This window comes from Lissotriton helveticus, assembly GCF_964261635.1.
Source record: "Lissotriton helveticus chromosome 1_1 unlocalized genomic scaffold, aLisHel1.1 SUPER_1_unloc_11, whole genome shotgun sequence".
Classification (NCBI taxonomy): domain Eukaryota; kingdom Metazoa; phylum Chordata; class Amphibia; order Caudata; family Salamandridae; genus Lissotriton; species Lissotriton helveticus.
This window is the reverse complement of record NW_027611650.1, coordinates 4,385,989-4,674,346: the sequence shown is the minus strand read 5'-3', so window position 1 is coordinate 4,674,346 and position 288,358 is coordinate 4,385,989. Positions and strand designations below refer to the sequence as shown.

Genomic DNA, 288,358 nt, shown 5'->3' with positions numbered 1-288,358 from the left:
TTAGGTGCTGCACAGATGATGAGAAGAGCTCCCAGTGGGTCAGTTCCGTGGCTCAGGAGAGTATAGATAGAGGTATCCAACTGAGTTCAAAGGGGCATAGAACTGATGAGTGCCTCTGAAGTAGAGGGCCACTGTCCACGTTCTATCACCTAAGCAGGAAAGTCTATCAAGGTATTGATTAAACTCCCCTGTCGTTAGGCTGGAGGGGGTAGTGTTAGAACTGCCCTTTTTGCAGGTTCATCCCCACACTTTATACCTTCCTCCTACTACTTTTTGATAAATTTGTTTTGTTGGCCTTGGGACTCTGTGCACTTTACCAGTGCTAATCCGTGCTAAAGTGCGTGTGTTCTCTTCTTAAAACATGGCCACATATACTTCTGCCCATGTAGCATATTTAATCTACTTGTTAGGTCCTAGTTAGGTAGCCCTACATGTGCCCATGGCCTGTAAAATAAATGCCACTAGTGGGCTGCAGCACTGCTTGTGCCACCCACTTAAGGAGCCCTTCGAACGTGTCTCAAGCCTGCCACTGCACGAGACATCACTGGCAGGATACGAGGGAGGGCCTGAATAGGCTCTGTAGTGTCTCAACACAAAGAACGTAACAACCGCTGATATGGATGATATCAGTCCCAGGATGCATCACGACTTGTAGGATAATAACCAATTGCCTTTAATACAGCGTTACTTCACACTTTTGGAGGGAAAGAGTTGTTTATGGGACAATTTACATGGCTGACATATAAGGTGTTTAATGTTGCTCGTGTTAATGAGTTTATAGCATTCTAATGGCAATTCTTTCGATTAACATTTTTTAGAACAGAACCCCTGACGAAGGACCGGTACGGCCCGAAATGCATTGGTCAAGCTTTTCATCATTGTTAAAGGAACTGGGAATTTCGACATGCTGTATTAAAGGCAATTGGGCATTATGCTCGCATTTCAAAATTGGAATAACCTCGTTCTACAACCTCATTTTTCAAACAATAAAATTATGGGACATTCATTAAATTTGGTTTACGATGATTTTTTCATCCTACAACACGTGATGCATCCTGGGACTGATATCATCCATATCAGCGGTTGTTACATTGTTTACTTGGTGCCGCAGGACGCAGCGCAAGCCAGGATTGCTCCCCTTAAGACTACCATTGGATTAAAGAGAATAGAAACAAGGAGTGCAGGCCACAGACTCTTCCATACAATCAACACAAAGAACTACACACCCCCTGTAGTTAGTCTGGAACATGGGCAGGGAATGGAGGGCATCTGTACACTTCAAAGGTATGCCTCTAGACGTTTCTGCCCACTTCAAAGGCACCACTGTGTATGAAAGAAGGACATTGGACACCACCACTTTGACTTGGGGACACTGCCAGGAAGAAGGACTACTGTGCCGCTACAAGGAGTGCCACTTTGCTGGACTGCTGCTCTATAAGGAACTGCGCCCTGCTTTATTGGCCTGCTGAACTCTTGTCTGGGGAAGAATATCTAGGCCTGCAACTCTGTCTTGAACCCGAGATCCCCGAGTGACTCAGAGGGTTTGTCTGTTGGCTCCCTGATCTTACTGACTGACTGACTGATGGTATTTCTAAAGCGCACTAATGCCGAGGCGTCTTGGCGCTCAGTAAAGTAATCAACCAGGTACTGACCGATGCATCATTGAGTGAAAAGCCATGCCTTAATTTCCTTCCAGAACAGTCTACGGTTAGTGATCTGTCTGAGCCTCTGGCACAAAACAAGCTCCCAAGCAGCTCCTGGTCCAGTCTTCAGTGCGTTCCTTGCTCCCAAATGGTGCTTCTCAGGCCCTAGACTCTTGCTGTGGTTCAGTGGGCTCCTAAATCAAGCTTTTGAACTCTTCATGAGTGCAAATGAGCCCGTTCGCACCGGAATCCCACTGCTCGCACAGAACTTCAGCACGAGCCCCTGCCGCCTATCTCCTTGAACAGCAAGGATCAATCGATGTGGAAGACCATCAACGCGAAGCTCCAGCCCGACCGTAAGCGATACCCGGCCTGCTCTTCGTGCCATGTCCACCACCGCCATCGACACTCTCCTTACTCCCTGCGACCCTGTCCAATGCGAACGGGGCTCTTGGCTTAAAACTTGAGAGGGTAAAACCTTCAGCTGAACTAATCTGGGGCTCTATCTAATTTGTGCTCCATCGTGATCAGCTTGAACTTTTGACTTTGACCTGGTTCAGCATGACCAGATTGCCTAGGTTGGTGCTTTATGTTTTTAGGTGCTGTATAGAAGTGTATTCTTTAAATATTCATATCTCTGGTTCTACTCATTGGATTGTTGTCGTTTGGGTTTCGATTTGTTGATTAAACTGAGCTCTATTTTTCTAACCTGGTGTTGATTTTGTGTGCTGTTTACGCTGTTTTACTGTTTGAAGTGTTGCACAAATATTTACACATTTCCTGTAAATTAAGCCTGACTGCTCTGTGCCAAGCTACCACGGGGGTTGACCACAGTTCAATTTGGGGTTTGCTTGTGCCTTATCCTGACTAGGATTGTCAAATTCTGAAAAGGAGCATACAGTTATAACTAGATTCTTTCATCAATTATACTCAAGCATGTAATTAAACCTCATTTCATTTGCAAACTATACAAAATATTGCTCCCGGTTTTCCGTTTAAATGGATTTTTACATATAAATACAGACGGAATACTTTTATTCCTTTGTCACTATTTATAAATAGAAACGGAAAAATACTTACTAACCGGCTTTATGGTGTCTATTGTCTCCTCTGAAAAATCAGTGTCTGGGGCGCACAGGGGCCAAGGAAAGAAATCTGAAGCTGCTACTGCGATGTCCTGTAGATTATTCTCCCCTCTAAATCACCCCGCCCTCCAGAGTCTGAACTAAGCACTCTGCTGCCAAGGGAGACTGATCTGTGAATGACCGAGCCTCTCTACCTCCGAGGCAGCAGCAGGCCGAGAGCGCTTATCGGCCTTTATCAATGCATCATTCACACACTATTGACAATGCCACGGGGTTAATTGCCCCCCTAGACATCCTGTCAGAAACTGCCTGTCCAGAGGCATAGTTTAAAGCGCAAAGAAATGGGCAAGCAGCAGGACAGTGATGTTCTCTTCGAATTAGTGGTGTGGAAGAGTCGGTGTAGCTTAATTTCTTTGTTGATCAACAAGAAAAATGAAAGGTCCATCAAGAGAACTCGTTTAAGGAGGGCCTGGCACCACAGCGAGGTTATGGCTTCATTTACCCCCACAAAGTCTGGGGAGCAAAATCTTTGAATATTTTCACTGGCAGGGTCCTAGCTGTCAATGGCAGCAGAGGCAGTGGGCATCCTAAAATGAGTTCGAAACCAGCGTATTGGGGGTCGGTGTGAGGAGGGGGGTTTGTTTTCTTTAGTGTTCGTGGCACCTTTGCTAAGCCATTCTTCACCGTAAAGCAGTTTTAAAAAAGACAGATATATCGGGCGGTGTTTGCCACTTGACCTTGGAGCACTGTAGATTTGAAGCCCGAGGAAGGCAGCCATGCATCTGAAAGTGCACGTGAACATCTGCACGTCTAAGGTGCTGCAGCGCCTGGTTCTCAGCTACAGCCCAGAGCCAAGCACAGCACCAAGGTTAGTTACAGGGTGGCAAAGGCAAGCATGCAGTTCAGGTTCATTGGCACACCGGTGGATCGAGGTGCAGGACACCGGAATGCAGCCTCTCCCTGGAGAGCAATGCTCGCTCCCAGGCAAGCACAGAGCCGTCAAATGGAAATTTAGGCATGCAAATGAGTGAGTAGATATCGCCACATCTGAAACCTAACCCTAGCGACTGTCACCAAGTGCCGTCTCGAGCAATGCTTGAATGCTAGCCCTCGTGATTATTCGTCGATGCCCTGAACGTAGTTCTTTCTATTCAAATTAATGGACAATCTTAAGTCACTGTACTTTACAGACCGTGCAGGTAGTCTGACTTGCTGCTAACTGTAGCATTTTTAGTACACAGGTATAACCACGCGAATACTGTAGGGGTGAGGAGGACACAAGGGTGACTTGTTGAGTAGCTCTCAGCATGTAAAAGCTATATAGATGTCTAATCGTTGACGTTCCACATTTCTGTAGCCCAATCTCTAATTGTATTGAGAAAGCCCATTACAAGTGCATTAATCTTGGTGGCCTAAAGTGTCAACCTGTGGGCTCTGTCTTTACATTTATTCTATTAATTATATGGCAATGGGTGTATACATCAACCAAAAAGGTGGTGGGTGGAGGAAATGGGAGTAGTAGATTTGGAGGGACTTGAACGCTGTGGTAAGTTAGCGTTATTGAGGAGTACAGATAGTGAACCACCCGACTTGCCTGGTCATCACGGCTGTGGGAAAAACAGGAAGAAATCAGGAATCTAATAGCCCTGATTACGTTCCTTGATTTTCACTCAGCTTTATTTTCTTAGCCGCACAGCAGGAATTAAGTGACTTCTGTGGGGCTAAGAGTGGATGTAACCCTGCAATGGCAAAGGGATTGTGATGTCACCTTCACTACCCATAGCACTGGGGTGAATTAACTACCATGGATGTGAACATATAGGCTCAAGTCTCGGTTTGCCTCACCATCCCATGATTCTGACCAAGTCCCTTAATTTCCCAGTGTCTGTAAAAATGAAAAGGACCTTGTGTAATCAAACTGTTGCTCATGTTAAGCACTTCAGTACCTCTGGGGCAAAGTCACACTATACAAAAACGGCAAAAAGTGTGCATTGTCTATTTAAATAAATGTGAAAAAATACTAGCTGCATCGTCTTCTTTTGCTTGCCACAGAAATGAAAGCGGATAAATACAGATAAAATGATAAAAAAAAGAAATATGGATAAATACAGACGGAAATGTGTAAAAAATAAATACCATAAAACCGGGAGCACTATTTATAATATAAGGTAGCAGGGCTCTATATTGTTTACAAATGTGTACGTATGTTGTTATCAGTCGCATCCATGTTCAATTCCCAACCATCTAACATGGCACAAGATGGGCAATATTGTCAGCAATCCAGACGAGAAGGGTGTAACTTTGGACACAAGGGTGGAGGGAGGGAGTCAGGACCGCCTTTTAGAAGGTTCACACTTACTGTGCTCATGTTGTAAGTATTCCCGCGTGGAGGCAGCATCATCACTACCTGCTGTGAGCAGCAATCACCCTGCACAAAGTCCTGGTTTGTGCTGCAGAAGAAAATGGATGATGAAATGAAACCAGGGAAACTGGTAAACCCAGACAGGGAATAAGCATTCAGGGTCTGAAAATACCACAGAAAAGTGGGTCACAAACATATGGGCTTTGTTGTAACTCAAGTTGCTTTACTGCCCGACACGAAGAGCCGCTGTTTCAAGATAAGTATCACTGATAGTGAATCCCCCGTAGGCGAGGGCACATTGCCTGGTTTCTGCAAGTCTTCCGGGATGACACTATTGCCCCGGGCAGTGGCCCTGTGAGCTGCCTGTCCGATGAGAGGGAAGAGGAGAGAGCCTTGTCTGGCAGAAGTCTGCCTGCCCTTTGAGGAGGACCAGCAGCAGAGCCCGTTGTGAGGAACGGCCCAGAAGGAACAGAGGAAATGTGGCAGAGTGCCGAGAAGCCCTGTGAAGAGCCCAGGGTCCCCCAGTCTCCCTGACTGAGCAAGTCTGTATAGAGTTCTTCCAAGCACTCAAAAGTTTATAATAGTAATAAGTTCTCCAAACGTTATTTATCAGTTGAGTTGTCCAATTTTATTCCTCCAAAGAAACAGTGATCAAGCTCAGTTCAATAAACAAGCATTGCCAAGCACAGCCAACACGTGTTTCGTCTAGCCAATATACAGCACTTGACTTCTTCAGGGCTGCAACCCAAATAACAGGTATGAGACAAATAAAAATATAACAATATAATAATACATAGTGTAGAGTACCATTGTACCTCTAAGTTATTCTAAAGTCTATAGGGGATAAACCCTCAAACCACACCATGTATCGGTGCAATAGTATGGAAAGAAGAATAGAGCCACACAAATTTCCAAAAACGGGTACACCAACATATGTGCAAAACAATAGTAACTGCTAGAAGGAAGACATCGACAGGTTCAAGAGAAGAAGTATAGTATAAGTAAATAATTAGATAAAGTACGATACATGCTAAGAGACAACTAACAACTACCAACCTTAATAAACTACAGTTGAAGTCAAAGTAGATATCATGTTCAAGTAGACTGATCCTTCATCGTCAAATCTATAAAATATATGCACAAAACCTAAGTTATAAGCACCACTCTAAACAGCAGTAACAATTACTCCATTCAATACATCTAAACACATTCTCTATGGCCTGTAACCCTTCCATAATTTCCATAACCCTCGTTATAGCGATTACGAGTGAGCCCAGTAAGCCAGCGTGCCATGTCAAGTTACACCAGTAAGTCAGCGGAATTCCCAATTAGGTTGCAGCCCTGAAGAAGTCAATTGCCGTATATTGGCTAGGCGAAACACGTGTTGGCTGTGCTTGGCAATGCTTGTTTATTGAACTGAGCTGGATCACTGTTTCTTTGGAGGAATAAACTTGGACAACTCAACTGATAAATAACGTTTGGAGGACTTATTACTATTATAAACGTTTGAGTGCTTGGAAGAACTCTTTATATTGGTTAACTCACCTCTGTGGGTTAAGTTAGGGGTTGTGGTAACCGATCCCTACCTTCTTGGAGCACCTCTTTTTACTTTCGCAAAATTGACTACCTTGATTTGCTGTGCGCTCTTTGTTTATCAACTGTTACCATTTTGTTAAAGTCTGTGTAGAGGTTGTGTCTCACTGGCCAGTGTCAACTGCTAAATAAAAAAAGCTGATTCGGAGACCGCAGAGGGGAAGATGCAGACAACCACTGCTGACTCTACTGTTGTTGCACTTCTGCGATAACACCAGCACCTCAGACCCAAGAAGGTGATCCTTCCACCGCGACTACTCAACCTTCCACCATGACTTCTGGGGCAGACATCTCAACGTGTCTTCATGGAGACACTGTCACACCAGCGAGCTGCCCATGGAGAGGAAATCAAAGGGACAGCGATGGTCTGTCCCTTTGCCCTAGAGCTGGCCGTTTTATTCATGGCCAAGTTTTAAGAGAAATTTTCCTATGAAAGCAATCCATTTGTGCATCATATTCACAAATGGTTTCGGTTTATTGATGACATTTTTTGCATTTGGGATGGACAAGATGATATCTTAAATGTGTTTATTGAATGGTTGAATGCCAGATCAGTAGATATACAATTCTGTCTGTCCAGTAGCCAGTCATCTATCACATTTTTGGATGTAGCAGTCTTTGGCCACAATGGCAGATTATGAACTACCATCAACGAGCCTTCTCTGGCGCTGCACCAGATATTTGGAACTCTCTTCCACAGGAAATTCATATAATCTCCTCCAAGGATGCTTTCAAATTGGAAGCAAAAAGATTCCTCATGAATAATTCTTACCTTAACACGACGGACCCTAATCGCTCTGTAAATACTACAGCATTGGTTAATAATTCTGTTTGTTATAATTGTATTCGCCCCGCTTACATCATTATGTATCATCACTTCCAACGATGTCATTTTATCATTGACTAGCCCACTCTACGTTAACCCTGAATTAGATAGGATCTGTTATGTTTGCACTATATGATTTTATGCATATTAGTTTCACCATTTTAGTCTTGTTGTGATCTTTTCCTTCCTCTCCCTCTAACTGTAAAGCGCTCTGATATCCTTCGGGATCAAGTTCGCACTATATAAAACTTTATGAATAAATACATTGTTTACCAAATCAAGGGTTAGGAACAATGCCCTGCATTATACAAGTCATCATCCACACAGTTTACATGACAATTTGCCTTCAGGCCAATTTCTCCGAATAAGACGGAATTGCTCAGGTAAAAGTGATTATTTCATGAATGCAGAAATTCTTCTGCACAAATTAAAGGAACGCGGATACCCAAACAAGTTGCTGAAAATACGATGAAACGTGCTTGGTGGACTCCAAGAGAGACCCTTCTGGAAAATAGACCAGCAAATGACAAGTTAGAACGCATGGTATGCATCTTCACATTTTGTTCAAAGACTACCTGTAGGAAAGTGGGTTTCTGTTATAGCAACCCCCCCACTTTTTGCCAGACCACTGATGCAATTTGACTTGATGTGCCCTGGTACCCTGCCAATCAGGTTCCCAGGGCCTGTGTTCTTTCCCCAAAACTAAATTAATTTGCCTATTTATTTATTTATTTATTCAAGAGTTTTATATAGCGCTGGCTAGACCCGGAGGTATCAGAGCGCTTTACATGAGGTACCACAAAAATTACATTACAAGATTACGTCAGTTCAATTTACATCAGTTGCTAGACAAATAAATGCAAGAGCATAGAAGACGGGATGATTGAAGTGTAGAGGGGAAGGGGGTAAGGGTAAAGGGATAGTAGGGAGATAACGGCAGAGAGACGAAAGGAAAGTCTGTCTAAAGTCCAGCTGGGTAGGTGACGGTCGAGGGGAAGTCCCAAAACCCATCTCCTCTATAGCTATCAGGTGGCTCCACCAGGCGTTGTCAAATAGCTTGGTCTCGATTTGAGAAAAAAAAACCAAAAAAAAAAGCATGGATGGCAAGATAAATGGAGCGTAGCGGGTAGGGGGCATGGAAGGAGAAAAAGGGGGGGATAGGGGAGGAGACAACAGGGATAGACGAAATGAAGTCTGTCTAACGGCCGACTGGGTAGGTGACGACCAAGGAGAGAGTCTACGGCCCATCTCCCCTATAGCTAAACCTGGTAGCTTCTTCGGGCATTCAACAAAATAGTTCAGTCTCAATACATTGAGAGAGTAGAGAGGGAGAGACAAAGATAGAGGGAACACGCGGGAAGAGACGACAGGAGAGACGAAAGTAAGTCTGGCTGACGACCGACTGGGTAGGTGACGTCCAAGGAGGGAATCACTGACCTGTCTCCCCTATAGCTAAACCAGGTAGCTCCATCGGGCATCAGACAAAATAGCTAGATCTCACATGACCACAGGTCAGCCCCTGGTAAATGGTACCACAGGTACCCAGGGCACAGTGACCAGAGAAGGCCTCTAAGGGCTGCAGCACTTATTGTGCCACCCTTAGAGGCCCGGTACCTCTACACACACATACTGCCTTTGCAGGCTGCGTGTTTTGATGCAGAACAAAGTGAAGAGTCAACATGGCACACATCCTTGTGAGCCATGCCTACAACCCACTGCCCTGGCCTAGATCAGCCACCCCTCCAGCTAGGTGTACTATACCAGTGGTGAGGGTACAGGTGAATGAGCCCTGTACCCATACAGTGCCCAAGTCCATTCTTGGGCATTGTAAGTACAGTCCTGCCATTAAGAGTATATGGTGCTGGGAGTTTGTCATTACGAACTCCACAACACCATAATGGCTACACTGAAACCTGGGAAGTTTGGTATCAAACTTCTCAGCACATTAAACCCACACTGATGCGCCAGTGCCTCATGTATTTTTATCTGAAGTGTTTTAGTGCGCCAAATTATATTTTGTACCTGGGGATTAAAATTAGAACTGTTTATAGGGAGTCACATACATAATCTCCTTTTTACGTACAAAGGAAATAACATGAGTTGTATTTTTCTATATTAAAGCTACTATGTGGAATTTCTTTCTTGGTGGTATATATGTATAATTAACAGATCTTGTGTAGATGTGATTGAGTAGAGTGGATTGAATGGTGGCTATAACTACTTGGTGATACTTTTGATTCCAAGAGGATATTTTAATTTCTACTCTTCAATAAAGACCAGATCTCCAGAGGACAGCGGACCTGTCCAGAAAACCTCTAACTTCAAGGATTTCGAACAATTGAACTCTGAAGTTCTGTCGTCTGCCCTTCTCAACTCTCAACGCACCTCCAGGCCTGGCCACTGTGACTATAAACCTGTCAATTTACAAAGATGTGTTTTCTTCTTGGTTTCAGTGTCTAAAAGGTGTCAGCCAAGTATGGTTATGGTATGCCACTCCTGGAGTTCACAGACCTAAGGGTTCGTTCCTGGTATATAGAATGGATGACAGAGGGCGTCCCTGCCCAGTTCCCCAGGTGATATGAATGGCGTTTGAGTTGAGCCCATTTACGTAAACTCAGGCCATAGGCTGTGTGTCCAGCAGCTTCCTACGTGATCTCAAATTCCCTGACATACCAAGGCGCCTAAACGTCTCGATCATAAAAGACTGTTCCAGGGAGTCAAACGCCTTATCGGCATTATCAGCCTTCATGTGTGTGCTTTCCCGATGCAGCACTGCGAATACAGTGCGTAGATGAACCGCTGTGGGTTTATGTGGGACAAATCCCAACTGTAACGGGGAGACAATTCTCTTTCGTAGGAGGGATAGCCGAGTCGCATCGCCTCAGGCAGGAATTTATTTCTAAGCTTTGTAAAACTCTACACCTGACTTTCAGATCCCGGAGCCTTTCCTCCTCCTAGGGCGTGTTGGACTTGGCCTTTCTGGCAGGTTCATCCCTAAACTTTTTGCTTTTACTTGTGACATGGTGTTAGTGATTTTTGGCTTCTGCGCACTTTACCACGGTGCCCCAGGGTAAAGTGCGTGCGTGTAGTAAGGTTGGCCTGCCCTCCCATAGGAATGCATGGGGAATGTTGTGTCCCTGGTAGTTCCTGATGCGTGGGGAGTGCAGGTGCGAATTTGGTATGTGTGGACTCGATGGATTAAATGCTGCGCAATTATGTGTGCGGCGTTATTGTGTCTAGTGTGGAAGTGCCACTTCTATAAGTTGGCCTGTCTGTGTAATTTATGTGAATTGGCTGTCTGGCTTGTGATTGGCTGGAGCTGGCTGGTGAGCCTGGCTCCATGAGTCATGATGGGTCTGCCCCGGTGGTGAGTGGAGAGATCTGCATGAGTGATGTGAGGGAGGAGTGCGCCTGGGACCTGAATAGGGCTGGGCTTTCCCCACACAATGCTGGCTCCGCCCCCTGTGGTGCGTCTAATTTCCCTAGCCTGGCCAGTGAATGAGAAGAGGGGGTGAGCACATCAGAGTGCTCCAAAACCAGCTGCGACTGGTTTTTCCCCCACCCTGCAGCCTAGACAAAGGATTTCTGGGTATAAGAAGGGCTGTGACCCCATACCAATGTTCTCTGTTCCTGATCCTAATCTGAGGGGGGCCTGCTGCTGCTGGGCGCCAGGAGGACCGCCACTGGGACTGCCTTCCTGCCTGGAGGGCCCTGTGAGCTGGCCTCTGAACCCAGCCTTTGCCCCCCCCTACCTTTCTCTTCTTCCTCGGAACTTTGCTGGACTTTGGCTAGGACTCTGCCTCTGGAGGCGCCAGGGGAGCGCTGTTTCCTGAGTGCTGGGAGCACTCCTACTTTTGTCTGCAGTCCAGAGCTGCTTTCACCTCTAAAGAGGGATTCCCCAGCGTGGGGATCCCCCTGCCTTTGTTTGTTGGCACAGGTGCCCACCCTGCATTTCGCCTGCATTTTGCCCTAATCTGCGGCGCGGGTGCCTACCCCGCTCATTGCCGTATTTCTGCCGATTTTCGGGAGCCCGTTGTTGCCGCGGCCCGCGAAGAATTACCTCCGGGCCGCTGCCTAGTGCGACCCGGAAGTACTGTTCCGACACCGGAAGCCACCGGGAGCCCACCCCGCGCTCCGGCATCCTAGGGCGAGGTGTGCAGTTCGGGACACCAGCAGAGTGTGCCGGTGTCCCGGGAAGTGTAGCCCTAAGCGATCCCAGGCGGGAGCCTACCCCGCGCTGGGAGTGAGCAAGACCCGGGGTGCGGGTCGAGGAGCAGCCGGAAGACAACGGAGACTCCGCTCCGGGGATTAGAGGAGCATCGGCCGCCGTAAAGAAGCCCCGCGGAGACGCCTCCTCCAAGCAGCTGGTGAGTGCGGGCGTCTCGGTGGGAGTTCCCAATTTAATGAGGAGCGGTCCCAGTTGGCAGCGGGTCGCTCCCCTGCTAAAGTACTGCATTTTTCAGGTGTTTCCCGAGTCCCCAGAAGGGGGACTCCAACGAAGGGGCCATAATTGTTCGAGGGGGCGTCGGGGCACATTGCCGGTGCCCGCCCCACTACTGCTAAAGTGCTTGCTTCATTTTATTTTAGAGCCTGCGAGGCTCCACGGACTTCACGGGCCATTATTTCCAGAGTCCCTAGAGGAGGGACTCCAACGAAGGGGCCATCGTTGTTTAGAGCCCGAGAGGATCCCACACCCGCATTGTTAGGGGCATTTTGGAGGGTAGAGCGGCCCCGGTTGGCAACGAACCGCTCACCCCGTGAGGTGGCATTTGTTTCTTGAGCCCACGAGGCTCCCATGTGTCCTTGGGCCCCATTGTTGTTCAGAGCCCCACGGGAGAGCCAGGAGGCACGCTGGTGCCAGGCTCCCTGCTATAGCTGAGAGAAAGAAGAACAGGACAACCTGACCAAGGTTAAGCACAACCAAAACAATAGTAAAAAAGTGGATGTTGGTGCTGCACACTTCAAGTGCCTGTTGTCCTAGGGCACAGGTCCCAAATGGGTGAAGTTATAAACGAAAGTAGGAGGCGCACTCAAATAGATTAAGGAGACGCTGTTAATGCTCCAAATAACTCTTCTTTATTTCGGTCAATTAAACCAGGTAAAAACAGCCAACGCGTTTCGTTACAATATGTAACTTCGTCAGGGCAAATGTTTAGGCGCGACATATAGTAAGCCAATGTGTGGATTTCAATATGCAGTTGGGCGTGTGATATGACGATGGGTCAAGAACAAAGTACTTATCTCTTCAAATTCAAAATTCAGGAGGCATCAATTTCACAGAATATCTCTGAGGTAATTGGCACAGCGAGAGCAGCCTTAAGAAGAACAGAGATCCGATGAAAGCTAGAGTGTACTCATGAAAATATATATCAAATCCAGAGTGGGGCGCGTATTTCAAGACGCTCTTTTCTATAAACTATTATGAGCCTGGTGCCCCAAAGTATTATAGAGCACCTCCTAGGTGTGACTGGTAGCGAAATCGGTCGAGGGCATCTGCGTCCCAGCCTGATAACCGGGATGAACCTGCTACAGCTGCCCAGCACTTAGTGGGCAGCGGCTACGTTTAGGCCCTGGTGCATCTCCTTTGGCTGCCCACGCAGCTTGCCCTGACATTTTGGACACAGGGCGTTTCAGCCCCTGAGAGGCCAGTTGGCCTGGGGACAGTTCATGTGTTGTGCCCTTGCGTGGGGTACATGTTTTTGGCCCTATGTGATCTTTGCGCAATGTGTAATGACCTGCCTAGTGTGATTTCTGCATCATGTATAATGTCTTTGTGCCTATTCCTCTGAATGTGTTTTATCATACTTAGGTGGTTGTTTTTCCTAGTATTGTTATACTAGTGAGTTCATGATTCCCTGCGTGATACATGCCTAAGGTGGTTAGGGTTGCGTAGGTGGTACTTACCTGTTACTAGTGGCTACTGGTTGTGTGCTACATTTGCTATTTGGTGCTACAGTTATTATCAGGCACATGCATCAAGCGATTTTGGAATCGCAAACGGTGCGATTCACAAAAATCGGCCGTTTGCGATTCCAAAATCACTTATTGGGATGCATCATTTATTTTTCATGTATTGCAATTTAAGAATTCACAATTTTTTTGCGATTTCTTAAATGCTATGCAAGATTAATTTTATTTTGCGAATTCGCAATTTTGTAGGGAAAAATTACCATGAAGTACACCTTCATGGTAATTTTGCGAAAAGTGTAAAAAATTCAAATAAATGCATATTTGACACTTACATGTTACACACACACATGCCCTTGGGACATGTGTGTGAGTAAAATGTACTTATGTGACATTCCAGGGGTGCAGGGGGGGGTCCTTTGGACCCCCCCCCTGCACCAGTGAAATTGCAATCTCATTTTGCAATTCCTTAATTGCGAATTCGCAAAATGAAAATGCCTTCCGATTGATTCCTATGGGCCACTAGGCCCATAGGAATCAATGTTAAGCGATTCCTTATTTGCGATTCGCAATTAAGGAATCGCAAATAAGGAATATTAAGAAATCGCTAAAACCTTTGCGATTTCTTGATGCATTGCCGTTTGCGATTCCTTAATTGCGATTCCTTAATTTTCGCAATTAAGGAATCGCAAACGGCACCAATGATGCATCTACCTGTATATGTGCTAAGTGCTATTCCTAAAAGTATTCTATGTTCTACAAAGTGCTAATTCTACCAAGTGCTAGTTGTAAAAGTGCTCATTCCTGACAGTGGCCCACGTAGCCCTGTCCCATGTACATAATCCCCTGTAAATTCTGCCCGTGCCTATGGCACATTGTAAAGTGTGTGTTTATCATCTAATGTGTTTGGTATAATACAAAGGCTATTTTTATATATAACCTTGTGTGGTGTTTCCTTTGTGGTGGGCTTTGGGTGTTGTTGCTGGGTGCGTGCGCAAATACTTAACCTACATTGCCTCCGGGATAAGCCTTACTGCATGCGTCACGTTACCTAGAGGGTGAGCAGGGGTTATCTTTGGCGTGTAGCTCCCTTGCCCTGACTAGAGTGGTGGTTTCTGCCTGACTTTGGCGCAAGCCTTAGCCAACCGGAAATCCCATTTCTAACAGGCGTCTATAGCTGCAACGATCTGTTGCCCAGAGATCGTTGGCTTATGACTGGATGTGAAAGCAAATTAATATAGCACCGAATAACTAGTTCGGGAAAGAAGTGTCCTGGCGCTAGTATAAGCACATACGTATCAAAATCCCACAGCCGCTGAACATGAACAGAAAGGTTTTGATTTGTTTCCTGAAAGAACTCATGTTTTCTTGGGCGCACAGGGCAGGTGGGAGGGCATTCCATTCCAGGTACCTGCAGTCACCGCAGGCAGAGAGAAGCCATCTATTCTGATTTTTATAAACTTAGAGACTTTACGCCGCAAAGCATGATGGGTTCTTCTTACCACTTGGCCAGCTGATACCAGGCAAAAGGCGAGGACATATAAGAATGAACCCCCTGATTGTAGAGCATTTATGACATGAAGTGCTTTATATTGACATCTTTTCAGGACAGGAAGCGGTTGCAATTTGACCAGTTTGTTGGAGATCGACCTTGATTTTATTAACCTCAGAACAAGCCCAACTGCTGTCTTTGTAGCAGCAACAATCTATGTAGGCGATATTCAATTATGCCTATGTATAGTGATGTAGGAATTCATTCTCGATAGAATCAGAACCTGTACCAGATCCCTCCTAGATAAAGCAGGGATTAATGGAAGTATTTTTCTGATAACTTTCAGCAGTCAGAAGCCTATAGAGCAGGTGATTTTAATGTATCCTTTTAGGAACAGATGCAAGTCCACCCAAACTTCCAGTTTGCTGACCTGAGGGAATGAGGTGAGCAGAGCTCCCAAAGACACCGGCCGCCACCCTTGTGCCATGAGGCTCCGGTCCCGAATACCACTATTTCCGTTTTTCCACTGTTTAGCGCCAGGGAGTTTGAGCTCATCCAATCAGCTACTTCCTGGCAGCAGCTCCTGAAATTAGTGAGCATTTTATCTGTATTTGATTCTAAACCAATGATTTGTGTATATTAGAGTAGAGGTGATATTGAATGGCTCCATCAGGCGTATTTTCTTCTAATCTAATGATTTGTGTATCATCGAGTAGATGTGATATCGATTATCAAATGACTCGATCAGGTGTATTTTCTTCTATCTAATGATCTGTGTATCATCGAGTAGAGGTGATATCGAATGACTCGATCAGGCTGGCCAAATGGGCCATGTAAATATTGAAAAGATTGTGGCTCAAAATCAGCCGTGTAAAATATGAAAAATTAGTTGGCCCTTTGTTGAATGAATACATTAAAGTGAACCGTAGTTTATATTAATTTCTGTCTTTCACCTGCTTACAAATAATATGAGCTCACTAATCATAATGAAAGGTTGCTCCATGGTGCACAGCTGGTGCACAGAGGGTTAAACTGAATTGTCTGAAATTCAGTTAAAACCAAATGGATTGCAAACAAACGAGTACGTGTCCCTTCTGATGCAACTCAAACATGTGTAACAGTTCTCTGGCCTTCACCTGTTTACAGAAGCCGGTTCAGAGAGTTAATTCCTAGAATTGGCTCTCTGAACTGGGACGTGTCAATCTGCTCGGCCTCTGCTTGGGTAAAAGTGTTTGCTTAGGACAAATATCGTGTGTGGAAATTGTGCATCTGCTGACCACCTCAAACAGTGCATGTTTGACAAAAACAAGATAACAGACTCAGGCTCTAGGTCAGAAGGCAGTAGCGTAAGAGATTGGCTAAATATTAACATGGTCATGTGCGTCATGTATAAGGTAAATGTACACGTGGACTATTTCTGAAATGATCACCCCATGATGTCATTGTTAATAATTAATGTGTCCATGTACACGTGGACTATTTGTGAAGTGCTCACACCATGATGTTGATGTTAATGATTAATGTATCCAGGTTCTGAAAAATGTATATAAGGACTGATTTCCTTTCTGTAAAACCAGATCACTTTGCAGTCCTGCAAATTGTCTCAGCTGCAGCTTATTGGCAATAAAGCCATTTTCTTTGAAACCTTGTATGTGCCCTTCTTGTCCCTATTCACAAATTTTGTGCTTTTACAGATGGTGCCCGTGACTCGCTAGGGACTGCTGGTTCCTGCAGGGGTTGATGAACTGCGGTCTCAGGACTCTACGGGGGCCTTCAACATCTCGGTGTTTGCTGCGCAGCTCCAGAGAGGACTTGTTTCCTGACACGCCCAGAAAACAAGGCTCCCATTGATAAGCCTTTGACACAAGACACCTGCAGCTCCCTTCGAGCCATCAGGAGGTTTTCTGCCACAAAAAGAAGGACGCATACAAAGGCATTACTGATCAGATGATCAGGTAGGCAGTGCATAATGCACTGAACTGACTTTTATAAATAGAATGTTGTTCTACTGACACCTCAAAGGGTAGACACTGGAATTCATTAGGAATTCCTAGGGGAGGTCTGAGGGCACCTTTAACATAAGTGCCTGAGGAGGACTGTCCAATCTGTGAAAGATCATAAGGATCACAAGGACAGAGGAGGGACCGTTGGAGGTTGCCTCAGAGGGACCGTGGGTGGTTGACTCAAGACAGAGCATGCTTCTGAAAGACGTCTAAAAAATATGCATATTGTTGAAATAGGGTGTACAACAGTGTATTTCTAGAAAAGAAATAAAAAGTGATAAAGGAAGAAAAATAATTAAATTAGTAACTAAATAAAATTAAAAATGCTTAGCAAATTATTTCTGAGCACAGCTTAAGGCCGCAGGGCAGCGTTAGATGTCACTCAACCTACAGCCCCTCGCGGTACCCCAGCGTGGTACGTATCAAAGAAAAAGGGATACTCTGCAATTCTCCATCTAGATCAATGGACTCATTACACCAGGAAAAATAATGAATTGCAATGGCCAGAATATGGCACATTTGATAAAGCTAAAATGCTTTATTTAGAAGATTGTTTAAGGAAACGTGAAAAGAAAGGGAAGAAGGTACGTTTGTTGCAGTGGGATGCTTTTCATGCGTGGCGATCATATGTAGCTTCAAGGTTCTCAAGTAAACCTAAAACTATGAGAGGAAAAGCTATGGTCCATGATAGGGAGAAAGGAGAAGAAAGACATGTAAGTCATTGTAGGGAAAAGGAAATGGAAGTAGACAAATGCTTCACAGTTCACAAGCCAATACCAGATATTTACCCAACTCTACCTAATGCTCCCTTAGAACAGGAAGATTCCGAAGACCCTGTAATAGAAGGTTTATTGACAACTCCACCACCATACAGCCCGCAAACAATGCAAGCTTCATCAGCACCACACACATCCACACCACAAGTTACATCACAAATTAGTAAGACAATACCTATACAACTTCAAGATACGCCTCTTTCTGGCTCAGGTAGACAAGGGTTACGGACAAAAATATCAGACAAAGAACAGAAAGTGGTACACGAGTGGGTAATAGAGTTTATGAAAAGTGGTACTTCTACATGGCGTAATGCAAAAAGCCGCTTCCCAACTGATTTCACGCCTGCACTTCAACGCAGCGCTTTGGAAAAGTTGGACAAAAAAAGTTACAGCTGGTTTAAAGACTGGGACAAATATTGGCCTGAGGAAGACGGCTACCCCCAACCTGACAGGTTGTCCCGTGTTCATAACGGCACAATATCAGCAGTAATGGACGATGTAGGGGCAACAAGCACAGAAATATTAGATGCTGTCCAGATATTAGCTGAATGGATAGATACACTACTGATACTAGAACAAAAATGTACAAAACTTTAAAAAAGTAAAGAGGAGGAAGCTAGTACTCTTTCCCCTACTCACACCATGCCATTAAGAGAAGTACCAGGAAGTCAGGAAGGGCAGACCACTATTAAAGTTCACACACCATGGTCAAATGTTGAATTACATAGATTTGCACTTCAGTTTCCAGACATTAGACAAGAAAGAGAGGAATGGTATAGACAGACGGAAATAATATAAAGAGTGGGCACTCTAACACTAGATGACATAGAACAGATGTTTTCCATAATATTGCCACCAGACCTTTGGGGAAAGATAAGAAGAGAAGATGATGAATGCTTAAAAATAAAATGGGAAAAAATAACTACAGAAAAGAGGGAACAAGGAGAAGATATTTCAGAGGAAATTAAAAATTTGCCGGCTAAAATAATGGGCAAAATAAATATACTAGTGCCAAGAAAACAAATTGACTGGTCAAAATTAAATGCATGCATTCAAGATACTGAAGAAACAGTATCCGGGTTTTTCTCTAGAATACAGAAGGTCTTCACAGCTTCAAGTGGTTTAGATACTGAAAAAGAAGCAACACAAAGCGCACTTGTCTCCTGTTTTGTAAATTGAATTTAAAACCTGCAATTAAAAGAGGGATTCTAGAGTACAACCCTACTTGGTCATGCAAACCTCTAACAGAGGTTTTACAATTATCACAGTATTACGAAATGCTAGGGAAAAAGGATTTGGAAAATTAAAATAACAAAATAAAAGAATTAAAAACGTCTTGATTCAGCAGGCTCACCAGTATAGCAGCCGTGTTCCAAGAAGCAGGGGGAGAGGAAGAGGCCGTGGGGGCCCACAAAGGTCATTCTCTGCACCCCCAACACAGCATACAACCACAAATGAACTAACACGCACACAGGGATGCTTTAATTGTGGGGACCATGATCATTGGAGAGCGCAATGCCCACACCCCGTAAAGCAGTCACAGAGAGGTGGTGGGATAGGGAGATCAAGAGGCCGGGGAAGGAGCATGGGAAAAGCTGGATATCAACAGCAAGGACGTGACTCACAACCTGGCCCAACAGGGTATCCCCCCAACACAAATTTGATAATGAAGAAATACCAAAAATGCAGGTGCATCACCCTTATGATCAGGATCCATCAGGAAGGGCCCCAAGGGGAATGGGTTTACTATGCTCGTTAGGGAGGCCCGAGAGAGTTAATACAGAGGATGGTAATCCCTGTAGATCCCACTGAACCATATGTGAGGGGTAAGATTGAAGGTACACCTGTGGAATTACTAATAGATACAGGGGCCACCAATTCCTCCTTAACAAAGAAAAAGTTTCCAGATGTTCCTCTCTCGTGAAAAATAAATAAGTCAGTGGGATTCACCAACATACTTGTAACAAGCCCAATTTCAGCACCCTTGAAATACAGTATAGGCCCAATTCAGGACACGCATTCATTCCTTATATCAGACAAATGTGCATTTAATTTGTTGGGATTGGACTTGCTAAAAAAGATGAATGCCACAATTAAGTGCACTGCAGACGGAGTTTTCTTGGAAGTAGATGGACCAATGACAGAGGAAATGGGCAACTGTTTCCTATCAATAGGAATACAAAATATTACAGCACAAATAATGGATCAGATAGATTCAAGGATATGGGCAAAACACAAAAATGACACTGGGAAAATCAACATCACACCTGTAACAATTACAGTCAAACAGAATGTGAAATTACCAAGAATACCACAGTACAAAATAGCTCCAGAGATTCTAAAGGGATTGCAGGTTATAGTAGCTGACTTACTAAAAGAAGGGATTGTTAAAGAAATATCAGGCAGTCCTTGTGACAGCCCTATTCTTCCGGTCTTAAAGAAAGGCGATGGAAATACTGATGAAAAAAGTTACAGATTCATAGTTGATCTCAGAGAAATTAATAAAATGTTGGTGCCACAGTTCCCGGTTGTCCCAAATGTAGTATCAATATTGTCAACATTGTCACCAGAAATGACATATTTTTCAGTAGTGGATTTAAAAAATGCCTTCTTCTCAATTCCAGTAGATGAGGGTAGCATGTACCTCTTTTCATTCTCTGTAAGCGGGAGAACCTTCTGTTTCTGTCGTATCCCTCAAGGGTTCACAGAGAGCCCGAGCATTTACAACCAGTCCTTGAAAAGAGAACTAGACACATTCAATTTATCACCTAATTCTGTGCTAATACAATATATTGATGACCTGCTGCTTGGTAGCATCTCTGAGACAAAATGTACAACTGACACCATTAATTTGTTAAATTTCTTAGCTGAACGTGGTCACAAAGTTTCACCAGAGAAAATACAATTTGTTCAACAGGAAGTATCCTACCTAGGACACATCCTGTCGAAAGGGCAGAGAAGATTGGATGATAAGCGCATGAAATTGATTCTACAGACACCAGTGCCACGCACCCAAAAACAGGTGCGAGCCTTTTTAGGTATGGCCAGTTATTGTCGACATTAGATTGCTAACTTCTCCTTGATTTCAAAACCCTTATTGGCCCTGACCCACAAGGACACGCCCGAACCCCTTCAGTGGTTGCCAGAACATGTTGTTGGAGCCGCCTCCCTGCATCTCTTCGTGGGGGCACTTCCGGTCGCCCTGCTGGAAGAGCGGTTAGCGCTCTAGTGCTCTACTTCCTGCAGGCTACTTAGGCAGAGCAGGGGCTGCAGCGCGCTGCGGGAAGGAGACAGTGGCAGTGTCTCCAACCCGTTTAGCGTTTGGACTTTGGCAGTAAGATTGAGACAGCGCTCGTCTGTTTTAAAACTCTGTGCTTAAAATAAATTGTAAATTGTAAATAGTGTATTTGGATTAGCGCCTTGCAAATTGCTGTGCTTTTTTGTAAAATTCACCTTCCCCTGCACCACACGCCTTACTGATTATTGTTGGAGCCGCCTCCCTGCATCTCTTCGTGGGGGCACTTCCGGTCGCCCTGCTGGAAGAGCGGTTAGCGCTCTAGTGCTCTACTTCCTGCAGGCTACTTAGGCAGAGCAGGGGCTGCAGCGCGCTGCGGGAAGGAGACAGTGGCAGTGTCTCCAACCCGTTTAGCGTTTGGACTTTGGCAGTAAGATTGAGACAGCGCTCGTCTGTTTTAAAACTCTGTGCTTAAAATAAATTGTAAATTGTAAATAGTGTATTTGGATTAGCGCCTTGCAAATTGCTGTGCTTTTTTGTAAAATTCACCTTCCCCTGCACCACACGCCTTACTGATTATTGTTGGAGCCGCCTCCCTGCATCTCTTCGTGGGGGCACTTCCGGTCGCCCTGCTGGAAGAGCGGTTAGCGCTCTAGTGCTCTACTTCCTGCAGGCTACTTAGCCCTCGCAGACACACGGGCGCGTAGCGTTCGCGCGCAGCCCCGCCGAAGACCCGCCAAAGAGCTGCCCGTCTGCGCCCGTCCGCGCTAAGGCAGCGCCAGGCGCCAGTCCCCCTGGTTTTTACATTCTAGCGTTCTATCGTTACCCGGTAAGATGTGTTACTCTAAAGCGGAACTGCTTGATCTTCAGCACTCCACCTGTACCTGTGCGAGACGCAACCCAGCCCACATACGACATCCTTTACTACATCCCTCTCAACTTTGCTCTACTATAAAAACCACACCCAAACCCCCCAAGACCCACACTCTCAGGATAGGTCATCTTAATGTGAGATCTGTGCATAAACACCACTCTGAAATTTCTGACCTCCTAACTGACCACTCTCTCGATGCCCTGTTCATGACTGAGACGTGGCTTCTCGATGAAATGGACTCGGTCTGCAACTTGGCGACTCCCACAGGTTATACCATTCACACTGTGAATAGGAGCACGAGAGGGGGGGGCTTGGCCCTAATAATCAAATCCCACCTTGACTGTCAATTCAGCAAAATAGATATTAAGGGCTGTGAAAGCGCGCGTTTCTCGATCAAAGCTAACCCTCAGTTCTGCGCGACGGGGCTCTTAATCTACAGACCCCCTGGTGCAGATACCCCTTTCATTAGCTCACTCTTACAATTTTTAGACACCAACATCCTTAAATCTGCTAACTTTACAATCATGGGTGACCTTAATCTTCATCTTGATAAGGACTCCGAACCCAAAGTGGCCACCTTTCTTGCTGATCTTGCGGCTTTCCAACTTACTCAATTTGTGAGGAGCTCCACTCACAGAGCGGGTCACCTTCTTGACCCCATTTTCTCCAATATTACTAGCTGTTCCGCAGGCACGCCAATCCCTATGACCTGGACCGATCATCATTTAGTAACTCTGTCTATCCCGTGCATCTTGAGATCTGTAGCGGTACCTACTCCTTCAGTCCAGAAACGGCCATGGAGAAAGCTTCATCTTGAAGACCTACACAATCTTCTGGTATTAAATCCTCCACCCCCTACCGAAGATTTAGACGTAAGCTATGACCAGTTCTGCCTTTGGATCACTCAGGCACTTGATACCTTGATCCCGGCCAGATGCACCAAGGTTCGCACCCACACAGCTAGCCCTTGGTATAACTCCGAATTAGCAAGCCTGAAAAAGGAATGCAAAAAGGCAGAGAGGGGTTGGAGGAAAAACTACGATGCCAATCTAAAACTAGAATATGTCATGCTTCAAAAAACCTACCATCGTAAGATCTGCAAAATAAGGGCGGCATATTATGCCAATGAAATCAATAACAGCTCTAACACCTCGAAAGCTGTATTTAAAATTTTGAAAGATCTTACCGCAAAGAAAACTGTCAACACCACTATCACTTCCCCTGACCTCTGTAATAATATGGCCAACTTCTTCACCAACAAGATCATGAAAATCTACGACACCTTTCCTAAAGGCCCGCAGCCATTGGCCATCTTTGATCCCATTAGGCCCTCTCTCTCCTCTTTACCCACGCTTGAGCGAGAGAGTTTCCAAAAAATCTGCAAAAAGATTAAATCAGGCTCTCCGGCAGATCCCCTTAAACCGGATACCTTCTGTGAAGCCCATGAATCTATCACTGAGCACATCCGAGAAATCATTAACCGGTCCCTTCTGACCGCTAAAGTTCCCTCCAAGTGGAAGCAGGCCTGGGTTTCTCCCATTCTAAAAAAACCCACTCTAGACCCCTCGCTTCCTGAGAACTTTAGACCTATCTCTCTGCTTCCCTGGCCTGCCAAAATTATCGAGGCACATGTCAACAACATTCTGACAGATTTCCTCCTCACCAATAACATCTTGGATGACTCTCAACACGGGTTTAGAGCTGGTCATAGCACCGAGACCGCCTTGCTCAGTGTCTCAGAGGACCTCCGTACCATCCTTGACACTGGAGGCACGGCAGCACTGGTCCTGTTGGACCTTAGTGCTGCCTTCGACACGGTGTCACACGAGGTCCTCTTGTCGAGATTGGAGGAAATTGGAATCACAGGGTCAGCTCTGGGTTGGTTTAGAGACTTCCTTTTCAACAGGTCTTTTAGAGTCTCTACCCCTCCTTACATCTCTGAGGAACATAACATTGGACAGGGAGTGCCGCAAGGCTCTTCCCTGAGCCCTACCCTGTTCAATGTATATGTCCGCCCCCTGGCAGAGGTAGCTAGAAGAAATGGACTTGCCCTGGTATCTTATGCAGACGATACCCAGTTGGTGGTGGCACTTAATGACAACAGTGGTCTGGAGGCACAACACTTTAAACAGACACTCACTGACATCACCAACTGGATGACGGCGAATTTTCTTCAATTAAACGCCGGGAAAACGGAGATTCTCCTCCTGGGCAAAAACACTTCGTCCTGGGGTGACAGCTGGTGGCCGGATGCGCTAGGCCCACCCCCTACGCCTAAGGAATGTGTCAAAAACCTGGGAGTTTGGGTGGATTCTGCTCTAAAGTTCACGCACCACACAAAAAAAGTTGCCGCCACATGTTTTGGCGTCCTGCGTAACATCAGGCCCATTCTGAAGTTCTTTGACTGCCGCACTCGCCAACTAATCGTCCAGGCGACCATCCTTTCCAGACTGGACTATGCCAGCTCCCTTTTATTGGGGCTAATCTAGCTGAAATTACTAGATTGCAAAGAGTTCAGAATGCGGCTGCCAGGGCTCTGGTTGGTCTCCCGCGCCATTCCTCGGTATCTGGAACCTTGAAGAAATTGTACTGGCTCCCGGTGGGCAAAAGGGTCCAGTTCAAAGCATTGTGCCTCGCTTTCAAAATTCTTAAAACCTCCTCCCCCCCAATGCTTCGCCCACTTCTGTCAGAGTACATCCCCAGGAGATCGCTCCGGTCAGAGGGGCAGCATCTTGCGATCATCCCCCGCATCAGACTGGCCAGAATGGGCGGCCGCTCTTTCAGCTTCCTAGCGGCCAAGTTATGGAATAGTCTTCCTGAAGCTATCCGTGGGATACAAGATCTCCTAGCCTTCAGAAAGGCTGTCAAAACACACCTCTTTCAACAATAGCTTCATCCTTAGCGTCTCCACCTCACTGTAATCTGTCCTTCTGCAGCGCCGGGACGCCCCTTCGCTGGGGCAGCCGTGCGCTATACAAGTCACCATAGCATAGCATAGCATGAACAAAGCTTCCTTGCCATTCGGCAAGCTCTCTGCTCTGCTCCTGCTTTAGGCCTACCAGACTATTCTAAGTCTTTCCAACTCTATGTTCATGAGTCTGACGGGAGTGCTCTTGAGGTTCTATGCCAGCAGTTCAGTGACCACAAAAGACCATGCGCATATTTCTCTGCCACCTTGGATACTGTAGCCAAGGCTTTACCTTCCTGTATACGTTCTGTTGCAGCAACTGCCTTATCACTACAACGTGCAGAATGCATAATAATGGGACATGAAGTTGATGTCTATGTGCCACATGCAGTGGAGCTGATATTAAATAAGACACGTACTCAACACCTCACAAATGTCAGACTTACGCAATATGAGATCTGTTTATTTGCAGCACATGTAACACTTCACAAGTGTAATGTTCTTAACCCTGCCACTCTGTTACCTGTTCCCACTGATGATCTAGTGGACTCAGACCATGATTGTATTTTGTTAACTGAGGAGCAAACAAACGGTAGAATAGATATGACTGATACACCCTATGCAGATGCTGAAGGAGAATTGTGGGTGGATGGTTCCTGCCTTAGAACAGAGGATGGAAATACATCAGCAGCTTATGCAGCTGTGACAAATAAAACTGTAGTTGAGTCCTGTAAGATACCTGAGTTGTCTGCACAAGCAGCCGAACTTGTGGCACTCACACAAGCTTGTGAGTTATCTGAAGGGAGGTGTGTTAACATATACACAGACAGCCAATATGCTTTTAATGTGGCACATTCCTTTGGAAGACTCTGGAAAGAAAGAGGTTTTATTACCTCACAAGGCACAAAGATACAGCACGGAGTGCTGATCACTAAATTACTTAACTCCTTGGCACTTCCAAAGAAATTGGCCATAATTAAATGCAGTGCTCACAAGAAAGTTACTGACAAGGTAGGCCAGGGAAATGCATTTGCTGACATAACAGCAAAACAGACAGTAAGAAATAATTCAGCACTAGTACTAACGGCCCAAGAATTACCTGATGAAGTGAAGTCACTAGATCTAACAACTGAAGGTATAAGACTAATGCAACAAGGAGCAACAGCAGAAGAACAGATGGGTTGGTCAAAGGACGGGTCATTTGTTCAAGGATGTTGGATGAATGACACCAAGGAGAAATATATGTTACCAGACAGGATGGTCTACTCCATGTGTTTGGCCATGCATGGCCCGGCACACATATGCAGGGATGCCATAGTAAACTGTATGGACAAGTTCTGGGTGAACAAGAATATAAGGAAAACAGCACAGGAAATATGTCAAAGATGTATGGTATGTGCACAGTACAATGTGGGTAAGACTGCTCCAGTACCCAAAGGCCACTTTCAAAAACCAACAATGCCATTTGAAGCCCTGCAAATAGACTATGTAGAGATGCCACCTACAAATAAGTATAGGTATATCCTGGTGGTGGTGTACATGTATTCAAAATGGATAGAGGCATACCCGGTAAAACACAATGATGTCATCTCAACAGCCAAGTGCTTGATAAAGGAATTGATCCCACGTTTTGGGGTCCCAAAAACCATATTTTCAGACAATGGCAGCCACTTCTGTAATGAAATAATAAAATTGACATGCAAAGCCTTGGGAATACAACAGAAGCTACCCTGCGCCTATCATACAGAGGCAGCTGGTGCAGTAGAAAGAAAAAATGGCGTGCTCAAGAGCAAAATAGCAAAAATATGTGCCGACACAAAATTGACCTGGATGGATGCCTTGCCTATTGCCCTAATGAGCATGAGGAGCACACCAGATGCCAAGACCAAACTCAGTGCACACGAAATAGTCACTGGGTTGCCAATGGTAGCTTGGGGAGTTCCAGACAAAAATGCTCTGCCTATGATGACGAATGAATTGTTGAATGATTACTGCATGTCACTTACACGCACTCTTGCTTCTATCAACCAGCATGTGAAGGGGGCCCTTCCAGAGCCACTGCAAGTTGAAGGACACAAGTTTAAACCTGGGGACTGGGTGCTCATCAAGGCATTCCAGAGGTCCAACTGTCTCCAAGCTCGCTGGAAGGGTCCACAGCAAGTCCTGCTCGCCACGAAGACTGAGGTAAAGTGCACCAACAACAAATCCTGGATCCACGCCAGCAACATCAAGAGGGCACCTCCTGACACCACATCCAGCCAAGATCCAGGTCAGCAGCACATGCCAACACCGGAATTGATCAAAGAGGAGAAGAGGTACAATTTACGGTCAACAAAGAAGACAGAGATGAAATGTCAATAATACCTATAATTGATCCTCTTCAGGAAATAGATGAAGTATTACTGCTAGATATCATCCTAACAGATATTTTAACAAATATCTTTGACTTTGGGAATAACGGTGAAGAAAACAACGAAAGCGCACTACTGTACATCCAGGAATCATTTGATCAGCTAGAATATGAGCTAATGCAAGACTTAAACAGTATAGCATTACGAGAAGCTTTAGATAGAGTACTTTCTGACTAAGAAAATTCAACTAGGGTATATTGCACGCTACCACCAGGAGTAATAGCTCAGTTGCAGAACAAGAAAAGTTTAGCAAACTTCATCAGGGAGTTCTTAGTAAAAAGTGGGCCAGTACAACATTGAGTAGATGAACTGATCCAGGAGGTATTTGCGAGTCCTCCTGTAACTGCAAAGTGCCCGTGCCACTGCAGCAATTAGTAGATGAACTGATCCGGGAGGTATTTGCGAGTCCTCCTGTCACTGCGAGCACCCGTGCTGCTGCAGCAACCAGCAAATAACTTTTCATAGGTTGGCAAGACAGCCTGCTTTAAAAAGCTACCTTTAGGGTGAGGTACAGTGGACAATATTGTAAAAATGAAGTAAGGCTGCACTAAAGGTTGATATACGTGACCTTGCATTACAAGAATTACATGCATATCTTTGGGAGGCGAGAAGTACCAAGAAATTCTCAGAGACCATCTGAAATATTAACGAATAGCTGTTCGCAATATATTCTATACTACAGCCTCACCTTATATGTGTTCATGCTTTTTGTGTGTTTAGCTTATATTATAGTAAAGATTCACAGTGATAATTCACAACATAGTGTCATCAATAGCACTACATCCAATTAAAGAAAGTATAAGAATAGATAGGTATGAATAGAAAATATACAGCTCAAACAATGAAGAAAAAATGGTACAAGTCTAAAATGTGCATACCTGGGGTGATATTCTGTCTTTTATTGCTAGCATTAATTACTGTATACTTATTGGACGTGTTCTATCCCATGGAACAATTGATACCAACACCAACACCCCCTGTTATCATACCTGCATACACTTTGTCACCTGAAGAAATAGCCCACAGAGAAGATATGCGCCACAAATCCTTTGTGACTTTGTTGCATCATACCAATAAGATATTAACAAGGGGAGATTGCTGGATATGTTTGCAATTCCTAGCTTCGGTGGACCAAAGTTTGCCCCTGGTTCAAGTCCCACTGCCTTTTGAAGCATCCTGTTATGCCATTTACATAACAATAGTAAAAATAGAGCTAATAGCTGTTTTGCAGAATTTAACCCCTTCCATGCTCATGACGAGCTGAGCTCGTCATGATGCACGGGTGAGCTGTGCTGATGACGAGCTGAGCTCGTCATGAAACAATGGGAATAAAGCAAAGCCAGCACAGGACGGGAAAACACCTAGCAGCCAAGGTGTTAAAGAAAAGTACTGCTGGTGCAGGGACAACAATGGCTCCACCTGCAGGAACATTATATAACAAATATATGGCAGATATTCTGACTCTGGGGAACTGCACGGAAGTAATAGAACAGAATGCAACATTCCCCCTGTCTGACATCTTTACTCCGCTCTTTCAAACTAAAAATACAAGCACTGGGATAGCAGGCCCATCAAAAGAGGCAAATAAGAATATACCATTTTTGAAGTTAAAATTAAAAAAACACAACGCAATAGGGAGTATTTGTATTAAGAGTAATGGGACCTATCAGGTGGGCAATAGTACAAATTGTAACATGACATTTGAAATGACGGCCGGAAATATTAGCATTCCACTTTATGTAGGTGACTCAATTTATTTCATTTGTGGAGAAAGGGCTTATACATGGCTTCCAACAAGTTGGAGTGGTTGGTGTCACCTAGGTTTTGTATTACCTGCTATAGCAATAAAAGACACAAAGGAAGTACGAAGGGACATGCAAAGACATGCACCACGGCGAGGCAGGAGAAGTGTGGATCAAAGAGATACAGCATCACAGATAGCGGGTGATATATTTAAAGGGGTGATACCATGGATTGGTCCATCTATCAACTCAGGGGATATACGTAGATTGTCCAGACTACTAGAAGCAACAATAAATGAAACGACAAGTATACTTGAAAATATTACAGTAGAGCTTCAAGCTGTGAGATTAGTTTCGTTACAAAATAGAATGATTCTTGACATGATGCTAGCAGAAAGGGGTGGAGTCTGTGCAATTATAGGGGCGTCCTGTTGCACCTATGTCCCTGACTCCTCTGTTACTGTCAGGGAGGCAATAAAAAGATTGCATCATATAGGTGTAGAAGCACATCAGGATTCTGGTACATGGGATATAGAAGGTTCACTTTGGAGTTGGTTGAGCACATGGGGTTGGAAGATAGGAATGGTGTTCATAACAATTTTCCTACTAATAGTAGGCTGTTGTCTATTAATAAATTGCCTGCCAATGTGCTGGCAACTATTGGGACAGCTGACAAAATGCCAAGGGAGGAGATTAGAGGAAAAAGAAAGAATGCTGATGCAAACAGTCACTACTGAGTTGATGAACATAGACATTTCTGACAATGATAAGAATGGACAATATAATTATTAAATTATGACATGCTTCGTGATGAAATTATTTTAAACTAAGGTTCAAAGGGTCGTTTTGTAAAAGATGAAAAATTAGTTGGCCCTTTGTTGAATGAATACATTAAAGTGAACCGTAGTTTATATTAATTTCTGTCTTTCACCTGCTTACAAATAATATGAGCCCACTAATCATAATGAAAGGTTGCTCCATGGTGCACAGCTGGTGCACAGAGGGTTAAACTGAATTGTCTGAAATTCAGTTAAAACCAAATGGATTGCAAACGAACGAGTACGTGTCCCTTCTGATGCAACTCAAACATGTGTAACAGTTCTCTGGCCTTCACCTGTTTACAGAAGCCGGTTCAGAGAGTTAATTCCTAGAATTGGCTCTCTGAACTGGGACGTGTCAATCTGCTCTGCCTCTGCTTGGGTAAAAGTGTTTGCTTAGGACAAATATTGTGTGTGGAAATTGTGCATCTGCTGACCACCTCAAACAGTGCATGTTTGACAAAAACAAGATAACAGACTCAGGCTCTAGGTCAGAAGGCAGTAGCGTAAGAGATTGGCTAAATATTAACATGGTCATGTGCGTCATGTATAAGGTAAATGTACACGTGGACTATTTCTGAAATGATCACCCCATGATGTCATTGTTAATAATTAATGTGTCCATGTACACGTGGACTATTTGTGAAGTGCTCTCACCATGATGTTGATGTTAATGATTAATGTATCCAGGCTCTGAAAAATGTATATAAAGACTGATTTCCTTTCTGTAAAACCAGATCAATTTGCAGTCCTGAAATTGTCTCAGCTGCAGCTTATTGGCAATAAAGCCATTTTCTTTGAAACCTTGTATGTGCCCTTCTTATCCCTATTCACAAATGTTGTGCTTTTACAGCCGGGTGAGGGAGAATTGTCTTAGGGGTTGATCTGAAGTTAGCTGAGGCCACCGCTTGGGTCGGATCTTTCAAAAAGGATAAAAACCAAGCAGGCACTTTCCCCAAAGACCCACCATCTGCAATCTCTGTAGTAATGTCGAGTGGGAGATGGTGTCAAAGGCTCCAGATAGATCTAATCAGATCAGAGCCCCACCTCCCCACCCCCATACATAATTTCTCTAATATCCCACGTGGCTTTAGCTCTTTTGGAGCCCTGGATGGACTTTGTGCAGAAGTTGGTAGGACTCAAGGTATTTGGTGAGCTGCGTGTTCACCGTGGCCTCAGTTAGTTTGATAAACATCAGGAACAGAGAGACAGGCCGATCCTTAGAGTTAGAACTGCTGTGACTACTGGAGCAGACCTCTGGAAGTAATGTTGTCTAAAACTCTCTGATTGGCTGCAGGCTGGGGTGCAACGGAGGGCGAGAACAAGAAGGTTGGGCTTGGATGTGTCCCAGAGTAATTACCAGAGCCTGGGATGAACTCAACCATCCCACCCATCATTTTACTTATTCATAAATACGCCAGGTGTGCCCAGATGTGGGACCCGTGCTCGCTGCACCACTGGAATCAAGTCGCACCCTAGAGTCAGAGCCCAGATGTGGGTTCCGTGCTCGCTGCACCACTGGAATGAAGCCGCACCCTACAGTCAAGGCCCAGATAGGCTGAAACCGGTCTTGGGCTGATTGTGTTCTGGTTCAGAAAGGATCTGCATTGGCTCTTCAGGCTGGACTGGCCTATTGGAAGAAGTCTAAAGCTGATTTGCCTATGTCTGCTTCCTGTTTGAGGTGGCATTGCGGGCCAACAACCAATTGATCTCCCTCTCCGGCTTGGCCCGGTGAGGACCTGGACGTGAGCCGGAGTCTAGTGAGGAATAGGATGTGATCAGGGCCTGTTGAGGACCAGGACGTGAGCCAAGGCCTTGTGAGGACCAGGACATGTGTCGGAGCCTGGTATGGACCAGGACGTGAGCCGGAGCCTGGAGAGGACCAGAACATGAGCCGGAGCCTGGTGAGGACCAGGACGTGAGCCCGAGCCTGGTAGGGACCTGGATGTGAGCCAGAGTCTAGTGAGTACAAGGATGTGAGCCAGAGTCTAGTGAGGACCAGGATGTGATCAGGGCCTGGTGAGGCCTGAGATGTGAGCCTGGGCCTTGTGAGGAACAGGACGTGAGCCAGGGCCTTGTGAGGACCAGGGCATGAGCTGGGGCCTTGTGAGGATGAGGACATGAGCCAGGGCCTTGTGAGGACCAGGACGTGAGCCATGGCCTTGTCAGGACCAGGATGTGAGCCATTGCCTTGTGAAGACCAGGACTTGAGAGCCAGGGCCTTGTGATGACCAGGATGTGTGCCGAGGCCTGGCAGACCAGGATGTGAGCCAGCACCTTGTGAAGATCAGGACGTGAGCTGGGGCCTTGTGAGGATCTAGGACATGAGCTGGGGCCTTGTGAGGACCAGGAAGTGAGCTGGGGCCTTGTGAGGACTAGGATGCGAGCTGGGACCTTGTGAGGACCAGGACGTGAGCTGGTGCATTGTGAGGATCAGGACATGAGCCAGGGCCTTGTGAGGACCAGGACGTGAGCCATGGCCTTGTGAGGACCAGGATGTGAGCCATTGCCTTGTGAAGACCAGGACTAGAGCCAGGGCCTTGTGAGGACCAGGATGTGACCCGGGGCCTGAAGGACCAGGATGTGAGCCAGCACCTTGTGAAGACCAGGACGTGAGCTGGGCCCTTGTGAGGATCTAGGACATGAGCTGGGGCCTTGTGAGGACCAGGAAGTGAGCTGGGGCCTTGTGAGGACCAGGATGCGAGCAGGGACCTTGTGAGGACCAGGACGTGAGCTGGTGCGTTATGAGGACCAGGACGTGAGCCAGTGCCTTGTGAGGACCAGGATGTGAGACAGGGCCTTGTGAGGACCAGGTCATGAGCCAGGGCCTTGTGTGGACCAGGACATGGGCCGGGCCTGTTGGAACAGGATGTAAGCTGGAGCCTGGTGGACCAGGACGCGAGCCGGGCCTTGTGAGGACCAGGACGTAAGCATGGGCCTGGTAGACCGGGATGTGAGCCAGGGTCTGGTGGACCACGACATGACCCAGGGCCTTGTGGGGACCAGGGCGCGAGCCAGGGCCTTGTGATAACCAGGACGTGAGCTGGAGATTGGTAAACCCCGACGTGAGCTGGGGCCTGTTGGACCGGGATGTGAGCCAGGGCCTTGTGAGGACCAGGATGTGAGCCAAGGCCTGGTGGACCAGGACATGAGCCGGGGCCTTGTGAGGACCAGGACGTGAGCGTGGGCCTTGTGGACCTTGTGAGGACCAGGACGTGAGCATGGGCCTGGTAGACCATGAACTGAGCTTGGGTCTGGTGGACCAGGACGTGACCCAGGACCTTGTGAGGACCAGGACATGAGCCAGGGCCTTGTGAGGACCAGGACATGAGCTGGGGCCTTGTGAGGACCAGGACGTGAGCCGGGGCCTTGTGAGGACCAGGACGTGAGCCGGGGCCTTATGAGGATCAGGACATGAGCCAGGGCCTTGTGAGGACCAGGATGTGAGCCATGGCCTTGTGAGGACCAGGACGTGAGCCAGGGCCTTGTGAGGATTAGGACGTGAGCTGGGGCCTTGTTAGGACCAGGATGGGAGACGGGACCTGGTGGACCAGGATCCTGAGCCAGCTCTCACTCCCTTGAAGAGGCCAGACTAAACACATGGTTTGTCCTCTCTTGCAGGACCAGGGAAGGGTCAGTCCAGAGATCCAAGGATACCAGAGACTGGGGCGCCCCCTGTTTTTCCTTGTATTTCTCCCTGAAATAGATAAAACTGTGTGAAATCTCCTTGAGAGAGATTCATATTATCACAGATCTCACTGGACTCACAATCAGCAGAAAGAGGCTGAGAATGAACGTCCTTGCACATGAACTGTTCTACTCTTATCTGCCCCGATGCCCTGGGAAGTACCAAATATTTCCGAAGCGTGATCCCCTGAATATTCATGCCTGTACTTTCATGTAATACGTAAGTGCATTCTGGGGGTTGTAGTCTTGGTTACTTTACTAAAGACAGTGGTTTAAAAAATAAACTCCATGCTTGGAGGAGATGTGTGCCTTTGTCAGGAGCCATCTAAGGCTCTGTGGTAACTCCGGATACTTTTCAAAAACGCGGATTATGAGCTCTTAAAATAAAATGATATGTCTGGAAAGGAGCATCTCTGGGCGGTGAGAGCAGCGGCTGAGGCGGTCCACATTCTTCATACCAAGAGAACAGGACAGGCCTCACCTCCTACCCCTACAGGGCAGGTTTCATCCCAGCAGACGACACGCCTCCACTCCTCTGCATCTCCCTGGACAGGCCTCAACCACTCTGCACCCCTCCCGGATACGCCTCAGCTCCTCTGCACCCCCAGCCCAGGACAGGTACAACCTCCTCTGCACCCCTGGACAGGCATCACCTGCGCTTCACCCCCTGAACAGGACATGCTTCACCTCCCCTGCACCGCGGACAGGCCTCGCCTCCTCTGCTCCCCCTGGACAGGCATCTCCCCTGAACCCCTCAGGACAGGCCTCACCTCCTCTTCACCCCGGAACAGGCCTCACCTCCTCTGCACGCACCGGGACAGGCCTCACCTCCTCTGCACGCTCGGGACAGGCCTCAACTCTTCTGCTCCCCCTGGACAGGCATCTCCTCTGCACCCCAGAGGACAAGCATCACCTCCTCTGCACCCTTGGACAGGCCACACCTCCTCTGCACCCCCATGGAACAGGCCTCAACTCTGCTGCATCAGATTTGCAGGCCTCATCACCTCTGCACCCCTGGACAGGCCTCACCTCCTCTACACCCCTGGACAGGCCACTTCCTCTCCTCCCCTGGGGAGGCTTCACCTCCTCTGCGCCTCTTGGACAGGCGTCACCTTCTTTGCAACCCCCTTAAAAGGACATACCTCCCCTCCTTTGCACCCTTTGGACAAACCTCACCTCCGCTGTACCCCCCAGACAGGCCTCACCTCCTCTGCACCCCGGACAGGTCTCACCTCCTCTTCACCCCTGAACAGGCCTCACATCCTCTGCACCCCTGGACAGGCCTCACCTCCTCTACACCCCCGGACTGGCCTCGCCTCCTCTGCTCCCCCTGGAGAGGCATCTCCCCTGCACCCCTCAGGACAGGCCTCACCTCCTCTTCACGCCGGAACAGGCCTCACCTCCTCTGCACACACCGGGACAGGCCTCACCTCCTCTGCACGCTCGGGACAGGCCTCACCTCTTCTGCTCCTCCTGGACAGGCATCTCCTCTACACCCCAGAGGACAGGCATCACCTCCTCTGCACCCCTGGACAGGCCACACCTCCTCTGCACCCCCGTGGAACAGGCCTCAACTCTTCTTTATCAGCTTCGCAGGCCTCATCACCTCTGCACCCCTGGACAGGCCTCACCTCCTCTACACCCCCTGGACAGGTCACTTCCTCTCCTCCCCTTGGGGAGGCTTCACCTCCTCTGCACCTCTTGGACAGGCGTCACCTTCTTTGCAACCCCCTGAAAAGGACATACCTCACCTCCTTTGCATCCTTTGGACAAGCCTCACCTCCGCTGTACCCCCCAGGACAGGCCTCACCTCCTCTGCACCCCGGACAGGCCTCGCCTCCTCTGCACCCCTGGACGGGCCTCACATCCTCTGCACCCCTGGACAGGCCTCACCTCCTCTACACCCCTGGACTGGCCTCGCCTCCTCTGCACTCCTCTGGACAGGCCTCTCCTCCTCTGCACCCCCTGGACAGGCCTCACCTCTGCTGTACCCCCAGGACAGGCCTCACCTCCTCTGCACCCCTGGACAGGCCTTTCCTCCTCTGCCCCCTGGACAGGCCTCACCTCCTCTGTACCCCTGGACTGGCCTCGGTGCTTCTCCCAGGAGCTCTCGATGAAGGATTCTCATTAAGGACAGAGGAGCCCAGACTTCATTCCACCCCATACAGCACCTCTCAGTCCGCCCTGAGCCTCGCGGCGCTATGCACAGTCCCCCGAAGAGAGACACTGCTCCCCTGGATAGGCCTCACTTCCTTTGCACCACTGGACAGGCCTCACCTCCTCTGCACCCCGAACAGGCATCTCCTCCTCTGCCCCTTGGACAAGCCTTTCCTCCTATGTATCCCTGGACAGGCCTCGCCTCCTCTGCACCCCTGGACAGGTCTCACATCCTCTGCAACCCTGGACAGGCCTCACATCCTCTGCAACCCTGGACAGGCCTCACCTCCTCTGCACTCCTCTGGACAGGCCTCTCCCGCTCTGCACCCCCTGGACAGGCCTCACCTCCTCTGCACCCCTGGACAGGCCTCACTTCCTCTGCACCCCTGGACTGGCATTGCCTCCTCTGCACTCCCCTGGACAGGCCTCTCCTGCTCTGCACCCCCTGGACAGGCCTCACCTCCTCTGCACCCCTGGACAGGCCTCATCGCCTCTGCTCCTCTGGACAGGCCTCTCCTCCTCCGCTCCCCTGGACAGGCCTCACTGCCTCCGCTCTCCTGGACAGGCCTCTCCTCCTCTGCACCCCCTGGACAGGCCTCTCCTCCTCCGCTCCCCTGGACAGGCCTCAACTCCTCTGTACCCCTGGTCAGGCCTCTCCTCCTCTGCACCCCTGAACAGGCCTCACCTCCTCTGCACCCCTGGACAGGCCTCTCCTCCTCTGCACCCCTGGACAGGCCTCTCCTACTCTGCCCCTGGACAGGCATCTCCTCCTCTGCACCCCTGAACAGGCCTCACCTCTTCTATACCTGTGAACAGGCCCCTCCTCCTCCACACTCCTGGACAGGCCTCACATCCTCTGCACCCCTGGACAGGCCTCACCTCTTCTATACCTCTAAACAGGCCTCTCCTCCTCCGCACTCCTGGACAGGCCTCACCTCCTCTGCACCCCTGGACAGGCCTCACCACCTCTGCTCCTCTGGACAGGCCTCACCTCTTCTGTACCCCTGGTCAGGCCTCTCCTCCTCTGCACCCCTGGACAGGCCTCCCCTCCTCTGCACCCCTGGACAGGCCTCACCTCCTCTGCACCCCTGGACAGGCCTCAGCTCCTCTGCACACCTGGACAGGCCTCACCTCCTCTGGACAGGCCTCACCTCCTCCGCTCCCCTGGACAGGTCTCCCCTCCTCTGCACCTTGGACAGGCCTAACCTCCTCTGCACCCCTGGACAGGCCTCACCTCCTCCGCTCCCCTGGACAGGCCTCACCTCCTCTGCGCCTCTGGACAGGTCTCCCCTCCTCTGCACCCCTGGACAGGCCTCTCCTCCTCTGCTCCCCTGGACAGGTCTCACCTCCTCCGCTCTCCTGGACAGGCCTCTCCTCCTCTGCACCCCCTGGACAGGCCTCTCCTCCTCCGCTCCCCTGGACAGGCCTCAACTCCTCTGCACCCCTGGACAGGCCTCGCCTCCTCTGCACCCCTGGAGAGGCCTCAACTCCTCTGCACCCCTGGACAGGCCTCTCCTCCTCTGCTCCCCTGGACAGGCCTCACCTCCTCTGCGCCCCTGGACAGGCATCTCCTCCTCTGCTCCCCTGGACAGGCCTCTCCTCCTCTGTACCCCTGGACAGGCCTTTCCTCCTCTGCACCCCTGGACAGGCCTCTCCTCCTCTGTACCCCTGGATAGGCCTCGCCTTCTCTGCACCCCTGGACAGGCCTCTCCTCCTCTGTACCCCTGGACAGGCCTCCCCTCCTCTGCACCCCTGGACATGCATCTCCTCCTCTGCCCCCCTGGACAGGCCTCACCTCCTCTGCTCCCCACTCAGCATCAGCAGCAGGAATAGCTGAGCTCTCCTGACAACACCATTAATGGGGGGAGGGGAATCTGATCCAGTGATTAATAAATTGCAGCCAAGTGAGTTAGCAGCTGTCCTACCTGAGCAGAAACCTGTCCAGACTCTCTCCTCCTCCTGGGGGCAGATCTGGGGTCTGAGGGGGGATATGTGAGGGTCTGAAGATGGCGGTAACTGCAGTGCAAACACAGACAGACAGGGCTCCTTCCTCCTCTGCAGCAGGCTGGGCACAGAACACAGGGAGGAAGTGATGTCACCACTGCTGCTGGTGCTGTCTCTGCCACCGCTGACCCGGAACAGGAAACCCTTCTCACTTTCACCCAATGTGCAGCTCAGGCAAGGATCGCCCTCTGGTGGCCGCTGATGAAACAGCTGCCTCCAGGCTCCAGCAGTGAATACATTTCACACAAACAAATGCAGGGCCTCACACTTGGTTGCTGCTGTGAGAAAGTATTTATAGCTTCACTTCAGACAAGCATCTTCCAATCACTGATGTAGAGGACTAAAAAGTATTTACAGAAAGGTGACAACTGGAAGTGTCAGTCTGTATTTCAATGAATATATCTGTATTTAAATGAATATATCTGTATTTAAATGAATATATGAGTATTTCGGTGAGTTTTGCAATTAAACTGGACAACTTTTTTTTTTTTTTTAATAATTTATTTGCAGGTTTTTCAAATCCACAGCGTGGTACATAGGAAAGTAAACAAAGGAAAATGCCAGGGAGTTTTAAACACCAGATCAAATAAAATTTGACATAGGTCATGTGTCAAAGCGACAATTAAAGGAACAGTTTATTTCCAATTTTTCGGTGTCTGTCGCTTATTCCTTATATTTGATACAGTTTTATATCCTCGAACAAGACTGAAATGTAGGCCCTAATTAGGTCTTGAGTTTCTTATTTAAGAGCACAACTGTCTCCTAAATTATTAAGATACCGGCCTCTTGCAGACTTTGTTGTTTTCTTTACAGTAACCACCTCCCTCTCTCAACAAAGATTCACTGACAAAAAAAAGCAATTTTTCTTTGAAACAATTCATTCCTAAGATAGAGATATCAAGTATGAACCAGAAATGTCTCACATAGTTTGCAATGTATCATATAAATGAGTGGGTGTTTCTGCTCTGAGGAACAGGGGAGGGGTATTTCACTACTCAAAAATATTGTTCTCCTTCACAGAGGCCCCTATATCACAGTACGCTCGTCATCAATACACCATTGATTAGTGAGTGCGTCAACTCTTTGTAGCATTGTCATGCAAGCAGGCTTGAGTGCCTCGACAGCGACATTATTTCGGACATGCATACATCAGAGCCCTCAAGCGTCACCCATCACGAGTGACACCAACACATTTGGAGGTCGGTCTGAAGTCTCACTCAAACCTGGCTCATTCTTCCAAAATATGGGGATAAACTAGAACTTCACACATGACTATTCGGCACAGAGCAGACCCTCTGTCCCACATTTTGTTGGCAAAACCTCTCTCATATTTCACCATGAGTACTGCACACAGTTCAGTAGAATTTTAAATTGAATATCTATTTTAGTGAGACTTGGTTGTTAATTTTATCACTTTACAGGTGTTCTGATCATGTCTATAAATTCAGTAATGTCTCTTACTTTGGAATTGTCAAAGTCAAATGTTAAGTGACTCCACTCCCTGTCTCTTTTTTTAATACCTCAATTCTCTATTGATTTTTCATATACAATGAGCATATTACAGGGATCGAAGTTTATCGACTCAGCAGAATCCAAGATACTGTGTAAACTAGAACTTGTGAGAATACATTGAAAACAGGAAAAACAATAAGATAACCCGTCCAGATAGAGGTGAGATGTGACCCAGAAGATCCTGCAGATTATCAGGTAAGGATGACGAGGGGAACACAAGGGAAAGGGATGTGGGAACAGGAGAGAATAGTCAGTGTGCCAGGCCCATCGTCACCACCATATGTGCTTTATAGACCCCCTCCGGCATCCAGTGCCAGCGGTGTAGGAACTTGAAATAACTGAATTTCAACCTGACCACCTTGAGGAAACTGCCTTGGTCTTTCCAAAGGTCATGCCAGTGCTGCTCAGAGAGTGAGAGGCCCAGCCTCTGCTCCACAAACAGCGTAAAGTGTGGGCAGTGGTGCTCGAAAAAAGGCTGTTCATAGCTGTAACATACAATCCCACCATAGTGTCCTTGTATCCTTTCCGCATCAGGATATAATGTAACATTGGGTCAGTGTTAGACCTGGCACCTTTGTCGTGAGTCGTCCTTCCATTTTTCTCTTTTGTCTCCTCTGTGTTTGCTGGTGTTAGATGCTCTAGGCGCTGTGCCACTGCCATAAAGTGCCACAGCGCGAATGCTCCCTATTGTAAATTGACTGTATGAATTAGTACAATCCTAATTGACCCAAGGAACATGATAGAAAATTCGAATTTAGTATGCCTGAGCTCCGAATATTAAAGTGCATGTTTTAGTGATGATTATTTTTATATTCTGTCAATCAATCAATCATTTCCATTTATAGAGTGCGCTACTCACCCGTGAGGGTCTCAAGGTCCAGAGGGGGGGGGGGGGGGGTGCTGCTACTGCTCGAAGAGCCAGGTCTTGCTTGAGGTGCTTCCCTTCCTGAAGCTGAGATGGTCCTGAGTCAGTCGTAGGTAAATAGGGAGGGAGTTCCAGGTCTTCGCTGCCAGGTAGGAGAATGATCTTCCCCCGGTGGTGGTTCTGCGAATCCGTGGGACGATGGCGAGGGCGAGGCTGGTGGAGAAAAGCTGGCGGGTGGGGGTGTAGAACGAGAGGCGGCCGTTGAGGTTTTCGGGGCCCATGTTGTGGAGCGCTTTGTGTGCATGGGTGAGCAGTCTGAACGTGAATCTTTTGTTGACGGGCAGCCAGTGGAGGTTCCTCAGGTGGGTGGATATGTGGCTGTGGCAAGGGATGTTGAGGATGAGTCGTGCGGAGGCGTTCTGTATGCGCTGGAGGCGATTCTGAAGTTTGGCGGTGGTTCCTGCGAATAGGGCATTTCCGTAGTCCAGCCGGCTTCTGACGAGGGACTGGGTGACTGCTCTACTGGTTTCTGTGGGGATCCATCGGAAGATCTTTCGAAGCATGCGCAGGGTGTTGAAACATGAGGATGAGACGGCGTTGACTTGTTTGGTCATTGTGAGGGAGGAGTCCAAGATGAATCCCAGGTTGCGTGCGTGGTTCCGTGGGTGTCGGTGCGGTGCCCAGCGCCGAGGGCGACCAGGAGTCATCCCAGGCAGATGGGGATTGTCCAAGGATGAGGACCTCCGTCTTGTCCGAGTTGAGCTTAAGACGACTGAGCTTCATCCATTCTGCTACCTTTTTCATACCTTCCTGAAGCTGGGTGTCGTCGGCGTAGGAAATGATGTTGATGTTGTGTTTTCATGCGATGGTGGCGAGGGGGGTCATGTAGAGGTTGAAGAACGTTGGACTGAGTGAGGATCCTTGAGGCACGCCGCAGATGATCTCGGTGGCCGCGGAACAGAAGGAGGCCTTTGCTTGGATTCCAGTGTCGTCGATTAGGGTGCGGTGGCAGACGGTGTCAAAGGCAGCTGAGAGGTCTAGGAGGATGAGGGCGGCTGTTTCTCCGTTGTCCATCAGGGTTCTGATGTCGTCAGTGGCTGCGATTAGGGCGGTCTCGGTGCTGTGGTTGGGTCGAAATTCAGACTGGGTGGGGTCGAGCGAGTTGTTTGCCTCGAGGAAAGCAGTCAGCTGTTTGTTGACGGTCTTCTCGATGACTTTAGCCAGAAAGGGGAGAAGAGAGAGGGGGCGAAGTTCTTGAGGTTCTTGGGGTCCGCTGTGGGTTTCTTCAGGAGGGCGTTGATCTCTGCGTGTTTCCAGCTCTCAGGTAAGGTTGCTGACTTGAAGGAGCTGTTTATGACGTTCCGCAGGTGGGGTGCGATGGTGGTGTCGGCTTTGTTGAAGATGTGATGGGGGCATGGGTCGGAGGGGAAGCCGGAGTGGATGATATTCATGACGTGGATGGTGTCTTCACTGCTGATCGGGGTCCAAGAGCTGATGGTGGTGGTGGGGGTCGCTGGTTTGGTGTCCGAAGGTGGAGTTTGGGGTCCGAAGCTGTTATATCTGCGATCTTGCAGTGGAAGAACGTGGCGAGGGAGTTGCAGAGGTCTTGCGAAGGGGTGATATTGTTGTAGCTGGCGTTGGGGTTGGAGAGCTCTTTGACGATGCTGAAGAGTTCCTTGCTGTTATGGGTGTTGTTGTCCAGTCGCTCTTTGAACGTTGTCCTCTTGGTGGCCCTGATCTGCTGATGGCATTTGCGGGTGGCGTTTTTGAGGGCTGTCATGTTTTCTGTTGTTCGTTTGTGGCGCCAGGTCTTTACGAGTGTACGGCAGGATCTCTTTGCGGTTTTGAGGGCGTCTGTGATCCATGAGAGTTTTCTGGTGGTGGTATTGCTGTGGGGGTTCTTCAGTGGGGCGAGGTCGTTGGCGCAGCTGGTGATCCACTGTGCGAGGTTGTGGGCAGCGTTGTTTGTGTCGGGTATGTTGGTGTCGGGTGGTGGATTCTGGCTCAGTGAAGTAGTAAGCTGGTCTGTGGTGATTTTGCTCCAGCATCTGCGGGGAATCTGATGCATGAGGTGGTGAGATGTAGTCTTCTTGAATGTGAAGTGTATGCAGCTGTGGTCGGTCCAGTGTAGTCCGGTTGAGTGGCTGAAGGTGACGTGGTTACTGGCGGAGAAGATGGCGTCAAGAGTGTGGCCAGCGAGGTGGGTGGGGGTGTCCACCAGTTGCTTGAGTCCGAGGTTGTCGAGGTTGTCGAGCAGGGTGGTGGTGGTGCTGTTGTTGTTTTTCTTCAGGTGAAAGTTCAGGTCTCCTAGGAGGATGTATTCTGGTGAGGCTAGGGCATGCGGGCTGATGAGGTTGGCGATGGTTTCGCTGAATTGTCTACGCGGGCCGGGGGGGTCTGTAGATGAGCGTTCCTCTGAGGGTGGTCTGGGGGTCGGTGTGGATCTGGAAGTGTAGGTGTTCGTGGTGGAGAGTGTGTCTTCGGTGTTGGTCGTGACGCTGATGGTGTTTCTGTAGATGATGGCGATCCCTCCTCCTGTTTTGTTGACGCAGTCCTTCCGGGTGATTTTGTAGCCGTCCGGGATGGCTATAGCGATGTCGGGGGCTGAGTAGGCATTCATCCAGGTTTCCGCGAGGAAGGCGACGTCAGGTGCTGTTGTGTCGAGGAGGTCCCAGAGTTCGATGGCGTGCTTGTGAACGGAGCGGGTGTTGAGGAGGATGCACTTGAGGTGGTTGTTGTTATGGTTTGGTTTGGCGGGTGGGGTGCGGGGTCGGAGGCAGGTGAATTTGCAGGCTTGACAGGTGAAGGGTCCGTGGGTGCGCCTTGGGGTGGCTTGATAGCAGGCGAGTGGTCGTCCGGTGTTGAGTGCGTTGAGGGCGGCGATGTCGTACTTCAGTCGGATGTCCAGGTTCCTGTGGGGGCCAGGGGTTCTGGCACTGGGCGCAGTCCAGGCATGGACGGGCACAGACGGGCTTGCCTTTGGTGCGCCTTGGCGTGCCAGCGGCGCTTCCGCGTGGTCTCCTCCATAAATGGCGAAGTGGGAGGGAGGAGTAGCTGGGAGGCGGGAGCGGGGTGGCGAATGGGTGTCGGGGAGCGGGTACAGAAGAGAAAAAGGGGCGGGTCTGCCGGGGAGCAGCGGTGGGAGCTGGTGGCACAGAGCAGGAGAAATACAGTCACGGGGAGTGCAGAAAACAGAAAAGAGCTAAACACAGGGCACAAAGCAAATACAATAATGGGCACAGTAAAAACACAAAATACTCAGAGCAGACGGAGCACAGGAGCAGCGGCAAACTCACGGCAGCAGCGGTGAAGGTCCTGGTCACACACGGGGAGCCGTGCGGTGCATGGAGCGACCGGCCCTGCGAGCAGGGTCAAGGATCACAGCTCACCACCATGCGGTCTCCTCCATAAATGGCCAAGTGGGAGGGAGGAGCAGCTGGGAGTGGGAGCGGGGCGGCGAATGTGCATCGGGGAGCGGGTACAGAAGGGGCCGCCGGGGAGCAGTGGCGGGAGCGGGGAGCGGTGGGGCACAGAGCAGTAGAAATACAGTCACGGGGAGTGCAGAAAACAGAAAAGAGCTAAACACAGGGACAGAAAAGAGCTAAGCACAGGGATGTGATTGAAAATATCACTTTTAGGAAGAAGGTAATTTCTTGCCTAAACCTTCCAGTGTGCGCTGCTGTTATGTGTATTGGCTATCTGGTTTTGGAGGGTCAGGGCAGGCTGATCCCGACCAATATTGAATAGAGATATATGCAGTTGGAGTATGGGGAGGGGTGACCCTTTGATCTGAGCAGGGCTGTGCCTGGCAAGGTCAATGATGGCTCCACCTCCCACTGTGTGTCTGATAACAGACCCCCTCTTCCTAAAAGGCAGGATGTTATGTTATTTTATATGTAATAGAAAGCTTGTATCGCGCACTAATACTCTACAGTGTCCTGGCACGGAAGTGAACTGGGGCGGAACAGATGGAAACCAATTAAGTCTTGAGTAAGCTGAAGATTCGCAGGGAGCGAATTCCAAGCCACTGCTGTTTTAACAGAAAGAGACTGGCCTCCCAAGCGAGCTCTGTGGAAACGCGGCATTACCATCCGGCGTAAAGAGGCAGCCCGCAGAGATCGATTGGGTACATACAGGGCAAAGCGCCACCTTAGATACAAAGGACCAAGACCATGAAGGGCCCTGTGCGCAAGAGTGAGAGCTTTGAATTGTACTCGCTGGGCCACAGGCAGGCAGTGCAGATCCCGCAAATGCTGTCGAACACTAGATCTCCTGGAGATGTTAAAAAGGAGTCTAGCTACGGCATTCTGTATGGTTTGCAGTTTTTTCAGCAAATACCCGGGAATGCCAATGAACAAGGCATTGGCATAATCAAGACGGGAAAGAATCAAAGCACGGGCTACTGTCTCTTTGGCCTCTCTAGGGAGCAGGGGAAATAACTTTCTAAGTGCCTGGAGGGTGCCAAAGAAGACAACAGTCAGTTTTTTAGGTCGAGGACCAAAGGCCGCGCTTGCGCAGTCTCCGGGAGGAGATTTAATGATTTTGAGTCATTTTCAGTTTGGGGGCTTGAACCCGCCTCTCTCCTCCAGTGGCTGGCTTCCTAAACGGAGCCCAGCCATTGGAGGAGACAGGCGTCACTCCAATAAAGCCCCGTCTCTTTCGGATTCGGGGGCGTGTTTTTTTGCGTTCTTTCGACTGTGACGTCACCCGTCACTCAGAACGCCAAAACACGCCCCTGAATCCGAAATTTGCAGACGTTTGCGGCCGCCATTTCTATCTGCTCTCTTGCAGCGTGCTCCTTTTTCTGCAGGAATAGCTGGTGGCAAGAGCGCTTTATCAAGCGTGGATCGACCTGCACTGCTTCCCAGAGACACTCTTATCACCCGGGAGAGGATGGGCGACTAAACTGGTCCTTCCTCGGGTCAATCCTGACGTCATTAGGCACTGAGGGTGCGCGTGGAGGCAGCGGAGGTGCCGCTTGCACAAAGCCACTTCAGTGCTGCTCGCCACACCTCAATCCGCTCTCATATTGTGCTCTCTAAGCGTTTTACCCTCGTCTTTCAGCATCTGTGACGTGTGCGCCTGGAGATATCTCACGTCCCTTATCGCTGCCATCTCCAGCCCCGCGCATTTCGCAGGCAGTTTATCAGCCTGGCCAGGGCCCAGGGTGCTGATGTGTCACGCAGATTGCCATTGCGGGCCCTGTGAGAGGCGCACGGATCCACTGTCCGGCAGTATCCCCTCGCAGGACAGCTGGGGGCGATGCTATCGCGGCCTCCATTTGCGGCAGTCGATTTCAGAGTCTGGGATATCCTTTCTGATGACAGGCGCAGGCCTCGCAGGCCTTCGGCTGTGCGCCCGCCCGCAGCCAAAGGCAGCCGCGCAGTGCCCTCTAGGCGCGGATGTGCGCGTGTTCGGACCCCTTGGTGTGTGTTTAAGCCCATAAACTGGGTCCCTAGCATTGGCAGCATGTATGACTAAAGCGCATGAAACAGGGAAGGTCTATGTCGCGATACTCATGCAGGTGGGTGCCCTGTTGTGGCCGCTGTATGATGAATGCATGTCGTGACTTGTCGGGAAGTAATACTTGAGTTCTTTAACCTTTGACTGGAATTCCATTCCCAAGTCTTGGTTGTTGTTCGCCTCTCGGATTGTGGCATCGTCTGTGAACTGGGTGCAACAAGTACCTTACAGTTGAAGTGGGTTCGATGTTCTCTTCGGAACTGTTCTGTGGAGAAGTGTAATTGTGTAATTCTAATAACTGAAATGGCAACGTTCGTATTACCCCGGAGTTAGCATGCCCCTGGTTGTCTGCGTTCGCGTCCCACCTCCCTTCCTATGTCGTCTTGTTGTGTTTTATTTCACACTGTGCTCGGGAGTCTGTCATTGGAGCTATGGGGGGAGACTGAGTCTGGAGAACAAGTAGGCGCCTAGCTGCCATTGGTGCAGCTGGTACAGTAGCACCGGACCTCAAAGGCTCCCCTGAAACGTGATAATATATGTATATTATCATTGAAACAGCAGCCAGGGAGTCCATTTCCCTCCTTGCACCAGGGCCGACACTGGCTACGCCACTGGGCCCGTGTGGGAATTATCTCAAAAGACCCACTTTCAATGCAATTCACTCTCCTGCAACAATCTGGTGAGAAGAGGACTCCTCAGTGGAGGCAGGAAGAGAGCAGCCTTGCTGAGGAGGGTGGACGTTCACTTGTGTTTGCCAATCTCCGTCCTTTCCACGTCCTCACAGCATTTTTCAGGTTTTCACCTCTGTATCTATGATAAATTAAACACGTACTGTGAGTACCGATTGCCACGAGGTTAGCCACCATGCCCTTGCCAATTAGTTCGTATTTACTCTAGTCTGTGTCTATACCGTACGCGATGACGTCATCTAACTCTTTACGGGCAGCGTTCCTGGAGCAGTCCTGTTCCATTGGGTGTACAGCCAGCATCGGCTAGATTTGTTTTCACCTGGATGTAGCTGCCAAACGTGTATCCTTGTGACGGTGCAGTGTTTGTTATAACTCTCCTCATCCTTTTGCCAATCAATGCTGTTGTTTACTCTAATTTCATAGGTATGTTTCAGTTTTGTATCTTAAGTGACATCAAGGCACAGATGCCAGCTCGCAGGTCTTGCATGCAGCAGCCCAACTAGTCCTTCAGCAATCATGATAAATATCCGTGCAGTTCTTTAGTCCCCATAATACTGAGGGGAATCAAGATGCTAGTTAGTTGCTAGCTAGGGATGGGAGAAATTCGCGTTACTTGATTTTGCATACTTGCACGAAATTACACGTAATTACATAAAATGCAAAAGTGGCATTTGGCGATGTATTTTAGTACGAAATGCATTTGGACGTGAGGATACATTTCACTCTACCAAACCGTGCAAAAAACAGAACCCACCACAAACAACAGCAGCTTCTGTTCCGTTGTTCGCGTCGCGTAGTTCCTGTGTGTTGACAGAATACAGAGCATAATTTTGCCGTGTGGCATAATGGTATAATTTCAGGAATTTTGTGAAACAAGAGTGACTCAAAATTATGCTAATGGAGGTTTTGTCTGGCTGATTGGGTCACTGTGCCACAGGTCAGCTGCAACTTGTATCTGAGTGTGGCCTTCCTTAGAAGGAATACTAGTAGATGGCAGGGCATTAGTACAGTGCCCTACAGTAGAAGAGTTATCATAGAAAGCCGGGTCCACCATGGTATCAGAAACAACACTGGTGGTTTAATGCACACAGCATCAAATCAGTAGGAAAACAGCAACACTATGTGCATGGGAAAGTATTCTGACACAAGTGAACTAAGCTGGCACAGCTCTATGCCAGCTCAGATATAAACCATTAGGGCAGTATGCATTAAGGACTTCAATCATGAGCCCCTGCTTCAGAAAAAAGTGCATAAGTAAGTCTCATCTGTGGGTTGGGGAAGACGCCCCGCCTCCAGAAGAGTTTACCCTTCAGTAAACTGAAACTGGAATCAATGTACATGGGGTAGTTTCACACCTCCTTGGAAGAGTCTGCCTTTTGAATGATCTCGGGCGCAATAGTCCGGCTAACCTCAAGCAAGAAAACATAGCACTTAGGATAAGTGTTAGGAGTTTTAGAATCACTTGTTCTATAGTAGAACGGGAGAGAGGGATTTTTCTTGCCTCTGCTCCCCTGATTGTGCCATTTTTCTTGCCTCTGCTCCCCTGATTGTACTCGTTTTTCTTGCCTCTGCCCCCCTGATTGTGCTTGTTTTCTTGCCTTCTGCCCCCTGATTGCACTCGTTTTTCTTGCCTCTGCCCCCCTGATTGTGCTTGTTTTCTTGCCTTCTGCCCCCTGATTGCACTCGTTTTTCTTGCCTCAGCCCCCCTGATTGTGCTTGTTTTCTTGCCTTCTGCCCCCTGATTGCACTCGTTTTTCTGGCCTTCTGCCCCCTGATTGCACTCGTTTTTCTGGCCTTCTGTCCCCTGATTGCACTCGTTTTTCTTGCCTCTGCCCCCCTGATTGTGCTTGTTTTCTTGCCTTCTGCCCCCTGATTGCACTCGTTTTTCTGGCCTTCTGCCCCCTGATTGCACTCGTTTTTCTGGCCTTCTGTCCCCTGATTGCACTCGTTTTTCTTGCCTCTGCCCCCCTGATTGTGCTTGTTTTCTTGCCTTCTGTCCCCTGATTGCACTCGTTTTTCTTGCCTCTGCCCCCTGATTGTGCTTGTTTTCTTGCCTTCTGCCCCCTGATTGCACTCGTTTTTCTGGCCTTCTGTCCCCTGATTGCACTCGTTTTTCTTGCCTCTGCTCCCCTGATTGTGCCATTTTTCTTGCCTCTGCCCCTCTGATTGTGCCATTTTTCTTGCCTCTGCCCCCCTGATCGTGCCATGTTTCTTGCCTCTGCCCCCCGGATCGTGCCATGTTTCTTGCCTCTGCCCCCCGGATTGTGCCATTTTTCTGGCCTCTGCCCCCCGGATTGTGCCACCCCTGCCCCATGACATGCAAGTATTGAATAGTTAAGTGTGTTGGGGCTCTCTTGACATGTCACCCCAATGTTAGTTCAATGCTGATATTATAGTGTGGTGTATGAGGACTGCCCTGGCTGAAGTCCATTACTCTCTAGGGAGGCAAACAACATGAGACTGCCTTCATGGTATAAATCACCTGTGTCATGAATCCCGGGCTCCTTCAAGTGTCTCAGTTCATGGTTCGTGATAGTCGTGGGTCCTCTGGATATACCCAGCAATGGTAGTGCAGGGGCATATGGTTTTGTATCTCATGTAATCCACACGCTTCTGCTATAGCATCTGTATGCTACATTAAGCAGTAATTGCGCTGGAGATCTCTGCCTGGTACATGGGTGGAATAGTGTGAGAAGAGCTTGATGAGATGAAGGTTGCGAGTGTGTTGCCGTGTCCAATAGGTAGCGCTCGGAGAACCACAGAGCCACCCATTGCAGTTGTGCTGTGTGGGTGGCTTTGTGTGTGTGGCTCTGTGTGGGTGTACATGCAATAGGTCATGCATTGTACAATGACAATGCCATTTATTTATAATTAAAAAAAAAAAAATCATGAGCAATGCCAATAGCTCTACCTTTAATAATGCTGAGACCATTGCATTGTAAATGCTTGTTTAACATGTCAGCGAACCGAAGATCCTCACTAAATCATACCCCTAAGTTCTTTGCTGGGGCTCCCACAGAGTTAGGAGACGGGAAATCAGGGGGCCACAGAGATTGTCTAAAGGCCAGAGGGAACTGGCCGTACAAGAGGACCTCAGATTGGTCCTCATTGCACTTCACAGAGACATGGCCAAGCCAGCGAAATACGGACGTTAGGCACGTCTGGGCGATGTTGGTGTCCAGATCCGAGCCCCTCCAGGTAAATAACAATTGGGTGTCGTCTGCAAACACTATGATTTTTGCCCCAACCTCCTCTGCCAGATAAATCAAAGGGGTCCGATAAACATTGAAAAGCAGAGGGCTCAGAGTAGAGCCCTGTGGCACCCCCATAGCGAATTTCCTGACAGAGGATAGACAGGGAACCATGCAGACCTGCTGCTTGCGAGCATCCAAAAAAGATTTAATCCACTCCCAAGCCAGGCCCGTGATGCCAATGGAAGAGAGCCGGGCAAGAAGCATCTGGTGAGGCACCGTATCGAAGGCGGCAGAGATGTCAAGTAAAATCGGGGCCTAGCCAGACATGGATCAGTGGATGAGCCAGACTTCAGAGATCTAAGGATGGCCAAAATGTCAGACTCGGCGGCAGGCAAGAATGATGTGAACCGAGGGTTAGGGAAACAAAGTGCCTCAGGACGACACCAAACTGGTTCTGGCTGGGTTCAGTGATATGTGACTTTTTGAGAACAAAGACTTTTGGGGTATAAAGATCTGTGCAAAAACCCCTATACAGTGTGCTACTTCTGGATGTCAAGACGAACCTGTCCAAGTAACTAGAGGGAATAGGGAAGAGGAGTTGGCCTAACGGCTAGGGCGCTCGACCTCGGACCTCGGACCTGGAGGAACTGGGTTCGAGTATCGGTAACGGCGCCAAACTTCCTGTGATTCTGGGCAAATCACTTAATCTCCCCGTGCCTAACAAAATGAATGTGTGTCCTAAATGTAACATAACTGGTGCTATGTAAAGCGCTCTGATACCCGATTCGGTTTGGGTCTAATTCGCGCTATATAAAACTCTGCCAAAAAAAATTGACTTTGAAACTTTCACTCATCTTGCTGAAGCAACTACCCAAAGGCCTGATCTGAGCTTGCCTCCTGCCGAAGTCTCAAGGACATTAGACTTCACACATCAGCAGTCCGGATTCCTATTTGAGAGGGATTCTACTCGCATGTGAGGCCTCTGTTGGGAATTCCGGAGCCTCTGGTTCTACTGCGGGGAATGCGGGCTGAAAGTCATTGCATCGCTTTTGTGGGCCTCCACAGCTGAGGAGCTGTTGCCGCTGAAAACCCGCATTTGCCTGTGTTACCAAAGTCATTGTGATCGCTATTGTGGGCCGCCGCAGCTGAGGAGCTGTTGCCGCTGAGAGCCCGCATTTGCCTGTGTTACCAAAGTCATTGTGATCGCTATTGTGGGCCGCTGCAGCTGAGGAGCTGTTGCCGCTGAGAGTCCGCATTTGACTGTGTTAACAAAATCATCGCTATCGCTATTGTGCAGCTGAGGAGCTCTGCCGCTAAGTGCCCGCATTTGCCATCCTACAAGAATCATCACTATCGCTATTGAGGGCCGCTGCAGCTGAGGAGCTGTGCCGCTGAGTGCCCGCATTTGCCGACCTAAGAGAATCATCGAAATCGCTAATGCGGCAAGCTGCAACTGAGGAGCTGTGCTGCCGAGTGCCCGCACTAGTCCCCACTTCTTGGGTCTTGTTACCACCTGCGCGTGCCGCTGGGTGCCCGCCTTTAAGCCCCGTCCCGCGGACCGCTACAGCTGGGAGCTGTGGCCGCTGCGAGTCCGCCTGTCATCACCGCAACTTCCTTGTGAGATTGCGTGCTGTGCCCCTTTAAATCTCAGGGACAATGTGCACCACCGGGTCGCGTGGACCCCGGCCTCGCACTAAGTTCGTTCCACATGCTTTTTGAGTGCCTTTATTGCATTTGAATTGAATCTGTAATTATGTGCATTGTGGCTCCTTGAGCTCTTTTACGCCTCGTGTTCAATCTATATAAAGATAACTATTTTTCTATAACTGCTTGTGGTGTCGTTTGTAGTGTCTTCCCTGCGTTATTGTGTATGGTCATCAATGCTTCACACACTGCCTCTGAGATAGGCCTGTCTGCTTGTGCTATGTTACCACAGGGTTGAGCAGGGGTTATCAAAGGGTGTAGCCCCCTTACTCTGGCTTAGGAAGAGGGTCCCGATTTGGACCTCTGCGGCGGCCGCTGCCAACTAGAGATCGCCATTTTTAACCGTCAGTCTCTAGATCGTAAGGAGGAGCACCCAGCATGTGTCGCAGGCTATGCATAGGCTGTCGGAACTGTCAGTGATGCGATTGTGGCATCCCATAATCACGCATGAGAGTAGTAAAGGGGGCCAACGCACCTTCCTCTACTATATCGTCCACAGAGCGTATCCCTCTGGCCCTCCACTGTGTATTCAGAGTTAAGATCATACTTGGCCCCAAGCAGCTCCTTGAGAAGAGCAGGGATCAGCAATGCGTTATACGTCTGAGTCAGATGAGGCGTGAGGTCACTCAACCAACACTGTTATGCCTCACAGCGGCACTTATAGGCAGCCAAATCATTCATCAAATTGCCTCTCAGAGGCAATCCTGCCCTCTCACAGCACCTGTGCAAAGGAGATGGAGCCAATGTTCTCCTCCAAGTACTGGCTCAGATATTGGCACCGTCTGTGCTTGTCTTCAGGGGCTTTATACCCTGCTGTATACATACGCCAACGGACCTGAGGGGTTTGCAACAATCGAACATTATGGTCGGTTTGGCAGGATCAAGGCATAAACGTTTGCAATGGGTGCAGGAGGTGAAAGTATAGTCCACGTCCCTCAGGTGCGTCAACCACTACGGATCCATCAAGGCTTGATCATCAATAATGTCAGAGAGGATGAACCGGTCTCAGGGCTGCCTGGTCGTATGGTTTCTGGACTATCAAGGTGCCATATTCCAGCACCCCCCTCATGAATACCCTGGCTGTCCCAAAGGAGAGCAGGAGTTTGGTCAGCCGCCGGGGCATAGATAGAGCCCACATACAAAGACTCATTGAGTATCTGAACCTTGGCAAAAATATATCTGCCCAGGGGGTCCCGCCATGTCCAATGTGTGCAAACCTCCAGGAAGTTGTAAAATAAGATGTCCAACCCACTCTCCCCATGTTCCAAAGGAGTAGATGGGTGTGTAAGGGTAGTAAGGATCCTGCTGGCATGTAGTACCGTACTCATCCAATCCCTTCTGAGTTTATCATGTTCACTAGGTGACAGGTGTGTGTCCTGGAGCAATGCTACAGCAAGGTGGTGCATCTTCTGAAATGAGAGGATTTTCTGTCTCTTGATAAAATAGGTCAGGCTGTTGACATTAAGGGGCATATTTACAAGGAAGTGGTGGAGCACGGTGTTGGCCTCCTTGGCTTAACGCCACGCTCTCCACTTCTGAAATGCAGGGCTACACCGTATTTACAAGAATACGGTGCAGCCTTACATTTCACCCTATGCTGGTGCTGAATTTAGCTGTCTAGCGTAAATGCAGGCAGCCTTGTACCATAGTGCAAGGTTGCCTGAGTTGATGGGAACAGGCCTGCCAAGTACCACGCAAAACACACAAGATGATGGATGGAATGTTGCACAAAGAGAAGTGTGGCTCACTGGTTAGAGGAGGCAGACCCGGACGCTGAGATCAGACCCGGGACCAGGGTTCAATTTCCGACGTGGCAGGGTCTTGAGCCCAAAATGTCCACGGACTCGGTAATTCTCGCTACGGTGCCTGCTCGAATCACAGGTTCACACTCTGCAACTCTGGGCAATAGCTTGCTTAATCTCCCCTACGGCCCCCGCGGTGGGATGCCTGGCTTTCACCTTGGGGATACCCAGTAGGGGCTATCTCACAGGGAAAAACCAGGACGGGATCCCAATGCAAAGCGCTTTGAGACCTGGCGGTGATATTGCGTTATATAAAAACCTATCCATCCATCCATCCATCCACAATGGCAAAACATTCACCCCCAGTCCCAGATCTGGGTTTAATCCATCGTTATTTTGCTCACCAAGCCACCCCAGTTCAGACATGGCCAATTTTGAGGCATATGTAGTGTCAGGGGAGAGTGCCTTAAGGTGAACGACATGACAGTAGAGTCAGGAGGTGTGAAGAGATACCCGGTTGTAGAGGCTTATCACAGAGAGCGGGGGGTTAAGATAGCTGGTGCCGCTCGTAGGTCTTGGCGCGATAGTCAGATCTTTGAGGTGAGCCGGCCTAGCGTGATTGAGGTGAATCAGGGCGGTTTGTGAGAACTAAGATATGAGTCGAGAGTGTCCCACATGTGTCTGGTAGAAGATTTCCATGGCGAGTTCTGGAGGGATATATTGTCGGCGCTTCTTAGATTGATGACCCAGTTTAACCAGCAATTAAAGGAGTGCTTTGTGTGTGTCTTTCCAATTGTTGAGGATAATCTTAATCGCCGCAGTTAGAAGTAAGTCTAGGAGTGTCCTGTCCATTTCAGTCAGTGCTTTTGCTCTAAGGAAACCAAAAACTAGTGACGAGATATCTCTACTAGGGGAGTAAGAGAAAAGGTTAGATATGAAGTCGAAGATCTTATCCCAGAATGGTGTCACACAAACGCACTGGAGTGTGAGATGATCAAGGTCACCAACTTTGTCCTTGTTTCTCAGCGTTGAGGCCCAAGTTTTGGACCAATCGAGCTCTGAGATCGGGGAGCAGGACTGCGATTCCCAAAAGGTTACCAACTTCTTATTAAGGGAAGTATGTTGAGGGTGAATTAGCTTATACATCCAGGAGACCTGATGACCTAGTCTATTTACTTTCAAGAGATAGTGCGGGAGTGAAGGAGAGAGGAGAGGTAACTTTGCTTTATTTAATGCTGATTTTATTTTTAGGAAGTTATAGAACTCGATTGATTCCGGGTTATAAGTAGCTTGTATTTCTTTGAACGAGAGGGGGTAAGCGCTGTTGAGGAGTTGGTGTGGAAAAAAGATGGCTTCGTTAACCCAGGAGTCATTGTATAGAGGGCTTCCCTTGTAGAGTATTTTATGATTGTTCCAAAGTGATTCAAGGTTGGAGAGCTTAATACTGTAGTCTCGAAATGTATCGATCTTCAGTAGGGCCCATTTTGTGTTCTTAAACAAGGACTTTCAGAATGTAACCGCCTTGAGATTCGTGGTCAGCAGGGACGCAGGGGAGAGATTCATGAGGATTGATTTCTCAATGTCCAGACAAACTGGGGTGTAGTCCTCTGATTTAACGAGCCAATAGGAGCCTTGTTTTGCTAAAAAAGCCGTCTGGAGCGTTTGAAACCTGCAAGATTGATCCCACCCAGTGAATTATCCAATCTAAGTTTCTTCAAGCTAATTCTTGCTTTCTTCCCTTTCCACAGGAATTTGGAGAGCAGGCTGTCTAATTTATGGTGGAAGTCCTCATTTAAAAGGAGGGGGAGCATAGTGATTATATAGTTCTCAAGGGGCGAGATCATCATTTTGATGGTCTCAATCCTATCCCACCATGTTATGAATCTTGGCGACCATGCATCAAGGAGACCTTTAATTTTCTCTAGGGTGTTAGCCTTGTTGCAAAGGAGTGTCTCGAGGATCGTACTGCCAAATTCAATCCCTAAATATTTTATGTAACCAGGTTGCCAAGCAAGCCCAGAGTCCCCTAACATATCTCGGGTACCAAGGATGTTCAAGGGTTTGACTTCGGACTTGTCGCGGTTTCATTTAATCCAGAGTGACTACAGTATCTTTCTATGGTGGACATAAGTGCTTTAATGGAATCACTCGGATTCTCTGTAACCACTAGGATATCATCCGCGTAAGCGGCCAACTTCACTATGGTATCTCCGAATGACACACCCTTTATATCGCTATTACGTTTGATATCCGTGATCAGTGGTTCCAAGGCCAAAAGAAATAATGCAGGAGAGAGGGGACAGCCCAGTCTGGTTCTCTGTTCTAAGCGGAAGGGTTCTGACAAGGTGCCAACAATAGCTATTCGGGCAGTAGGGCAAGAGTACAGGGCGAGGACCATATTGATATATGCCTCACCTAGATTAAAAGATGACATGCATTGTGTCAAAAAAGACCATGATACTCTATCAAATGCTTTTTCTGCATCTAAGGTAATGGCGATGGAAGGGACGGGCGTTATCTTAGCTTTTTCCAGGATGTGGCACAGTGAACTTGTATTATCATTAGACAAGCAATGCTTGAGAAACCCCACCTGCGAATTACTTATCAGCTTTGGCAGAATCGCCTTTAGTCCATTGGCTAGGATTTTTTTAAAGAGCTTGCAATTAAGATTGATAAGCGAGATTGGCCTGTAATTTTTGTTTAAAAGGGAGTCCTTACCGTCTTTGGGAACAACGATGATGTTGGCTTCACCCATTGATTTGGTTACACAGCCATTCTTAGCAATGGAGTGGAACAGTTTTAGTAAGGTGGGTTTTAGTGACTTATCAAATTCTTTGTAAAATGAGGCCGTGATGCCGTCTGGGCCTAGGGCTTTATTGCTTTTAAGGGATTTAATGGATATAGAGAGTTCCTTTTCAGAAATGGTGTTCCCTAGCGCTGAGCTCTCAGTTTCACTTAATTTTGGTAGGCTCAATGTCTCTAGATATTTAGTGCAGCTCTCTAGATCTATTGTTTGATTATTTTTGTAAAGGTCCTCATCGAAGTTTTGGAATGCCTTTAGTATCTCGTTTTGTTTTGTTTGGACAATGTTCTTGGAATCTCTAGTCGATTGGATGGTGAATTGTTTCTGTTTGTGCATGAGATACAAAGCTAACAATTTGCCTGCCTTATTTCCCTCACATAATTTTAGTGCTTTAAATGTATTAATCCACACACCCACACGCTTACTCATTATCTTGTTGTTTTCATATTTCTTCTTGATCAAAAGGTTAAAGATGTCTTTATTATCTATATTCGCAGAGTGTTTTACCTTGAGTGATTTGATTTCTTTCTCTAGCGACTCCAGTTCTTGATTTCGTTTTTTATTAATTTGCGTCTTAATACTGATAATGACACCTCTAATAGTCGCTTTGAGAGCATCCCATAAAGTGGATGAGCTCGTTTCAGGACGGTCATTTAGTTCAATGTATTCTTTAATTGCGGATTGATCTTTGTTTTGTTTGCTGGGTCAGAGAGGATGTCATCGTTGAACCGCCATCTCTTTGGGGGAAGAATGGAGTGTGTACCTGTGAGTTTGGCACTAATGCAAGAGTGATCGGAGACTAGTTTTGGGGCTATATCTGTTTCATCTATGAGGTGTGTGAAAGCACTTGAGAGTAGAATGTAGTCAATCCTAGAGTAGGAGTTATGAGGGGCCGAATAAAATGTATAGTCTCTTACGTCTGGGTGTTGGAGATGCCACAAATCCCTTAGGCTATATTTAGAGCATATTTTTTTGAGGATTTCATGTGAGCGGGAGGTCCGGTATTTGCACTTAGATTCGCGGTCTATGTGTGGGTCTAGCGAGAAATTAAAGACCCCTCTGACTATGATGAGCTCATCCTGCGGAAGGCTCTCAAGATTACTGGAGACCTTCTCCCAGAACTCCGGTAAGTTGGTGTTAGGGCCATATATGTTGACTACAAGGATGGGGTCATCACCTCTCTGGAGGTGTGTGATTAAAAAGTCTACCCGATAGGAGCTCGATACAGTTGTGATGTTGGACTTTTTCGCAATGAGGGTAATCACTCCTTTTTATGTCGAGCCTAGTGCAGCGCATGCGCAGCACTAGAAAAACGACCTCTTGCCATCAGCACAGCTTTCCTAAAAGCTCATGCATGTGGGGCTCACACGCCATTGGCCTCTGCTTCTGGCTTTAGCACACAATTGGCCAAAGGTGTGTGGAAGTCCCAGCTTCTTTTAAAAGGTTTACTCCCAGAGCGATTTGCTCTTGGGAGCCAGCAGAGGCGTGCAGGGCCATCTGGATTTAATTAGCCGTGGCACGCTTGTCAAGTTTGCTAGAGGGTTTTCGAACAGTTTTAGGGGTCTCATCCAAGCGTCCTCGATGCTGTGCACGAGTCTGGAACACTTTGGTACATTTTGCGAACGCTCGTGCTGCTCCCACAAACAGGCTCGCAAACTTTTCCTTCAGTCATGCACTCGTACACTTTAAAGTTAAAGAAAAAAGAGTAGAGAGGCGCACTCAATGAAGTCAGTAACACAAGGAGTCCATTAAATATGTAGATCTTCTGTTGTTTTCTTAGATATATTCTTTATTTTCTTTCACATATAACGGCACAGCCAACGCGTTTCATTCCCATTTGTGCCTAGGGAATTTCATCAGGGCATATACTGAACAGTCAGGTTAATACGGTAGTCCTAGATGAAGTTGCTCTTAGGAAGCTGTTGTGAAGAATAATCGCAGTAGGTCACAGCGTATTCCTGGGAAACGCTTGCCGCTCAGGTCCGAGTGGAAAGGTAGTTCGTGTCCCCCGAGTTGACCGGAAAGTACAGCTTGGGAAGGTCAAGGTGTCAGTTGATCCTAGACCCCTTAGGGGAACTGCAAGGCGAAGGACGTTCTGCGGGCTCCGGGTAATAACCGGCGTGTGTAGTTCCTTGTCTTCGCGTTATAATGGAAGGTACCTCTGATATGGTGCCCGTACTCCGCCGCTCCTCCTCATGGAATAGTGGAAGCCTTTAAAGTTAAACACTGGCATGGGATATTTTTCTATAGCTCAGGGAATTGAATCAATCCGATTTCGCAGGAAGTATTCTCTTCCGTTTGGCCGCTTTTCCTCTACATCGATCCCCTAAGAACTGCAATGGCTGTGTGGATACTCAGTTCTGGGAAAAGATCTGTTTTAACAGTGGTAAGCCAAGGGTAGAAGCTCGTGCCAATCAGAGAACAGGCTTGTGACATTCTAACATTTAGAAAAAAAGTTTTACGCCCCAGAATCTAGATCAAACTAAGAGGCCCCAGACAGACTAAATCCTTCCCTGTAGCTAATGGGACACTGGGAAAATGTAAAATAATGTATTTGGGCTTTATTGTAAATCGTTTTACTCACAATTTGTAGAATGTGAACTATTTATTATTATTTCACTGGGTTTGATTACATGCTTCTTTTGTTTTCTTCCCAAGTTGCAGTAAATTGTTCACACATTTGTTGCTTGACAAGGAGGGTACTATTCGCTTTCTCACATATTTTTGATTTAGCAAGGTCAGAGAAGGAAAGTTGGAAGGCCAAGGAGGCCATGTTGGCATAAGAGTACATGAAACAAGGTTACAGCAGGGCTTAATTTGAGCCGGTGATTTCCGGTGGCGGCCACCTGTACCTATCTATAACGCATCTGATTTTTACCGAGCTGAAGAGAGGAAAACACACAGATCAGAAAGATGAAAGAACCATAACAGAGGGAGAAAGCAGGAAACTTCTAGAGTTAGAGAAAGGGGCGAGTAGGAGGGAGGGGGGTGAGGGTGTCTGGTAGGGTATTTAAGACTACCGGCCTTGGCACTTGGCACCTCCACTTTTTATTAAACCGGACGCTGAGCTTCGGGCACCGGCATACTTTATTTTACAAATTAAGCACTAGCTTTCAAGTTGTTGCGTTTAACCCAGGCAGTAATTTTCTTCCTTGTTTCCTGGTAGATGATCAGTTGCTTTTTGACAAATACTCGCTGAATATCACATGAATTCACTGAAGGCATCTGTGTATGTTTAAAGTGTTACTGTAGCAAGGGACCAGGGTTAAACTGAGACCAAAAGTAGGCCCGGACACCCCAAAAAAGTGTCCCACATTTGTAGATCGCAATTTTTCGCGAACTGTGGCTTTATTAGAGCTGGGGGCTAATTTGTGGCAACATATTTGATAAATGACAAGCGTTCTTCCCTTAGCTCTGCTCGGCCCTACTAATTTCATAACCTACCCTCATGCAACTCAGTTCTTCACCTACCCTCTTGTAACTCTCATTCTTCTACCTTCTGTCCTGCACTCTAGCTCTTCATCCCTCTTTTTGCATCGTCTCACCCCACCAGTATTCTCCATTCAACTTGTGTGTCTTTCCTCCCACGTTGTCTGTTCTCCTTTCCTTTTTTCTACCCCCTTCCTGCCCTGTCATTCCCTTCTTGTATTTGTTCTGAGCGGGAAAAAGCTCGCCCTGTTGCTACCTGGTTTTTCATCGTCCATGTACATGACAGTACCTTTTGCCCACACCAGAGCCCCTGATGCTCTTGCCTCCTGACTTCTAACTATTCTTTGTGGTGGGGAAGCTAATTACACTATTGGTGAAGGCTGAAATATATATTTTCGTTCCACAAACGCCAAAATGAGTGGGATTGCCAATAATCAAAGCATGATGCCAAAGAATGAACTTTATATCATACAAGGGGGTGGTGATATGCACTCCTTCTTTATCCAAAGTTAATCCATTATTTGTCTTTTATCCTCTTTGCGTGCAAACTAGGAAGTGCTATGCCCAAATGCACTACATTTAACGTACAAAGATGGGGAGCACAGATTCCACGCTCCACTCCTAGTTGCACTGCTTTCTTTGAAACTCCATCCAACCAACTCATCAGTACTAAGCATTATTCAAAGTTCATTCCATTCGCTTCAAGAATCATGCCAATCCTTTTATCCACTTCTCCACATTAGTAACGTCTTGTATTTTGGTAGCTTTTCATATTTGCGCGTGCCCATCCGGACTTCATCGAAAATATAATCCAAAAACAACAGGTGGGTCAGAGCAGCATCTCTTTTATTTTAGACCCAATGCATTTCGGGTTTTAAACCCTTTGTCGGGGGTCACTGTGAAGTCAACAGTTTCAAGGAAAAAGCATCAGTATTCATTTTGCATGATTTTCGCTGAGTATACACTTTTTATATACATTATGTAAATCATTTATATGTTTAAACTAACATTCCAAATCCCCGTGTTCACTCCAAATACCATCTTTCACAACCAATTTATTGGTTTGTCAGAGGCTGATGAAAGTTAAGGGAGAAACTACCAGTAAAAAGCTGGCGATGGGAAATTGTGTGAGCCCCACTAAATGTCCTTTTTAGGTCTCGCATACGCAGCACGCATGCGCTACATTGGGAAAAGACCTTTACCCATCAATTCAGTTTGGCTGGCAAAAACGTACATGCATTGCAGCAAAAATATTTTTTAGACTCCCCCCGCCATGGGAGAAGCCTCCCATAGCGAGGGGAGCATTACGTTTTTTTATTTACATAAATAAAATCTAATTTTGGGATTTTCTTTTTGAAAAAAAAAATTAATACTATTTGTTACAGGGCTCCATCGAAACAAACAGTAAAATTCATTGAAAAGAACTGCCTGCTGGGTGGTATTTATAAATTTAGCGGGTATAGTAGTCTTGTCTTGCCTGAAGTAAAGTCCTTTATTATGCCAATGGTGATTGCTCTGTTGGCCAATGATTGAATCGGACCCCTAACTAATCAATCTTTTTACTATAGGCACAGTTTCACCTCTGGAAATCTGATTAAAAGGAGGTACTTTTCTCTCTCTCTGGATTTGCCTTCCCTCAGTACCATGTAAATGAGTAACTGGTTGGGATGATTCTGCCCATTGAATAATTCATAATACACATGACCAAAGATTTGAAGCCCTTTCTGCAATGCAATATTTAAATATGGGCTGTTCCTGCTCATGAATATAATAATTGCAGGTTACTTTAGCTTTAAAAAAAGTTAAAGCTCCAAATTTCTATAAATTTTGCAGCCTATTAGCCTGTAATTTGAACAAGATGAGTCGTCTAAGGGGTTGTATAGAACGTTCAGAGAGGATTCTCCTTCTTGTTAACAGGACAGCATGTGCGCCATACCTCTCATGACTGATAAAGCCTGAGTATGTCTTGCCGATTCAGAAAAGGGGGTGGTGATGAACAGAGTGTCTGAATTAAGCAGACCACTCTTACCCAGTCCAAAGATCAGGGCTTGATCCATCACCGTTATTTAGCTCACTGCCCCATCCTATATGCAAATTAGTCTGTCCCTGGCCCAGTGCATCATGGGAACAGGGCAGACCAAACTACCAAGCCAATTCTTCACCAGAAAGGAGACAAGCTTCCGGGGACCGGTTTCTGGCATTACAGCCGTCGTCGGCCCGGCTTGCTTGAATCCTGATGGAGCAGTGAGCAAGGGACTCATGTCTGAGTATACCCTGCCACACCTATAGTGGCCAAAAACGATTCAGAAAAGGGGTGGTGATGAACAGAGTGTCTGAATTAAGCAGACCACTCTTACCCAGTCCAACGATCAGGGCTTGATCCATCACCGTTATTTAGCTCACTGCCCCATCCCAGCTCAGAACCTGGCTATATGCAAATTAGTCTGTCCCTGGCCCAGTGCATTATGGGAACAGGGCAGACCAAACTACCAAGCCAATTCTTCACCAGAAAGGAGACAAGCTTCCGGGGACCGGTTTCTGGCATTACAGCCGTCGTCGGCCCGGCTTGCTTGAATCCTGATGGAGCAGTGAGCAAGGGACTCATGTCTGAGTATACCCTGCCACACCTATAGTGGCCAAAAACGATTCAGAAAAGGGGGTGGTGATGATGAACAGAGTGTCTGAATTAAGCAGACCACTCTTACCCAGTCCAAAGATCAGGGCTTGATCCATCACCGTTATTTAGCTCACTGCCCCATCCCAGCTCAGAACCTGGCTATATGCAAATTAGTCTGTCCCTGGCCCAGTGCATCATGGGAACAGGGCAGACCAAACTACCAAGCCAATTCTTCACCAGAAAGGAGACAAGCTTCCGGGGACCGGTTTCTGGCATTACAGCCGTCGTCGGCCCGGCTTGCTTGAATCCTGATGGAGCAGTGAGCAAGGGACTCATGTCTGAGTATACCCTGCCACACCTATAGTGGCCAAAAACGATTCAGAAAAGGGGGTGGTGATGAACAGAGTGTCTGAATTAAGCAGACCACTCTTACCCAGTCCAAAGATCAGTGCTTGATCCATCACCGTTATTTAGCTCACTGCCCCATCCCAGCTCAGAACCTGGCTATATGCAAATTAGTCTGTCCCTGGCCCAGTGCATCATGGGAACAGGGCAGACCAAACTACCAAGCCAATTCTTTACCAGAAAGGAGACAAGCTTCCGGGGACCAGTTTCTGGCATTACAGCCGTCGTCGGCCCGGCTTGCTTGAATCCTGATGGAGCAGTGAGCAAGGGACTCATGTCTGAGTATACCCTGCCACACCTATAGTGGCCAAAAACGATTCAGAAAAGGGGGTGGTGATGAACAGAGTGTCTGAATTAAGCAGACCACTCTTACCCAGTCCAAAGATCTGCCTGCTGGTTGGTATTTATAAATTTAGCGGGTATAGTAGTCTTGTCTTGCCTGAAGTAAAGTCCTTTATTATGCCAATGGTGATTGCTCTGTTGGCCAATGATTGAATCGGACCCCTAACTAATCAATCTTTTTACTATAGGCACAGTTTCACCTCTGGAAATCTGGTTAAAAGGAGTTACTTTTCTCTCTCTCTGGATTTGCCTTCCCTCAGTACCATGTAAATGAGTAACTGGTTGGGATGATTCTGCCCATTGAATAATTCATAATACACATGACCAAAGATTTGAAGCCCTTTCTGCAATGCAATATTTAAATATGGGCTGTTCCTGCTCATGAATATAATAATTGCAGGTTACTTTAGCTTTAAAAAAAAGTTAAAGCTCCAAATTTCTATAAATTTTGCAGCCTATTAGCCTGTAATTTGAACAAGATGTGTCGTCTAAGGGGTTGTATAGAACGTTCAGAGAGGATTCTCCTTCTTGTTAACAGGACAGCATGTGCGCCATACCTCTCATGACTGATAAAGCCTGAGAATGTCTTGCCTGCATTATTGATCAATATGTGAATCAACAATAGTCCAGTATATCATGCACCAGCCCCAGACAGGTGACCTGCCTTCCAGCCTCAATTTACTGAAAGCATTGTCATCCATAGCCCTCACAAGAAGCATCAGAGTGTAAGTTGTCTTTTGGTAGGAACCAGAAAATGAGAAAGCACTAACCCCACTCCCCGCACGATCTTATAACATACATTTTAGGCAGTCACCTAGCCTTGTGAAATTGCACACTTACTTTGTCTAGGCTAACTTTACCGTATGACCTGCCTGGGTAGGACCTGGCATCGGTAATGCACATGTTCCTCCTGCAAAAAGCTGCCTCTTGGACCCCAAATCATCAAGCTGATTGCATTCTTTCAAACTCTCACCTTCCCAGTGGCGCTTGCATGCTGTCCTTTGGTAACAGCTTGGCTCCATCCTCAAGTTCTCTGTCCCATGGCACAGCTGTTCAAGTCCCCTCTTGGTCTTGGCCCCAACTATGGTGCCAGCCTTTTTACCATTGTTCCTGTAAAACACCGGAGTTCCTCCCATCCCCAACAAGCATTGGAATAGCCAATAGGTCTCGCCTTTGGGACCTTATAAGTGTTTAGCCATGCAACAGTTGATGTTGTTGCACCAAGGATATTGTGCTGGATAACAAAACACTTATAAGGTCCCGAATGCGAGACCTATTAGCTATGCCAGTGCTTGTTTCTTATGGTCTGCTGGAGAGCATAAGACATGAGAGATCCAGTTATGTTTTATGAAGCCTATGTCTTTTTCTGAGAGTTTGGTTTCTTGTAGGAGGATGATGTCCCCTTTGGTTTTCGCTAGGTATTTCCTGCGCTTCACTGGATGATTGAGGCCCTTAACGTTCAGAGATACAATATTAAGGTTCTCTGCTAAGGCTCTATTCTGTCTCATGTAGGTGTTTGCTGTCGCTAATTACTGGGCGCAAGTATAGGGGCAAGCCTCTCCTGATGGTGACCTAACTCCATTGCCAGCTAAGTCTGTCTGCCTTACAATTCCTATCATTCAGGAGCGACAAAATGTTATAAAGCCTTCACAGGTGGTATACAGTCAGAATCAAGGTTGCAGCTTCCTCTGACCCATTGGCTTGGATGTTAAATTTTCCAATTGGACTTTAACATTATCTGCATTACTGTGCCTGTGCTGACTACTTGTCCCAATTGTTCCTACTGCTGATATCATAGGCACACTCATCATCCTACTCATGATCATGCTTTACTGTATTTCTGCCTTGTGATTTTTGTTATTTGTTTATTTGATTGTTTCAATAAAAATTTTATTAAAAAAAAAAAAGAGAAAAACATGAAGACAAACATTGGAACGTTGGAGCTCCGGACTTATACCAGAAATTAAAAGCCATTTAAGGGCTTTAATACAGTGAACATGTATCTCAATACATAAATGATGGCAAATTGCTGCTTTGGTATCATTTTATCCTCCCCTCCGGAGTCAGCAACTAGGTGTTTCAGAAATGTATGACCTTTTTATTCTGTACACTGCAGTAAAAGCTAGGGACAGCTGTCTTGTTCAGTAACCAAACTACCTTTTAAATTAGTTTGAGCATCCCGAGTGCCCCCGCCTAGCTTGAGAAGTCAGTTCTCAGTGAACACCCACCATGTCATACAGGACAGGTAGCCAAGTCGATAAGGAGTCATCTTTCTTTACATGAATATCATTGGTTCACAAAGCCTTCCATACCAAAAGAGCCATGGTGGACGGAACTCTGGCGCTGTAGATGTGCTATGCTCTTTCTAGCATTTTACGGTAACTAAAGGTTTAATTTTCAAGTTCTGACAGTGACCTTGTCCTAGTCTACCGGACATTGACCTAGTGTGCTAGCCTGTATCTCAAACCAACTTTATAGGTATATCAGCTAGCACCTGTTTTAAAGTGAACCAGGGTCAGAAAAAGGTTTACGCAATCAAAAGAACCAAATACAATAATTTTCATATCACAATTGTGTGAAATTTTTTGGTTCGCTAAAATTTCCAATTGACTCAACCTCACTCTAGTAATTATATTCAATTGAATACATTTTTAGATATTGGTGTCCTGGATTTAGAAGTACTGGAGTGAAAATGTACACAAAATGAGGCCCTTTTAACACATTTCCATACACAGATGTGAGCTGGATCAACTGTGTGATGACAGTGATCCTTGTGCCAATCATCTGCACTCGAGCTCATCAGGCAACAACGACAATCATCAGTACAGACTACTTACTTATCCCTATCTTGGCTCAATCCAGGAGGGCTTTCAGTTCCATTATAGTCAATTATACATTTAAAGTTAAGCTTTCATAAGACTATGGAATGATTGTTCCCCAGAGGAACCCACAGAATTATCTTTTACAAGTTACAGACAACAACAGCTCAAGCAGGTCGTACTCAGTAACACCAGCAGAGGGCTCCATAGATTGCTTTTGCTCAAACTTTAGCACTGTATGTTCTTACAGGGGCTTTAAGGAACAGCCTTCCTTCCATACTAAGAAAAAGCTTAAAACACTCGGTTAGTCCTGGACATAGGAAGACCGACGTTCTGGATATGATTATGGCATAAAGATTTTGACAAAAAGTCAACACTTAAATAAGCTTAGCTTTATAACCGTTCACCCTTCCAAGGTGCTCACAGCTTTCTGAGAAACTCTTTGTACTCAACTCCTTTGTCTACATCCCTCTTGTAGCACAATACATACAAGTACTGAACATTTTATGGCATTTTTATGAATTATTAACAAGGGCAGTGCCAAGCCACAGACATATTTTTAACTTTCCTAAGAAATTATACATTGGTTTGACAAAAATGACTGAATTAAAAGACATGAAGCCCAGGTCTTTGTATCAAAAGTAGCACTTCTCTCTCCATCAACACAAGAGAGCTAGTCCCATCTCAAAGAAACCTTGTCAGTCATGTGAACGCCAAAAGCAGAGCCATTCTGAGAACCGTCACACTGTCGAGACAGGACCCCCTTCTAATGCCACCTCTATCAGACTCCCTGTTGACAGCAGTCACACTGTCGAGACAGGACCCCCTTCTATTGCCACCTCTGCTATACTCCCTGCTGACAGCAAAAATTAAGTTGAGTTTAGGGGCGCAATCTAATTTCTTTACAATCAGCAGTCAAATGCCAAAATCTAAGTAATTTTTAGGTCTTGTCCTATTCTATTCCGCAAAGAATGAATAGGACGAGACTATTGGGGCTAAACTAAGAACTAAACTAAGCTCTGAAAAATGCTGATTTCCAGAAGTGCATGTGGTCTCGTGAACGCACTTCTATCCGCCTGCCTGGATTCACCACATGAAAGCCATTTGTTGCCACACCACCATGAAAGGCTTCTGCTCCCCCTCACTCCCTTTCCTCCCCCCCACTCGCTGGCCATGTCAAACGTGAGAGCTTTAAAGGGGCTTGCTTAAAGCTTGAAGGCAATCTGCTTCCCAGCCACCCTGGTGTTTCTGGCTTTTCTCGCTCGCTAATCAGTTTTTTTCCCCTCCCACCCTTCCTTTGATGTCCACCGCGCGTGGCCTCTGCCTGTCGCCTAACACGGTCATTGGTGCTACCACCTCTCACAAAGCTGCATTTACAATTCTTGTTTTTTGTTGCTTCCAGCCTGAGCCCGTATCCCGCGCATGATTTTGGAAGGTTCCTATTTGTAATTTTATTTTCAGGCTACAGTGGCCCTACATCCCCCAGAAAGGTTTTCCTGTGTTCTCATGTTTGTAATTGATATGCCTATTTTTTCACGCTACCACGGCCGCTCCCCCCTCCCCCACCCCCCCATCCGCAAAGCTTTCCTGTATTCATGTATTTGTACATTTTGTGCTTTAAAGAAGAATTTTTTTTCCCACATAGTGCGAACTTTAACCCAAGGTGTCGGTATCAGTTCCATTACGCATAGGGACACAAGCATGGAGAATTAACAGAGAGATTTACCCAGAAATCGAGGATGTTTAGCCTCCCGCTGATACTCAAACCACTCTAGCCCTCACGCCATATCCTCTTCCCTCTTGATCAGCATTTGAGATGGTTGGCACTACTTTGGACTGCGCGATTATTACGCGATCCAAAGCAGCGCCGCCCATCTTGTCTCCTAATGCTGCAGCCGAGTTTATTTTAATGTCCTGCTTCTTAATGAAATGAATTATTTTGCTCCGTTGCCAATTTACAAAACAAAAGGTAACCCACCGATCCCCATGTGGAGATTCCCGTTCAGTAGTTGTACATATGTTTCTGCTATACCTGGATGTGGTGCCATATTTTTTATTCCGCCTTCCCTATTCCCGGCAGAAAAAAAGAAGGATTTGTACTGGTTAAATACACAGGTCAGCTCACACCAAATCTACACCATGAGATAGAAATGGATGTAACTTGTGCCGACTGAAATGTTGCCTACAACAATGTATTATTGTTGAAAACCCATACTCTTCTAGAAGATTCAGGGGAAACTAGTGCTGACTGGTCAAAAATAATTCATACTAGTGTCGGCAGTGCGTGACGCGTAATTTAAATGTTAATGCTTTTGTCAGCGCGTTTGTGTAATGCGAATTTATCGTGCTACAAGATTTTTACCATTTTAACTGGTTTCACTATTTAATAACCATTTTGCAGCACTCTGTACTACAAATAGAATGCCCTTCCAAAAGGCTTGTTTTTGTTATTGGCATTTTTATATGCGTGTCTGTGGTGTTAAAAATGTCAGCATAGCATCCCCCATAGCTCCCCGTGACCCCCTCCCTCCCTCTTCTCTCCTCGCTCCTTGTGCTCCCTCCTTCCACTCAGCATTGAACATGTGCCCCGGTGCCTTCAGAGGAAACCACGACTCTTCAATCTTTTTAGAACAAAGTCCGCTCATCTCATTCTACCTCCTCTCCCCAAACCCCGTGTTTGTCCGTCACCTCTTGCTTTCAGAGACAGTTATATGGCTGCAGCAATGCACCATTCTCAGCTCTTCGCAGCGCACTCTTTAGCTGTGCTGTGACAAAAGGAGATGGAAGGGCCCTCAGCCCAACCCCAGGGGGCAGCCACTTATCCTGTTAGCGGGGCACTTACTGGGCAATAGTATCTGCGTCCCAAGGGGATTTACAGAAAGGAGGATTTAATGGCAGATAAGCACATGCAGCCTGCCCATATCCGGTCCAATTGGACATCAAGGACCCATATAGGCACAAAGCTTTAGCGCACAAAGCTAGAAACTACTGCACAGGCCAACTAGATATGACAGGGGCCACATTTTTATTCGTTCAACCTTTCCGTTCGCTTCCTGCCCTACCTGTTACGAAAACATAGCCTCCCTGCCCGTGAGAGTGTGTGAACATAATGTGATTCTCTTGTAAAGCGCTCTAATGCCCTTGAAGGAAGTTGGCGCTACATAAAGCAGCAATATATATATATATATAATTGTATTATTAAAAAGCAAAACGACAATAACCAGTTTGTAGCTGGAATGCCAGAATTGGAACACCTCACATCTACAAATGGGACAGTAGCACAATTCCGCTATATGGTTGACTGGTAATGCGTGACAAGGTCAGCCTGGCTTTAAGCCAGCAGCAAGTTGAGGTCTATGACTTGTAGTTTTACTTTTAAAATAAACAGTTTGCTAAAATATTGAAAGGTCTGACTGAAAGTGCCATTTACAGCTTTTCGGCTATCAGCGGGCCAAGCGTGTTCCTGAATTAAAGGGTGTGCTCCTTTAATTCTAGACACATCTTCAGCGCCTGGATACCCTACTGGGTGATTAGCCGCTATGCAAGTCTTGATTCATTGATTGTAAATAGCTTCTCTTTAATCCCTCCTCCTTAAGCTACATGCTTATTACTTGATGGCTAGAGGGAATATTAACTTTTCACTAAGTATAACCTGAAACCGGTCAGCCGGTCCGTCCCAGAGTCTTTCATTTTTTCTTTTTTATTTATATAGAACCTACTACCTCCCTGACGAGGTGATACATTTGGAAACTAAACACTGTATTTTCGTCTCCATATTTCTACAGCATATGGCCCGGGCAGACCAAACCTCGCAACAGGGGAAGCATGCATGGCTTGGAACTGGATTAAAAATGCTAATACTCCCAAATTAGAACGATAGTTCAGTAGGAGAATGTACCAGCAGCAGAGAGCTGCGTGCCATCTTCAGCCACGCACTTTACCGCCCTCACTCTACCACCCTCACTCTACCACTCTACCACCCTCACTCTACCACTCGACCTCCCTCACTCTACCACTCTATCGCCCTCACTCTACCGCCCTCGCTCTACCACCCTACCTCCCTCACTCTACCTCCCTCACTCTACCACTCTACCGCCTTCACTCTACCACTCTACCGCCCTTACTCTACCACTCAACCGCCCTCACTCTACCACTCTACCACCCTCACTCTACCACTCTACCGCCTTCACTCTACCACTCTACCGCCCTCACTCTACCACTCTACCGCCCTCACTCTAAAAGGCTCACTTTGCTGATCTACCGCCCTCACTCTACCGCCCTCACTCTACCGCTCAACCACCTCACTCTACCACTCTACCACCCTCACTCTACCACCCTCGCTCTACCACTCTACCGCCGTCACTCTACCGCCCTCACTCTACCACTCTACCACCCTCACTCTACCACTCTACCGCCCTCACTCTACCACTCTACCGCCCTCGCTCTACCACCCTACCTCCCTCACTCTACCTCCCTCACTCTACCACTCTACCGCCTTCACTCTACCACTCTACCGCCCTCACTCTACCACTCTACCGCCCTCACTCTAAAAGGCTCACTTTGCTGATCTACCGCCCTCACTCTACCGCCCTCACTCTACCGCTCAACCACCTCACTCTACCACTCTACCACCCTCACTCTACCACCCTCGCTCTACCACTCTACCGCCGTCACTCTACCGCCCTCACTCTACCACTCTACCACCCTCACTCTACCACTCTACCGCCCTCACTCTAAAAGGCTCACTTTGCTGATCTACCGCCCTCACTCTACCGCCCTCACTCTACCACTCTACCACCCTCACTCTACCGCCCTCACTCTACCACTCTACCGCCCTCACTCTACCGCCCTCACTCTACCACTCTACTGCCCTCACTCTATCTATCGCCCTGCCCATCTCTAGGCTCATTTAGAAAAGCAGTGAAAACTTGGCTTTTTACTGCGGTCTGTTAGGTGGCCCGTTTCAGAGAGGACTGCTGTCTGTCATAAGCGCCAAGACGCCTTCGGGCATGCGCGCGCTATATAAGTTGACAAATCAAATCAAATCAAATCCTCCCTCTATCTATCTATCGCCCTCCCTCACTCCATCTATCGCCCTCCCTCCCTCTATCTATCGCCCTCCCTCCCTCTATCTATCGCCCTCCCTCTATCTATCGCACTCCCTCTATTGCCCTACCTCTATCTATCTATCGCCCTACCTCTATCTATCGCCCTCCCTCTATCTATCACCCTGCCTCTATCGATCATCCTCCCTCTATCTATCCCCCTCCCTCTATCTATCACCCTCCCTCTATCGATCACCCTCCCTCTATCTATCACCCTCCCTCTATCTATCACCCTCCCTCTATCTATCTATCGCACTCACTCTATCTATCGATCGCCCTCCTTCTATCGCCCACCCTCTATCTATCGCCCTCCCTCTATCTATCTATCGCACTCACTCTATCTATCACATCACCACAGCATCACTCAGGGGCACAACAACATCACTATGTGCTACCACAGCATCACTGAACGCCACAGCATCACTCGTCGCCACCACAACATCACTCATTGCCACCACAGCATCATTCTGTGCAACTATTCAACAACAACTGGTTCAAATATGTTCTCTCAATGTTTCAAGCTTTATTACAAATGTCACAAAAATATGTTAATATTAACTTCTGTTCTTGGATTTTCGTCAGAATAAAATACACTTAACATAATCGTCACAAAAGTTATTTACAAAAGTTTAAGCTATTGCCATTATAAATTACAAGAACTTTTATTTACGTATTAATTATTAAGAAAAATGAAAAGCCATTATTATTTGTAATATCAATACATCTAAGTCACGTAAATACAACACATATTGCATTACAAATGCTATAGGTGTCACATTTGCGAAAGTTAAAACTATTGGAATTTTAAATGACAAAGCTATTAATTTAGCTATTTTCAAAACCAACACATAAATACAAAATTTGTCATTAACAATACCAATAACTCAAACTTTCCTAATGCGAGACCTATTACATTGCAAATGCTTGTTTTATTCTATTACATATCTAAAAACATGCCTTTCTTTTTAATATGTAAAACGTACTCATTATTGTGTACATTTTATAGCATCGTGATTGGTTCTAGCTAGATATTATTTTGGTGCAATCAATCTTTTTTTTCCATTTCTTTTGTGGAACAATCATGTCAAATTTCAGCTCCATTAGCCATCTAGAAATTGTCGTCCAAGAATATATAATGGTGATTTTGCCTATCACACAACATGTGGCTCAGTGACTTTTATAAATGATTCCTCACTCTCTTGTAGAGAAGCGGCGTGCTCACCCTGTTCATCACACAGCATGCAGGTTGGAGACTTTCATTGATAATCCGTATCTGGTGAACAGACACCATGTGCTCGGCCTGGCTATCACACAGCTGCAGCTCTGTGACCTTCATTATTGATCCTGCACGCTTCTGAAGTGAAGCTGCGTGCTCGGCCTGGTTATCACACAGCTGCAGCTCTGTGAACGTCATTATTGAACCTACACTCTTTAGTAGTGATATCTTGTGCTCGGCCTGGCTATCACACTGCTGCAGCCCTGTGACGTTCATTATTGATCCAGCACTCTTCTGAAGTGTGCTCGGCCTGGCTATCACACAGCTGGAGCTCTGCGACCGTCATTATTGATCCAGCATTCTTCTGAAGTGTGCTCGGCCTGGCTATCACACAGCTGCAGCTCTGCGACCTTCATTATTGATACTGCACTCTTCTGAAGTGTAGTACCCGGCCTGGCTATCGCACAGCTGCAGCTCTGTGATCTTCATTATTGATCCTGCACTCTTCTGAAGTAATGCCCTGGGCTCGGCCTGGGTATCACACAGCTGCAGCTCTGCGATCTTCATTATTGATCCAGCACTCTTCTGAAGTGTGCTCGGCCGGGCTATCACACAGCTGCAGCTCGGTACCTTTATTATTGATCCTGCACTCTTCGGGGGTGAAGTACTCAGTATGTCTGTCACACAGCTGCAGCACTGTGACCTTCATTATTGATCCTGCTCTCTTCTGAAGTGTGCTCGGCCTGGCTATCAAACAGCTGCAGCTCTGTGACCTTCATCATTGATCCTGCACTCTTCTGAAGTGTGCTCAGCCTGGCTATCACACAGCTGCAGCTCTGTGACCTTCATTGTTGATCCTGCACTCTTCTGAAGGGATGCCTTGTGCTCGGCCTGACTAACGCACAGCTGCAGCTCTGTGACCTTCATTGTTGATCCTGCACTCTTCTGAAGGGATGCCTTGTGCTCGGCCTGGCTATCACACAGCTGCAGCTCTGTGACCTTCATTACGGATCCTGCACTCTTCTGAAGTGTGCTCGGCCTGGCTATCATACAGCTGCAGCTCTGTGACCTTCATTATTGATCCTGCACTCTTCTGAAGTGTGCTCGGCCTGGCTATCACACAGCTGCAGCTCTGTGACCTTCATTATTGATCCTGCACTCTTCTGAAGTGTGCTCGGCCTGGATATCTCACAGCTGCAGCTCTGCGATCTTCATTATTGATCCAGCACTCTTCTGAAGTGTGCTCGGCCTGGCTATCACACAGCTGCAGCTCGGTACCTTTATTATTGATCCTGCACTCTTCGGGGGTGAAGTACTCAGTATGTCTGTCACACAGCTGCAGCACTGTGACCTTCATTACTGATCCTGCTCTCTTCTGAAGTGTGCTTGGCCTGGCTATCACACAGCTGCAGCTCTGTGACCTTCATTGTTGATCCTGCACTCTCCTGAAGTGTGCTCGGCCTGGCTATCACACAGCTGCAGCTCTGTGACCTTCATTGTTGATCCTGCACTCTTCTGAACTGTGCTCGGCCTGCCTATCACACAGCTGCAGCTCTGTGACATTCATTATTGATCCTGCACTCTCCTGAAGTGTGCTCGGCCTGGCTATCACACAGCTGCAGCTCTGCGACCTTCATTATTGATCCTGCACTCTTCTGAAGTATGCTCGGCCTGGCTATCACACAGCTGCAGCACTGTGACCTTCATTATTGATCCTGCTCTCTTCTGAAGTGTGCTCAGCCTGGCTATCACACAGCTGCAGCTCTGCGACCTTCATTATTGATCCTGCTCTCTTCTGAAGTGTGCTCTGCCTGGCTATCACACAGCTGCAGCTCTGCGACCTTCATTATTGATCCTGCACTCTCCTGAAGTGTGCTCGGCCTGGCTATCACACATCTGCAGCTCTGCGACCTTCATTATTGATCCTGCACTCTTCTGAAGTATGCTCGGCCTGGCTATCACACAGCTGCAGCACTGTGACCTTCATTATTGATCCTGCTATCTTCTGAAGTGTGCTCGGCCTGGCTATCAAACAGCTGCAGCTCTGTGACCTTCATTATTGATCCTGCACTCTTCTGAAGTGTGCTCAGCCCGGCTATCACTTAGCTGCAGCTCTGTGACCTTCATTATTGATCCTGCACTCTTCTGAAGTGTGCTCGGCCTGGCTATCACACAGCTGCAGCTCTGTGACCTTCATTATTGATCCTGCACTCTTCTGAAGTGAAGTACTCGACCTGGCTGTCACACAGCTGCAGCTCTGTGACCTTCATTATTGATCCTGCACTCTTCTGAAGTGTGCTCGGCATGGCTATCACACAGCTGGAGCTCTGCGACCGTCATTATTGATCCTGCACTCTTCTGAAGTGTGCTCGGCCTGGCTATCACACAGCTGCAGCTCTGCGACCTTCATTATTGATCCTGCACTCTTCTGAAGTGAAGTACCCGGCCTGGCTATCGCACAGCTGCAGCTCTGTGATCTTCATTATTGATTCTGCAGTCTTCTGAAGTGATGCCTTGTGCTCGGCCTGGCTATCTCACAACTGCAGCTCTAGCTTTCAGAAACTTGTAATAACCAAGGGCCTGATTTAGATATTAGTCCCATAGGAAATAATGGAATATCTGTCACCATTGTGATGGAGTAACCCGTCCGCCGAGATCTAAATTAGGCCTCAAATGTTTCAACTTCTCTGTCTCCTCGGATTTGATTGATTGATGATGGAAACGATCATCATTTGTTCTACATCAGAGCTTCAGAGGCAAATGTCATGCACTGCAAGGGTTAACCCAGAGAGCTGCAGCTCACATTCTCCTGCTTCTGAGGTAAATGTCAGCACTGTGAGGGTTAACCCAGGAGCTGCAGCTCACATTCTCCTGCTTCAGAGGTAAATGTCATGTACTGCGAGGGTTAACCCAGAGAGCTGCAGCTCACATTCTCCTACTTCAGAGGTAAATGTCAGCACTGAAGGGTTAACCCAGAGAGCTGCAGCTCACATTCTCCTGCTTCAGAGGTAAATGTCAGCACTGCGAGGGTTAACCCAGAGAGCTGCAGCTCACATTCTCCTGCTTCAGAAGTAAATGTCAGCACTGCGAGGGTTAACCCAGAGAGCTGCAGCTCACATTCTCCTGCTTCAGAGGTAAATGTCAGCACTGCGAGGGTTAACCCAGAGAGCTGCAGCTCACATTCTCCTGCTTCAGTGGTAAATGTCAGCACTGCGAGGGTTAACCCAGAGAGCTGCAGCTCACATTCTCCTGCTTCAGAGGTAAATGTCAGCACTGTGAGGGTTAACCCAGAGACCTGCAGCTCACATTCTCCTGCTTCAGAGGTAAATGTCAGCACTGCAAGGGTTAACCGGGAGAGCTGCAGCTCACATTCTCCTGCTTCAGAGGTAAATGTCATGCACTGCGAGGGTTAACCCGGAGAGCTGCAGCTCACATTCTCCTGCTTCAGAGGTAAATGTCATGCACTGCAAGGGTTAACCCAGAGAGCTGCAGCTCACATTCTCCTGCTTCAGAGGTAAATGTCAGCACTGCAATGGTTAACCCAGAGAGCTGCAACACACATTCTCCTGCTTCAGTGGTAAATGTCAGCACTGCGAGGGTTAACCCAGCGAGCTGCAGCTCACATTCTCCTGCTTCAGAGGTAAATGCCAGCACTGCGAGGGTTAACCCAGAGAGCTGCAGCTCACATTCTCCTGCGTCAGAGGTAAATGTCAGCACTGCGAGGGTTAACCCAGAGACCTGCAGCTCACATTCTCCTGCTTCAGAGGTAAATGTCAGCACTGCAAGGGTTAACCGGGAGAGCTGCAGCTCACATTCTCCTGCTTCAGAGGTAAATGCCAGCACTGCGAGGGTTAACCCAGAGAGCTGCAGCTCACATTCTCCTGCTTCAGAGGTAAATGTCAGCACTGCGAGGGTTAACCCAGAGACCTGCAGCTCACATTCTCCTGCTTCAGAGGTAAATGTCAGCACTGCAAGGGTTAACCGGGAGAGCTGCAGCTCACATTCTCCTGCTTCAGAGGTAAATGTCATGCACTGCGAGGGTTAACCCAGAGAGCTGCAGCTCACATTCTCCTGCTTCAGAGGTAAATGTCAGCACTGCAAGGGTTAACCCAGAGAGCTGCAGCTCACATTCTCCTGCTTCAGAGGTAAATGTCAGCACTGCGAGGGTTAACCCAGAGACCTGCAGCTCACATTCTCCTGCTTCAGAGGTAAATGTCAGCACTGCAAGGGTTAACCGGGAGAGCTGCAGCTCACATTCTCCTGCTTCAGAGGTAAATGTCATGCACTGCGAGGGTTAACCCAGAGAGCTGCAGCTCACATTCTCCTGCTTCAGAGGTAAATGTCAGCACTGCAAGGGTTAACCCAGAGAGCTGCAGCTCACATTCTCCTGCTTCAGAGGTAAATGTCATGCACTGCGAGGGTTAACCCAGAGAGCTGCAGCTCACATTCTCCTGCTTCAGAGGTAAATGTCATGCACTGCGAGGGTTAACCCAGAGAGCTGCAGCTCACATTCTCCTGCTTCAGAGGTAAATGTCAGCACTGCGAGGGTTAACCCGGAGAGCTGCAGCTCACATTCTCCTGCTTCAGAGGTAAATGTCAGCACTGCGAGGGTTAACCCAGAGAGCTGCAGCTCACATTCTCCTGCTTTAGAGGTCAATGTCAGCACTGCGAGGGTTAACCCGGAGAGCTGCAGCTCACATTCTCCAGCTTCAGAGGTAAATGTCATGCACTGAAGGGTTAACCCAGAGAGCTGCAGCTCACATTCTCCTGCTTCAGAGGTAAATGTCATGCACTGAAGGGTTAACCCAGAGAGCTGCAGCTCACATTCTCCTGCTTCAGAGGTAAATGTCATGCACTGAAGGGTTAACCCAGAGAGCTGCAGCTCACATTCTCCTGCTTCAGAGGTAAATGTCATGCACTGCAAGGGTTAACCCAGAGAGCTGCAGATCACATTCTCCTGCTTCAGAGGTAAATGTCAGCACTGCGAGGGTTAACCCAGAGAGCTGCAGCTCACATTCTCCTGCTTTAGAGGTCAATGTCATGCACTGCGAGGGTTAACCCGGAGAGCTGCAGCTCACATTCTCCTGGTTCAGAGGTAAATGTCATGCACTGCAAGGGTTAACCCAGAGAGCTGCCGCTCACATTCTCCTGCTTCAGAGGTAAATGTCAGCACTGCAAGGGTTAACCCAGAGAGCTGCCGCTCACATTCTCCTGCTTCAGAGGTAAATGTCATGCACTGCAAGGGTTAACCCAGAGAGCTGCCGCTCACATTCTCCTGCTTCTGAGGTAAATGTCAGCACTGCGAGGGTTAACGCAGTGAGCTGCCGCTCACATTCTCCTGCTTCAGAGGTAAATGTCAGCACTGCGAGGGTTAACCCGGAGAGCTGCCGCTCACATTCTCCTGCTTCAGAGGTAAATGTCACGCACTGCAAGGGTTAACCCAGAGAGCTGCAGCTCACATTCTCCTGCTTCAGAGGTAAATGTCAGAACTGCGAGGGTTAACCCAGAGAGCTGCAGCTCACATTCTCCTGCTTCAGAGGTAAATGTCAGCACTGCGAGGGTTAACCCAGAGAGCTGCAGCTCACATTCTCCTGCTTCAGAGGTAAATGTCAGCACTGCGAGGGTTAACCCAGAGAGCTGCAGCTCACATTCTCCTGCTTCAGAGGTAAATGTCAGCACTGCGAGGGTTAACCCGGAGAGCTGCAGCTCACATTATCCTGCTTCAGAGGTAAATGTCATGCACTGCAAGGGTTAACCCAGAGAGCTGCAGCTCACATTCTCCTGCTTCAGAGGTAAATGTCATGCACTGCGAGGGTTAACCCAGAGAGCTGCAGCTCACATCTCCAGCTTCAGAGGTAAACGTCATGCACTGCGAGGGTTAACCCAGAGAGCTGCAGCTCACATTCTCCTGCTCCAGAGGTAAATGTCAGCACTGCAAGGGTTAACCCAGAGAGCTGCAGCTCACATTCTCCTGCTTCAGAGGTAAATGTCAGCACTGCGAGGGTTAACCCAGAGAGCTGCAGCTCACATTCTCCTGCTTCAGAGGTAAATGTCAGCACTGCAAGGGTTAACCCAGGGAGCTGCAGCTCACATTCTCCTGCTTCAGAGGTAAACGTCATGCACTGCGAGGGTTAACCCGAGAGCTGCAGCTCACATTCTCCTGCTTCAGAGGTAAATGCCATGCACTGCGAGGGTTAACCCAGAGAGCTGCCGCTCACATTCTCCTGCTTCAGAGGTAAATGTCAGCACTGCGAGGGTTAACCCAGAGAGCTGCAGCTCACATTCTCCTGCTTCAGAGGTAAATGTCAGGCACTGCAAGGGTTAACCCAGAGAGCTGCAGCTCACATTCTCCTGCTTCAGAGGTAAATGTCAGCACTGCAAGGGTTAACCCAGAGAGCTGCAGCTCACATTCTCCTGCTACAGAGGTAAATGCCATGCACTGCGAGGGTTAACCCGGAGAGCTGCAGCTCACATTCTCCTGCTTCAGAGGTAAATGTCAGGCACTGCAAGGGTTAACCCAGAGAGCTGCAGCTCACATTCTCCTGCTCCAGAGGTAAATGTCAGCACTGCAAGGGTTAACCCGGAGAGCTGCAGCTCACATTCTCCTGCTTCAGAGGTAAATGTCAGCACTGCAAGGGTTAACCCAGAGAGCTGCAGCTCACATTCTCCTGCTTCAGAGGTAAATGTCAGGCACTGCAAGGGTTAACCCAGAGAGCTGCAGCTCACATTCTCCTGCTTCAGAGGTAAATGTCAGCACTGCAAGGGTTAACCCAGAGAGCTGCAGCTCACATTCTCCTGCTTCAGAGGTAAATGTCAGCACTGCAAGGGTTAACCCAGAGAGCTTCAGCTCACATTCTCCTGCTTCAGAGGTAAATGTCAGCACTGCAAGGGTTAACCCAGAGAGCTGCAGCTCACATTCTCCTGCTTCAGAGGTAAATGTCAGCACTGCAAGGGTTAACCCAGAGAGCTTCAGCTCACATTCTCCTGCTTCAGAGGTAAATGTCAGCACTGCAAGGGTTAACCCAGAGAGCTGCACCTCACATTCTCCTGCTTCAGAGGTAAATGTCAGCACTGCAAGGGTTAACCCAGAGAGCTTCAGCTCACATTCTCCTGCTTCAGAGGTAAATGTCAGCACTGCAAGGGTTAACCCAGAGAGCTGCAGCTCACATTCTCCTGCTTCAGAGGTAAATGTCATGCGCTGCATGGGTTAACCCAGAGAGCTGCAGCTCACGTTCTCCTGCTTCAGATGTAAATGTCAGCACTGCGAGGGTTAACCCAGAGAGCTTCAGCTCACATTCTCCTGCTTCAGAGGTAAATGTCAGCACTGCAAGGGTTAACCCAGAGAGCTGCAGCTCACATTCTCCTGCTCCAGAGGTAAATGTCACGCGCTGCATGGGTTAACCCAGAGAGCTGCAGCTCACATTCTCCTGTTTCAGGGGTAAACGTCATGCACTGCGAGGGTTAACCCAGAGAGCTGCCGCTCACATTCTCCTGCTTCAGAGGTAAATGTCAGCACTGCAATGGTTAACCCGGAGAGCTGCAGCTCACATTCTCCTGCTTCAGAGGTAAATGTCATGCACTGCGAGGGTTAACCCAGAGAGCTGCAGCTCACATTCACCTGCTTTCACTTCTGCTTTTCTACACAGTTCTCTGGCCACTGTCCCAGAACCATTAATGATGCATAAAATGACCAAAACCACAGTCAGCTCTGATGAATCTTCATTTTGTGCTTGTTAAATTGTTTTGAGTGTGATGGGTTTATATGTGTTATCACTAATCTCCATAATTAGCTGAAAATACCCTTTTTAGTCCAAGAATTGTTCATGGTGTTGATTTTACAGGTAGCATGGTCAGGTGTGCTTGCATTTCTTTAGTTAAAACTCTCTCACAGAATAAAAACAAACAATATTTCTTTACTTTTAGTCCACTTTGTGCTGTTGTGGAGCATTTTAGGACCCTAGCGTAATTTTCCCGATTCATGCCCTTATATAGGTGTAAATCACCCTATCCTTATATAGGCATAGAAATACTAACCATATTTAGACATAGCTCATGCAGTCCAAATACGGCAGGGCTACTTCCACTAATTCTGAAAATCCACAACGATTTCCTGGAGAAACCCACCTTCAGCAGTCAGGGACTTCCCCTTGCTTGAATATTAATTTATCCTAGAAATCATGGAGTTTTCAAAGAACCGAGTCTTTGATGACGTTATTATGTCCAACCTTACGGCAAAGCTCAGCACCTTCAAGGTATAAATATGCCCACATTTGCCTTAGCAAACACACGGAGCAGTTCGACTATCTACTTGCCCGACGCAGCTCGCTACAGCAAGTGCCGAAGGAAATCGACCCTCCAGCGGGCGCACTGAGACACTCTGTCTTTTCTCCTGCCGAGAAATCCAGCCCCAGTGTTTCCAGGCTACTCTTGCGGGTTGCTGGTAAATCGAGTCCTGAGAGAGAGAGATACCCTGTCTCCTACATTCTAAACCAAGGTACGGAGCTGATTAGACCCTTAGAGAATTCTTGGATAGATTCTTTCCAGAGAATACTAAAACTTAGGCTACACCTTACTTACTTCTTCCCTTGTACTAGACCTAAGTTAGGTACACAGGGGTAGGCGTATTTTAGAAGCACCAGTTGAGAACATTTAGTCTTTATTTATTAATGTATGTATTTTATGGCTTAGAAACCATACCATGCTTCTACAGTATTATTTCATAATACTCTTCGTACTGTACGCATTGTACTTTGCAACCAGTCTTACGATTGTAGCAGTTCATTTCTTCTGCTTGAGAAAGAAGACTGTTCAATAAATACCTTTTTATTGAAAACGCCCGTCCCTCTATTTCTCTGCACCTCTGGTGAAACGAAGCATGCACGATTGACTGAGTGAAATAACTATCGATTGTTTCCGCAACTCTAGAGATACGTTTCTTATTCTTTGGAAACAAAGTTGTCATGTTTTAAGCGGTTGTCATAAACTAATCCCTTCTTGTTTGTTCGAGAAAGTTTCTAGTGACCTCTGAGCTAGCTGGCACTCACAATTAAGTTTAATATTTAATAGAGACCTAGTCGACCTCAGTCCTACGTCTAACCTATAGGATATATTATCCCAATGCGCAGAGCCTATTGGGAATATAGGAACTACACTACAGTGCTAGGCTCCCAATGGGTTTCCAGATATTTCATGTTTTTCCTAAATGTAGGGAAATAAACGATAGCAGAGAATAGACAATTTGATATTTTTCAAATATGTAGGTTTTTCTTCTTTCATACTAGGTTTGTCTTCTATCAACTGTTTTTTATGAGCTGGTATTTGAATGTCCCGCATTATTGTAATTTTATAATTTTCTGTAATTCCTTCATCTCACAATAACTGCACTTTTTTTCCTTCAGTGTACATCCACAGATGGGTCAGTTTTGTTGTTGATGTACTTAAATTAGTACCAAATTCACTGAAGCTCTATGTTTATTTCTTTGTGTGTTCAGTGATGGTGGAGTACTCGCTGATGTCTTTGTAGGTTTGAAGATTGACTGAAGCTCTTCACACATTCACTGCACTGGAATGGCTTTTCCCTTGTGTGTTCGCTGATGCAGTTTTAGGTGTGATAATTGATTAAACCTCTTCACACATTCACTGCACTGGAATGGTTTTTCCCCAGTGTGTGTTCTCTGATGCTGTTTTAGGTTTGATAATCGATTAAACCTCTTCACACATTCACTGCACTGGAATGGTTTTTCCCCAGTGTGTGTTCGCTGATGCAGTTTAAAGCTTGATAATTGAGTAAACCTCTTCACACATTCACTGCAATTATATATTTTTTCTCCTGTGTGTGTTCTCTGATGGAGTTTTAGGTCGGATAAATACATAAAGCTCTTCCCACATTCATTACACTTGAATGGTTTATCCCCTGTGTGTGTTCTCTGATGCTGTTTTAGGTTTGATAATTGACTAAACCTCTTCACACATTCACTGCAATGATATTGTTTTTCTCCTGTGTGTGTTCTCTGATGGAGTTTTAGGTTCCATAACTTCATAAAGCTCTTCCCACATTCATTGCACTTGAATGGTTTTTCCCCTGTGTGTGTTCTTTGATGCTGTTTTAGGTTTGATAATCGATTAAACCTCTTCACACATTCACTGCACTGGAATGGTTTTTCCCCAGTGTGTGTTCGCTGATGCAGTTTAAGGCTTGATAATTGACTAAACCTCTTCACACATTCACTGCAATGATATGGTTTTTCTCCTGTGTGTGTTCTCTGATGGAGTTTTAGGGCGGATAAATACATAAAGCTCTTCCCACATTCACTGCACTTGAATGGTTTTTCCCCTGTGTGTGTTCGCTGATGCACTTTTAAGCTTGATAAATGACCAAACCTCTTCACACATTCGCTGCAATTATATGGTTTTTCTCCCGTGTTTATTCTCTGATGGTGTTTTAGGGCTGATAAATATATAAAGCTCTTCCCACAATTGCTGCACTTGAACGGTTTTTCCCCTGTGTGTGTTTTCTGATGCTGTTTTAGGTGTGCAGATTGACTAAAGCTCTTCCCACATTCATTGCACTTAAATGGGTTTTCCCCTGTGTGCATTCGTTGATGATACATTAATCCTGAAGAGTAACTAAACCTACTTCCACATTCACTGCACTTGAATGGTTTTTCTCTAGTGTGTGTTCTCTGATGAATCCTCAATCTTGAAAATTCACTAAAACTACTTCCACATTCACTGCAATGGTGTGGTTTTTCCCCAGTGTGTGTTTTCTGATGCTGTTTGAGGTGTGTTAATCGACAAAAGCTCTTCACACATTCACTGCACTTGTATGGTTTTTCCCCTGTGTGATTTCTCTGATGGTATTTTAAGTCTGTTAATCGACTAAAGCTCTTCACACATTCACTGCACTTAAACATTTTTTCCCCTGTGTGTGTTTGCTGATGATACCTTAATGTTGACAAATTCCTAAAACTACTTCCACATTCCCTGCAATGGTATGGTTTTTCCCCTGTGTGTGTTCGCTGATGATTCCTTAATGTTGAGGAATTCCTAAAACGACTTCCACATTCACTGCAGTGATATGGTGTTTCTCCTGTGTGTGTTCTCTGATGCTTTTTTAGGTGTGATGATTGACTAAAGATCTTCAGACATTCACTGCAATGATATGGTTTATCCCCCGTGTGTGTTTGTTGATAATGCTTTAATCCTGAAGAGGAACTCAAACTACTTCCACATTCACTGCCATTATATGCTTTTTCCGCTGTGTGTGTTCTCAGATGCTTTTTAAGTTATGATAATTGACTACAGCTCTTTAGACATTCACTGCCATGATATTGTTTTTCTCCAGTGTGTGTTCGCTGATGCCTTTTTAGACTCTGTAAATATATAAAGCTCTTCCCACATTCACTCCACTTGAATGGCTTTTCCCCTGTGTGTGTTCGCTGATGACTCCTGAGTTTAGATGATTCCGTAAAACTACTTCCACATTCACTGCAAGTGTGTGTTTTTTCTTTCTTGGTTGGTGTCTCTGAGTCAGGTATGTATTTTTCTACATCTCTTGACTGTGCTTTCTGAGCAGCCAACATGACAGATAAAGCACTTGTGTTATTCTCACACTCCATGTATGTGTGTGGTATTTGCACGTTTGCTTTCCTAAAGTGCAAAGATCACAAAATACTTGCCACACTTATAACGTGTGTAAGGCTTCTTTGTGGGCACTTGTGTCTTTAGAATGGATAATGGTTCTGCAAGCTTGTGAGTAAAGATCCATTGTCCTTCCGGTCGGTGCACACTGGGACAGTACTCTGTATTTTATATCGCAGACCCCCATTTCTTTTAACTTTCAGTTAACTCTGATTTTCGCTGGTTGCTTTGGAATCGCTTGAAAGAGTTTACAATACACCTCTAGCACTGAATGGTTGTCTGATATCACGTTACGAAGCAGAGCTCTGCTGTAACCACCTCATGATCAAAGCTGGTACTGGACATGTTTACACAAGAAGTGGTTGATCAGTGTTGTCATAATTTTCTAGAGGTCATTTCTTCATCTTGAGACACGGAGGTGCACAGCTGAGACTCGTAGAATCACTGAATTGCCCTTGACGGTACTTCCAAGATCTGTCAGTTTATGTTCAGGGTCGGCTGCCTCTGTCGGCACTTATGTTTTCCTGAATACTGGAACTCAATGTTTCAGACTTTGCTTTGCAGATTTACAGTATTATCTTCATCATTCTTAAACATTTTGTGCAATCAAGGATTGTTTTCTGTCGGATGTAAAGAGTTTTAAATTACTTAAATGGAAAATAACGGAATGTGCATATACAATTTTTAATTGATTGTAAAAGCATCTCATTTATTACTATTGTTGAAACTTATGAAGACATTTTAAGACATATTTAACCATACAGAGATATTTACATAAAAGTTCCTTTGAACATGCCACAATCTTATTTATGTCAGCAAAGGTGTTCATAGAGTAACTTAGCAAAAAAAAGTGTGCTTGCATAGCAGTCATATACTAGTTAAAGCTTTGGGTAGATGCATATGGTCAAGGTTTTGTTAAAACAAGAACAGCTCTTGGAGTAAGCGATGGATCAGGAAGACGCAAGACAGCACGGTGGGCATCAGGATGTTGTGCCATACAGCAAATCATATTGTTCATGGAGGTGCTAACAAAAGGGGAGGCAACAAGGACAAAGGGCGCTCAGCTATAAGTAAGGCTAAATTGTAATCACAAAGTTATCCAACAGACTGCTACAAGACTGGAAGGAAGGTTACCAAACTTCCTTAAGTAATCTTGGAGACTCCAAGATAGAAACTAAATATAGATTCCTGTCGAGCAATCAAAATTCTATTGCTGTTTATCTCAGCAACAGCAAAACAAATATAAAAATCAGTAGATCAAGAGTATGAAAAATTGTGAACACTTCCTCAACTCGTAAAGTGTTAAAGCACCAGGATCAATGTCTGTACAGGGGCTTTCATGCACCAAATTCAAAGTACATCAATCCAAAGTCAAATAGAAAATGTCAATCCAAAGTTCTGTTCTGTCTCACGAGTTCTTTATTCACTCGAAGAATTCCAAAGTTCCACGTTAATAAATTTCAAAGCAAAATTTCAAGATTTCACAACTTCCAATGTGCATCAGCACCAGCCAACACGTGTTTCGTTGGGCATTTATCAATGCCAACCAACTTCATCAGGGCTGCAAGCCAAAATAATACAGTATGATAATCAAGTATATGCTCAAGATTATAGGTTCAATTTAAGAGAAGTTAATTCAGGTTACAAAAATTCACCACCTAGGTGAGAGCATAAACACAGCACCCTCTTAATAGTGACACATCTGATGTACATTAAGTGGATCCCAGTGAAAAAACATAACACACAGAAAAAACATTCTGTCCTTGTGCCAAATTCATTCCACCTAATTTAATTACCTTATTCCATTAATATTTGTCCTTAAATCTTTAGCAGTTTCGAGCTCTAATCTGGCTCTGCAAGCAACAATTCCTGGAATGACATAGGGAGGCTCTAAACAATGTCACCACAATCAGCAAGAACCATATTACTTAGGTCCATCTACATCTGTTAGGCCATGCACGACCAAGAAATTAAATAGTGAAACTAATCTCAATATCTCGAGTGAATATGTTCACAACTTAAAAAACGATAAATATCAAGGTATACCTCTCTCCGTTCTCACTCGCGTTAATATCTGATGCCACAAGTTATCTCACGTTAGTCAGTCTGTCAGAATAAATCAGAACATGCCTCTGTTATTTATCTTGCTATATATAAGAAACAATAGCGGTAATATTAGTTCGCCATACTCTGTCTTACCTAATCTTGCACCCGTTAAACATCCCGCACTCTCGTTCCGAGATGAGTCCGGTATACAGGGTCTATCAAAGAAGAGCCATTAATTATGAATCTCCTGTCAGTAAATATACTTAGTGTAAATAGCGGTACAGAGGATAACTCTTACCTATATCCCTCTGTCGTGATATATTTAGTAATGACTCCTCATGTATCAACAACCGGCGTGTGTGGTAGCCGCCATCTTTCTAAAGTAGTACCAGTGAGGTACTATCGGGCCAACTTAAATTGTCAAATGGCAGCCGCCATCTTGAAGCATGTTCGTTAAACACGTTAATCTATTTTAATATAATGTATTTGCCCCATTGTATTTAGGCATAAAAACCTATCAATATATCAAGAATAACGACATTATTGCTCCATATGTCGAATATCCCATTTGCTCAATGTCTATTATATTCGATTGCGGTAGCCAGTTTCTTACCGCCATCTTGTGACGGGTAGTATTTGTAAGAGGGAAGTATACGGTCGCTAGGCTACTGTTCTCCATCCACAAAATTCATATCAAACTACTTATTCAAAAGTATTGGTATTTATGTGAATAGACTAAATAGTTATTAAAACCATATGCCGAATTTATCACAACGCTATAATAAGGATCACATAGGTCAGATTTCCGCCGCCATCTTGGAATGGTTGGGATTATCACTAATCTATAGAACGAGATACCTATCACTAACTACTGTAATCCAATTCATAAAAAGGGGGGTCACGATTCCGTATATTTTGGAAGTATCATCAAATTCAGTTAATAGGTCATAAATTCTGCAAAGTGTACAAATAACTTGTTTGGTTATGTGGTGACAGAGTGTTGAGCGTCCCGCGTCACTCCTATGTTAAAACCTGATAGAATTCAAACATTATCAATCTAAAGGGGTCATGGCATAAACATTTGAAGTACCCGGGTTTCATTAGGTAATAAAATTTTCAGTTGTAACACTGTATTAATGCCATACGTAAACAAACAAGAGCCAAATCAAATACTGTTACACAATGAACTTGATTAATCTCCTAAGAAATATTGCAGTTCTGTGTCGATATTAAGTCCTTCTTCTACAGCCCGAAGGACCATAATCCAGCGTGCCTCTCTCCGTCTTAATTTCAGTGTTCTATCTCCTCCACGTTTATCAAGTACCACCTGTTCAATACCATGGAATGAGAATTTATGATTCTCCTTATCATTGCTGTTTTGTATAGAATGTGACGCTATCGGGTATCTCGTATCTCCATTCTTGAGTGCCCGATAGTGCTCCACCATCCTATCTTTAAGCCTCCTTACAGTACTCCCTACGTAAATTTTTCCGCAGGCACAGGCAATGACATAGATAACAAAATTAGAATCACAGTTAATAAAAGTATCAATGTGATGAGTACCTGTATCGTTGTATTCGAATGTCAAAACTTTCCTCCGTGCCCACCAACATGAACTACAGTTGCCACAGTAATGGAAGCCTTTGGGACGGGCACGTAACCATTCACTGTATCCTGGGTGAACACTGGGTTTAGGGTAACTCGGGCTGACAATATTAGCAATCGTCATTCCTTTTCTAAAAGTAATACTTGGGTTATCTTTAAGGTAAGGTTTAAGATCTTTATCAGCATAGAGCATATGCCAGTATTTTTTCATGATACCAAAAATCTTATTACTCCCCACACCAAAATTAGTTATCATCCTGATAGTCTGGTTATCAGTAACCGTATCCCTCTTAATTTTAGGTTTAAGAGTCACCGATCGTTCAAGTTTATGTACCCTATTCACAGCCTGATTAATGACCCTATTCGAGTAACCTCTGTTCTTAAACCTCATCTTCATATCCCTAATATTTTTGTCAAAATCAGTATCACTAGAGCAGTTTCGTCTAGCTCTAATCATTTCCCCATATGGGATTGAATTGATCTGGCTCTTAGGGTGGCAGCTGTCCGCTCGTAAAAGAGAGTTACAACTAGTCTCTTTACGAAACATGCGACTGTTAAGTTTCTTACCCTCCACAAATAATTCAATATCAAGGAAGGTTAGCTTCACTTTATCATACTGTGTGGTAAATGACATATTAAGGTCATTAGTATTTAAAAATTCCAGAAACATCTTCAATTCATCAGTAGTGCCTCTCCAAAATAATAAACAGTCGTCAATGAACCTTCCCCAGTAGTATATATGGTCTATCCATTGACTGCCCCTAGGGCCCCAAATCCACTCCGCCTCCAACCTCCCCATGAAGAGGTTCGCGAAGGACGGAGCAAATTTAGAACCCATCGCAGTCCCAGTCTTTTGCTTGTACCAGGAGGATTCAAAGAGAAAGTAGTTGTTTACTAGAACCATTCTGGTCATCTCTAATAACATAGAGGTGTGATCTAAATATTCGGCTGGTCTTTTATTCAGGAAACTCTCAATTGCTAGGATGCCCTGTTCGTGGTCTATATTTGAATATAAAGATACCACATCCAGAGTTACTAGAATCATATCATCATCCCACACTACATCACTCATAATGTTCAGGACATGTTTTGTGTCTTCAATGTGTGACGGTAAATTATAAACAAAAGGTCTTAAATATGAATCAACAAATTGGGATAATCTCTCCGTGGGCCCCCCAATACCCGAAATTATCGGTCTACCCGGTGGTTTCTGTCTGTCCTTATGTATTTTGGGTAAACAATACATACAAGGGGCCCTAGGGGATTGTATCTTAAGATACTGAAATTCATCGTTATCCAAAAGACCTTTATCATACCACTCTTTCAGTTTTGTATTGATTGTACCTTTAATCCTTTCCAATGGGTTAACAGCTACCTTCTCATAATATTTATCATTTCCAAGTTGGGACAAAACTTCATTGTTGTAGTCAATACGATTCATAACAACAATGTTGCCACCCTTATCAGCACTGCGTATTATTAATTCAGGGTGATCAGTAAGTTGACGTAGTGCCTCCCTTTCATCTGTTTTCAAATTGTCACGTTGAAATTTCTTATTTTGTTGTCCTTCTCTTTTAATTAAATTGTCTATATCCAGAGTAACTGCTTTGTAAAAGGCATCGATAACATTACCGGAAGACAGTTGTGGCGTCCATTTAGATTTATCTTTAAACCCACTAGGAGATGTTAAACCAGGATTAATCTCAAGATCTCTAAAAAGAGAGTTCATAGTTACAGGGTCATCTTCTGATTCAGTCAGGGACAATAATAGTTTCGTGTCACACAGGTCTTGAATAGTAATCTCAGTCAATAATGGTTTATTTGGTGTTTTTGTCCTTACGTTATCTTTCAAAGAAAAGAACTTTTTTAGTTTTAGTAAACGTACAAACTTATACACATCAATTTTAGTTGAATACCAATCAATATTCTTGGTAGGACAATACCCCAAACCTTTCTTTAATACATTACTCATACTGTCAGACAATTCAACAGATGAAAGGTTAATCACTTCAATTTCTTTAGAACTGGTATCTATTTCCTCCATGACCTCAGTCTCTCCCTCATCCCCGGGACCGCTTCTCCTGCGTTTGCCACGGCTCCCTCTCCTTGTCTTCCTGTTTGTGCATTGCCAAATCTCCCTCCTGTATCTCGGATTCCTCTTTTGAACCTCTGAACCTCTACTAAAAAATTGTTAGTATTTGTGGTATCCCCACAAGTTACAAGTTATTTGTACACTTTGCAGAATTTATGACCTATTAACTGAATTTGATGATACTTCCAAAATATACGGAATCGTGACCCCCCTTTTTATGAATTGGATTACAGTAGTTAGTGATAGGTATCTCGTTCTATAGATTAGTGATAATCCCAACCATTCCAAGATGGCGGCGGAAATCTGACCTATGTGATCCTTATTATAGCGTTGTGATAAATTCGGCATATGGTTTTAATAACTATTTAGTCTATTCACATAAATACCAATACTTTTGAATAAGTAGTTTGATATGAATTTTGTGGATGGAGAACAGTAGCCTAGCGACCGTATACTTCCCTCTTACAAATACTACCCGTCACAAGATGGCGGTAAGAAACTGGCTACCGCGATCGAATATAATAGACATTGAGCAAATGGGATATTCGACATATGGAGCAATAATGTCGTTATTCTTGATATATTGATAGGTTTTTATGCCTAAATACAATGGGGCAAATACATTATATTAAAATAGATTAACGTGTTTAACGAACATGCTTCAAGATGGCGGCTGCCATTTGACAATTTAAGTTGGCCCGATAGTACCTCACTGGTACTACTTTAGAAAGATGGCGGCTACCACACACGCCGGTTGTTGATACATGAGGAGTCATTACTAAATATATCACGACAGAGGGATATAGGTAAGAGTTATCCTCTGTACCGCTATTTACACTAAGTATATTTACTGACAGGAGATTCATAATTAATGGCTCTTCTTTGATAGACCCTGTATACCGGACTCATCTCGGAACGAGAGTGCGGGATGTTTAACGGGTGCAAGATTAGGTAAGACAGAGTATGGCGAACTAATATTACCGCTATTGTTTCTTATATATAGCAAGATAAATAACAGAGGCATGTTCTGATTTATTCTGACAGACTGACTAACGTGAGATAACTTGTGGCATCAGATATTAACGCGAGTGAGAACGGAGAGAGGTATACCTTGATATTTATCGTTTTTTAAGTTGTGAACATATTCACTCGAGATATTGAGATTAGTTTCACTATTTAATTTCTTGGTCGTGCATGGCCTAACAGATGTAGATGGACCTAAGTAATATGGTTCTTGCTGATTGTGGTGACATTGTTTAGAGCCTCCCTATGTCATTCCAGGAATTGTTGCTTGCAGAGCCAGATTAGAGCTCGAAACTGCTAAAGATTTAAGGACAAATATTAATGGAATAAGGTAATTAAATTAGGTGGAATGAATTTGGCACAAGGACAGAATGTTTTTTCTGTGTGTTATGTTTTTTCACTGGGATCCACTTAATGTACATCAGATGTGTCACTATTAAGAGGGTGCTGTGTTTATGCTCTCACCTAGGTGGTGAATTTTTGTAACCTGAATTAACTTCTCTTAAATTGAACCTATAATCTTGAGCATATACTTGATTATCATACTGTATTATTTTGGCTTGCAGCCCTGATGAAGTTGGTTGGCATTGATAAATGCCCAACGAAACACGTGTTGGCTGGTGCTGATGCACATTGGAAGTTGTGAAATCTTGAAATTTTGCTTTGAAATTTATTAACGTGGAACTTTGGAATTCTTCGAGTGAATAAAGAACTCGTGAGACAGAACAGAACTTTGGATTGACATTTTCTATTTGACTTTGGATTGATGTACTTTGAATTTGGTGCATGAAAGCCCCTGTACAGACATTGATCCTGGTGCTTTAACACTTTACGAGTTGAGGAAGTGTTCACAATTTTTCATACTCTTGATCTACTGATTTTTATATTTGTTTTGCTGTTGCTGAGATAAACAGCAATAGAATTTTGATTGCTCGACAGGAATCTATATTTTGTTCATGGAGGTGACTGGTTTCATTCACTACTAACTTTTTTTCAGGAGGATTCCCCTCGCTGTTTACTCGAGGCCTGATTAAGGGGGCCTTTTGTGCGCTGATTGTGTTTGGGCCCTTGTGGCGTAAAGGGGCTCTATCTGGCCCTTGTAGGCCCTGCATTTATTTATTTATTTATTTATTTTTAGTATTTATAGAGCGCTGCATTTACCCATGGGCGTCTTGGCGCTGATAAATCATTTGTTAAATGCAAGCTGTGAAGTTAGGGACCGGTTAATTAAACAGAGATAGTTATTGAGTAAACAGCCAAGTTTTCAGGAGTTTACGGAATTGGAGGAGCGTGGCACTTTGTCTGATGTTAGGAGGCAGGGTGTTCCAGAGTCTGGGGGCCGCCACAAGAAAGCGTCGGTCACCCCAGGTGACTGTTTTGGTGCGGGGAACAGTCAGTTGATTGAGAGTGGCTGATCGTAAGGCTCTGGTGGGTTTATAGCGTTGTAGTTGAGTTTTTAAGTAGTGGGGTCCTTGATTGTTCACTGCTTTGAACACAATGCAAAGTGATTTAAAGTGAATTCTTTTTTGTATCGTGAGCCAGTGAAAATCCTTGATATCTTTGGAGATAGATTCAAACTTAGTCTTGCCAGAGAGCAGACGGGCCGCCGCGTTTTGAGCCGATTGGAGTTTTGTGATGACTCTGGTTTGAGCATTTAGGAATAGCCCGTTACAATAGTCCAAAGATGAAAGGACAAGGGCAGTGACAAGAGTCTTAATGGCAGTGTCAGGGAGAAAAGGACGAATTTTCCTGATCATTTTTAGTTTCAGGTGTGCCATAGACACTGTTTTAATGGCGTGGTCCATAAAGATTAGACCATCGTCGAAGGTGACTCCGAGGTTCCTAACCTTCGTGGTGGGAGTGGGAGGGGTATTGAAGGTCTCTGGCCACCAACTAGTTGGCCAGGCTGGTTGGAGTGATCCAAATATGAGTACCTCGGTTTTTTCCGAATTTAACTTAAGGCAGTTGGTGGCCATCCATTCTCCTATAGCTAGGAGCCCTTTCTTAAATTTTTCGGCTACTTGCTCTCCATCCCCTTTAATTGCCAACACTAGTTGGGTGTCGTCGGCGTAGGAGGTTAGGCTCATCCCATGTGCTTTGATGGTCTTAGCAAGGTCCGACACATAAATGTTAAAAAGTGTCGGACTCAGGGATGAGCCTTGAGGAACTCCACAAGGGGCAGAGAGTTGGGCCGATTGAAAGGGTCCTAAAATGACAGCCTGCGTTCTTTTGGCAAGAAAGGACGCAATTAAGTCTTTGGCCGTGTGACAAATGCCAAATCCCTGGACACGATCGACCAAGGTGTTGTGGTCGACCGTGTCGAAGGCCGCCGATAAATCTAGCAGAACCAGGATGGCAGTGCCACCCTGGTCCCTGATTACCCTGATGTCATCGGCGGCTTTGATCAGGGCTGTCTCAGTCCCATGATGTTTTCTGAACCCAAACTGGGTGTTGTCCAGAAGCTGATGTTGTTCTATAAACTCGGATATCTGGGTGTTCATGATTTTTTCAGTCACCTTTGCCATGAAGGGGAGACTAGCGATGGGGCGGTAGTTTTTTAGCTCACTTTTATCCAAGGAGGGTTTTTTTAACAAGGGTTTTAATAAGGTGTTTTTGAGGGGATCCGGGTAATTGCCTGATAGAAGAATTGAGTTACAAACTTGCGTGAGTGCCGGTAGGATAGAATCCATGACCGGTCGGAGTACGGAGAGAGGGCAGGGATCCAGAAGTGATCCTGATTTAATAGTGGATAGTATATTTTTTATTTGGTATGGGGTGACCGGTTGGAAGCTAAGAAACATGTTGGCAGGACAAGAGGTAGTGGGTGTGATAGTATTTCGAGGTGATTTGGTGGAAAAAGCCTGATAGATATCGTCTACTTTAGTGAAAAAAAAGGAGGCGAGGGAGTCACACAAAGATTGCGACGGAGGAGGAGTGAGGTCAGGAGAATGACCTGATAGTGCTTTGGTGATTTGAAATAATTGTCTGCTAGAGTTCTTAGCTTTTTCAATTTGATCACTATAGTATTCGTTTTTTGCTTTCGCTATCATGGCTTTGTAAAGTGTTAGGGCTTCCTTATAAACTACTTTATTGGCTGTGTCATAGTCTTTTCGCCAAATTCTTTCCTTGCTACGATTAGTCTGTTTTTGTGCCCTTAATTTTTCATTGTACCAAGGGGCAGTGGGTTTGGATCTATTTCTGGAATGCTCCTTGGAAGGGGCTGACTGGTTTGTAGCTTGGCCCAGCCAATCGTGGAATTGCTGTACCGCTAAATTGGGATCTGAGGCGAACGTAGGACGAGTTTGTTCCAATATAAGTTGCAGATTCTCATGATTTATATTTTTCCAGTCTTTGAAAGATTGTTTGGGCATGGGACATGGATTGGTGCTGGAATGAATATTGATGACTAAATTTGCAAAAATTGCAAAGTGGTCAGTCCAAGGCATCGGCAGAATGTTGGTAATTTGCAGGCCTTCTAAGTTCGAGAAAATGGGGTCCAGGATGTGGCCTGCTTGATGAGTGGAGGACGTGACGAGTTGTTTTAGCCCTAGGGTTTCTAAATCAGAGATGAGGGCAGCAGTGTCGGTAAGGTGACCTAGGTCTAAATGAAAGTTTAGGTCCCCTAGGACAGTAAAGGTACTTTCCGTGGCTACAGATTCCATCATGGTATTAATGCTTGATAAAAAGGCCGTCTTAGATCCTGGAGGGCGATATATTAATATTCCCTTAAAATTAAACAGGGGAGAAACGTTGATGGCGAATTGCATGGCCTCACAGGAGGTAGATGGAATGGGGTTCGTTCTTACGGGATACGAATCTCTGGCAATTATGGCCAGCCCACCTCCTCTTTGTTTGGGCCTGTCCTGACAGTATGCCTTATATCCCTCTGGAACTGCAATGACTAGGTCTGGCTGTGACGAGTCATCAGTCCAGGTTTCGGTGATAAACAGTACATCTAATTTAAAATCAGTAATTAGATCAAAGATTTCCTGCCTATGCTTACCGAGTGATCGCGCATTTATAAGGGCTATGGAAATGACCGCTCCCAAGTCCTGCATCATGTATCGACCCTCTCCCCATATATCGTTCCTGCCCAATCTAAAATGGCGCTGCCTCTAGAAATCTAGATATTGACATAGGACTTAGCATGTCCTTCTTATGGACATGTAAGAAGGACTATCATGTTCTATAGCTTATAAATATTTCCAAGGTGGCGGCCATTATAGAATGATGTTGTTTACTAATTCTGCTGAGATTTCCAGACTGGCTCGGTCTATCGAATTTCTAGGTTCATCCTAGGCCACTGTTCACCTCATCCCCCCTATCCCGCTAATCAGGATTCTATCTTCCTAATTGCAAAATCTAGTTTGACCTAATATATTTCAACTTCCCTTTTTTATATTCGCATCTGGGCACTCTCTTCAGGATTTGCTGATTTCCACCTAGAAATTGCATGCATATAACGTTGGGAAGCCCAAAACAGAAAGAGTATCTTCTTCAGTCTTGACATCTTCTGTCTGATGCTGCTGTTTAATGGGCTGTCTTTGTAGAACAGTGACATGGAACTCTCCTCCAGCCACCCCATGATTTGCTCCATCCCTTCCTTCCTTCATCTGACCATACCCCCTTCTCCTCAACTCCCCTCGGCTTCCCCCCATGTGAGCATGTAGTACTCCGGTCCCTCCCCTCTTTCCACTCTGGAAATTTGGTGTCCTTAGCCACGGATTCCCTTTCTCGAAGATCACTAGTCTCCAAACTGGTTCCAGACGGCTGTAATTCCTACACTATCATATACCTCCCCTAAACTACCTAAAAGCGTTTTCAAGAACTTCAAACACAGGCTTCTCAAATTTCACCCAGAAACCCTTATTTCAAACCTCTATGTCTGCACGAATAAAGGAGCTACCATAAGTGACCTTATCTTTTACACTAAAAGACCAGCACAATGAAGGAAAGCCCTTTGCTATCTGCTCTGGATCACTGCATCCACTAAAGCCCCCCACGGTCTCAGACTCTCTCTAACTCCCTCTATCGTTTTCCGAACAGAGGCAACCGTCTACATTTATAATAATTGGATTATCCTCATCCAAGCATCTGAATGCAGCCTAGAATTACTTGATGAAATTTTCCTCTCAAACTCTCTGTGATAAAGTAGGTTTCCTCTCTGACCCAAGCTCATCCTATCCCTTTAGTCATCCCATGGGTACCTCATTGTGTATCCTCCCCTCTCCCCACTAATTGTATTGCTTCACCCCTTTCCCCTCCTCCCTATCCACCTTCATCAGATTACCCAACAGCATTCATTTACCATTACCCTTGCAGCTTGTTTCAACCAACATTTTTCGTCATAATAGCCTGAGCCCTCATCACACCCCCAGAGCAGCGACCACTGAAATACACTGACTCGATACTAACACCTTCACCTCATCTCTGCCCCTGACCTCTGAACATGCCCCCGCTGTCAGCACTGATGCATCTGTGATACCCTTTCTGGACCAAACCATGACACCTGCTGTGAGAAGTTGGCCTGGCATATGCTGTCCACTATTCTAGTGGGCACCTTGCACCAGTCCAAATGACCCTTATTGATGGTAGGTTTAAAGACAACCTATATAGAAAGCTATCCTAGTGGTAGCTGTGGCGAGCAGCCTTCAGGCTAAGTCTTGAAGGAATGTAAGGCAGCTTGTTTTACCAGTCTATAATCTCATGAATGGCCAAATGAAAGGAGAACCACACCAGGTATATATATAAAATATATGTATTTATTCTAAACACATCCCTCTAGTCTCTTTATGAGGCTAGAGGCAAAAGTAGATTCAGTAAACTTATTTAGCACACAGTAAATTAGCACAATATTCGTTGAGCCCTAGGGGCGTACCAAACCATATATTAAGAAAGTGGTATAAGAACCACGACTGACATAGATACAAGGCCTAGAGCCTTTAGAATCACTGAGGCCACCAGGAACCACCCAAGGTAGTGACACAGGGGTCCCACGGGGGAAGAGTGCAGTCTCTAAACACAGCCGCGAATCACCATTAGTTTCTATGGGGAAAGTCGCGGTTGGAAATTTAAAGGTTAAGGACACTTAGAAGAGGGCTTGGAGCAAACCCCTTTAGAACTAGGAGGTTCTAGAGTCAACACTCACGGGAGCACCGGAGTACTTGCGTTACCTCACCCAGGGAAGCCGGGTGCATAGGTGTCTTTTTGTGTCGGGTTTCGTTGTTGATTTCAATGGTGAGCTGCTTAAAAATGCTGCAGGCGACCAAGTACGAAGTGTCCGGGTGGATCCAAGGGTGGATCAGAGATGTGTAGAACCTGAAAGCAGAGAGGACAGAGTCTGGGACACTTGCCTATGACCAGGAAGGCGATGAGAAGATGCCAACCGATGTCTGCTGATTTCAGGTAAAGGAAGAGAAGCTTGACTCTTCAGCCATGAGGACCAGGAGGCATCGAGGACAACCAGGAGCTGGATTCGAGCTGTCCCACAAAGGATGTTGAGTACTGTGGTGTCGGTTTCCGAATTGGACCCAACAAGCCTTGGAAACAGAAACCCATGCAGAAAGTAGAGATTGGCTTTGGTGCAGACTTATTCTTTGGAGGGGAATCAGGGCAAGTCTGGAGCAATCAGGGAAGCCCAAGGAAAAGAAGAGTTACCTTCGTGGGGACCCACCAGTCGATGGACCAGGGATCGCTATGGGGCCTCGAGCAGAAATGCTAGCAGCGGGCTCACGGAACACTCGTGGAGTGTAGGCTCACAATCTTCGGTGCAAATGGTTCTCGGGGCTTGGACCACAAGTAGCCCGATGCACAACTTCGGGAAAGCTTGGGAAGTGGATGCACTAGCAAATGTGCACAGTGTCCAGGAGTTCCGGTCCCACGTCACTCGTGAGGGATGCAGGTCTCAGCTTTGCTGGGATCTCGTGTCGGCCTCTGAGAAGTCAGGAAGTCCATGTCCTGAGTTGCAAATACTTCAGGGTCCAGCGGGAGCCTCAGAAATGCAGACCAGCAAGTTGCTTCTTTGGTGCCTTCTTGAGCAGGGGAGTCACTCCTTGACCCCAAGGGAGATTCTTCCGTCTTCTAGTCGTGTAGAATGTCGAAGTCCAGGATATATGTTGCAGAGTTTCGTCCAGGTGTAATCTGTAGTCCTAAGGACTTGGCTCCTATATTTATACTAAGTTAGGGTGTTGGACATACTCTGGGGAACCATCTATGGGAGGATCCAGGGAGGGGGGTGGCTACACCCCTTTCCCTTTGTCCAGTTTCGTGCCACAGCAGGTGCTGAGTGCCCCTGCAACCGGTTTGAACTGGGATATGCACAGGGACACCAAGTGTGCCCCCATCACAGTCCGAAAAGCATTATATTAATGCACCCACCCAGCCCCAATATACTAAAGTCTGTCTGGGAGGTGGTTACACCTCCCTGTGACAGGAAACCTATAGTCCAGGCCTCCCATACCAGTGTTTCATCCAGCATCAGGAGGTCAGACCCGTGCCTGTAGCTGCAGCATCCATTTTGGGATGCTGGGGCTCTTTTAAACTATTACCGGTTAGGTTAGTGTGTACATGTCTCTCCTTCTATAAATGTGGAATTCAACCCCCACCACCAGGACTGGTGGAGGGAGGTAGGATTCCAAAGGGTTTGTATGGCTGTTTCCATGCAGCCATTCCAAAGTTAGCATTTCAAGCGAGGTTATAATGCATTCAAGAGTATATGGCCTGGCTGCATCACAGAACAGCTTCAAGGAAAACATTCCGAAAGCTGCGGGAGGGGTCCTGATCATGCATGGGCACCCTCTCACACAAAACCAAGCACTCTGTCTTTAGGATTGATAAGGCCTGCCATAGGAGTTTTATATGCGTCAGTGTTTAAAGGTAGAAATGGGTAACCTATATCTTAGTCATGGGTGCATGCACCACCTTACCCAGGCTGCAGTAGCAGACCTGTGGTACCATTTTGGAAGGCTCCCAGGGGTGGCATAATACATGCTTCAGCACCTGGTAGGCCTCTGGGGTACCTATGCCATTAGTACCTAAGGTACCATATACTAGGGACTCACAAGGGTAACCCAGTAACCAATCTAGAGTGTACCTAAAGTACATGCAATCATTGTAGAGAGGAAGCAGCTAGGCTGTGGTCCTGGTTAGCAGGGCCCCAGCCAGACTAAAGTCGAAAAACAGTGAAACACCAGCAAAAAGTAGGGGTAACCATAGTAAGCAGATCCTACTCTCCTACACTTGCTATCTCGGAACCCCCTAACATGATCAATAACATGGTGCCTATCTACTTATCAATCAGCTTATGAGTCCCACACCCCCACTCTTCAATCATGACTCCATCTCTATTCCACCCTCGCCGGGTTCTCTCAACTCAGCTTCTCCCTAACACCATAAACCGGAGCAGTCTCACCTGGCCTCCTGGCCCACATCAAGACCTCCTGTTCCCACATTACTAATGACACCAAACTCACAGATATCTCAGGAGCTTCATCAACTTAAGGCTGAGGTTTAAAGCCTAATATCCCTAACATCCGAGCTCGCTAATTGTTGGTGTCCCACCTGTCCGACAAGTAAGAATAGACACTCCCTTTAACAATCCATTACCAATCACGTTAGACGGATGTCACCCTGCACATCCAATGGGATCTCAGCAATCGCAACGTCTCCTCATTTGACCTGGAAGACGTTTCCCCACCCCCACACCTCCCCCCGACCCATCAGGATGAAAGATACCCAATCGGGCAACAATATTTACTCCCTCCTCCTTCAGTCGAATCGACATTGAGATGCTAGGCCCAATCTCAGAGCAGGTAACAATTCCAACTTCAAGCAAATTCCCATCACTCAGGCTGCCTCCGCTGTCGTCATACCCCACCTGAAACGTACGATACTCAATTGCAGATCGGCATCTAAACACGCAGTGGATATTGCTGACCTTATCCTTACTTATGATCTTAACCATATAGTCCTGACTGAAACTTGTCTAAATGACTCCTCCACATCAACGCTCAACATTCTAGCACCGCCCAGCTATGACATCATCAGATTAGATCGCCCAAACAGACCTGGTGGAGGTAACCCCTGTACTCACTGCAATAATCTCTCTGTGAAGCAAGCACAAACCGTTACTCTCATCTTCTGTGAATATCTAGGCATCGATATCCTGAGTAAAGATAGGCCTCGATACAAACTGCATGTGTTTTACCACCCTCCAGGAGATAACCTCCCATCCGATGAACAAATTATGGAAATCATCACAACCAACTCCGGTGTATACTGCGCCCAAATCTTCCTTGGTGACTTCAACCTCTACTGGAATGACCCGATGACCAATCAGTGATTGGCTTAAAAACCTTCCTAGCTGATCTAAACTTGATCCAAATATGCAAAAGTCCTACCCAGAACCATGGAGCGACCATGGATCTAATTATCTCTAAAGCTAATTCCATTCAACTTGAATCTATCATTCCATGTGATTGGACAGACCATCACTGCATCACTTTGCTCATCGCTGAATCGCTGTCCTAATAAAAGGTTAAAATAAAAGAAAACAGACACTGGAAAAAGAACCCTCGAAACATAAACCTGAATGAACTGACATCTATCCTTCCCCCTCCGACGACATGTCAGATGTCCAGGACCTTACTGATCATTACACTAATTCAATGACAAACATTCTAGACTCTATGGAACCCATCCAACCAAAAAGAGTATCCACCAAAGACTCCGAGCCTTGGTACAATGGTAGTCTCAACGCTGAAAGATGCAATCTAACATTGAGTGAAGGGTCATGGAGATTCTCCTCCTCGCTTGAACACCTCCAGCACCTGAGATCTCTAAGAATCATTTACAACAAACACACACATAGCTCAAAAGCAAACGACTTTAGGAAATAGCTAAACAATGCCAGGAATAGACCTAAAAAACAGTTTGAACTCGTTAAATTGCAGTCTAACAGGCAGCCTCAACCTGCTTTCTGGGTTTAATCATTGAGTCTTCGATAGTTCTCTGCCATCCATGCAGCTACGGCCTGCATGCAGCCTTTAAAATTTGCTGCTGAAGCTTCAACACTCTCAGTGATGCTAATCATGATCTGAGTGTCATCAGCATAGGACAACACTTCTAGACCAAAAGATCGTACAACCCTGGCAAGCGGGGCTACATAAAGGTTAAAAGGGTGGGACTCAATGAGGATCCCTGGGGAACTCCACAGAACAGCCGTTTAGGAGCAGAAAGGAATTGACCCATCGTAACTCTTTGAGCCTGTTCCGTAAGGAAAGATGTAAGCAAATTATGGGCGGAGCACTCAATCCCTATTTCCCAGAGCCTCCCAGCCAATCTAAGGGGAGAGATGGTATCGAAGGCTGCCGTTAGGTACAGAAGGGTCAGTAAGGTGGTGTGACCTGCATCGACCTGTTGTCGAATGTTGTTAAAAACAACGGTTAACGCTGTCTCGGTACTGTGCTCACTTCTGAACCCATGTTGTGAGCCATCGAGCAACTGATGGTCCTCCAGATAGGTGCTAAGATGGTGGTTCAGGTGTTTTTCCAAGATTTTAGCTGGGACAGGCAACAGGAAATTGAACTGTAGTCCTTTAGTTCTGCCGGATCCAGAGAGAGCTTCTTTAAGAGAGGTTTAACCACGGCCGTTTTCCAGGCAGTGAGATACTGGCCAGAAGTAATAATGGCATTAAGAACTACGGTCAAAGTAGGAACAATAGCCTCCATTCCTAGATTCAGGATCTTCAGGGGACAGGGCTCCATAGGGGAGCCAGATCTAATTCCCCTTACCATCCACTCCGTGTCTTCTTGAAGGATAGGGGGAAAGGCGCTCAAGCGGCAATCCTTTGGAGGAGCTACCAGAGAATCTGAAGGACGATCGGCCTTTGACCCTCCGACATTGGATATCTCCAGGGAGGAATATATGTCCTTGATTTTGTCAGTATAAAAACATGCCTTTTTATCACATAGCTCCTGGGAGACCTCGGTGTTGTCAGAGGCCGAGGGGGCTAGGAGCGAATTAATCACAGTGAAGAGTTCCCTCTGGGATTTGATGGATTCCGTCATCTTGGAATAGTAGATAACCTTTTTCTCATTAATAGCTAGCCTATATTCCTTCAATCTGAGTTTATGCAGGTCCCTTTCGGCTGGGATAAGCTCACAGCACCATTTTCTTTCCTGCTGTCGGCATTCCTGCCTAAGGTTTCTCAACCTTTCGGTGAACCAGGGCGCCGAAGGGCATTTTCTGGCCACATAATGCTCCTTAAGAGGGGCAAGAGAGTCCAGAGCCAGCAAGAGCCAGTTATAAAAATCATCATAGATTGAGTTAACATCCAGGTGGTGGAGACAGCAATAATTACTAAGCTTAATTAGAAGACCCTCCTTATTTATGCGGCTACGGTTTCTCAACATCTCCACCCTGTTCTTAAAATTGGGATCTGAGTGGGATTCTGCAATTCGCAGAAAAAATGGAATGGCGTAATGATGAGACCAAGAGAGTGGGATGGGATCATTCACCTCCATCCTCGGATCGTTAGAGAAGATCCCGTCCAGAATGTTTCCGCTGTATGAGAGGGGCTCCTCACCAGCTGAGGAAGGCCACAGGAGTCCATAGTTTCCAGGAAAACCTGCGTTTCAGAGCACATAGTTTTCTCCAAATGGAAGTTAAAATCACCCAAAAGAGTGACAGTGGATCTAGCTAAATAAGGCTCAATTCGATTGCTGAAGTCCTGATTAAACATTCCTCTGGGTCCGGGAGGCCGGTAGCTGACCACTCCCACAAAACTATCAGTGGGTAGGATCTTCAAGGAGAAATATAGGGCCTGATAGGGATATGAGGGAGTGGTGAGGGCCAACGTGAAGCACGAGAAGGTGTCTTTATAAAGTACTCCCAAACCCCCCCTATCAAGTCTGGACAGAGCATACCTGAGGGGATGGCCTCCACCAAGTCAGGCTCTGAGCAATCTCTAGCCCAGGTTTCAGTAATAAATACCCAATCAGACATACGGAAGGAGACAAAATCATTAAATTCTGCCCTATGTTTAATCAGAGATCAGGAGATACCCTGAAAAGGACTGTTTCATGGGTAAGGGTAGGGCTGACACGTTTCCCCTTGTTTTTTTTTAGCTACCCCCAATGGAATGACTGTCTTACAGTTAACACACTCATATAGCCCAATGCTCACAGTTCATCGACCTGCAGTGCACATCCTTCTATCCTTCTGTCATTGAAGCTCCAAGAGCTGCCCTCTCGGGTAAACAAGGGGCTTACCAGGGTCTACAATAAAAAGGCCAGCGTCCCTGGCACAAGGCGTAAACTTGACACAGACAGGCGTGCCTTTGGCGCGCCTGCTGCATGCGTTTGCTGCGCGTCCGGCCCGGCATTTAGAATAAATAGCTGGGCCAGTCAGGAACAACTAGAGCGCTGCCCATCGATCTGGGACAGGAAGTGGAGTAGAGCAGCAAGAGTGAAACACTCACTTCCCTCCATACAATGGGCGAGCAGTGGTGGACCGGGGAAGGAGCAAAAGACCCCCACAAGCCCCCCACCCCCCTCCCCGAGATGAAGAAAAAAGCGGAAGAGTGCCTGGAAAGAATGCAGTAACCCCACACAAGTAAGCAATTGAAATCGTTTTTAAAACGTTCCCCCTATTAGAACGCACACAATGATTCAATACAATTTTTAAATCACAGTTACTTTCTAAACGCAGAAGCAGCGCAACAGCGTGGCAACTCTAATCAGGGTGAACCACCATCAGGTGGTGTAGAGGAGGAGACAAATATGATAATATTAAGGAACTGCTGGGCAAAACTGACCTAAAAAGGAACTTGGCCTGCACTGCACCCCCCAACATGTTCCAAGAGTGGAATGTGGCTCCATCATATTATTATCAGAAGTTTGATAACAACAAGAATAGTGCACAGAGAGAGTCAAACGTTGAAGTAAAGAGAAAAAAAAACAGAGATCAAGAAAGGGAAGAGAGAAAGAAGAAACATGGGAAAAGGAAACATAGAGTTATAGGAATCCTTACCTGACAATTATTTTTTTTGTTCCCCCAAGGGTGGCAGCCACGCTGCACTGCCTGTCATCCCAGAATACCTTGAAAGGAAGTAAAGAAATTATTTTGCATCAGACGACAATCACACTTCATCACATTTTACAAATAACCGTCCTGGATTTACAAAACAACCGAGCCCAGGGAGAGCCAGAGTCTGACTTCAGCCTCCTTTAACAGCTATTGCTGTGAATGTTCAACAATTAACCGCCGTGGTCCCGCATGCGGCTGTTAACTGTTCAACATTCACAGCAACAGCTTTGAAACAAAGGTTTCGGAGTACTGGAGGTGTTGCAACCCCCTCGGTCTCTGGGACACCGTTGTTTTATTAATTAACACATTCTGCCCTCATGGGGCAAACAGTGTAATTACCCTATATTCAGCCATAAAAGGCAGTACAGCCCCTTAAAGGACCGCTCCCTCGGTAAAGGCCCTTGCCTTTGGAGCTACAACAAGCATCAAAGCTATATTAAAGATTTCAAATAATTACTGAAGACATAAACATGGTTACTCAGTCAGAGAAATATTCATCATAATATTTGCAGGAGGATCACATAAAGGTAACCTCTAAAGTATATGAAAAGCCAGAATCAGAAATAACTCTAGCTGTAAAGTCAATCGACAGAGCACCACAACAAATGTGTGCTGAGATATAAGAAAACATTTTTTTTATAATATCAAATAGCAAACTGATATAGAATCTGCTCAGTTAGGAATCAAGGAAAAGTTCTTAAGTTTTTAGACAGAGAGAACACATTATTGACATGGTTCACGATGAGGTAAAAATGACAGCAGTTAATGAATGTTCATGAAAACGGCACAACAAAATGTAATTTAATAAACCACACCTACAAAATGAATAATTAATTGTGACTCTTCCCCAAAAAGCCACAAGTCATTTTACAAGGTAATTCCCTAACATAATAAGTGGATCTTAATCACAGTATACGTTTCTGGCCATTCATCATTGACCCAATTTGTACGGGAACATTTGCTGACAGCTTACTAGTTGTTTATTAGAAATGCCTACAACTTGGACTCCTTTCCCAAGAGGGGTGGGTTGGGAGCTCCTGTCAGTCTGACTGGGGAACGGGAGGCATATTTATTGATTAAAAGTGATGCTGGATTCCCATTTACTTCTTCTACAAAAGAGCCACTCTGGGTGACCTCTAGGACTGCAACAAGCACGCAATCCTTCTCCCATCTCAGGCCCCGTCATTGTGTCTGATTCAGTCCAGTAGAAACTCCTAGTGTAGGAGGAAGTTGTGGAAAATCCTTATTAATCACTGAAGGATTTTGTTGAAATACTGAATTTGTTGAGAATTTGGAGTTCTATTCTGCACTGGGCTGTGGGACCATCGGGACTGAAGGCATGTTCAAATATATCTGCTTTTGATTCTGCATGCTCGGTACAGAGGTCAGTTGGGCTGGGACCATTGACTGTGACATCCCATTCTGGCCATTTGATTCATGTTCCAGTTTCCCAGGTCCCTGCAAACATCGCAAGGAGCGTGTCTTATTCTGCACACTATTGGTGTTTGAGGTACGTTAAATTGCCACTGTCAGTAAAAGATACACCCTGAGTAGAGCCAGATTGGCTGTAACGGGTTTCGGGTGTTTCCCCGGGGGGCTGGAAGAGTGGGGGCTGATTCTTCAGTGCTGGGAAACGTATTTGTTACTGGGGGCTGGTTTTGCTCTGGTGCTGCTATATCACCCCCAGCAACAAAAAAGGCAGGGGGCTGGTCCGGCAAAATTGTCAGGCCTGTTTTGGGTTCCCAGTCCGGCCCTGACCCAGAGGAACAACATTTCCTCCTTGCACATACTGAACATCATTACTCTGCACACCAACGCCGTGCATATCCAAATTCACACCAGCAACAAGCCCAGAATCAAAACGAGAATACAATCAGTGAGAACCACTTTCGTCACCCGTTTGGAACATTTTCGTCTGAGCGCTCATTATTTTTACTTTGATATTTTCCTGCTTAGTAACAAAATTCTCACTACAGAACTTTGTGTAAAACAAAATCTCTTCCGGAATTTTGGTCTGCAGCCCCTCACATTTTGCTGGATATGTGAACTAACCTCTGGATGTAACGCTAAAAGATGCACCCTCTTTTACCCGGTCTTTGCCTTTGCAATATTGTCTGTAACTCTGCATTAATCTCTTGTAATATAATAAAACATTTTGAGGCACTTCACTCTGTGGCTCTTCAATTGGCCAGTTTACAAGCAACTTACACTCATTCCACAAATCTCTTGGGACAACAATTAACAAACTTAAACTCCGCTCTCGACCACCCCGCCTGGACGAACAGGCCTCATCTCCACTGCATCCCTCCTGGAGAGGCCCCACCTCCTTTGAACCACCCAAACACAGGACAGGCCTCACCTCATCTGCACCACTGAACAGGACAGGCCGCACCTCCTCTACAACCTCCTGAAGAGGCCTCTCCCCCTCTGCATCCCTGTACAGGCCTCACCTCCTCTACACCCCCCTGGAAAGGCCTCATTCACCTCCTCTGAGCACCCTGGACAGGCCTTGCTTCCTCTGCACCCCCCCGACAGGTCTCGCCTCCTCTGAACCTAACTCCAAACAGGCCTCACCCCCTCTACATCCCATGGACAGTTCTCCCCTCCTCTGCACCTGCTGGACAGGCCTCACCTTCTTTGTGCCTCCCCCTGGACAGACTTCACCTCTTCTAACCTCCCCTGACAGGACAGGTCTCACCTCCTCTGCACAACTGGACAGGCCTCACCTCCTCTGCACCCCTGGACAGACATCCCCTCCACTGCACCCCCCTGGACAGGCCTCTCCTCCACTACACCCCCCTGGACAGGCCTCACCTACAATGCAGCTCCCTGGACAGGCCCCACCTCCTCCGCACCCCTGGACAGACATCCCCTCCACTGCACCCCCCTGGACAGGCCTCTCCTCCACTACACCCCCCTGGACAGGCCTCACCTACAATGCAGCTCCCTGGACAGGCCTCACCTCCTTTGCACCCCTTGGACATTCCTAATCTCCTCTGCACCCCACTAGACAGGCATCATTTCCTCTGCACCCCCTGGACAGGCCTCACCTATTCTGCACCCCCCAGCTCTGGACAGGCCTCACCTCATCTGCACTACCTTGGACAGGCCTCGCCTGCAGCACCCACTTCCCTGACAGGCCTCACCTCCTCTGGAGGGCACCACACCACAGAACAGGCCTCTTCTGCACCCCCCCCCCCACCCTCACCAGAAAAAGCATCACCTCCTCTGCACCCCTGGACAGGCCTCATCTCCCCTGCACCCCTGGACAGACCTCACCTCCTCTGCACCCCTGGACATGCCTCTCCTCCTCTGCACCCCTGGACAGGCCTTACCTCCTCTGAACCCCCTGGACAGACCTCACCTCCTCTGCACCCCTGGACAGACCTCACCTCCTCTCCACCCCTGGACAGGCCTCACCTCCTCTGCACCCCTGGACAGGCCTCACCTCCTCTTCCCCCTGGACAGGCCTCTCCTCCTCTTCCCCCTGGACAGGCCTCAGCTCCTCAGCACCCCTGGACAGGCCTCTCCTCCTCTGCACCTATGGACAGGCCTCTCATTCGCTGCACCCCTGGACAGACCTCACCTCCACTGCACCCCTGGACAGGTCTCACCTCCTCTGCACCCCTGGACAGGCCTCACCTCCTCTTCCCCCTGGACAGGCCTCTCCTCCTCTTCCCCCTGGACAGGCCTCAGCTCCTCAGCACCCCTGGACAGGCCTCTCCTCCTCTGCACCTATGGACAGGCCTCTCATTCGCTGCACCCCTGGACAGACCTCACCTCCACTGCACCCCTGGACAGGCCTCTCCTCCTCTGCACCCCTGAACAGGCCTCTCCTCCTCTGCACCCCTGGACAGGCCTCACCTCCTCTGCTCCCATGGACAGGCCACTCTTCCTATGCACCTCTGGACAGGCCTCTCCTCCTCTGCACCCCTGGACAGGCCTCACCTCCTGCACCCCTGGACAGGCCTCTCCTCCTCTGCACCCCTCTGGATATGCCTCACCTCCTCTGCACCCCTGGACAGGCCTCACCTCCTCTGCGCCCCTGGACAGGCCTCACCTCCTCTTCCCCCTGGACCGGCCTCTCCTCCTCTGCACCCTGGACAGGCCTCTCCTCCTCTGCACCCCTGGACAGGCCTCACCTCCTCTGCACCCCTGGACAGGCGTCACCTCCTCTGCACCCCTGGACAGGCCTCACCTCCTCTGTACCCCTGGACAGGCCTCGCCTCCTCTGCACCCCTGTACAGGCCTCTCCTCCTCTGCACCCCTGGACAGGCCTCTCCTCCTCTGCACCCTGGACAGGCCTCTCCTCCTCTGCTCCCCTGGACAGGCCTCACCTCCTCTGCACCCCTGGACAGGCATCACCTCCTCTGCACCCCTGGACAGGCCCCTCCTCCTATGCACCCCTGGACAGTCCTCACCTCCTCTGCACCCCTGGACAGGCCTCTCCTTCTCTGCCCCCCTGGACAGGCCTCACCTCCTGTGCATCCCTGGACAGGCCTCTCCTCCTCTTCCCCCTGGACAGGCCTCAGCTCCTCTGCACCCCTGGACAGGCCTCTCCTCCTCTGCACCTATGGACAGGCCTCTCATTCGCTGCACCCCTGGACAGACCTCACCTCCCCTGCACCCCTGGACAGACCTCACCTCCTCTGCACCCCTGGACAGGCCTCTCCTCCTCTGCACCCTTGGACAGGCCTCACCTCCTCTGAACCCCCTGGACAGACCTCACCTCCTCTGCACCCCTGGACAGACCTCACCTCCTCTGCACCCCTGGACAGGCCTCACCTCCTCTGCACCCCTGGACAGGCCTCACCTCCTCTTCCCCCTGGACAGGCCTCTCCTCCTCTTCCCCCTGGACAGGCCTCAGCTCCTCTGCACCCCTGGACAGGCCTCTCCTCCTCTGCACCTATGGACAGGCCTCTCATTCGCTGCACCCCTGGACAGACCTCACCTCCACTGCACTCCTGGACAGGTCTCACCTCCTCTGCACCCCTGGACAGGCCTCTCCTCCTCGGCACCCCTGGACAGGCCTCTCCTCCTCTGCACCCCTGGACAGGCCTCACCTCCTCTGCTCCCCTGGACAGGCCACTCTTCCTCTGCACCCCTGGACAGGCCTCTCCTCCTCTGCACCCCTGGACAGGCCTCACCTCCTGCACCCCTGGACAGGCCTCTCCTCCTCTGCACCCCTCTGGATATGCCTCACCTCCTCTGCACCCCTGGACAGGCCTCACCTCCTCTGCACCCCTGGACAGGCCTCACCTCCTCTTCCCCCTGGACCGGCCTAACCTCCTCTGCACCCTGGACAGACCTCTCCTCCTCTGCTCCCCTGGACAGGCCTCTCCTCCTCTGCTCCCCTGGACAGGCCTCACCTCCTCTGCACCCCTGGACAGGCGTCACCTCCTCTGCACCCCTGGACAGGCCTCACCTCCTCTGTACCCCTGGACAGGCCTCGCCTCCTCTGCACCCCTGGACAGGCCTCACCTCCTCTGCACCCCTGGACTGGCCTCACCTCCTCTGCACCCCTGGACAGGCCTCTCCTCCTCTGCACCCTGGACAGGCCTCTCCTCCTCTGCTCCCCTGGACAGGCCTCACCTCCTCTGCACCCCTGGACAGGCCCCTCCTCCTATGCACCCCTGGACAGTCCTCACCTCCTCTGCACCCCTGGACAGGCCTCTCCTCCTCTGCTCCCCTGGACAGGCCTCTCCTCCTTTGCACCCCTCTGGACAGGTGTCACCTCCTCTGCACCCCTGGACAGGTGTCACCTCCTCTGCACCCCTGGACAGGTGTCACCTCCTCTGCACCCCTGGACAGGCCTCACCTCCTCTGACATCACCATGAATTCCAGGATTAATAAATTGCAGCGGAGTGAGTTGGCAGCTCTCCTACCTGATCAGAAACCTGTCCAGGCTCGCTCCTCCTCCTGGGGCTGGGGGGGGGGGGGCAGATCTGGGGTCAGAGGGGGGCAGATCTGGGGCCTGAGGGGAGCAGGTCTGGGATATGTCTGGGTCTGAAGATGGAGGTAACTGCATACACAGACAGACAGGGCTCCTTCCTCCTCTGCAGCTGGCTGGACGCAGAGCACAGGGAGGAAGTGATGTCACTGCTACTTGTGCTGTCTCTGCCACCGCTGACCCGGAAGAGGAAACCCTTCTCCCTTTCATACAATGTGCAGCTTATTGGTTTCATCAGCAGCCCAGGAGCGCCCTCTGGTGGCCACTTACGGAACCGCCGCCTCCAGGCTCCAGGAGTGAATACATTTCACACAAACAAGCATTTATACCTGTAAAGACCTGGGATTTCAGATGTCACAGACGGGAATGGTTTTAAGGGTCAGACAGTTCAAGTACAGGGTCTCACACTTGGCTGCTGCTGTAAAAAAGTATTTATAGCTTCACTTCAGATGAGCATCTTCCAAACACTGATGTAAAGGACTAAAGAGTATTTACAGAAAGGTGACAACTGGAAGTGGCAGTCTGTATTTAAATGAATATATCTGTATTTCAATGAATATATCTGTATTTCAATGAATATACGAGTATTTCAGTCAGTTGGGCAATTAAACTGGGCAGTTTATTTATTTTTTATAATCATTTACTTGCAGGTTTTTCAAATCCACAGTGTGGCACACAGGAAAGTAAACAGAAGAAAATACCACGGACTTTTAAACACCGGCTCAAATAGAATGTGTCAACGCGACAATTAAACGAACCACTTATTTCTAATTTTCCTGCGTCTGTGGCTTATTCCTTATATTTGATACAGTTTTATATCCTCGAACAAGACTGAAATTTAGACCGTAATTAGGTTTTGAGTTTCTTATTTAAGAGCACAACTGTCTCCTAAATTATTAAGGCTTTGTTGTTTTGTTAACAGTAACCACCATCCTCTCTCAACAAAGATTCACTGACAAAAAATAAAGCAATTTATCTTTGTAACAATTAATTCCTAAGATAGTGATATCAAGTATGAACCAGAAATTTCTCACACAGTTCGCATTGTTTCATAAAAATGAGTGGGTGATACTGGTCTGAAGAACAGCGGAGGGGCATTTCATTACTCTAAAATATTGTACTCCTTCACATAGGCCCCTATATCACAGTACGCTCGTCATCAATACACCATTGATTAGTGAGTGCGTCAACTCTTTGTAGCATTGTCATGCAAGCAGCCTTAAATGCCTCGACAGCAACATTAGTTTGGACGTGCATACATCAGAGCCCTCAAGCCTCACTCATCACGAGTGACACTAACACATGTGGAGGTCGGTTTGAAGTCTCACTCACACCTGGCCCATTCTTCCAAACTATGGGGATTAACTAGAACTTCACACATGACTATTCGGCACAGAGCAGACCCTCTGTCCGAAATTTTGTTGTCAAAACCTTTCTCATATTTCACCACGAGTACTGCACACAGTTCAGTAGAATGTTACATTGAATGTCTGTTTTAGTGAGACTTGGGTGTTAATTTTATCACTTTACATTTGTTCTGATCGTATCTACAAATTCAGTAATGTCTCTTCCTTTGGTATTGTCAAAGTCAAATGTTAAGTGACACCACTCCCTGTTTCTTTTTTTAATACCTCAATTTTCTATTGATTTTTCATATACAATGAGCATATAACGTGTATGAAAGTTTAACGATTCAGCAGAGTCCAATATACTGTATAAACTAGAATTTGTGAGAAGACATTGATAACAGGAAAAACAATAAATAAGATAACCCGTCCAGATAGAGGTGATGTGGCCAGGAAGATCCTGCAGATTATCAAGGAAGGAGGACGAGGGGGAACACGAGGGAAAGGGACGTGGGAACAGGAGAGAAAAGTCACAGTGCCAGGCACCATGGTCTCCCCCCAAAAAGCCAACTCCCACTACGAAGGCCGTAGCCAGAAAACTCTTACAGTGGTGTGTTAAATCCTGGAATATTTACATTTTGTGAAGCAAGGTCAGACGGGCCATGAATTGCGGTGCCACCCCTAGGTTGGCAATAAAGGTATCCCAAATGGAGCCGTAGTAGCACAAAGTACTGTACAGTCCGCAAGAAATGCAAAATGTCACAGGTGACTGCGCCACACCGTCAGCACTTCCAGCTCTTGGAATCCTCCACCATATGTGCTTTATAGATCCACTCCAACGTCCAGTGCCAGTGGTGTAGGAACTTGAAATAATTGAATTTCAACCTGACCTCCTGGAGGAAACTTTCATGGTCTTTCCAAAGGTTGTGCCAGTCCTGCTCAGAGAGTGAGAGGCACAGCCTCTGCTCCCATAAACAGCATAAATTGTGGGCAGTGGTGCTTGAAAAAAGGCTGTCCGCAGCTGTAACATGCAATCCCACCATAGTGACCTTGTATCCTTTCCACATCAGGATATAATGCAACATTGGGACAGTCTCAAGATCATAAGGGTGAGCACCCAGCCTGCGTCGCAGGCTCTGCATGAGCTGTCGGTACTGTCAGTGATGCGACTGTGGCAGCTAATAATCACGCATGAGAGTAGCAAAGGGGGCCAACTCACCGTCCCCTACTATATCGTCCACAGAGCGTATCCCTCTGGTCCTCCACTGTGTAATGAGACGTCAAACCACACTTGGCTCCAGGCAGCTCCTTGAGAAGAGCAGTTTTCAGCAATGCGTTATACGTCTGAGCAGGTGAAGCGTGAGGTCAGTCAATCAACACTGTTATGCTTCACAGTGGCACTTATAGGCGGCAAATTGTTTATCGAATTACCTCTCAAAGGCCATCCTGCCCTCGCACCTGTGCATAGGAGATGGAGCCAACTTTCTCCTCCAAGTATTGGCTCAGATATTGGCACCATATGTGTTGTCTTCAGGGGCTTTATACCATGCTGTTTACATACGTCAAAGGACCTGAGGGGTTTGCAACAGTCGAAGATTATAGTGGATTAGCACGGAGCGTGGCCAACTGCCGAGCATGGAGGACGTGAGCTGAAAGAGCTCCGTGCCGAGCTCCAACACTTTGCCAAGAATCCTGTAAGATCGGGGGCTGTTGGAGTCACAAATCAATGCATTGTGCGGCGGAACACCTGAGGCACCGGCAGCTCTGACACAGAGGATCAGGACACCGATTTCCGGCATTCCTGCGCCGCTGCTCTTGAAAGCAGCGAGCTGGCGGAGTGAACTTGAATGGAGTGCTGGTGGGTGCTGGGAATATGGGAATGATTTGAAGACAGGGAGTGACCCCTGACCTGTTTGAGTTAACCGCTGGCTGGATTGAATGACCCACGTCGCCAGTGTACGCGCTACCCAGAACTCGGCAGGGCGATAAAACCTCGACCTCTCAGCGGCGTTCAACACAGTCTCTCCCCGCACCCTGAGACGTAGGGATCCAAGACAAGGCCCTTGACTGGATCCGCTCCTTCCTCTCCAGCAGAAAGCAGCGTGTCAGACTCCCCCCTTTCCTCTCGGACCCTACACCTACCACCTGAGGAGTCCCCCAGAGGTCCTCCCTCAGCCCTACGCTCTTCAACGTCTACGCTAGTCCCCATTGTCAGGACTTAACATTGTGTCATACGCAGAGGACATCCAACTCATCATCTCCCTATCCAATGAACTCAACACCGCCAGATAAAACGTTCGAGAAGGCATGGAAGCCGTCACCAAATGGATGAAAAACAGCTGCCTACAACTAAACACCAACAAAACAGAAGTACTCAACATGTGCCCAAATCCAGACGCCTGGAACGACACCTGCTGGCCCCCTGCCCTCGGATGCCCGCCCACTCCCACTGATCACGCATGCAACCTGGGAATCATCCTGTACTCAGAGCTCAAAATGGACCGCCAGATCAACTCCGTCTCATCCTCCTGCTTCCATACGCTCCACCTCCTACGTAAGACCTTCAAATGGATCCCCCTCGAACACAGAAAGACCGTCACTCACACCCTGGTCACCAGCAGGCTCGACCACTGCAACAAACTCTATGCCGCAATAAACAAAAACCTCACCCGCAAGCTACAGAACATTCAAAACACCGCGCAAGACTGGTCCTCAAACTGCCAAGACACTTCCACATCTCCGAGCACCTGCGCACACTCCACTGGCTCGCCAACGAAGCTGGAGTCACCTTCAAGATACTCACCCAAGCTCACAAGGCCCTCCATGACACGGACCAGCATATCTGAACAGCCCACTCAAATTCCACGCACCCCAAAGGACCCTTCAATCAGCCCAGCTCTCTATGCCGTGGTCCCCCGCATCAGAAAGACCAGATAGGGAGGTCGATCCTTCTCCTTCCGCACGGCCAGAGCCTGGAACGACCTTCTGCCCCACCTCAGACAGATAACATCGCTCCCCATCTTCGCAAGAAACCTCAAAATCTGGCTCTTCAACAGATCCCCTCCTTGATGGACTGGAACCTGTGAACCCCTCAACACTTCCCAGCACCTTGAGACCCTTACGGGTGAGTAGTTGCGCTTTAACAAACACTTGATTTGCTCAGGGTACCAGACAGGGCTGCCTGTTATCGCCCTTTCTATTCATCTTGGCTTTGGAGCCTCTCCTGCATAAACTGTGTAATATATCGGGTCATAAGGGGATTGAACTGGGGCCCAACTCACACATTTTCTCTGCCTATGCAGATGATTTAAATCTATATTTATATATTTCAAGAACCTAGATGAGGAATATGAACCTACACCTTCCACCTTGGATACGTTTCAGCGGCTTTACGGGCTCTCGATAAATGAAAGCAAGTCCTATGTCTATTTCTTTACTGACACGACAGTTAGTGGTCCGGGAAATGGACGGTTCAAATAGCACCTACTACTTTCAAATACCTAGGAATACACATATACAGGGAAACAACAGATCTTCTAGATGGCAACTTACGCCTTGCTATAACTGCCATCACGTCCCAAATCAAGTTCTGGACTTCCCTGCCTGTATCAATGGCGGGCAAGGTGCCAATCGCCAAAATGGTTATGCATCCGAGATTGTTATATTATTTCACTAATTAGCCCATTACGGTTCCGGCACAGGTATTTAAATTGTTGTCCTCCCTATTGATTGATTTAATCTGTGCAAGGGGTCGGAGGCACATTGGAATCGCAAAGCTACAATTAAACACTAAACAAGGAGGGCTGGGGGTCCTGGACCTGAAAGCTTACTGGTACGCAAGCCAGTAACAATGGCTAGCGTATTGTGTGTCGGGACGTAACCTGCAGGAAATTGGTATGTCTCAACTGACATGGCAAAGAGGAGACCTACATACACTATTATTACCCAACAGCATAATTCCCCTGTGGCGCCTCATTTTTTGAGGGTCGCGTTGTTGTGTTGAAGGAGTGCTTAAAGATACACCAAAATGGTGGCTCCATACGCCCCCACTATTCCCCTTTTGGGAATCCATTCACAGTCGGGCACAGTTACAAATAAGAGGAATGTTGGTCTGGGGGGATGCAGGAGTGCAAACAGTGGTCATGGTTTTTCTGGACGGTCCCCTGATGCCTCACGAGGTCTTTGTCCGAGAGCATGGAGTACCGAACACACTGTTTCTCCTGTACGCTCGTGTTTTTCGCAACATACGTAACACTTGGGCCCCAGGGGGAATATAACCAGCAACGCACACACTACATACTATGCAATATTTGATGGGGAACGGGCGCCATTTAACGAGGTGGCTATACAGAGGGATCCGCACGATAGCAGCGGTGCTGCTCCAACCCCCCCGAAACAGATGGGATGCGGATGTGGGCCGGGCACTCACTGACAAAGAATAGGGCACTATTTTGGAATACACTAGGAAAGTATCAAGGAACCCTAAATTTAAGTTTAAACAGCGCATGCTCCTACATAGGGCCTACCTGATCCCACGCAGGCTGAGTTCTATGTTTCCAGACGCAGTGGATGTTTGCCAGCGCTGTCACTCCTCGGAAGCGGGTCTGATACATATGTTGTGGAGCTGCCCATGACGACGACACTATTGGGCATCCGTTTGTGCGATATTGAAGGACATTGCCCCGAAGCGAAATAATGTCTTGCTGGAGTTCTGCCTGCTGGGGATGGGCCCAAAAGGGAAGAAGGGAAACCCCGTTAACAAATTTGCTAACCTTGCCTTACTAATAGCTAAACGTAACATTACCATGAGGTGGAAGACCGCCTGACCGCCATCGCTACAGGAATGGCACAATTAAATGGTTAGAGGGGGAAGGGTAGAGCGTGCTGAGCTGAAGGGAAGAACACAGAGGGTTGCGTAAGAAGCCCATTTCTATGGAATGGAATATGTTGTTGGAAGAGTTTATTGCTGTTGCTCTGCAAACGTACTGACGGATTCCTTATGCACCTGCCCCCCCTTTTGCTTTCTGGCCAAAAGCAGTGGACAATTGGAGCTAAAGTACATCTTTATAATACAATGATGGTTGTTGTTACGGTGTGAAAGATTAGATTTCAATGATTATGTTGCACTAGGATGGGTCGACTAACTGTTTGGAATTTATGCTGAGTCTACGGGGGTGGGAGAGGGATGGGTGTGGATATTGGTTTAGTTTTTCTTTTTCATTATATAATTGGAAAAAACACGGTCACCAAGAACTGTTACCTTGAACAGGTCTATGACATTAAAAGGTCGACTAAGCTGGGATCATACCAAACAGCGCTCGAAGAGTAGTGTGCAGATGTGGTACCTCCATTTGTTATATATCACCTGCTGTACAGTTGTAAACTCGGGCTACTACTTTGCAATACGCTCCCGCGACTGTTTCTTCTGAGTCTCTTCATGCAGCCATATGGCGGCACTGACTACTGTCTTCAGATTTATTGTTTGATGTATATATTCAATTAAAATATGTTGAAAAAAATGGTGGAGTAGCACAGGATCATGATCGAAGGTACTGTTTGGGAGGATCAAGGCGTAAATGTTTACAATGGATCCAGGAGGTGAAAGTATAGTCCGCGTCCCTCAGGTGCGTCAATCACCATGGCTCCATCAAGGCATGATCATCAATAATGTCAGAGAGGATCAACCGGGCTCGGGCTGCCTGGTCGTGTGGTTTCTGGACTTGCCAAGGTGCCATATTCCAGCACCCCCCTCATGAATACCCTGACTGTCCCAAAGGAGAGCAGGAGTTTGGTCAGCCGCCGGGGTATAGATAGAGCCCAAACACAAAGACTCATTGAGAATCTGAACCTTGGCAAAAATATATCTGCCCAGGGGGTCCCGCCACGTCCACAGTGTGCAAACTCCCAGGGATTTGGGAAAAAAGATGTCCGACCCACTCTCTCTTTGTTCTAAAGGAGTAGATGGATGTGGAAGGGTAGTTTGGATCCTGCTGGCATGTAGTACCGTACTCATCCAATCCCTTCTGAATGTATCATGTTCACCAGGTGACAGGTGTGTGTCCTGGAGCAATGCTACATCAAGGCGGTGCATCTTCTGAAATGAGAGGATTTTCTGTCTCTTGATAAAATAGGCCAGGCTGCTGTCATTAAGGGGCATATTTACAAGGAAGTGGTGGAGCACCGCGTTGGCCTCCTTGGCTTAACGCCACGCTCTCCACTTCTGAAATGCAGGACTACACCGTATTTACAAGAATACGGTGCAGCCTTGCATTTCTCCCTGTGCTGGTGCTGAATTTAGCTGCCTAGCGCCAATGCAGGCAGCCTTGCACCATACTGCAGGCCTGCCAAGTACCACGCATCAGGGGTTAGAGTAACACATTTCAATGTGGTGGTCCGCATCACCGTATTGAAATGCAAAGACACACATTTTTATAGCTTCCTGAGCTGTCAAGTGCTGGAGCGCTGCTATAATAATTAGAAGTCAAACTGAGCAAAGCTGGCAGCGCACATTTAGGGGTTATGGTTTAGCTACATTAAGGCATGTTATGTATGTTGTTATGTTAAGTTAATTTCTATAGCGCATGACTCACCCGGGGGCATCTCAGCGCTCGCCTAGAAATTTGGCCCGAGGACTTAAAGTCAGAAAAGAGTTAGAACAGGAATGCTTTTAGTTGTTTCCTAAAGGTGCTGTATATGGAAATTTTGTTTAGGGACAGCAGTAGTTTATTCCAGTATCTTGGGGCCAGATACGAAAAAGCTTTTCCACCAGTCTGACTCAAACGTATACGAGGAACCTGTAGAAGGCCTCGAGTACTGGATCTGAGATTTCTGTTCGGTGTATGAAAGGTGAGTTTCTTTTGTAGATAGTAAGGGCCTCTGCCATTCAGCGCATTGTAAGTGAGACAACAGATTTTGAAAAAGGATCTCTTCCTTACAAGTAACCAATGCAGCTCTCTCAGCAAGGGAGCAGAAGGGGAGCCAGCAAAGCGGTTCAGTAACAATCTGGCCGCCGTGTTCTGAATCACTTGTAATTTAGTAAGCAGGTTCTCTCCCACTTCCGCCAACAGAGCATTACCATAGTCTAATTGGCTGATGACCATGGATTGAACTAGGGTTCTGCGGTGATTAGTGGGCAAGTAGGGAAGAATTTTGCAGAGTAATCGCATACTATAGTAGCAGGAGCTATTAGTGGCAGCAATGTGGTCTTTCATGGTTAATGACTGATCTAATTTTAGGCCTAGATTTTTAACACATTGTTTAGGAACAGGAGCTAGTCCCAATTATGAGGGCCACCATTCATCAGACCAGCTAGCTGAGTCTTTCCCCATTAGCATGACCTCGGTTTTTCCAGGATTCAACTGGAGGCAGTCCTGTGTCATCCAGCTAGAGATTACAAGCATTCTGCTGGCGAACCGCAATTTCTCTGCTTCTATCTTTGGGCGAATAGTAAATATAAGCTGAGTATCATAAGCATATGAAATTATCTCAAAACCTAGCTGTTCTACAAATTTTTCTAACAGTTTGCGTTCTGTCTGACAAAGTTCTACAACCACTTCAAGGCTGTCCCTTGAATGTCACTGGAAGCTAGTCTCTCCGCGAGCACTAAATGTGAGATGGTATTAAAAGCCGCAGAGAGATCTAGAAGGATCAGTACTACCGATCCTCCAATGTCTATTTTCTGTCTGAGCGAGTCAGTTACAGAGAGCATGGCAGTCTCGGTACTGAAGCCCGGTTGCAACCCGGATTGTGATTGATACAGAATTTCGTTGGACTCCAGGCATAGACTTAGTTGCTTGTTAATTATACTTTCCAGCAGCTTGCCCAATAAGGGTAGTAAAGAAATAGGGTGGTAGTTGCTGAGTTCCTGGGGATCCGCAGTTGGTTTCTTCAATATTGGACGTACGAATGCTCCCTTCCATGTTATTGGAATGGTACCTGATTGTATTGAATAATTATTGATATTTAGAATTGCTGGCACGCAACGAGTGGCTAAAAGGGCCATTGTCTTTGGAGGACAAAGATCGTGGGGTGAGCCAGATTTTGAGAAGGAGAGAGCATTGGAAACTTCCTCAAGCGTGGTTAACTCGAAACAATCTAAGGTGCTAGGTGCCATTTTTTCTAAGCCCTCTGTTCTAGTAGAGGCTTCAAGGTCTTGAGAGGTGATCGATGAAAAGTTGGCATAAATATCAATTATCTTTTTTTGAAAATAGATTGCTAACTAATTACAAAAATCTTGTGTTTCCATAGGCAATTGTCAACAGACATGAAGAGATACAAAGTCTTTTACTATATTAAAAAGGGCCTTTGGGACGTTAGTGGCACGTTCAATTTGGTTAATAATAAATAGACGTCTGGCTGATTTTAAATTCAGATTACAGATAGAAAAGGATTGTTTAAACCGTAGTTTGTTTCTGCGGGTCTTTACTAACTCGCCAAAGTCTCTCCAATCTCTTGCATTTGGAATTTTCAATCTTTAGCTCTGAAGTGCACCAGGGGGCTGATGGTGGACATTGGGGAGAATCCAAAACTGTCACAAAGGCGGTATTAAATTCTTCCAACGTCGTAGGAGCATCCTTATCCTTCTTTAATGATTCCAGGTAAAAATCCTCATTAAAGGCTTCTACAGAAAGATTTCGCCATGGTCTTGCGCCACTTGTTTTTTCCCTGCACTTAAGTCTGAGCTCTTAGGGCATGGCTGTTGGATAGAGAACTTAATCATTGAATGATCTGTCCAAGTGAGAGAGTCTGGGAGGTTACAGGTTAGATGATCAATATTAGAAAAGATTAGGTCTCGCGAGTGGCCAGCTGGATGAGTTGGGCCTGTAACTCTTTGGGTGAGTTCAATCATGTCAAGAGTAGAGAGGAGTTTATTAACCTCAGGGTTCGTATCATTTTCACCATGAAAATTAAAATCCCCCAACAAAAGAAATGTATTTGAGGAGAGAACATGCATAGCAATTAGATCTATCAGTTGGTCCGTGAAATTGGTCTTAGTTCCTGGGGGACGGTATATTGGTGCACTGTTCCAACTATCTGTTGGTGACGTAATAATCTTGAAAATTCCCAGTTCTATACTTTCATGCATGGCACTCAGATCCGTCACGTGAGTCATCCTGTGATTCTGGGCAAATCATTCAATATCTCCTTGCCTAACAAAAATGAATGTGTCCATCTGAAAAGCAACTGGGGCTCATATAAAGCACTATGATCCCCGATACCTCTGGGTCAAGTGCGAGCTTAATGAAACTCTGAAAAAAATGCAGGGGACATTCCTATTCCGACTCTAATGCTAACCCTATAAAGCACCCTACAACTTTAGGGCTACTTACACAAAGACGGACTGTAATCCAAGTCACAGAGTTTCAAACCCACTACTTCCTGAAGTAAGCCTAAAGGAGGTTCTGGCGGTGCCATACCGAAAGAACCAGTGGAGGCCAAGTTGCGTGAAGTTTGGGTGGTTTCCTAGGGTCAGCTCAAACTGCAGCGGTTTAGGGAACGCAACTCTTCCCCCTTCAAGAGTTTGACATCAGCCGCTGTCCTAGTGGTTTATGTACTGTCTAATTATTTTAAGGGGCTGAGCAACCCCTGGTCATAAGCACTGAATGCCCATGCTCCTCCAGAACAAGGGCTGTCTGTCCCCTGTCAACACTCAGCATTTCTGTAAGGAACCAGTTACGTTTCAGCCCCACACAGGACCAAACTAGTCTTCGTGGATCTCTAGGACCAAACACTCTGGTCCTGTGATTGGGTCGATCAGCAGCCCTAGTTTTGTTGTTTTTGCCTGAAGTGCTCACCCCATGTCTGCTAAAGGTGGGTTTATGAGAGAGAGTTTACTGTTCACTGGCCAGCCGCCTACAGGTGCTGCTGGAGAGGGTATAGAATAGGTTGGGTTTGCAGGTATGATGAGGGACGGCTGACCTTTCCCATGGAGCGGCGCTGTTAGCAGATAAATGTACACACTCTTGCTGGCAGTACTAACAGTGCCACACAGGGCTTGGCATCACCATCACCGTTCCTTTGTAAATCGTACATGTTTCTATTACTTTCATGTTTTACATCTCAAACCTTGATTTCCAAACCTGTGCTGAATATACCTAGCTGGCAGCCCATATGGATGTGGGAGGAGGTGTCCTGATCTAGTCACTTATTGCAATTGTGAGGATGATTAAGTGGTGATAAACAGGTTCGACATTGAAATCCATCGGCTTTGAGTCTCTGTGCCCTCTCCTTTAAGATTTGACTAACCAACAGTGTTACATCAGGCCCCTCACACCTCTCTGATGAGGAACACCCTAGACCAGTGGTCTTAAAACCTTTTAATGTCACGCCCCCAACCCCACAGCGATCGTCGGGCGCCCCTCAGAATTTTTCTCAATTATTCTATTCAATTGACAATGTTTAAATATGTCTAGACTTATTTAAACATTGCAGTTAAGTACTGTTTTAAGAATGCAATCAAGTACATGATTGCCAAACATACTATTCTGGTCAGGCAGGCTTTAATATAGCCTTATGGCCCCCTGCAAGGGCATGCGTCTCGGGGCTGCAACGGGTTCAGGGCCTTTAACGACTGGTATATCCCGTGGCAGAAGGGCTATAAGGCAATTAGAAGATTCCACCCACTGAGGGTAGATTGTTCTAAATTAAAAAGAGAAAAAACATGAAGACAAACATTGGTATGTTGGAGCTCCGGACTTATAACAGCAATTACAAGCCATTTAAGGGCTTTAATACAGTGAAAATGTATCTCAATACATAACTGTTGGCAAATTGCCGTTTTCTTATCATTTTATCCTCCCCTCCGGAGTCAGCAACTAGGTGTTTCAGAAATGTATGACCTTTTTATTCTGTACACTGCAATAAAAGCTAGGGACAGCTGTCTTGTTCATCAATCAGACTACCTTTTAAATTAGTTTGAGCATCCGCGAGCCCGCCACCTAGCTTGAGAAACCAGTTCTCGGTGAACACCCACCATGTCATACAGGACAGGCAGCCAAGTCGATAGGGAGTCATCTCTCTTTACTTGAATATCATTGGTTCACAAAGCCTTCCATACCAAAAGAGCCATGGTGGATGGAACTCTGGCGCTGTGGCTGTGCTATGCTCTTTCTAGCATTTTACGGTAACTAACGGTTTCATTTCCAAGTTCTGACAGTGACCTCATCCTATTCTACTGGACATAGAACTAGTGTGCTAGGCTGTATCTCAAACCAGCTTTATAGGCTTTTCGGCTAGCACCTGTTTTAAAGAGAACCAGGGGCAGAAAAAGGTTTACAGAAATCAAAAGAACCAAATGCAATTAATTTCATATCACTATTTTTTGTGTCAAATGTTTTGGTTCTCTAAAATTTCCAAATGACTCAGCCTCACTAGCAATTATTTTCAATTGTATAAATATTTAGATATGGTGTCCTGGCTTTAGAAGTGAGGTTCCGTGAATTCTGAACCCGTTTCATAAAGGTGATGGTTTCGTTACGAATTTGATATTAGCGAACCGTAACTAGTTAGTGCGGCAAGTATGAGTGTTTTCATCACGTTAGACAGATGGATTCACTACGTATTTAGGGATTTCGTTCTGAACCCTTGGGTTCCATTTTGTGTATGGCAGCCATTTTGTGGTTGCCCTCACATAGGCCGATGACTGTGGCTGAACTAGTCTTTTTAAGGACATGTACACCTTAGCTCCAGTTCGTGCCGACTCCTGTTTGACCTGAGTGAACTGACCCTGTTGCCTGAAGCTGACCTTGTTAAACCAGGTCCTGCCCTCTAGCTGATCAAGATTAAGGATCAGAGCACGGGACATCGTAAAGTTTTATTGCACACAAATATGCCTTATCCTACTCTCACCTGTTTCTGCTCCTTTCTTTATGGTCTATTTTGATTGGGTTGTGGCCTTTTTTATTATGGGTTCGTTCGACCTGTCTAAAGATGAATGTTGGGTTTGAGCGATGATTGATCATGGGCTGGGCAACTGAAAAGTGGGTTTTACTGTCATGCGATACCTTTGGTGTGAATACATGTGATTGGACAGTTTGTAAATATTAGGTATTTGTCTTGAATGTGATTTTTGGCATAAAAAGGGACGACTTGCTGTGTAAAATTGAGCAGTCTCCTGAGAACTCATACCGTGATGATTTCTAGGACTTCTGTTACTGGCTGCAGCCAATAAATTTGATCTTTGACACCACCAAGAAGTTACTGTGTCTCTGTATTCTAAGACAGGTGGAACCCGAAGACTTTGGGCGTACCCCTGGCGCCGCTGGGTATTAAATAACCCGGTTCTTCAGTTGGCGCTTCCAACGTGGGGCGATCTCAGCGGTACCGGTCCAAGCCTGAAGATTGTGAGGAGCTTCGTGAGGAAATTCTGGAGGACGGCCACCACTTCATCGACCCCGGCATGTCGAATGTGGACTGAAGGTCTTTTCTGCGAGGCTTCCCGCTTTCCTGACGGCTACGAAGGACTGCTGCCCTGACTGTCGCCCTGTCTTGGACCCACTTGTGATGCTTTGTACGGCGAGACGATAGACGGGTCTTCTGGTGGCGTGACTGATACCTCAGTTAAGTAAAAGTGGGTCGCCCCCAGTCCTTAGTTTTTGGTTCTTTGGTTCTTAGTTTGTTTGGTCCTTAGTTTTGATTTGAAAATTGCAATTTCCAAAACTGAGGGTCTTGTATATTTACGAGTGTATCGGTAGAGATAATCCCTTGAAGTTTGAAGCTCGATTGGTGAGCGAAGATGCCTAATCGTAGTAAATTTGGTACTTGGTTTGGTTGTGGTTGCAACAGGGATTCCCGATTGGAGGATTCATGTCCGATACCTCCGGTTGGAACTTCGACTTATGAGCTCTATTCTAAACACTAGCAAAAAACACAGTTGATGGACAGAATGTAGAACAATGTCATACATTCACCCCAGTACAAGGATCTGGGCCTAAATCCATTGTTTTTTTGCACTCCACACCACCCTGGGTTAGACACTGGCTATATGCAAATCAGATCTGACCCTGTGCCCCATGGGAACAGTCCAGTCCGAACTACCAAGCCATGTCTTTCCCAGACGGGAATCAAGCATCCAAGGACCGGTTTCTGGCTATCAGCCTTCATTCAGCCTGGATAGCTTGACTCCAGTGATGTGGAGAGCCTGGGACTCACGTATGAGCATACCCAGCCCACTCGGGGTGAAAATTGCAAAAAACACAGTTGATGGACAGAATGTAGAACAATGTCATACATTCACCCCAGTACAAGGATCTGGGACTAAATCCATCGTTTTTTTGCACTCCACACCACCCTGGGTTAGACACTGGCTATATGCAAATCAGCTCTGACCCTGTGCCCCATGGGAACAGTCCAGTCCGAACTACCAAGCCATGTCTTTCCCAGACCGGAATCAAGCATCCAAGGACCGGTTTCTGGCTATCAGCCTTCATTCAGCCTGGATAGCTTGACTCCAGTGGTGTGGAGAGCCTGGGACTCACGTCTGAGTATACCCAGCACACTCGGGGTGAAAATGATTTGACTTTGTGGATTAACTTATGACATTGTTGTGAGAAGTTGGCCCGATATGCAGTGTTCACTATTCTAGCTACCACTATGCATCGGTCCAAACGACCCTTATGGTGATTGGTTGTAAGTCAACCTTAGACCAGCTATCCTAGTAGCGTGGATACGAGCAGTCTTCGGGCTAAACTCTAGAGGGCGTGTTAAGCCAGCTGTTATACCATCACATACCCCTTGAACACCAAGTGAAAGGACACCACACAAGTGTTATGAAAATAAACAGTATATTTATTAGAATCACAACAGCCCTGTACTCTTTATGAGGACAGGGTACTAAGCACAGAACAAAACTCTTAGGAAAATACTTCAAGTGCACAATCAATACAAGTGCCCGAGGGCACGGAAAGTTTAGAGGTCTCGGGCGGACCCGATAAGGCAAGTCGGAAGCGAGGGACTCGGGACCCTTAAGTAAGGAGGCTATGCGGGCACCGAAATGCCGAAGTTACCTAGCCACAAGGGCTGCGGCTGCACAAGTCTTACAGGCGTCAGGGGGTCTTCGCTGACGAGCCAGGAGCCGGAAGGAAGGAGTTGCTGGCCGGCGACCAGTGAAGAATAGTTCGTAGAGATCCAAGCCTGGATCAGAGATCGATGATACCAGAAAGCAGAGGGGACCAAGTTCGTACTACTAGCCAGTAGTCAGTGGGTACCAGGAGGGCACCGGATGGCCGTCACCTCGACTAGGTGAGTGGGCGACGCTAGGCTCTGCAGTCTCACGGACCAGGAGGCGTTGTCGGCGACCAGGATGGAGGTGCGAGCTGTCCCACGAAGGTTGATGCTGTCGGCGTCGCTGGGCCCAGGGTTGGGGCAACAAGCCTTGGCAGATTTCAGGGCCACGTGGTGGGCCTAAAATGGCGTCTTGAGTGGACCAGGAGGGTCCGGGGTGCTCCTCTCGTAAAAGGGAGCAAGGGCCGGTCTGGAGCAACCAGACCAGCAGCGGTGGTTGTCGGATGTCGTCAAGGAGGTCACAGGCCAGCGGCTAGTAACCGGACAACGTGCTGAGCGGCAAAGCAGAAGGGCCCCACGCAGATCGTGGAGATGCTGGGAGACTGCACTTCGATGCTGGAGCGGCTCAGGGTCGGGGCTTCTCGGACCCCAGAGCACTCACCAGTGGATTCCTTCGGTGATCGTGCTGGTTAAGAAAGCGTGCAGGTTTTGATGATGGCCGGTCCCTCGAGGTCTCGTCGCACCCACAGATCTCAGCTAAGCTGACGATGTGGGTAGAGGTCAGAGGTGCCAGGGAAGCCGGTTCTCGTCGAGCTGGGTCGTCGGATTCCTGAGGAAGGACTTGCAGCAAACCGCAGAGTTCTTAGATGGTGCCTGCGGATGCAGGGTGACTACTCCTTAGCCACAAGGGAGAAATCTTGAGAAGAGTCGCGAATGTCCTTTCGTAGAAAGTAGTTCTTGATTCAAAGATGATCTAATTTGGAAGGGTCCCCGCTCCTGCCTTTATCCTAAAGAAAGGGGTGGGTACATGACTAGGTCCTGCCCTAGGGGTGGGACCAGGAAGGGGGGCAGTTACACCCCTCTCCCCTGCCGGGCTTTCCCCAGGTCAGGGGCTGCGCGCCCCTGGAACTGGTTCTAGCCGGCAGATGCGTAGTGAGCACTGGGGTGCCACTCCGCAGTCACCTTCTCGCACAGCCCTACCTACCCAGAATACACAAAACCCTGTCTGGGATGGTGCGAACACCGCCCCTGACAGGAAACCCTTTGTCCAAGCTCTCCTCGCTGGAAGGACTCCCAGCAGCAGGAGGTCAGACTCGTGTCTGTGGTGGCAGCATCCATTTTGTGGAGCTGAGGCTTCAGTTAACTTTAACCGGGGTTCACAGTTACGTACATGTCGTGTCCCTCTAGAAGGGCGGAATGCTAACCTCGTCGCCAGAATTGGTGAGGGGGCAGCATCCCGATTCGTATGACACCTTACTCGACATGTCTTGATAACGCGATACCGAAGTTACCGACATGGTACGCGTTATCATGGAACAGCCATTGGGTCTTGGTTCCGCAAGCTGCAACCGGGCTCGGCTCGTGCCAGAGCCCAACTCACACGGTTCCATGCACTCTGCCTTCAGGATTGTCAAGGCCTGCCATAGGAGTGACTGATAGGAACTCGGGTGTCCATTTTAGGTTAGATATAGGGATACTATACCTACAGCAACGGGCGAGTACGCCACGTTGCCCCAGCTGTCGTGCAGCCAGTTGTGTCAGATTTAGATGGCCATCCAGGGGTGGCATAATACATGCTTCGGCCCCTGGTAGGCCCTGGGTACACCGATGCCCTGAGTTACAGGGTCTGACAGGGTGGCCCGGTTCCAATTGGGTAGTGCACCTAAGGTACACACATTAATTTAGCGAGAGAACAGCTAGGCTGTGGGTCGGATTAGCAGGCCCACAGCCCGAGAAAGTCGTAAACCAGTGAAACAAAAGCAAAAAGTCCGGGTGATCATAGGATTGCAGACCCTACTCTCCTACATGACCCCCCCCCCAAACGTTGGGACAATAAACTAACCTTGACCAGGTGAGTCTTCTTGTTCTAAGTGGAAATACCTGGAGAGCCCATCTGCATTGCCATGATCAGTGCCAGGTCTATGCTCCACTGTGAAGTCCATCCCCTGTAGGGAAATGGACCACCTAAGCAGTTTGGGGTTTTCACCCTTCATCTGATTTAGCCATAGGAGGGGCTTATGGTCGGTCTGAATCTTGAAATGAGTGCCAAACAAGTATGGCCTCAGTTTCTTCAGGGCCCACACCACAGCGAAGGCCTCCCTCTCTATAGCTGACCAATTTTTCTCTCTGGGGGTCAGCCGTCTGCTTATAAAAGCAATGGGCTGGTCATTACCATCAAAATTCAGTTGAGATAGAACAGCTCCCACACCCAACTCAGAAGCATCTGTTTGGACAATGAATGGTTTGGAGTAGTCTGGACTCTTGAGGATAGGTGCCGTGCACATGGCCTGTTTTAGGTCATCGAATGCTTTTTGACAGCTCGCTGTCCACTGAACCTTTTTTGGCATTTTCTTACTCGTCAGTTCATTAAGCGGAGTCACAATCGATCCGTAATTTCTGACGAACTTTCGGTAGTAACCAGTCAGGCCCAAGAAAGCTCGAACCTGAGTCTGGGTGGTTGGAGGAGCCCAGTCCCTGATTGACTGTATCTTGCTCTCCAGTGGTTGAACTTGGCCTCCACCGACAAGGTGGCCCAAGTATACAACCTGTGTCTGCCCTATCTGGCACTTGGTAGCCTTGATAGTGAGACCTGCTGCTTGCAGAGCCTCTAACACTTTCCGCAGGTGGACCAGGTGATCCTCCCAGGTGGAGCTAAAGACAGCGATATCGTCAAGATACGCCGCACAGAAGTCATCCAGCCCAGTGAGAACGTGATTCACCAACCGTTGGAAGGTGGCAGGTGCATTTTTCAAACCAAAGGGCATCACCACGAACTGATAATGCCCACCAGGGGTAGAAAATGCGGTCTTAGGCTTGGCGTCCTCAGCTAACCTGATTTGCCAATACCCAGCTGTCAGGTCAAACGTACTTAAGTAGTTGGCCGAAGCCAATCTATCGATAAGCTCGTCTGCCCTTGGTATTGGGTGGGCATCAGTCTTAGTGACTGCATTGAGACCCCTGTAGTCTACGCAGAACCTCATCTCTTTCTTACCGCCCGGGGTGTGAGGTTTCGGCACTAGAACTACGGGACTAGCCCAAGGGCTATCCGAGGGTTCAATGACTCCCAGCTCCAACATTTTCTGCACTTCACTTTTGATGCCGTCTCTAACGTGATCGGGCTGCCTGTAGATTTTACTCTTGATGGGCAAGCTGTCACCAGTGTCAACCTCATGGGTACACCAATTGGTCTGACTGGGTGTTAGAGAGAACATATGCCGGAAGGATTGAAGAACCTGTTTACAATCCCCCTGTTGATGTTCGGAGAGGCTGCCACAAAAGACAACACCGTCCACCGATCCATCGTCAGGATTCTGAGTGAGCAGGTCGGGGAGAGGGTCACTCTCCTCCTCCTGTCCCTCATCTATGGCCATGAGCAAGCTCATGTCCTTCCTGTCGACATATGCCTTGAGCCTGTTGACATGAAGCACCCTGTGGGGGCTCCGGGGAGTTCCAAGGTCCACCAGGTAGGTGACCTCTCCCTTTTTCTCCAGGATGGTGTAGGGCCCGGACCATTTGTCCTTGAGTGCTGCTGGGGCCACTGGCTCCAACGCCCACACCTTCTGTCCGGGCTGATAAACAGTCAAGACAGCCTTTTGGTCATGCCAAGCTTTTTGTAAGTCTTGGCTGGCCTTAAGGTTTTCGGATGCCTTCTCCATGTACTCAGCCATCCGCGAGCGGAGACCAAGGACATAGTCCACTATGCTGGTTGCAGGCTTTTGAGAGGTCTCTCCCATCCTTCCTTCACCAAACACAGGGGTCCTCTTACAGGATGCCCGTACAAAAGTTCAAAAGGGCTGTAGCCAACCCCCTTCTGTGGGACTTCTCTGTAAGCGAATAAAAGGCAGGGAATCAGGACGTCCCATCTACGCCGGAGCTTTTCAGGTAGTCCATGAATCATCCCTTTCAGGGTCCTATTGAACCGCTCAACAAGCCCATTGCATTGTGGATGATAGGGTGTAGTGAACTTGTAGTTGACACCACATTCCTTCCACATAGCAGTCAAATAGCTCGACATGAAGTTTGCACCTCTGTCAGAGACAACCTCCTTAGGGAAGCCCACTCTGGAGAACACTCCAACTAGGGCTCTTGCCACAACAGGTGCTGTAGTGGTCCTAAGGGGAATAGCTTCAGGATACCTGGTGGCATGATCCACTACCACCAGTATAAACTTGTGCCCTGATGCTGTTGGGGGTTCCATTGGACCGACAATGTCAATCCCCACTCGTTCAAAGGGCACCCCCACCACAGGCATTGGTATAAGGGGGGCCTTTATCGTGCCACCTGACTTACCACTGGCTTGGCAAGTGACACAGGAGTGACAAAACTCCTTGGTATCTTCGTTCATGTGAGGCCAGTGAAAGTGCGAGACAAGCCTGTCCCACGTCTTCGTCTGGCCTAAGTGTCCTGCTAAGGGAATCTCGTGGGCCAAGGTAAGAAGGAAACCACGCTGAGACAAGGGGATAACCAGCCTCCTGGTCATGCCAGGCTTGGGGTCTCTTGCCTCAGTGTACAGGAGTCCATCCTCCCAGTATACCTTGTGGGTACCTGTGGCGTTCCCAGCAGCCTCAGCAGCAGCCTGCTTTCTGAGGGGTTCAAGGGAAGGGCAGTCTAACTGGTCCTTCCTCAGGTCTTCTCGTGAGGGTCCCCCTGAGCCCAGAAACTCAACTTGATCAAGTTCGAGTTCTTTAGGTTCAGTTTCCCGCAATTCCTGGAGGTCAGCCTCCTCTGAGACTTGATCCTCGACCTGGGGCAAGGGGGAAGGCGAGGCCTTAACCCGACTGCTCTTCTTCTTGGGAGGTGTCTGGTCCATTGTTCCAGGATCCAGCACCGATTCAGTGGGGCATCGTCTGACCTGTGACCTAGTCACAGCAAGCACATGTGCCGGCAAGCCTAACATTTCCATGTGAGTCCGGTGCTCCACTTCTGACCATTGTGATGACTCCAAATCATTGCCCAACAAACAATCCACTGGGAGGTCTGAACTAACGACAACCTTTTTCTGGCCATTTACCCCTCCCCAGGAGAAAGCAACAATCGCCATACTATGACTGGTAGTGACGTTGCTGGCATTGGTCACCAGGAAATCTGTACCTGGCATGATCTGTCCAGGGTCCACAAAGTTAGGCGTCACCATGGTGACGCTGGCACAAGTGTCCCTATAGGCCTGAGCCATTCTTCCATTGATCAAAGGCGTCTGTCGGTATTTGCCCAAAGTATTGGGACTGACATCAGGGGATATATCCACATCCCCCGTACAGACAAGGACAGCCTGAGTGAGCGTGCCAACTAAGTTGTCACACCCCTCAGAACCCAAGGTTAACCCAACTAGTCCCTTGGGAGGCGCACTACTACTGCTGGCTGTACTAGGGGGCACAGGTTTTTTAGAAAGGGAAAGTGCACACCGGGTTTAGTGTATTATTAATCTGAGAGTAATTTAGACATGTGTTTTACAATAAATCATTCTTCACTCATGTAATTATAGTTGATGTCATTTATTTTGTTTTATTTTTAGAGTATTATCAGTTCCTGTTTTTTTACGTTTTTTTTACCTTATTATACTTTTGCTCATATATATATACTTTTTTTGTTTACCAAGGACATTGTCATATACAAAACATTAAGAAATTATCACATAAATAATCGCTTTTTTTTAAAATATCCACATAATCATTATAAGAAACTTAATGTAAACGCAGAATTAATTCCTTCAACGCGTTTCGGCCGTCGCCTTCCTCAGGAAATCTGCCTTGTTCTTTACTATAGTTAACGTGGCTAAAAAATGATGAAAAAATAATGCTTTAGTATCTCTCTTATATACAGTTATATATTACACGTCTTATTGCTTACTTCATTCTATTTTGACCTTACACACTGTTGTATTTATGTCTGTTACAGTTGCGCAAACTCCTAAGTCCGCTGAGGGCCATCTAAAGCTAGGTGCTGTCATATTTACACTTATCTACATACTTGTATTTACAAATTCTGTACATTTATTTCATTCATCCTATACATTATGTACATTTGTCTCTAATTCACATTTTCTGACTCATGTGATCTTACACTGTATGGATTATTGCTTGCAGATGGTAGCTACTCTACTGAGCTTCAAAATTCAATTGGCTTATATGACCAATTGGGACTTTCTAATAGTAGGACTTTCAAGATAGGGTGAAATGAATTTTCCAAGGAGACTTTAGTTGTTGTTGGCTAGAGGAGCATGTTATTACCTTGATTATAGGAGCAAACGGCTTCTAATAGATATATTTTGATTACTTCTGTGCGGAGGCCGAGGACCCAGATCCGTGTGTCTAGACGGAACGGAGAATGCCTTTTAATTTATCGTTCTAAGTGGAAGTTTGTATTAGTTTTTATTCCGATAGAAAGATTACCTTGTCTAGTGCTTATTTTGTGCTGTATGTCTCCGTCTATCAGTCTCGTTTGCTGCAAAGCAGGGTAGCTTCCTGTATGTTTGCTGGGTTCAGCGGGGGTGGTTTACATTGTCTACTGTGCAAGACACAAAGTTATGGCTATTTAATTTAAATCATGCTCATATCCTCGTAATATGTATCTCATGAGCAGGATATGTTTAATTTACCTTTAGAGTGCCTGTCGACTCCACCACAACTGCTGCCTCATTCTCTTTCATGGGTCTGCATTTCGGCTATAGATAATTTTGGACCTATACTGGGAGACAAGGGGACACTTGCGGTATCTATTTCTATTGTTGTTAGGCTGTGAAGCTCATACATGATACAGCGTAGCGCTTACCTATTACTGGTCTAAGACTTCTTCTGTGCGTTACCGCATGGTCTGCTCTGATGATTGACTGCTAGGGTGTTCGGACCCTGGATGCTATGCGCTGGGTGATCTCCTATAGATAGCGTAAAGAGGGGAAAATTTTACATTTCGTAGACTAGTATTATCGTGGGGATAGATTGAAAAACTACCGTGCGCGCCTCTATCTAAATGGATGAGCGTGGCATACCTGATGTGTTCGGGTACCGTCCTCGATATATTCCGATTGTCGATCTAGCAGCTGTCGTTCTGATGGGGTGTTTAAATAGCAAGCTATCTAGCGCCATGGGTCAGTGAGTGGAGCGTAATCTCGCGAGATTACGGGTTAGTGTGGGCTTGTACTTCCTGTTTAGGTATTAAGTGTTTGCTAGTGGCTCCGCCATCTTATCCTAGTTCCTGTGGTCCGTGGGCTGTGTCTAAATCTAATTATCAATTTGACCCAAAGTATGTTATTATTGTTTTAGTCTTTTAAGGGCATAGATGCAGAAGTTTATTAAAAGTAGGGTGTAATTTTGTGGCGGATACTTTTGGAATCTGTTCCCATTCATATTGTTATATGGAAAATAAACCGAAAACAATATGTTACTCTCTGAGTTCAACTGCTGCCATCTGCATGCAATATTAACATGTAAAATATTATGTACAACAACTGATAGGTAATGTCTGATGTTATAGATCTAAATATAATTAAGGCACAGACTATAAACAATTACTACTAGCTACCCATCTTTAATCTTACATCTCAAACTCTTCTCCCTAACACCATCGCAGTACTCTCTAAAGGTCTTTCATTTGCCCCACATTCAGGACTAAATAAATTTGATTTATTTAGAGACCTACAAACATTTCTGAGAAAAATAAGATTAAAATTATTTTTCTTAAACAAAGACCTAGACCTAGAACCATCTAATTTGTCAGGTCTTAAACCCAAGTCCATCTTCACCCCAACCCTGGAACAAGTGCCTCCCCAGGTAGCAATCTTTGAGCAAATCATGAACGAAAAGTTCACAGACATCGCCAACTATGCCCCCAGACCAAAATTTAATCTTACCAAAACCCAATATGAAGCAATGAATATGATCAAAAAAGACCCAAATATCACAGTGAAAGCATGTGACAAAGGGGGAGGAATTGTTGTCTATGAAACACCACGATACATAGCAAAAATGGAGGAAATGTTAAGCGACCAACAATACTATGCACCTATCACTAGAGATCCTACAGGTGAGACCAAGAAAAAAATCAAAAGAGTGACTCAACAGGCTCTGAGGAATGGGGAAATATGTGACAAAGAATGTCAATACCTAAATGTGGAAAAACCAAGACTAGCAAGCATCTATGGTATCCCCAAGGTGCACAAAGATATACGAGACCCACCCCTAAGACCGATTGTTACAACGATAGGCTCGGTAACCGAACCCCTGGCTAAATATATAGATACCATTTTGTGCCCGCATGTAGCAAACATCCCAGGACATGTGAAAGATACTAAACAAATCATTAACCTTGTGGAACACGTACCATTTTGTGACACGGCTAACATTCTGGTTACAATGGACATTGTAGCCTTATATAGTAACATACCCATAGCAGGAGCATTGACAGCCACACATTGGTTCATACAGAAGTACCAAATACAGTGCCCGAGTGTCTTCATATTAGAATGCCTGAACATTGTACTTAATGATAATGTGTTCGAATTCAATGGTAAGCTATTCAAACAACAACAAGGAGTCAGTATGGGGGCTTCTTGCGCCCCCACAATTGCCAACATTTATATGGCCCATTTTGAGGCACAATTTGTTTTCAATGAAGTAACACCTTTTTTCGAGTCTGTATGTAACTGGGCTAGATATATAGACGACGTGTTCTTCATCTGGCTTGACAATGAAGACACGCTAGAAGAATATCTGCAATGGATAAATTTATGTGATGATAATATCAGATTCACAAGCCACACCAGTAGAGAAAGAGTAACCTACTTAGATGTGGAGATAAAACATCAAGACCAGGCACTAATAGTAGACCTGTTTGTTAAGCCCACCTCAAAAAACACGTTGCTTCACTATGATAGTTTTCATCCTACAATCCAAAAGAATAGTGTGCCATTTGGGTAATTCCTAAGGTTAAGGCGCAATTGTACTCAAATACAGGACTATGACACCAGAGCCATATCTATGAAAGAAAAATTCTTGTCCAGAGGGTATCCTAAAAAGCTAATAAGAGACTCATTTAAGAGAGCGCGCTTCTTTGACAGACAAGTATTGTTACAACCCAAAACAGAGAAAAACAGCCCCCAGTTAGTATTTGTCACTAAACACTCCAGCATCAACGAAAGGATTAGACAAACAGTAAGTGCCAATTGGCACATACTAAATGTAAATATCCCCAAACAAGACAGACTACCCAGGCCCATTTTTGCGTACAAAAGAAATAAGACATTGAAAGACCACATAGTAAGATCCAGAATGGCAACCAAAAGTGAACCGAGACAACAATCACTCACAAACCTAAGACCTGTAGTGGGTAACTACAAATGCTCGACCTGCAAATCCTGCGCTTCAGCCATAGAGGGTACTAGTTTGACCTTCAATAAACAAACAATTGAACCGAAAGACCTTAATAATTGTAGAAGCACCAATGTAGTCTACCTTATCATTTGCCCTTGTGGCAAAGGCTACGTAGGACAAACAGGAAGAGCATTCAATGTCAGATTGACTGAGCATAGGTCAGCCATAAGAACGAGAAAAGAGACAGCCCCTATGGTTAGCCATTTTTTGGAAGAAGGACACACACCAGAGGATATAACATGGTACATCCTAGACAAAATACACCCAAGGGTAGGATATGATCAAGAGAAAATACGTAAAATGAGGGAAGTATATTGGATATATGTCTTGGGGACAGCCACCAATGGACTCAATGCTGAAATCCCATGGGATCAAGCTATCATATAATAATTGTGAAATGCATGAAAGGCAATAACAAGTTGTGGCAAGGAGATGGGGAGCTAGTAGTAATTGTTTATAGTCTGTGCCTTAATTATATTTAGATCTATAACATCAGACATTACCTATCAGTCGTTGTACATAATATTTTACATGTTAATATTGCATGCAGATGGCAGCAGTTGAACTCAGAGAGTAACATATTGTTTTCGGTTTATTTTCCATATAACAATATGAATGGGAACAGATTCCAAAAGTATCCGCCACAAAATTACACCCTACTTTTAATAAACTTCTGCATCTATGCCCTTAAAAGACTAAAACAATAATAACATACTTTGGGTCAAATTGATAATTAGATTTAGACACAGCCCACGGACCACAGGAACTAGGATAAGATGGCGGAGCCACTAGCAAACACTTAATACCTAAACAGGAAGTACAAGCCCACACTAACCCGTAATCTCGCGAGATTACGCTCCACTCACTGACCCATGGCGCTAGATAGCTTGCTATTTAAACGCCCCATCAGAACGACAGCTGCTAGATCGACAATCGGAATATATCGAGGACGGTACCCGAACACATCAGGAATGCCACGCTCATCCATTTAGATAGAGGCGCACACGGTAGTTTTTCAATCTATCCCCACGATAATACTAGTCTACGAAATGTAAAATTTTCCCCTCTTTACGCTATCTATAGGAGATCACCCAGCGCATAGCATCCAGGGTCCGAACACCCTAGCAGTCAATCATCAGAGCAGACCACGCGGTAACGCACAGAAGAAGTCTTAGACCAGTAATAGGTAAGCGCTACGCTGTATCATGTATGAGCTTCACAGCCTAACAACAATAGAAATAGATACCGCAAGTGTCCCCTTGTCTCCCAGTATAGGTCCAAAATTATCTATAGCCGAAATGCAGACCCATGAAAGAGAATGAGGCAGCAGTTGTGGTGGAGTCGACAGGCACTCTAAAGGTAAATTAAACATATCCTACTCATGAGATACATATTACGAGGATATGAGCATGATTTAAATTAAATAGCCATAACTTTGTGTCTTGCACAGTAGACAATATAAACCACCCCCGCTGAACCCAGCAAACATACAGGAAGCTACCCTGCTTTGCAGCAAACGAGACTGATAGACGGAGACATACAGCACAAAATAAGCACTAGACAAGGTAATCTTTCTATCGGAATAAAAACTAATACAAACTTCCACTTAGAACGATAAATTAAAAGGCATTCTCCGTTCCGTCTAGACACACGGATCTGGGTCCTCGGCCTCCGCACAGAAGTAATCAAAATATATCTATTAGAAGCCGTTTGCTCCTATAATCAAGGTAATAACATGCTCCTCTAGCCAACAACAACTAAAGTCTCCTTGGAAAATTCATTTCACCCTATCTTGAAAGTCCTACTATTAGAAAGTCCCAATTGGTCATATAAGCCAATTGAATTTTGAAGCTCAGTAGAGTAGCTACCATCTGCAAGCAATAATCCATACGGTGTAAGATCACATGAGTCAGAAAATGTGAATTAGAGACAAAATGTACATAATGTATAGGATGAATGAAATAAATGTACAGAATTTGTAAATACAAGTATGTAGATAAGTGTAAATATGACAGCACCTAGCTTTAGATGGCCCTCAGCGGACTTAGGAGTTTGCGCAACTGTAACAGACATAAATACAACAGTGTGTAAGGTCAAAATAGAATGAAGTAAGCAATAAGACATGTGTAATATATAACTGTATATAAGAGAGATACTAAAGCATTATTTTTTCATCATTTTTTAGCCACGTTAACTATAGTAAAGAACAAGGCAGATTTCCTGAGGAAGGCGACGGCCGAAACGCGTTGAAGGAATTAATTCTGCGTTTACATTAAGTTTCTTATAATGATTATGTGGTTATTTTAAAAAAAAAGCGATTATTTATGTGATAATTTCTTAATGTTTTGTATATGACAATGTCCTTGGTAAACAAAAAAAGTATATATATATGAGCAAAAGTATAATAAGGTAAAAAAAACGTAAAAAAACAGGAACTGATAATACTCTAAAAATAAAACAAAATAAATGACATCAACTATAATTACATGAGTGAAGAATGATTTATTGTAAAACACATGTCTAAATTACTCTCAGATTAATAATACACTAAACCCGGTGTGCACTTTCCCTTCTAAAAAACAAATTCACCTTGCCAGGGTTCATCCTATTAGGCAGGGGCCCCATTTTTTCCAAACAAGATATACTCGCGGCAGGTCCGTGAGGGGTTCACGAGATACACATCAGAGATGACAAACGTTTGTCTAATTTAATTAAGGTGACTGAGCAAATTCCTAAGGAGAGCGTGGGCCTCAAGCACAGGTGCTGTGTATGGCCATCAATACTACATAATAATACACCCCTTAGACCAGTTGTTAGAAACTAAGAATATAAACACAGCTCAGATGGCTAAGCTACCAGCTTTTGGATTTACAGATGAACAATACGCTAATATGGTGGGAAGTTCAGTCTCTTTTGGGGAATCTACGACAACAGGTCAAGATAAGAATAAAGATGTAAACACCTTATTGGGACTAAGAAAAAAACTAAAACGCATTGAACAGCATGGGCATTTCATGCTCCAATATCTTAAGGCTGGGGTCATACCACAAGGACTCAGGATACGAAATATCCCAGGTTTATTTACACACATCAGGGAGTTCCTGGAGCGCTGGTCCATGATATCGAACAGGTGCTCCAGGGACTACATGATGTTGATAGTGGAAACATCCAAAGGAATGCTACAGGAATTGGCACAAGAAATAGCTGAACTTGAGGATAAAATCAAAAAATCAGGGATAGTGGAGGACGTCAAAAAGACCTTAGACGACATAGAAAAAGATTTAAATTCATACACGGATTATCTTATAAAAAGAAAAACAGAGAAGCTGCAGAAAGACATAAAGTTCTTCAAGAAAGAAACAGTGTATCCTTATCTATCGGATGACTTTTACTCCAACAAAGATAATGGGGCAGAGAACTGGGGCTACAGACAAAACAGATATGGTAAAAGAGTGAACACATTTTCGGAGTCCTCAGGCACAGATAGCGATGGAGCCTCATATGATGGAGGATATCAAAGGGGTAGATCTAACTCCAGATTCCAAAGCAGACGACCTTTTTTAGGACAGCGCCCACCAAGACGCTTGAACTGGAGACCACAATATCGTCAGACATTTCAGAATCCCCCACCACAAGAGTACCAGTACCCAGCACATCAAGAGATGGAGTACGACCAATACCTGGAAACGAGGAACAACAGGTATTGGAGAAATTAGATCAATTACCCATCTTTAATCTTACATCTCAAACTCTTCTCCCTAACACCATCGCAGTACTCTCTAAAGGTCTTTCATTTGCCCCACATTCAGGACTAAATAAATTTGATTTATTTAGAGACCTACAAACATTTCTGAGAAAAATAAGATTAAAATTATTTTTCTTAAACAAAGACCTAGACCTAGAACCATCTAATTTGTCAGGTCTTAAACCCAAGTCCATCTTCACCCCAACCCTGGAACAAGTGCCTCCCCAGGTAGCAATCTTTGAGCAAATCATGAACGAAAAGTTCACAGACATCGCCAACTATGCCCCCAGACCAAAATTTAATCTTACCAAAACCCAATATGAAGCAATGAATATGATCAAAAAAGACCCAAATATCACAGTGAAAGCATGTGACAAAGGGGGAGGAATTGTTGTCTATGAAACACCACGATACATAGCAAAAATGGAGGAAATGTTAAGCGACCAACAATACTATGCACCTATCACTAGAGATCCTACAGGTGAGACCAAGAAAAAAATCAAAAGAGTGACTCAACAGGCTCTGAGGAATGGGGAAATATGTGACAAAGAATGTCAATACCTAAATGTGGAAAAACCAAGACTAGCAAGCATCTATGGTATCCCCAAGGTGCACAAAGATATACGAGACCCACCCCTAAGACCGATTGTTACAACGATAGGCTCGGTAACCGAACCCCTGGCTAAATATATAGATACCATTTTGTGCCCGCATGTAGCAAACATCCCAGGACATGTGAAAGATACTAAACAAATCATTAACCTTGTGGAACACGTACCATTTTGTGACACGGCTAACATTCTGGTTACAATGGACATTGTAGCCTTATATAGTAACATACCCATAGCAGGAGCATTGACAGCCACACATTGGTTCATACAGAAGTACCAAATACAGTGCCCGAGTGTCTTCATATTAGAATGCCTGAACATTGTACTTAATGATAATGTGTTCGAATTCAATGGTAAGCTATTCAAACAACAACAAGGAGTCAGTATGGGGGCTTCTTGCGCCCCCACAATTGCCAACATTTATATGGCCCATTTTGAGGCACAATTTGTTTTCAATGAAGTAACACCTTTTTTCGAGTCTGTATGTAACTGGGCTAGATATATAGACGACGTGTTCTTCATCTGGCTTGACAATGAAGACACGCTAGAAGAATATCTGCAATGGATAAATTTATGTGATGATAATATCAGATTCACAAGCCACACCAGTAGAGAAAGAGTAACCTACTTAGATGTGGAGATAAAACATCAAGACCAGGCACTAATAGTAGACCTGTTTGTTAAGCCCACCTCAAAAAACCCGTTGCTTCACTATGATAGTTTTCATCCTACAATCCAAAAGAATAGTGTGCCATTTGGGGAATTCCTAAGGTTAAGGCGCAATTGTACTCAAATACAGGACTATGACACCAGAGCCATATCTATGAAAGAAAAATTCTTGTCCAGAGGGTATCCTAAAAAGCTAATAAGAGACTCATTTAAGAGAGCGCGCTTCTTTGACAGACAAGTATTGTTACAACCCAAAACAGAGAATAACAGCCCCCAGTTAGTATTTGTCACTAAACACTCCTGCATCAACAAAAGGATTAGACAAACAGTAAGTGCCAATTGGCACATACTAAATGTAAATATCCCCAAACAAGACAGACTACCCAGGCCCATTTTTGCGTACAAAAGAAATAAGACATTAAAAGACCACATAGTAAGATCCAGAATGGCAACCAAAAGTGAACCGAGACAACAATCACTCACAAACCTAAGACCTGTAGTGGGTAACTACAAATGCTCGACCTGCAAATCCTGCGCTTCAGCCATAGAGGGTACTAGTTTGACCTTCAATAAACAAACAATTGAACCGAAAGACCTTAATAATTGTAGAAGCACCAATGTAGTCTACCTTATCATTTGCCCTTGTGGCAAAGGCTACGTAGGACAAACAGGAAGAGCATTCAATGTCAGATTGACTGAGCATAGGTCAGCCATAAGAACGAGAAAAGAGACAGCCCCTATGGTTAGCCATTTTTTGGAAGAAGGACACACACCAGAGGATATAACATGGTACATCCTAGACAAAATACACCCAAGGGTAGGATATGATCAAGAGAAAATACGTAAAATGAGGGAAGTATATTGGATATATGTCTTGGGGACAGCCACCAATGGACTCAATGCTGAAATCCCATGGGATCAAGCTATCATATAATAATTGTGAAATGCATGAAAGGCAATAACAAGTTGTGGCAAGGAGATGGGGAGCTAGTAGTAATTGTTTATAGTCTGTGCCTTAATTATATTTAGATCTATAACATCAGACATTACCTATCAGTCGTTGTACATAATATTTTACATGTTAATATTGCATGCAGATGGCAGCAGTTGAACTCAGAGAGTAACATATTGTTTTCGGTTTATTTTCCATATAACAATATGAATGGGAACAGATTCCAAAAGTATCCGCCACAAAATTACACCCTACTTTTAATAAACTTCTGCATCTATGCCCTTAAAAGACTAAAACAATAATAACATACTTTGGGTCAAATTGATAATTAGATTTAGACACAGCCCACGGACCACAGGAACTAGGATAAGATGGCGGAGCCACTAGCAAACACTTAATACCTAAACAGGAAGTACAAGCCCACACTAACCCGTAATCTCGCGAGATTACGCTCCACTCACTGACCCATGGCGCTAGATAGCTTGCTATTTAAACGCCCCATCAGAACGACAGCTGCTAGATCGACAATCGGAATATATCGAGGACGGTACCCGAACACATCAGGTATGCCACGCTCATCCATTTAGATAGAGGCGCGCACGGTAGTTTTTCAATCTATCCCCACGATAATACTAGTCTACGAAATGTAAAATTTTCCCCTCTTTACGCTATCTATAGGAGATCACGCAGCGCATAGCATCCAGGGTCCGAACACCCTAGCAGTCAATCATCAGAGCAGACCACGCGGTAACGCACAGAAGAAGTCTTAGACCAGTAATAGGTAAGCGCTATGCTGTATCATGTATGAGCTTCACAGCCTAACAACAATAGAAATAGATACCGCAAGTGTCCCCTTGTCTCCCAGTATAGGTCCAAAATTATCTATAGCCGAAATGCAGACCCATGAAAGAGAATGAGGCAGCAGTTGTGGTGGAGTCGACAGGCACTCTAAAGGTAAATTAAACATATCCTGCTCATGAGATACATATTATGAGGATATGAGCATGATTTAAATTAAATAGCCATAACTTTGTGTCTTGCACAGTAGACAATATAAACCACCCCCGCTGAACCCAGCAAACATACAGGAAGCTACCCTGCTTTGCAGCAAACGAGACTGATAGACGGAGACATACAGCACAAAATAAGCACTAGACAAGGTAATCTTTCTATCGGAATAAAAACTAATACAAACTTCCACTTAGAACGATAAATTAAAAGGCATTCTCCGTTCCGTCTAGACACACGGATCTGGGTCCTCGGCCTCCGCACAGAAGTAATCAAAATATATCTATTAGAAGCCGTTTGCTCCTATAATCAAGGTAATAACATGCTCCTCTAGCCAACAACAACTAAAGTCTCCTTGGAAAATTCATTTCACCCTATCTTGAAAGTCCTACTATTAGAAAGTCCCAATTGGTCATATAAGCCAATTGAATTTTGAAGCTCAGTAGAGTAGCTACCATCTGCAAGCAATAATCCATACGGTGTAAGATCACATGAGTCAGAAAATGTGAATTAGAGACAAAATGTACATAATGTATAGGATGAATGAAATAAATGTACAGAATTTGTAAATACAAGTATGTAGATAAGTGTAAATATGACAGCACCTAGCTTTAGATGGCCCTCAGCGGACTTAGGAGTTTGCGCAACTGTAACAGACATAAATACAACAGTGTGTAAGGTCAAAATAGAATGAAGTAAGCAATAAGACATGTGTAATATATAACTGTATATAAGAGAGATACTAAAGCATTATTTTTTCATCATTTTTTAGCCACATTAACTATAGTAAAGAACAAGGCAGATTTCCTGAGGAAGGCGACGGCCGAAACGCGTTGAAGGAATTAATTCTGCGTTTACATTAAGTTTCTTATAATGATTATGTGGTTATTTTAAAAAAAAGCGATTATTTATGTGATAATTTCTTAATGTTTTGTATATGACAATGTCCTTGGTAAACAAAAAAAGTATATATATATGAGCAAAAGTATAATAAGGTAAAAAAAACGTAAAAAAACAGGAACTGATAATACTCTAAAAATAAAACAAAATAAATGACATCAACTATAATTACATGAGTGAAGAATGATTTATTGTAAAACACATGTCTAAATTACTCTCAGATTAATAATACACTAAACCCGGTGTGCACTTTCCCTTTCTAAAAAACAAATTCACCTTGCCAGGGTTCATCCTATTAGGCAGGGGCCCCATTTTTTCCAAACTAGGGGGCACAGGTGCCTTAGGGGCTGCAGTAGCAGGAGTCTGCCCTCCTTTCTTGGTGCACTCACTAAACCAGTGAGTTTTACTTTTACAGTATTGGCACCACCTTTTCGATTGGCCTTCTTGATTCTTCTTTTTCTGGGAAGCCTGACCCCCCCCCTCTTTGGGTTGTTGGGGACCTGTCGAAGACTTCTGGTCAGTTTGTTCCCCTTTCGAATCTTTACCCTTCTGGTCTGCTTTCTTCTGACCACCCTGGTTCTGGCCCTGGTTTTGCTTAACCCTTGTTCTGACCCATCTGTCTGCCTTCTTTCCCAATTCTTGGGGAGAGGTCAGATCCGAGTCGACAAGGTGCTGATGCAACAACTGGTTCTGACAATTGTTTAAAATCTGTTCTCGCATGATCAAATTATACAATCCTTTGTAATCAGTAACCTTACTGCCCAGCAACCAGCCCTCCAAAGCCTTAGTGGCACAATCAACGAAATCAGACCAGTCCTGAGACTGAGTTTTCTGGGTATCCCTGAACAGCAACCTGTACTGCTCAGTGGTTAGGCCGAACCCATCAATCAGTGTGTTCTTCAGGACCTGGTAATTGTTAGCATCCTCTACGCTAGTAGTGAGGAGCTTATCTCTACCTTTACCTTCAAAGGAGAGCCACAAGATAGCTGCCCACTGACTCTGGGGGACGCACTGTACAGTGCAGGCCCGCTCCAAAGCAGTAATCCACTTGTGGATGTCGTCCCCTTGCTTAAAGGGGGGCACTATCTTATTCAGGTGCTTAGTGTCTAAACTCCTGGGTTCCCGTGGGGGAATGCTGCCACCAGTGGGAATTGTCCCACTCAATTCTTGCTCTCTAGCAAAGGCGAGTCTCTCTTTGGCTAGGGCCAGTTCTTCCCTTTCGATCCGCAGATTGACTTCCCGCTCCTTCGCTTCGTACACTCTCCTCTGAGGGGATGTCATCCCTCTTCGAGCAAAGCCTCGAGAGCCATTGGTTTGAACGGATCTATTAGAGCCTCTCGACAGAGACCTAACTCGTCAATTTCCAATGTTAAGCTGGCCTGAGAGAGGCCCCAAGGGTCTCCTGGTACCATTCTCGTGCCGGCTTAAGTTGTCCTGGGTTAGCTGGCTAACTATGACTGGACCTTTGTCTGCCTCGTCCCCAGATGTCTCTGGCTCCTCGTCCTCCTCTTCACCTTCTGCGGAGAGATGGATAAGGTCAGGGTCACCTCGGGTTCCCTCGAGGGGTGGCATACTCTCTTCTGGATGAGAAGGGTCGGTGTTACCCGCCCTCCTAGCATCATAAGTCTCCAAGAGACCAATCAGAAACGGAGTTGTAGGGTTTGAACCCTGTTTTAGCTTCCGAGACGTACAGAGTTGTCGCATCTCTTGGAAGCTAAGTGCAGCATATCTGGACGTGACCTGTGGAGGGTCGACTGACACAAGGGGAGACTCAGAGTTTCCTCCTTTGTCTGACATGCTGCTTCTAGTGTGGTGTAAGTGATGCACCTACCTACACTATATGTTTCCTACTGATCCCTTGCTAAGAGTTGTAGCCAAGGTGTGCTAAGCCTTGAGGAGCTACAACAGCTGGTTCAGTAGAACTCAGAGTATTCTAAGCTAAGTTATATGTACCTGAAGTACTTATGCGATCTTTCACAAGATATTCTTAGGATACGCGTGGTAAAACAACAGCAAGCTCAAATCCCAACCGCTGCCACCAATGTGAGAAGTTGGCCCGATATGCAGTGTTCACTATTCTAGCGACCACTATGCATCGGTCCAAACGACCCTTATGGTGATTGGTTGTAAGTCAACCTTAGACCAGCTATCCTAGTAGCGTGGATACGAGCAGTCTTCGGGCTAAACTCTAGAGGGCGTGTTAAGCCAGCTGTTATACCATCACATACCCCTTGAACACCAAGTGAAAGGACACCACACAAGTGTTATGAAAATAAACAGTATATTTATTAGAATCACAACAGCCCTGTACTCTTTATGAGGACAGGGTACTAAGCACAGAACAAAACTCTTAGGAAAATACTTCAAGTGCACAATCAATACAAGTGCCCGAGGGCACGGAAAGTTTAGAGGTCTCGGGCGGACCGGATAAGGCAAGTCGGAAGCGAGGGACTCGGGACCCTTAAGTAAGGAGGCTATGCGGGCACCGAAATGCCGAAGTTACCTAGCCACAAGGGCTGCGGCTGCACAAGTCTTACAGGCGTCGGGGGTCTTCGCTGACGAGCCAGGAGCCGGAAGGAAGGAGTTCCTGGCCGGCGACCAGTGAAGAATAGTTCGTAGAGATCCAAGCCTGGATCAGAGATCGATGATACCTGAAAGCAGAGGGGACCAAGTTCGTACTACTAGCCAGTAGTCAGAGGGTACCAGGAGGGCACCGGATGGCCGTCACCTCGACTAGGTGAGTGGGCGACGCTAGGCTCTGCAGTCTCACGGACCAGGAGGCGTTGTCGGCGACCAGGATGGAGGTGCGAGCTGTCCCACGAAGGTTGATGCTGTCGGCGTCGCTGGGCCCAGGGTTGGGGCAACAAGCCTTGGCAGATTTCAGGGCCACGTGGTGGGCCTAAAATGGCGTATTGAGTGGACCAGGAGGGTCCGGGGTGCTCCTCTCGTAAAAGGGAGCAAGGGCCGGTCTGGAGCAACCAGACCAGCAGCGGTGGTTGTCGGATGTCGTCAAGGAGGTCACAGGCCAGCGGCTAGTAACCGGACAACGTGCTGAGCGGCAAAGCAGAAGGGCCCCACGCAGATCGTGGAGATGCTGGGAGACTGCACTTCGATGCTGGAGCGGCTCAGGGTCGGGGCTTCTCGGACCCCAGAGCACTCACCAGAGGATTCCTTCGGTGATCGTGCTGGTTAAGAAAGCGTGCAGGTTTTGATGATGGCCGGTCCCTCGAGGTCTCGTCGCACCCACAGATCTCAGCTAAGCTGACGATGTGGGTAGAGGTCAGAGGTGCCAGGGAAGCCGGTTCTCGTCGAGCTGGGTCGTCGGATTCCTGAGGAAGGACTTGCAGCAAACCGCAGAGTTCTTAGATGGTGCCTGAGGATGCAGGGTGACTACTCCTTAGCCACAAGGGAGATATCTTGAGAAGAGTCTCGAATGTCCTTTCGTAGAAAGTAGTTCTTGATTCAAAGATGATCTAATTTGGAAGGGTTCCCGCTCCTGCCTTTATCCTAAAGAAAGGGGTGGGTACATGACTAGGTCCTGCCCTAGGGGTGGGACCAGGAAGAGGGGCAGTTACACCCCTCTCCCCTGCCGGGCTTTCCCCAGGTCAGGGGCTGCGCACCCCTGGAACTGGTTCTAGCCGGCAGATGCGTAGTGAGCACCGGGGTGCCACTCCGCAGTCACCTTCTCGCACAGCCCTACCTACCCAGAATACACAAAACCCTGTCTAGGACCGCCCCTGACAGGAAACCCTTTGTCCAAGCTCTCCTCGCTGGAAGGACTCCCAGCAGCAGGAGGTCAGACTCGTGTCTGTGGTGGCAGCATCCATTTTGTGGAGCTGAGGCTTCAGTTAACTTTAACCGGGCTTCACAGTTACGTACATGTCGTGTCCCTCTAGAAGGGCGGAATGCTAACCTCGTCGCCAGAATTGGTGAGGGGGCAGCATCCCGATTCGTATGACACCTTACTCGACATGTCTTGATAACGCGATACCGAAGTTACCGACATGGTACGCGTTATCATGGAACAGCCATTGGGTCTTGGTTCCGCAAGCTGCAACCGGGCTCGGCTCGTGCCAGAGCCCAACTCACACGGTTCCATGCACTCTGCCTTCAGGATTGTCAAGGCCTGCCATAGGAGTGACTGATAGGAACTCGGGTGTCCATTTTAGGTTAGATATAGGGATACTATACCTACAGCAACGGGCGAGTACGCCACGTTGCCCCAGCTGTCGTGCAGCCAGTTGTGTCAGATTTAGATGGCCATCCAGGGGTGGCATAATACATGCTTCGGCCCCTGGTAGGCCCTGGGTACACCGATGCCCTGAGTTACAGGGTCTGACAGGGTGGCCCAGTTCCAATTGGGTAGTGCACCTAAGGTACACACATTAATTTAGCGAGAGAACAGCTAGGCTGTGGGTCGGATTAGCAGGCCCACAGCCCGAGAAAGTCGTAAACCAGTGAAACAAAAGCAAGAAGTCCGGGTGATCATAGGATTGCAGACCCTACTCTCCTACAATTGTGTTCTTCTGGAATATTCTAAGTTGGTGTGATAGGTTTTCAGGAATATGTTCTGATTTATATTTGGTGTATTTTTAACCTCATAATAATGTAGATTGTGTTTTGTGGCAGACTCATTTCTCCTCATTTGGTCTATTCATTCCCCATCTGAGTGAGTGTGGTGTTTGTATGGATGTGTGAGGTATGCTTGTGAAACGCTTGAGGAATGTGTGATTGTTTTCTCAATGTCGATTGTCCACTCCCATTGTGGTTTATGATTTAATTGTATTCCTTGTCTGAATTTCAAATGACTCTTTAGAGAATATTGGTCGAAATAAAAGAGCTATTAAATAGCATATGGTTGCATTGTATATTTTCCTTTGCAGTCCTGGAATTTTTGTTTCTAATTGACATATATCAGCACTGGCATCTTGTTTGTTGTTCTACAATACAAAGGAAAGCATGCCCGCTTAGAATCTCTCCTACGTGATCCACACTACATAAAGGGCTACATAACCCCCTCAATGACCCCACAGTACCTTTTAGTCCTTATAGACCTTGTAGTAGGGTCTCTAAAATCCAGAGTTAGGTGGGTAGCCCTGCCCTGCGGGAGGGCCGGGCCGAATTTCAAGGCCCCCGGCGCCCTCTTGATGACGACACCAGCGCGCGCCTCGCGCAGCCCCCTGGGAGGTGTAGTCACGGGGGCTGCGGGCGCGGGAGTGCAGGGTCCGTGGCAGGAAACAAACAAGGGCAGCAAAGTAGCCGGGTGGACTCCCGGAGCCGTTCCCCTCACGGCAACACCGGGATAGCAGGAGGTGACTGGCAAGCTGGTACTGCTAACAAGCGCGTAAGCCTAGTATGTGTAAGTACACAGTGTTAAAAACTGTACCAACCAGCGGACCTTATCTTCTAGGGCTTAAAAGCATCCATAGTCATTTTCTATTGACCAGGTTTCGGCTCAACCTCATCCATTACCTCATGGCACAGCCTCGCGGATTCCACAGAGGCCAGTGCCTCCTGCTCTGTGGCTGCAACAGTGAGTCTCCTCAAGACATGATGCACTTTATAATGTTTTGTCGTTTTTATGCTGTCCCTAGAAAGTTATTTATTATTCCCATTCTCAAAAAAGCGGGTTTAAGGCGGGTGAGACCAGCTCTTATCTTTTTACAACTCCTCTCTAATGACACTGTTTCGCATACGATTTACTTTTTACGGGTCGCTGTTAGACTCAGGTCAAGCTGCGATTAACTTCTGTACTGTAATTCATGAATTTTTATTTTATGTTTTGATTAACTAGGACATATTTTATTTGTCAATCTGCAACTTGGAAGATGTTTTATCATTTTATGTATGACTTTATGGTTTTCCTTTGTACAACCGAATAAAGTTTGTTGATAATAATCACTAGGGGATTCATTTACAGGGTAGCATGGTATCCCTCACAATAACTCCAGGAGTCACAGTCCACACAATGTACATGCTTTGTTCCCCCTACTTCCAACCTTACATATACCCCTAATCACCTACCCAAACCTCCCCCTGATGATGCCAATGTGGTCCTCCGTCAACCCACAGACCAAATGTTTGGCCTCTTTGAAACTGCCCATACAATAACAATGCTGCAGTTGTAAATACATATCAACTACCATTTGTTGTGTTTGAAACATTTTATTGAATAATAAAACCTAATAAACATAATCTGATTATTAAAGCAAAACAGAACATCAGTTGCCTTACTCATAAGAGACAAAAAGTGTACATAAACATCAACATACTGTAACACTGCAAAGTTATGTAGAGCACAATTCCTAATTTCGGGCAATCTTTAAAGTTCAACGATAGAAACGTTCATAAAGAACAGGAAAGGAAACAAAGAAGGTGGGATACAGTGGTTTCATTAATGTAATGCTTCCTACATATAGAAAAACAAATACTAATGATTTTGCTTAAGCAATAAAGTCCGCACATTAAAATACTAAGAGAAATATATTGAACAATGAACATTTCATGTGTAATTAGAATTCAATTTGAATATTTTAACCTCCTCAGCATTATTTGACTCATGATTACAACCTGAATGCTGTGTGGAAAGGAACCGCCTCATGGGGTTCAAAATCACATATTTTCCAACAATAGGATTCAAATGATAAACTTGAATTTCAATTCAATTTATTGACTTATGCCTTTTTTGGAGATCAACAATTTCAAATATATACAGAGACTTTAATCAACAGGCTCACATGGCCTCCTTTTGCTGGAACAGTTAAAAACGTATTCCATTTACATGTATTTTTTTCTGAAACAAGCTAAACAAAGTAAGTGCACATAAAAATTATATTGACTTCTAATCAATGTCAAAAACAGCATTGGAGGAATTTGTGCCGTGATCTCTAGGGTTTTGACCTGATTGTACCACATGGTAGACTTGTTCTCCAGAGTCAGTCCCACCAGAAAGATGCTGAAGCACTTTAATGAAAAGCTTGGTTAATTTAGATAGCCATGTAGTCAATCAGTTTAGAAGACAATTTCACACAGTGTAAAGCACTCGGCAGTTCAAGACTACATAAACGTATTGAGCTAGAAGCCAGTCAGCTCGCCTCAGTGTTCTTCACAGACTCTTGCAATTTCACATCGGAGAAGCAGAACCTGATCTAGGTCATGTGCTAAGTTTGATGTTCTGTTTTATGCTTCTGCCTTAATACAGGCTAAAGATCCCTGTGGAACAGGATTGGCAGAGATTAAGCCGATTTACGTAAGAAATTCTCATTGCCCAAAAGAATTTGCGATCACACTGAGTTAAAGAGATACAAATTCTTCAAGCAGATCTTCCATACAACGAAGCGTTTCCCAGTATTCCAAATACAAGTAAACAAATACAGAAAAATCCAAAGCCTTTTCATCAAGAAAGAAACTTTCCACATCTTAAATATCAACATACGTAGATCCTTGCTACCACACCGTCTCCTTCACCATTCTAGTTAGCCAAGGGCCCAAAATCTGAATGTGTCCTGACAAGTTCCAGTAAATACCTTTCACATCATATTGGCAAAGTTTTTTTATTTTTTTATTTGTCCAATTCTTCAAATGGTGAAAATAAATGTACCTGTAGTGCAAACTAAATGTGGTTCTACATCAGTTAAGCATTCCCTGCAAAATGTACAAGCTCGTAGGACTGCTTAGATCAATCAACTGGCTCGGACAAGAGCCCCCCCGGCCCCCCCCCCTTGAGTGTAAGATTCACACCGACATACAACCTTAAGTGGTAGTGTAAGGCCCATGGCAAAACAAAATCAAAGTGGGCAAATAGGCTGCCCTTATTTCCAAATCATCACCATCAATTCATGTTGCCATGTACCCTCAATGTAATCATATTCCTGTTTGGAACAGAAATGTTACAACAAACACCAGATGGTTTAAATGAGAACAACATGGCTTGTTCTACGAGCTGGTGTCAACAGCTTCGAAACATATCCATTCTTATACTCCATTTGAACCTTTCAGTCCCGAACGTCAAATTTCTCTTTGAATTTGGGAATTGTCGAACAGGGACAAATGTTTTCAGTAGTTTCACAAGTTCAGACGATTCAGTAGCTAACCTTAAAAGTATCCAAAGCGGTTCTGCACATAGCTCATCTGTTTGAACTGGCTAGGTTACAGCATTCCTGAGCTTTGTACTAATAGTATGGATGCTGGAACTAGGGAGAAAGATTATTTCACCCACTCCAAGGGTGTTAAAGACAATCACTCTGACCTATAGCCCTGAAATAAATTAAAGGCAACACAAGAGAGGAGGTTTCACCCCTTTCACTGCAACATAATGTCCTTTAGATTCTCTTGGAGAATGGTGTCTTTCACGGCGTGAAACACAAAGCGAATGTTTTCAGTGTCTATGGCTGTAGTGAAGTGGTGGAAAAGAGGTTTACAGCGATTCCGCCGCTTTCTGTCAAAACATTGCACCAGGTAGCGCTGGACATCCTCCATGCGCTGTGGATCCCCCTTGAAATCAGAGAAGTACTTCTTAATGCTGACAGTTTTTACTTTGTCCACAAGAAGATCCATTTTGTTGAGGAAGAGGATAATGGAAACGTTGGAAAAGAGCTTGTTGTTGACAATTGTCTCAAAGATGTTCATGGACTCCAGCAGACGGTTGGTTCGCCGGTCCTCCATGAGAACTTGATCGTATTCACTTGACGAGACCATGAAGAGGATGGAAGTGATGCTATCGAAGCACTGGAACCACTTCTGCCGCTGGGATCGCTGGCCGCCTACATCCACCATTTTGAATGGGATCTTTTTGATTATGAAATCGTGCTCCACAATTCCCTTTGTGGCTTTCCGAGCTAGCAGTATGTCTTGCTTGCTTGGGAAGTAGTTCAGCTGCCCAATGTGGTCCAAGTTATCCAGGAAGTACTTCACAGACTCGCCCAGCTGGAATTCACTTCTCCTGTTGAAGGCTTCCTTGATTCCCGAATCCCTCCAAAGGGCACAGAGCGCAGGCACGTACAGCTGAAAGGTGGAGGGCTCTACGGGCACGCCCACCTTGTTCTCAAAAGCCATCAAAAACATGCCATGCTTCTCGTTCTCGGTGTACTGCCAGGGGATCCCCAGTTTATCCCGTGCATCCACCAGGACCCTGGCACCCTTGATGATGTTCTCAAAGATGGTGTCCCTGAAGTCCAGCAAGGCCTTCTGGTCAAACTCTTTGCCGTGAATGATCCTCATCTGCTTCAGAAAGGTAGACTTCCCACTCTCTCCAGCTCCAAGGAGAAGGATCTTGACCAGCCGCCGGACAGCACGCCTCTCCCGGGATAGCATGGCGTCAATGTCCCGGCTGCGGCGGCGGGCCTCGCGCTCAGAATCCCGGTTCCTCTCTTTGCTCTCGCCCCGTACCCGGCTAGCCTCAGCGGGCAACAGGCAGCGGCTCAGTGTCCGGACCACAGAGGCCATGGTGACAGTTAGGACAGTCAAAAAAATGTCAAAGTCTCGGACGCAAATCCAACAGCATGGAAACTAAACCAAGAGACAGCCACCAGTGTAAGTGCAGCGAAAAAACTCCTAATATTAAGCTTTTATATAGGGATTGTAATGAGCCAACATAGTGTCAAGAAGCCTAACTAACCTGGGGGGCGGGAGCTAGAATAATAAATACAACAAAGATTTAAGACCTCAATTAATATCCATTGGTTGCTTATGAAAATTAAGATCTCTCTTCCATTCTGTATGGCGAACTTTGCCAAAGTTGGCAACAGCTTCTAACAAAAAAAATAGTTGAATGAATGAATGAAAAGGATCTTATCTTGCGCAGACTTAGCCCCAAGGGCGTCAAGGCGCCTAAATCAAATATATCAGCTAAGCCCCCTACAGTAACACTCAGCAGCATGCTCTCATTGGTAGGCCCTCTTAAAGAGACAGGTTTTAAGAGCTTTTTTAAATAGCTCAATTGTGGGAAGGGTTTTTATATCAAGAGGGATAGAATTCCAAAGCTGAGGGGCAACCACGGAAAACGCTCTGGCTCCCCATCTGGCTAGTTTGAAACGCGGAACAACCAATTGACAGAGTCCCGCAGACCGAAGGCCTCTTGTAGGGATGTAGCGCGTAAGGAGAGAGCCAATGGCACTGGAGGAACCTTCCGTCACAGCTCTGTAGGCTAAGCACAGAATTTTAAAAGAGATTTTTAGTTCACTCTAGGAATCACATGACAGGGCAGGAATTTCTCCAAGTTAACTAAATACATGCATTTCTATAAACTACTACATAGGTCAAGATACTAACAACCTTTTTGCTGAATTCAGATCTAGTTTCAACCTAAGCTGACCCCATGTCAAGGGTGTAAATGTTCGTCCTTATTTAATTTAAAGTTACCGTGCCCTGGTATAAAGTGTTCGGTAGTGTCAGTGTAACCTACCAAACAGTGAAAGTGTACTAAAGTGCAAGTTGTCTGTCCAGCTCCGACCGCCGCCGTCTCGACTAAGAAAGTCGCTGCCGATGGAGAGAGAAAAAGCCCAAAAGTCCAGCACCGCTTCTGCATTCAGGAGGAACAAACGAGAGGAAAGTCTGTTGTCTCCAAAACTAGTCGTAGCTGAAAGTTTTTGTTTGTTTCCAATAAATCTTCGGTGGTGTCCCGCCCAGCCCTGCTGCTCCTGCCGGTAATAGGGCGGAATCTTGAAGGAAAATCCGAACTGGTTTGGAGCCACAAAGGGAGCGCTGGAGACGTCCCTCCACCCGCCTCCCGCCTGTTTAAATATATACAAAATCCACACACTTTTGTAAAATGTAAATGTCATATTTTAAAAGAGTTCAAACAGACCCAGCACGAGCTCTACGAAAAATAGAAGATAAGTGAATTGTACTTAGAGAAAATGTGCTGATAAGTAATCTATTGATGTAAAATACAGTGGTCAGGCAATGTTTGTGGATCTAATCTATTCAGATTTTAACTCCATAGTTTACTACATTAGAATACTTGAAGGTCCATCTCTCAGATCAGTTCTATTACAGTTTTATTTGCGATAACACTTATAGAGATCATTGATAAATAGACTTTAAAAGCCATGGGTGGAATAGATCCTTGGTCTAAATCTAGAGTATTGTCTGCAATAGAAACCAGTACAAACAGATTAAATCTAAAAGGATTGAATATGTTTATTATAGTGGTTTAGAGTAAACCCAGAAGACACTCTTTGTTCCTGAAACTCAGAAAATGTATCTAAACATTATGATTACATCCTATTTTATGTCCATAGACTGCTTTAGCTGCTTTCCTGTTTAAATGACAACATTTGCAAATATATTTAACAAAACATTAAAGCTGGATGTCAGAAATTCTGTCTTTAAGTATTGTGTAAGAGTTATGCGTAATGGTTTTTATTTGATCTGAAGCAACACTAACACTAAATAGGTACGTGCACAGGTTATCATTAAACTAACATTATTAGCAAACTCAATATGGAGGGAATTGAGAAACATGGCCTCATGTACCAAGGGTTTTATTGTTCAAAAATCCACTGGTTCGGTAATTCACAGAGTTTTCAAATGTTAAACCCCTTTTTAAAATGTACTAAGCCAATTTAACAATTCGGATTTCGAAAGTGGAATGTTAGTGTCCCTTCTGAATATTTAATACATATTTAAAACATCCTTAAGGTATGTATTAAGCTTTGAAACCATATGTGGGCTGACAAACAGTAACAGGAGGTAGTAACCCAAGGGGACATTTGTGAATCTGAAAGTAAAATGGGGTGCATTAAAAATGCCTTTATTTAAAAGCAATCACAGACACAGTAGTGTGCTGACTCCACAAGCAACCAGTTTTACCAAATGGATCATTAGAACATGAACCTCAGTATTTCCTATATTGCTGAAATTTAGTCTCTAATATTTTTGTCATGTGGTGTAAATATTTGTTCCTGTTATTTCCCATTTCAATATTGTCATGAAATGTACCTATTCTGTTTGTTTCTGGCTTTCCCCTCCTGTATTAGGCTTTAGTCCAGTGTGAATTCTCTCATGTGAAGTGACATTGTATCTGACATTCAGAACACTCATACGGCTTTTTTCCCCCGTGTGAGTTTGCTCATGACAAGTAATTTGTAACCAAAACTTTGCTTGCATTTCGAGCATTCGTAAGGGTTTTCCCCAGAGTGGGATCTCTCATGAAGCATAACACTGTCTTTCAGATTCAAGCGTTTATGGCATAAGGATTTTCTCCAGTGTGGAGTTTCTCATGGTCAGATAGCGTTTTTCTCAGCAGTTTGTCTGGCATAGAACACTCATGAGGTTTTTCATCAGTATGGAGTCGCTTATTGTGAGAAAGTGCCATCTTTCTTGCATTGGTATGCCCCCACTTTTTGCTGAATTGCTGATGTGCTTTGCCTGAGTGTGCCCTGGACTCCTGCCAATCAGGTGTCCCGGGCCTGTGTTCCTTCCCTAAAACTGTATTGAAGCTGAAACACAATTGGCATCTCTGGTCACTTGTCAGCCCCTGGTAAATGGTACCCTAGGCATTGTGACCAAAGAAGACCCCTAAGGGCTGCAGCACTTCTTGTGCCACCCTTAGGGGCCCTGCACCCTGACACCCACACACTGCCTTTGCAGACTGAGTGGCCTGGTGCAGAACTAACCAAAGAGTCGACATGGTACACATTCCTGTGTGCCATGCCCACACACCCACTGCCCTGGCATACATCAGTCACCCCTCTAGCTGGGTGCCCTGTGCCAGTGGTGTGGGCACAGATGCAGGAGTCCTGTGCCCCCTACAGTGCCCAGGTCCATTCCTGGGACCTGTAAGTGCAGTGCTGCCATTAAGAGTATATGATGCTGGGAGGTTGTCATTACGAACTCCACAGCACCATAATGGCTACAATGAAGACTGTTTTAGTTTAGTTTAATTTATCTGTTTAGCACAGTTAATTAAAACCATTGCTGTGAAATATCCATATTAGCACAATTATCACATCAAGAAACAAAACCGAAGAAATACACTGTCATTTAAAAAAAAATCTATACATTTAAAAACAATTTTAAAACTACCAGTGTTAAGTTACTATTGAAGTCCGAAAAGTGAAAAGATTAGAACAAGAGGTGCTAGACAAGGGGACGAAAAAAGTCAGTAATACGGTTTTTGGGGGGGGGGGCAGGAAGCGTAGGAGCCGAGGAGGGTGAAAAGAAGTTTGCCAAGAGTCTCACAAACTTTCCAACCCTGGCAAGCGCTTGAATATCTGTGGAGGTAAAACACAGAGCCGTCGACTCCCAGCATGACCTAGTGCCCCATTTAAAAAGAAAAAGGTTTTAATAAATGCCTTCTGGGGCCATCCATAGCGGGGCAATAACACAGTAGGTGCGGCCATGATTCTTTGTGATATAAGCACAGTCTGCAGGCCCCCCCCCCCTCCTTTGAAGGAGCTCATCTGTAGGACGCCGTAGAGCACAGGTATAGAAGGCGCATAGACAATATGTTCTTCCGTGCCACAGCGTTCAGGTTTTCCAGTAGATAGAATCGCGGTACCCCAGGCTGGTATGAGACATTCAAGGGAAGCAAGACAGTTGGTGTGTTTAAAGCCTGAAGGTCCATCCGATGGGAAATTAGTTTCGCCTGCTTATTTATGACTTTTTTCCACACTGAGTATGGAATTGTGTCTGAGATTAGCAGGGAGCTGTCAATCTCTAATGATTTAATGGCCTTTGTCATTTGACGGTTCCATGGGTTTCTAGGGCTGGTAAAGATCTCTTTTAGGCAGAATTTTAGGGTGGTATCTGCTGCTTTTGATGACCTTATAAAATATTTCAATGTATCTGCCTCGCAGTAGATGGACTGCCTTTGTAGTCCCAGTTCCAGACGTAGTCTTGTTCTCTGAATGAATTTCAGGAGATGAAAGATTTTTTTGTAAATGGAAACTTGGGCATGGTCAAGGCAGACACAGCATGCACCTGGAAAGGCCTGATGTCCATAGTTCAAGGCGGGGAGTAGTGTGGCTTTGATCACTTTCAAGATAGGTTCTGCAGAGGGGCTGCTCAGAGACGGATTCAAACGAGTCAGGGAGTATGTTATTGCAGAAGTGGAGAAGTGTGGCTCCCTGGTTAGAAGCGGCATACCCTGAAGCAGAGGTCGGCCCAGGACCAGGGTTCAATTCCCGACGCGGCAGGGTCTTGGGTCAATATCCGCGGACTCGATAGTTCTCACTTAGGTGCCTACGCTAACCATGGGCCCCACTCTGCAACTCTGGGCAATAGCTTGCTTAATCTCCACAACGGCCCTAGCAACGCCGGAGATGCCTGGCTTCACCTTGGGGTGCCCTCTCACAGGGAAAGCCAGGACGGGTTCCCCAGCTGTATACAGCGCCAGGACGCCACATAACGAGGTAACAGTGCGCTTTACAAGTATACATACATTACATGCTCTTTTTTTCATGGCAGCTAAATGAGCTGTTGATCTTGAGGTCTCGCAGAACCATACTCCTAAGTAATTGTATTTTGCTGTTGAGTTGATCGTTGCGGGCCCAATGTGCCACCTTAAACTTCTCTTGTTCTTACAACGGCCGAATATCATCACCTTGGTCTTTTCTTAGTTTATTTTTAGCACGTTGGCCGTATTATATGTATGAAGCTAACTTAATGCTCGTTGGAGCCCCGTTTTTTGTCTGGTCCATTATGACAATATCGTCAGCATATTGTAAAATATGCAGATCCCGTTTTGCAGGACCCAGCTTTGGCGGGAGTAAATTGCTTTTCTTCACATATGTTCCCAGATCGGCAGTATAGAGATTGAAGAAAAGCGGGGCGAGAACACAGCCCTGCTTCAAACCGTCTCCGATGGCAATTTTTCTGGAGACTGTCTTGGGGCCAGTTTTAATTCGCACCGAGGTGTTCTTGTGCAGGGAGATAAGGGCTCCTAGCAGGTTCTGTGGAATCCCGATTTGTCCAGTTTCCTCCATAGAATGTCGCGAGACACTTTATCGAAGGCTGCGCTGTAGTCAATAAAGCAGCAGTATAGTGGAAGATGATTTTTGTGTGCCGCCTGCTGACTCAGGAAAGCCAAAATTGTGATGTTGTCTATGGTGGATGCTGAGGAGCGAAACCCTGTTTGAAAGTAAGGTAGAATATTGTTTTCTGCTACCCAGTCTTCTAAGAGCTTGAGAAGACACCGGGCATATGCCTTCGCCTCAAAATCTAGTAAGGCAATAAGTCGGTAGTTTGCTGGGAGCATAGGGTTTTCTTTCTTAAAAATGGGGCATAAAATCGAGCCGAGCCAAGAGTCTGGTAGCTGGCGGGTCATAAACACGTTGTTAAATAATTAGGCAAGAAGTTTGGCCCACTCTGCCAACGCACATTTAAAAACCCCTGCTGGAAGGCCACTAGGCCCGGGGGCCCCGTCGTTTTTCATTGCCTTCAGAAATTTGGAAACTTGGGCTGCAGAGGTCAGCTCATGGGGTTCAGTCAGCGTTGGATCGACATTATCTCTTAAATCGGTCGCCACGAAGTCCGACGTGTCTCTGCCGTATAGTTGAATTACATGCTGGGCCCAGACTTCTTCACAGACTGCGTTCCCTCTGTTGTGATTCGACGAGCGGAGCTTGTTCATATAATTCCAGAACTGGGATAGGTTCTTGCCCTGTAACAGTGTGAATATTTGTATCCACTCTTTTTGTTCTTTTAATCTCTTCGCAGCCCATACTGATTTTCTGAAGGACTTGCGCAGTAATGCCATATTGTAGGCCGAGCGCGCTGTGCCATTCAATTTGTGCAGACGCACAGCCCTCCTGAGGGCTTTTCTTTTGGTGGTTAGCTCTGGGTCATAGATCCGCTTCGGGCATAGCTCGTAAGACTTTTGTTGGGCCTCAGTTCCCGTTAAGAGAATTTGCAATTTTCTAATTGCGCTGTCCCACCGAAGATGTAAGTCCGTTGAAGAGCTAGGCCTAAAATTTGGAGTCTCTCCTGTAAGCCAAGTGCTCACCTTGGTAGAACCTGATGAATCTCATTTGATTTTCCTGACTAAAGTGTGGAATTCAGCTTGCGTTGTGTGCCCCACAGCTGTTATTTCTGCGGCGGCTGGCACTAACAATTCAATTGTTACCGTTAAGGGGTTGTGGTCACTCTCGTGACTGTAAGGGACTTCCATCCTAGTTATTTTGTTTCCTAAAAATGGTGAGAGGAAAATATAGTCAATTGTAGAGATGTTTTTGAAGGTTGGAGGAAGACTGACAAGTTTGATATCAAACTTCTCAGCACATTAAACCCACACTTTTAAGTGTGGAGTTTAGGAACTTTAAAATATTCACCTAAAATCAGCCGAACAACGAATTTCAATTTACTCACCTGTTTTCAGGAGGGACCTCAGTGCTGCACTTGCAACCATCTCTACCTCTGAATCTTTTCTGACATTTAAAGCACTAATCGTTTTTTTCCCCAGTGTGGATTCTCACATGTTCGGTGAGATTAGATTTACGGCTGAAATACTTTTGGCATTCGGAGCACTGATAAGGCTTTTCCCCAGTGTGGATTCTTATGTGCTGAGTGAGAATGCTTTTTTCACTGAAACATTTCTGGCATTCAAAGCACTGATAAGGTTTTTCCCCAGTGTGGGTTCTTATATGCTGAGTGAGACGGCTTTTTTCACTGAAACATTTGTCGCATTCAATGCACTGATAACGTTTTACCCCAGTGTGGGTCCTTGTATGTTTAGTGAGTCTTCTTTTGTCACTGAAACATTTCTGGCATTCAGAGCACTGATAAGGTTTTTCCCCAGTGTGGAATCTCAAATGTGCAGTTAGAAGTGATTTAAGTCTGAAATCTTTTGGGCATTCAGAGCACTGATAAGGTTTTTCCCCAGTGTGGGTTCTTATATGCTGAGTGAGACTGAGTTTGTTTCTGAAACATTTCTGACATTCAGAGCATGGATAAGGTTTTACCCCAGTGTGGGTTATTGTATGTTGAGAAAGACTTCTTTTGTCTCTGAAATTTTTCTGGCATTCAGAGCACTGATAAGGTTTTTCCCCAGTGTGGGTTCTTGTATGCCGATTGAGACAGCTTTTTTCACTGAAACATTTGTGGCATTCAGTGCACTGATAACGTTTTTCCCCAGCGTGGATCTTTGTATGCCGTGTGAGACTACTTTTTACACTGAAACATATCTGGCATTCAGAGCACTGATAAGGTTGTTCCACAGAATGGGTTATTGCATGTCGAGAAAGACTTTGTGTGTTATAAAACCTTTCCTGGCATTTAGAGCACTGATAAGGTTTTTCTCCAGTGTGGAATCTCAAATGTGCAGTTAGAAGTGATTTAAGTTTGAAATGTTTTGGGCATTCAGAGCACTGATAAGGGTTTTCCCCAGAGTGAATTCTTGTATGTTCAGTGAGTCTGATTTTGTAACTGAAACATTTCTGGCATTCAGAGCACTGAAAAGGTTTATCCCCAGTGTGGGTTCTTCTATGCCGAGTGAGACTGTTTTTGTCAATGAAACATTTCTGGCAATCCGTACACTGATAAGGTTTTTCCCCAGTGTGGGTTTTCATATGCAGCATGAGATGGCTTTTTTCACTGAAACATTTCTGACATTCAGAGCACTGATAAGGTTTTTCCCCAGTGTGGGTTCTTGTATGCCGATTGAGACAGCTTTTTTCACTGAAACATTTATGGCATTCAGTGCACTGATAACGTTTTTCCCCAGCGTGGATCTTTGTATGCCGTGTGAGACTACTTTTTACACTGAAACATATCTGGCATTCAGAGCACTGATAAGGTTTTTCCCCAGTGTGGGTTCTTGTATGCCGTGCGAGAGTGCTTTGATCACTGAAACATTTCTGGCATTCAGAGCACTGATAAGGTTTTTCCACAGCGTGGGTTATTACATGTCGAGAAAGACTTTGTTTGTTACAAAAACTTTCCTGGCATTCAGAGCACTGATAAGGTTTTTCCCCAGAGTGGACTCTCATATGTTCAGTGAAATAAGATTTACGGCAGAAACTTTTTGGGCATTCAGAGCACAGGTAAGGTTTTTCCACAGAGTGGGTTAATGCATGTCGATATAAACTCGGTTTGATACTAAACCTTTTCTGGCATTCAGAGCACTCATAAGGTTTTTCCCCAGTGTGGATCCTCATATGCTCAGTGAGATAAGATTTACGGCTGAAACTTTTTTGGCATACAAAGCACTGAGAGAGTTTTTTCCCAGGGTGCATTCTGTCAAATTCTGTGAGATGAGATTTATGCCCGTATCTTTTTTGGCACAGGTATCTTTATTCCCCAACTTCGGTTATTTTGCCTTGATTGAGGCGGGCTTGAACACTGAATTTGTTCTCACAGCCCGTGTTTTTATAAGGTGTATTCCTAGAGTTAATATCTCTATGTTTAGTTTTCACTTGCTTATATGCCACGGTAAAAGTTAACCCGATTTTACAGTCGGGCTTGTTTAGATAATGTTCAGCATTTATCTCTAAAAGAAATTGTGTGTAATCTTCTCAACACTTAAATTGAGCAAGAAATGTGGGGAAGCAGCCCTATAACACCTGTTGAAATGTTTCTAGCAGATAATAGTCTTTAGGTTATAGTCTCTCCGGCAGCAACTTATTTTGTGACTGAAGTTTTTCTCAAATCTATTTGTATAGGTTCTTAGAAATGAAGTGATAAGGTGTTAGTCTGATATTTAATGATTAAACTGATAAGCACCTTTTTGCACTGACATAATGGCAGTAACTGAGGGTGTTAGAACGTGCACAGTACTTTTTTGGATCACCAGTCACAGAACATCATTTCCTTTTTCCCTTTCTATGTTTGGTGTAAGGTTAAGGTTTGTAGTTATGAAGACGAGGTTTTATTTACATCAGATATAGCACAATGGTGCTCATTTAATCCATTTTTATATTTAACAGTTTAACATATCATCCTGCACAACAGATAATGTTGAGGCAATTTACATAGAATTACAGAACAGTACACAATAAAAAGGAAACAATCTGAGATGGTCATAGACACAATAAAGTGGTGAATTTTTAAGGTTTTTGCAAGAGTGAGCAGAGTGGGTCGTGGTGTTCTATCCAGAGGCAGATAGTCTCAAACTTGCGTAACTGGTTAAAAACGGTTGTCGAACAAAGGTGATTTTCAGCTTCGGAGTCTTCTTTCAGTGTCTTTTCTTTGATGGTATGCAGAAGAAACATTTTCTTATAACTTTCTTTTATGCAGTGTGTGCTTCCTCTCTGGAATTACATGATGCTTTAGATGAACGTTATTCTGTGCACAGATATGACTTTGCTCTGGGTTAATGAAATGCAAAATGAGAGACTTGGCTTACAGGTATAGTACTTTCCTCAGCTCCCACTTCCTCACCACACCTAGATTTTGGGAATTATTTAAACGTAGAATGCTGGATGTCCTTCAGTTTTTCAAAATAACCCTTCTTATGGCATTGACATTCAGTTGCCCGGTGCTAAATCCTGCTTTCTTCGTCCGTAATTTCAATCACCTATAGTATTAAAATTAAATAGTTAATACATGTAAATTTCCAAAAATAATATTTACAAGCCAAATCAATGCAGAATTTTGAAAATGTTGAGCTGTTTTTCAGACAGAGCAGAGTGTAGAATGGTAGCCTGAAAGTACGTGGATGTAGTAGTGAGGATTTGTAGAATTTTCAACATTTTATTAAGTTCACAAAGGATACATGTACCCTATGGACTTGTAGCATAGAATCCAAAAGGCAGAAATTAAAGTCATATGGACTGGTACCAAACAGATATTTAAAAAAGAATACTATTAATTCATTTTTAATGTAGATTTCTGGTACGGGAATTTCCCCTCCACGGACAACAGTCATTTTCCCCTGTCCTGAGTTACCACCTACTTGTATCTGGTAGCCTGACTTTTGAGTTTTTGCGTGCGGCAGAGGCCAATCTATTGTGTGCCGCGAGGACTATGCCTAGACCATTCCCTCAACTATGGTCCAGAGTATGAATCAAGGGATAGGAAATTAAGGCGTACTTTCATGTGTTCACTTTATTCCACCTGATTATCAGTTGTTAGGTTTTTCTGCTCCTGGATTTACTGGGTGCAGAAAAACAGGACACCATTGTTTTCCAGACAGGAAAATTAGACTGAAAAGACGCACAAGACTCTGGGTGCAGCAGAAGCAGCCAAGACGTATGCTGTTTTTTTTACTAACTGGGGGAAACACACATTTCTTCCCTCTGTTAGAAAATGCTTTCCTCTTCCCTCCCTTGCTTCACCATTCTCCCCCCAACCAACCACATGCATATATATACCACCTGCTTAAAACACTTTGTTAATAAAAGCAGAAAAACACTATGAAATAGTGAATGGCATGTGGTTTGACAGGCAGAAGAATCTGTTCCTCGTGGCAACTACCCAGTTCATAGCATCAAACTTGTGACTGCACGTTACTGGGGTAAATCTACGACAAAGTAAAAAAAATACGTGTAATTTTTCTGCCACCCCAGTACTGTGCAACTTCTAACAAGTGACTATGAGAGATCTTGGACCGGTCCTGTGACCTGGAGGGTCACACTAAGTGTGCCCTCATTTATGGCAGAGGACTGTCATGGGTTTAACAGCTAGAGCGGTGGTGGCAATGCACCCTGTTGTAAGGATCAATAGCCTGATGAGATCTTTGCATCATGGTCAGTGGAGTGGCTTTCTACTGACACACCCATGTAATGCTCCATTTCTATGCCTGTGCCCAGACGTTTCGTTAACATCAAGTGCGTGTTTAAGGTGTTGGTGTGCGTAACATAAATGTAATGTGCGAGTGCGACAGAGTAAACTGCATCTCCTGCCTGCCAGTTGTGTATACAAGTGCGACCATCTATCCCTCTTTTATATCCTCATTCAAAGTCCTCTGTAACCAAGGAATAATGTGCTCTACAAAGTACTCAGGTGCCTGCTGTGCTACCAGGGATGGTGTCAGCCTGACAGTCTATCTAAGTTGAAGGGACATCACCTGCAGGCTGAATTACTTAATGGAGAAGCTGTGTACCTGTCCTAAAGAGCCTAGAAGTCTGCCTAGAAGCCTGCCTGTCTGGTAAGAAAGGGAAGGGAGGACAAGGCTGTCCTGGAAGAAGCAAGGTCCGACACATCCCCGGTATCTGTAGGGCGGGCCGGAAAGCCATCCAGCAGGGCCAGCTAATCTGAGGGACAACCCCCCTGCCCTCCCCCACCAAGACTCTCCCAACAGTTCAAGGCAGAAAATAAAACTCTACGACAACATGATTGTTGAGGGCCAGTTGGACATTTGTGTGCTGCCAACCGGCCATTCATGGTTGCATTAGCCAAATTCCTAACACAACGGGGTCTGAATTTACTGACTTCCAGGAGAGCCTGTGTTGGGCTTTTAGCTGCTGAATTTCTGACTACTCTGTGTCAAAGGCCCATGAGGGACGACAACTACTCCAGTGTCGAACACGCCGGCCACAGTGTGGGCTCAATTGCTGATAGTTGGGCCTCCAGAGGGGCTGCACTTACCAACAGGCCAGGTGTGACTGCTACCTTGGGACTGCTGATCTTCAGGCAACTGCAAAGAAAAGACAGAGTGGGTGCCCTACTAAATGCAGTACTACATCCAGGACAAAAGCTTGCTGGTGGGTCACTGCTCTCTCGAGTCCATTCAAGTGTCAGGAAACAGGAAAGAGACCCAGACATGATTGACTCATCCTGTGAAAGGGTAAGACGCTTACGACAGAGCATATACGTATTGGGGTGACTGGAGTGCCAGAACTGCACCTATACTATATTCATGATACTCCTAAATGCCCCTAGAGGGGAAGAGGATATCAGAACCGGATGCACCTGTCTGCGCACATGGTAGTCTGGCATGTCTGGTAGTCTGACTATCTTTTCACCCAGACTGTCCATAAAGATGATTTTAGCGCCGCTACACACATAGCAGGGTCGATCTCAGACTATTCTCTGGTGGAGTTGCAACTCGATGGTCCGGTTGTGGCCTTCATGCTACCCCCAAGGGTTAATCCGTGATATTTAAAAGACAAGACGTTCAAAGCTCATATGAGAGATGGAGCAGACTTCTATTTTAAGGACAAAAGGCGGCCTGTTGAATCAGCTTGCGTGCTACAGGATGAATTCAAGGCAGTGATTCGAGGCCAGACACAAGCCTTGATTGGGGGAATGCAGAAGGAACGTAAATTGAATGGCGAGGCTCAGGACAGGGAATGTGCTTGGCATGTGGGGAATCAGTTTCTACCCCATTACACCGTCTACTGAAGCAGCACACATTACGCACTAATGAAAAATAGCGTGCACTCATACGCTGGCTACCCAGCATTGTCTCTATGATGTCGGTGATAAAGCCAATGAGTTGCTTGCATGGTTAGAGAGACAAGACAAAGGACGGTACTGGATCCTTGAGGACACTGACAACAAGGGGACGGAAATACTTCCTGAAAGACCTGACCTCGCCAATGCCAACGAATGAGGACCGAGACGCACTAGACCAAGAACAGACAGTAGACTAAATAAATAAGACAATAAGAACCTTGCAAACAGGGCAAGAGACGGGGCCTAATGAGCTCCCCTTAGAATTATATAAATTCCTGATGGATAAAATCAGGGAATGCCTTTGGAGGAGGTTTAAGACTGCCTGAAAATAAGGGTGTCTCCCAGAGGACCAAAGAACGTCTGAGGTGGTGGTCATCCCAAAAAAGGACGAACCAGCAACTGAGTGGGGGTCTTATAGACCTATCTCCCTGCCTAATTTTGAGACTAAGGTCCTTGCATAGGCCCTGGCGATCTGCCTGCAGACAGTAATTGCATCAGCACGACTCATCCTGGACATCCCCCGTCGCAGCCACATCTCCGGACACCTGAGAGACCTGCACTGGCTCCCGGTCAACAAGAGAATCACCTCGCGTCTCCTCACCCACGCACACAAAGCCCTACACGACCAAGGCCCCGGATACCTCAACAGCCGCCTCAACTTCTACGCTCCCACACGCCAGCTTCGATCGGCCGGCCACGCCCTCGCCGCCGCCCCCCGCGCCCGAAGAGCCACCAGAGTTGGAAGGTCCTTCTCCTACCTGGCCGCCAAGACTTGGAACTCCCTCCCGACCCACCTCCGCCTGACCCAGGACCACCTCGCCTTCAGGAAGCAGCTCAAGACCTGGCTGTTCGAGCAGTAGCGGACCCCCCCCTAGCGCCTTGAGACCCTCCGGGTGAGTAGTGCGCTATATAAATGCTGTGATTGATTGATTGATCCTGATCAATCAGGCTTTATGCCACACCAGGGAACGCGCTTAAATCTCCGACACCTTAATGGAGTATCGCATGCAACAGGGGATTCCTTTGCTGAACCAGTGGCGCTGCTGTCATGCTCTTGTATGTAGCCCCTCTAGCGCGCATGCGCGTCAATAATACAGTCTCCTGAGTCTTTGCCCTCCGACAGGCATGCTCCTGGTCTCCTATGCTCTTCACACATGCATGGGTTCGCCAGGACCTCTCATATGAGGTATTCCAGTTGATCAGGAGTAGGATGAGAGAATCTCCCTCTACGCTGACCTTTTGCTATATGACACGTAACAAGTCTTCTTGAGTAAACAAATTCTACAAATTTTTCACATATTTGGAGATCATTCAGGAGATCAATTGAAAGAAGTCCTTAATATGCCTGCTGGCGCCAGGGACCCTGTGGCTGCACTCTAGGTGCACAGTTAGGGTGGCACTACATGGCTTCAAATATTTGGGCATGTTTATTAGAAGAGCGCCACAGGCAGGAACGTAGTCCCAAAATTAGACCGGCTTCGGTGGGATGCCCCACACTTGCGGGCGCTCCCGCTTTCCTTACTGGGCCGGGTGGCCCTAATTAAAGTGATGACCCTCCAAGGCCTCCTGCACATCGTGTAAAAAACTTCCTTTAAGATCCCACCAGACATTTTTTTTCAAAAGGTAGTCTGAGAACTTCGGCTCCTGTTGTGGGATGGCGGCGCTTCACGCTGAGTAAGTTGCAGAGGGGAGTTTATTAGGGTGGACTGGTGGTCCGGAGCATTCTTAAGTATTACTGGGCCACGCAGCTGGTTGCAGTCAATAACTGGGTTTATTGCGGACTGTGAGGATCCTGCTTACTGGGTAGATAGATTGGCCATGGGCAAGAGAGGTTACCCCACCCTGGTGCTGTATCGAAGAAAGTATGAGTGCACCCTACCTACTCACACCCAAACATTGGTAAAGGTGTGGAGAGAGGCTACCAAGTATTTAGGCTGAGAAGGTAAGCTGACTGAAATTACTCCACTGTATGATGGTGATCTCTTAAGTGCAGTGGGAGGATGGCAGGGCTTCACAAAATGGGGATTGATTAGCTTAGAACAGCCCGGCGATGTGTGGAGGGGACAGGCGCTTGTGTCCTTCACGACCCTACAACAAAAGTATAAATTAGGTGAATAAAAACGGTTCTGACATTTCGGATGAGTCACGCTCTGCAAGGTCACATCTGTGTAGGGGAGCAGTTGCTTGATGCATCCCCACTGGAGGAACAGCTGATAACTAATCCCCCGACTGAAAAAGCAATCTCACCCATCTTTAAGAAGTTGATCTACAATTCTCTGGATGCCTTGGGGACACGGAGAGCTGTGCGGGAGAGGGATCTAGGCACGCTTGGCGATGGTGATTGGGTTACGGCCATTCAGGGTGCCAGGGAGGTGGCAATTAGAATTTATTTTTGTCTAATTTAACTACAGATACTGATACTGCCAAATCAATGACCCTGTTTACATTAAAGGGAAGCTTGAACTCAGAGCTCAACAACAGACTCGATTGAATAAATGACCTTCACACTGCTTATCTTGCCAAGACACAGGTACTTTGTAAAACTCTTTTTATTGAACTAGTGCTCAATCGATAGTGTTGACACCGAAAATACGGGGCACATTAGTGAAAGTGATTAGACCAAAAACAAAACGTCTGCAAATATAGAGTGAGTAACATAGCTTGGCTTGTCTTGACACTCCCTGGCCAAATCCCACTACATAAAACTAGATTGCCCTTTATCGAAGGCAGGTAGTCCTCCCAAGGTTCTGGAGGTCGCTGGGCTGCAAGACAACTTGCCTTTTGGTTCAGGATCATCCAAGGATGCAGACAGGCCAGTAGGACTGGGACCAAGTCCATAGTTCTCTACAGAGCCTCACCCGCAGAGAAGGCCGCAGTGCCCGGCTCTTCTTAGGTCGCCAAGAACTGAAATTCAGGGTCTGGGGATGCCACCTAAAATCTTGATTTAAGGGTGTTACAAGGGAGTGACAGGTAGAGGCTAATGGGCCGCTTTCCTGGGGTGTCTAAACCCTCTATCATGCCCACCTCCTGTAGGAAGGAGACGTAGTCCTAGCCCTGGTTGGATAGGTCCCATCATCTTCAAGATGGTGGGCACTGAAAACTGTACTTCACCTCGCCTCCAGCACCTGAGGGGTGGAGTTGACAGAGGGGGCGGGGGCACACCTCCTATTCTATCTAAGTTTTCCCACCTGTCCTCATGCCTAAAAGGGGATGAGGACCGGAAAAGCGTTTGCTCGCTCTAACAGGAGAGGCTGGCGTCGCATTACAAAGGTGGCAAGGCCTTTGAAAATCCCTGCCACAGATGGCTCTGCCTGACCAGGGGGAGGTGTGAACACCTCCACCCAGGAAAGGCATTGTTATCAACCTCAAAGTGCACAGGCACTCTACCCATGAGGTCAGGACACTGTCTGGTGGTAGCAGGCTGACTCAGGCCAGTCGGTGACCACACTAAGGATTGATAGATCCTTGGGGACCCCTCTAAGGGGCACCCTCTGTGTGCAATTTTTAATAAATCGGACACTGCAATCGGCACAGGTTTATTATGCTGAGATGTTTGGCATCAAATATCCCATATTTCATTGAAACCTTCATGGAGCTGTGGAACTCGTAATGAAAAGTGTGCAGCCAATGTACTTACTATAGAGCTTCCCTGGTCACTTGCAATATCCCGGAATCAACAAGGATATTGCAGGGGCAAATCTGCTCATGCAGATATGCCCTCACAGGAGATATCCCTAAAGCAGCGTGCACTATAAGGCCTGCTAGAGGGGTGGCTTACCTACATCTGAGACAATCCCTATAGACATCGCATACAGGGATGTGTGCCATGTCGACTCTTCAGTTTTGTCTGCACCAAGACACACAGCTGCAGTGGCAGTATGTATGTATGTATGTATGTGCTTGGTGAGGGGTCCCTTAGGGTGGCATAATTTGTGCTGCAGCCTTTAGAGACCCTCTTAAACAACAAGGCCCTTGGTACCAGAGGTATCTTTTACAAGGGGCTTATAAGTGAGCTAATGCAGTGACAACCGTGGAAACAACAGGTGCACTTAAGGGAAGGAGATCGGGCTATGGGGACCTGGTTGGCAGGGACCCTGTGCACTTCCAGTAAATACTATATTATTTTCCAGGTAAAAAGTGAAGGCTAACCATGTCCAAAACAGGCCCTTTCCTACATTGAGACATTTTTCCTAGGACAGCGAAAACTCTACAGCAGGCCTTGCTCACAGTCCTTATACTGTGACTGCCACTACTGAACATTAATCTTGAATTGTTAAAGCAGGGCCAGGATCTGGACAGGAGCCAATGAACAGGAGGGCAACTCACCAGATAATAGAAGTCTTCTGTCTTCACACTCACTCAGAGAGAACAATAACATCCCATGTATTGCAGGACAAAGAGCCCAGAACCCTCAGTGAAACACTCACCTCTCAGATGGGATTCGTTAATAAGAATAAAATGAAGATAACCCGTCCCTGGGGACCCCACAGATACACCGTTCCTACCAGTACTATAAATGCTTGGGGTCCCGCAGGCAAACCTAACAGTGCTACAAAGGCTTAGGGGCCCTACAGGTAAACCTTTGCTAACCCAGGCTACAAATGCTATGTGCTCACTGCAGCGGGACTGGGCGCTCTAGGAGTGCAATTAAGTTACTTGGCATTTGTAACGAGGTAGGGGGGCGTAGCCCTCGTGAGTGGTGGAATCCCTGCCCTGCTGACCTGACGTCTCTGCCTTCTTCACAGACTGACGAGTGGAAGGACGGTCTGACCGGACCGGACGACGAGGAAGAGGATGGCGGCTCCTTTAATTGGGCGTTCACGTCTGAGGAGGAAGGTCCGGCCCCGAAGGACGTCAGAGCGACCGGATTGTCTAAAAGACAGGAAGTACTGTACACAGGGTGTGTAATCACCCCGGAGGAGAAGGCGGAAGTGAGCGGTACGGAGGAGAGCGGAGGAGAGGACCCGAAGGAACAGCGTGGAGAAGAAGGAGGGATCGAGACCAGAGGAAAGCCCGGAGGCCAACGACCCCGTGAACCGCCGTGCCACACTCCCGAGGGAGGAGTGTGGCTGTCACAGGTACGGCGGCGTTGGGCAGCCTGGGTGGGGAGCAGAAACGCTCGAGTGTAAAAAGTGTATATATCCCTGTTCGTCCCTTCCCTCTGGTTTCCCTACCATTCCAATACCTTTCCCTTCCCGGTTCCTTACTTCAACCCCTCCTTTTCCTTAGTTCACGGAGCACTGTACATAGAGAGAGCAAGTGTCACGGTGTTCACCCTCACATCCCCCGGGTCCCCTGGTGCACCTCCCATAGAGGACTTGACACTAACGGCCTCCCTCTTTGTTTGGTCTCTTCCATGTCGCGGAGCCGACAGTATCCGGAGTAAAGACCCACCAAGCCCTAGGGAGAGATGGGAGAAGATCTTCAACACGGACCAAAGTACTTTTGCCAGAGAAAGACTGACCTTGAGAAACCGAAGGACGTTTATGTCTAAACCTCTGAGAACCATTAAAATAAAACCCTCTTTGAATCCTACACCTGGTGTCACGGTCGTCCCTACTCCCACGCCTACAGCATTTATCTACCCTTAGCAAAGCCAAGTGATAAAGGCAGTAGATCAGGATGATTCTGCTTGATCAGAAGTAGCTCTCACTATCGAAAAGGTGAAGACCCTGGTATAACACAAACGCAGACATGCGGTTAGGCTCTACCAGGACAAGTAGTAAACTATTAATTTATGTATCTGTAGGATTAGATTGCATTGCAAGTTAATTCTTATGTCACTATTTTCCGCACACAACATACAACATAGATTCCTCATGTGCGCCCCCTGATGAAGGGAGAACCCCCAAAATGAATTGGGGCAGACTGAATTTGAATTTACTCGCTGAACAGTGGATTTTGAAAGTGATTCTATGAGAATAAATATGCTTAAACTGGAATACAAGTGGATTTGCTTCCAAGGGAAGGAGACATTGATGCACTTTTACGGGTACAAGCTGTGGAGCAGGAGACACAGACCAGATCTAGTCTGGCGCTATATAAACTCTAGCCACACACATCTACCTTCTGGCACGCGATGAGTGGATTACATAAATACTACAATAATGAATGAAAAATACACGGCATGCATAGACAAGGTTTGCTATGTAACCTCTGGACTCCTGTAAACCTAAACAAACACCAGTAATCAGACACTAGGGACATCACCTGAAGCTCCTAAGATTCTCTTTTTGTTTGGTATCTTGTTTTTAGAAAGTGGGTTTTCAGGATAAGCTATTTTTAGGTGTGACTTCTTTTATTCCAGGATGGGCACTAGTTTTAACATTGTCATCTTTTATACTCTGCATACCAAGTTGCTGATTTTTTTTCACGCATCCCTCATTTCCCCGAACAGGAAACGTCTGGGGGTGGGGTGTGTCAAGTAGCCCCTGTAGTAGACGATTGGATAGAGGAAAAGGATTGCCATTCCATCCCTTCATATATTTCTCCCCTCCTATATTCACAGTCCCCTTTTACCAGTTGTCCGCTTTGCTGTCATCAAGAAGTGGAGAGAGGGGAATCGGCAGGCGGCCCTTTTAAGCCGGAGCTGAGGACGGACATCAGAGGATACACTTGAAGAAGGCGGGGCGGAGAGCGCGTCAGGTTGGTCCAGCTACACACGGCATGGGAACGCGAGGAGGAGAAACAAGTAGGGGGAAGACCGGAAAGACAGAGAAGGACTAACAGCCTTACGAGAGAGCGAACCGGAGCCCAGGGGAGGTCATAGCTTGTCTGCGCTTTAAGGCTGTAACTGCCGCCTACCTTCATATTGGGGTCGAAACGTCGACTTTTGTTTTCACCTCAACAACGCCTTACGCTAACAGTTAACCTGATACATGCAGGAGCTTTTTGAGCATGTTGTCTAACTAAATGGTCATGAACAGTTGATGTCGTTCTTCATATCTGGCTCACATTTGAAGCCAGGGCTATTACGGACTGTTTTATAAACTATGAAGAAATGTTTACTCTTTAGATAGGAGTTAAGATCTGCTATATTTTACCTTCACCCTGCACTGCCTCCCCTTCTCCCCTCTTCCTTTGGGGCACACATTTTTCTATGATGATTATGAAATTCCTTTATTGGTTTTGTAATTTGTGTAATCCTTTGCTATGTTATCACACTGTGAGTAAAAACAAGTGTGATAAGACTTCAGTTTAGTTGTATTTTCATTTAGTATTCAATTGTTTGTCTGTTATCTGTACTGGGACCCCCTTGTATATGTAACAGCTTGTCGGCGGGCAGAACACCCGAACCTGGCGGAGGAGGGAAAGCCGAAGCAGAAGACCAGACCTCACTGAAGGACGCAGAGTCACCACGCCACGGCCCCGGAGTGACGTGGCTCTTCCAGGTGCGTGGGCGTCTACAGGGCTTTTGGAAAGGGGCTGAGTAAGAGAGGGACGGGAGGGAAGGCTGAGGGGTGAAAGGGACCAAGGGAAAAGGAAATAAGTGAGACGGAAACAGAGACAAGAGCAGAAATCATCGGCTACTCTTTTTCTTTTGGTTGCTCCAACCTCTACATCACAGCTTTCCAAACTATGTGGCGCGACCCATATGTAGGTGTGTCGCATCGGCAGAGTCGAGCTGCAGGGGCTCTTAGAAGGGGCGAAGCAACAACAAAGCCCTATTAACATGCACAAGGTCTTAAAGACCTGTGAAGTGCTCGGGTGCGGCTGTGAGCGGTCCCGGGCTGCCACACACGACGGGGCGGGGAGGAAGGAGTGCTGAAGTAGTGTGACCACCGTTTTTGGCGGAGTGTCCCAGTGTCCCGACACTTTTCTCCAAAGTAGAGAAATGTCCGGGTTTTACAACAGCGTCCGGGTAAAACATCCAAATGTCCCGGTTTTAGCATGCTGTTTAGATCACCCCCGCGGGCCTTCCAGCAACAGGCAGAGTGGCGCTGCAGGGGCTCTTATATGAATAACAACAAAGCCTTATTAGCACGTTAAATGGTCTTCATTTGTGGATAGTCCATCTGGCAAAGGGCTCTTCAATGAGTGAATACAGTGGGTTATTGGGTCCAGGGAGTTGGCCTGGGGTTTGGGGCAGCCCCGGGATCGCGGTGCATTGGGAAAAAAAGCTGCCAAGAAGCCCTATAGAAGCTTTCACATTTACATCATACTGCACGCTGAGGCTTGTAACCTTACGAAAACAAAAACATAAACAATTCAGTTCAATGGAGAATGCCCGTGTGAGCCTTGGGCATGGAGGAGTGCGGGGGAGGGAGTGAGTAGGGGCGCTGCGCACCTGGGCACCACCAATACAGGAAAATATAAAAAAGATTTAAGAATGAAAGCAACATTTTTTCCTCTTTGTCACAGACCCTTATGGAACCCACAGAATATGTTGGTCGGGGGAGAGGGATAGAGTGAGACAGAGAGAGAGAGAGTGAGACAGAGAGGGAGGGAGTGAGATAGACAGGGAGGGAGACAGAGAGTGAAACAGAGAGAGTGAGACAGAGGGAGACGGAGGGAGAGACAGAGGGAGACGGAGGGAGAGACAGAGTGAGTCGGAGGCAGAGACAGAGGGAGAGATAGAGAGAGAGGGAGGGAGACCGAGAGGAAGGGAGACAGAGAGGAAGGGAGACAGAGAGGAAGGGAGACAGAGAGGGAGGGAGACAGAGAGGGAGGGAGGGATACAGAGAGGGAGGGAGATAGAGAGGGAGGGAGACAGAGAGGGAGGGAGACAGAGGGAGGGAGACGGTCGGCAGGAGAGGGAGTGAGACAGAGAGGGAGTGAGACAGAGAGGGAGTGAGACAGAGAGGGAGGGAGACAGTCGGAGGGAGAGGGAGTGAGACAGAGAGGGAGTGAGACAGAGAGGGAGTGAGAGAGAGGGAGTGAGACAGAAGGAGTGAGACAGGGAGGGAGGGAGGGAGGGAGACAGTCTGAGGGAGAGGGAGGAAGACAGAGAGGGAGGAAGACAGAGAGGGAGGGAGACAGAGAAGGAGTGAGACAGAGAGGGAGGGAGGGAGGGAGATCGATGGAGGGCGACAGATGGAGGGAAAGGCCACCTCTGCCACTGATTCCCTCACTAGTACCCTTTAACAGTGTCCCTCAAGTCTCTCTGTGTGGGGTGTGTGTGTGTGGGGGGGTATGTGTGTGGGGTGTGTGTGTGTGTGTGGGGGTGTGGGTGTGTGTGTGTGTGTGTGTGTGCGGGGGTGTGTGTGGGGGGGTGTGGGTGTGTGTGTGTGTGTGTGTGGGGGGGTGTGTGTGGGGTGTGTGTGTGTGGGGTTGGTGTTGGGTGTGTGGGGTTGGTGTTGGGTGAGTGGGGTTGTGTGTGTGGGGGTTGTGTGTGTGTGGGGGGTGTGTGTGGGGTGGTGTGTCTGTGGGGTGGTGCCTGTGGGGTGGTGTGTGTGGGGTGTGTGTGTGGGGTGGGGTGTGTATGTGTGGGGCCCGAACCCACCATAGGTGGTTCGGGCTCGCTCGCTGCGCTTTCTCGTGTTACTGTGTCCCTGAAAATATTTTCACAAAAGGGTGTGTCACCAACAAGAAAAATTTGGAAAGCTGTGCTCTACACCCTCCCTTCACATTTATGCATAGTTATTATTTATCCCTCACATCTTCCCTTGACTAAACCATAAAGCAAAAACACTTACCTGAGTCTTTTCCTTCTGTCCGAGGGATGGCGGCGGCCAAGGCACACCTAAGGGACTGAAGAATATAACAGAGACAATCAATCATTGTGATTTCCTGTAATACTAATAAAAAGTGCATACCAAGAAATTATTCAATGCAGTGTGCTCCTTATTGACCGACTCTTCTACAAAGGGGAGCTACATACTTTCCCTACAGGGAATGGGAGACAGAAACACAGAGACCAACAGACACACACATACGGGAAAGCATAGTAGGAAAACGCTATATACAGTTTTTATATGCTTGCATATGTACATTGTTAGGTCTCGCTATTATATCCCGCAGGGATTAATAGCGAGAGTATATAGTAGGCAAAACAAACTCTTGACCAAGCGCAGATTACGTCCAGTTCATGTGAACCAGTCGTGTGAGACGCGCGTCCACGTCAAACCCATCAGCCTCACACCGCAATGGAATGCTGCCTCCCAAGCTGCTCCCCCGCCATCAGACTGCAATGCGTTCCCGCCCCGCACCCCCACAGCAATGCCAAGAGCTTGTTTGACAAAAGCGAACGGTGCCACTGGTTTCATTTATGCAGTCTGCATTAGGAAAACTCTGGTCGTGCAATCTATGTCCCAGTTGTGTTTAAAACCCAAAACCGCAGTGTTGTGAGACAGTTTCTTTTTCTTGCCTTCTGCTCCCCTGATTGTACTCGTTTTTCTAGCCTCTGCCCCCCTGATTGTGCCCGTTCTCTTGCCTTCTGCTCCCCTGATTGCACTCATTTTTCTTGCCTTCTGCTCCCCTGATTGTGCCCGTTCTCGTGCCTTCTGCTCCCCAGATTGTACTCGTTCTCTTGCCTTCAGCTCCCCTGATTGCACTCGTTTTTCTTGCCTTCTGCTCCCCTAATTGTGCCCGTTCTCTTGTCTTCTGCTCCCCTGATTGCACTCGTTCTTCTTGCCTCTGCTCCCCTGATTGCACTCCTTCTTCTTGCCTTCTGCTCCCCTGATTGCACTCCTTCTTCTTGCCTTCTGCTCCCCTGATTGTGCCCGTTCTCTTGCCTTCTGCTCCCCTGATTGCACTCGTTTTCTTGCCTTCTGCTCCCCTGATTGTGCCCGTTCTCTTGCCTTCTGCTCCCCTGATTGTACTTGTTCTCTTGCCTTCTGCTCCCCTGATTGCACTAGTTTTTCTAGCCTTCTGTTCCCCTGGGAGCGGGGCAGCCATGATCAAATGCTGGTCCTGACATGCTAGAGATATTTTTTAACATATAGGGGCCCTAGATCACATTTTGAAACAATGGGGTCGATTGGCTTGGCATAATAGGAAAATACATGAATATTTAATGAGAGCCCTTTTTAGCTAATCTATTTGAAAAATGTGCTTTACAATGCACTATTTTGAGGAAAATTGAATTTTGCCTTGTCATATGTGCCTACGTGTTCCCCATCCTATGTTATATGTGCATGATCGATATGCATATATCCCCCTATGATCGATTAAAGACGCAATTATAGTTGTGTCCAACTCTAGTATGCCAGTTTCCAGTTCTCGTGAAAGCAACGAGTATTAGGCCTATGTTGCCAACGTTTTACATTGTGCACGTTAATTTATTGAATTGTCCCCGTTTCTAGGCCTCAAAGGGCCTGAACACCAGATTCAAGCTCCAGTCTCCTGAACCCACTCCGAGGAGCGATGCAGCCCCCACCTGCATCCCTGACCCTTCACTTACTTCCTGACGCGCAGCGCGGTGCCCGGCCTGGCTCTGCCTGCCTGTCTGCCAAGAATATGTTATGCCTCTAGTTATCAGTTCAGCTCTCCGTCTTCACATTCCTAAGCTAGCGAACCGCATAAACAGCTTCAGCTATAGTCTAGTCTTTCTGTCTCCATGCAAGAGAATTACTGTATTAATATTCATGGAAGATTCATAGCACACGCAATACATGTAGAATATATGCATGCACCAGCCTTAGTGTCAAGTAGCCTTTGCCCTGATAACTTTTAGATTCTATCAACATGTACTCCAAACACCAGATACCAGATATGCTATAGGTACATGTCGTCCTGACACCGCAGACTTTAGTCTCCTCTTCTAGTGCAGAAGTCATAGCCCCAGCTCTCTCCGGTAACACGTCATTGTCCGTTTGCGCGCACCACTAGGTTAAAGGTTCCAGCTACCCAGGTAGCCTCCTCTATGTATCCACCCATTTATGACACTTCTGTGACGTTCTCATCACATGTCTACGTGCACGCCCTGTGCACGCCTTCTTTTCATGCCCATGTGTTCTTATCTTACGCTTGTCACTTGTTACGCCTACTGTATGTAATGTAATAGTGATGTTTTACTATATATACCTTGTACTGTTAATGAGACGTTGCAGCTGCCTTCTATGCCATTCTATTTCAGGCTGTTCCGATCCTGTCCCTTCCCTTGTGCCTGATTAAAGCCTGTTAGACTCAGATTCCCCGGATCCTGCCTCTTATTTATTGAGCTATCTGTTATTATTAATGTATTCAAAAATAGTACCGTAATTAATTATTTATTTACCACATAATGGCGCCCGAATAGGGACGAGCCCCTTCCCCACGCGCCGGCGATGTAACGCAGGCCCCCTGACCCTTCTACAGCCGTGACGGAACTCTACCGTGCACGTGCAGATATTTCTGCTTCATCAAGTCTCCCTCAGGCCCACGGAGGAGACGGAGACTGCGGTCCGGCATCCAGACGAGGCGGTGAGGAATGCGGTTCGTCCCGACCAGAGCCCAAGCCGAGAGAGCAAGGTCCGAGGTATCCGGAGGCCCACCTGTTTCTGAAGTCCGAAGTTCGAAGCGCATGCGTAGTAACCAGACGTCGTAGCAGTCCAGTCCAGTCTGAGGCCTTCAAGTTTTGCTTCCCGGTGAGTACCGTTGCTGGGGGAGTATCTAGACGGGGTCATTAGTTTGTCTCCGGTCCGATGGGTTTGGGTACGCAGATCCAGTCCGACGTGTCCATCTAGGTGGATACGGTATGACGTGTCTCTTTAGGAGACCGGTATGTTCTGTACTGTTTTAGCAGTGCATCCAGTAATTCTAGTAAGTCCGTTCTCGAGAAATTCAAGTGTTATGTTTTCAGTGTATCAGGTAGTATTCTGTTCGAACTGTTATTAATGTATTTCTATGTCGTGGTATGAGTGATTTGTTTGCCATTTCATTACTGTGATTATTGTGTATTGTGTTTAGTTCAAGTACAACTCTAAAATGCCTCTGTTTTCGAAATTACGTCAGATAAAAACCAGAAAAGGGTTACTCGAAGAAGCAGTTCCTGTCCCTCCTAGGGACAGTCCTGGACACTTTATGTATCACAAGCATGGCTTAGATGCCATATTATATCTAGACTTATGGGCGGATTATACGAAGGATCTTGAAGAGAAATATAGATGGCCCGTATCAGGTACATGGGATGCCGAGTGCATCATGCGAGTAGAAGAAGCATTATGGAAAAAGAAAGCCAGACAGTCCCAGAAAGATGCCATCGAGTTATGGCGCAAAGAATCTCATAGAAGAACCGAAAAAGAATTTAGAAAAACAGAATTAAGTAGGGAATCCTCAGAAAAAGCCCAAGAAAGGGAATTAATCGAAGAAGGTGAACGAGTTAGAGCAGAACAGTCAGACAGACAGAGAAATGCCCTTATTAAAGGTATGTATCCTCTTGTTGCCGAGGGCTTGCCGAAGGCAACCCCGGAAGCACCCTGTAATTTACCGCCACCATTGGTCCCGATTAAGCTACGTCATAAACCGACCGCAGCTGAAATTTTTCTTTCGTCCTACTTGGACGACACAGTCCCAGCATATGCAAATCGTATTCCGCCCGCTCACCCTCAGCATCCTGTAAATAATGTAATTCCTGTTCCTCCAGCCACTGGTCCCGGGGACCAAGTTAATGTGCCAGTACCCTCGGACCAGCCCACATTAAATGCACCCGTTTTGCCAGTCACTTTACCAGCACGTACAGTATTAACTGACGATTCTAGTTCAGGAGCAGCGGGGGGAGGTGCTCCTATCACCCCGCCTCAAGTAAGACGACTGACGCCGCGAGAAGCAGCGTTACAGCGTACGCCAAAAGTGGCTACCTACGCAGACCTCAAGCGACTTCTTACTGACTGTATATATGATCCAGTTCCAGGCGAAGATCACATGGTATTATATTCAGTACGTTTAAGACGGGTTGCCAACTTTTTGGTCACCCTGCCCGACATGAAGGAACATCTAGACAGAATATATCATTTTGTCCGTACAGGGGAGAATCCAGGAAGTATTCACGAAGCTATGGCACACAGGAAAGCCGAGATTCAAAATATGATTTTACAGTTCTTGATTAACTGTTTAATAAGAGAGCAAGATTATCCTGATAAAGACAAAGACGAGATGAAAGGCCTGACCAGGAGGAGTGATAATATAGCCGAGGGAAAACACAAGACACAAGGTTGTATAGACAGTATGTACAGGAAAATTCGTAAGGAAATTATAAGTATACACCAGAAGGAGGAAGCAAAAAGAGCAACCGAGAAAGAGAATGACTCTTCTAGTGAAGAGGTAGACAGCGAGAATCCCTCCAGAATAGCGTACGTAGGTAGAACTAGATTTTCCGACAGACATTCACGCCTAGATTACAAGAAAGTTTTTCCTCCTCCAGTACCAGAACAGTGTTCTCTTGAACAAGTATTCCAGGCCACCGATCGAATTCTGAAATCACGAATAGGTTATAGCGAGCTTAGTACAATGCATGAACAAGAACTAGCCCGATCAGCAGTCCGATGGACTAGTGATTCTACCACGTTTCCAGATGAAATAGTGGCCCAAACGTTTCTGAAACTGCCCCCAGCCGAGCAGCGTCTGGTGGGTACGTATATGATCCAGCACCTCATTACACTGTATGAGGATCAGCATTCTGATCCAGGTCCTTTACATGATGTATTAAACGAGTTACTCCTAAACAGATGGAAAGGTCTAGGTACCGATTTAATTAGTGTCATATTAGAACAGCGCCACAAATACAGAACGTTCCTGAATCCACATTTTGTTCCTGTTCCACCCCCAGAAAGAAAATCATTCTACATAGACAGACAGAATCCGTTACGAGAAGTACATCCAGTTAGGGGAGAGGGGGGTGATCTAGAACGAGTATTTGTTTACACCCCTATCACGAAAATAGAACTTCTAGAAATGAAAAAGTTAATACCCTGTCACGATAAAGATCCAGCAGGGTTCCACCGTGAATTAAAGGACATGCTCCGTATGGGAGAATACACGTATCCTGATATCATTAAAATGTTAAAGGTCCTGTTGCCTGCGGGCACATATGAAAAACTCAAAGAAAAAGAATGGGAGGTGGGAGAGAAAAAGATAGATTGGACCGCATTAGAAACTGAAGATAACACACGAGTTCCAGGTACCGGTCTTGGGGATAAAGCTAAAGCATTGCCCGAATTGTTAATACAAGTCTTGCCAAGATTACTAGCCACGAAAAAGGAAGACTGGGATGCCATCTCAGCCTGTAAACAGAAACAAGACGAAGACACTAGTGATTTTTATTCTAGATTTGAGAAATGTTTCATTATTAATAGTGGTCTGAAAACAAGTAGTGAATCGTATCCACATCTTTTTGTTACCAAGCTAGTTGAGAATTCAAGTCCACAAGTTAAAAATCGAGTACTGAAAGTCGAAAGTACCTGGCAAGCTAATACTCCGTCACAAATGCTCCAGATGCTACAGTACCACCAGAACAGAATTAGGGAGGAGCAGGAACACGAAAGGAGATTTATGAAAGACACGAAAATGAAAGTACTAGTTGCACAGTCTGTTCCACAAGACAGTCAGAAGAGGGGTCCGAGTCAAGCTAGTCATCCTACAGCTCCCGTTAAAGGGACCTGCAATTACTGTAAACAGCCAGGTCATTATATAAACGAATGTGCAGTTCTGAAACACAACATAGCTACTGGTAAAACGAAAGAGAGACCACGTCCGCCTAGACAAGAACCAGTTTCACAGACTTCCCAGCCACCGCAGAATGCACAACAGACAGTTACAGTACCGCAGCCTATAGCTGCAACACAACACGTTACACAGCAGATGTACCAGTATGCACAGTCGGAGTATCCAGATTATCAGCCGTATTCATGAAACAGCCTAGAGAGGGAGGTTGGCTTGCCTCTCATCGAGATTCCTGTAGATCAAGAGGGTCCCTATGTACACAGTCAAGTATTAGGGAAAGACAGAAAGTTTCTGATTGATACAGGGGCAAGTAGGACTACCATCAGTCATGACGAGGTTCCAGGGGCTCCACTCTCAGGCTCTAGAAATGTTTCCCTTGGATTTTCAGGAAAGCCTATTGTTAATTAAATATCGAAACCAGTTACTCTAGAAGTTGGTCCATTATCCCGAACTACAGACTTGTTACTCACGAAATCATGTCCAGAAAATTTACTAGGCATTAAGACTCTGAAAGAATTAGGAGCAGTCATATGCTGCTCCCCAGAAGGAGTGAGATTGTTTTTGCGAGATTTTAAAGGTCATTATGTATTACGTGATTTTGATCCAAGATTATTGAATGTACCACAGCATTTATGGGCGCAAGGTCCAACTGATGTAGGTTGTATGCACATCACACCCCATCGTGTCACTCTGAAGAAAGGTGTTGTATTACCACGAATCCGACAGTACAAATTGCCACCTGAGGCTGTAGCGGCCTTATCCAAAATTATTGACGAGCTCATTGCTCAAGGAGTAGTTGTAGAAACTGACTCCAATGTATGTAATTCTCCTATCATTCCGATTCGGAAACGTGCTGATCCAAATGCACCTCCAGTTTATCGATTAGTGATCGACCTTCGAGAACTTAATAAATGTATCATACCCCAGTACCCAGTGGTTCCAGATATTTCTTCCCTATTGACAGCCATTGATTCCGAAGCTACGTTCTTTACTGTTATCGATCTCAAGAACGCATTCTTTAGTGTCCCCATTCATCCAGACAGCCAATTCCTTTTCGGATTCTGTTTAAATGGAAGAAGCTATAAATTCACACGAGCTCCTCAAGGTTTCACAGAAAGCCCTAGCATTTACAGTCAAGCACTTAAAAGACAACTAGACAATATTCACATGCCAACTGACACTGCTCTGCTCCAGTATGTCGATGATCTATTGATCACAGCCCGTTCTGAACGTGACTGCGAACGTGCGTCACTTACAGTCTTATATTTCCTGGCCGAGATGGGGCACAAGGTGTCCCCTTCTAAATTGCAATTCTGTGCCCAGCAAGTGGTCTACCTTGGACACTTACTGTCCAAGAGGGGTAGGCAGTTGACACCTGACCGTATCCAGTTAATAGCACATCTTCCACAGCCCAAGACTCAGAAGGAGGTACGAGCTCTTATCGGCCTCACTTCTTACTGCAGACAATGGATTCCTCAGTACGCATATCTAGCCAAGCCACTGATACAGTTAACGACACAGGAGGCAGCCGTATCGACTGTCCTCCCTTGGACCCAAGAACACACACTTGTTTTCAATGAGTTAAAGAAAGCTTTATGCCAAGCACCTGTTCTAGCAACGCCAAACTACAGTAAGCCTTTTACACTTTTTGTCACTGAACGTGATGGTACTGCATTATCTGTTCTCACACAAGATCAAGCAGGACAATACAAGCCCTGTGCTTATTTTTCTAGCACATTAGATCCAGTGGCCCAGGCTCTGCCTGCGTGCCTCAAGTCCGTTGCAGCCACAGCTCTAGCTATCAGACAAAGTGATTCCATAGTGTTAGGACACTCCCTGACAGTACAAGTTCCACACTCCGTGGAAGTTCTTTTAAACCGAACACAGACTCAGCACTTGACTATTGCACGTTTAACACGTTATGAACTGACACTGTTTCAGCCACACATAGAAATCAGACGCTGCAACATTTTAAATCCCGCTACACTGTTACCCTGTTACCTCAAATCCTGCCACACATGACTGTGTGGAAGTTGTTAACACCATGACAAAGCCAAGACAAGACTTGACAGACATTGCATTACCTGATCCCGACCTGACACTTTATGTGGATGGTTCATGTATGAGAACAAGTACAGGAGAACTAGTAGCCGCGTATGCAGTGACTACTGAAACTGAAGTTATAGAAACACATCGTATTGACACCCTGTCTGCTCAAGCAGCAGAGCTCGTCGCTCTGACCCAAGCCTGCATACGAGCGAAGAACCTGAAAGTAAACATATACACAGATTCACGTTATGCATTCGGAGTCGTACACGACTTTGGAGTGCTCTGGCAAGAAAGAGGTTTTATGACTTCTCATGGAACCAAGATTCAGCATGGCCCCCTCATTCAAGCTCTGTTAGATGCAATACATTTACCGACAGCTATCGCTATCATGAAGTGCAAGGCACATACGAAAGTCACTGACATCATTTCCCAGGGTAACGATCTAGCAGATCGAACAGCCAAGCTTACAGCTCAGACTCCAGACCTTCCAGTTAACATGACACAGACAGACATTCCAGTTCAGACGACTTGTATGACAGTTAAGGACCCTACACAAGACGTACTAGATATACAGTCACATGCTACTCCCGATGAAATCAAGAAATGGTCCGAACAAGGAGGGGTCCAGACAGATCAAGGATGGTTGACGAAGGGAAAAGCCACATGGTTTCTCCCCGACTCTATGGTTCAAGTCATTATTAACACCGCACATAGTCCAGCACACTTAGGAGAAAAAGCCATGTTAGACAGTATTCAGAACCTCTGGTTTAACAAGCATTTACGAGCAGCAGCCAAGCAGAAAGTGCGTACCTGCATGATCTGTTGTCAGTTCAATCCAGGTAAAGGTGTCCCGGTGGAACAAGGCGGATTCCATCCTCCTGACCACCCTTTTGAAGTCCTCCAGATGGATTATATTCAGATGGATCGATGTCGAGGTTTCAAGTATGTCCTCGTAGTTGTATGCGCTTTGTCCAGGTGGACAGAAGCATATCCAGTTCCAGATTACACTGCTGCGACCACTGCCAGGCAGTTGGTTCGTGAGTTTTTCCCCCGCTATGGTTTACCTAGGGTCGTGTATTCAGATAACGGCCAGCCATTCTCATCCGAACTCATGAAACAAGTATCCCTTCTGTTGGGGTACCAGTGGAAGTTCCATTGTGTACGACATCCTGAAGCAGCCGGTCTCGTAGAGAGACATAATCAGACTCTGAAAATCCGCATTGCCAAAGTATGCGCAGAGAAAGGCGTAGATTGGATGGTAGCACTGCCAGTCGCCCTTTTCTATATGAGAATGGTCGCTCACTCCCGTTCAGGTCTGTCTCCTTATGAGGTAGTGTTCGGTCGTCCCCCAAACATGTGGGGTACGCCTAGACCACGTACAATTACTGATGTTGACAGTAATATGCTGACAGATTACCTGGCTTCCTTGATGTCTGCACTACTCTCTTGTCGTTCACAGGTTGCCGCTGCTTTTCCAGACAACACTCAAGTGAAACCGCACGAGGTCATACCAGGCGACCTAGTTTTGATTCGTAATTTTGATCGTTCAAGTCCGCTGGAGACCCGCTGGAAAGAACCAAGACTCGTATTGATGACAACAAGGACGGCGATCAAGGTCGAGGGTCGCAAGGGGTGGTTGCACTCCAGTCATGTGAAGCGATTCCATGGACTTCGGCCAAAAACTTTTTTCAAAGACTGCCCCGTTCTCAAGGACTGCCCAGATACTGACTCTAAGCTTCCTCTGTTAGAGAAAACTCCGCAGCAGGAGTATAAAGAAAAACTGAGGTCTAGTAAGTCAGCCAGTTTAATTGTCTAAGTCCCTCTCGGGTGAAACGGTTAGACAGGTTCCTGACATGTATGAGATAGACCCACACAGTGAGAGAGTTAGTCAAAACTCTAAGAGAATACGTTATTGTAAGAATCTTCGAAGTCGATGCATTATTACTCTATTATTTATGACATTTCTGAGTCTTATGGTTACCTGCATAAGTTATGCCTTACATTTATGTTTTCCTATTAATTCACATGTACATTTTTCTTCTAATGTTACAGTAGAGCACACCTTTAGTGACCTGCCTCCTCACGAGTTATCCTATCGTCTTGCCATGCGCAATAATACGTTTATTCGAATGTTACACTATTCACACCAGACCAGCAATGCCACAAATTGTTGGGTGTGTGGTCGACTCCCCCCTTTCCAGACACCGAAGGGAGTTCTGCCACTCTTTCCTTATCCGTTTTCACATAATGGTTCGTGTGGAGCATGGTCCACGTTAACGTCATCCTCAAATGATATGTCCCTTCTGAATAGAACATGTTTCCCAGACAAGGAAGGTCTTTCCCATAGAACAGGGTTAGATCTAGAAAATGAAGTATATGATCTAGGTAATTATTCCTCGAATTTCATGGTTTTGAATGTTCAGTCCGAGACTACTCCAGATTTGCCTGCTATTTCAGTTCTACCCGTGAAAGGCGAATTATGTGTCAGAAAGAATGGTTCCGCACATGTAGGTCATAGTGATTGTACTACTGTGGTCGAGTATAGTGACAGTGGGAAATCTATTTTCAAAGCCTCACGTCATTCTTATTTTGTGTGTGGTCAGACCGCATATGTTCGTCTGCCCCTCGATTGGGATGGAACATGTTACATTGCCTTCCTACTGCCACCAGTTTTCCTAGCCCCATCCGATTATCACAGAAACACATATCTAGTACACGTTAGACATAGAAGGGAGACTGAGTCCCCAATTGTCGATCAGACTGAAACTGCCTTAGAACAGTATCAGGACTTCAATAAAGGTTTCTTTTTCTTCATAGGTCCTGTCCAGAATAGTAAGTTAATACGTAGGCTAACCAGAACCCTTGAAGCAGTAGTGAATGAGACTACTTCCGCTCTAGGTAACTTAACTGAAGAGCAATCTGCTATGAGATTTGTCGTGCTCCAAAATCGTCTCGTCCTTGACGTCATACTGGCCGATAGGGGAGGAGCTTGTAGAGTCATCGGATCTAGTTGCTGCATTTTCATTCCTAATAACGCACCGTCTGTTTATTCAGCTATAACCAGACTTCATAAAATTGCCCATCAGTTACACCAGAATCCAGGCACCTGGACATGGTCCGGTTGGCTCTGGAGTATAATATCTGCCTGGGGATGGAAAGTATTGTCATTCCTGGGTATAGTAGTAATGATCATATTCAGTTGCTGTCTCTGTTTACAATGTGGCCCTGCGATTTGCGGCTTGTGTGCTACCTCTTGTATTCCAAGTCCTAAGTCCCGTTCCAAGACAATTCGAGACGAGCAAATGATGCTATATGAACAGATAGATGGTATCATGAATATTTATGTTTCCTGATGGAAACGTAGGGCACAAGGAGGGAATGAGGAAAATTGAATTTTGCCTTGTCATATGTGCCTACGTGTTCCCCATCCTATGTTATATGTGCATGATCGATATGCATATATCCCCCTATGATCGATTAAAGACGCAATTATAGTTGTGTCCAACTCTAGTATGCCAGTTTCCAGTTCTCGTGAAAGCAACGAGTATTAGGCCTATGTTGCCAACGTTTTACATTGTGCACGTTAATTTATTGAATTGTCCCCGTTTCTAGGCCTCAAAGGGCCTGAACACCAGATTCAAGCTCCAGTCTCCTGAACCCACTCCGAGGAGCGATGCAGCCCCCACCTGCATCCCTGACCCTTCACTTACTTCCTGACGCGCAGCGCGGTGCCCGGCCTGGCTCTGCCTGCCTGTCTGCCAAGAATATGTTATGCCTCTAGTTATCAGTTCAGCTCTCCGTCTTCACATTCCTAAGCTAGCGAACCGCATAAACAGCTTCAGCTATAGTCTAGTCTTTCTGTCTCCATGCAAGAGAATTACTGTATTAATATTCATGGAAGATTCATAGCACACGCAATACATGTAGAATATATGCATGCACCAGCCTTAGTGTCAAGTAGCCTTTGCCCTGATAACTTTTAGATTCTATCAACATGTACTCCAAACACCAGATACCAGATATGCTATAGGTACATGTCGTCCTGACACCGCAGACTTTAGTCTCCTCTTCTAGTGCAGAAGTCATAGCCCCAGCTCTCTCCGGTAACACGTCATTGTCCGTTTGCGCGCACCACTAGGTTAAAGGTTCCAGCTACCCAGGTAGCCTCCTCTATGTATCCACCCATTTATGACACTTCTGTGACGTTCTCATCACATGTCTACGTGCACGCCCTGTGCATGCCTTCTTTTCATGCCCATGTGTTCTTATCTTACGCTTGTCACTTGTTACGCCTACTGTATGTAATGTAATAGTGATGTTTTACTATATATACCTTGTACTGTTAATGAGACGTTGCAGCTGCCTTCTATGCCATTCTATTTCAGGCTGTTCCGATCCTGTCCCTTCCCTTGTGCCTGATTAAAGCCTGTTAGACTCAGATTCCCCGGATCCTGCCTCTTATTTATTGAGCTATCTGTTATTATTAATGTATTCAAAAATAGTACCGGTAATTAATTATTTATTTACCACAATTTGACCCAATACTTAAAAACATTTCCTCAGTTTCTGAACCTCTCTGCACACTCCATAGAGGAGGTTTGGCTCATTTGCTTCACTTTCTACAATTCAGAGCTAGTATTATTTCCCACCACTTTCGAAGATCATATCAGCACCATAATACAGGTGGAAATTAAAACAGACATTTGTTTAACTTGTATTTTCATAATAATGATGCAGTTATTATAGAATGTTAGTGATGTCAATTCTTGTGATGTCCTAAGGATTAAGGTTATATGACTTCACCTCCTGGAAAGACTCAGGATTAAAGGTCATATGATATAACTTCCTCTGATTCTCAACACCTGCTCTGCCCGCAAACACGCGGTTGAACTCTGAGACCTACTCGACTCAACCACCCCAGACGTCACCTTCCTGACGGAGACCTAGCTGAACCCCTCCTCGGCACTCGACATCGCCATAGCCATCCCGGAAGGCTACAAGATCACCAGCAGGGACCGCACCAATGGAGTAGGAGGAGGAATCGCCCAACACCGACGAAGCCCTCAGCACCACCGAACACCTCCACTTCCAGATCCACACCGACCCCAACACCACTCTCAGAGGAACCCTCGTCTATAACCCCGAGTAAGTAGTGCGCTTTACAAATGCTATGATTCATTAAGGTCAAAGGCTGTGTGATGTCACTTCTGATACCCCTGGAATTTTGGTGAATCGATGTCCATGCAAAAAAGTTACAGACAGGAGAAAGTCAGCCGCAAAAGATAGAAAAACACTGGAAAATGAAGGGATAAAAAACCTTTGATAGTAAAGTTGAAGAAAAGTAAATAGTAGAAATGTACAAGGCCATACTTTTACTAGTGGGAATAGTTACAAGTTAGAAATAATAATAAACATGATTTACTGGGGTCGCCAGAACCATCTGCCAAGGCTGCAGAGCTGGTGGTGGGAGTCGACTTGGTGGTGGTTGTCTTCCCACCTTCCGCAGCACTGGTGGTGTTGGCAGCTGTTTATGAAGGTGCCCTCTTGCCCTTGGGTGCTTATGAAAGGAATAAAGATAAAAAGAACAATGATTGGTGGTACTCTCTTTACAAAAAACAGTTTGACAGGCAAAGTATTGATTATTTTAAATCAGATAACCTATTCCTAGATTCCTAATCTAAAATTACATTTTGAACTATTAATTCATTTCCATGAATGATCTTTGCTTCTCCAACCTCTTTTGATGGGCCAAGTTGGTCTCCCTTTGCATAGTACAGTACGTACATCAGGGAGATTGAGACTGTATGAGCTACATAAAGCCACAAGGAAGACGCTAACACCCCTGGTATACTACTATCATAATAGTAGTAGCATCCCTTAAATGTTCCCAAGCGAACACCTGGCTGGCTAACACTGGAACAGAATCCTGGCAGTATCAATCTGTTATACTTGTCCCTGCTGCCCAGCTTAGAATGTGTGATGCAAGAGCCTGCTAGAATGTTCTGTGTGGATGTCTGGCAGTTGAATGTGGGCTGAGTGGCAGGAGGCCACTCCTGGTGGGGTTTCTCCTCTATATATCTTATCTAACATCATACCTGAATAAAGGAGGATCAAGAAAGCATATGGACTACCTGGCCTTATTTACAACATTTTTGGCGACTTGGCGACAGAAAGAAGAACCAACAGTGCGCAGAAATCTACAATTTAAAGCAGAAGAACCTACAAGAGTCTTGAACTCAGAAACAGAGAATGAACATTTAAGAGTATTTAAGAAATGAACTGAGGAAGAACATTTAAAAGGTAAAAACTCTCTTTTCTAATGTGTGTTTAAGCTTACTGGCACCAGGAAACCCCACCAGTGACCAAGAGATCAGTCGCCCAAAGAATCAGTAGTGCCAGATCAAGCTCAATGCCTTTGACTAGATTACCACCTTGAAACAGACCTTCATAGCATTTTGAAAAAGCCTTACTTAGGGAAATAACAGCGTTTTAGTAAAAGAACTGCCAATTGTTTCGTCGTGTCCTCGTGTGTGTTTGGAGCGCTGATAAAAGTAATTGCCATCTGTTTAGTGTCAGGCACTTGACTTACGACCTGCACTCAAGAGAAGTTTTTGACTAAAGCAGCAGATTGAAATGCGATGTGACAGAGACATTTAAAAAACGTCTTGTCTAGAGAAATAAGAGACTTCTTTTAAAATAGACTTTCAAGACATTTATCTGTCATACTCGTGTATTTGAAGCGCAGCTGATTCAAACTGTCATCTATTTAACATTGAGCACTTGAAGGAGAGAGTCACGGGCAGTACACAGTACGATTAAGGACATTTCTGCATTTGCGGCAGATCGGCACTATGGAGAATCATTAAATTTGATACCCTCAGATTGTGACACCTGGGAATGAGTCTTTGTATTTTAACTTTCGTTTCACGGTGTGTGGCGAATTCAAACAGTTATTGTACATTTCGAAATTCAAACTTGATATGCACTCACCGGTTCACGAGCTACAGCGAGGCAGCCTCTGTGACGCATCATTCTTACACGCTGCTCTTACACGCTTTACAGCACTGGCGTGCCGAGAGCCACACGATGCGCCGTGTAATGCGTACCCCCATATTGAGCATCGAGACATCGGGAATAAGGGAAATTGCACTTTGACGTTTTCATTTCAAAACAACATCAGTCATTTTGTTAAGATGTCCTAGCTAATGGCGAATGCAGGCTGGAAGTTCTTTTGTGGAGATGTTCTGACCATCGGAGAATGCAAACTTCCTCTGCCGCAGTTTTAGCGTTTAGTTCTGGCGTTTTGAGTGGCACAACCTTGCTACTCATTGCTGACTAAGGTTGGGAAGGACCTCGGGTGAGACACCGCTCACCGCAGTCAAATGGGGTGACACAGTTGACACTTGGAGAGCGGTTTTTCTTTAAGATGGAAGATAACCTCGGGTGAGAGATCGCTCACCGGAGCTACATAATTTCTTTTTACTTAATTTACTTTCATTATATTTGCCTATGTGTACAATTTACTTCTGTCTAAATGCTTCTGTGAAGGTGGTGGTGGGGATTGAGATAGGAACTAAGTGCTCTATGTTTTTATTAAGTGCTTTGTGTTTTGTTCATAGGATGGTCTCATTCTTTAAGTTTAAGGGAGTGTATGTGTTTCAAATGTCACAGGGCATTATGTGCTCTGTTGCCTTTTGGGTTGTGGAGTAATAAGTTTAAATACTTGTTGTTTAATGGAGCTTTGAGTTCCAATTTTTAAATATTTGCCTGGAGTTTCAGGGAGCTTACAGTTCCACCTTTAAACATGTTTTTGGAGTTTGAGGGAACTTGGAGTTCCACTTTCAAATATTTTTATGGAGTTTGAGGGAACTTGGAGTTCCACTTTCAAATATTTTTATGGAGTTTGAGGGAACTTGGAGTTCCACTTTTAAATGTTTTTATGCAACTTGAGGGAACTTGGAGTTCCATTTTTAAATGTTTTCATGGAATTTGAGGGAACTTAGAGTTCCACTTTCAAATGCTTTTTATGCAGTTTGAGGGAGCTTGAAGTTCCACCTTGTTTTTATAGACTTTTGAGGGAGCTTGGAGTTCCACTGTACTGTTACGCCGTAAGTTGGGACCTTTTTGCCTCTTACTGACCTGGCCAGTCGGTTTGTTTGGTTTTTGGGTTGAGCATGTGATGCGTGGGCGTGATAGTGTGTTGGTTATTTCGTTGTTTCAGTAATGTTTGTTTAAGGAAGAGAGAAGGTGGTGTGAATGTTATTTATTAGTTGCGTGATTGGTTTGTGAAGATGTACATTGCTAATCTTATCTTGTTTTACATTTATGTGGAAATTGCGTGATGTGACTTGCTATCTCATTTACTCTCCGCAATTTCTATTCGTCTCTCTCGTTCATCAGATCAAAGAAGGGAGATGTGTTATACTTGTCCCTGCTGCCCAGCTTAGAATGTGTGATGCAAGAGCCTGCTAGAATGTTCTGTGTGGATGTCTGGCAGTTGAATGTGGGCTGAGTGGCAGGAGGCCACTCCTGGTGGGGTTTCTCCTCTATATATCTTATCTAACATCATACCTGAATAAAGGAGGATCAAGAAAGCATATGGACTACCTGGCCTTATTTACAACACAATCACTCCCTGATGCAAAAAGTGCATTTATGTGAGTGAGGCACACTAAATCTCCATAGCTGCCAAGGTTTCAGATTGCTTATGTGTGACATTTTCATAGTTTCAGTGTACTTATGAATGACTTCAAACGACCAAATGTGTGACACTTAGAGTGTCACTTTCTATCAAAATCAAGTTATGAAAATGGAAGGGTACTTACCTTCTCATATACGTTTTATTTGTTTTATAGAGCTGCTCATAACAGTGTAGAGTGTCAGAGATCGATACATCACACACACATTATACAGAGACAATGAATCATATCTGTGTAAATGTAGTCTATAGGTAAACTCCGCCATATTGGATGAGTATGTGTGCCCAAATCTGGTATGATAACCGGAAACACCCAGCTTTCAGTCCGGGGCCCCATATAATCGGTGCAAGTGTATTATAGTTAAGAGAAAGAGTAACTCAATACAGTAATTATTAGTCCACTGAATAGTCTGTTCGGCCGTGTCGACAAACACACATTCGTGCCCTCCGAATATGTATTGCTTATATGACACTCATTGTACGCAGGTGTAGGCACAGATCCAGCCCACATCTTGCTATCATCATCCTAATTGCACTGCAGGAGGATCTGGTGTATGACAAATGCGGCATCTTGCAGGGGCTTTGGTTTCCTCAGAAAAGATAATCTGCAAAAGCATCAAATTCCTGACCCTCTTGTGATCCCTCGGAGGGTCTGTACAAGTAGTGACCGGTGACTGACTCAGCTCCTTCAACACTTCAATGCTCGCCCGTCCCACGACCACACGCCGGCAGCTCCAAGCTTCTCCCAGCCCCAGTGTCTGTTTACATGTCCCAGATACAAAGCGACCAACGCGCCTTAGAAACGGGGATTAGTGCAGCCAGGCTTAGAATAGTCACTCTCACGCGCCGTGCAACTGCGCATGCGCGGAGAACAGACACTGTCTCCAGCACGCGCAAAGATGACAGTCCCAATGGAGCTTGTAAACTGGGATTAGAGTGCCTCACCTCTCCTTGTGCACCGCTCAGTGGGGGCAGCAGGGCCTGGGGGAGAGGCTAAGTCCGGCACCGGGGGCCCGGATGCCTGTGAGGAGTGTGTCCCGGTGTGTTATTGCCCCAGGAGTGACGCGCACGCTCACGCCGAGCCACAGGCGCGCGAACAAAACAAGGCGTCTCACGGCTGCGCACGCGCAGGACTGCCCGTCACTGCTGCGCATGTGCGGAGCGAAGACACTACTTTCTATCGCCGAGTTAGGACCTTGCACGAAGTGCAGCCTGTGAACTGCCCTGGACAGAGGACACTCAGTCTCACTGCGCCTGCGCAGAGGAAAGACACTTCCCCCAATATAGAGGAGCCAACCCGAGACGCTTTGCACTGAATCTCAGTGTTTGCTGTGTCGCGAGTCGCCTCGTGGTCCTTGGTGGGAGAGGTGTCTGTCCTCCGCGCATGCGCAGTTAATCCAAGGCCTCTTCACCCCGCGCTCATGGTTCAGTCCTGCACTCGGGCTCAGCAGGGAGCCCAGGCCCCGAAATAAACCCCAGGTGAGGTCATGACCCACAGCAGGGAGCCCAGGCCCCGAAATAAACCCCAGGTGAGGTCATGACCCTCAGCAGGGAACCCAGGCCCCGAAATAAACCCCAGGTGAGGTCATGACCCTCAGCAGGGAGCCCAGGCCCCGAAATAAACCGCAGGTGAGGTCGCAAGGTGGAAAGATTGTCTGGAGCTGGAGGGTCTCGAGCCTGCTCTCCGGGGTTCATCTGTTGTTGTTGTTGTCTGCATTGATCCTTAGACATGATTATTTTGTCTCAACGATGCTCATTGGCCCTCACTCGTGGAGTTGGGTCGCTCTTTTCAAGGCCTCAGCAAACGGTGACATTTTTTCACCTGAAAAGTCTGTGATGAGAAGATCGACTTGAATCCCGTTTGTGTCTTTCCCCAGAGTGAAGGGGGGCCGCCCCCCCCGCCAATCGAAAGTGAAAGAACACACTCCCAGCCAGCACCGACTGCGCCTCATTGCACCTGGGCCTGCACAGCATCATCTGATGAGGCTAAAACTCCCCAAATATGACTCAACCCCACTAGGGCCTCAGTAACCAGGTAGCACAAAATTCAGCGAAGGGTTATGGGAGTGTTCAGAAATGATGGCGCTCTACAGGTAGTAGTAAGACGGTATTTATTTATTTATTTATTGTAACACTTATAAAGCGCGCTATTACCAGTCGGTGTCCTGGCGCTGAAGTGATAATTCCCAGGGAAGGAATTTTCGGGAACAAGACGGAAAAGAGTCATGTTTTCAGATCCCTTCTGAATGCCAGCAGATTCTCGTTCTGTTTAAGGGAAAGAGGGAGGGAGTTCCACGCCAGCGCTGCTCCTCTAACAAAACTCCTTCCGCCCCAACGCGCCTTCCTGATCCGAGCGGTTTTAACCAGCCCTAGACTGGCCGACCTAAGTTGTCTGCCTGGTCTGTACCATTGAAAGTGATCCTGAAGGCACCGAGGGCCAAGATCATGTAATGCCCTGAAGACAATGCAGAGGGCCTTGAACAGAATCCGCTTCCGCACCGGGAGCCAGTGCAACTTCTCCAGCTCCTTGGGAACTGAGGAAAACTTGGGCAGCCCCCCAATAAGGCGGGCGGCCGCATTTTGTAGGACCTGAAGTTTATTGAGCACCCCCTGTTGTGCCTCGAGGAAAAGACTGTTACAGTAGTCGATGCGTGAAAGTACAAGAGCTGTCACCACCGTCTTTCTACTTCCCTCCGGTAGTTGTGAGATTTCAGGTGGTTGGTGCTTCTTGGTCAGAGATAACCCTAGTCTCTGAAAAAAGAGGGGGGAAGAACTCCACCTTCTATATATATGTAAGCAAAGTCAAGCGCACACAACCTGAGTTAGCTCCTAGGTACGTTATGTATCATTTGATGAAAGGATGAGATCGAACTCCAATGTTGTTGTCTTGTTTAGTATTTATTTTGTCCAGTGAGAGTATATGTTTCACCAAAGAAAACCAGCCGACACGTGTTTCGTCAATAACGGGGTAGACCCGTGACTCTTCAGGGCTGTGGAAGTTTAAGTTGAAGGCAGTATCGTCGGAACGGTGATAATTCAAACCCGGTCCTAATCGGGTGTGAGAAGTATGTGACGGACGCGTAAAGGAGTAATTCCGAAGCGTCGAGGAAACGTGAGGGGTAGAAAAGTCCGCCGCCGGGTGTGCAGTCGGTCAGCATGGGCAAGCAAATCCGCTTGCCCTGAATCTTCGGCTTATTGCCGTTACGAAAAAAGAGTGGAGTGGTCCGTAAGTTCTCCGGGTTAGTGTTGTTGTCTGCATTGATCCTCAGACATGATTATTTTGTCTCAACAATGCTCATTGGCCCTCACTCGTGGAGTTGGGTCGCTCTTTTCAAGGCCTCAGCAAACATTGACATTTTTTCACCTGAAAAGTCTGTGATGAGAAGATTGACTTGAATTCCGTTTGTGGCTTTCACCAGAGTGAAGGGGGGCAGCCCCGTCAATTGAAAGTGAAAGAACGCACTCCCAGTCAGCACCGACTGCGCCTCATTGCACCTGGGCCTGGACCTGCACAGCATCATCTGATGAGGCTAAAACTCCCCCAAATATGACTCAACCTCACTAGGGCCTCAGTTACCAGGTAGCAGTCAGCCAATGCCCATCAGGTAAACAAGCATTGGCATAGCCAGTGGGTCTCGCCTTTGGGACCTTATAAGTGTTTAGTTATCCAGCACAATATCCTTGGTGACACAACATCAACTGTTGCAAGACTAAACACTTATAAGGTCCCAAAGACAAGACCTATTGGCTATGCCAATGCTTGTTTTAATTGTTTCCTGTTTGTGCCTTTTAGAGATGCAAGCTTCTGTTTCATCCTCCTGTCTAACTACTCCAGCATTTTGTTGATCTAGGTCATGGGTACTCACAAACATTTTCTCGGGGGCCGCAAAGTTTGGTCTATGGTGTGACCGAGTGCCGCACTGATGCCAGCGGGGTGTAAAGTCTGGGATGGGGAAACAAAGCATGTATATCTAGTGGCTGCCTTTAAGAATGAAGGTGTTCCTAAAGTTAAAGGCCTTGTTACTTCATTTTCCTAACTGCAATTAACCTTTAAATAAGTGTTTGCTGTATATGTACGTTTCTTGTTCATGTTAGTTCTGACTCGAGTAAACAGCTGCCCGGGGGTCCGCATGTAAAGACCTGGAGAGCCTTATGCGGCCCCCGGGCCGTATTTTGAGTATCACGGATCTAGATCCTCCCGGCGACCACCCCAGCTACATGTGTATTTCCATGTTCTTCAAAAAGGGGTCGCAGTTGAGCAGACAGGCTTGTCAAGTCTTCAAGGAAGTGTGAGTGTGACGAGGCTGGTGTATTTATTCACCACTTAACTAATCAGTCTCCTGTCCCTCCGTCCTCACGTAAGCCACAATTTGTGACACATTTGCTATTTTAAGGATTGTAATAACATCACTTTTGTATATTTAAGTCCATACAGATACTGAAAACAGCAAACCGCAAGTACAAAAATGAAAAGTACAGGGGGCACGAGCCCTAAACAAAACAAAAAATAGGTTTCAGAGGGGCAGGGTTTGCAAATTAGCATAGGCAGTGTGCAGTAATGTCGCAGAGAGGGACATTGCAAATCTATTATGCCTCTCTTTAATGGTAATGAACCGTCATTCACGTAATATAAGCACGCACATGAGCAGCGTATACCCTCATGTACATGAATAAAGAAGTCTTAAATGTATTTTGGTACAACAATGTGGGAGAGTTTTAATGAAACGTGGGGGAACATGTTAACATTGACTTTCATTGGGCAGAGCAAGTTTCCAGTGGGAGAAAGCTAAAATATTTTAATGCATGATATAGAATGAATATAGTGCTCTCTGAATCTGACTTGCATATCTATGCACTTTTTTTAATGCATTGCACAGATATTCTATGCAGTAGTCTATTATTATTTTCCTTTTGCATGATAGCTGTGCATTACAGTTAGCTTATAGATGCCACTTCTTCAGCTATTCACTAATGGTGAGCATTTTTATTTTGGTGCCCGTAAATATTCTCTATCTCAGTGCGACCCTGATAGTTGGCAGCCCACTAGCGATTCATTTGATGTTTACTAAATACCAGGCAGTTGGGGTAAACCTGCTACTTGCTACCAAATGGGTGTTTGGACACACAACAAACTGGAACAAGCATTTGCAATGCAATTTGTCTCACATTTTCGCAAGTTTGAGCTATTGGCATTGTAAATGACAATGCCTTTTATTTATGTTTTGGGTTTCAAAACATAAATAAAATGCTTTGTCATTTACAATCCCAATAGCTTAAACTCGTGTAAATGTGCTACCTGTTGCATTGCAAATGCTTGTTATCTTCAGTCTCATGGTCTTTTTAGTGACATTAGAAAACTTACATTTGAAGCTTTTGTGTGGGCCCTTATGGCCTAGTGCGCTGTACCAACAACCATACATTTCTAATTCGTTGTCAACAAAGTTTGAATTTGAATGATTCTGCCTAGGTTTAAACAAAAGCTGTCAGTTACTGAAACATTGTGCATAGTGTATTTTCCTGTCAACAAATAAACATGTGTGTGGCATAAATGCCTTAGTGGCCGCTTACTTCCTTGAAGTACTATTTTCCTTACAGTAAAGTCCCCAATTTAATTATATTCAAATGGCATTAGATTTATGGAATTCCCACTTCCCACCCCACAACAGAAGCAATCCTATGGATTACCTAGATACCTGTGTGTGTGGTTTGATTGCCACAGTTGTCCTTGAGGACTCCGGTTCTGGTGTGCATTACTGGGTCAATGGTGAAGATGGACATATACTGTTTGAAGAAGTTATGTCCAGTGGTCCTTTTGGCAGCGGCTATAAACCACTTGCGCATCTTTGTCCCATGCTCCACTGGCATCCCACTGATTTTTCATGGAAGATTAAATCTGCCCCTGTAAGTGTATCCCACCCCTGGGAAGCCCGTGGGATCTATTCAAAGCCAATGGCCTGTTACATTAAACCACGCGAGCTACCGGGGCAGAACCCACAGATGGCCGCCGCGGTGCGTGCATCTGCGGCGTGGCGGCCGTGCTCTCAGGGCTTCTATGCGCTTGGTTTCTTCGCCTCCAGGTGTAATATTACTGTAGCACCAAGGCCGCAAGCCACGGCTCTCATTCAGTCCATTTTTTTTCGTAAATGTATTGTTTGGGTGAGGTGTTAAGTTCCTCTTAATTTCCAACAGGAAGAGGACGTTTCTGCAGATGCGCCACTGAAAAATCTTTTAACGTTATTCATTGCATAGGAAATTAAGGTGGTGGACATGGTGGTGGTGGATGCGGTGGTGGTGGACATGGTGGTGGTGGTGGATGTGGTGGTGGACATAGTGGTGGTGGTAGACTTGGTGGTGGTGGACGTGGTGGTGGTGGATATGCTGGTGGTGGGGGTGGTGGTGGAAATTGTGGTGGACATGGTGGTGGTGGACGTGGTGGTGATTGACGAGGTGGTGATGGACGCGGTGGTGTTGGACACAGAGGTGGAGGACGCGGTGGTGGGCGTAGTGGTGGTGGCATGGTGGTGGTGGATGTGGGGGTGGACGTGGTGGTGGAACTGGTGGTGGACATGGTGGATGTGGTGGTGATGGACGTGGTGGTGGTAGACGTGGTGGTGGCCTCGTGGTGAACGTGGTGGTGGTGGTGGACATGGTGGTGGTGGACGTGATGGTGGATGTGGTGGTGGTGGATGTGGTTGTTGTGGACGTGGTGGTGGATGTGGTGGTGGTGGATGTTATGGTGGTGGACGTGATGGTGGTGGATGTAGTGGTGGACGTGGTAATGTTAGTGGTTGTGGTGGACGTGGTGGTGGATGTGGTGGACATGGTGGTGGTGGACATGGTGGTGGTGGACGTGGTGGTGGTAGATGTGGTGGTGGTGGTGGACGCGGTGGTGCTGGACATAGTGGTGATGGATGTGGTGGTGGTGGTGGACGTGGTGGTGGTGGACGTGATGGTGGTGGACATGGTGGTGGACGTGGTAGTGGTGGACGTGGTAGTGGTGGCTGTGGTGGTAGTGGATGTGATGAAGGACGTGGTGGTGGTGGATGTGGTGGTGGTGGTAGTGGTGGTGGACGTGGTGGTGGTGGGAGGTGGTGCTGGTTGACGTGGTGGTGGAGGTGGGTATCATGGTGGTGGTGGACATGGTGGTGGTGAACGTGGTGGATGTGGTGGTGGTGCACGAGGTGGTGGTGGAAATGGTGGTGGTGGATGTGGTGATGGATGTGGTGGTGGATGCGGTGGTTGTGGACATGGTGGTGGTGGTGAACGGGGTGGTGGATGGGGTGTTGGTGGATGTGGTGGTGGTGGACATGGTGGTTGACGTGGTGATGGTAGTGGACGTGGTGGTGGTGGACATGGTGGTGGTGGACATGGTGATGGTGGTGGACGTGGTGGACATGGTGGTGGTGGTGGACATGGTGGTTGTGGACGTGTTAGTGGTGGACGTGGTGATGGTGGTGGACATGGTGGTGGTGGACGTGGTGGACATGGTGGTGGTGGACGTGGTGGTGGGTGTGGTGGTGGTGGACATGGTGGTGGAGGTGGGGTGGTGGTGGACGTGGTGCTGGTGGACATGGTGGGGGTGGACGATGTGGACGTGGTGGTGATGGATGTGGTGGTGGATGCGGTGGTGGATGTGGGGGTGGACGTGGTGGTGGACGTAGATGTGGTGGTGGTGGATGTGGTGGCCGTGGTGGTGGTGATGGACATGGTGGTATTGGTGGATGTGGTCGACATTGTGGTGGTGGATGTGGTGGTGGTGGACTTGGTGGTGGTGGTGGACTTGGTGGTGGTGGTGGACAAGGAGCCTCGTATACCACACATATAATAATACAGAACAGAGCACCCTTTCGAGTGGATGACTGTTGGAAATGGGATCCCCGGCTGGCCAGGGCTTTCGCCAAAGTCAGTCAGAGACCACCACACCCAAGTCAGGGCAAGGGAGTTACACGCCAAGATAACCCCTACTCACCCTCTAGGTAACGTGGCGCGAGCAGCAAGGCTAAACTTGGAGGCGATGTAGGCTAAGTATTTGCGCACGCACCCCAGCAACAACAACCAAAGGCCCACCACAAAGGAAACTCCACACAAGGTTATATAAAAATAGCCTTTGTATTACACCAAAACACATTAGATAAAACACACACTTTACAATGTGCCAGAGGCACGGGCAGAATTTACAAGGGATATGTACAAGACAGGGCCACCTGGACCACTGTCAGGAATCAGAAGTAGCACTTTCAGAAATAGCACTTAGTACATAGAATATAGCACAAAATAGCACACAACCAGTAATCACTGGTAACCAGGACCTCACTAGCACCACCTGTACTAGGGAGAAAACAACCACCTATGTATCACAATACCTGTAGGGGTGTAAGAGGAAAACACATGATGCAATGCATAACATTCATTCAGAGGTGTAAAGGCACATAACGCATAAAAACACATTCAGAGGTGCAGGGGAAGGAAACACATGATGCAGAACCTACATTCAGCGGTGTAACAGCAAAGCACATGACGCATAAAAACACATTCAGAGGTGCAGCACAAGAGAACACATGATGAATAAACTACCCATTCAGAGGTGTATAGAAAGTACAATTGCGCCAAACTCACGTAAGTCACCACCTGTGACTGTCCCTGTGTCCCAAGTGTCAGGGTCCTAAACGTGGCAGCTGCCCACGAAGTGCTGGGCAGCTGGAGATGAGGATGGGGCCAACGTGGGAACCTGAGCCTCTCTGGGCTCGTGAAACAAATGGCCCCTGAGCCTCTCTGGGCTCCTGCAACAATGGGGGCGCCTGAGCCCCTCGTGGGCTCTCAAAAATGCCCCCTTGAGCCTTTTAGGCTCAACACAAGTGCGCTGTCTCTAGAGCCTCTCCGGGCTCAACAACACAGGTCAGGCCCCCACGAGCCTTCCACTAGGGCTCTCGGGGCAGGGGGGTCCCTCACGGGGACCCGCAAACACGTGGGGCGCCTTTGGTGGGAGTCCCCCCCTCTGGGGGACTCGAGATTCCGCAAGTGCCCCCTTGAACCCCTCGGGGCTCTGCACAAGTGCCGCCTGGAGCCTCACGGGCTCACAACCACTCGGGGCCTCGTACTGGAGGGGAGGGGCGGGCACCGTCAATGTGCCCCGACTGCCCCCTCCCCTTTTGCAGACACTCACCGGGCTCGCGCTGTCTCCTCCGCCCGGCGGCTCTTCACAGGAGCTCCCGCTCCTCGGGGGCTCCCTTCCCACACTTCTCTTCTTCTTGGGCGGCGGGGCTCTCCTCTCCGCAACGGGGCCCCGCCTGCACCTTTCCGCCGCCTCTCCTCGCTGCTGGGCTGTCCTCTCCCGGCGGCGAGGCGGGACTTCCGGTTGCTTCTCCCGGGGCCGCGCACGGATTGGCCGGCCGGCCCTTCACTTCCGGGTCGTCGCGGGCAGCGCGGCGGCCCGTTCCAGGCACTCGTAGGCGGGGGATGAGTTTACCGAGGAGTGGGCTCCCTCGAGGTAAACTTAAAATATAGCGGCAAGGTCCCTGGCAGGGTGGGCACCTGCCAGGGGGCAAATTAACCAAAATAAGCGAGGTGGGCACTCGCTAGGCCGGCAAAGCGCACCTCAGCGCTAAAAGGCAATTTACAGCGCTCCCTGCGCTAAATGCCAAATACAGCGCTCTCAAGCGCTAGAGGACCAAAATAGAGCGCTCCCAGGCGCTATAAGTAAAATAAAGGTCCAGCAGAGTCCTTCAGCAAGGCAGGGGGGCAGGGCTGGGCCCAGAGCCAGCACACTGGGTCTCCAGGCAGGGAGACAGCCCAAGTGGCGGTCCTCTGGCCCAGCAGCAGCAGCAGCCCCCTCAGGATCCTGGAAGAGAACAACTTCAGTGGGGACACAGCCCCATTTTTATACAGTGCATTCCTTTGTCTGAGGGTGTAGAGTGGGGGCGGAACCAGTCGCAGCTGGTTCTTGAGTACTCTGTTTACCTCAACCACCCTCTCTATTCACTGGCAGGGCTTGGGTCATTAGACACACCACAGGGGGGCGGAGCCAGCATTGTGTGGGGAAAACCCAGCCCATCCAGGACACAGGTACACTCCTCCCACACATTACTCATGCAGATCTCCCACTCACCACCGGGCAGACCCATCCAGACTTCCTGGAGCCTGGCATGCCAGCCAGCTCCAGCCAATCACACGCCAGCACCCTCACAGCACACGTACAGCCATGTCTAGAAATGGCGCTTCGCTACTAGACACATACATGCTGCATACACCATCTCGCAGCATTCACTCTCACGAGTTCACACATACCAGACTCAAGCCTGTACACCCCGCGCATCAGGAACTATCAGGGACACATACATTCCCCATGCATTCCTATGGGCGGGCAGGCCTAGCTCAGCACATGCACTCAGAGTGCGCACGCACTTTCCACTGGGACACAGTGAAAGTGCGCACAATCCAAAAATCACCATCTCCAGGTCACCATTTCACGCAAAAAGTCTAGGGGTGAACCTGCCCTAAGGGCCAAAGTCCAACATAACCCCCTTCCAGCCAAAACGCAGGGGAGACCAATCACCACCGTGATGGACTTCCCTGCTTGGGGCGATAGAACACGGACGCGGGCCCGCAACTGCAGGGACACCCTCCTGTTCTATGCCACGGTGAACCCATGGGATTCCTTCTAAACACACTGTCTGGACCAACTGGGCTACCCCACTGGTACTCCCAAGTTGTCCGCGGCCAGGACCAGGCCCTGGGCCACCCAGGTGCCACTGGTCCATGCCAATTCGCAGAGCGGGGGGTAGTAACCCCTGGCACATAGGAGCCATTTTCCACTCTTCCTGTCTGCAAGACAGGACTAGACTGCCACTGGTACTCCAGCCTAGGGCCTACAACCTCAGGCGGACCAGGAGTCTCGGGGAAGGCTCTCCTCCCCCTACCTCTTCTCCTAGGGTTCCTCCTCCCTCTGCGAGGGGTACCCCTAGAACGCCATTCCAACCCAGGACTTATCCACTCAGGTTGCACCGGGGTCAGAGGTGGGCTCTCCCACCCTCTGCACCCCCTTCCAGAGGTCTGCCCTCTCCCACCTGGAGAAGTTCCTCTGGAAGAAGAACCGGTCAGGACACTGGTTACAGTCGTCCTACCCTTCAGGTCAGGCTGACCCTGAACCTGGCCTCCCAACCTCTGGTCTAGAACCTTCGGTGGAACAATTGCCTGGCACTCCAGGACTTCTGGGGATTCACACGCAATCCCCCTGAGGCTAACAAATGTCACATCTGTTGCGTGACTGTCTGTCTGGCGCAGATCTCCCGCCCTCTGTCCACCTGACAGTGCGTGACGATCCCCCAGACCAGAAGTGGTGTTACCATGGTCACTACACGGGAACCTAGCCCAACTGGGTAGTCCCTGACCCACTGGTCCTTCCACTGGGGAACTCCCCCAATCACTCCTCACTCTGGACTCCTGTACCCTCCCTACCAGAGCGGTACTGCCAGACTCTAGAACCATAGGAGCTCTGGTTACAGACACTCCAGGTCCTCTACTCACTAGGAGATCCTCCTCAAGTGGACTAACAGGACAGCCTAGGTCCCCAACCTGGTGTTCCCTCAAGAAACCACCCAGGTTCTGAGACAGGGCTTCGGGCGTCTGGGGAACCTCGGTCTCCCCCTCACTCCTGCTCCACTGAGCCAGGCAGTGAGCCCCTACACCCTCCTCGCTATCCTGGGACCTAGCTGGGCTACACTGAGCCTCTTCCACCACGCTGGGCTGGAAGATCCCTGAACCACTACTTTTGGAGTCACTCACCAATGACCCTAGAGAACCTCTGGCCCTTTCCCAGCGGTCGGCTTCCCTTGCCAGTAACTCTGTATCAGTAAATCCAACTTGCAACAGGTGTTGGCGCAACTCTGGCGAACAACCACTGAGCACCTGCTCTTTGACTATAAGATCAAACAAGACTTCAAAATCAGAGTCAGTGTGAACCTCTACCCAAGCCCACAGTGCTCCACAACAGTCATCCTCAAAGTCTACCCAAGACTGGTGAGACGGTTTCCTAAGGTTCCTAAACCTCAACCTATTCTCCTCCTCTGGGGAAACAGGAACCATACTCTGGGAACTGGGACTTTCTAGACTGAGATTTAAATAGCTGCCACCACTGGACCCAACCCTCCCTGGGGGATCCAGACACTCAACACTGCGCGCAGGGGATAGTCTACCCTCCAGAGCTACTTTGCCTCTGGTGGCGGCCCTCTCAGCCTCCTCTATCCTGTCCTGCGCTAAGACCCTCTCGGTCTCCAGCTGTTGCTTCTTAACCTCCAGCTGTTGCTTTCTAATGCCCAGCTGTGCCATAGCCTGGGCATGCTCCAACCTGAGCCTCTCTAAAGCCAGCTGGTGCTCCCTTTCTCTCCTCCTATCTTCCAGCTCCTCTGGGGACAGGGAAAGGGATGAGGCGCTGCCTCCTACGCTGGACCCAGCAAGGGACTCCCTATCTATGGGGTCCTCACTATCTGCTGGCATCCCTGTGCTATCATTTTCTTCCTCCTCCTCAGACTCTTCAGGGCTCCCCTCTGACCCACCACCCTCATGGTGTGAGACCCGGGCCCTCTCCTCACTGTGCTCACGCTCCCAGTCATCCTTCTGCCATTGGATCAGGTTACCCCTAAGTTGGGACTGGGTGTCTGACTCATTCACTGCAATGTGTCTCTCTTCGCAAAACTCTCTTAGTTCATGCAAAAACAGACCCCAGACATTAAAAGCAGACTCCATCTTGGCAAGATGATCACAGACACGTGCAACACAGGGGACTGAACAATCTGAAGTAAGAGTACACAATTCCAAAACTTCCACACTCTCCTTATCAAAGAGAACTCATACTCATGCGTCCAGGAAAACACACCATTCATCCACACACACCCTCCCCTCGGATCGGTAAGGCAGTTTCTACCACCCCTGACTTCTCAACCTGACCAAAAGCGACACAGGTACCAAACTCTGGAAGCAGGGCGGGGGACAAATGTACTGAACACAATCAAATGACACTCTTCAGGAGAAGAAAATAATGAAACTTCAAAAACAATACAATCCCCTAAAATGTGGTCATCTAAATGCAGAGTTTTGTGGTATGGCCAGTTACTACTAAGGTACAACGCAAACACAAATCCTTATCCCGCCGCTTGCCGCCAATGTTGGAAATGGGATCCCCGGCTGGCCAGGGCTTTCGCCAAAGTCAGTCAGAGACCACCACACCCAAGTCAGGGCAAGGGAGTTACACGCCAAGATAACCCCTACTCACCCTCTAGGTAACGTGGCGCGAGCAGCAAGGCTAAACTTGGAGGCGATGTAGGCTAAGTATTTGCGCACGCACCCCAGCAACAACAACCAAAGGCCCACCACAAAGGAAACTCCACACAAGGTTATATAAAAATAGCCTTTGTATTACACCAAAACACATTAGATAAAACACACACTTTACAATGTGCCAGAGGCACGGGCAGAATTTACAAGGGATATGTACAAGACAGGGCCACCTGGACCACTGTCAGGAATCAGAAGTAGCACTTTCAGAAATAGCACTTAGTACATAGAATATAGCACAAAATAGCACACAACCAGTAATCACTGGTAACCAGGACCTCACTAGCACCACCTGTACTAGGGAGAAAACAACCACCTATGTATCACAATACCTGTAGGGGTGTAAGAGGAAAACACATGATGCAATGCATAACATTCATTCAGAGGTGTAAAGGCACATAACGCATAAAAACATTCAGAGGTGCAGGGGAAGGAAACACATGATGCAGAACCTACATTCAGCGGTGTAACAGCAAAGCACATGACGCATAAAAACACATTCAGAGGTGCAGCACAAGAGAACACATGATGAATAAACTACCCATTCAGAGGTGTATAGAAAGTACAATTGCGCCAAACTCACGTAAGTCACCACCTGTGACTGTCCCTGTGTCCCAAGTGTCAGGGTCCTAAACGTGGCAGCTGCCCACGAAGTGCTGGGCAGCTGGAGATGAGGATGGGGCCAACGTGGGAACCTGAGCCTCTCTGGGCTCGTGAAACAAATGGCCCCTGAGCCTCTCTGGGCTCCTGCAACAATGGGGGCGCCTGAGCCCCTCGTGGGCTCTCAAAAATGCCCCCTTGAGCCTTTTAGGCTCAACACAAGTGCGCTGTCTCTAGAGCCTCTCCGGGCTCAACAACACAGGTCAGGCCCCCACGAGCCTTCCACTAGGGCTCTCGGGGCAGGGGGGTCCCTCACGGGGACCCGCAAACACGTGGGGCGCCTTTGGTGGGAGTCCCCCCCTCTGGGGGACTCGAGATTCCGCAAGTGCCCCCTTGAACCCCTCGGGGCTCTGCACAAGTGCCGCCTGGACCCTCACGGGCTCACAACCACTCGGGGCCTCGTACTGGAGGGGAGGGGCGGGCACCGTCAATGTGCCCCGACTGCCCCCTCCCCTTTTGCAGACACTCACCGGGCTCGCGCTGTCTCCTCCGCCCGGCGGCTCTTCACAGGAGCTCCCGCTCCTCGGGGGCTCCCTTCCCACACTTCTCTTCTTCTTGGGCGGCGGGGCTCTTCTCTCCGCAACGGGGCCCCGCCTGCACCTTTCCGCCGCCTCTCCTCGCTGCTGGGCTGTCCTCTCCCGGCGGCGAGGCGGGACTTCCGGTTGCTTCTCCCGGGGCCGCGCACGGATTGGCCGGCCGGCCCTTCACTTCCGGGTCGTCGCGGGCAGCGCGGCGGCCCGTTCCAGGCACTCGTAGGCGGGGGATGAGTTTACCGAGGAGTGGGCTCCCTCGAGGTAAACTTAAAATATAGCGGCAAGGTCCCTGGCAGGGTGGGCACCTGCCAGGGGGCAAATTAACCAAAATAAGCGAGGTGGGCACTCGCTAGGCCGGCAAAGCGCACCTCAGCGCTAAAAGGCAATTTACAGCGCTCCCTGCGCTAAATGCCAAATACAGCGCTCTCAAGCGCTAGAGGACCAAAATAGAGCGCTCCCAGGCGCTATAAGTAAAATAAAGGTCCAGCAGAGTCCTTCAGCAAGGCAGGGGGGCAGGGCTGGGCCCAGAGCCAGCACACTGGGTCTCCAGGCAGGGAGACAGCCCAAGTGGCGGTCCTCTGGCCCAGCAGCAGCAGCAGCCCCCTCAGGATCCTGGAAGAGAACAACTTCAGTGGGGACACAGCCCCATTTTTATACAGTGCATTCCTTTGTCTGAGGGTGTAGAGTGGGGGCGGAACCAGTCGCAGCTGGTTCTTGAGTACTCTGTTTACCTCAACCACCCTCTCTATTCACTGGCAGGGCTTGGGTCATTAGACACACCACAGGGGGGCGGAGCCAGCATTGTGTGGGGAAAACCCAGCCCATCCAGGACACAGGTACACTCCTCCCACACATTACTCATGCAGATCTCCCACTCACCACCGGGCAGACCCATCCAGACTTCCTGGAGCCTGGCATGCCAGCCAGCTCCAGCCAATCACACGCCAGCACCCTCACAGCACACGTACAGCCATGTCTAGAAATGGCGCTTCGCTACTAGACACATACATGCTGCATACACCATCTCGCAGCATTCACTCTCACGAGTTCACACATACCAGACTCAAGCCTGTACACCCCGCGCATCAGGAACTACCAGGGACACATACATTCCCCATGCATTCCTATGGGCGGGCAGGCCTAGCTCAGCACATGCACTCAGAGTGCGCACGCACTTTCCACTGGGACACAGTGAAAGTGCGCACAATCCAAAAATCACCATCTCCAGGTCACCATTTCACGCAAAAAGTCTAGGGGTGAACCTGCCCTAAGGGCCAAAGTCCAACAATGACAGTGTAGGCCACATAACTTTCAAGTCAGTAACACCCCCTTGCATGCACTCATCCTTCACACACTTTCCTTAAAGCGACTTCCTAGCTGGTGACCCGCATGCATGCACTTACCCTGCAAACACTTTCCTTAAAGCGACTTCCTAGCTGGTGATCCCCATGCATACCTTCACCCTGCACACACTTTTGTTGCAATAACTTCCTAGCCAGGGACCCCCCATGCACGCACTTACCTTGCACACACTTTCCTTGCGGTGACTTCCTAGCTGGTATTCACCATGCACGCACTCACCCTGCACGCACTCCCCCTGCAGTGGCTAGTGGCTACCTAGCTGGTGATCCCCTTTGCACACACTTTTGTAGGAGTAACTTCCTAATGGGCTGTGGTGACTTCCTAACTGGTGACCCCCATACACGCACTCCCCCTGCACACACTTTGTTGTAGTGACTTTCTGCAAGAAGCCTCTCTATGCACAATCTGACTGACACACTCCCTCTGATATAACGTCTGCACACATTTCTCTGAAGACACGCGCCTTGCACGCACTTTCCATGAGGGGTGTCACAGCGATATATATACCGCCAGCGCGTTTTCAGGGCATCGGTGACGTATCACGCACTGCTGGCAGACAGTTGTTCTCAGACACTACCTGCACTCACAGTCCCCTCACAATCACGCTTCACACACCTTCAACGAGCAGCCCTTCATCGCTGCACACAGCCCTCCAGCAGACAGTCATTACACACACTGGTTCACCCTCTCCTTGCTTCCTCACCACCTGCACGGATGCAACCTTCACTCGGTGATTCCATACACTCACTGTCATCCGTGCACACATCCACTCTCCCCACAGTGACTTCTTGCAGTGTGCGCCCTATTCACTCCTCAACCACACGCGTACACACACAGTCCCGGTAGACAGGGACTTCCCCTCCCATACAAACTCACTCCTTTCAAGATCTCACTGTGACAGCTCACTACCAGACGCGCACCTCTGATCACTCCCCGAGTTACACCTTCAACCAGTGACGCGCTGATCGGCCTCCCTCCGTGGGACATCCAATCTCACACCAGAGGGGCACCCGTTTACACACTTATCACACTATCTGCTCCATCCTTTTGTTGTTGTTAGCCACTGCCATGGCACTCCTCACTGTGGTAGTGCCCCCAGCCTCCCCTCTTCAATGCCCTCGATGAAGTCTGCAGCGATCCCCTCTCGTGCACAGCTCCCAGGTACACGTCATTGTCCTTCTCCCACCAGCAATGTCCCCTCTCCCCCCTTGCAGGGCATCCCTTGCCTTCTGCAGCCCCTGTCCCCGAACCCTGTGTTACCCTTCTAACCCCCGAATTACTGCTTGTCTACTACAGTGCCCTTTCGCTCCCTCTTCAGCACATCTGTTACCCCCACCAGGCCCTCTCTCGCTTAAGCTGTGCAGCTTTCACACCACCTGGAGTTCTTTCTCACCTCTAGCAGAGCCCCTCTCACCCTTAGTAGCGACACTCTCATCCCCAGCTGCACCCATCACAGCATGCTCTCACCACCCCACAGCGCCCCTCACACCCTCGCAGCACCCATCACACCCTCGCAGCGCCCATCACACCCTCGCAGCACCCATCACACCCTCGCAGCACCCATTACACCCTTGCAGCGTGCTCTCACACCAGCTACAGTTCTCTCACCTCTCGCAGCCCCCTCTCACCCTTAGCAGGCCCCCTCAAGCTTTGAAGCCATCGATGTTGCATATTTATCTTATGCAACTAACAACCATTGACAAAGCCAATAGTCCTGGCTTGTAGTAGATGTAATGTTACTTGTTATATATGGATGGAATGGCGAAGCAGCAAAATACCAGTGGGGCGACACACTATGCCGAGCATGGATTTTCAGTTTGGGTTTTTAAGCCACGCCCTTCATTACATCGACCACGTCCCTCTGGGAGCCATCACAAGGTTTTTCATTCCACTTAAAGCCCTTCCTCCGGTATAGTGACTTCCTGCTGAACAGGGAGAACAAGTTCACTCAGACTTGGCAGTCAGCTCCAGAGAAACTAATCCATGCCCGGGCCCCTCATCCATTGGCACCTTGTGATTCTTACAGCGTTACAGTTCATATCTCATTCCCCTTATTGGATTTTGTCATTTTAGTGTCATTTTGTTCAATACATTTTACTTTTTTTTTCTATTTTGGTTTGGGTTTTTTATTGTTTTGCATTTTGACTTTGACTTTTTTGGTTTCTGCATAAATATTTGACGTATTACCTTAAGTTAAGCGTGCCTGTTCCGTGCTTAGGTACCAGGAGGTTGATCCTAGGTTAATTGAATGGCTTTGAAAGTTCATTCTGACAACGGTTGTGATTGTTCCTCATCTACCGTAAATAATAATTGAGTTTCTTACAGAAACTATCTGAAATTATCTACAAAACAGGCAGGTGATAACCTACCAGACTTGAAGCACCCTGTGGACAAACTGGAATATGGGAATAGTATTGTGTGGCAATAGAACTTCTAAAAAATTCAGCTTGGAGATGAACCAAGAATCACGCTTGAATGTCACAACTTTTTAAAACAAGGTAGTCAGGAAAGTGTGGCGAATATATTGCAGCTCTTTGCATTTTGGCAGCCCCAAGCAAATTTGAGAACAGAGTGGATGTATGTAGCAGAGACGAGTCTGTTCACCCAATGTGAGTGGTGAGATCTGCTTTGCTGGTCTGCCTGAAGTTATGATGCTGCTGACAGTGGCCTGTCTGCTAATAGCGATGGCGTGACTGGTGGATCTACGAAGCCAAATAAGAGAAAGTTATCTTCCGACACCACAGTCTTCGTGACTGAGACCAGTAATACTGAAGACTCTGAGACTCACAGCAGTAATTTCTCCTTTCAGAGCGTTATTGCTGCAGATGGCGTGAAGCCCAGAAGTATTAACATTACTAAGGTACCAACAAAGTTTAATATTGTTCATTTGTATTAACAATTTCTCTTTTTCAGCTTTTTGAAATGCATTTTCTAGTTTTGTTGCTTTTTGGTTAGTTTTTTATTGTAGGCTGTTATCTTTGGTTTAAAGGGAAAGATGTTGTAGTGTGTGACTGTGGCGTGGCATCAAGAAGAGACGTAAGACCAGTTCGGGGTAGGTAAGGTTTTATTTTGGAAAACGTCTTTTTATGGCGGGTTGTCAAGGTGTCTCTCTGAAAAGCTCTGGGATCCGTGATGGCCTCTGGTTATGGTCTTGCTAACAGATTGTTAAGAAGCAAACTTCAGGGGATGTTCCGTTCTTCCTAACTCCCTGTTGGACTCCGCCAGGGAAAAGAAACAGGTACAGATCGTTAGGAACGTTCGGGTTGCGAACCCGTTTGCACATGCAAAATCACCGTTGGCCATGTACAATTCCAAAATAGCGAGTTGCAGTTTATTTGCGACTCTCTATTTAAGAATTGCATGTCGCAATTAGGAACGGGCATTCCCTTCCTAATTGCGTCCGCAATGCTATGTGTGAATGTTTTGAGACCACAATTGCGGTTGCAAAACACTTGCAAATGACCACCCTCTTCAAGAGGGTGTTAATGCAGTCGCAATTTCGAAGGGGTCCCCAGGGTACCCCTTCCACTTTGTGACTGTGTCTAAAAATATTTTTTATGGGCCGGCAGTGGTCCCAGGGACCACTGCCTGTCCTTAACACCTTCAATGCTACAGGATATTTTCCTCCTGTGCTGCAGATCGATATTTACCATTGTTCATGACAAGGTCAGCTCGTCATAAGCACACGACCAGTGTACTGCATGACGAGCTGAGCTCGTCATGAGCAGCGAAGGGGTTAAAGAATGAAACGAAAACGTTTCATTTTTTTTAAAATGCATCCCGTTTTCATTTAAGAAAAACGGGCTGCATTTTAAAAAAAGAAAGGAAAAAAAAAACTGCTTTATTAAAAAGCAGTCCCAGTCATGGTGGTCTGCTGAGCCCAGCAGGCCATCATCCCTGGTAGGGCTGGCATTCCCAATGGGCTCACAAATTGCGGTATGCTCATTATAATTAATGAGCCTTGAAATTTGCGACCCCGACCTAGTGTTGGTAGACAGCGGCAACCATCGCTCGCTGCATTGGTGGAACCCTCAAAATTTAGCAAAAGGGTGGCCTTTCATAGACCCGATTCCACAGTAACCGGTTGGGGTGCCCATCTTCAACATTACAAAGTCCCGGGGCTGCGGTCAGACAAACACAAACGTCTCCACATCCACTACCTGGAACTTCCAGCAGTGTTCATAGCACTCAGCTTTTCTCACCCAACTTGTAGGCAAGACTGTCTTAGTTTGCACGGACAACATGCCAGCAATGTACTACCTACAGAAATAGGGAAGGACTCACTCTTTCCAGCTGTCGGTCCTTGCACAAAGCATTTGGGATTGGGGGATTCGCCAGAAAATCTATCTCCTAGCAGAACACCTCCCAGGAGTAGACCATCAGATTCCAGAGCTGCTCAGCAGACACAGGCAGCAAGTCCACGAGTGGAAACTTCCTCCCCAAGTTCTTCTTCCCTATGTTCAAAACGGAGGTTTTCCACAGATAGATCTGTTTGCCACAGTGCACAACGCAAAATGCCCAAACTCTGCATCCAGGTTCCCACACCCAGCATCCGAAGGCAATGCCTATGGACGATTTAGTCAGGGATATTTGCTTACGCTTTTCCGCCTCTCCTGCTAATTCCATTACTAGTTCGGACGCTCAGACAAACGTCCCTCACACTGATCCTAATAGCCCCCACATGTTCTCGTCAACCTTGGTACTCTCATCCTTAGCACTCTCAGTGGTTCCACATCAAAAGCTCCATCTCACACCTTGTCTCCTCACTCAGAGCCATGGAGAAAGTAGACATCCAATTCCCAGAGAACTCAACCTAGCGATTTGGCTCCTGAAGTCTTAGAGTTTGGTTATTTACAACCACAACCAGACTGTATGAATATACTCAAGGAAGCTAGAAAGCCTACTACCAGAGCATGTTATGCAGCAAATGGAAACGTTTTATTTCCTATTGTAACAACAACAATATCAATCATCTTGATGCGTTTGTGCAGAACATCATTTGTTAACTGTTGTATTTACAGCAATGGGGATTAACTTACACATCCATTCGTTTACACCTGGGAATCGTAGCTGCATACTTGCAAAATAGACAACACCTATCTCTCTCAGAGTACCAGTACCAGTGATTAAAGCCTTCATGGAAGGATTAAAAAGGGTTATACCGCCAAGTATTCCCCCTGCTCCAGAGTGGAACTTAAACATAGTCCTTACAAGGCTAATGGGCCCGCCTTTTGAACCAATGCACAAATGTCCGTTACAATTCCTATCATGGAAAGTTGCTTTCCTCATAACGATAAAGTCACTAAGGAGAGTCGAGGAACTTCAGGCATTACCTATACAAGAGCCTTTCTTTCAACTTCACAAAGATTGAGTGGTTCTACGTACCAATCCTAAATTTCTCCTTAAAGTAGTTTCTGCTTAGAGGTAATTCTTGTGCGATATCAAATTAAAATAACATATCATTAGCATTTTTATTATTAATTGAACCATCTTAATTCTTGTATAGAATTTATGTGCTGCAATGATAATAGAGCAAAAGACACACAATTGATGGACGGAATGCAGAACAAATCAAAACATTCACCCCCAGTCAAGAGATCTGGGTTAAATCCATCATTATTTTGCTCACCATGCCACCCCAGTTTAGGCCTGGCCATATGCAAATCAGTCTAGACCCTGTGCCACATGGAAACAGTCCAGCCCGAACTGCAATGATAATAGAAGCAGATAAAAGTAATAAGCAAAATAAGCACATTGAACAGAATAAATAGTTCCACCATCTTTCTAAAACAATGTACATATGCAAGCATATAAAAACTGTATATAGTGTTTTTCTACCATGCTTTCCCGTGTGTGTGTGTCTGTGTGTGTCTGTTGGTCTCTGTGTGTCTGTCTCCCATTCCCTGTAGGGAAAGTATGTAGCTCCCCGTTGTAGAAGAGTCGGTCAAGACGGAGCACACTGCATTGAATAATTTATTGGTATGCACTTTTTATTAGTATTACAGGAAATCACAGTGATTGATTGTCTCTTTTTTATTCTTTTTTTCCACAGGGTCTTCCACTTCAGTCCCTTAGGTGAGCCTCGGCCGCCGTCGTCTCTCGGATAGAAGGAAAAGACTCAGGTAAGTGTTTTTGCTTTATAGTTTAGTCAAGGTAGGATGTGAGGGATAAATTATAGCTATGCATAAATGTGAAGGGAGGGGGTAGAGGTTTGATCCCTTTCACCCGTCAGCCTCCCCTCCCGTCCCTCTCTGACTCAGACCCCTTTCCAAAAGCCCCATAGACACCAACACACCTGGATGAGCCAAATCTCTCCGTGGCCGTGGCGAGTTGACGCGTCCTTCAGTGAAGTCTGGTCTTCTGTTTCGGCTTTCCCACCTCCGCCAGGCTCGGGTGTTCTGCTCGCCGACAAGCTGTGACCTCCCCAGGGCTCCGGTACTCTCTCTCGTAAGGCTGTTAGTCCTTCTCTGTCTTTCCGGTCTTCCCCCGCTGGTTTCTCCGCCTCGCGTTCCCATGCCGCGTGTAGCTGGACCAACTACTGACCAACCTGACACGCTCTCCGCCCCCGCCTTCTTCAAGCGTTTATTCTCTGATGTCCCTCCTCAGCTCCGGCTTAAGGGGCCACCTGCCAATTCCCCCCTCTCCACTTCTTGATGACAGCAAAGCTGACAGCTGGTAAAAGGGGACTGTGAATATAGGAGGGGAGAAATATATGAAGGGATGGCAATGCACTCCTTATCCTCTATCCCATCGTCTACCACAGGCGCTACCTGACACACCCCACCCCCAGACGTTTCCCGTTCGGGGAAATAGGGGATGCGTGAAAGAAAGTCAGCAACTTGGTATGCAGAGTATAAAAGATGACAATGCTAAAACCAGTGCCATCATGGAATAAAAGAACACACACCTAAAAATAGCTTATCCTAAAAACCCACCTCCCAAAAACAAGATACCAAACAAAAGGAGAATCTTAGGAGCTTCAGGGGATGTCCCTAGTGTCTGATTACTGGTGTTTGTTTAGGTTTACAGGAGTCCAGATGTTACATAGCAAACCTTGTCTATGCATGCCGTGTATTTTTCATTCATTATTGTAGTATTTATGTAATCCACTCATCGCGTTCCAGAAGGTAGATGTGTGTGGCTAGAGTTGTTTATATAGCTCCAGACTAGATCTGGTCTGTGTCTCTTGCTCCACAGCTTGTTCCCTTAAAAGTGCATCAATGTCTCCTTCCCTTGGAAGCAAATCCACCTGTATTGCAGTTTAAGCATATTTATTCTCATAGAATCACTTTCAAAATCCACTGTTCCTCAAGTAAATTCAAATTCAGTCTGCCCAATTCATTTTGGGGGTTCTCCCTTCATCAGGGGGTGCACGTGAGGAATCTATGTTGTATGTTGTGTGCGGAAAATAGTGACATAAGAATTAACTTGTAATGCAATCTAATCCTACATATACATAAATTAATAGTTTTCTACATGTCCTGGTAGAGCCTAACCGCATGTCTGTGTTGGTGTTATACCAGGGTCTCCACCTTTTCAATAGTGAGAGCTACTTCTGATCGAGGAGAATCATCCTGATCTACTGCCTATATTACGTGGCTTGGCTAAGGGTAGATGAATGCCAGGGTCTTCATCTTTTCGATAGTGAGAGCTACTTCTGATCAATCTTGATCTGCTGCCTTTATCACGTGGCTTAGCTAAGGGTAGATAAATGCCAAGCAACTTAATTGCGCCCCTAGAGCGCCCAGTCTTGCTGCAGTGAGCACATAGCATTTGTAGCACTGGGTTAGGAAAGGTTTACCTGTAAGGGCCCTAAGCCTTTGTAGCACTGTTAGGTTTACCTGCGGGACCCCAAGCATTTATAGAACTGGTAGGAACGGAGTATCTGTGGGGTCCCCAGGGACGCGTTATGTTCATTTTATTCTTATTAACGAATCACATCTGAGAGGTGAGTGTTTCACTGAGGGTTGTGGTCTCTTTGTCCTGCAATACATGGGATGGCATTGTTCTCTCTGAGTACGTGTGAAGACAGAAGACTTCTATTATCTGGTGAGTTGCCCTCCTGTTCATTGGCTCCTGTCCAGATCCTGGCCCTGCTTTAACAATTCAAGATTAATGTTCAGTAGTGGCAGTCACAGTATAAGGACTATGAGCAAGACCTGCTGTAGAGTTTTCGATGTCCTAGGAAAAATGTCTCAATGTAGGAAAAGGCCTGTTTTGGACATGGTTAGCCTTCACTTTTTACCTGGAAAATAATATAGTATTTACTGGAAGTGCACAGGGTCCCTGCCAACTAGGTCCCCATAGCCCGATCTCCTTCCCTTAAGTGCACCTGTTGTTTCCACGGTTGTCACCGCATTAGCTCACTTATAAGTCCCTTGTAAAAGATACCTCTGGTACCAAGGGCCTTGTTGTTAAAGAGGGTCTCTAAAGGCTGCAGCACAAATTATGCCACCCTAAGGGACCCCTCCCCAAGCACATACATACATATATACTGCCACTGCAGCTGTGTGTCTTGGTGCAGAGAAAACTGAAGAGTCGACATGCCACACATCCCTGAATGCGATGCCCATTGGGACTGTCTGAGATGTAGGTAAGCCACCCCTCTAGCATGCCTTATAGTGCACGCTGCTTTAGGGATATCTCCTTTGAGGGCATACCTGCATGAGCAGATATGCCCCAGCAATATCCTTGTCTATCCCGGGATATTGTAAGTGACCAGGGAAGCTCTATAGTAAGTACATTGGCTGCACATTTGTCATTACGAGTTTCACAGCTCCATGAAGGTTTCACTGAAATATGGGATATTTGGTACCAAACATCTCAGCATATTAAACCTGCATTGATTGCAGTGTCCGATTTATTAAAAATTACACACAGAGTGCCCCTTAGAGGGGTCCCCTAAAATCTACTAATCCTTAGTGTGGTCACCGACTGGCCTGAGCCAGCCTGCTACCACCAGACAGTGTTCTGACCTCATGGTGAGAGTGCCAGTGCACTTTGAGGTCGAGAACAATGCCTTTCCTGGGTGGAGGTGTTGACACCTCCCCCTGGTCAGGCAGAGCCATCTGTGGCAGGGATTTTCAAAGGCCTTGCTGCCTTTGTAATGCAACCCCAGCTTCTCCTGTTAGAGGGAGCAAGCGATCTTCCTGTCCTTTTAGGTGCAAGGACAGGTGGGAAACCTTAGATAGAGGAGGAGGTGCGGCCCCCGCCCCCTCTGCCAACTCCACCCCTCAGGTGCTGGAGGCGAGGTGAAGTACACTTTGTAGTGCCCACTATCTTGAAGATGATGGGACTTATCCAATCAACCAATGTGAGAAGTTGGCCTGATGTGCAGTGCTCACTATTCTAGTGATCACTATATATCAGTCCAAACAACCCTTATTTATGATTGGTTGTAAGTCAACCTTATAGACCAGCTATCCTAGTAGCATGGATACGAGCAGTCTAAGGCTAAGACTCTAGAGGGCGTGTTAAGCCAGCTGTTTTACCATCACATTACCCCTTGAACACCCAGTGAAAGGACACCACACAAGTGTTATGAAAATAAACAGTGTATTTATTAGAATCACAACAACCCTGTACTCTTTAGGAGGACAGGGTGCTAGGCACACAACAAAACTCTTACGAAAATACTTAAGTTAGCACAGTATATACAAATGCCCGAGGGGCACGAAAAACCATATACTCTAAAAGTGGAATGCGAAATTACTAGCAGGTAAGTACAGTACTAATAGGCTTTGGAATCGCTAGGACTTGACTAGGGAATCGTTAGATTACTTCTAGGAGGCCTAGGGGACTCGGGTGCAGAGTGTGCACTCTCACGCGGGATGCGGGACAAAGTCTATGGAAGCTAGTAACGCTAAAGTTAGTGTTCACGGGCGAACCCGACCTGGTAGGGAGAAAACGACAGTGGATCCTGACCCTTGGATAGTGAGGCTATGCTGGGGCACCGAAATGCCGAAGTTACCTAGCCCAGGGGCTGCAGCTGCATATGTCTCAAAAGACGTCGTTAATCCTCGTTGCCGGACCAGGAGCCTGGAAGAAAGATGCTGACAGGCGACCAGTGAAGATAGTTCGAGTTGATCCAAGCCTGGATCTGGAAGATGGATGACACCTGAAAGCAGAGGGGACCAAGTTCGTGACTACTAGCCAGTAGTCAGTGGGCACCAGGAGGGCACCGGATGGTAGTCACCTCGACTAGGTGAGTGGGCGACGCTGGCTCTGCAGATCTCACGGACCAGGAGGCATTGTCGGCGACCAGGATGGAGAGGCGAGCTGTCCCACGATGGATGAAGCTGTCGGCGTCGAAGAACCCAGGATTGGGCAACAAAGCCTTGGCTAATTCAAGCCCACGCGGTGGACTCAAAATGGCGTCTTGAGTGGACCAGGAGGGTCCGGGGTGCTCCTCTTCTGGAAGGGAGCAAGAGCCAGTCTGGAGCAACCAGACCAGCAGCAGTGATGTCGTCGGGCGTCGTTCAGAAGGCCACAAGCCAGCGGGCTAGTAGCCAAACAACGCGGTGAGCAGCAAAAAGCAGAAGGGCCCCACGCCGATCGTGGAGATGCTGGGGGGCTGCTCTTCGGTGCTGGAGCTGCTCAGGGTCGGGGCTTCTCGGACCCCAAAGCACTCACCAGGAAATTACTCGGCGGGCTTGCTGTGCAGAAGTCGTGCAGTCTTGGCAATAGTCGGTCCCTTGAGGTCTCGTCGCACTCACGGTTCTCAGCTTGGCTGTAGAGGTGAGTAGAGGTCGGAGGTGCCAGGGAAGCCGGGTCTTGTCGAGCTGGGCAGTCGGATTCCGGAGGAAGGACTTACAGCAGACCGCAGTGTTCTTGCGTTGGTGCCTGCGGATGCAGGGTGACTACTCCTTAGTCACAAGGGAGAATCTTGAAGAAGGAAATCGTGAAGTCCTTTCGTAGAAAGTCGTGTCTTGATTCCAAAGATGATCTAATTTGGAAGGGGGCCTGCTCCTACCTTTATCTGGGAAAAGGGGGCTGGCACGCGACTAAGTCCTGCCCTATGGGTGGGACCAGGAGGGGGGTGGTTACACCCACTTCCTTGGCGGGCTTTTCCCCAGCTCAGGGTCTGGAGTGTCCCTGGAACTGGTTCAAGCCGGCCTATGCATAGTGAGCACCGGGGTGCCACTTGCAGTCACCTTCCTCTGAAGCCCTGCCTACCTAGGATACACAAAATCCTGTCTGGGACGGTGCTGGCACCGCCCCTGGCAGGAAACCCTTTGTCCTTATCTCCTGCTCTGGGAGGACTCCCAGCAGCAGGAGGGCAGACTTGTGTCTCGGTGGCAGCATCCATTTTGTGGATGCTCTGTTTGACTTTAACCGGGGTTAGGGGTTACATACATGTCGTGTCCCTCTAGAAGGGTGGAATGCTAACCCCGTCGCCAGAATTGGCGAGGGGTTAGTATTCCAATTCGTATGACACCTTACTCGACATGTTTTGATAAAGCGATACCAGAGTTGGCATATAACCGCGAGGATTATAATGCACTTAAGAGTATATGGTATGCAATATCATGGAAACGGCTAAGGGATGGATCCCGAAAGCCGCAGACAGGCTCAGCTCATGCCAGAGCACCATCTCACACGATTCCAAGCACTCTGCCTTCAGGATTGTTAAGGCCTGCCATAGGAGTGACTGATAGGAGATCTGTGTGTCCATTTTAGGGTTAGATATAGGTATACTATATCTAAAGCAAAGGGTGAGTACACCACCTTGCCCCAGCTGTCGTGCAGCCAGTTGTGTCAGTTTAGTTAGTCAGCCCAGGGGTGGCATAATACATGCTTCAGCCCCTGGGAGACTTCTGGGTACACCTCAGCCCTGGGTACAGGGACTTGGAGAGGGCCCAGTGCCAATTCAGTACCTGAGTACAATTTGGATAGAGAGAACAGCTAGGCTGTGGGTCTGATTAGCAGGCCCACAGCCAGGGAAAGTCGTAAACCAGTGCAGCAAAAAGCAAAAATCTGGGTGATCATAGGATTGCAGACCCTACTCTCCTACAGGGAGCAAGCGATCTTCCTGTCCTTTTAGGTGCAAGGACAGGTGGGAAACCTTAGATAGAGGAGGAGGTGCGGCCCCAGCCCCCTCTGCCAACTCCACCCCTCAGGTGCTGGAGGCGAGGTGAAGTACACTTTGTAGTGCCCACTATCTTGAAGATGATGGGACTTATCCAATCAGGGCTAGGACTGTGTCCCCTTCCCACAGGAGGTGGGCATGATAGAGGGTATAGACACCCCAGGAAAGGGGCCCATTAGCCTCTACCTGTCACTCCCTTGTAACACCCTTAAATCAAGATTTTAGGTGGCATCCCCAGACCCTGAATTTCAGTTCTTGGCGACCTAAGGGCACTGCAGCCTTCTCTGCTGGTGAGGATCTGTAGAGAACTATTGTCTTGGTCCCAGTCCTACTGGCCTGTCTGCATCCCTGGATGATCCTGAACCAAAAGGCAAGTCGTCTTGCAGCCCAGCGACCTCCAGAACCTTGGGAGGACTACCTGCCTTCGATAAAGGGCAATATAGTTTTATGTAGTGGGATTTGGCCAAGGAGTGTCAGGACAAGCCAAGCTATGTTACTCACTCTATATTTGCAGACTTTGTGTTTTTGGTCTAATCACTCTCACTAATGTGCACCGTATTTTCGGTGTCAAACACTATCGATTGAGCACTAGTTCAATAAAAAGAGTTTTACAAAGTACCTGTATCTTGGCAAGATAAGCAGTGTGCTGGTTATTTATTCAATCAAGTCTGTTGTTGAGCTCTGAGTTCAAGCTGCCCTTTAATGTAAACAGGGTCATTGATTTGGCAGTATCAGTATCTGCAGTTAAATTAGACAAAAATGAGTTCTAAATGCCACCTCCCTAGCATCCTGAATGGCCTCCACCCAATCGCCATCGCCAAGCTTGCCTAGATCCCTCTCCCGCACAGTTCTCCGCGTCCCCAAGGGATCCAGAGAATTGTAGATCAACTTCCTATAGATGGTTGAGATGGCTTTTTCGCTTGGGGATTAGTTAGCAGCTGGTCCTCCAGTCGGGATGCATCAGGCAACTGCCCCCCTTCCCGAATGTGACTTTGCAGAGCGTGTCCACCTGCAAATGTCAGAACTGTTTATGTCGGACGGCAAAGACTCGGTAGACTGTATTATTGACGCCCATGCGCGCTAGAGGGGCCACATACAAGAGCTTAACAGCAGCGCCACTGGTTCAGCAAAGGAATCCCCTATTGCATATGGTACTCCATTAAGGTGTCGGAGATTTAAGCGCGTTCCCTGGTGTGGTATAAAGCCCGATTGATCAGGATGAACCACTGTTGCAATTACTGTACAGAGGCAGATCGCCAGGGCCTACGCAAGGACCTTAGTCTCAATATTAAGCGGGGAGATAAGTCTATAAGACCCACACTCAGTTGCTGGTTCGTCCTTTTTGGGATGACCGCCACCTCAGACGTTCTTTGGTCCTCCGGTAGACATCCTTATTTTCAGGCAGTCTGAAACATACTCTGGAGGTACTCCCTGATTTTATCCATCATGCTTTTATATAATTCTAACAGGAGCTCATCAGGCCCCATCGCTTGCCCTGTTTGCAAGGTTCCTATTGTGTAATTTATTTAGTCTACTGTCAGGTCTTGGTCTAGTGCGTCTAGGTCCTTATGTGTTAGCATTGGCAGGGTCAGTTCTTTCAGGAAGTCTCTCCCAGTATTTCCGTCCCCTTGTTGTCTGTGTCCTCAAGGATCCAGTTCCGTCCTTTGTCATGTCTCTCTAACCATGTAAGCAACTCATTGGCTTTATCACCGACATCATAGAGACAATGCTGGGTAGTCAGCGCATGAGTGCACGCTATTTTCCATTAGTGCTCTTAATGTGTGTTGATGGTGTAATGGGAGAGAAAATGATTCCCCACTTGCCAAGCGAACCTCCAGGAAAGCACATTCCTTGTCCTGAGCCTCGCACTTCAATTTACGTTCCTTCGACATTCTCCCAATCAAGGCTTGTGTCTGGCCTCGAATCACTGCCTTGAATTCACCCTATAGCACGCAAGCTGATTCAACAGGCCGCCCATTCTCCTTAAAATAGAATTCTGCTCTATCTCTCATGCGAGCTTTGAACGTCTTGTCTTTTAAATATCACGGATCCACCCTTGGGGGTAGGATGAAGTCCACAACCGGACCATCAAGTTGCACCTCCACCAGCAAATGGTCTGAGATTCCCCCTGCTATGTGTGCAGCGGTGCTAAAATCAACTTTATGGCTAGTCTGGGTGAAAGGATGGTGCAGGCATGCCAGACTACCATGTGCTGCAGACTGGTGCGTCCGGTTCTGATACCCCCCTTCTCCTCTAGGGGCATTTAGGAGTATCATGAATATAGTATAGGTGCAGTTCTGTCACTCCAGTCACCCCAATGTGTATATGCTTTGTCGTAAGTGTCTTATCCTTCCACAGGATGAGTCAGTCTTGTCTGGGTCTCTTTCCTGTTTCCCGGCACTTGAATGGCACGCCCGAGCACTCGAGAGAGCAGTGACCCACCAGCAGACTTTTGTGGAGCGCTTTTGTCCTGGATGTAAGGCTGCATACAGTAGGGCACCCACTCTGTCTTTTCTTTGCCTTTGCCTGAAGATCAGCAGTCCCAAGGTAGAAGTCACACCCGGCCTGTCGGTAAGTGCAGCTCTTCTGGAGGCGCGGCCGTCAGCAATTGAGCCCACACTGTGGCCGGCTGGACCGCAGGCGTAAGCTCAGACAGGGTGTTCGACACTGGAGTAGTTGTAGTCCCTCATGGGCCTCTGACACAGAGTAGTCAGAAATTCAGCAGATAAAAGCCCAACACAGGCTCTCCAGGAAGTGAGTAGATTCAGACCCTGTTGTGTTAGGAATTTGGCAAATGCAACCTAGAACGGGCCTGTTGGCAGCACACACTCGTCCTACTGGGCCTCAACAATCATGTCGTAGAGTTTTATTTTCTGCCTTCAACTGTTGGGAGAGTCTTGGCGGGAGCGGGCTCTCTCAGACTAGCTGGTCCTGCTGGATGGCTTTCCGGCCCGCCCTACAGATAACGGGGATGTGTCGGACCTTGCCTCTTCCAGGACAGCGTTGTCCTCCTGCTGGATAGTCAAACTCCCTTCCCTGCAGATTATGTCCCCTCAACTTAGATAGACTGTCAGGCTGACACCATCCCTGGTGCCACAGCAGGCACCTGAGTACTTTGTAGAGCACATTATTCCTTGGTAACAGAGGACTTTGAACTAGGGTATAAAAGAGGGATAGATGGTCCCACTTGTATAAACAACTGGCAGGCAGGTGATGCACTCTCACATTGCATTTATGCTATGCACACCAACACCCTAAACACGCACTTGATGTTATTGCAAAGTCTGGGCACAGGCATAGAAATGGAGCATTACATGGGTGTGTCAGTAGGAAGCCCCTCCACTGACCATGATGCAAAGATCTCATCAGGCTATTGATCCTTACAACAGGGTGCATTGCCATCACTGCTCTAGCTGTTAAACCCATGACAGTCCTCTGCCTTAAGTGAGGGCACACTTGGTGTGACCCTCCAGGTCCCAGGACCGGTCCAAGATCTCTCATAGTCCCTTGTTAGATGTTGTACAGTACTGGGGTGGCAGAAAAATCGTACGTAATTGTTTTGTGGTAGATTTTCCCCAGTAACGTGCAGTTACTAGTTTGGCGCTATGGACTGGGGAGTTCCCACGAGGAACAGATTCTTCTCCCTGTCAAACCACATGCCATTCACTATTACTTAGTGTTTTTCTGCTTTTATTTACCACTTGTTTTAAGCAGGTGGTAGATATATGCATGTGGTTGGTTGGGGGGAGATGGGTGAAGCAGGGGAGGGAAGAGGAAAGCACTTTCTAACAGAGGGAAGAATTGTGTGTTTCCCCCAGTTAGTAAAAAAACAGCACAAATCTTGGCTGCTTCTGCTGCACCCAGAGTCTTGTGGGTCTTTTCAGTCAAATTTTTCTGTCTGGTAAAAAATGGTGTCCTGTTTTTCTGCACCCGGTAAATCCAGGTGCAGAAAAGCCTAACAATTGATAATCAGGTGGAATAAAATGAACACATGAAAGTACTCCTTAATTTCATTGCCCTTGATTCATACTCTGGACCATAGTTGAGGGATAGGTCTAGGCATAGTCCTAGCAGGACACAATAGATTTGCGTGCGGCAGAGGCCAGAACTCAAAAGTCAGGATACCAGATACAAGTAGGTGGTAACTCAGGGCAGGGGGAAATGCCTGTTGTCCATGGAGGGGAAATTCCTGTCCCAGAAATCTACATTAAAAATTAATGAATAGTATTCTTTTTTAAATATCTGTTTGGTGCCAGTCCATATGACTTTCATTTCTGCCTTTGGGATTCTATGTTAAAACTCCATAGAGTACAGGTATCCTTTGTGAGCTTAATAAAATGTTGAAAATTCTACAAATCCTCACTCCTACATCCAAGTACTCTCAGGCTACAGTTCTACCCTCTGCTCTGTCTGAAGGACAGCTCAACATTTTCAAAATTCTGCAATTCTGCATTGATTTGGCTTGTTAAATTATATTTTTGAAAATGTACATGTATTAACTATTTAATTTTAATACTATAGGTGATTGAAATTACGGATGAAGAAAGCAAGATTTAGCACCTGTCAACCGAATGTCCGTGCCATAAGAAGGATTATTTTGAAAAACTGAAGGACATCCAGCATTCTAAGTTTAAACAATTCCCAAAATCTAGGTGTGGCGAGGAAGTGGGAGCTGAGGAAAGTACTATACCTGTAAGTGAAGTCTCTAATTTTGCATTTCATTAACCCAGAACAAAGCCATATCTGTCCACACAGCATCAGAAATAATGTCAGAAAGACCAATCACAGCATCCTCATCTGAAATATTATCAGAAAGACAAATTGCCTCAGCATGACAGAATAACTTTCTTCTAAAGCATCATTTAATTCCAGAGAGGAAGCACACAGTGCATAAAAGTAAGTTAAAACAAAGGGTTTCTTCTGCAAACCATCAAAGAAAACACACTGAAAGAAGACTCCAAAGCTGACACGTTCAACTACCAAAAGATTGGAAAATCACCCTTGTTCTACAACTGTTTTTAACCAGTTATGCAAGTTTCAGACTATCTGCCTCTGGATAGAACACCACGACCCACTCTGCTCACTCTTGCGAAAACCTTAAAAATTCACCACTTTATTGTGTTCATGATCATCTCAGATTGTTTCCTTTTTATTGTGTACTGTTCTGTAATTCTATGTAAATCGCCTCAACCTTATCTGTTGTGAAGGAGTGATATGTAAAACTGTTAAATATAAAAATGGATTAAATGAGCACCTTTGAGCTATATCTAATGTAAATAAATCCTCGTCTTCAGAACTACAAACCTTAACCTTACGCCAAACATAGAAAGGGTAAAAGGAACTGATGTTCTGCGACCCATGATCCACAATTGTACTGTACATGTTTTAACACCCTCAGTTACTGCTGTTACGTCAGTGCAAAAAGGTACTTATCAGTTTAATTATTAAATATCAGACTAACACCTTATCACTGCTTTGCTGAGGACCTATACAAATAAATTTGAGAAAAACTTCAGTCACAAAATAAGTTTCTGCCGGAGAGACTATAACCTAAAGACTATTATCTGCTTCCAGACATATTTTGCTCAATTCAAGCGTTGAGAAGATTACACACAATTTCTTTTATCTAAACAAGCCTGACTCTAAAATCGAGTTCACTCTTACCCTGGCATATAAGCAAGAGTAAACTATATGTAGGGATATTAACTCTAGGAATACACCTTCTAAAAACATTGCCTGTGAGAACAAATTCAGTGTTCAAGCCTGCCTCAATCAAGGCAAAATAACCGAAGTTGGAGATAAAAGTTACCTGTGCTGAAAAAAATACAGCCATAAATCTTATCTCACAGAATCTGACAGAATGCACACTGGGGTAGACCACTTTCAGTGCAAAGTATGCCAAAAAAGTTTCAGGCGTAAATCTTATCTCACTGAGCATATGAGAATCCACACTGGGGGAAAGCACTCTCCGTGCAAAGTATGCCAAAAAGGTTTCAGGCGTAAATCTTATCTCACTGAGCATATGAGAATCCACACTGGGGAAAAACCTTTTCAGTGCTCTGAATGTCAGAAAAGGTTTAGTATCAAACCGAGTCTAAATCGACATGCATTAACCCACTCTGTGGAAAAACCTTACCAGTGCGCTGAATGCCAAAAAAGTTTCAGCCTTAAATCTTATCTCACTGAACATATGAGAATCCACTCTGGGGAAAACCCTTATCAGTGCTCTGAATGCCAGAAAAGGTTTTGTAACAAACAGAGTCTATCTCGACATGCAATAACCCACTCTGTGGAAACACCTTATCAGTGCCCGGATTGCCAGAAATGTTTCAAAGACAAAAGCAGTCTCACTCAGCATACAAGATACCACTCTAAGGCTAAGGAAAAACGTTATCAGTGCCCTGAATGCCAGAAATGTTTCAGTGATCAAAGCACTCTGACTCGGCATACAAGAACCCACACTGGGGAAAAACCTTATCAGTGCACAGAATGCCAGAAATGTTTCATTGACAAAAACAGTTTCACTCGGCATACAATAACCCACACTGGAGAGAAACCATATCAGTGCTCTGAATGCCAGAAATGTTTCAGTTACAAAAGCAGACTCACTGAACATATAAGAATCCACACTGGGGAAAACCCTTATCAGTGCTCTGAATGCCCAAAACATTTCAAACTTAAATCACTTCTAACTGCACATGTGAGATTCCACACTGGGGAAAAACCTTATCAGTGCTCTGAATGCCAGGAAAGGTTTTGTAACCAACAAAGTCTTTCTCAACATGCAATAACCCATTCTGTGGAACCGCCTTATCAGTGCTCTGAATGCCAGAAAAGTTTCAGTATAAAAAGTAGTCTCACACGGCACATAAGAATCCACACTGGGGAAAACCGTTATCAGTGCTCTGAATGCCAGAAATGTTTCAGTGAAAAAAGCTGTCTCACTCGGCATACAAGAACCCACACTGGGGAAAAACCTTATCAGTGCTCTGAATGCCAGAAATGTTTCAGTGAAAAAATCCATCTCACGCTGCATATAAAAACCCACACTGGGGAAAAACCTTATCAATGCTCTGAATGTCAGAGAGATTTCAGAAACAAAAGTAGTCTCACTCAGCATATAAGAACCCACACTGGGGAAAAACCTTATCAGTGCTCTAAATGCCCAAAAGATTTCAAACTTAAGTCACTTCTAACTGCACATGTGAGATTCCACACTGAGGAAAAACCTTATCAGTGCTCTGAATGCCACAAATGTTACAGGCTGTCTCACTCGGCATCTAAGAACCCACACTGGGGAAAAACCTTATCAGTGCTCTGAATGCCACACATCTTTCAGTGAAAAAAGCTGTCTCACTCAGCATATAAGAACCCACACTGGGGAAAAACCTTATCAGTGCTCTGAATGCCAGATATGTTTCAGTAATAAAAGTCGTCTCACTAAGCATATAAGAACCCACACTGGGGAAAAACCTTATCAGTGCTCCGAATGCCAGATATGTTTCAGTGTAAAAAGCCGTCTCACTCTGCATATAAGAACCCACACTGGGGAAAAACCTTATCAGTGCTCCGAATGCCAAAAATGTTTTAGCCAAAAATCGAATCTCAATGAACATGTGAGAATCCACACTGGGGAAAAGCCTTATCAGTGCTCCGAATGCCAGCTATGTTTCAGTGTAAAAAGCCGTCTCACTCTGCATATAAGAACCCACACTGGGGAAAAACCTTATCAGTGCTCCGAATGCCAAAAATGTTTTAGCCAAAAAACTCATCTCACTGAACATGTGAGAAACCACACTGGAGAAAAACATTATCAGTGTTCTAAATGTCAGAAAAGATTCAGAGGTAAAGATGGTTACATGCACCATAAGAAAACTCACCATCAAAAATAATTCAGTGCTCCGAATGGCCGAAAAGCATCAATTTTAAATGCAATCTCACTCTACATGAGCAGATGCACACAGGGAAAGAACATTACCAATGCTGTGAATGCCGGAAATTCCTATTTGATAGGCACAGCCTCACTAAGCGACTCCATACTGATGAAAATCCTTATGAGTGCTCTGAATTCCATAAAAGCTGCAGAGAAAAATTACTACATCGCATCCAAAATGCCTCGGCACGACTGATCCTCGACGTACCACGCTGTAGCCACATCACCCCCCACCTGAGAAACCTGCACTGGCTCCCCGTCAACAAGAGGATATTCTTCAAACTCCTCACTCACGCACACAAGGCACTCCACAAGACCGGCCCAGCCTACCACAACAGGCAGCTCTCATTCTACATCCCCAACCGTCAGCTCCGCCGACCTCTCACTCGCCACCGTCCCGCTCATCCGAAGAACAACCACCTGACCTTCAGGAGGATACTCAAGACATGGCTGTTCGATTAGTAGCGCGCCCCTCCCCCCGACCCCCCCCAGCGCCTTGAGACCCTTGCGGGTATGTAGTGCGCTTTACAAATGATTGATTGATTGATCTATTCAAGCAACAGCAATTACTTTGGAAACAGTTATCCATCTGCTGTTGAATAACAGATTGCTGGCTCCACGTATACAGGTATGGGTCTCGGACACGACGTTTGTTATATCTATAATTTTTTCTGCACCATCCTTGTATACAGGAATGAGTCCCTGAACCTACCTTTTTGTTTAAATTGAATCTTTTGTGCATTGAGTGCGTCTTTTCTTTTTTTTTCTTGTCATGAAAACTTATAGAATGCTGCATTCGTGTTAAAGATATGGAAGTTTCAAAGCACACTCGCTCATGTCGTAGGAAAGTACTCAGTGCACATGTGGCAGGTGTTGTGTCTTGAAAACAAAGCACGCTGCACCCATGCTGAGGTCAACTGTTTTAAGCGAATTTCCTCCATTGCATCGCAGCCTTGTTATTGCAGTGCACATCAAACACGTCCACTGGTTTCAAATTGAAGAATGCTTCATTTATGTTTAAACTAGGCAGTGTTATCATGTGCCTTACCGCTGCTTATTTTGATGGGGCAGTTGCTTCTGAAATCTAAGCACGCTGTACAGGCCAACTAGCTCTAAGAGTCTTTTTTTCCCCATAACACCACATGTTTGAACAAGGTTCTGCCTTTGTTCACCCTTTGCTGCCGCAACACACATTTGTTATGAGGCACGAGCCATCAAAAGCTTTGATACACAAACTTCAAGGCGGACACACGACTGCCTCCACGGTCTTGGCGTGTCTCCCCCTAGTGTTAAACACCATTACACTGCCCGCTTGTCTCAATAGACCTTAGTGACTTATGAATACATGCTTGGGAAACCTATTAGGGACTTCACAGCGACACGAAAATACCTCAATCACTATTAAAGACACCGCCTATGAGTAGTCAGTCAGTCAGTCAAATAACTATTCGATTCAAGTGAATCATAAAGGTTTGCAGAAAGATCATACATTCATTTAAAATACATACAATGCAGTGCACAGAAGTTGATTCTGGATTAAACAGGTGCAAATAAAATAATTCACAGTTAACGTTTCCTAACTAAAAATACAGTTTAGATAAAGCTAAGCACAGAGCTGCAGATAATGACGGTAGATAGCGACCTCAGATGATTAAAACCCTTATTATAAGAACAGGGACGAATATCTCCTAGGATAGGCATAATAAAGCGGGCCCTTGGATCTTTATAAAGTGTGCAAAAAAGCATGAGGTGCATTGTGCTCTGCTTGGCTACATTATTACACGGACAGGGGGTCAATCTCTCACACCACCCCCCCTGTTTTGGAAAAGCCACAAGAAAATGCAATGTGCTTAAACGAAGTCTGGTCATTAGGAAGCGTGAGTGGACCTGGGTAGTGAATGACAGATACAATTGTTGCTGATTTAAAAGTGCACGATCCACTGTATTATTGTCCTGATTCGACAAACTTAAAAACGTATAATAAGCATTTTTAATAACCATCTTCACATTAAGTTGAATAGACTCTGGATTTTTGTAAAGATTTTCAAGGCCCATCTTTTTCTTTTTCTTAACGAAGCCATGGAATCGCCATTGCGTTATCAAGATTCATACAGTCCCTTAGAATGCATCTTGAGAATAATAAGTCTTCTGAGGTCCAGATTTTCCTCCATAAAAGTAAAGGGGCGATATTGATTCTGTCAGTAACATATTCTAGGCCCACCTCCGAATGACAAAATGAGGTAGGAGAACTACCAGCGATAAGTAAGAGTTGTTTTAAAAAGTTTTCTAATGTTTGAATCTGTGCACTTTTGTAATATCCCCATACTCCGGCCCCATAGGTGGCCACTGACAGACATTTAGATTTGTACAATGTTTTCAATTCAGCTGCCGGCTTATGGCCTAGTTTACTGGCAGAACGAAACAGCCCCTCTATAGATCTATTAGTTTGTTGTAGCCTCATCATGATCAAATTGTCCCAGCTCAATTTATTATTAAAAAGATTCCCCAGATAGGTCAAAGTTGGCACTTTATTAATAATTATATCATTTACTGTATATTTGCGAGATTTAGTTTTGTTTGGACCGCAGGTCATAATAAAAGATTTACTCAAATTGACCTTAAGGTTCAGTCCTGTCATAAATTCACTAAAGGCAGTCAGACGTTTTTGTAAACTGTTTGCTGTTAAGGTCATCAGGACAGTATCGTCCGGATAGGACAGTAAAGGTACCCTTTTACCTGCAATCATTGGAAAATCCAATTGTTGTTGAAGCAGGAAATGCTCTAAGCCCTTAGTATAAACCAGGAATAGAAAAGGGGCCAATATACAAGCCTGGCCTACTCCCTCAGTTGAAGCAATTACTTTAGTCTTTTCTCCCCCTGGGCCATACCGGATAGCTACAGTGGTAGAAACATGTAATCTGCGCAACAGAGTAACAAGCGGTTCCTCCAAACCCATGGCATCCATTAATGACCACATTTTACCATGACAAACTGTATCAAAGGCGCTGGCCAAGTCCATGAAGGCCAAATGGATCGAAGCACCCCTGGCCTTCATGTACTTGCCCATAACCAACGACAGATTGAGGCACTGCTCGGTAGTTCCCCTTCCCTTCCTGAAACCAAATTGGGAGTTCACTACAAGGCCGGAAGTATTGGCCCATGACTCCAGGCGTGCAAGGATTACCCGCCTAAGCAACTTCCATGATGCATCTATCATAGAAATAGATCTATAGCAAGTGGGGTCACTTCTGTTTCCCTTCTTAAAAATTGGTGCCACCACAGCATTTTTCCACGACGATGGAATACGACCCACAATTACTGCTTTAAACTTGTTGAGTAACAATGGAGTACATATTTGTAAATTACTTTTAAATAGGTCCCAGGGCTTTTAGGGAAATACCCTTTCTCAATGCCTCCTCAAACTCCCCCAGTGAAAGTGATGTGCTAAACTGTTGCACGGTTTCTATATTAATACTTATTTCCTCCTCACATTCGCCTAATAGGACACCCTTTGGATTGAATATTTTAGCAAAATGGGTCTCCCAGGCCACTCCCGTTATGTTAGTATCCATGGCCCTTGACTCATTAGGGAAGAGTGGGCGGTTTATCACCTCCCGGAAACCCCTGGAATCCTTCAAGGCACTTGCTCTTTCAAGGTCGTCCCAAGCCTGCCTTCTCAGTTCGTCCTTTCTCTGTTCAATTACCTTTTTATAGTTCTGCCTGGCTGCCCCTATTGCATCCCTATCCCGGGGGACTACATGGAGAGCCTTCTTCAGTTCTTTTTGCGGAACACTCTGTATTAAACCATCTTATGTCAGGGGTACTACCCTTTCTTATTGATCTGTGCAAGCTTTTGGCCACGTCATCACAAATTTTTTCAACAGTTCTTATTACATCTGGCTGTGATGTTTCGGTTACGCAGGTCATTACTTGTGTTAGATTCATTTTAATAAGAGACTCCTCAAAAGCCTTATGATTAATTGTGTCCCATTTTAGCCTTATCCCACGATTTTGATGATATATTATTGGACATTCTGAAACCTTACCCTTTTGCACCACAACACACAAAGAAACAGTAAGAGGATTATGGTCACTAGCAGAGTTAGGTTCAACTGCAAAAATGTTGACAAGGTGTGAGTACCTACTAGAAATCAACATGCCTATGAGAATTTGGACGGTTTTTAATCTACATGGGCACACTTTATCTTTACACTTGTTTGTGAAATGCCTAGAACTGTTACAGCCTTCCAGAATACTTATTTTATTACCATCCTCCCCTTCCTATAATTCTTTTATAGGGCGGAGAGTCACCCTGAGCCTCATGCCACGGTGAGTTGGGGCTCATTTCCCGACGTCTGCGGATTAACCCTTCTACAGTATAGTGTTATTGTAGTAAATCCTGTACTAAGATTAACCAGCATTGACTATACAGTATATGGTTATGTCCCGTTGGGACGGTTTTGTATGTCCTGGACTGAATAGCTTTGAAATGTAACGCTAGCACAGTTGTTCAAATGTCTGACCTAGATTTTTTCAAACCATTCTTATATTTCCTATGTATTTATTCGTTTAGGTACCACCATTGAATTCACCACTCTATGAAGATTAATATGATCACTAGATGGTTTTGTATATATAAACCCTTCTTTATACTTATATTGGTTTGTACACCATTTTTATTGATGGAGTACATTGAGGAGCAGCACTTTTTATTGGGTCCTAAAGAAAGCAGCAAACACCTCTTTGGAGGGTTAATAGGCTGAAACATGTTGACCTCTAATTGACACTAACAGTGCATATATATTTCTCCAACAGTGCCCCGATTTTAATCCTGGCCCAGGGACGTACAAATAATGGAAACCACATACCCTTTAGCAAGTTTTAACTTTCACTCTGCTGCCCCCACTACCCTCAGCTCATTATTGTGGTATTTAGTATACCTTTCTCCGCAACAAAACATGCCTGAACTCCTCCCTCTTAGTGAGGGGGTTGTATCACGGTGCAAGGAGATTCCCAATGAGGAAGTATGCCAACTATGGTGGGTGAGGGAAATCGTCCTTTTAAAGGAATATTTCATCTTAGCTAGGTCTTCATTTGCAACAGAAATCCTCTTAGACCCAAGGGTTTCTTGATTGAGGTAGAAATAAATTTTTACCCTTCATTGTACGTTTAAGCACAGGCCATTGCTTGAAATGTTGTGATCAATGTAAGGAAAATACTCTGTGCACTGAGAAAATGTGTTAAAATAACAGAAAGTTGATACTCTCATTTAATACCTTCTCATACCTGGATTTATCTAGAAGAGAAGTCTGTTAATTCTAGCACATTTTTGATACCACAAGGTATAAGAAATTAGGGGATCTTTATCTGATATCTTTATCAGTAAATTATCTGAAATTATTGGACATAAACTTTTGCAAGTATTAATTCTAAAGATAAAGTTCTATATTTGTATGTTCTAAACTAACCCCAGTGCGTATGAATACAATAACCACCGCCGCTCTCAAATAAATATTGTGCTTGTTTTAGTTTGAAAGGTAAATGATCTAGGAGAAACCAGGACCTGTAAGTATTTTCCTCAGGAAGTTTCAAGTTAGAGAGTGAAAACACTTTTTAGAATACCCCAAACATTGTGATAAAAATATTTCAATATGTTGGACAAAAATAATAGGTACATTGCATGACAATATTGAAATGGGAAATAAAATAACAGGAACAAATATTTACACCACATGACAAAAATATTAGAGACTACATTTCAGCAATATCGAAAATACTGAGGTTCATGTACTAATAATCCATTTGGTAAAATTGGTTGTTTGTGGAGTCAGCAAACTACTGTGTCTGTGATTGCTTTTAAATAAAGGCATTTTTAATGCACCACATCATTTTACTTTCAGATTTACAAATGTCCCCCCGGGTTACTACCTCCAGTTAATGTTTTTCAGCCCACATACGGTTTCAAAGCTTAATACAAACCTTAAGGATGTATTAAAGTATCCTGAAGGGACCCTATTAACATTTCCCTTCCAAATTCTGAATTGTGAAGTGGGCTTGGTACATTTCAAAAAGGGGGTTAGCATTTGCAAACTCTGTGAATTACCGAACCAGTTGTTATTTTTTAACAATAAGACTATTTTTCTCAATTCCCTCCATATTAAGTTTGCTAATAATGTTAGTTGAATGATAACCTGTGCACGAACCTATTTTGTATTAGTGTTGCTTCAGATCAAATAAAAACCATCACACATAACTCTTACACAATACTTAAAGCCAGCATTTCTGACATCCATCTTTAATGTTTTGTTAAATATATTTGCAAATGTTGTCACTTAAACAGGAAAGCAGCTAAAGCGGTCTCTGGACATAAAATAGGATGTATTGATAATCTTTAGATACATTTTTTGAGTTTCATGAACAATGTGTCTCTTCTGGGTTTTCTCTAAATCTCTATAATAAACATATTCAATCCTTTTAGATGTGATCTGTTTGTACTGGTTTCTATTGCAGACAATAATCTAGATTTAGAGCCAGGATCAATTCCACCCAGGCTTTTAAAATCTATTTATCATTGATCTCTTTTAGTGTTATCGCAACTAAAACTGTAATAGAACTGATCTGAGAGATGGACCTTCAAGTATTATGCTCAGTCAATTTATTGAACAAACTATGGAGTTAAAATCTGAATAGATTAGATCAACAAGCATTGCCTGGCCACTGTATTTTACATCAATAGATTACTTATCATAACATTTTCACTCATCTTCTATTTTTCGCGGAGCTCGTGCTGGGTCTGTTTGAACTTTTTTTAAATTTGACATTTAAATGTCCAAAAGTTCAGGAATTCTAGTTTCAAGCCTGGTCCAACCTTAATGAATGCTACACCAAAAGATGCCCTTCTGTTCCTACATTTTATTTTGCACCATGATTCAGAAATGGCATGTGTTTGCTTTCGGAGGTAAAATTCTAAACATCTTTATTGTTGTTGCCAACTGAAACATTATCACTAATTGGGAAGATAACAACAAGTGGTCCTGTGATGCTTGCTGGAATGGGAAGTGTTTTACAAAAGTGTGTGGATTTTGTATATATTTAAAATTGTTGATCTCCAAAAAGGCCTAAATCAATAAATTGAATTGAAATTCAAGTTTATCATTTTAATCCTATTGTTGGAAAAGATGTGATTTTGAACCCCGTGAGGTGGTTCCTTTCCAGAAAGCATTCAGGTTGTAATCATGAGTCAAATAATGCTGAGAAGGTTAAAATATTCAAATATAATTCTAATTACACATGAAATGTTCATTGTTCAATATATTTCTCTTAGTATTTTCATGTGCAGACTTTATTGCTTAAGGAAAATAATTAGTATTTGTTTTTCTACATGTAGGAAGCATTACATTAATGAAATCACTGTATCCTACCTTCTTTGTTTCCTTTCCTGTTCTTTATGAACGTTTCCATTGTTGAACTTTAAAGATTGCCCGAAATTAGGAATTGTGCTCTACATAACTTTGCTGTGTTACAGTGGTTGATTTTTATGTACTACTTTTGTCTCTTATGTGTATGGCAACTGATGTTTTGTTTTGCTTTAATAATCAGCTTATCTTTATTAGGTTTTATTATTCAATAAAATGTTTCAAACGCAACAAATGGTAGTTGATATGTATTTACAACTGCAGCATTTTTATTGTATGGGCAGTTTCAAAGTGGGTTGACGGAGGACCACATTGGATTCAGCAGGGAGAGGTTTGAACAGGTGATTGGGGGTATATGTAAAGTTGGAAGTAGGGGGAACAACGCATGTACATTGTGTGGACTGTGACTCCTGGAGTTATTGTGAGGGATACCATGCTACCCTGAAAATGAATCCCCTAGTGATTATGATTATTATCAACAAACTTTATTCAGTTTTATAAAAGAAAACCACAAAAGTCATACATAAAATGATAAAACATCTTCCAAGTTACAGATTGACAAATATAATATGTACAAGTTAATCAGAGCACAAGGTAAAAATTTATGAATTACAGTACAGAAGTTAATCGCAGCTTGACCTGAATCTAACAGCGAACCGTAAAAAGTAAAGCGTATGCAAAACAGTGTCATTAGAGAAGAGTTGTAAAAAGATAAGAGCTGGTCTCACCCTCCTAAACCCCACTTTTTTGAGAATGGGAATAACTTTCTAGGGACAGCATAAAAACTATAAAACATTATAAAGTGCATCATGTCCTGAGGTGACTCACTGTTGCAGCCACAGGGCATGAGGCACTGGCCTCTGTGGAAGCCGCAGGAGTGTGCCATTAGGTAATGGAAGAGGTTGAGCCAAAACCGGGTCAATAGAAAACGATCATGGATGCTTTTAAGCCCTAGAAGATAAGGTTCGTGGTTGGTAAAGTTTTTAGCACAATGTACTTACGCACACTAAGGTTATACATCTTATTTCCCTCTCTATCACAGTGGCTCATTCTTAACAAACACTCTTTGACCAGAGAAAGGTCCCTCTTACATCTGCGCTCAGGGTTAGCGAATAGTTCCTACCTACCCTGGAGAGGCCAACTCTTATATACTGGAACCAACGGATGCGTGAGACACGGTCAAGTGAAAGGCATTCCTGTAAGATGTCTTTGCTGAGTGTATTTTCTTGCTTAGCCCAAATATTAAGCCACAAAACCAGGGGACGGAATGCCAGTACATCTGAGAGGAAAGGCATCCCCAATTCTTCGTGCACAACATAAAACGGGGTGCTTTGTGGGACTGAAAGGCCCATCGCAGGAAAGAATTTTCAGCACTTTACACTGCCCCTACCCCAATGTGGCCCAATATCTCACGCCCATAACTAACCTTTGAGATATATTTGGCTTCATATATCTTCAAAAGATCCTATATTTGCTTCCCTCCCACTCTGTTGGCAAAGTTAAAAACAGCTGCATAAGTTTTCCCTAGGTCCCCTTTCTTCCAAGTAAGCAAAGGGCACCAACTCAAGGAATCGTCAAACACAACTCCCAAATAGGAGAAAACATTGGTCTTTGGCATTGACGAAAGTCCGAGTTTAAAAGTGAACTGCTTAGCTTTACGATGTCCCACCTGCATAATGCACGACTTGGCATGATTAAATGAAAGGTCCAAGTCCTCCATAAAAAGGGAAAAAGAATTCAGAAGAAGTTGTAGGCCCCTAATTGTCCTCGCCAAGAGGACTGCGTCATCCACGTATCGGAGGACTGGCAGGCTACGCTTGCCTACCTGGGGACAATCCGCATTTGTGGCCGAGAGGGCCTTCTCTAAGGAATTAATATATAGGTTAAAAAGAAAGGATACTAAAATGCACCCCTGACACACTCCTCACTTAAAGTCAAGCTAACGGGACACTTTCAGATCCTTTGAATAGCGGACAACCGCAGTTGAATCACAGTGAAGATCCCTCAGAAATATAATGATGTTATTGTCAATGCCAATGGAGGACATCAACTGCCACAGCTTGGACCTATTGACACAGTTGAATGCTGGGGACAGGTCCATGAAGGCTAGGTATATGGGGCTGGAACGAGCCACAGTGTATTTGTTCAGGACCATGTACAGGTTTAAACACTGTTTCACAGTGGAACGACCTGATCGAAAGCTGTTTTGGATATCGGATACAAAGTTGTTTTCATCAACCCAAGATACAAGTGTGTCAAGTACCATGCGGCCCACCACCTCCACCACAGAGTCCAGCAGAGAAATGAGCCTATAACAATAGGTACTGTCCCGTTATCCCTTTTCAAATACCAGCACTATAATCGATAAAGCCCAAGAATCTGGGCGGCCAATCTGGACTGCAGCATAGATGACAGCTGTGAGGACAAACACCCTAGGTTTCTACGTGGGCGGTGTGGAGATCTGGCAGGATTCTATCTGGCGCGGGGGCCTTGTTTTTAGAGAGACCCAGATTACCGCCTCTCACCTCTTGCGTGGTGAAAATAAGTTGCAACTTGCTTTCCACCCTTTCCTGCCCCTCAGTTGGCGGGGTATACGACTGGAAGATACCCTCAAAATGATGTATCCAATCATCCTCTGTGATTTGGGCATCCAGTAAATTAGCATTACTTGCAGATAAAAATGGGCTGTTAATAATGCCCCAGAACTTTGAGCTATTACACAGAGTACTAGCCTTCACTACATCGATCCAGGCCTCCTCCTTCTGGGCAGACTTGCGAGTTGCTTGAGTAGCCTTGTATGCTCTTCGTAGGCTTTTGACCTCCAACCGGTCTCTGGGCTTTAAAACCCAAGGCCTGTCTCAGGTTCCTGGAAGCCTGGGAGCATGCCGAATCAAACCATCTTGGACATGGTTGCTTACAGCCCCCACCCGGGTCCCGTAGTAACTTCCTTCTGACAGTAGACATGGATCCAAATGCACCCATGATGTCCGGAGCACTTGCCGCATCATCGAAACAAGTGGCAAACTCGCTCCGACACTGAGATAAAAGGGACTCGTGGAGTAGCTCTGGGACAATACACTTTACGCTCCTTCCCGCTTCCACTGCTTTAAGGGGGACACCAGCTCCCCAGCCCACCTTGGTGTGTCCGAGTGTTCGGGTCCAGCCTGTTAAGACACAAATGGGGTTGTGGTCACTACATTCACTCGCCTGCACAGAAAAATCGGTAACCAGAAAATAAAAGGGGGTTGATACAAAGGTGAAATCAATAAAGGTCTCACACCCTCTCCCAAAAAGGTGGGAGTAATGTCTTTTTTCACTGAAGGCAGCGTATTCATTACAGATGTTAGATCAAATTCAAGCAAGATGGAATTAAGCTCAATAACCTGGGTAGTATGTTCCCTGTGTAAGCCTGCTTGTCATGCACAACCCATAGCTTCCACTCCTCCTTTCCTGATGTCCCCACACATGAGTGTTAAAATCCCGTTAAAAAAATGTAGTGATAACTCTGACCTTTCAACATGCTATGCTGAAGTACAGACCCCAGCAGAGTTATATTACCCTCATCCGCATGTGTAACTCCCGCGTTGTAAAAGTTTACCAGAAGTAGCTTGCTCTTTCCAATGGACAACAACATCACATGTAAATTGGGAGAGACGTATAGTGAGGTAGCGGAGATGCCAAGGACAGCTAGATAAACAAAGGTGATAAGCCCCCCCTTGGCTCTCCTTGACCTGGACGGGGTAGCTGGACCGAAGAGGGTTTTATAGCCATCAGGGTGATAATTATTGTCTACAGCCCATATTTCCTGGCGGCATATCACATCAAAACTCTTAACATGGGCCAACGGTGTTCTTGATCTTGCTCTCCTGCCCCGCTATATTCCAAGAAAGAAATTTACACCCTCCATTCACTCTTTTCTTTTTTTAAATATCTTTATTGGTCTTTTTCATAATATTCCGTTTTCTTACAATACATGGCAAAGCAAAAATGTGGAGAATACAGTGTATATGTGTAACGTCCTCTTAATAACATTATAATAGAATAACTGTTCCTATTTCAGCAACACGATTTCACATGTATAGTCTCACATCAGCTTATTGCTAATAGACAGTTTGACATACATTGTTGCGATTGCCCGCCCACCACATATCTCTGCAGCTTTCAAGTGCCTATGCTAGAATAAAAATATAAAGAGAACAAAGGGACATGTTTCTAACGTCACATGCTAATATTTCCCACATTATTTAAGTCCTTTGTGTCAAATGGACACAGCGTTATCAGGCGCTGGAGACCTATACATGTGACCTGTTCGATATTACAATGAAGCGGGTTTTGCCAAAGAAGAATAGGGATGGTGCATGATTATAACAACAGACACACCTATAATGCATATTTTATCGAAATGAAAAATATTGTGCAACAAAACTAAAGGGCTTCTATCTGGAAAAAGTATGTTAACCATTGCCTTACTGAGTGTGGGACCGGTTATTGCACGAATAACTACTTGGAGACTCATTGGGACTCAACTCGGACTCATGTATGTGTAGGGGACTAATGTCAGAGCACTAGGCGTCGGGGCAGGAAAGAACAGGGCCCCCAGTACATCAGACGTCCCCCACGGGGTATCATCTAGTAGAAAGCGATAGGCATCCACCGCTATCTCTCTCCCCACCGCCCGGAAACTTCAATTAGTATATCATGGGGTCGCTGGCTCAGTGTCATTGCCCTCCCCGTTTACTCCATTTCTGAAGGCCGTAAGTATGGTGTCCCATTGTTGCGCTATGGGGCACTTGCGGATCCCTGCCGTTTCCTTCCTGTGTAGCGCTGTACTCTCTACCTGTGCCCATATTTTAAGTGAGCTTATCCAGCCGTTAATTTCTGGGGGATCTGCCTGCTTCCACCGTTTTGTAATTAAGTGCTTGGCAGTTATTAAACCTAGGTCTCTGAAGGAGGTGTCGCTACACTGCGCCAGAGTTGCAGCGACCTCTCTCCAGTAGCCTTGAAGGGAGGTGCAAGACCAAAGCATATGGAGCAGATCCACATTGGGCTGCTGACAGCGTGGGCATTACACCCTCCATTCACACTCAATACCTGCTCTGGGGGCGATACATTTCCCTGGGATGCGGGTGCCACAGGGTCTGAGGGACCCACACATAGTCAATCGCAATCTTCCAATGAGCTCAGAGGAGTAAACCTATTTGCTGTGTTACCACTATAATCCTCTCTGCACGACCCCTGTGACTCACCTCTTGGAGCCGCTCGCGCTGGGACCTAAGTTAGTAATAATTGAGTCTGTAGAAGTATCTCAGCAAGCGTGTCAAGATTGCTGAGTTCCAGCACTTGTAGTTAGACTGGGCAACCGTGGTTAAGATTCGGTTTACCATGACGGGATTGTTAAAATTGATGATAAGGCAGTCCCCTAGCCAGGATTTCTTGGCGCTACCAACCCACTGTGTCCGGTGCACCATGAGAGTTTGGTTTTCCACCCTAAGCCCAGGGGCAATGTTGGAATTGAGCCAGTGCACCACCTTATTGTTCAGCTGGTAAAAGTCTTCCTTGGTCCCGGGGTTGGGGCATGTTACTCTAGCTAACACCACAACAAGCGGAGTGGACTCAGGTAGGGGTAGTGCTCACCAGAGTTAACTGGATGTCTACTGCTGGTATTGAAAGTGATTATTCAGTCTGCATGTCATCATTTTCTAATGAAATAGAGGATTTGAGACATTTCTTAAAACATGCCCTAATTTTTCTTTCTACAGCACTAACCATAATTTCTATGACAAAATAAACACCCTAATTTTATTTCTTTTTAAATAAAGTGATTTAAGTGTTACCAGTATATTCCAATCAAGATGGCTTCAGGTGTGCCATGCGGTTGTCATAAGTAGGACTGTTAGCGCTCTACTTGTTCTTTAGAACACTCTGGGAAGCTGCAGTAGAACACTAAGGAATCAGCTGACAGTCTCTGCCCTTGTTGGATGTACATGTTGTATTGAGAATGTCAGACTTCATTCACACATGACTATGAAACATAATGTGAATTTACAGAAAATATGCTCACAGTTTAGCTTCTGGAGCACCTTCCAAACCTCTATTGGACAAGCATGAGAAAATAGTTTTCTCACTGCTAAGTCCAAGCGGGCTTTACAGTCTCCACAAACATGTGGCTCCTTTCCTCGCTCCTTTTACAGAGGAGCCTCCAAAAACATCAGCACAGATACCTCATCTTTCTTTAAAATCGCGACCCAAACATCCCCCAATAAAGGATATTTTAGAGGAGGATATAGAGCAAATAATAACAGATGGAGAGGCCGAGGTAACAACAACCCTCGCACCTCCACTGCTGCTAAACAGGGACTTCCCTACATGGCCCCCTCGCACAAGTGGCCCGCCACCACAACCTCAACATCATCTCCTACGCCGACGACACCCAGCTCATCCTCCCCCTCACCAAGGACCCACACACCGCCAAAACCAACCTCCACGAGGGAATGAAGGCCGTCGCTGTCTGGATGAGGAGCAGCCGTCTGAAGCTGAACTCTTGACAAGACGGAGGTCCTCATCCTCGGACCCACGCCCTCAACTTGGGACGACTCCTGGTGGCCAACCACACTGGGAACAGCACCAACACCCACCGACCATGCACGCCACCTAGGATTCGCCCTCAACTCCTCCCTCGACTTGTCCAAGCAGGTCAACGCCGTCTCCTCCTTCTGCTACAACACCCTCTGCATGCTTCGCAGGATCTACAAGTGGATTCCGACCAAAACAAGAAGAACGGTGACACAGGCCCTCGTCAGAAGCAGACTGGACTACGGCAACGCACTCTATGCAGGAATCCCAGCCAAACACCTACGACGACTACAACGCATCCAGAACGCCTCCGCCCGACTGATCGTCAACGTCCCCCGCAGCAGCCACATCATCTCCCACCTGAGAGACCTACACTGGCTCCCCGTCGACAAGAGGATCACCTTCAAGCTCCTCACCCACGCACACAAAGCACTCCACAACGCCGGACCAGCCTACTTGAGCAGCAGACTCAGCTTCCACACCCCCACCCGCCAGCCTCGCTCTCGCCGCTGTCCCCCGCATCCACCGTATGACCTACGGCAGCAGATCCTTCTCCTACCTCGCCGCCAAGACCTGGAACACCCTCCCTACCCACATACGGCAGACCCAAGTCCTACTCGCCTTCAGAAGACTCCTCAAGACCTGGCTCTTCGACTGTAGCAGCACCCCACCTCCCTTCAGTGCCTTGAGACCCTCACGGGTAAGTAGCACGCTTTACAAGTACTCTGATTGATTGATTGATTCCCTCCAGTCCCCCCAGACCATTCCACTCCGGTCAGGGGAAGATTATCACAGTTCCTACCTGTCTGGGAATCCATCCCAACAGACAATTGGGTAAGACAAATTATCCAATATGGTTACTGCCTAGAACTTACAGCTACCCCACCAAACATACCACCCAAGCTGCGTGCAATGTCCACAGAACATCTTGCCCTTTTAAAACAAGAAGTTCTTTCACTACTTCAAAAGCATGCCATAGAGCCAGTCCCTTTACTACATCAGGGAACAGGGGTTTACACCCTGTATTTCGTAATCCCCAAAAAGGACGGATCCCTAAGGCCATTACTGGACCTCAGACCCCTCAATCTGTATATACATTCAGATCATCTTCACATGATCACCCTCCAACAACTGCTTCCTCTGCTCCAACAAGGGGACTTCCTTGCCACAGTAGATCTCAAGGATACCTACTTCCACATTCCCATACATCCTGCTCACAGGAAGTATCTAAGGTTCATAGTGAACAGACAGCAATATCAGTTCAAAGTCCTTCCATTCGGAGTCCCCACCGCTCCCAGAGTATTTACCAAATGCCTAGCAGTGGTAGCAACACACTTGAGGAGACAACAATGCATGTCTTCCCATATCTGGATGACTGGCTGATAAAAGCCAAGTCAATGAACCAGTGTGTTCAACACACTCAACAAACCATCCAAACACTGCATAACCTGGGGTTCACAATCAACTATACCAAGTCGCACCTCCAACCCTCTCATGTACATCAATACCTAGGAGCCACAATAAATACTTCCACAGCTCTAGCATATCCCAGTCCAGCAGGGATAGCCAGTATACAAGCTCTCATCAGCAAATTTTAAATACAACACTCTCTTACAGCCAGAGTGTTCATGCAGCTCATAGGCATGATGGCATCTTGCTTATTCATTGTACCTTATGCAAGACTTCAGATGCGTCCCATAGAGGAATGCCTGGCACATCAGTGGAGCCAAGCTCAAAGACCACTTTCAGGTCTGGTGTTGGTAGACAGCCGCACACATCGCTCTCTGCAGTGGTGGAACACAAAAAACTTATCGAAAGGGCGGCCGTTCCTCTAGCCTGTTCCACAGATAGTACTAACAACAGACGCATCACTCACAGGATGGGGAGCACATCTCCTCAATCACACAACTCAAGGGAAATGGACCATTCAACAAAAAGTGTTCCATATCAATCATCTGGAACTGCTAGCCCGGAATAAATTATGCTTGTTGTAAAGCTTCAGTGCCCGTCACCTGCCAAGGTCTAGAACCCCAAACAGATTTAAGATCTATGGCTACTTTCCATAGCTCATAGCCACCTATTGCCAACTGATCCATAAAGGATTTTGAATACAACAATTTTGTGTGAGTAAGTCTCACTTTCGAATTTGAAGCATAATATTTTAAATCAGAAAAGAGAGCTTTAATGGCTTGCACATCCCAATCATCAGAACGTATATTTTGTTTCACAACATCCCCCATTGAAACATGATGTACATTTGGAACAATAAACACCTCCGTGGGTTCATGAATTTGAAATTTTACAGCATCTGAGACTATGGACACTAAACTCACGAAGATGAGAGTAATGAACGATAAAGAGATACAGGACATTGAAATAGATTTGCAAGCTGGCTAAGTTATGTTCAAAGGGAGGACTGTAGAAAGTAAAACGAAAAACATGAACATTGCCTGCGCCATCTTGTTTAGCGAGGGCCTTTACGTGCGCGTAAGCTGGAACCATTTTAGACATCACAGCCATTTCGTACTCTGCTGGTCACCTATGTGTCACCCCGACCTCGCTATCATCCCCCAGCGCTCTGACCAAGCTTGAACAAATGTACTGGGGTTGTAAAACCTTGTCATCATGGCAAAGCCCCGGAGTCACTTCCCGCACCAAACCCGTTTGTCCTTTCATCCTCCATGCTCGGGCAAGCCCTTTTGATAACCTCCTTCCCCGCACCTGGCTACTCAATCCAATCCCAGGCACTAACCAACCCCCGCGGACATGGTTTATTACCCACACATGGCAGGGCTTGTTTCACTGACAAAGGGGCCTGATTTAATCAATGAAATAACCCTTTGATCTGACCGATCCCACGTGTTTTTAGATCCTGTCGGAATGTCCAGCTGCGAGATAACGATCATCTGTTAAATCTGGGTGGGGGGACGATTGCTGCTTGGTTTGTGTGAGAACCTGACTGAGGTGGGGATTCCAAGGATGTTTTACCATGCTAATAAACTGGTGCAATGTGTATAAAAGAGCGAACCACGGTGATGCAGTTAGAGCACCTCCCGACGACATCCCGGTGTCTGAGTTGATGTGTTCTCCTCTGAAGTAATAAACCTGTTTCTTGCCTTCCAGTTGCCAGTGCCCACTCGTTATTTTGATAGATATCTATAAGGTGAATAAAAGGTGTTTTTTGCCGGGCAGGATCGGTGGTCTCAGGAGATTCGCTGTTTTTCACAATTGGCGGAGGTCAAGTCCAAGGATGAAAAATGCCTTGCCCCCTCAAGAGAATCCAGCATTTTAGTTATATTGGGTAAAGGGTAATGATCAACAATAACTGCTTTGTTGAGCTCCCTCGAGCCTACACAGAGCCTGGCTTCCCCATTGGCTTACGGGCCATAATAACAAGAGGGGCCCACTCTGTTGCTTCAACTACTTGAATGATGCACTTGGCTAAGAGATTGACAAATTCAACTTTCATGCACTCCTTTACTAACAGAGGTGCATTCCTAACCTTAGCTGTTTTTGGAACAGCATTAGATTTGACCTTTATCCGATGTACATAGTTTTTGAGACACACCCAGCTCACCAGCAAAGACCTCAGGGAATTCCTTGATCCAGTCTCGATTAGCATTACTAACAACCCTAACTGGTGGTAATTCTTTTACACAGACAGTTCTCATTGTGATCAAGGCAGATATGTAGATCATGCTGATGGAACCAACTTATGAGCGAATCCCCTTTCATCAAGACATAGATTTTACCAGGCAAGGCTCTCACTTTGAAGTCAATGGTGCACCAGAAATAACCCAGCAACTCAATAGTCACCCCACCTTAACCTTTTGGTCTAATGTCTGGCTTCAAAAGGGTGACTTTGCCCAGCAGATAACGCTCATTAAATGTTTTGGGGACTAGAGTTATCTTGGCCCCAGAGTCGAAGAGCATGCTCACTGGAGCATCATTAATCAAAACTAGCTACTGAGGGCCATCACTAGCATTCCCTGTGACTGGGAGAATATTGATTCCTTCCAATTCTTCTTCATAAAGATCAACTTCCCTGACTTTTTCATGCTTGTTGCCCGTTCTGCAACTCTTTGAGACGTGACCTTTTCTCTCACAAGTTTTGCACATTGCCTTCCAGCCTGGGCAGTCTTTAAAGTTGGCTACATGGGCAGGGTTGCCACACCTGAAGCACTTCACCTGAAAATTATTTGTGTTAAAGGGCTTTGAAGTGGTGCTTGATTTGGGTTTAACGATTCTATCCACCACCACCTTGACATTAATGTTCTCGTTTTTATCACCTGAACTGTTTTTGTGTATGACATCAACACACGCTTTTGAATGCTTGTGACTTTTGGCTATGGTCAGCACTTCTTGAAGCAATTCCATGTCTTTTTGCCACAGGGCGTCTCTTGTTTTGTCAAGGGCGCATCGCAACATGAACTGATCTCTTATGCACTCCTCTTAAGCAGCACCAAAATTGCACATGGAAGCCAAATTGTGCAAGTTAGTTATGTACTGTTTGACTGACTCATTCTGCCTTTGCATCCTTCTCCCAAAGTGATATCGTACAAGGACAGTACTCACTTTGGGGAGATAGTGCAAGTCCAACTTTTTGATGCAGATCTCGTATTCATTAAGAGTGGTAGAGGCACTATCAGAGAGTTCAGGAAGGTGTTCAAAGAATTATTGTCCCTCAGAGCAAAAACAATGCATTAACCATGAGGCTTTCCTCTGTGCAATGAAGGAAGTGCCAAAGACACGAGCATAATGTGTGAAAACCTTCCACTTCAGCCACGAGAGAGGAGGAACTCCTGGAGATGTCAAAAAGAAGGGAGGGGCAGTAACATTTTGCATTATGTATGTACTATGTTTTGACCTAGTTTGAACTTCAGTGATCTGGTTACAGTGCACAATATCCACAAACCTTATAAGCTGAGCGCATCAGCGACATTGTGTGAAACTTCAACAATTAAAATGTTGTCCAATGCGACACAGTCTCAGAAACTGTATTAGCTGTGCGCATCAGCGGAACCATCAGCCCGATTTCTGATGGCACATATTTATATAGGGAGGAGTCACTTTAGTCTGGTGCTCAATTACATGTGTAGATGTGAGTCTGGTGGTGCCTGATAACTAAAAGGCCCATATTTGTTTACATATAATTTCATATATATCTGATTTATTATCCCTATTACAGTGCCTTCTACCTTGAAAAGGTCCATCCTAGACCAGTGTGTGGACAAAACACATGCCGACAAATCGAGGACAAAGGGATTGAGACCTGATCTAGGAACACTAACAACAAATCCTACATCGAACCTCACCTTTAACTGATGGAGAGCAACAATGGATATAAAGCGATATATTGAAAAAAAGTAACCTGGAGAATTGCTGCACATTAAAGTAAATTAACTAATAATGAACTACATAACCACAGCTGTGTGACCTGGAAGCCAATTATTTCTCAGTAGAGCCCTTGTTTGTGATCACCTTACAGTGCTCACATTATCATCCACGCTAGAAGAGATGGGAGCCTGGGGTGTCTGGTTACAGAAGCTCATTTACATACAAAGGGGGGTGACAGCCTGTTCACAACGCACAGCACAGCATGTTTACGTAAAATGCTTGTACACAGAACAGGGTAAAATCTTGTGTCTCTTTTTTCTTTTTCTTCAATATGTCCTGCACCTCGCTCTCTTCTTCTCTTTCTCTCATTTCAATTCATCGTAAATTACTCAAATTCACTATTGCTTTTTCAGCACGGCACAAGTCGGGGGTTGACACAGTTTGAAGAGGTGCCCCCACTATTATCTAGAAAAGGGACACAGTTCCACCTAGCTCTTTAGCCTGCGACTTGGAATTGTTACTTTGTTTCTTGCATCTGCAGACACAGGCCTCAGAGTGTTTATAACTGTCTGTCCAACTAGCAGTGATCCCTTTATTTATTTGTGTGAGTGGCGCAAGAGAGGAACAGAGAAATCAGCCCCTCTAATGTTTAATACACTGTAAATGTGAAACACTTTGGGGCTTAGGGGCTGGATAAAGAACGTCAGGAAACAAACACAAATTAAAAGCACATCTTATTTATTCGCTGAAAACTGTTTAAAAATGTAATTTCCAAGTTCCACATATCTGTTTAAAAATATTTACACTTTCAGTCATTTCCGAGTTTAGTTACAAACTGATAGTGGGAAAAACACATCATGTATAAAAACTGATACCAAAATCTTCTTTTTACAATCTTTTATGTTTCTTGCTTTTTTTTTTTTAAAACAGGCCGTCGATCTTTCATGTGAAAATTATTATAAGGGCCTGACATCAATTCTTGTGATGTCACTACTTGTACATTGTGATTTGCATATGATAATGGGCTCCTTCACTATTTTCCTTATTTGTGCCGTTTATTAAATGACATGGGTCTATAGATATTAAAAATAATTATATAAATTCACAGGTATTCAGCCCGTTTCTATGGTGATGTCACACATTGACAAGTTTTCGGCTGCATCTTCTATTTGAATACAAATCACCTGCCGTTCCCCCTCCTTCCATTTCTTTTTCTTTTTCACCCCCTTTCTTTGTCTCTCTCGCTCTCTGTATCTTTCCCCCTCTCTATCTCCCACACACTCCTGTTAGCTTTAGCTTCATGAATGTCACTGCTGGCATTCATATGACAAATCCTGAGGCACAATTCAGGACAAAGGACAATCAGTGTGGAAGACGATTTGCTCGGAGTTCAACAGATTGTCCTAGCACATATATGCTTTTGATGTGGAATTTCGCTATTTCACCACATTCTTCAAACAGAGTCTGCTGCTAACAGTGGCTCAATTCTGGTAACAAATTGAGTTTGGCAAGTCACAAAATGAATAGGGAGAGCCCAGTCAGAGAGGAGCCATGGGTCACACTTAGTTATAAGACCTGAGACACGAGCTGATCCATCAACCAAAAACAGTGTGTAAAAGATGCAGCAAACGTTACTTAAAAACAAGGTATATGCTCTGTTATATCTAAAAATAGGTTATTTCTTGAACACCTGTGCTTCACTTGAGTTCATTACATATACTGCAGTGGCATTTGTTAATAGTAATACATACATTTTACCAATGAAGCTTCCATCTCCAGAGCCCTGACAACATGCCTACTTTGGGTGTGTTGGGTTTATAGATTTTATCACTAATCCTACAAGATAGCTGAAAATACAGTGGTTAGTCCCTGTATTGTTCAGTGTTGCTTTTACAGGAAGTGTGATCAGGTGTGATTGAACCTTTTTCTTTGTATCTCTTCTTCATCAAATAAAAATCAAGAATGTTGCTTTTCTTTTAATCCACATTGTGCTTGCCTCCAACTGTGTATCCTGGTGCATCATGTTGCTTTGCTTTGTGTACGGAAGTGAACAATCTCTGGAAACTAACACTTTTATTACTCTGCAAATACTGTTATCTGTTTTTCTTATTTACTGCTAGTCGGGTCTTCTATCAAAAGCCCTTCACACTTTCAGCGCCCTTCTATGTTTTCTCCCTGTGTGTTCGATGATGACTTTGTAGCTCTGATAATCGACTAAAGCTCTTCCCACATTCATTGCACTTAAATGGCTTTTCTCCTGTGTGAGTTCGCTGATGAGATCTTAATGCTGAAGAGAAGCGAAAACAACTGTCACTTTCACTACAATGATAGGGGTTTTTCCCCGTGTGTGTTCGCTGATAACTCCGAAGTTGTGATAACCGACTAAAGCACTTTGCACATTCATTGCACTTGAATGGTTTTTCTCCTGTGTGAGTTCGCTGATGATACATTAATGCTGAAGAGCTGCGAAAACTACTGTCACATTCATTACAATGATAGGGTTTTTCCCCGTGTGTGTTCGCTGATGACTTTGTAGGTCTGATAATTGACTGAAGCTCTTCAAACATTCACTGCACTTGAATGGCTTTTCTCCTGTGTGTGTTCGCTGATGATTTTGTAGGAGTGATGACGTCCTGAAGCCCTTTGCACAATCACTGCACTTGAATGGCTTTTCCCCTGTGTGTCTTCGCTGGTGTCTTTGACGGCTTTATAATTGACTAAAGCTCCTCACACATTCATTGCAATGGTATGGCTTTTCCCGTGTGTGTTCGCTGATGTCTTTGTAGGTCTGATAATCGATTAAAAATGCTCTTCACACATTCATTGCCCTTGAATGGTTTTTCTCCTGTGTGAGTCTGCTGATGATTCCTTAATGCTGAAGAGTCGCGAAAACTACTGTCACATTCAATACAATGATAGGGATTTTTCCCCCGTGTGTGTTCGCTGATGTCTTCGAAGGCTTGATAACTGACTAGAGCTCTTCAAACATTCACTGCACTTGAATGGCTTTTCCCCTGTGTGTGTTCGCTGATGTCTTCGAAGTTTTGATAGCTCACTAAAGTACTTTGCACATTCAGTGCACTTGAATGGCTTTTCTCCTGTATGTGTTCGATGATGTCTTCGAAGGCTTGATAAGTGACTAAAGCTCTTTACACATTCACTGCACTTGAATGGCTTTTCTCCTGTGTGAGTTTGCTGATGAATTTGAAGGCTTGATAACCGACTAAAGCTCTTCAAACATTCACTGCACTTGAATGGCTTTTCCCCTGTGTGTGTTCGCTGATGTCTTCGAAGTTTTGATAGCTCACTAAAGTACTTTGCACATTCAGTGCACTTGAATGGCTTTTCTCCTGTGTGTGTTCGATGATGTCTTCGAAGGCTTGATAACTGACTAAAGCTCTTCAAACATTCAGTGCACTTGAATGGCTTTTCCCCAGTGTGTGTTCGCTGATGACTATTTAGGTCTGATAACTGACTAAAGCTCTTTACACATTCACTGCACTTGAATGGCTTTTCTCCTGTGTGAGTTTGCTGATGAATTTGAAGGCTTGATAAGTGACTAAAGCTCTTTACACATTCACTGCAGTTGAATGGCTTTTCCCCTGTGTGTGTTCGCTGATGAATTTGGAAGTTTGATAAGTGACTAAAGCTCTTTACACATTCACTGCAGTTGAATGGCTTTTCCCTGTGTGTGTTCGCTGATGAATTTGGAGGTTTGATAAGTGACTAAAGCACTTCACACATTCACTGCAGTTGAATGGCTTTTCCCCTGTGTGTGTTCGCTGATGAATTTGGAGGTTTGATAAGTGACTAAAGCACTTCACACATTCACTGCACTTGAATGGCTTTTCCCCTGTGTGTGTTCGCTGGTGACTTTGTAGTTCTGATAACCTACTAAAACTCTTGACACATTCACTGCACTTGAATGGTTTTTGTCCTGTGTACGTGTGCTGATTAAGCTTGAGTAGTGATGACAAACGAAAGCTCTCGCTGTATGTGTTTGATTCTTCTTTCTTGGTTTGTGTCTGTGGGTCGGGTATATATTTGTCTACATCCCTTGACTGTATTTCCTGATGGAACAACATGACTGATGAAGCACTTGTTTTTTTTTTCACACACTTTATATGTGTGCAGTATTTTACACGTTTGATTTCTGTTTTAATAATAAAATGCAATAGCCACCAAATATTTGCTACACTCCTAATATGTAGAAGGTGTTTTTGTAGGTAATTGTGCCTTTAGATTGGATTATGGCTATGCACGCTTGCGGGTAAAGATGTATCTTCCTTCTGGCCGGTACAAATTGGGACAGTCTGTTGTATTGTAGATTGAAGAACTCCTCTTTCCTTTACCAGTCAGTTGTCCGGCTCCGCTCTGTTGTGCTCTTCTCTGGTTGCTGTGGTTTGTCCAGAAAGAGTTTACAATTCACCTAGAGCACGGAATTATGCCTTGTCTTCATTTTAGAAAACTGAGCACTGCGGTAATCACATCATACCGATCCCATGATTAAAGTTGGTATTTGACACGTGTTTATACAGGAGGTGGTTTGTTATTGTTGTTTCCTTAATTTTCCTACGGTCATTTCTTCGTCTTGTGGTGTGGAGGTGCTCAGCTCAGGCTCTTACAATCACTGAACTGCCCTTGATGCTTCATCCGGGATCTGTCAATTTGTGTGCAGGTTCCTCTGTCGCCGACTGCGGTGAGGTTTTCCTGAATACTGTAGCTCATTATTTCTGCTGTTATTCAAGATTTACAGCATTCACTTCTTTATTGATAGTCATTTCACACACACGCTTGTTTTCTGTTGGATGTAAAGATATTTAAAATTACTAAATTGAAACATAATGGAATGAGAATTCACAATGTTTAACTGGTTGTAAAAGACATTTCAGGGGAGATTTACCAAATCTCCACACAATGCAGCGCAGCCCTCCCCCGCGAGGCTACGCTGCGTGGCGCGACAGGAAGGAAACAGGAGAGCAACATATTTTCAGAGATATGGCCCTCTCCTTCCCTTTCCCTTGTGTCGGCACTGATTACAGCGGCCCTGCGCCATGCACACACATTAGCACCAGAGCGCTAGGGTGTGTGTGTGAGTCCAGCATGGATTTTGTACAGGAAGGACACCCTTCCTGTACAAATTACTATGCCTCGACATGAGGGAAAGCTTTCACCATTTTGCATACGTGTTGCACAGTGTAGCAAGCATGCAACGTCAAAGCATTTCTCCTTCCTTGCACCTAGTTTTGTGGTTGCACAGGAACGCCCATGCACCACCCTTGGCAGGCCCCCATGGCACAAAGTAATGCAAAACAATGCTATGCGCAGTGTCACATTACTTTAACGATATTTCTAGCGCTAAACAAGTTTAGCGCTGGAAAGTAAATTAGGAAAAAACGATTTTGTGCCATTTTGTGCCACTTTTGTGACACAAACACAGTGCAAATTCTTAGTAAATCTCCCCCTTCTTCTTTATCGCTTTTGAAACTTAGCAAGGAATATTTCATCATACACAGATATTTATCTAAAAGTTCTGGTGACATCTTATTAATGTGTACGAACAATCCGAGAAAGAGGGGTCAAAGGGATCCAAAGTTTAAAGACCCTAACCTGGTTCACATCCCCAGCTACACTATATGAAAAAAACAAACCGAACAAAGGCAGTCCATGAGCACAACACAAATGGCTCAGCTGCTAACACCCCTCTCAGTGGGTGTCAGGGATGCCCTAGTCACCCTCCAGCAGCTATCGCAAATCTCAAAAAGCACCTAAAGTATGAAAAAATACATCAAAAATAAATTCAAAGGAGAATTGGTCAACAAAATCCATAACCATCTGAACGTGGATGACCATCAAACAGACTCAGTGATCAGTCCTATCATCTGGCTGTTCCACTTGTGCATCGGCAGGTCCCTTGATCATCGAGACCTCATGCCGCACATTATTGGTACCGGATCTGGTCCACACAAACCTATGAACCGCCTTATGATGGCTGATTATTGATGGTTAGAAACTAAATTAGAAAAACAGTGCAACATAAACAAAACCTTAGTGACTTAAAATAGGATGGTGTGTCCCCTGATTAAAAACTAGAACAGTGCAATTGACAGTGTGACCAAATAACTGTCAAATAAATGGGCCAACATGTTTCTGCCTTGTGGGCAAACCATCCCCGGCTTTCATCAGGGCCTCTGCTCATACAAATTTGCTACTGTTATTAACGTGAACAAATAAACATATTTAATTAAATAATAAATGTTGTTAGTGATACAACCTGTACCAACCGTGATTCTCTAATCCTCCTTGTCAGTAGATGTATGACGATCTGTGAGGAAAACATATATTTTTAATTAAAATGTATATATCAAACCCCAGTGCTCTCTGAAACAATTTCTGTAGAATATCAAATTCTTTTCTCACCTAAGTTGACAGGGGAAAAGACCTCACCTCACCTGGACAAAGCTCAGGACTAGGAGGCCCTGCACTGTGGAAACAGGTACAAACAGACAAAAGACAGACATTCTGTGTGACTCCTTATTCAGCAAGTATCCATGTCAATGTCTATTGACTGCTTTCTGTCACCCTACTCCACTCCAACACAGTGAATCAATCGGTGATCTGTCCTAGTGAATGACCAAAGTCTCAGTGTTCACAAAATATATCTCTCTATGACAAACTTACATGTTTATATCTAAAGAATTCATCTATTCTTACTCCAAAATGCGATTTTACTTCCTTATTATTAATTTGTACGCTTCCCAAATAAACTGGTTTGCAAGGACTATTATCGTGTCATAACTACATCGCAACTTCAGCAGTTTACCTGGAAAAGCAGTACAATTAAAAAGAAGTATAATTGAAAAGAGCAGCTGCTCACCTCTCCGTCGGTACCTCTATGTCTCTCTTGAGACTAGGGGGAGGCACCGAGGCTCGAGATGTAAGATGTTTTATCCTTTGCGATTCTTCCCCCGGCACTATTTCACCTTCGTGTGCGTGTCACCTCCAGAGGCATACTTCTTTTACCACTCACCAACAATTCACCTCATCTCTCTATAGCACCTGTCTGACAAACATTTCATTTTTTTATAGCGCTACTCATAGTTTACTCACACTCAGTTCTGTGATGTGCATGGTACATCTTCTTTGTACCAGGCACCTTAACCTTCTGCACTGTGTGGGTGACAAGAGTGCCCATGTGACTGCACGGTGAGCAATGCAACAGTGTGAGAGTAGGGTAAAAGGAGTGACTGCAGGGTGAGTGAGGTGACCATATGAATTTGGGATCGGCTGTAAGTGCAGAGTGGGATGAATTAGTGCGTGGTTAGTGATGGCCTTGTTTGAGTGAGCTACAGACTGAGCAGTAAGGGGGGACAGGTGAGTGGAGTGTCACATGAGTGCAGGGTGAGAAGTGTGCTTGTGTGACTGCAGGGTGAGGTACAGAGTGAACAATGCAAGCAAATTTTTAGTGCAGAGTGATCACTGTGACAGCAGGGTGAGCGGGTGAACGTTGTGAGTGCATGGTGATCAGTGTGAGTGCATTGTGATCACTGTGAGTACATTATGATCACTGTGACTGCAGGGTGAGTGGGTGAATGTTGTGAGTGCATGGTGATCAGTGTGTGTTGTGATCAGTGTGAGTGCATTATGATCACTGTGAGTGCAGGGTGAGCGGGTGAATGGCATGAGTGCATGGTGATCAGTGTGAGTGAATTGTGATTATGGTAAGTGTAGGGTGAGCGGGTGAATGGTGTGAGTGCATGGTGATTGGTGTGAGTGCAGGGTGAGCGGGTGAATGATGTGAGTGCATTGTGATCAGTGTGAGTGCATTGTGATCAGTATGAGTGCATTGTGATCACTGTGAGTGCAGGGTGAGTGGGTGAATGTTGTGAGTGCATGGCGATCAGTGTGAATGCACTGTGATCAGTGTGAGTGCATTGTGATCACTGTGAGTGCAGGGTGAGCGGGTGAATGGTGGGAGTGCAAGGTGATTGGTGTGAGTGTATGGTGATTGGTGTGAGTGCATGGTGATCAGTGTGAGTGCAGGGCGAGCGGGTGAATGTTGTGAGTGCATGGTGATCAGTGTGAGTGCATGGTGATCAGTGTGAGTGCATGGTGATCAGTGTGAGTGCATGGTGATCAGTGTGAGTGCATGGTGATCAGTGGGAGTGCAGGGTGAGCGGGTGCATAGTGGGAGTGCATTGTGATCAGTGTGAGTGCATTGTGATTGCTGTGAGTGCATGGTGTTCAGTGTGAGTGCATTGTGATCAGTGTGGGTGCATTGTGATCAGTGTTAGTGCATTGTGATCGATATGAGTGCATGGTGATTGCTACGAGTGCACGGTGATCAGTGTGAGTGCATTGTGATCGCTGGGAGTGCAGGGTGAACGTGAAAGTGAAGGCGAGAATGAGACGTGAGTAGTCTGAAAGCAGGGTGCATTTCCAGAAACTTGAAGCGTAGGGTTTCAGATATAAGTTAAACTATTGCTATAATGGCATTAATCAGGGTTCGAGGGTGGAGGAAATAAATAATGTGCTGATCCTGCAACAAACTTCCAGTCTAATGATTAGGGTTACCAGCTCATTATTTTGATGGCCCAGAAATAAGCAGTCACATACAGCTGTATTTTTTGCACTTATCTGTGAATACTTAGAACAGCAAATATAAATAGAAAGCACTTTAATTGTGTTCTAGAGATGCCTCAATGATCCATGACTAAAAATTAAAGAGAATAAAGACAGAAAAGTCACATAACTAATTAATACATACTTTTTTATTTTGTAACTCAATTTAGTGTCAAGAGCAGGTCTCTGCAAGATCTTTAAACAACATATAGCAGGCATGTTTCTTTTGGCAACCCAACTTTATTAGGTTTCGCCTGGCGATCCGCTGCACAGCAGCGTTCGCGCAGGCAAAATCTTTTGAGAACAGTATGTGCCTTTGTCCCGCCTCTCTTTTCCATTGGAAAAGAGTAGCTAGCCATTGGAAAAGAGTGGCGTCCGTCATTGTCCGAGGCGATTCGTTGGCGTTCCGTACATTTTTTCCCTCTCCGCCCCCTTGCAATCGGCATTGCGGCGGTGGGCGGTGTTTTTTTTTTTAAATGTTTGTTTTGCCCATTTTGAAAGTGTCGTTTTCAGTGGTGGGTTGCGCGATGCCCCGCTGTCCGTTCCCGCCCCCCCCTCCCGCTGTCCGTGTGCCAGTTCCTGCCCCCCTCCCGCTGTCCGTGTGCCCGTTCCCGCCCCCCTCCCACTGTCCGTTCCCGCCCCCCTCCCGCTGTCCATGTGCCCGTAGGTGCTCGTTTTTTCCTGTCAGTTGTCGTAAAGTCACGCCGCCATTTTCGTAGGTCGGCTTTGCATATTGTTTAGTTGGCTGCAACACTCATCAAGTGAACTGCTGGAAGCGTTGCATAGCGCTTCATTCCCTCGAGGACGCATGGAAGCGCATGATTTGCAATGGGCTTCTGTACCTCTACATTAAAACGATCGCCGCATGTGAGACGAACTCGTCAAGGTTATTGGATTAGTACAGTCATATCTAGCGGAGCAAAATGCCTCACGGCGCTAGAGACAGAACTGTAACCGAGGGGCGATGCGCTGTGGAATGATTTTTATACTTGAGCCTCACTCATGTATGAGCCCTTAAATAGCACACTTTCACGTGTATTTGTGTTCACTGAAAGCCCCCCCCCCTCCACCCCTCATACTGGGATTTGTGTATAATAAACATGCATTTTTTTTTAACACAACCACACTTTGCCTATAAATCTCAGTGATTGCAGCTTGACTTGTGAAGAGACACCTCTCTGGGGTTATGTTCCGGGGGGCTTTCTAATACTCTTCAGCCCCCAGTGAACACAAAGGGCGTCCCCTTCCTTCCTTCACTTCAGACTGCAGACGCTCAAGCTCCCTCGTGCTGCTCCCGGCTCCCTCCCTGCCGCCCCGTGGTCCTGCTCCGGGGGTCTGGTGGGCGGGGTGTCTTTGTCCAGGCGGCGGCAGGGCCGGCCTCCCTGTGAATGAAAGAAACAGCCCCCGGGTCCTGTTTCCCTCACTGGCGTGATTCATTCAAGCCCTGATTGGTACCACATTGGGAGCAGCCGTAGATAACATGTCGGCGTTGGCCGTGCTCGGGCGCAGCCAGTTTGCCCTGGAAACCTATTTCTGCACAGGATGGTTGTTGCTTCTACTGTTCAGAGACTTGTTGAGTGTTGTCGTCCGAGGCGGCGCGCGCTGTTGCTTGGTGCTGAATGTGGCTGATTTGGAGTGCAGATAAACTCTCTTCTCTTGAACGCAGACCTGGACACCAAACGTCAACAAGGCTGGCCACTCCCACCTCTCTCCCTCCAACGTGTGCCTTCCTAGGACCAATGTGGAAACCAGCTTAGTGGACTGTGATCGTAAGAAATACCAAAGAGGGACCTGCAGAGTTACTTACCGGAAGCCATAACCTGCATTACTACCCGGCTCTCTCACTTATTCAAGGCGCTAAGTCCCTTAACATGAAAACTGGTCATCACACACAACATGGAAGCACTTCCGGCATAGGATCATAGCAAAAGCAAACCCTTCAAGCCACGCACCATACCTACATGCTATCATGTGCTATCCATGTATGCAAGCACATGATCGCCTCATATAGTCATAGTAAGCTCTATATAAATGTTACACGACTATTTGTCTAAATAACAGATATTTTAACTACACGGATATTTAAACATAATTGAAAGAAATTCTTCAGAAACAAAGCTTTTTTATACAACAGGTTGGAAGAAATGGCAAACAAAAACTGATCAGGGTACCAAAAAATTGGGTGATGGTAACATCTGACATACAGTGCCTAAACACGGCAGAAGTGTAGTATGTAGTGCTGTGTAAAAGTAGTTATCAAGCTCAGGGCGTGGAAATCGAACGGGGTGTTTTTGATAGTTTTCACGCTCCATCTCTCATTAGTTTTGCTGTCATACCTCTAATGAAAGCTGTACTGGGAGCCCTAGGAGTCAGTGTTTCATCAGTCAGCCACCTGATGCTGCTGGCCGCCTCACGCCTCGGTGTTCCTCTGCTTCCTGGTCCCAGCAGACACTGGGACAGCATCAGAGACTACATGTGCAATCCTTGCTCTGCTATCATCTTATTACCAACAGCATGAGATCAGTGCAGAAATTCGCCTGAGTGGGCTGGTCTAATGCTCGCTCAGGCACAGGGAGTCTAGGCTGTTTGTCGAAGCTCACTGTGCAATACAGCTGGGTTGGAGAAAAATAACTGCGCATGCCTGTTTGGCTGACCTGAGAAGGCCGGCCAAACAGACAAGCGCACTTAGAAGTGCAAATACCACTTCATTCCTCCTCGCTCCTAATGCCTGGCCTCCCCCCTCCCAACACACACTTGCTCAGCCAGTAGCTGAAAGTAAACAGCTGCTGACTGAGGCAGTGGGGCGGAGCTCCTTTGCCTTTGCAAACCCAAACCCAAACCCAGAGAGTCCGCCTTCCACCATTCAAGTCAGAGGCCACTGAAGTCATCTGCGGCGTACCACAAGGATCTTCACTCAGCCCCACCCTCTTCAACGTATACATGAGCCCCCTCGCGGTTATCGCACGCCAACACAACCTCAACATCATCTCCTACGCCGATGACACTCAACTGATCCTATCACTCACCAGAGACCCTAACACTGCCAAAACCAACCTGCACGAAGGAATGAAAGAAGTAGCCGAATGGATGAAGCACAGCCGTCTGAAACTGAACTCAGACAAAACAGAAGTCCTCATCCTAGGCACCTCCCCCTCCGCCTGGGATGACTCTTGGTGGCCAGAGGCCCTTGGAAAAGCACCCACCCCGACGGACCACGCACGGAACCTGGGCGTCATCCTGGATTCCTCACTCTCGATGAACAGACAAGTCAACGCCGTTTCTTCATCTTGCTTCAATATTCTTCGCATGCTCAAAAAGACATTTCGCTGGATCCCCACCGAAACTAGAAAAACGGTCACCCACGCACTGGTCACGAGCCGCCTGGACTACGGAAACACCCTCTACGCTGGTACCACCGCAAAACTCCAGAAAAAACTCCAACGCATCCAGAACGCTTCAGCCAGGCTCATATTAGACATCCCGCGTAAAGAACACATCTCTGGCCACCTGAAAAACCTCCACTGGCTCCCCGTCAATAAGAGGATTACTTTCCGCCTCCTAACCCACGCACACAAGGCACTCTACGAAATCGGACCCGAATGCCTCAACACACGACTGTCCTTCTACACCCCCTCCCGCCAGCTACGATCCTCCAACCAAGCCCTTGCCACTGTACCTCGCATCAACAAAACCACCATGGGAGGTAGATCCTTCTCCTATCTGGCAGCCAAAACCTGGAACTCACTTCCCACTCACCTTCGCCTTACTCAGAACCACCTAGCATTCAGAAAGCAACTTAAAACGTGGATATTCGACAAGTAATTCCCCACCCTTCTTCAAGCGCCTTGAGACCCTCTGGGTATGTAGCGCGCTATATAAATCTATTGACTATTGACTATTGACTATTTGCAGAGGAGCCGCCGCTGGTGTTGCATCATCAGTGTCATGGAGTCACCTGGTAAACTTATCAGTGTCATGGAGTCACCTGGTAAACTTATCAAGAATGGCATGTTTTGGTCTTTTTCGAAGTGTCTTTTGCAGGAGTGGTCTGCGCGATTGAAGTTGCCAGGAAGTACTTTCAAATTGCGATCAGGTAAGCAGCATTGTTTTCCGTCTTCGTCTTTGCCTCCGTGTTCTGGTGTTCTGTTGTCTCCTTGTATTGTTGTGCGTTTTCGTGTCTGTCCTTTTTGTTTTCCGTCTTTGCGTGGCTTGTGGCTGTATTGCTGTCCGGCCTTCCCCCGCCCCCCGCCCCCCTCCCGCTGTCCGTGTCTCCGTTCCCACCCCCCCTCCATTGCTTTGCATGTGCTTGTTTGTGATTATTGTGAAAAGAAGTGGGCTTAATGCAAAGATACTTTTTTTAACTGGCTTGTGTGTTTCTCTTTAAAGAAGTGTGAGAAGTTGGCCTGATGTGCAGTGCTCACTATTCTAGTGATCACTATATATCAGTCCAAACAACCCTTATTGATGATTGGTTGTAAGTCAACCTTATAGACCAGCTATCCTAGTAGCATGGATACGAGCAGTCTAAGGCTAAGACTCTAGAGGGCGTGTTAAGCCAGCTGTTTTACCATCACATTATCCCTTGAACACCCAGTGAAAGGACACCACACAAGTTGTTATGAAAATAAACAGTGTATTTATTTATAACAAGACTACCCTGGCTCTTTATGAGACAGGGAGCTAAGCACACAACAAAACTCTTACGAAAATACTTTTAAGTTAGCACGTTACACAAATGCCCGAGGGGCACGAAAAACCATATACGCTAAAAGTGGAATGCGAATTACTAGCAGGTAAGTAACAGTTCTAATAGGCTTTGGAATCGCTAGGACTGGACTAGGGAATCGTTAGATTACTACTAGGAGGCCCAGGGGACTCGGGTGCAGAGTGTGCACTCTCACGCGGGATGCGGGACAAAGTCTATGGAAGCTAGAATTCACAAAGTTAGTGTTCACGGGCGAACCCGACCTGGTAGGGAGAAAACGACAGTGGATCCTGACCCTTGGATAGTGAGGCTATGCTGGGACACCGGAGTGCCGAAGTTACCTAGCCCAGGGGCTGCAGCTGCATAGGTCTGAAAAGACGTCGGGGATCTCGTTGCCGGACCAGGCGCCTGGAAGGAAGAAGTTGCTGGCAGGCGACCAGTGAAGAAAAGTTCGATGGATCCAAGCCTGGATCAAGGAAGAAGAAAACCTGAAAGCAGAGGGGACCAAGTTCTTGAATCACTAGCCAGTGATTAAGTGGGCACCAGGATGGCACCGGGCGAAGTCACCGCAGTCAGATGAGTGGGCGCTGCTGGGCTCTGCAGTCTCTCGGACCAGGAGGCGTTGTCGGCGACCAGGATGGAGGTGCGAGCTGTCCCACGAAGGATGAAGTCGTCGGCGTCGAAGTTACCCAGGAGTGGGCAACAAGCCTTGGCTAATTCAAGCCCACGCGGTGGACTCAAAATGGCGTCTTGAGTGGACCAGGAGGGTCCGGGGTGCTCCTCTTCTGGAAGGGAGCAAGGGCCAGTCTGGAGCAACCAGACCAGCAGCAGAAATGTCGTCGGGCGTCGTCAGGAAGGCCACAAGCCAACGGGCTAGTAGCCAAACAACGCGGTGAGCAGCGGAAAGCAGAAGGGCCCCACGCAGATCGTGGAGATGCTGGGGGGCTGCTCTTCGGTGCTGGAGCTGCTCAGGGTGGGGGCTTCTCGGACCCCAAAGCGCTCACCAGGAATTCACTCGGCGGGCTTGCTGGAAAGAAGTCGTGCAGTCTTGCAGATGGCCGGTCCCTTGAGGTCTCGTCGCACCCACGGTTCTCAGCTGGGCTGTAGAGGTGGGTAGAGGTCAGAGGTGCCAGGGAAGCCGGTTCTCGTCGAGCTGGGCAGTCGGATTCCGGAGGAAGGACTTGCAGCAGACCGCAGTGTTCTTAGATGGTGCCTGCGGATGCAGGGTGACTACTCCTTAGTCACAAGGGAGAAATCTTAGGAAGAAGTCTTGAGTTCCTTTCGCAGAAAGTAGTTTCAGGATTCAAAGATGATCTGATTTGGAAGGGGGCCAGTCTCTACCTTTATCCTGTAAAAGGGGGCTGGCACGCGACTAGGTCCTGCCCTATGGGTGGGACCAGGAGGGGGGTGGTTACACCCACTTCCTTGGCGGGCTTTTCCCCAGGCCAGGGGCTGGAGTGCCCCTGGAACTGGTTCCAGCCGGCCTATGCACAGTGAGCACCGGGGTGCCACTTGCAGTCACCTTCCTCTAAAGCCCTGCCTACCTACAATACACAAAACCCTGTCTGGGACGGTGCTGGCACCGCCCCTGGCAGGAAACCCTTTGTCCTTATCTCCTGCTCTGGGAGGACTCCCAGCAGCAGGAGGGCAGACTTGTGTCTCGGTGGCAGCATCCATTTTGTGGAGCTGAGGCTCTGTTTGACTTTAACCGGGGTTAGGGGTTACATACATGTCGTGTCCCTCTAGAAGGGTGGAATGCTAACCCCGTCGCCAGAATTGGCGAGGGGTTAGTATTCCAATTCGTATGACACCTTACTCGACATGTTTTGATAAAGCGATACCAGAGTTGGCATATAACCGCGAGGATTATAATGCACTTAAGAGTATATGGTATGCGATATCATGGAAACGGCTAAGGGATGGATCCCGAAAGCCGCAGACAGGCTCAGCTCATGCCAGAGCACCATCTCACACGATTCCAAGCACTCTGCCTTCAGGATTGTTAAGGCCTGCCATAGGAGTGGCTGATAGGAGATCTGTGTGTCCATTTTAGGGTTAGATATAGGTATACTATATCTAAAGCAAAGGGTGATTACGCCACCTTGCCCCAGCTGTCGTGCAGCCAGTTGTGTCAGATTTGGATGGCCAGCCAGGGGTGGCATAATACATGCTGCAGCCCCTGGTAGGCCCTGGGTACACCTATGCCCTGGGTACCTAAGGTACACTGTACAGGGACTGATAAGGTGGCTCAGTATCCAATTTAGATATGTACCTAAGGTACATGGAATCCATTTTACAGAGAGAGCAGTGGGCCTGAGGTCCTGAATAGCAGGGCCTCAGGTCAACTAAGTCAGAAAACCAGCAAAACACCAGGCAAAAAGTTGGGGGCAACCATAGTCAGGGATCTACCTTCCTACATAACCCCCCCCCAAACGAAAGGAGATAAGGCTATCCTTGTCCAGGTAAGCCTATATTGCCTAAGTGGCCATTTAAGGAAGTACCAGCACTGGCATGGTTACCCCCTATGTCATGGTCCACTAAGCAATCCCTCACCCTAAGGGTGTCTGAGGGTCTCCACCATAGGGAATCTCTACCTGTGGTGTGTTTTGTCAAAGAAAAAGGCTGGTGCTGAAATGGAGTACTGAAGTGAGGCTCCACTAACTTTGGGCTCAGCTTCCTCCAATCATTTTCCACCATAGAGGCCTTTCTTTCCAAGACTGAGTTGTTTTGGGCTCTCAGGGTCAACCTCTGGCTACCTACAGCTGGAGGTTGGGTCCCTCTGTTTGGCTTACTGGAGGGACAGTTCAGGTCTGGGGCCCTCAGGTCCCACGTTTGGCTGTGCCCAACAGTGTCCATCTGTGGGAGGTCCCTAACTAATTTTAAGGGGGATCCCTCAGGAGTGTGTCTTATTTTCCCTTGGCTAGGTCTACTAGCTTCAGTGCCCTTAATCTGTTGATTGGGAGATTCTTTTGGACAGGGGGCCCTTTGGGGTCCAACCCTGGCCTCCCTGACCTCTACAGCCCTGGGCTGACTGAGGCAGGGTAGAGAGGGGCAGGTTACCTGCTCCAGACTGGGTCCCACCTTGGGAGGGTCCACTGACATCAGGGGTTCTGCCAGGCTAGGCCTGACTACCTCTGTGGCAGTTTCTTCACAAGGGGTCAGATCAGTTCCCTGAGGAGGCTGATCCTTTCCTAAAGTCTGGTGGGAGGGAGATTTCTCTTCCTCCTCAATACTCTCTGTCTGAGTGGAGTGATCCATAGTTTCAGGCTTCACAACACTATCATCTGTCTGAGTTTGAGCTGTGGCCATCACAACTCTCCCAACCTTTTCAGGAGGGGGCTCAGTTTGGGTGTGGGCTGTTACCATGACAGCCTTGACAACCTGTTCTGGGAAGGAAGTTGTCTGAGATTGGGTTGTGACTGGCACAACCCTCCTGACCTGTTCAGGGAGGACATCTTGGACTGGGGCTGTGGCTACCACTGCCCCACTAACCTTACCATGGATGTTTACCATTTTAGAATGGGTTTCTTGCTCTACTTCAGCCCAGGCTGAGAGCTCTAAATCATTCCCCAGTAGGCAATCAACAGGCAAGTTTGGTGACACTGCCACTCTCTTGTGGCCAGTGACACCTCCCCAGCTGAGATTGACCACTGCCATGGGATGATCTCTCTGGACTTCATCAATATTGGTTACCTGGTATGTGGCACCAGGTAAAAGTTGCCTTGAGGGGACTAGACTCTCAGTCACCATAGTGATGCTAGCCCCTGTATCTCTATAGGCCTCAACTTTTATACCATTGATGAGGGGCTCCTGTCTGTACTTGCCCAAAGTGTTGGGACAAGTTGTGAAGTTGGCAAACCCCATGCCAGTCTCACAGACAAGAGTATCTAAGTTTGGGGACCTGGTTAGGCCAGAGTCCCCAGGACCTCCCAAAGTAAATGCACCCAAATTCTTGGGGGCACTCCCACCACCTGGGGGATTACTACTAGTAGTAACAGGAGGTTTGGGAATGTTACTTGGGGGTATGTTTTCCTTATTGTTATTCTTTGGGCAACTGCTGTCAGTTTTTAAATGACCCACCTGTTTACAGGGATAACAATAAGGTTTCTTCTGGTTGTTGGAAGGATTTTGGGACCCACCCCCCTCAGAGGATTTTTGGGGCCCTGATGTGGTTTGATCTGTAGATTTATTCCCACCCTTCTCTTGAGGCTTGGTTGATTCCTTTTTCTGGTCACCACCTTGGTTCTTGGGCCTAATCCTGGTTCTGACCCATTTGTCTGCCCTCTTACCCAATTCTTGTGGAGAGGTCAGATCAGAGTCTACCAGGTGCTGGTGTAATAACTGGTTCTGACAATTATTTAAGACTTGCTCTCTCATAATTAGATTATACAATCCCTTGAAATCAGTAACCTTACTACCCAGTAGCCAGCCTTCCAAAGCCTTAGTGGCACAATCAACAAAGTCAGACCAGTCCTGAGACTGAGTTTTCTGGGTGTCTCTGAACAGCAACCTGTACTGCTCAGTGGTTAAACCAAACCCATCAACCAGTGCATTTTTCAGGACCTGGTAATTGTTAGCATCCTCAACTCTAGTAGTGAGGAGCTTATCTCTACCTTTACCATCAAAGGAGAGCCACAGTATAGCCGCCCACTGACTCTGGGGAATGCACTGCACAGTGCAGGCCCTCTCCAGAGCAGCCATCCATTTCTGGATATCATCCCCTTGCTTAAAGGGGGGCACTATTTTAGTCAGGTGTTTAGTATCTAAACCCTTCTCTCTATCTCTTGGGAGATTGCTGCCACCAGTGGGAGCTAGCCCACTCATCTGCTGCTCTCTTGCCAGGGCAAGCTTCTCTTTGGCCAGGGCAATTTCTTCCCTTTCAATCCTCAGTTCAGCTTGTCTCATCCTAGCCTCATGCTCCCTTCTCTGAGGGGAAGTAAATCTCCTCTGTGGAGGATTCCTTCTCCCCTGAGAAGAGGCATTAGAGTGCAGAGATCTATTGGAGTCCCTAGAAAGAGATCTATCTCTCCTAACTCCAAGGTTAGGCCCACTTCGGGTTAGTACTGGGGGTCCCCCAGATCCTAGCCCAAGTAAGTCTAAGTTGGTCCTAGTTAGCCTTCTGACTACCTCAAGACCCTTGTCTACCTCATCCCCAGAGAGTACCTCCTGATCCTCCTCCTCAACTGCTGAATCAGTGTTGTGGAGATCTGGATCCCCAGAGGTTCCCTCTAAGGCTGGCATGTTCTCATGTAACTGAGAAAGCTTTCTGGCATCATATGTCTCTAAGAGACCTATCAGAAAGGGAATGGTGGGGTTAGACCCCTGCTTCAGTTTTCTGGAGACACAGATCTGTCTCATCTCCTGGAAACTGAGAGCTGCATATCTCGAAGTGACCTGTGGAGGGTCAACACTGACCAGGGGAGTCTCAGTAGAATCTCCCTGGGTAGACATGCTTTTCTAGTGAGGTGTAAGTGGTGCACTTACCTACACTATATGTTTGCCTACTGATCCCTTGCTAGAGTTGTAGTTTAGGGTGTGCTAGGCCCTAGGAGCTACAACAGCTGGTTCAGTAGAACTCAGAGTATTCTAAGCTAAGTTATATGTACCTTTAGTACTTATGTGATCTTTCACAAGATATTCTTAGGGCATGTGTGGTAAAACAACAGCAAGCTCAAATCCCAACCGCTGCTCACCAATGTGAGAAGTTGGCCTGATGTGCAGTGCTCACTATTCTAGTGATCACTATATATCAGTCCAAACAACCCTTATTGATGATTGGTTGTAAGTCAACCTTATAGACCAGCTGTCCTAGTAGCATGGATACGAGCAGTCTAAGGCTAAGACTCTAGAGGGCGTGTTAAGCCAGCTGTTTTACCATCACATTACCCCTTGAACACCCAGTGAAAGGACACCACACAAGTTGTTATGAAAATAAACAGTGTATTTATTTATAACAAGACTACCCTGGCTCTTTATGAGACAGGGAGCTAAGCACACAACAAAACTCTTACGAAAATACTTTTAAGTTAGCACGTTACACAAATGCCCGAGGGGCACGAAAAACCATATACGCTAAAAGTGGAATGCGAATTACTAGCAGGTAAGTAACAGTTCTAATAGGCTTTGGAATCGCTAGGACTGGACTAGGGAATCGTTAGATTACTACTAGGAGGCCCAGGGGACTCGGGTGCAGAGTGTGCACTCTCACGCGGGATGCGGGACAAAGTCTATGGAAGCTAGAATTCACAAAGTTAGTGTTCACGGGCGAACCCGACCTGGTAGGGAGAAAACGACAGTGGATCCTGACCCTTGGATAGTGAGGCTATGCTGGGACACCGGAGTGCCGAAGTTACCTAGCCCAGGGGCTGCAGCTGCATAGGTCTGAAAAGACGTCGGGGATCTCGTTGCCGGACCAGGCGCCTGGAAGGAAGAAGTTGCTGGCAGGCGACCAGTGAAGAAAAGTTCGATGGATCCAAGCCTGGATCAAGGAAGAAGAAAACCTGAAAGCAGAGGGGACCAAGTTCTTGAATCACTAGCCAGTGATTAAGTGGGCACCAGGATGGCACCGGGCGAAGTCACCGCAGTCAGGTGAGTGGGCGCTGCTGGGCTCTGCAGTCTCTCGGACCAGGAGGCGTTGTCGGCGACCAGGATGGAGGTGCGAGCTGTCCCACGAAGGATGAAGTCGTCGGCGTCGAAGTTACCCAGGAGTGGGCAACAAGCCTTGGCTAATTCAAGCCCACGCGGTGGACTCAAAATGGCGTCTTGAGTGGACCAGGAGGGTCCGGGGTGCTCCTCTTCTGGAAGGGAGCAAGGGCCAGTCTGGAGCAACCAGACCAGCAGCAGAAATGTCGTCGGGCGTCGTCAGGAAGGCCACAAGCCAACGGGCTAGTAGCCAAACAACGCGGTGAGCAGCGGAAAGCAGAAGGGCCCCACGCAGATCGTGGAGATGCTGGGGGGCTGCTCTTCGGTGCTGGAGCTGCTCAGGGTGGGGGCTTCTCGGACCCCAAAGCGCTCACCAGGAATTCACTCGGCGGGCTTGCTGGAAAGAAGTCGTGCAGTCTTGCAGATGGCCGGTCCCTTGAGGTCTCGTCGCACCCACGGTTCTCCGCTGGGCTGTAGAGGTGGGTAGAGGTCAGAGGTGCCAGGGAAGCCGGTTCTCGTCGAGCTGGGCAGTCGGATTCCGGAGGAAGGACTTGCAGCAGACCGCAGTGTTCTTAGATGGTGCCTGCGGATGCAGGGTGACTACTCCTTAGTCACAAGGGAGAAATCTTAGGAAGAAGTCTTGAGTTCCTTTCGCAGAAAGTAGTTTCAGGATTCAAAGATGATCTGATTTGGAAGGGGGCCAGTCTCTACCTTTATCCTGTAAAAGGGGGCTGGCACGCGACTAGGTCCTGCCCTATGGGTGGGACCAGGAGGGGGGTGGTTACACCCACTTCCTTGGCGGGCTTTTCCCCAGGCCAGGGGCTGGAGTGCCCCTGGAACTGGTTCCAGCCGGCCTATGCACAGTGAGCACCGGGGTGCCACTTGCAGTCACCTTCCTCTAAAGCCCTGCCTACCTACAATACACAAAACCCTGTCTGGGACGGTGCTGGCACCGCCCCTGGCAGGAAACCCTTTGTCCTTATCTCCTGCTCTGGGAGGACTCCCAGCAGCAGGAGGGCAGACTTGTGTCTCGGTGGCAGCATCCATTTTGTGGAGCTGAGGCTCTGTTTGACTTTAACCGGGGTTAGGGGTTACATACATGTCGTGTCCCTCTAGAAGGGTGGAATGCTAACCCCGTCGCCAGAATTGGCGAGGGGTTAGTATTCCAATTCGTATGACACCTTACTCGACATGTTTTGATAAAGCGATACCAGAGTTGGCATATAACCGCGAGGATTATAATGCACTTAAGAGTATATGGTATGCGATATCATGGAAACGGCTAAGGGATGGATCCCGAAAGCCGCAGACAGGCTCAGCTCATGCCAGAGCACCATCTCACACGATTCCAAGCACTCTGCCTTCAGGATTGTTAAGGCCTGCCATAGGAGTGGCTGATAGGAGATCTGTGTGTCCATTTTAGGGTTAGATATAGGTATACTATATCTAAAGCAAAGGGTGATTACGCCACCTTGCCCCAGCTGTCGTGCAGCCAGTTGTGTCAGATTTGGATGGCCAGCCAGGGGTGGCATAATACATGCTGCAGCCCCTGGTAGGCCCTGGGTACACCTATGCCCTGGGTACCTAAGGTACACTGTACAGGGACTGATAAGGTGGCTCAGTATCCAATTTAGATATGTACCTAAGGTACATGGAATCCATTTTACAGAGAGAGCAGTGGGCCTGAGGTCCTGAATAGCAGGGCCTCAGGTCAACTAAGTCAGAAAACCAGCAAAACACCAGGCAAAAAGTTGGGGGCAACCATAGTCAGGGATCTACCTTCCTACAAGAAGCTATTTCTGTAATTGTGCATTTTAACACGCACTGGACTGGACGAGATGCGGGTTAAAGACGAACGTACAGCAGAGGAGGCAGTTGGAATTACTATCCGAAAGAAATGTGGAGTCCGGTGTTTCCCCGTCTCTTCCACTGACTGCTCGTGCTTCTGTGTCTGAGCACTAACGGGGTCAAAGGTCGAAGATATGTCAAGCCTGCTTGAGGATTGCACCATTCAACGCACCCCTGCTCCTCACACCCGCAGCTAGGAACATCAGCGGGAATCATTACTTAAAGCTGTGGGTGTGATTGTGAATACCTGTCTGTGTAGTGTCAGCCTAGCTACAGGCACCTCGACCCTGACTGTACCAGCGCCGGGTCCGGGGCGAAATAAACAGGCCTCTCTGTAATGAAGAGCTTTCTCTCAATGAGGACGCTACAGCTTTAGATGGAAAACGGGTCTTTATTAAATACAGGTCGCCTAAAGAGCGCCGAGCCGCATCTGCTGCCTGACGGCCTTTCGCAGCCCTCAACATGGCGGCCGCACGTCACGTCGGTACGTGACGTGCAACAACTAGAAAGCGTCACTACATATCTCCCCTTTTTCCCAAACAAACCAATAACTCACAGTCCGTCGCTCATAACAAAGTCTCGGAATCTTGCGGGCTTCGTCACCGCCCTACCACTCCGTGTAAGTCTCAGGGGGTCAGGTGGGATCACCCCTTCCTGCGTCTCTTCGCTCCTTCCTCCACCTTCAAGCGCCGTGGCGCCTCTATCTCGTCTGCTCATTTCTGCTTCCCTAACTGATCCCTGCTCGCCATAGTCCATTCTCTCTCCTCGCTGTTCTCCTCTGCTCACTTCTAACTCTCCATCTGGTCGTTCTTGTTCCTGAGACCCTTCTTCCACATCTTCTGGGTCTTCTCCGCCTCGGTCCCATCCTGGCACTCTGTTGCATCTTGCCATGCGGTCTTGTGACCACACGTTGCCATCGCTCAGCAACGCCGCTCTACCCATCACTTCCTTGACTTGCAGGGGCTTGCTGTATTTGCTCTCTCACTTCCTCCTTAGCGTGGCCAATTTTACTCGCACCCATTCTCCTTTCTCCAGCTCCGCCTCTTTCACATTTCTCCGGGCGTTGTAGTGTCTAGAGTAAATGGCTTGTGCTTTTTCCAGGTTGGCTCGCACTACCGCAGGGGACCATTCGCTTGTTATGATTTTTTCCTTCCACACGCGGTTGTCCTGGGTGAATGGTTCGCGGCCCCTAAGTATCTGGAAAGGGTTGTACCCTGTCCCTATGGGGGTGATCCTGTACGCCCACACCATGCGTTCAATCTCTCTTTCCCAGTCCTTGTTGTTGGAGATAGCTGCCTGCACAGAGCCCATCACCACTCTGTTAAAGTGCTCCACCAGTCCGTTCCCGGCCGGGTGGTATATGGACGTGTGCTTTGCTAGGATCCCATTTCTTTGCATAAAGTTGCTCCATTTCTCTGACCTGAATTGGGGGCCATTGTCGCTTAGGATGGACTTCGGGATGCCTTCCCTCACAAAAGTGTCCGCCAGGAACTTTATGATGGTTTCTGTATCCATTGCCTCATCTATTTTCAACTCAGGCCATTTCGAGTACCTATCCACCAAGACACATACGTACTTCTGGACTCCGTGTACATCCAGGATAGGGCCCAGTATATCCACCGACAGTTCCTCCCACGGATTCCTTGGGGGATCAAATTTGCCGAGGGCTGGGCGGAGTGGTTTGAGCGTTTTGTCTGCCCCTTGGCATTGTGGGCAGTCCCTGACGTGCCTCACGGCCCTTACGTCCATCCCTGGCCACCAGTAGTTTTGCTTCGCCCTCAGTTTAAGTTTTCCTATCCCCAAGTGTCCCTCGTGGAGCATGTCTAATAGTTTGGGGATGATTTCTGCTGGGGGATGACTCTTTCCCCTCTGTATATAAACACTCCTTGGTCGTCCATCGACAACTCTTCTCTGACTTCGAAGTATGGGTTGAGGCCTCCACGGGTTAGTCTTTTATCAGGCCACCCTCCTGTGATGTATGATTTTACTTCCTCAAGAACTTGATCCTTTCCATAAGCCTGCCTCCATTCCTGATGTCCTATGGTTCTCTCTTGGTCTTCCGTGAGTGCCACCATTTCTTCTGCTCCTGCTTGGTCCTCTCCACTCTGATCCATGGCCGCTGCTCTACTCAGGTAGGCTGCCACCCTGTTCCTACTGCCCGGGATGTGTTCCACGTCGTACCTAAATTCCAGCAGTTTTAGGGTCATCTTTGAGATCCGTGGAGTGGCACTTGCGTGGCCGCTGGACGTTAGCACCTTCAGTAAGGGTTTGTGATCTGTCTTTAACAAGAAACGTGTGCCCCACAAGAACTGCCTGAACCTGGTCATGGCCCATACGACCGCCAGCATCTCCTTCTCAATTACGCTGTACTTCTTTTCGGTCTCACTGAGCATGCGGGATGCAAAACTGATCGTTTCCATTTTTTCCTTGACCTCGATCTTGCATAAGGACGGCACCCAGCCCCATGTCGCTGGCGTCCGTGGTTAGTACCGTGATTCTTTGGGGGTCATATCCTTGGAGTGGAACTGCTCCTGCCACCTCTCTTTTGATGATTTCGAATTCACCTTGCGCTCCCTCCGACCAGCAGAATTCTGTGTTGTCTCGTGTCAGCTGCCTCATGTGATGGGTTTTGGATGCGAAGTGCTGCACGAACTTACTATAATATTCCGCCATTCCGAGGAACGATCGGACTTCTTCTTTGTTGGAAGGCGGTGGCGCTTCGCAGATGGCTCTCACATTGTCTGCTTTCGGGGTGACCCCTCGCACCCCTATCTCATGTCCCAGGTAAGTCACGGACTCCATTCCTATCCGGCACTTGGTCCATTCGGCTGTGAGGCCCTTACTCTCAAGGATCTTTAGCACCTTTCCTAGTTTGCCGTCGTGATCCGGTCTGTCTCGTCCCATTACCAGGATGTCGTCCTGGAAATATTGGACTCCATCGGTGTCTTTAAACAGCTGGTGCATTAACTTTTGGAACACCGCAGCCGCCGAGGATAGTCCGAACGGCATGCGGCGGAACTGGTAGCACCCGAATGGGGTGATGAAGGAAGTGAGTTTTCGGCTCTCCGGATGCAGGGCGATCTGGTGGTAGGCGGAGGTCAAGTCTATGGTGGAATACCATTTGATTCCCCTGGTTTTGGCCAGCATCTCCTCGATCCGGGGCAGGGGGAACTTTTCCACCACTATGCTCTTGTTCAACTCGCGTAGGTTGATGCACAGCCTGATCTTCCCGCTGGGCTTCTTCACTACCACTAAGGGTGCGAGCCACTCTGCGCACGTGATGGGTTCGATGATCCCTTTCCTTTCCAGGTGTTGTAGTTCTTCTTGCACTGCATCCCTCACCGCCAAAGGCACATTTTGTCAGATAGCAGGTCACCGCGCCTGCCTAGACTACAAGTCCCATCAACATTGGGCTCAGAACTACTGTTCCCAGAATCCCCCGGCGGGAACACAGGATATTATGGGGCGGAGCCTGACAAACAGGGCTCGTGATTTTGCTGTAGACAGAGGTAGCGGCCGCTCCTCTGTGTTCCTGGAGATTCCTGTGGAGCTTCGGTAATCCTGGCTTGGAAATCCAAAGACCTGCCCGAGGTACAGACGCTGTGAAGTAACAGCGGGTTGGTACATTGTGGGACATTCACAAGTGGCGGAGTGCAGGGGGGGATTAGGACCTCCACACTACCGTCACAAAGACAGTGACGTGGGATGTGCTTAGACCTTTTGTTTACTTTGGATTTAAGTACCAAAGCGGATGACTGTAGTGCAGGAACTACGTCATGCCGTGTTTGGGTTAACCTTCGAGTATTGATTAAGAGCTGGTGACAATTACGACTATTTTGCAACAAAGGAGGAATACAGCGTAAATAAAGAGGCTCTCCTTGTTTTTCTCTTGGTATTGGTGTGCTACAACTTCCTGGTGCATTTCTTATTTCGCTTATGGAACTGTATTCTTCAGAGTCAGCCGAGTAATGGTAGATGGTGTGTTATGCCTTATGTCTTATACGTTCTCTTATGTTTATGAAGGACAGAAGGAAGGCTGGAAACACAGCAGTATGGTGTATGTGCACAGTTCTCTACAGATGAATCCACGGGTTGTGGTCTAGCGAGAATTATATGAGTGTAGGTGTTAAGAATCATATTAACCTATGTACTTGTGTCTTCCAGTTTCTTTATCCCTGCTGCCCCTTCCTTCTCCTCTTTATTCTTTCGGTTTTTTCCCCTTTTGAGGTTTTTTCCCTCACCGTATCGTCTGAACACCCTGTGTTTACACTTCAGGGTGTTTGGAGGGTCCGGAGGTGGAGCATTGTTGCTGCATGCGGATCCTGCAGAGTGTGATCCTGACACATTTCTCACCTTGTGGGCGACCGGTACTGCATTGTCCTTCAAGACTATCTTGTGCGCAAATTTCTCCATTCTTCCTACTGTGCCTCCGAACACCCTGGGGTACTCTTCTTTCCATTTGTCTAGGTCAGGCCAAGTTCCAGGTTCCGCGAGTAGTATCTGTTCCTTGCCCCCTGGGTCCAGCTTGATGCCCAGGTCGCCTTGGTCGAGCCACCCTAGGACCGAGGGTCCTCTCTCCGATATGTACAGTTTGCAGAACGCTGACCGGCCTCTGAATTCAAAGTTCAATGGTCTGAATCCGGCCATAGGAATGCGGTACCCGTTGTACGTCACTGGGCGGATGTCCAGCCTCTCCAGCTCAGGGCCTAGGTGTGGTGCAAAACTCTCCTCCCACACCGCTCTTTGGATGATGGTGTAGGGTGAGCTGGTGTCAGCCACAACCTTTATCGGTATTCCGCCAATCTGCATCTCCAAGACCGGTTTCATCGTTCTCTTGCCGTCAACGCTCAACACCTGGCCCTCCACGCCTAGTACTTGGTCTTCTATGTAAATGACTGTGACCACGTCTTCCTCTGCGCCATCTTCTTGTTCTTCGCTGTCCTGCCCGACATACTTCACCATGCTCTTCGAGGACTTCCTCCGACACACCTTCTCATAGTGGCCCACTATCCCGCGGTACAGACATTTGGCGCGGAATGCTGGGCACTTCCTGTCATGCGCCTCGTGCGACCAGCTCCCACACCGATAGCATAGTTTCTTGCTACTTCCCGCTTGTTTCCCTGGAGGGCCTGGGTTGCCTTGCCATTTCTTGGGCCCGTTTGCCACCGAACCCTTGTTCTTGTAGTGCCTGCGGGGCTCCTCCTCGTCTATTCTGTTGACCATGGCGTTGGGCGCTGTCTCCTTCCTCGTTGCTTCCACGCATCTGCGCGCCAGTTCTGCCCTTTTGACGATTACCATCACCTCTTTTAGGGTGGTGTCACCACTGGCCCACAACTTGTCCTGCACCGCTGTGCTCGTGGTGTGCATCACCACCTGATCTTTGATGAACTCCTCTTCCCAGTTATCATATTTGCACGTGGACGCTAGTCTCTTCAAGGCCGCAACGTATTCCTCTACTGTCTCTCCCGTGCGCTGTTTCCTTTGCTGGAAATTGAACCTGTCCACTGAGACACACACCGCCCGCCTGTAGTGCTCGTTCAGGTCTTCGATGGCATGGGCATACACATCCCCGTCGGTGCTTCCTCTTTCTTTTGGCACTAGGATTTTGTAAATTCTCAGGCCTTCTGGGCCCAGGTTGAGCAACAATATGCGTTTCTTCCTCTTGGCGTTGAATTGTTCTTCATTTTCATCCTCCAAAACTCCGATGAAGTTGTCGATGTATTCCCTCCAGTCCTCCCACTTCATTAGCGGGTCTCCTGGTCTGGGCAGGAACTGCACTGGCGCCATTGCGTACCGCGCCTGCGCACTCATTCTCTCGCTCTTGATCGTGGGATGCGCGCTCCCTTGGCCTCTGGGACTCCCTGGCGTGTTGTCCCGCTCTACCTTGCCTGTTTGAGCCTGGGGACTACCTTCGTCAGCCCCCTCGATCTTGCCTGGGGGATCCAGCGCGGTTCTCCCTGTCTGGTGGGTCGTCGCGTGCTCAGGCGCGCTAGCTTGGCGTCCCCGGGGCTTGAGCTACCACTTCGGGCTGACAATCCTTCCCCTGGGTTATGCTGAGCTCTGCCACGCTCTTTAGGATGTTGTACCTGTGTGGGGGCTGCTGGTCACCTCTCGACCGCCTGCTCCTCCTGGTAACAGGTTTCCCGTGGTCCTTTTCCTTGCTGTGGGCCCTCTGGCCACCGGTTGTTGCTGTTTCCTCGGTGGTGTAGCTCTCTCTGGGGCAGGGGGTCTACTATCCCACCTTCGTCGCCATTGTAATGAAGAGCTTTCTCTCAATGAGGACGCTACAGCTTTAGATGGAAAACGGGTCTTTATTAAATACAGGTCGCCTAAAGAGCGCCGAGCCGCATCTGCTGCCTGTCGGCCTTTCGCGCTTCTGAATGCGCGTTGCGCGCACAGCCCTCAACATGGCGGCCGCACGTCACGTCGGTACATGACGTGCAACAACTAGAAAGCGTCACTACACTCTCTGGTGAATTATTAGGGAAGCATGACATAGCCACATGTCTGTGCACGTAACTGGTTGCAGTTTTTTTTTACCGTTCTAGTGCACGTTTTTGGGAATTCTATGGGTTTTCCTCTGATTGCAGACCTACCTGCACGTAGTAAACTTCCATTTGCTACATGCCTCTTGCTTTTGAAGCACGGTGTTTCAGCTGTTGGTGGCTTTGCAGAAACTCAGTTGAAGAGATGAGCACGCACGCGAGTTAGTCACCCAGGGAGCTGGAGTGAGAGGTGGCTCGCGCAATGTGTGGGGTGACCATTCAGACCCACGCAGGTGGGCAGCTGGAGGGCCCGGGGTACGGCCATGTCGCCTGCGCCGTGAAAGTTGTGCATGCACGCGCCGAGAATCACAGGGTTACCCCGAGAGATTCTGCAACAGGGCTGGAAGCTCCTGAGCACAGCAGCTCTACCGAGAAGCCGCAGAGGTAGGACAGATTGCAACATTAGCATGTCTGGGGGGTTGGAATCTTTATTAGATTTTTATTACCTTACTCTAGTGAAGTTTTTCAGTGCTTCTTTCAAATTAACCTAAAATTGTACTATAGCAAACAAGGTTTAATTTTGGAATTTCACTCTCGTTTCCGTGTCAAAATGGCTCACCCGTCTATATTAGAATGATTATTTTACATGTTTTGTCCCGTCACTCAAAGACAGAGGCCACAAGGCTCCAGTGAGTAGACCTGATAAGGCAGTCCTACCTTACAAAACTTTGTTTTTTCTTAGCTACATTTACTGAATACACTTCCATGAGCTGCATCTCCACCCATCTGATCGTTTTATGAATGCAAGGGATTGGTTCAGTGGCGCAAATCCAAGAAGCCATCTCAAAGTCCCCGGGTTCTGGTTGTTTGTTGTTAATGACACTGACACATCCCTGCAAACCCATCACGGCCCCATTTGTCGTAAATACAAGCCCGCGGCCTCCTTTCGCCTCCACTTCCTTCTATCTGTTTTATACCAGCATCACAAGTCCTGTGTTCAGGACCGAAGCTATTAATGTGCGGCAGGTTCAGTGGCACCGGGGCAGATACTGTCCTTTTTTTGCACCAGGGTCCCACTAGTTTGTGTTTTTACCCACGCCTTTGACCCTGCATCCACTCCCCTCCACACTTCCCATACTTTTTAATGCACTTCGACCTTTGATTACATGGTAGGCGCATCCTTCGTCACATGGCTTCTCAGCGCTAGCACATCCCGCTGGTCTGCTCTCCCACGAAGCAGGCACGTCCCTGCATGTTTATCAATCCCCAGAGGTGGTGCCTGTGAGAGCCGGGATGAGCTGGAAACAACCCACACCTGCAGTGTGAGAGACAGTGTGTATAAGAGACAGCAGTGTGTGCGAAACAGCAGTGTGTGTGAGAGAGACATCAGTGGGAGTTTTCAAGGCAGAGTCAGCAGTGTGAGACCTTTTATTTATGTTTTGGTTTTTGAAACATAAATAAAACGAATTATTTGCAATGTCAATAGCACAAACTTGCTTAAATACGTGACCTATTGCATTGAAAATGCAATAGGTCTCGCATTTGCGAGAGATTAAGATATTGCCATTGTAAATGACAATGCCGTTAATTTATCTGTTTTCAAAACCAACACATAAATAAAAAGTTTGTCATTTACAATGCCAATAGCTCAAACTTTTGCAAAGGCAAAACCGTTGCATTGTAAATGCTTGTATTTCTTTTAATTAAATGCATTCTCACACTACAGCAGTAAGTGTAAAAAGACAAATGTAAGGAATAGGCAGAGTGGGGGCCCAGGGGGTACTGGAACTATAAAAAAAACTAAGCTTTGGTAATCAGTTAACAAAGGCATGTAAATATGCTAATGGTCTTTAAAGACCTGGGAAAAACTCGGGCCGGAGATAAGACTCCAGACACTGCCCAGCCGAGGCCCCAGGAGCGCGAGCTGCACTGCAGCAGCCCAGTCCGAGACACAGGAAGGGGGAGGAGGGGGGCTGAAGCCCTGGAGGCCAGGGCAGAAGTGACACTGTGAAGGCGCGACCCCCTTTGCATCGCTCCACGGCCCCCCTGGGGGTCACGCCCCACAGTTTTAAGACCCCTGCTCTAGTCCGTATTGCATGAAGCTGGGTGGTTCTCACCCAAAAGAGGGACCTCCACAAATTGCTGACATTTTCCTACACCCCCTGGACAGCCGTGGAAACACAGACCAACAAAACGGCCGCTCACTACGAGAGCTCCTGGGGTTCCTCGGGTTCGGGATAACTTTATACAGTTTAAATCCCTGAGTAACCCCCCCCCCCCCCCCCTCACCCCCCCCTCCAACAACCCACCGGACACAGAGATATCAGCAGATCAAGAGGCATAAGAAGAATAATTGCTACGACGGGCAGAAAACGACCACAGTGTAGCGTAGCTGCCCCTCTCTGGACGACGAGACTGCCACCATCGAAAGCTGCCGAGGGAGCTCGAGGACGCGAGAGGGCTACAGGACGATCCTCCGTGGCACCGACGATCGACTGGCACCGGCGAGGACTTAGGACACTCAGAAGAGCAGACCCCGTGAATGCATCTGCGGCCATAGACATCCGCCGCGCCGACAGTAGGATACCCTCTGCGCTGCCCCTGGGACTGGAGTTGGGATGGAAGCGGAGAGTACCATGGATCGGGAGGAAGGGGATCGAGGAGTTAAGAGAGCGCTGAGCTCCGAGGCAGCACCGGGCAAGGACAAGGAGCGGTAACGTAAGCAGAGTGAAGGTACATCTCAGCAATTATTTAAAAGGATCTCGGCGATCGCGGAAACAACACATGCCGGGACTGAAATAAGTGCACTTTTTGAAATTGTTGGAAGATAAATCCCGAAGCGGCGTGCCTGACCTTAAAATGGCGGCCGCCTAGGACAAACTTGTCTTGACTATCCACAATAATCAAGGAAAGTTAGCTCCTACTGCATATAGAGAGAGGACCTAAAAATGGCATCAATGCTGAGGCAGGAGCAAGGGAAAGAGGACTAATGAATTTCTCCGGGGCAGGAAGGAAGGAACCAAACCTTTACCCCAAACAAAACAGAACAGATGTATAAAGAGAGGACCTCAAAATGGCATCAATGCTGAGGCAGGAGCAAGTGAAAGAGGACTAACAAATTTTTCAGGGGAAGGAAGGAGCTAACCCCAAACAGATGATGAAAAGGGAAAGAGGACAAAGGCAAGAGTAGAGAGAAAGAAAGGGTGCAGCTCACAGAAGAACATCCAAATCGGCGGACATCTTGAAATGGAGCTAGTTGCTCAATCAGTATGATGAGAGCACATTCTAATGAATATAGATGAAACTACAGGGAAGTAAAATCTATATCAGGAATATATCAAGGATTACTACAATTCACCACAATTACTAAGCTAATCCTATTTGTCTCAACACCTGATATAATTATATAATACTAGTGTCATAATATTGGATATAATTATGACTACCATTAGCCAGTAATTAAGTTTAAGAGAATTACAACACCAACTGAAGAAGGAACTCACGCAGTCAAATAGAGAAGAGTCACCACAAGACCAATGAAGAGGAGCAAACATGGACGAAAACTACTTAGAGTCAGTTGGCCCGAATGCCCAGACCATAAAATATCCAACTAAGTTGTCCAAAAAGGCAGCAAAAAAATTCAAACATAACTTATTGAGAAATAACCCAGACACACTGATCTCCGACCTCTACGTTAGCATAGATAAAGGGACTATAGTGAACGACCTGATATTCTTCACAAATAAAACGGCTAAATGGCGCAATACCTTCACAAGACTGCTTAACACAAAAGCTATACAAAATATCCCACATGGCACAAAAATTATGATCTCACCGTCAAAAAGATGCAAAGCGGAACTATGCATTACCATGTATAAAACTGGAATAGTGCTGATACAAGCAGCCAACAACGAGCTAGATAAGTTCGACAATGTATTTCCGACCTTAAAGGAATCATTAGAGGGCGCAAGATGTCAACTACACCAGACCCCATTAGAAGGCAATCCTGACAATAACAATACTATTAACAGAGGCGTCAATCGAAATGGAGGACATCAGGCTCAAGCTACAAGATTAGGAGAAAAAATTGAAATTGAAATAGGAATGACAACATCTGAGAATGGGACAGAAAGGACAGAGAGGTCTACAAGTCATGCGAACAAAGAACAGGACCAAATCCAAAGAGAAGAGTCGACGCCGCTCCCAAATGAAGAGACTCCATTAGAGGGATCAAGATATCAACTACACCGGACCCCACCAGAAGACAATCCAGAGATTAACAACACTATTACTAGAGTCGCTAAAAGAAATGGAGGAAATCGGGATCAAGCTACAAAAACAGGAGACAATACTGAAATAGGAGTGAAAACTTCTGAGAAGAAGACAAAAAGGTCAAAGAGGTCTTCAAGACATGCGAACAACGAACAGAACCAACTCCAAAGGGAGGAATCGACGCCGCTCCCAAATGAAGAGACACCTCACTCCGCGCGGAGCCACTCAATGATAACCGGGAAACAAATAGAGTAGAAGGTATCAACCATTACTTACCTCTCTCTGGTACAACTCAAGAGACACCTAGAACATCACCCACAAATGCATTCTTAACATCACAAAATATAGACAACACATCCCACATCGCAATCAGAATCGGCACTGACATCCATACCGAGGATAAAAAGAAAAGGATTTCGGCTAAAAGAACTGTTCAGAAACAAAGAATAGCAAAATGCAAATCGCGGACAGAAAGGCTACTCATCCCTAAGAGATCACTCTAAAATCAGAAAGATATCAAAGAGCTTCAGAAACTAATTGGCAACATGGCACAAGACACACTTAGTACTCGACAAGCGATGGAAAAAATACTGGAAATGACGGTAAGCACTCACTCCAAGGTCACACATATCCAACATCTGGTACACTCCTCACAAAGAAAGAGCAACGAGACGGCCATGCCACTATCAAATAGACACAACCGACCACTTAGGACGAATTCCTGGTCGTAGGAGGAGATCCCTTGCCCTACTGCGATCATATGAACCATCGAACCGCAAGAGAGGGGAGATAATCAAAACAGTACCGATCGATCACAATAGAACATCCAGACAGAATGAAAGAAAACCCAACCTCAATAACTTACAACAAGTTCAGCTAACCGCCGAATCGCAATATCTGAACCCCAGTAACTCAGGGAAACCTATGATATGCCTTCTACTCAACTGTCGCTCTGCAACCAAACACGCATCAGACATAGCAGACCTCATCATCAACAAGGAAATTGATTTGGCAATCCTTACAGAAACGTGGCTATAGGAGTCATCATCTCCAACCATGGATCTCTTAGTACCTCCCCAGTATAACATTGTAAGACTGGATAGAATAAAGAAGATAGGAGGAGGTTTAGCCTGCATTCACCGATCGGATATTGAGATCAACCAAATACAATCCGACCCACTATTATCTTGTGAATACCTAGGTCTTAATATAAGATCAGCAGACAATCAGAGATGCAACCTGCATGCGCTTTACCACCCACCAGGAGAGAACGCCAAGTTCACAGATCAGTTAATGGAGATCATAATGGCCAACTCTAACACCGACGCTAATAACATTTTCCTAGGCGATTTCAACTTACACTGGGATGACTGCAATGACAAATTAGTCAACGCACTTAAAGATTTCCTCTCGGAGCTAAACCTCACTCAAGCATGCACGCAACCTACACACTCGAAAGGAGCAACGTTAGACTGGATAATTTCAAGAAACAAAGACACATCAATCCTCTCAATAGACCCGTGTGACTGGTCAGATCATCATGCCATAACATTTTTGATACCCACATTGAAAAAGAGCAAGACCTCGCAACCCGTCAAGCTCAAAAAATGGATTCGAGACACAAAAGAGGAGAATATTGAGCTACTAATAGATTGCTGTGAGAGAGACCTAAAGCTTGAATGTAAATCTGACAGATCACTACACAACATCAGTTTCAAAAATTGTCAACAACACCATGCCATTAAAACTGAAAAGAGTCTCAGAGAAGATAAAAAATCCATGGTTTAATGGGTCACTGAACGAAGAAAGGCGAAAACTGAGAAAAGCTGAAAGAAAATGGAGACAACACCCATCATCCACCGAGCTGAAATCCCTCAGAAAAATTAGAAACCAATATAACAAAAAGATCATCAATTCCAAAAAGGAATTTATAAGATCTGAACTTGATAATGCCAAAAAAAGACCAAGGAAATTATTCGAAATCTCAAAGCAACAATCAAATAAACTATCAAAATCTGCCCAAGAGAACACGAAAACTCTACTAAGCTGCGAAGAATTCTCGACATTTTTCAGGGAGAAGGCCAACTCACTTGAGAAAGAGCTTAGAAGCGCTGCGGATAACCTACCCACCCAACCAGTAGCTACGATCGACACCAGCTTGAAAACAGATTGTAATAAGATTAAAAACAAGTTACAATGGGATACATTCAAATTATATGACCATAAAACCATCGCCAAAACGCTCTAAGATATCAAACCTGATAACCATTATCACGACCCTCTACCCGCGAAATGCCTAAAAGAAATCAGCCATATTGTGGTTCCAATCTGGACCAAAATTATAAATGCATCGCTATCACAAGGGATCCTCCCAGACTGCCTAAAAACAGAACAAGTCGTCCCGATAATCAAAAAACCTACAGCGGATGCAACAGATCCGAATAATTTTCGCCCTGTGCCCAACATACCTTTACTTGCCAAACTAATTGAGAAATGCGTGCAAGGACAACTGAGCCAACACATCACCAACTTCTCCCAACTAGACGATTACCAATCAGGATTCAGAGCAGGACATAGCACGGAAACAGCGATCCTCCATATTATTGACGACGCACTACAGGCCCTAGATCAAAATCAAGCATGCCTACTGATTCTCCTGGACCTATCTTCCGCATTTGACACTGTAAACCACGAAGCATTACTGTGCAGGACAGGATGGGAATGTCTGGAAATGTGCTGAAATGGTTCGAGTCATTCCTGCGAAACAGAACACAGAGATTCCTGGTCAACCAATCACTCTCACCATCATGCCCTAACTCAATTGGAGTCCCTCAAGGATCGACATTATCCCCAGACCTGTTTAACTTGTATGTCGAACCTCTTACAGAAATTCTCCGTAACTCACAGATATCTTATCACATGTACGCGGATGACACGCAAATATACATAAAGATCGCGTCCCTTGAAGACATTGAACTAATGAATGAGACGTTAAAAATGACATTGCAATGGTTAACAACCAATCATCTGAAGCTGAATGCTCACAAAACTGAGTTCCTATTAATTACACCACCAAGGAGCCATACGGAAATGAAGGAATGGACCAAGCTGGTGACAGCGCTAAACTGCACTCCAACTGTGGTTCTGAAAATCCTGGACTCATATAATAATTATCGACTCGAGAAATAAACTTCGTCGAAACATGACGAATTTGGTATCAAAAGACCGAGAATGACGAGTACACTATGTACAAGCATTTTCAGCATATTCGAGTGATGATTTCACTTCGAAATCGTCATTATCGTTCAGAACCCTCGGCTTCCATTTTATGTATGGCAGTCATTTTGTGAGTTGCCCTTTACATAGGCTTATAATCCAGCTTAATTCGATTCCAAAAGGACACGTACACCTTAATCGACTTTCCTATGACCTGTGCAAGTTGGAACCATTGCCCCAGGCCAAACCTGTTAGGTCAGTTCCTCTCCCAGTGGCCGAATGAGATAGCATCAAGGCACAACAGGCCATAAACCCATTTCATCGCACACACCCTGCCGAATCTTGCTCACACCTGTCCCTGCTCTTTTCTCTCACTTGCTTTATGATGGGGAGGTGCTCGTTTTTATTGGGGGTCCACCGATATCTGATGAAATGTTGGGCCTTGCCGGGTGATTTGTTGTGGGCTGGACGAAGTGAAATATGGACATGTCATCATGACTCTGCTTTTCCTTTGTAACAAAGAAATGTGAATAGTATACTGTAAATTCGAAGAATGTTTGCCTGAAGCTTAAAATTCTGTATAAAAAGAGAAGCCTGATTTTGTGAATTCGAGCAGTCTCCTGAGAATATACTTCCCGTGTGTTGTACTTCTAGGACACTTGTTACCTTGGTTGCAGCCAATAAAATCGATCCTTGACTTCACCTAGAAGACTCTGAGTTTCTGTGGTCTGAATCAGGAAAGGACTCGAGGTCTCTGGGTGTACCCTGACACCGCTGGGTTGCCGGTTCTGTACCGGTTCTTAAAAACCCAGTACCTCAGCTGGCGCCCAGCGTGGGGCGATTCCAGCGGTACCAGCCCAGCCAGAGGTTTGTGAGGAGCTTCGTGTGAAAATTCCGGAGGACGGCCAACCACTTCATCAACCCCTGCATGTCGACGTGGTCCGAAGGTCTTTGCTGCGAGGTTCCCCGCTTCCCGACGGCTACGAAGGACTGCTGCCCTGGCTATCGCCCTGATTTGGACCCTTGAAGTTTGGTAGAGTGAAACACTAAGACAAGTCTTCTGGTGACGTCATCGATATCTCAGTCAAGTCTCCCAGTCCTTAGTTGGTCGTTAGTCTTGGGTATCCTTTTGGATCATTTTTGGAACTTGCAAGTGCCAAAGCCGAAGGACTCGTGCATTCACGAGAAATATCGTAATCGATAATCCTTTGAAGTTTGGAGCTAGACTAGAGAGCGAAGATGCTGGTCTTAGACTTGGAAATTTGTTTTGTCTTGGTTGTAATAATAGGGACTCCCGATTGGAGGACTCATGTCCGGTTCCTCCGGTTGGAACTCCAACTTACGAATTATATGTCAAACACGGAGTAGGCCCCATCACATACAATGAAGTATGGATCAAATACACCAGAAAAGATGGTGTCTTAAAATGGCCCCAATATGGTAGCTTTGATACCGAAATCCTAGATAACCTTGAAGTCAAACTGTTCAAAAAGAAAGCCCGGCCGGCGATGTTTGACTCTTTCCGCCTATGGCGTAAGGAAGCCAAACAGAAGGAAATTAAATTAGAGAAGAAAAATAAGAGAGAAAGGGGTATTTCAGTAATGCAAGCTGCTATGCAGTTTAAAGACAATGAAGAAGAACAGATGAGTGAGCAGTTGCACAGGCAACGTAAAATGGCAATAGATAAATGCTATCCAGTTTTGCCGCCTCTAAAACAAGATGCAGCGAAAAACGTTGAAAAAGATCCATTAATGACGCATTTATTAAGTTCGCCACCCCCCTATGCACAGAATGCTACAGCACCTCCGCAACCCTTAGTTGCGCAACCTGTGATTGCATTGCCTCCTGCTCCTCTAGAGCAACCACCAGCTGTTCTTCAGCTGGCTCCTGCTCCTTCGGTGCAGCCTCCTCAAGGCCCACCGACCACATCTACTTCACCTGTGCTTTCTGCGACTTTGCCTAGTGCACCTTCTATTTCTCCTAATGCTCCCTCTGCTATTGCCGATACTTCTGCCTTATCTCACCCTGTTTTTCTGCCCGTTCTTCCGTCAGTTTCTCCTTCCGTTCGACAAAGAATGGCCAACACTGTTACTAATATTCTCTCACCTTTTCTCGGGTCGCCTACTACGACCCCTAACACAGAATGAAGACAGTTGCGGAGTCAACTGCCTGACTATCGAGAGAGAGATTTACTAAATTGTTTAGCGCATAAATGGGTTATGGATACTGTAAAGTATGATGTAGAGTCTGTCATGGAAGTCTTCCGTCAATGGGAAGCACCGACACAGAGATATGTTTTTGAACAAATGTGTGTTTTCCTCTGTGAGGATTTGGAAGACAATGATCTGGAATGCAACCCGCAAAAGTTGTGTCGTGTACAGTTCGAGTTTGGAGAGGGCATGATCGTAGGTCCCGATGTCGAGAGAGCGGTTGAGATATTGTTATCATATCGGAGTAAGGGGAGCACTTCTGGATCGCAATCTGAGCATGGTGCATCCGGTAGGAAAAAGGCGCGACAATACCCCATGAGAGAAGTTCCCCCACAATGGAGAGAGGGCGACACAACTGTTAACCCACCTATTCTGCCACACTTTCAGTGTGTGTGGGTACATGTCCCATGGAAGCGAGCTGAAGTTTTAGCCCTTAAACAGACATTACCTGATCCCCGTAAAAATCCTGCAGGGTATTACAAAGAGTTGTCACAGACTGCAGGGTCATGTATCATGAATTTAGCCGATATTGATATGTTATTTGGGAATGTTGTTCCACAGACTTTATGGGGTAGGGTTCGTCATACAGATCAGGAATTAGGTGACTCATGGGCTAATATTGCTGCTGCAGATGCCCGACAAGTTGGTGGTGCTAAGCCTGAGCCTTTAGTAGCCGAACTTCCTGGTAAAATAGTTGATTACATGAAAACGATAATGCCTGCAATACGTGTAAATTGGGATAAGTTGTCTTCATGTAAGCAGAAGAAAGATGAAACGGTGTCAGATTTCTTCACCAGGTTTGAAGAAACGTTTGTCGACCACAGTGGTCAAGATATGACCACAGAAGGTGGTCAGAGACTGTTCGTCGATAAATTCGTGCACAATCTGCTTCCTGAGTTATGTAAAAAGTTAAAGGATTCAGAAAGTTCTTGGGCAGTTTCGTCTTCAGCACAGATATTATCTACTGCACAATATTACGAAAATAGAGACAAAGGCGAGAAAAATAGAGCAGAAAAGAAAACTAAGGAGTTGAAAACAAAGGTTTTGTTACAGCAAGCATATCCGCCACGTGGTGGTGGTAATCAGAATAATAGCGGTCAGAATAACTATCAGAATAATTTTCAGCAGCCTCAACAGTATCAGAGAACTCGCAAAAAGTCGAGTGCACTCAGCCACGTGTCCCTGTAGGCCCCAACCAGTGTTCATACTGCAAGGAAGAGGGTCATTTCAAGTATAATTGCACTATTCTGTTACAGCGCGCAAATGGTGCTTGTAGCGTAAGAGGTCGTGGTGTTCAACAAGCGCCTAGAGGTAGAGGACGCGGAAACGTCCCCCAGAACGCAGGTCCCCTTCCACCACAAAATTCTATGAATAGGTTCGATCAGCAGAATAACGCATCTGACAGGACAGCTCAATACTATGTTGATGATTACTATACAGAAGATGAGTATTTGGAAGGTAATAATTGCTAGGACAGCCATAGACAAAGAGAGGGAGTTGTTTCAGTTCCAGTAGATCAGAGTGGACCATATGTTGAGGTGATTACATCAGGTGTGTCAGAACCTTTCTGTTGGATACTGGTGCTACAAAGAGTTCTATTATGCACTCCAAACTCCCTGGCGCACCTTTGTCTGGCGAAATGAATGTTTCTGTAGGTTTTTCTGGCGCCTCAGTTAGAAATCCGATTTCTGACCCTTTGTCTCTTTCTGTTGGTCCTCGTGAATTAGAAGCACCCCTTATCCTGACAACAGGTTGTGGTGAAAACTTGTAGGGATTGGATTTGTTAAAAAGATTGTATGCAACTTTGTACTGTTCCCCTTCAGGAGTACAACTTACTTTAGGTAAGAAAGTGGTTTCTCCAATGTATTTGTCAAGGGATAAACTTCCAGCAGAATTGTCGCTTCTTCCAGATATTCTTTGGGCTGCTGGTCCTAATGATGTGGGTCTTTTAGAAATACCACCATATGTTGTAACATTGAAAGCCAATGTTCAAATGCCACGAATTCCCCAATATAGAATCTCTAGTGAAGGTGAAAAAGCTTTGCTAGCGATCGTTTACGAGCTAATTGAAAAAGATGTGATTGAAGAGACAAGTGGCAACGTTTGCAATAGTCCTGTTCTGCCTGTTTTAAAACAAACTGATCCCTCTCAGCCACCTGTGTACAGATTTGTGATTGATCTCAGAGAGGTGAATAAAATAGTTGTGCCACAATTCCCAGTTGTCCCCGACATGACTACACTATTGACTATGATTCCAGCTTCTGCCACCTGGTTCTCGGTGATTGACTTGAAGAATGCTTTCTTCAGCATCCCGATTGCTGAGGAGAGTAGGGATATTTTTGCATTCAGTTTAGGAGGACGCAGCTTCCGCTTCAAACGCGCTCCCCAGGGCTACTGTGAAAGTCCATCAATATATAGTCAAGCTCTAAAAACACAGCTTGATACGATTGTTTTACCGGAAGGTGCTACTCTTGTACAGTACGTTGATGATCTGCTCATTGCTACAGATACTGAGGAAATATGTAAGAAAGCCACATTGTCATTGTTGCGTCATTTGTGTGATTTGCATCACAAGGTGTCACTTATCAAATTACAATATTGTCGACAAGAAGTGACCTACTTAGGTCACCTCTTATCGAAGGAGGGAAGGAAATTGACCCCAGAAAGAATACAGGCAATTGCGAAATTGAGTGTGCCAAGAACACAGAGAGAAGTGCGCGCTTTCTTGGGCATTACATCGTACTGTAGACAGTGGATTCCAAATTTTTCGTTATTAGCCAAACCTTTGGTGGCATTAATGTGTAAAGACACACCCAATCCCGTTCCTTGGTCTCAAGAGTGTCAGAAAAGTTTTTCTGAATTGCGCACAGCATTATGTTCGGCTCCTGTGTTAGGTACCCCCAACTACAGTAAGCCTTTTACATTGTATGTCCATGAGAAGGAAGGTTGTGCATTGTCAGTTCTGACTCAGTTATTTGGGGACAAGCAACGTCCATGCGCGTATTTTTCGTCGACTTTGGATCCAGTAGCTAGAGCATTGCCAAGTTGTTTAAGAGCCACAGTGGCAGCGGCTGTTTGTATTCGACAGTCTGCTGGTCTAGTAATGAATAATACACTAGTCGTGATGGTCCCACATGCAGTAGACACGTTGTTAAATAGAACCAAGACACAGCACTTAACTAGTGCTCGATTGTCAGGTTACGAATTAACATTGTTAGCGAGTCATGTGCACATAAAAAGGTGCAACACTTTAAACCTAGCTACGTTGTTGCCAATTGTAGAGGAATCAGATGCTTCAGAACAGCATGATTGTTTTCTTAGAACAGAAGAAGAGACGAAAGGGAGAGTAGATCTCTACGATACTCCTCTCGCTGAATGTGATGGTACATTATGGGTGGATGGTTCATGCTTCAAGCTCCCGAATGGTGACACGACTGCAGCATATGCTGTCACGACTTTGCATACAATTGTTGAAGCTGCACGTATAAGAATTGATTGCACTCACAAGAGCATGTGTGTTGTCCAAAGGAATGAGAGTGACTGTCTATACCGACAGTCAGTATGCATTTGGTGTGGCTCACAGTTTTGGATGATTGTGGAAAGAACGTGGGTTCTTGACTTCGCATGGAGCTAAGATTCAGCATGGTCAGTTGGTGAATGAGCTTCTTGAATCACTGACCTTGCCTCTGCAAATGGCGATTGTGAAATGTAGTGCTCACAAGAAGGTGACTGATGATGTTGGTCGTGGAAATGCATTTGCTGACGAAATCGCGAAAGATACTGCAAGGAATGTGATGAGCCGAATGTATGTTGCGGGCCCTGCAAGATGGGTTGGTGATGTTGGAATGTGTGAAGACACGATAGAAAGTGTGAAGTCCATCCAAGCTGAGGCCACAGAGAAAGAGTTGAGCACGTGGAGAGAAAGTATGGGTAGAATGGATGCAAATGGTTGCTGGATTGAATTGTCAGAGCATCAGAGATGGTTGTTACCCGATGCATATGTGCCTGCAGTGGTTACAATGGCTCATGGAATGGCTCATATCAGCGTGAAAGGGATTTGCAAGTTGTTGGCCCCAGTATGGCAAAATTCAGGAATTTCCAAGTGTGCATAGAATATGGTCAAGAATTGCATGGTGTGTCTGAAACACAATCCTGGTAGGGGAACCCCAACTCCAGCTGGTCATTTTGCACCTCCTACGTATCTGTTCGAGGTTTTGCAGCTAGATTTCATCCACATGGAGAGGTGCAACAATTTAAAATACGTACTCGTTGTTGTTTGTGCCTTCTCAAGATGGGTAGAAGCATATCCCTTAAAAGACAATACTGCCTTGTCCACAGCGAAAGCCCTTGTGAAAGAGTTCTTCCCCAGATTTGGAATGCCTAGAATGGTCTGGAGTGATAATGGAAGTGAATTTGTGGGTCGAGTGATGAAGAGAGTATGTGAAGGACTAGGTATCCAGCAGAAGTTCCACGCTGCAAATCACCCCCAATCAACGGCACTTTAAAACTTAAATTGGCCAAAAATCAAGAGAGCACAGGTCTTAAATGGCCTGATGCTCTACCCCTAGCACTCCTGTCCACCAGAATTACTGTGCATTCACGAGTGAAACTTAGCCCCTATGAAATTGTTTTTGGCCGCCCGGCCAACATATGGGGAGTGCCACGACCCACCAAATTCAGCGAGATTGAACACCCTGTTTTGCTTGACTACCTGTACGAATAGACGGCTAAATTGTGTGTTTTGCATCAACAGGTTCACGACACCCTACCTCCGGTCTCTGAGACTCCAGGACATCAGATCGACCCTGGATCCTGGGTGTTGGTCAAGAACTTCCAGAGA

At 46.5% G+C, this 288,358-nt stretch overlaps 1 protein-coding gene and 1 pseudogene across 1 annotated transcript; both read right to left on the bottom strand.

Moving 5' to 3' along the window:
• Window positions 1–80,982: 80,982 nt before the first annotated feature.
• LOC144805476 (uncharacterized) lies at window positions 80,983–268,226 on the bottom strand. The gene is made up of 5 exons (XM_078672022.1): window positions 267,947–268,226; window positions 248,583–249,216; window positions 88,095–88,692; window positions 87,054–87,335; window positions 80,983–82,704 (listed from the first exon to the last, which is right to left on the bottom strand). Exons 1-5 carry the CDS (start codon window positions 268,224–268,226, stop codon window positions 80,983–80,985), a joined length of 3,516 nt encoding a protein of 1,171 aa, XP_078528148.1.
• On the bottom strand, window positions 148,572–151,443 carry LOC144805485 (guanine nucleotide-binding protein subunit alpha-12 pseudogene; annotated as a pseudogene).
• Window positions 268,227–288,358: the final 20,132 nt, after the last annotated feature.

What these genes read in the sequence shown, in the direction of transcription:
- LOC144805476 (XM_078672022.1), bottom strand. Translation starts at nt 268,226, where the DNA reads ATGGCAAGATGCAACAGAGTGCCAGGATGGGACCGAGGCGGAGAAGAC. An exon ending in CCTGAGACTTACACGGAGTG is followed by an intron (nt 249,217 to 267,946) that starts GTAGGGCGGTGA and finishes CAAATTCATCAG; the next exon opens with CGAACACACACAGGGAAAAG. An exon ending in TTAATCAGGCTGTGAATAGG is followed by an intron (nt 82,705 to 87,053) that starts GTACATAAACTT and finishes TAACTTAAAAAG; the next exon opens with CATCTGAGAACACACACAGC.